Raw genomic sequence first — 274168 nt, 5'->3', positions numbered from 1 at the left:
TGATTTCAGACATGGCAGCCACTTCGGCAAAGCCTTCAAATTTTCACATTCTTCAATCCTTAGCACCTGTAAAGTGTTTGCAGATCCTTGGAGCCACTGGGGCAAACCCTCCAACATAGGTAAATCCCAAATTATCAAATTCTGGAGGCTCAACTTGAGATCTTGATTGTCTTCTCCCTCCGTCTCCATCAAACTAAGCTCTTTACAATCACCAATCATCAGGGTCTCTAGGGCAGTTAGGTGTTTGATACTTAGTGATAAAGAAGTCAAACTTGGACAATCTCCAACAACCAATGTTCGAAGATAGGTGAGGCGCCCCTCCATCCCTTCAAACAGACATTTTAGATTCTCACATTCACCTATCATCAAAAATAGAAGAGAATCCAAGCAACCTACTGCCTTCTCCGACAAGCAGGTATGCTTTGTTCTAACAATCAAAAACCTGAGGCTGATTATGTCCTTATACTTTTGGGCAACCGTTCAAGATTGCCGCAACTATCAAGCAGTAAAGTTTGCAAACTGTGTAGCTTGCAAATGGAATCTGGAAGTTGCTTGATTCTGCGATTTTCTGTTAGGTCGAGATATCTCAAATGTTACAGCTTTATGTCAAGGCATGTCTCTCCTCAGCCTTTGGTCACTTGCTTGCCTCTCCTCAGCATCACAGAGTACAGCTTTAATGGCTGAGACTGTGTGCTCAAGCTTTTTCAGATCACTTTGGACGCCCCATGCTGAGCTGATCTCTTGAAATGTACGGGATCCAAGCTGCTCCAGGACCTTCCCTGCGATGCCATAGGAAATTTCAGCCATGTTCTCGTAGTGATGGAATGGAAAGGAATTTGATGGTTAAGTCAACCAATGCCTTTTAAGTCTTAGCAGCTGTTTTTATTACAGAGCAATTCCGAGAGGGCGGATATAATTGCAAAATAAGTGATGGCAAAATTGTACGTAGGTGGATTTATTGCACCAAGATCATGACTTGGCACACGATTCTTTCGTAGGCCGTTGGCAAAGCATGGATAGGAATGACTTAATCATGGAGGCGAAGTATATCCTTTAATTTTGTTGGGGTTAGATCTTTTTCCTTTAGGTGAGGGAAGCTCAATACATCCTCTAGTTGATAATAGATAGGACTGTGTTCATGAAGTGTAATTTAGATAGTTTGGTGGACTCTCATTATTTGTTCGAAAGCAAAGGAGAGGATGGAAGCCGTGATAATACGAAGCATGATTCCTTTCTTACCAATATTGGCACCAAAATTCCATATGCTCTTGGTTAATTGCAAGGAATTTTAAAAATGAAATATGAACTATTTTGTAACAGTTGATTTTATAAAGAATGGCCGGTACAGGGGGCATTCTTTGAGTCTATAAAGGATGTTGGCTAAAGAGATTCCCTCTTAGTTTGGGTATAACTTTGATAGTATAGTTGCAGAACTCTGGATTACAATTGGCTTGGATTCGAGATTACAACAAGATACAATTAAAATTGGATTGCCTGTTAGCAGTTCAATGTATTACATCAGAGAACAATTCCTCCACTTCTAACAAATTTAATCACGATTGCAGGTACCTACTGACATTCTCAGTTGAGCATGTGTCTAGACTCTCGAGAGGCAAATAGATGTCTAGACAGACTATAGTTGATCAAGGGAGCAACCAAATGTAGAGGGAAATACTTTATGAAACATTCTTCAAAGTCTTAATAGCTGTTTTTATAACCAGAAATCCTATATCTTGGGATTCTGAATTAGACAGCCCCTGGGGCCTCATACGGTTCTGTGGCAACATGATCCACAGAGTTGGATATAATTGCAAATAAGTGATGGCAAAATTGTACGTAGGTGGATTTATTGCACCAAGGATCATGACTTGGCTTGGCACATGATTCTTTCTTAGGCCATTGGCAAAGTATAGAATAGGAATGACTTAAGCATTGAGACAAAGTATATATCTTTTAACTTTGTTTGGGTGAGATCGTTTTCCTTTATGAGTAAGTAAATTAACTATTCGATACATACTCTAGTTGATAATAGATTTGGTGGAATCTCATAAATATGAACCATTCAAGAAGAGTCAATTGTAAAATCGAAGTGTAAAAGGAAATGCAGGAATGGCCGGTGCAGGGGGCATTCTTTGAGTTTGATAAAGGATGTTGGCTTACGATATTCTATCTTGAATTGAATATCTGTATTACTAGTACTATGGATTACAATTGGCTTGGAATTGGGATTAGAATTGGATTCCCATCTAGCAGTTCAATGGATTACATCAGAGAACAATTCATAACCTCCACTTCTAATAAATTTAATCAATGATTGCAAGTATCTACTTACACAAACAAGGACCTCAGTTAAGCACGTGTTTTTAGAGTGACAAATAGATATGTAGACAGACTAACAGAGGGAGCAACCAAATGCGGAGGAAAATACTTGATGACACATATGTGACATATGCCACATTTTTTATTACTTCTTTCTTTTGGGACCATATACGAATGATGCAAATGCATACAGCATACCCCTAACTCTGTATATATCTGTTGGTTGTAACTTATTTTGGTACATAACGCTTCGATTGTACTTTTCTAAGTTAATATATTCCACTCCGTTTGCATGTCAAAAACAAATTGTGTCCACTATTGGACCATGTATATTGAACACCAAAGTGCTTTGAAACTACAAGTATAGGCTTACCTCCAATAGTTTTTCAACTGGACATGTCGTTAGTTTCTCATTGAGATAAAATGATGTGATATTGAGTTTTAATTTACACCAAAGGTTTAGTTAGTAAGTGATCTGGTAGTTTCTCATCAAAATAAAAAGAGATGTCTAGTTAAAAAAACTATTGGAGTTAAGTGAAACCCGCAGTTATGTACCATTTTTAGCTAGATGTGGACCTCTTTAACAATAAAGTTAAAAAATTGAGAAATTTTTTTTAAAGAGTTCAAGATGTAATTTATTTTAGGATCAATTAAAATGAGGAGGGGATTCCTTACCATCAATTAAAATGAAGGATTATTGCAAAAGCAATTAATTTATTGAATCTAGCTTGTATTGCTAGGGCCTCAATTGAATTTGAAAGCAAGGGAGAGAAAATCATCAAACTTACCAAAGCAAACCTAGAGAAAATTATCATCAAACAACTTGGTGTTTCCAACGTTTTGGGTTCAAAAATAAATAAATAAGTATTTAAAAAGAAAATGTCAACTTATCAAATAAAGTAAATGCTATTTTATTAGTAGTTTTCAGTTAGTTCAAAATAATAAAGTCTCTTATCATCGAATAAACCTTTTTTAATGCCTTGACCTGATTATAAAAAGAAATCATCATTTAGCAGACGCCATACGCTAAAATTCTATTGTACCTATGAAAAAAAATGCATCTTATCAATTTCTTTTCATTGTCTTTTCTTTTCTCTTCCTTTCCCTAGCTACAAAATGAGCTTACTCCAATAAGATAACATCCATTAAGGAGCTTGGAGCAAAGCCTACAACGAAACAACCAATTACTATATCTCTTCCTTTCCCCAGCTATTTTAGCTAAACTTCTTTACCAGAGAATGATTAATCATCAATCTTCTACTCTATTGCAATTGATAGTATGTTTCAAACCGCCTAAACAAAAAATTGCTTCTTAGTACACTAGTGTAAGACTATTTTTATAGAGAAAGTCAAGGGATAATAAAACTATCAACATTTTTACAACATCTTTGTTTTGAGCTCTAGTGAGTCCTGGTATAATTTTTATTTTTTAAAAAAATTTTAACATTTTCTTTTGACTTATGGTGGATTGACACCTCACTTCTTGAGAAAATGTTGTAAGATTTTGTTGTGGCCGTAAAACTCATGTCTACATCCACATGCTTCTCAACCATCGCTCTTATATAAAGGACAAGTGGACAGCTACATTTACAAATTGGGGTGGGGAATCATCAAAACATAAGGGTTGGGCATGGTTGCAAATTATTCTAGTTAGTAGCAAGTAGTCGATATGAGAACAAAATTCAAAGCTGAATCCAATTAACAAAATCATTGAAATTCAAAAGAAAGAGATTCAAAACCAGTAACCAATGCATTGGCTGCTCTGCTTGTATAATTTATAATGTAGTTGATCAATATGAGACATCACTGAAAAAATTGAAGGCATTATTCAACTAGATTCTTTAGAAGGAACAAAACTGGATCACGAAATGAGAGCATCACCCAATATGAAATTCTCTCATTTATTTTCTTCAATGAATTCTTTGTACTCTCTTCATTTTCACCCCTGACACAGTCTTGCATAACCAGACCAAAAACAGTTAGTGGCAGCCGAGAACCACTAACCAAGTAAATAGGGACTAGATTCATACAAAAGACATTCATAAAGTATCAAGATTGTAGCTCACATCAGAAAGACATAGAAGAGATGAAGCAAAAGAAGAAAGAAGCAAAGAAATGAACTATCTGACTAAACGACATTAGTGAAGTGTAGTCATTGTAGTTTTGTGTTTTCTGTATGTAAAGCTACGTGTAGTTTGTAATGTATTTAAAGTAGGAGATGTTCACACGTGGAATAACAGACTGTTACACGTGTTATAACTGATTTGGGATATTTTCCAAGCCTCTGTTTTGGTATTTAGACACAGAGTTTGTACAGATTCATTATTGAATTGAAATCAGTATTTTCTTCAATTTTCATTCTCTCTCTCTCGCACATTGTTTCCCCTTCAAGGTTTCTGTGCTTTCTTATATGGTATCAGAGCTTGAGCCTTTATCAATGGCGTCAAACACTGAAACTATCTCATCTACTTCTTCACATCGCGAGCTTTCTCCAATGGAAGATCCTCGCAGTCCATTCTTTCTGCATCATGGTGAATCTCCTGGTGCGATCCTCGTTGCTCCACACCTGACTGAGGATAATTATCCAACCTGGGCTAGAGCAATGATAATGGCTTTGGATGCTAAGAGCAAACTTGGTTTTGTTGATGGCTCCATCACTGTTGCAATGGCGATTACACCGCTCGAGAAGCAAGCTTGGTCAAAATGCAACTCAATGATCTCATCTTGGATCTTGAATTCTGTTTCACCTCACATCAAAGCTAGTGTTATTTACAGAGACACAGCTCGTGCAGTGTGGAATGCACTCAAGATTCGCTTCCAGCAAGCAAATGGACCAAAAATTTCTCAGCTCCAGGAGCAGATTTCCACTATAATGCAAGGAGATTATACAGTAACAACCTTTTTCACTGATCTTCAAGCTACTTGGGATCAACTGTTGAATCTCAGGCCTTTGCCAAGCTGTTCATGTGGCAAATGCACTTGTGGAGAAAATGATAAGATTACACAGCTCTATCATCAAGATTCAAAAATGCAGTTTCTCAACGGATTGAGTGATTGTTATTCACAAGTCAAGACTCAAATCCTTATGATGGAGCCTGTTCCATCAATAGATAAGGCTTTCTCATTGGTAATCCAGGAAGAAAGGCAAAGGTTTTCAACCTTTAATGGTGCTCCTTCTATTGAATCAGCTGCACTTGCTGTTAAGAACCAAGTCTTCAATCAAAGTTCTCCTTCAAACAACAGCAATGGTAGAAATTTCAAGGGCAATGCTGGCAAAGGAAGACCTGTATGCAGCCACTGTGGAAAGCTTGGTCACATCATGGAAAAATGTTACAAACTTGTTGAATTTCCTCCAGGTTACAAGCAAAATGGAAGGATGGCCAAAGTTAATCAGGTTATGGTTGATGATAATCAAGGTCAATCTGAGTTTGTGCAGCAGAATAATCCCTTTCCTTTCACTTCAGAGCAGTATCAACAGTTGCTCTCTCTACTGAACTCTCATGCATCCACTTCTGGTAATTCCAATGATGCTATAGCCACAGCCAATTCTGCCATTTCAGGTAATCTTTGTGACTCTTTTCATGATTCTGTCTGCCTAAGTATGCAACATTCCATTTTTGCCAATAATCCAGCTAGTAAAACAATTTTTGATAGACAAACTTGGGTCATTGACACTGGGGCAACAAATCACATTGTCCATTCTGTCAATTTGTTCACTAAAATCACTAGTTCTGTCTCATCTTTTGTCCAACTACCTAATGGTGAAAGAGTTGTTGTCACACACATTGGCACCATTCAAGTGACAGCCAGCCTTATACTTGAGAATGTGTTATGTGTTCCTGCTTTCACTTTCAATCTGATCTCTGTGAGTCAATTGACAAAAAGATTGTCCTGTTGTTTCATTTTCTTGTCCAATCTGTGTTTTATACAGGACCTTGTTGGAAAACAATTGGAGTGGGTAAACTACATAACAACCTCTACTTGCTATCTACAACTCCTTGCAAATCTGATTCTGCAGCATCTTCCATTTTAGATTCTGCTTTTGGTACTTTTGTCAATAATGTTTCTAATGTTCCTGTCATAACCAAGCCATTTCTTTGGCATCTTAGACTAGGACATGCTTCAGATGCTAAACTTCATGCTTTACATGATTGTATACCTGATGTAAGCAATGTTCATAGCAATAAAACTTGTACTCTTTGCCCCATTGCTAAACAGAAACGTTTTCCATTTCCTTTCTTTAATCATTTGTCTGCAACTCCTTTTGATCTTATTCATTGTGATGTATGGGGCCCTTTTGCTAAGTCCACTCATGATGGTTTTAGATATTTCCTTACCATTGTTGATGATGCCACTAGATCCACATGGATGTACCTTATGAAAACCAAATCTGAAACCAGACCCTTGTTAATTTCATTTTTCAACATGATATTCACACAGTTTAACACTAAAATCAAGGCTATTAGGACTGATAATGCTGAGGAATTTACTCTAACAAAATTTTATGCTAAGCATGGAATTCTGCATCAGCACTCTTATGTAGCCACTCCACAACAAAATTCAGTTGTGGAGAGGAAACACCAACACATATAGAGCATTGCAAGGGCCTTAAAGTTTCAGTCCAATATGCCTCTTACCTTTTGGGGTGAGTGTGTTTTAACTGCTGTGCATATTATAAATAGGTTGCCTTCTTCTACTCTTGGCAACAAAACTCCCTTTGAGAAACTTTACAACAAAATCCCTTCCTATGATCATCTAAAGGTGTTTGGATGCCTTTGTTTTGCCTCTACTTTGTCTCACAATAGGTCAAAATTTGATCCTAGATCCTTACCATGTGTTTTTCTGGGCTATCCTTATGGGGTTAAAGGTTTCAAGGTGCTTGATCTAGCTACCAAGAGAATATTTGTCTCTAGGGATGTCCTTTTTCATGAGACTGTCTTTCCATTTATCTCTTCCACGTATTCTTCTTCCCCTCATTCCACAATCACCTTACCTCATCTTTTTCCTTCCCTAGACCCTTACCTTGACCCCTTACCTTTTGTTGCCACTCCTATTATTGATTCCCATACACCAATAACTCCCACTACAGATTCTACATCTGTTTTGTCCAATCCTGTCTCACCTCCCACTACTTCAAATTTATCCACTCCAGCAACTACATCTGCACCTTCCCTTGATTCTATTCCTCCTAATTCTGCAGACCCCATACTTGCTCCTATTTCTGATTCTAGGGGTGTGCATGGGTCGGGTTTGGTCGGATTGAGGGAATTTTTTGACCCAACCCACCATGGTGGGTCAAAAAAAATTCAACCCAACCCAACCCATCACATAAATTCAACCCAACCCACGTGGGTCGGGTTGGGTTGGGTTGAACCCATGGGTTTGACAATTTTTTATTTATTATTAAATTGAGTAGAAAAAAAATATATATAAATATTAATATATTAAAAAAACCTAAAGATTAGTATCAATGTAACTCCTTGAAGGCTCGACACTAATGACTAAACAACAATAGTAATTTATTAGAATTTGTGTGAACTAATTCACTTTTATATAGGATAGGAAAAATTGGTTATTTAAAAAAATTTATTAATTATATAATATATTTTATATATATATATATATATATTAAATTAGTATTAGTAGAAGGAATTGAGGAAATGCAAATTATTAAATATATAATATATATTTAAATATATATGTATATATATATATATAAAAGTGCCCTACAATTGATTTTTAAAAAAAAAATTATTAAATATAAAATATATTTTAAATATATATTAAATATGGGTGGGTCGGGTCGGGTTTGGCGGGTTTGTAATTTTATGACCCAAACCCAACCCGACCCACTATAATAATTTTTTTGGTAACCCAACCCAACCCACCAAACCTTAAAAACCGACCCAACCCGGTGGGTCGGGTTGGGTTTGGCAGGTCGGTGGGTTTTCTGCACACCCCTATCTGATTCCATTCCTAATCCCATACCTACTTCCCTTCCTGCTTCCCTTCCTGCTTCAGTACCTGTTTCTATTCCTGCTTCCATTCCATCCTTAAGGAAGTCTACACGAATCAGTAAGGCTCCTGCTTATTTGCAAGATTATAAATGCAGTAATGTTGTTCATGCTCAGTTTGATCATTCCAATCCAGCCATCAAGTCTGGTTCCAGCTCCTCCATGTCAGGTACTAAGTATCCTATATCTGATTATATTGGTATTTCTAGTCTTTCACCTTCTTATGCCCATTTTTGTTCCCTAATCACTGCTATTTCTGAGCCTAAATCCTATTCTGAGGCTGTCAAGGATCCTAAGTGGCAGAATGCTATGGCTGATGAGATTGCAGCTTTGGAATCTAATCAGACTTGGTCTCTTACTTCCCTACCTTCTCACAAAAAGGCCATTGGGTGCAAATGGGTATATAGAATCAAGTATAAGGCTGATGGAACAGTAGAGAGGTACAAGGCCAGACTTGTGGCCAAAGGATTCACTCAACAGGAGGGTTTAGACTTCACAGACACTTTCTCTCCTGTGGCAAAGATGACTTCAGTGAAGACAGTCCTTGCTATTGCTGCTGTGAAGGGTTGGCACCTTGTTCAACTTGATGTGAACAATGCTTTCCTCCATGGTGATCTCCATGAGGAAGTTTATATGCACCTACCTCATGGTTTTCACAGCAAGGGGGAGCATTTGGTGTGCAAACTCAATAAATCATTGTATGGTCTTAAGCAGGCCTCAAGACAATGGTACTCTAAGTTTTCATCTACCATTTTGAAGTGTGGGTTCAAACAATCTAAGTCAGATTACTCTTTATTTACCAAGAAGTTTAATCAGTCATTTATAGCTCTTTTGGTGTATGTTGATGACATCTTTATTGCCAGCAATGATGCTCATGCTGTTGAAGAACTTAAGGTGTTTTTGGATCAAGAATTCAAGTTGAAAGACCTTGGAAACCTGAAATTTTTCCTTGGTCTTGAAGTGGCTAGATCAGAACAAGGCATTTCTTTATGCCAAAGAAAATACACCTTAGAGATACTTAAAGATGCTGGGATGTCAGGTTGCAAACCAAGTAAAGTTCCTATGGAACAAAATTTGAAGTTAAGCAAGTTTTGTGGGGAGTTACTACCTGATCCTGGTGTTTACAGGAGACTAGTAGGGAGATTGTTGTATCTCACCATAACCAGACTAGACATTGCTTACTCAGTACAAAAATTAAGTCAATTTATATCCAAACCACGCAAACCTCATCTGGATGCAGCTTATAAAGTGCTGCAATATCTTAAAGGAACTCCTGGTCAGGGCATTCTTTTATCATCCAAGTCAGATTTGCATTTAAAAGCATACACAGATGCAGACTGGGCATCTTGCATTGACACTAGAAGATCCACCACCGGATTTTGTATTTTCTTAGGTGATTCACTCATTTTATGGAAGACCAAAAAGCAATCTATAGTCTCTAGATCCTCTGCTGAGGTAGAATATAGAGCCATGACAGTAACTACATGTGAAATAACTTGGCTTCTGGCCTTGTTAAAGGATTTAGAGGATTTTCATCCAAAACCTGCTATGCTCTTTTGTGACAATCAAGCAGCCATATACATAGGTGAGAATCCTGTGTTTCATGAAAGAACCAAGCACATAGAAATAGATTGCCACTTGGTCAGGGACAAAGTTCAAGATAAGGTCATTCGATTATTTTTCACTCCTACTCATTCACAGCTAGCTGATCTTCTCACAAAGGCTCTTAGTGGTCAACGGTTGAAAGCATTACTCTCCAAGATGTGTATTGTGAACATTCACAATCCCAATTCTCATCTTGAGGGGGAGTATCAAGATTGTAGCTCACATCAGAAAGACAGAGAAGAGATGAAGCAAAAGAAGAAAGAAGCAAAGAAATGAACTATCTGACTAAACGACATTAGTGAAGTGTAGTCATTGTAGTTTTGTGTTTTTTGTATGTAAAGCTACGTGTAGTTTGTAATGTATTTAAAGTAGGAGATGTTCACACGTGGAATAACAGACTGTTACACGTGCTATAACTGATTTGGGATATTTTCCAAGCCTCTGTTTTGGTATTTAGACACAGAGTTTGTACAGATTCATTATTGAATTGAAATCAGTATTTTCTTCAATTTTCATTCTCTCTCGCATATTGTTTCCCCTTCAAAGTTTTTGTGCTTTCTTATATAGAGAGTCGACATAAGATGATAATTTCGCCAATTCCCTCTCCATAAATTGAAAAGAAAGCTTTCCAAAGTCAAAATCACTCAACCACTAAAACACAAGAAATAGAACTACTTTTGTGCTGTGTATCAATATCATAACATTTCACATCAATATGCAAAATTTTGCCAAATGAAACACCTCCATGCAATGACAAAAATTGGTTAACACAATGAGTTTGTCAGTCATAGTCTCAAGAAGAAAAAGAAGAAAACAGGGGATCCGATGAATTTCAAGTATTTAGTTAGACCAATCAAATAAGAAGACTTATTTAGAAAAACATAACCGGATAGCAAGAATTAAGAGTCTGAGAGGGCAAAACAAAAATAAAATTCCAAGAAAACACATGCAGTGGGACAAATGAAAGGACAATATATAACCAACCTTAGCATTTCCTTATTTTTTTAAAACTGCACACATGGTGTACCCATAATTCCAGCTGCTTCTGCTATTTCTGGATCTTCCTCAATACCAATTTCAACAAAATGTACATTCTGATCAAATTCGTCAATCACCTGCCACCAGAAGTTAAGTATAAGTTTGACATATTCTTAGAAAGTCATTCAACAATATAAAGCATGAATCATTAATCGCGAAACATAAAGTAAAGTTTCCATCACGCATGAGAAGCATTGCTTGTTTATTCTCTTCACACAACGTTGGTAACTTCTTCCCAGTAATACCCTATATCTGGTCTTGAGTTGACTTGGCTATACCATATTCTATGCAATTTTATCAGAATATGTGAATCACTTACAAGATGCAACTTCCACTCACAATCCACAGTGAAGTATGGACCAATTCCAATAGTGGTAAGGTTCCAAGTGATACGTTGGCCATTAAGGATAATGGTACTGCAATTCACCATGTTCTGATTTAAGAAATTTTTGGAGATGTCATCTTATTCATTAAGGATTATAAAATGGCTTGTTTTTCTGGTGGTGGAAAATATGACGCATTTAATGCAAAAGTCAAGATGTCTTATTTGCATGTACTTGGGAGTTGGGACTTCATCTTCCATCTATAAAGCCAAAACTCGATACATGATGAAACCTATTATACTAATGCTCCTGCCTTTGGCTCATGCTTTTACTTATTAAACTAACACCCACCACAGCTCCATAATTAATATTTTTCTGTCTTTGGCTACCCAAATTAATATCAGAAACGACCAAATTTCATTCCAACAGCACTGCAACATATATATATATATATATATACATATATATATATATATATATATATTTGTTCTTAGGTCATGGCAAAATAATATATTCAACAAAGAACCAAGAGTAACATGGAACTTTGCTTTCAGTCAGACTGGTTGTTTGATAATCTTGGGTGGCATGCAACAGTGAAAAGCTCTATTAAAATATATACTGTTATCCACAATATAGACTCCAGTCAAACTTGCGTTCTAGAACTATATATTAACCAAAACTTCAGTTCAAAAAGACAAAAATATGTTTCTATTTTCTAAAAACAAAAACAACCGTTGGTATAACGATCCTTGATCAATTGGCATCTCCTCCCTGCTTAAAAAAGGGGATGGAGGATGAGATCACAAGTTCAGTCCCATGCAAATGCATGAATTGTGTATTTACCTATCCTGAAGACAAAGAGATAATTAAGGAGAAAGAATATTGTTTTGCTAAGATTACATGCTTTAGTACTAAATTTTATGGTTCTGATTTCACAACTTCAAGAGAAATTCATTGTGCTACAATATTTGGATTTTAAGTGCACACTCCTTCCTCCTTTTGGTTTATGGTTAGGTTCAAGTTACACCTAGTGTAACTCTTGTCAATATTACACCACTTTCAAATTTGCATTGGATTAGTTTTTTGACAAATCCATTATTCATTACATTTTCTCTTTTCACACTTCATGCATGCAAAATATCAAAGTGACCAGAGATCAAAAACTATATCATGTATAAAATGTTTGAAGTTCAAAGTTCTTTGTACTTTAAAAAATTATACATATAACATGAGTTTTTGGATTGGATAGTAACTAACACCCATTTGACAAATTTGTCATGTTAAAAACAAAGGGAATGTGTAATCTAACATTAGAATTTTCAAAATATGAACTCAATGAAAGTTATTAAGAGATATAATGATAAGCAAGAATTACACTAGGTGTAACTTCATCCCAACATATATATATTAATTTTCACAATTAATTTTTTTTAATTCCTATAAATATTCATACTCAACCATAAATGTGTTTTTGTTTTTGGGATGAATGACTGTGGCCCTAAGGAAGGGATATTATATATATATATATATATATAAAATATTAATTTTCTCAACTTAAAATTTTTTTAATTCCTATATAATATTCAAACTCAACCATAAAACTTTTTATTTTTGGGGATGAATGACTTTGGCCCTAAGGAAGTAATATTCAAATCAGTGACCTTCACTTTATGAGATGCAAATCCCAACTGAATTTGCTACCCCCTAGAGTCAACCATGCTAGAAGAAAAAATAACATAGATATATTTTGCAACTGTCCTTTCATGTTGTACAAGCATTAAGTGAAATGCACATTATTTTTCCATGTCTGTCACTTCTCCTGAGGCACTTTATCAGACTGTTTTATGAGAAACAAGCCTCAAAGAGTCACTAGTATCATAATTTAATTTGTATTATGTCCAACATATGAAACAAGCAAATTTTCTTTAAATTACCATCTCCTATTTTATTAACAGATTGTCACCTGCAATATGCTGCATACACGTCAAGATTTTATACAACATAATGAATTTCTTTTACCAAAATTTCACATGGCTAGAATGGGTTCCTATCATGTGTATCATAACTGAGATATCATTGACCATGACAAATTAGCTTAAGCTAGCATTGATATTGAACTATAATGCAAAAGCAGAACAAGTTTCAAAATATGTACCTTACTAAGAATTGGCTTCAAAGTCCTGCATGGACCGCAGGTTGGTGCAGTATATAGTACACATATAAGCCTTGGACTTTCATGGCACAATTTTCTTATTGCATACTGAAGAAAGAGAGGGAAAACATGTAAGCACTGAGCCAACTTATACAGAAAAACCAAAAATGGGAAAGCTCAACACACTTGAATAGAGTTTTAGGATTAATTTGCTCGAAATTTATCAACATCCCTGGTCAACAATTAAGAACCTTTTAACCAAAATTACTCGATTCATTCTAAACTTCCTAGGAGCCAATGACCTCTAGCCTAATGGCACTTCCTCATCCAACAAGAATGGGGTGAAAGATGAGGGATGAGATCATGGGTTCAAAATAGGTATGTGTTTGATGTGGTAAGTGCAAAGAAATTTTTTTTTTTTTTTTAATTTTGGAAGTCAGTTGGAATTTATTTTAGATCTTCATAGTTAATTAGGTTACTAGCATTTTATTTAATTCCTAGAGTCAAGGGCATTTTTGTGATTCAATAATTGGGATTTCTCAAGTCAATTAGAATTACTGTTTAGACAAAATTTAGCTACAAAATTGGTTGTAGCTACAACCTTACTCAATATTATTAAAATTACTACATATTTCGAAAATCTAATCGTTAGATTGCATGTTATTTACGCTATTAATACACATGTCAAATTTTATGCTAATCGGATATTATTTACTATATAATCTATAATATTATATTTTATGCATAAAATATAATATTGAATAAGGTTATAGCCTTGGGCTACAACTAATTTTGAAGCTAAACTTTGTCTTTTGTGTTTTCCTAAGTCAATTAAAATTAAGGTTTAGTCTGACTAGTCTATATAAACATGGTATTGTACTCCTATGGAGACAATTTACAGTTTGAATGATTAATAAAATTTCTCTTGGAATCTTCCGATGGTGTTGACTCTTAGGTTATCTATTTTTTATTTTTCTGTCCTCTCAATTTTATTTATGTATTGGATTTGGTTTTGTATGTGTACTTACCAATTAAAATATAATAAGAGATAAACCCTTCCATGGATTATTCGAGTATGGGACTAACCAAATTTAACCAAAAGGATCAAAAATCTTGCTCTGTAAATAAGCAAACATTTTCCTTTCTTTTTGTATAAGCCATTAGTAATTGGAAGAGAGACACATCCACCATCTTTATTATAGATGCATAATACCCTACCATATATTTTACAAGGTTTATTGGTCAATACATGATCAACAAGATAGTTGGTCCAGTCTATTGCTCTTCCTTGGGCCAATTCACATTACAGTGATGGTTAACAGGCACAACCTTTGTAGCTTCATAGAATGCATAGTGATTGGCAACTTTGTACATGAGACTGCAACTTCTAAACCGTGGCAATTTCTACTCATGCTAATAGTTTAGCACTCTTTGTAGTTAATATGGGTATGGATCCAAAAGCACAAGGAGATTTTTACTCATTGGTACATTTAAGTGGTCTGCAGCTTCTTTTGCTCTCCATGGCTTCACTGGCTGTAATAAAGTCTGGGGGTTTGCAGCGATAACTTGGTATGTTTACCACACAACCATTAACTAAAACATGCCTATGGTTGAGTTAACCAATTGACCACCTTTAAGGAAGATAATGCATTGACTTGACCACTAGGTTAACCAATATTTGTCCCAACAAATGCTAGCATAAGGATTAAACTAACAAAAACTATGTGCACCAAATTCTCTTAACAAAAAATAATTAATTGCACATCCTATGTTCAGCTTTGTCTGTGTATTTTAGCAATCAAAATTCCCTTCTCTACTGGAGCTTTTATTTTTTATTTTTTATTAAGTCTACCGGAGTCATGCGCACATGTTAAAGTGGTCTATAGACAAGTAGAACAGATAAATTTTAACTTCATCAAATACCTGGTGAAACTCAATAAGGAGATCTTTGCTCACAAGATATCTCTCAACTGATAAAGCAGCAACGCATCCAGATCCAGCAGCAGTTACAGCTTGCCTCCATTCATGGTCCTATTAAGATAACAAGAATTCGAATTACAAGATTGTCCACTATGACAATGATTCACAAACATATGGTAATATCAAATCACAAGATGAGATTGGACTTATACAGCCAAATAACAATGTGATTGAACTTGATAAGCAGATGTGCTTACAGTTAAGCTATAAAATTCAATTATTTCTGTTGATTAGAAATATTAATAAAGGGTTTTTCTTGCCATTGTGAAGATTCACAGCTTCCAATACAAATGTAACAGAAGGCTAAAACCTAATTTCTTGCACCATCTCTTTCCTCTTTAAATGGGACATGCCAAGAAACTGCCAAATAGTAGATTTTTAGAAAAAAATTTGCTACATAGCATGCTGATGAAACATTTTAGTTAGTTGGACTGTTTTTGAAATTTGAGTTTAACAAACTCGAGTTCCAACCCATTCCCTCTTAGATGACATCTGACATTGACCAAAAAAAAAAAGTGGAACTCGAGTCTAAGAAACTCGAGTTCCATTTGTACAGAACTTGAGTTTCAGAAACTCGAGTTCCATTTTTATTTTTTTTTTTTAAAACAGTCTAACTAACTAAAATGTTTCCTCCACATGCCTTTTTGCTAATATTTTTCCAAAAAGATGCTTTTCTGCAAATTTACTTGCAGGCAAAATTTGCCAAATAGTAGCTTTTTAGAAAATTTTTTGCTGTATAGCATGTGGATGAAACATATTTGTAAGTTGGACTGTTTTTGGAACTCGAGTTCCATTTGTACAGAACTCGAGTTTCCTAAACTTGAGTTCTGTGTAAAAAACTTGGAACTCGAATTTCAGAAACTTGAGTTCCATTTTAAAAAAAAAAAAAAATCTAACTAACTAAAATGTTTCCTCCACATGCCTTTTTGCTAATATTTTTCCAAAAAGATGATTTTCTGCAAATTTACTTGCAGGAAAAATTTGCCAAATAGTAGCTTTTTAGAAAAATTTTTGATGTATAGCATGCGGATGAATATATTTGTAAGTTGGATTGTTTTTGGAACTCGAGTTTGTGAAACTCGAGTTCCAACCCAAAATCGAGTTTGGGAAACTTGATTTACTGTTGATTCATCTGATGTGCATTAAAAAAAAAAAAAAAAAAAAAAAAAAACCATATGGAACTCGAGTGTGGGAACCTCGAGTTCCATTTAAAAAAAATTTGCCTGCAAGTACCTCTGTGTTTACCTGCAAGGGAAAAAATATATATATCAAAGGTACTCAAGTTTAGTACCTCTGTGTTTACCTGCAAGGGAAAAAATATATATATCAAAGGTACTCAAGTTTACTAAACTCGATTACCTCTATTTGTTTGTTTGTTTGTTTGTTTTTTTTTTTTTTTTTTTTTTTTTTTTTTTTTTAATGCACGTTAGATTAATGCAAGAGTAAATCGAGTTGGGGAAACTCGATTTTGGGTTGGAACTCGAGTTTGTGAAACTCGAGTTCCAAAAACAGTCCAACTTACAAATATGTTTCATCCGCATGCTCTACAGCAAAAAAAAATTTCTAAAAAGCTACTATTTAGCAAATTTTGCCTTGGACACTATCATAAAAGTGCGTGTCCTCATCTATTAGAAGCCAATTATGCAAAATACAAAATACATGGCACTAAATGAAAACAATACAGACAGATTCAACTGGAAGGTCCCATGAAATTACTAAGGAGCATGTGGCAGGGGAAAAAAAAGGATAAAGGAACAAGGATAGATTTAGATCAAAACAAACTATAAATTAATAGATAAATAACTAGGAAGCTAGATCAAAACAAACTATAAATTAATAGATAAATAACTAGGAAGCTAGAAAAAGGAGGAAGACAATCTTTCATATAATGAGAAGTTTCACTACGCTTTATATATGGTATGAGACACAAACTGATAATGAGACTGAGTAGCACAAACAAGAACTTCAGTCAGATGTTCCATTAACAGGCTATGACGTTTTCGCTTATTTGATAAGTAAATTAATAGGACATATATTTATAATATTGTTGTGGCAACAAATTTTTACATTCATTATAAGCAATGTAAAATGAATATGAAATGCATGCAATATAGGGAACAAGAAATTTTGCTCTTCTTGCTCTTCTCTCTCTCTCTCTCTTCTTGCTGTGACTGTGAGTGAGAGACCGTTCGGTCCATTTCGGTCTATTTCGTTCTATTTCGGTCCATACCGGTCTTTTCGGTCTATTTGGTCTTGTAAATATGAGACGGTGAGAGTGAGAGTGAGAGTGACAGGGAGTTTGTGTGGTTGGGGTTTTAAAAAAGGCTTTTTCGTTGTGGGCTGTGTTTTGTAGGCCTTCACATAGGGCTTCGTTTTGTTTTTGAGGAAAATGTGGGCTGTCTTTTGGGGTGCAAAAATGTGGCCTAGCTTTGTTGGTATTTTAATCCATTAGGTTAGTTGGGATGTTAAATTGGGTTGAGTCACATTTGAAGAGTTTATTTATTTATTTATTTATTTATTTATTTTTAAGGGATGTGTATTCTTCTCCAAATCTGGGGCACCAACCTTTTTAGGAACAAGAGCAATATAATTAACAATTAGAATTTTTAAACATTTATAAACATACCGAACTAATAAAACCTCACTCAGTAGTCAGTTGGACTACAAACAAAAGATGACATTTTGATAAATACGCAATAAAATTTTAATTAATTATCAAATTACCTTAGTTAAGTGATAACAATATAATTATATTTCACCACAATTTATCATTATAACAAATTAGAAAATATAAAAACAATAAAGTGTAACACAAAACTTAGTAACAAAGTAAAAAACTAATGAAAATCCTCTAAAAAGTAAATATCACTCCGAGTATACAAACAAACCCATAAAATTTAATATAAAAAAATAGCTACAAATAGGTAGGACTCACAAAGACTTTGAAGTCTAAACCCTCTACTCAACTTCTACAAACAATCCATTTGCCTTTCTACTACAATAGTTCAGGAACCTTTCGTAACCATTTACGCACTCCAAGGATCTCTTAAGAGAACTCAACTTGATCTCTATGGGTTAAATTAGGTTAATTTTTAGAATTATCATGAGTGAAAATTTCTCAAGGTGAAGAAGTCAAATTGGGTTTTTTACTTTATTTTGATTAGTCTAAATCTAAATTGCAAATTATGCCACTAAAACTTGGGTTAATTTTAATCAATTTCAAATTTTGATCTACTTTCTTAACGCTTTGTATCGTATGGATTTACTCACTTCTACCAATGTGTTGTGCCTACCTATCCATTAAGCACTAAATTAATCAAAACAATTTTGAACATATAGGATACAAAATCAAAATAAATATAAACATAGAAAGTGTGGTTAGGATACCAATTTGGCACTTCACAGACAATTAGGCATGCAGCATTGGAAGGGAGCAAATTGTAATGATACATAACATTTGGATATCATAACAAAATTTTGAAATTTTAAAAAATAAAATCAAAATTTGAGGGATATAATTTGCAATTTAGTATTTGTTTTATTTAATTATTATTTTTTAATTCCAACCCGACCCAATTAAACCCATGGACAGCCCCCATTTTCATTTCTTTTACTCAGTTTTTTAAATTATGCTAGCTTTAATTTAAACCCTTCCGAGTCCGACTATCAATTTGTGGTGACTGAATTGTGATCAATATTCCCCCAAAGCGTCCAAGCCCTGAACTGTAATAGTGTGATAAGAGTTTGCGAGCGATAAAAGATGGGTTTGGGAGAGGCAAAGAGAAGAGAGTACTAACAAACAAGACTGCATCGCTATTAATGCCCTGCCCATAGCAACACCTCTGTTCTGTTCACAAGGTAAGTTAGTCAATACTATTCTGACTAGCTAAGAAACACCCACACCTTCCAAACGTGTCCGACAAGTGTCCGTGTCGGACACTCACTCACTCTGCACGCGTGTCCTTTTTGTTTTTTTTGTTTTTCTTGTTGAGAGGAAAAATATGTTTAAAATTCAATTTAGTCGCTCCCTTTGTAAAAACGAGTCAGTATAAAAGATTTGGACAGAAGGACTGGATTGACTCATTTTTGACAAAGTAAGGTACTCAATTGACAAAAATTGAATGCTAGTAACGACTAATAAGACAATAGAACTAAAAGTCAAGCAACTAAATTAAATTTTGGCATTTTCATTTTAAATTCTAAAAATATTCATTTAATTAATTATTTGTTGTGTCAATCGTGTCCTAATTTTTCAAGAATTATGGTGTTTTCTTGTCTGTTTCAATGTAAGTGTCAGTGTCAATTAGTGTCTTTAAATGGAACTGTAGTGAAGGTTATTAAATTATTGAACAATGACAGCTGTAGTTATCTCTCATAGTGCAGGAGAAGATGAAGCAAGCTACAGTCGGCCCATTACCCAATGTTACTCAGGATATTAATTGCTGGTACAAGGTCAGGAGATTCTGCATCTTGTGGTTTATATACCTTGAAAAGTAAAAAGAAACTGAATTTCTAGCTTCATGTTATTTTTCATACTTAGCATTCAATTATGGAGACTTGGTATTTGAGATTGGACACCGATATTGTAAGTCTGGTTGTGAATTGTTTGATTGGCCATTATCACTTAACGTATAGTTGATGTTGTTGCTTTTATGAGAAGCAAACTGATGGCAAGGAAGTTATTTCTAACTTGTGTTATATTTCTGGCTTTATTAATATTGATTCATTGAACCCCTATTTTGCTCACTGTCTTACTAATTTGTTTGTCCCTTTTTTTTTTTTTTTACTTACGATTTTCTTTTCAGGCTGGCAAGTGTCTGTGGGTTTATATGAATAGGGGAATATACTATCAAGCTTATGTATCAAAAGTTTCTAAGAAATAACTCAGAAATGTTTTGAAGGTTGGTCCAAATCATCAAGCATTTGCCTCTTTCTATTTCTTTTTAAAATCATAATTTGTTTGTTCTATCTGCAGTTTCCTTTCTCCTTCTGATGTTGATCTACTGCTGAAAACTTCTATTTCAACATCAATGTATGTTTAAATGCTGACGTTGAATTGTGAATCTGCGTATTGCACATCAGCCTAGCATATGTGTCCTAGACATTCCAGGTGTATTGGTTCCAAGTATCCCTGACATAGAGACAGAACTGAAGCTGGCTCTTGCAGGTATCATCCTCTTACAAATAATTTCTCTTTAGTTTCTTATGAGATTTCTTATAGTACACATGTGAATGTGCACACACATATACACACAGCTACCTGCATGCTTTTTTAGTTTTAGATGTGCTAATCTTGCTTGAAAGATCACTGTTGTAAACAGACAAAAATAAGTGACTCTCCATACACTACTAAGAGAAGCCATAGACCACTCAACCTCAGCTGATTTGGTTGCAACAAACCAACTGGATTCAGTTTCAGTTATGTTGGGTAAGGCCTAAAAGTTTTATGCCTCAAGATGTGTCGGTTAGGGATGAGACTTAAAGCCTCTTGTTGACCTCCAAGCAATGCAGGTTGCCCAAGCTGCAGCATCAAAAATATTTTACTTGGTGTCTTGGAATTTATAAGTCTTTTTTCTTTTATTTTTGTGTTTATGTGGTTTTTTTAGGGCTTGGGGGGAGTTGTTCAAGTCAACATGAAATTTCTTTTGTCACATTGTACTTCTTATTCTATCTGATAAAGCATACCGCATTCTTAAATGCACATGAAGGGTCTGTAAAAGATTCAGTGGTAGGTGAGGAGTGAATTGCACAATACTTGCTGGCAGGTTTAAATACTCAAGGGACTCCCCTTCATTGGAAGCACTTGAACAACAAGAGACTGGAAGGGATTCAATATGATTCTAAGGAAAAACATGAGTATGATCTTAAAGATCTTCAGCCAAAGAGAAGGAAGCTGCCAAATGACTTTAGATATAACATGCTTGGTCATAGAATAATTATAAGGGTATGACACCATTTTCATTCTTCCAAATGGATGGCAAATGATCAGATCAGAAAACTTTTTTTAGGATAGTTAGTAAAAAAGAAAAGAGTTTCTTGCCATGAATGAAGATTAAGTTTTTATATCATATTTTCTGGTCATGAATGATTTGCAGTGAGCCCAAGTTTTAATAACATATTTTACTTACTGGTTATGGAAATTCATGTAGGACATCATAAAGTTATTTTGTTGCGCTTTTGCATATGAAGAGGTTTTTTTATGGCCAGGCAACCAAAAAAAAGGAGCATGTAAATTTAGAAATGTTTGCAAATGCTAGACTGGTCAATGAACTATGACTTTAGATATAACATGCTTAATTGGAAACCGATTATCACTTAGTTCAGAGAAAATAATCTGGTTTTTAGCTTCAGTTGATGGTTTTTAAGAAGGATAAGAAACTTTTTTGTTTTTCTGTGACAGTGATGTTCTTTTGTTAATACTAGTGAATGAAATAATTTATGGTAGAGAGAAATGAGCAAACAAGAAAAGCATGTTCAGGGTGGTTGAGATGATGCCAAGGTAAGCAAAAAGATATTAATTGATTTAGAAGAAGTAAATGGAGAAAACTCACAAGTAACCCTATAAACAATACATATATGGAGGAAGTGTAAATTCGCACATTTGGTAGTATCATTAAGTAAGGTTGTGTTGCTTGATGTGGATATTTTGATTTCAATGAAATGGTTTGAAAAAGAATAAAGATAGGAGAACTGACAGATGTTTGTGAGTAAGATCTTATGAGAGTATTTTTATCCTATAGAATCCATCTAAATGACCACCTTTTTCTATAATTTTTGTAGAAGGTAGGTGCCCAATCTTTTGGTAATGGTGATTAAAAAACAAATTGGAATAAGGATTGATCAATGATGACTCAATGCATGAAATATGAAGTTGAAAAATCCAATTAATCTTTCAATTTAAACTCTTAAATACTTATCAAGAATAAAATTTCGTTTTGATTGCTAATAGGCTTATGCTTGTACACCTAAAGCTTTTATGAAATGCTTTTAAATGGTTATGTTAAGATATATAAAGTCTAGCTCTTTTGCACGTTAAAAGTCATTTGTAGTTCTTATTGTTGTAGCTTAGGCGGATCTCCATGTGACCTTTGATTCGGATGCACAAATGCAGCGCCAGAGGAGCCGCATCTGCGTCCGACGTGGCGACGCATGAGGGACGTTGCTGACCACGCGTCGGGCCGCGTCTACCACGTGTTTTTTTTTTTCCCCGACTCGCTCCAACGCGCTTGGACTTGGGCCGATTCGCTCTGAATCAGGCTGATTTGCACCGACTCAGGCCGTGTCAGTCGTATCGGGCGAAACCACCGAAATAGCCGGTTCAAGTCGAAACCGCCGAAACCGGTGGATTTGATACGCCGCTGTCACCATCTTTACCGGCTTAACCCCTTTCTTCTTCTTCTTCTTCTTCCAGCGTTGCACCGTTGCCGTTCTGTAACTTATGTTCTATTTCTTTTTTTTTATAAGTTTTGTTTTTTTTTGAAAAGGATTTCAGAGAGGCTGTATTTTGTTTTTTTTTGTGCCTCTCGTGTGAGCCACATTTCCCCCCCCCCATATATATAATATATATATATTTTTTTTTTTTTTGGTGTATATTGAGCCACTGAACCACTAACCTTTGGTACGTGAGCCACTTTGGTCAAAGAGGCTTTTTTTTGTACAGTACATTATTATTATTATATGAGTTTTCTATTATTATTATATAAAAAAACATGATTAGCAATATATAAATAAAAACATGTTTAATAATTTTTTAATCGCCGAGTCCCGCCGCACCTGCACCCACCTTTTTCAAAAATTGCCGAGTCCCGCACCCGCACCCGAGTCCCGAAACGCACCCTTGCTTTGAATATCTTGTTTTATTTTATGTCATTTCTAAATTTTTAGTTCTTTACTTTTTCCCTTTCAGGATCTTGTCACGAAAGTCCAATTTGCTTTGTATCTGACTCTCAGAATTCACCAGTAATGTAGAGGTGAGAGTGACTTGGAGCATCCTATAGAACAGTAGTTTGAAGGACTACAGAAAGCATTTAAGATAACTCATAAGGCCATAGAAGCTTGTTTGATGGTATCAAAAATGTTTTTGACTTGATTTAGGGTAGGCAAACTTGGTCCTTTCATCCTTGATGATGTCTAATGTCCCTAATGCAAATGTTGTGTCCTGAGTTGTAACTTCTAAGTTATCTTTTTCCCCTTTTTTTTTTTTGGGGGGGGGGGGGGGGGGGGGGTTGTGGTGTTGGGAGTGTGTTGTATATGCTGGTCTTTTCTTACTTTTTTCCCCCCTTCCTGTATTGTGTTGATGTCTTGAATTTACTGAAATTGTTCTACAAAGCTAAAAGATGCTTTGTGTTGGTGAGTTTTTGTCAAATTCTTTGAGGACTAAGTGTGAAATGTTTTATGCCTCAAGCTTTGTCGACTAGGGATGAGACTTAAACCCTCTGTTGACCTCCAACCAACACAGGTTGCCCAAGTTGCAGCTTCTAAAATATTATACTTGGTGTCTTGGAATTTTATCAGTCTTTTTTCTTTTAATTTTCTGTATATGTGGTTTTTTTGGGGGTGGGCAGGAATTGTTCAATCAACATGAAATTACTTTTGTCAAATTGTATTGCCTTTTCAATGTGATAAAGCTTACCAAATTCTTAAATGCACACGAAGGGTCTGTGAAAGATTTAGGGGTAGGTGAGGAGCGAATTGCACAGTACTGGCCAGCAGTTTTAAATACTCAAGGGACTCCCCTTCATTGGAAGCACTTGAACAGTAGGAGACTGGAAGGGATTCAATATGATTCTAAGGAAAAACATGAGTATAATCTAAAAGATTTTCGGCCAAAAATGAGGAAGCTACCAAATGATTCTGATATGCTTTACATTGAGCAATATAGGATTGTTCTCATTTAATCATTTTATGCAGGATGACCCAAAGTATTTTAAAACTTTTTGTCACATGAAGAGTTTGAAAGTAGACAAACTTAACTACAGGCATAAGAAAAATTGTTCTAGGGGCAACATAGAACCAAATAAACTTCATCATAAGTCTTGTTGTTGAGATATTACATGGGTTTGACACCATTTTCGTTCTTACGAATGGATGGCAAATTATCAGATCAGAAATTTTTTTGGGGAAATTTAGTTTTCTTGTCATGAATGAAGATTTAGTTTTGATAACATATTTTTGGTCATGAATGTGTTGCAGTGAGCTTATGTTTTGATAACATATTTCACTGACATTGATGTAGGACATAATGAAGTTTTTCTGTTGTGCTTACTGAATGAAGGGGTTTTTTTATGACCGGGGACAATGAAGGAGAATGTAAATCTTGAAATTTGGGCAAATGCTAGACAGACTGACAGAGTCAATGAACTATGATTTTAGATATGGCAGGCTTAATTTGAAATAGATGATCAGTAAGTTCAGAAAAAATAATCTGGTTTCTAGCTTTAGTAGATGGCTTTTAAGAAGGATGTGAAGCTTTTTTGTTATTTTTGACAGTAATGTTCTTTTGTTAATACTGAGAAAAAAAAGAAGAAGAAGAATTGCTGAAAGAGTGAATGACAATAATTTATAAAGGTTGTACCTAATGCACAAAGCTCCAACTTTTGTGGGGTTGCCCTTGTCAATGCTTCTTAGATAGTGGATGACAGTCCCATCTTGTCCATGTGAGTGTCAGTCAGTGCCCTTGTCAGCTTGTACTCTCTCTGATTTATTGAAATGTGTGTGGTGATGATGGTGTTTTATCATGGTTCATGTACCAAAAGCTACTGGAGCTTGTGGAGTTGAAGCTGAAGGAAGTGATTTCAAGGGAACCTACTCTACTTGTTTTGGTGGTTCGTGTTCCTAACATTGGCAAGTCATCTTTAATCAATTCAATCCATCAAATTGTGTCATTTTGCTTTCCTGGTAAGCTGTTACTATGTTTCTGCTGGATCATGGTTGGATGTCAATGTCTTGAAATGGTACTGTGGTGAAGGTTATTAAATTATTGAACAATAATGGGTTCAATTTTCTTTCATAGTGCAGGAGAAGATGAAGCTACACTTAGCCCGTTGCCTGGTGTTACTCAAGATATTGTTGGATACAAGGTCAAGAGATTCTTTGTTTTATTGTTTTTATACCTTATAAAGTAAAAAGAGACTCAAATTTTAGCTTCACGTGTCTTTCATAATCATTAGCTTTCAGTAATTAAAACTAATATCTGAGAATGGGATTGGATCCTGATATTAATATTGTTGTTAGGAAGATCAGGTTTGGTTGTGAATTGTTTAATTGACCATTATCACTTAACATTTAGTTCATGTTCTTGCTTATATGAGCCGCAGACTGATTGCAAGGAAGTTATGGACTTATTTTTTACTTGTGCTATATTATTTGACCACAGATAAAGTGAAGGGGATTACTATGACTTGGATTATATTTTTAGCTTAATTGATTGATGTTCCCCCTATTTTGCTAGCTTTCTAACTAATTTATATATCTATTTTTTTGCTTTCAAGTTTTTTTTTTTTTTTTAAGCTAGTAAGTATCTGAAGGTTTATAGGAATAGGGGAATAAACTATCAGGGTTAGGTCTCTGGTTTGATTATTGAATGCTTGTAATAACTAAGTCAGTTGCAGAAGCCTTGTTCAAAGATATGTATTGGGTATCAGGCCAAACATCAAGCATTTGGCTGGTTCCTTTTCTTTTTTAATCTTAATTTTCTTCTGTATTCCTTTTGCCTTCTACTGTTGTTAATTTGTTGCTGAATACTTCTGTTTCAACATCTATGAATGTTTAAATGCTGACATTGAATTGTTAAGCTACAGATTGTGCATCAACCTAGCATATATGTCCTAAACGCTCTGGGTGTATTGGTTCCAAGTATCCCTGACATTGAGACAGGACTTTGAAGCTAGCTCTTGCTGGTACCAACCTCTTGCAAATAATTTCTCCTTAGTTTCTAAGGATATTTTGCTATAATCAATATAGTATACATGTGAATGCGCATACAAATGTGCACACGACAATGCATGCATACTTTTTTAGTTTAAGGTATGCTAAATCTTGCTTGGAGTTTGCTGTTGTAAACAGATAAAAATGAGTGACACCTCTCCCCAGCCACTATTAAGAGAAGCCTTAGCCCAACTTAGCCAATCGAATTCAGCATAAATTATGTTGGGTACGGCCTAGAAATTTATGCCTCAAGCTGTTCTGGTTAGGGACAAGGCTTTAACCCTCCTTGTTGATTTCCAACCATGCAGCAAAATTTTTTTCAACTTGGCTTCTTGGAAATTTATCGATTTTTATTTTATTTTCGTGTGTGTGTTTTTGTTTTTGGGGGGGGGGGGGGGTGGGGCGGGGGGAGGCCTGGGGAGTAGTTCAAGTCAACCTGAAATTACTACTGCCACGTTGTACTGCTTATTCGATCTGATAAAGCTTGCCAATTCTTAATGCGCATGAAGGGTCTTGTGCAATACTTGCTGGCAGTTTTGAATCCTCGGGGGACACCCCTTCATTGGAAGCAGTTGAACAACAGGAGACTTGAAGGGGTTTGATATGATTCTAAGGAAAAACATGAGTATAATCTTAAAGATCTTCGGCCAATTAATTCTGATATGCTTTACATTGAGGTAATTAGGATTGTTCTCATATAATTATTCAGCCAAATAGGCAAAGTATTTTTAGACTTTTTATTGCAATATCAGTTTGAAATGAGACGAACTATGGGCATAAGAAAAATTGTTTTAGGGACAACATAGAACCAAATGAACTTCATGATAAGTCTTGTCGTAGAATTATTACATGTGAATGATGACATTTTCATTCTTCTTAAAGGAGGCAAATTATCAGCATCGTAAAAAATATTTCTGGGACAGTTTTCTGGTCATGGATGATTTACAGCAAGTTAAGTTTCAATAACATATTAACACTAATTACAAAAAAGGACATAATAACACTAATTACAAAAAAATTTCTTGGATTGATAAGCGTTGTTGACTGGGATTTGGGAATCAACAGCTGCGTGTGTGGGACTAATGGATTCCAGGTAAGAAAAAAAAATCAACAAAATGAGCTCTGAAAATTTCATTGCATGGTCTGTTTGGTTGGGTGTAAAAGGTGGAGGATGGAAAATGAGAATTCCCCCTTGTTTGATGTGGTGGATAAGAGGGATGATGGAAAAGGGGAGTAGTGAAGTTTTTCACCCGGGCCAACTAAAAACCTCCAGAAAAATTAGGAGGATAAGTAGGGAGAAAACATTTAATTTATTAAATTTACTATTTTGTCTATTTTTAATTACGATCTTTTCTATAATCTCTTGATATAATAAGTGTATAACAATATGGTTTTGATTTCCCCCACTCACAAATTATTCTAGTGAGTAGCAAGTGTCTTGATATGAATTTTTTTTTTTTTTTTTTTAATAAACAACAAAAATTCAAAGTTGAATCTAATTTACAAATTTAAAATTCAGGAGAGATCAAAACCTGTGATCAATGTATTGGTGCTTGTATAATGAAGAGCGTAATTGATCATTATGAGATATCATTCAAAACAATTGAAGTCATTATTCAACTAGACTGTTTGGATATAGTTGTTGTGATCATTTGTATTGAGGCGCTGTTGTCCTAAAATTTTAAGCACAAACTAGCTTTTAACAAATGCAATGGTCGATCCTAGTGTCCTTAAATATGAAGCATAAATTAGCTTTCAAGAAAAGTAATTGTTGCTTTTGTTCAAGTTTTGTGGCTTTTGAATTTTGAGCTACTCCCATTTTCCTTTTTGAAAATACTTGCTATTATCATATATCTAATTAAAAAGGGTTAGGGTTCAAGTTAAAATTTTTCAATATTAAAATGCCCTATTATTTAATGCTAGTGTAGTTATCATTATTTGACTGGGCACTTGGGAAGTGGAATTCTAGTTCTTAGAAGGTAGATCCCAAATTTTAATGTGATTTCATAGACAATTTCATTAATATAATTGGTCATAGCATGTTACCCCTCAAACTTGTTTTCAATATTTTTTGTGGGTTTGCAATTCTATTCTTCAATTTCATGTGGACAACATCTGAGGGAATTGTGACATAAAATTCATTAATGAACATGATATTAGTGGAGATTAATTCAATACTCATTGAGAAAACACAAGTGTTCAGATGACTCCTTTGGTATAAGAAGAATTTGAAAAATGACACTCATTCCCAAACCTGAGAACTAATGGCCAATAATCTTCCATCTTTGTTTTTCCCCATCTTGATCTTAGTATATCATCTATAATTCTTGTTTAAGATAGGAGGAGCTTTCTATGGAAATGAAAATTTTTAATTCCAAATACAAATATCACTCTCATCAATGTCACTTTGTCAATTATACACCAGATTTTCTAGTAATTAAGCATGTTATTACACATGGTGCTTAGTGCTAAGAAGAATCATAAAATATGAATATAAAAACAAATGCTTGCATGCACCAATCCATAAATCTCTCAACTTTATACGCAAGAATGTAGTTACAGGAGTATGCACATCATCCTATATATTTAATTGTTTATTAAATCTCTTACGTCATATTACAATGATATAAATGCTTATTTATTTACATCACTTACAAGCAAATTAAATAACCGGAATATTTATTTATTTACATCTTGTAATCCAAATTGCAATAAAGAAATGCTCACGAATTACAGAAGGACATACGACTTTGAATTGAGCAACGTTTAGATTCTCTTGATTTTCCTTTGAAAGCTCGATTATGTGTTAAAATACAAGAGCTTGTTTAGACCCCAATTAAAAGATTACGCCTAGATTGCTTTTACTCTAACTTATCTAAGTGCGGAACAAGAGTAAATGAGGCGCAATAAACCGATAACTACTCTAGTGCATAAACATGAACAACAAACAATAAAAGTAAAGTACAAGAGTAAGGGAAGAAAGATACAAATACAAGATAACACGTCGATATGTTATCAAAGAGAAAACCGAAGAACTCGGGGAAAAACCTCTCTGCCACCCTCCAAGCAGTAAATCGATCCACTAGACAATAAGTTGGGATACACGAATAGCAAGAAACCCTCCAAGTCTAATCTACCCAATGTACCTAAGCCCTCCAAGCTCCTACTCCAACAAGGCTTCTTGAAATCGTGTCTTATCTAGCTTTTCGGATCTCATAATATGCCCGATAGCATCCACCAAGCCTCACTAGCTTCTTTTGGCAAATCTCTAAAGCTTCCCAAGCTCCAAAACACTCTCTACACTCTGAATAGGTGTGGGTTGTGTTTGGGTACAAATCTTCTCTCAAGATATAACAATGGGAAAGGGAAGGAGAAGAGGCTAGAATGATTTCTCACTAAGGATGAATAGCTCTTTCTCTAAAAGGGTTTTTTCTCTCTAAATGGCCTCCTCTACATTTGTGGGTAATGAGGGTATATATAGTATGTGTGAAGGGTAAGAAAGTCACACTTAAAAATCCTCCAAGCAGAGAGTCTCACGGGTATCTCGTGAAAAGGCCTTACCTACAAAATACTCACAAAATTGACAGCGTGGCACGACTCTTCAGTTTCAAGTCATATGCTTCTCACATGCACTTTTCGCGGTAACCCTTCTCCCGAACTTCTCGCGAGCTAGTCACGAAATGCACTGATCTTCATTTAAGCTTGAGTTTTCACTAACTTAATACTAAACCCAATACAATAAAATCCCACAAAAATACAAGAAAACAAATTTATGCAATTACAACATTTTTTGTCATAGAATAAGCCAACACTAATGTTATGAGAAAAATCATAACTTAACATCCTTTGTGTTGGACTTCGGAAATGAAATAATTCTGTTTATTAATAAAAAGAAAATAATGACATGGTTGCTGATATGGTTCAACAAAAGCGTAATTCTCCACAAGTCATTAGCCAGAGTTTCAAAGGGGGAACAAGTTTGAGGCTTGACAAGTTGCTTCTCTACCCATGGTTTCTTCCTAAATGGAGGATTGTGTTAAGTTTTTACCTTGCCTCCGAAATGAGCTTTTTCATTTTGAATTTTTTTCCCCAGTATACCGCCCCACGTAAGCTAGTGCTCAAACTTGTCAACTTATGAAGCATCTACCTTTCTTTAATGGATGGATTTGTCTATGCCAATATGGATAATATTGGAGGGAATTACCACAACATAAATTTAATTATGAACATTGTAGTAGTGGAGATTAAATCAATTATTTGGTGAGAAATCCAAGTGTAAGTGTTTTGACTCCTTTAGCATAAGAAAGATTTGAAAAATGACACTCATTGTTCCCAAACCTAAGGACCAACAACCTACAATCTTCCACCTTTGCCTTTTCCCATCTTTTCCTCTCTAATTACTAGTGTGTCAATTTTTTTTTTAAATTTAATCTTAATGTATCATTTATAATTTTGGTTTAAGTTAGCAGTAGCTTTTCATGGAAATGAAACTTTATAATTCCAAATATAAATATTACGCCCTTCAATGTCAATTACACCTCGTATGTTCTAAATAATTAAGCATATTAATACACATGGTGCTTCACGCTTACAAAGAAGAATCATAAACTATGAATATAAGAACGACTGTTTGCACATACAAATTCATGGATCGCTCAACTTTATACACAAGAATGTAGTCAAGGAGAGTATACATATCACTTCTTATTTATTTACATCTATTACTTTGAATTAAAATGACATATATGTTTATTTATTGACATCATTTAGTACAAATTACAATAACATAAATATTTATTCATTTACATCACTTCCAAGCAAATTAAATAACGAAAATATTTATTTATTTACAGATTGTAATACAAATTGCAAAGAAGAAATGCTTACGAATTACAAAAGGAAATGTGACTTTGAATTGGGCAACATTTAGACTCTATTGATTGTGACTTGTGTTGAACTCCTGAAATGACATTCACAATATATAAGCAACTTACAAGAACAAAACTACTAGGAAAAATGTATTTACAAAATATAAATAAATAAATAAAAACTTATTATGTTCATTCAATTTTATTGGGTGCCAATACCTTGCTTAGAAACACAATGTTACACAAACAGATAAAACTCCTCAATTAATTAAATAGGATTAATCTCTTCTCTACTTTTTCCCTTTATTTATTTTTTCTTCTTTTGCTGGGAAGGTCCAAAGGGGTGGGCAAAAAATAAAAGATTTAGAAGACCACTTTACTTTTGGAAATTCAATTTCATGCAAAAAGATATTTTTGGTTTTAATTTACCTTAAATCTAATTTGGACAAAGAGGACTTTGATTTTTTTTTTTTTTTAATTTAAAAAAAGGAAAAAAGAAAAAAGAAAAAAAGGGGGGTTTGGGTTCATTAAGAATCATAACCAGCTTTAGGATTAATTCAAATTCGTAGAGAGTCTCTACTCTTGGTAGAGATACGCTGATCATCTTACCTCATAGATGATAGAGACTATAATAGTACAAAAATAACAAAAAGACATATATGCCCTTACCTCATCATCTTCTCCTTGTAAACATATGCTGATATCATCATCTCTCTGATGAACTTCCACTGTCCTCATCCAAATCGTCATCAAAATTAATGTTTGGTACATGAGCAATCTTGTGCCTAACTTCTTCTCTGCACTTTCTACTCAACTTAGGACAATATTCAATCTGAAATTCTCTTAGTGCAATGAGATCTTGCATCCCCTCTGGGAGAGATGAGAACTTAGGGCAATTTCTAATTGTAAGTTTCTGAAGTGATTTCAAATGTGGCAGCCACTCAGGCAAAGCAGTGAAATTACAACAATCTACAATCACTAGGTGTTGTAAAGTGTTGGCAGATGCTTGGAGCCATTGAGGCAAAACCTCCAACTTAGGTAACTTCCCAATCATCAACAATCGGAGGCTTAACTTGAGATCTTGATTCTCTTCTTTATCCGTCAAACTAAGTTCTTCACAATTCACAATTATTAGGTTCTCTAGGGCAGTTAGGTGTTTGATATTGAGTGACAAAGAGGTCAAACTTGGAGATTCTCCAACAAACAACGTTCGAAGATTGGTGAGGTGCCCCTCCATCTCTTCAAACAGACATTTTAGATTCTCACATCTCCAAATCAACAAAGATCGAAGAGAATCCAAGCAACCTACTGCCTTCTCCCACAAGCAGGTATGCTTTGTTGTAATAAACAAAAACCTGAGGCTAATTATGTCCCTTATACCTTTTGGTAACCGTTCAAGATTGCTGCAATCAGCAAGCAGTAAAGTTTGCAAACTGTGTAGCTTGCAAATGGAATTTGGAAGTTGCTTGATTATGCGATTACCTGATAGGTCAAGATATCTCAAATGTTTCAAATTTCCAACGGAACTTGGCAACACCTCAAAGGATGAATTGCTCAGATCAAGCACCCGCAAGTACTTAAATCTTGCGATACATGCTTCAAGAAAGGATGCAGGTTGCTCTGTTTTGAAAATAATAGTCTTGACTTTGCTCAACTTCTCTAATTGTGTTGTAACTTCTTGCCCATTCTCCAAAATTGACAGATGACAAACTTCTGCAACAAGGGTAGACTTCTTGGTTACTACCGAACACTCACCTTTGGCAATTGAGAGTGCAAGATCATGGACCAAATCATGCATTTTAAAGGTATACATGGGCACAAATTCCTCTTGACTAACATCTTGAAAGAAAGATCTTGACAACAGCTCTTTGATATACAAGTCACCAACATCTGCCAACTCTACATTTTCATCCTTAGGTGATTGAAGAATTCCATGTGTCATCCAAAATTGAATCAATCGAAAATTAATGAATTCGTAATCCTTTGGAAAAACAGAACAATATGCAAAACATTGCTTCAAGTGAAATGGCAATTGATTGTAACTAAGCTTCAATGCGGGTAAGATGTCACCTTCCTTTTGTTCTAAATTCCATATCTCATTATCTCTAATAAATTTGCACTTATGTTCATCAACTTTTAAATAAAGTAGGCCAGCTAAAGTACTCACTGCCAATGGAACCCCTTTACATTTTTTGACAATTTCTCTTCCAATATTTAAGAGGTTAGGATATTGATTTTCTTGTCCTACCTTAAATGCCAATTTCACAAACAAAGACATACAGTCCTCTTCGGGTAGACCTTTTAGATTGTATGTGGTAGTAGTGCCCATAATAGTAGCAACAGAGTTATTCCGTGTTGTCACTAAGATTTTACTTCCATTACAATCACCAACTAACAAATTTTCTAATTCAATCCATTTTTTACGATCTTCATTCCAAACATCATCTAAGACAAGAAGAAATTTCTTATCTTTTATAAGTTCTCTCAAGTGAATTTGCAACCAATCTAGACTCAAAGTCTCATCAATTTTACCAAGTGCAGATTTAAGGATTTCTTTTATCAACCATATAATATCAAAATTTTCAGATATGCATACCCACATTCTCAATTGAAAATGGCCAACTACCTGTTCATCGTTATAAACCAACTTGGCAAGTGTGGTCTTCCCCAAACCTCCAATCCCAACCACAGAAATTACATTGACATTTCTGCCAGCATCTTGCTGCATCAAAAGATCTAGAATCTGTTTTTTGGCATCATCCCTACCAATGACATTCCGAGGATGAACAAAGGAGTGGGTCATTTCCCTCCTTTCCTGCATATTTAACTTTCTATCTTCAAGTCCATGAGCAAGATTGAATTTATCTTTCTCAGCTGAAATTTCATCTACCCTCTTCCTAATACTTTTGATTTTATCTGCCATTTCAAAACGGATTGCAAGTGGGTTAGAACTTGAAAAGAAATTACTCACCTTTTTGCTAGTGCTCCCGTTTCTCTTCATGACTTCCTTCTGCAGAACTATGTACTGAAATTCATCCAACACATTCTCGGCATCTTTAAGAACGTCTTTGAGCTCCCCTAGCCAAACACTCAGCCCATGGTCACTTACTTGCTTCTCCTCAGCATCCAAGAGTACGGCTTTGATTGATGGCTTTGACAGTGCGCTCAAGCTTTGTCAGATCACTTTTGACGCCCCATGCCGAGCTGGTCTCTTGGAAAGTACGGGATCCAAGCAGCTCCAGGACCTTGACTGCGATGCCATAGCCAATTGCAGCCATGTTCTTGAGCTGGTGCAACAGAAATTGGAAAGGAAGTAAATCAAATGTACTAATACGAATGCTCTCTTGATGTGTTGGAAGTAAGAAACTCAGATTTACAGGATGAGAGGCTTTTATTATAGGAGGACAGCCTCAGATCTAAGGTTTGACTTTGGGAGATGGGTTCAGATGGTGACAAGTTGTTTGGTTACGGGGAAGAGTAGAGGTTCGGGTGGAGAGAAGACTTGTGAGAGTTCCTGAGCATTGTTGTGGAAGAAAACAATACAACGTTGAAGATATAATAATGCTTCTACAGTGGACCACAATTTAAATAATAATAATATTTTGCTTCAATTACAAAATGCACCTTTTAGTATTACCTAAAAAGGCTAAAATTCGATTCAATCTTTGAGAAGAATTAGTTGTTAAGTTAGATCACAGGGATTTGGGTAGTGTATTAACAGCTTATTGAGACTAAACTCTGACCAAAGGTAATCTAACAAAACGGCCTAAGTCTTGTTAGACTAGCGATAGTTATAAGCTCCTAAGTTAGTTCCTACTTTGGCGATGTGGGACTCAAGTTCCTTTTTCTTTGAGAAGAATTAGTTGTTAAGTTAGATCACAGGGATATTCGATTCAATCTTGTATCGTTGATTTTATTCAATTTGGCTCCTTAAGTTTCAACTTTATTTAATTTAATCCTTCTATTAGTGTTCGTCAAAATTGCGCTGTTAATGACTCCCAAAACAACTTATTTTTGTTATTTTCTTACATTAAAATATTCATAAAATTAATAAAAAATATTTTTCAAAAAATAAAAAATTTAAATAATAGAAATTATTATTTGGGATTTAAAAAATAATTAAACTAAAGAAGAATACACGAAAAAGGAAGAATTAGAAAAAGAATGCCTTATTTCTATATCTTCTACTATTGGATTGCAAGTAGTGGGAAATTTTTATGAGTTTTAGACCTTGTTTGATAGAGTAGTTAAACAACATACATTACACACATTTTCACACACTTTTTTACCTATACGTATTTCAAAAAACTACAATATTACTCAAACTTCTCTACCAAATGGGCCCTTAAGTATTTGGGATTTGTGGGCGGTGGTGAATGGGTTTTTGGTGGCTCATGGTGATCTAAACCCCACCACACATGACCAACCAATACAAAACACAACACACAAACCCCAAAACACCTCACTCATCCACTATCAATAATTAGTAATTATACCCAAAACCCCCACTACCAAATTCTCACAAACACTAGACAGTAGACACTATCATAAAAGTGCGTGTCCTCATCTATTAGAAGCCAATTATGCAAAATACAAAAAATTACAACACAGTAGAGCGAAAACATACATGGCACTAAATGAAAACAATACAGATAGATTCAACTGGAAGGTCCCATGAAATTACTAAGGAGCATGTGGCAGGGGGAAAAAAAGGATAAAGGAACAAGGATAGATTTACATCAAAACAAACTATAAATTAATAGATAAATAACTAGGAAGCTAGAAAAAGGAGGAAGAAAATCTTTCAGATAATGAGAAGTTTCACTACGTTTTATATATGGTATGAGACACAAATTGATAATGAGACTGAGTAGCACAAACAAGAACTTCAGTCAGATGTTCCATTAACAGGTTATGACATTTTCGCTTATTTGATAAGTAAATTAATAGGACATAAATTTATAATATTGTTGTGGCAACAAATTTTACATTCATTACAAGCAATGTAAAATGAATTATCATGAGTGTCTTATGCAGAAGGTATATATGCAATATTATGATAACTTCAAAAGAACAACATTGAAGGAAGGCCCACCAAAACTCACCTGATATCTTGCATTGCTTTGTTGGTGATCTACATACAAGTAAATGAACATGAGGAGCATATTATGCAAAATATGTGACGCTTAACTTGAGATATAATAAACATGAGCAAAAAAAATGACCGTCACAAAAATTGAACCAACCGGATTTCTTTAAATAACGAAAGAATGAGGATTGGCGGTCTATACACGGCATAACATATAGACTAATTAATAAGGACATAAATGGAAGGGGATGTGTAGCCATTTTTAACAATGGCTATGTGGCAGATAATCGAATTACATATATATATAAAATATGAAATGCATGCAATATAGGGAACAATAAATTTTGCTATTCTTGCTCTTCTCTTTCTCTCTTCTTGCTGTGACTGTGAGTGAGAGAGACGGAAGTGTGTCTGTGAGTCAGAGACCGTTCGGTCCATTTCGGTCTATTTCAGTCCAGACCGGTCTTTTCAGTCTATTTGGTCTTGTAAATATGAGATGGTGAGAGAGAGTGAGTTTGTGTGGTGGGGGTTTAAAAAAAGCTCTTTTCGTTGTGGGCTGGGTTTTGTAGGCCTTCACATTGGGCTTCGTTTTGTTTTGAGGAAAATGTGGGCTGTCTTTTGGGGTGCAAAATGTGGCCTAGCTTTATTGGCATTTTAATCTATGAGGTTACTTGGGATGTTTAATCGGTTTGAATCACATTTGAAGAGTTTATTCATTTATTTTTAAGGGACGTGTATACTGTATAGTCCTTCAAATCTAGAGCACCAACCTTTTTACGAACAAGAGCAATATAATTAACAATTAGAATTTTTAAACATTTATAATGTACCAAACTAATAAATCCTCTCTTAGCCAGTTGGACTACAAACAAAAGATGACATATTGATAAATACGCAATAAAATTATTAATTAGTTATCAAATTACCTTAGTTAAGTGATAACAATATAATTATATTTCACCACAATTTAGCGTAATAACAAATTAGAAAATTTAAAAACAATAAAGTGTAACACAAAACTTAGTAATGAAGTAAAAAACTAATGAAAACCCTTTTAAAAGTAAATACCACTCTAAGGACACAAACAAACCCATAAAATTTAATATAAAAGAATAGCTACAAATAGTTAGGACTCACAAAAATATTGAAGTCCAAACCCTCTACTCAACTTCTACAAACGACCCGCTTACCTTCCTATTACAATAGTGTAGGAACTTTGGAATTTTTTTATAGTGATTTTCATCATACAAACCATAACTATTTACGCATTTCAAGAATCTCTTAAGATAACTCAACTCAATCTCTACAGTTTAAATTAAGTTAATTTTTAGAATTATCATAAGTGAATATTTCTCAACGTGAAGAAGTCAAATTGGGTTTTTACTTTATTTTGCTTAGTCTAAATCTAAATTGGCTCTGGGTAATTTGGATCAATTTCAAAATTTGATCTACTCTCTTAATGCTTTGTATCATATGGATTTACCCACTTCTACCAATGTATTGTGCTTACCTATCTATTAAGCACTAAATTAATCAAAACAATTTCAAACATATAGGATGCAAAATCAAAATAAATTAAAAAATATAGAGGGTGTGGTTGGGCTACCCATTTGACACTTAACACACAGTTAGGGAGCAAATCATAATGATACGTAACATTTGGGGATCATATTGAAATTTTGAAAATTTTAAAAAATAAAATCAAAATTTGAGGGATATAATTTGCAATTTAGTATTTTTTTTATTTAATTATTTTTCTTAATTCCAACCCGACCCAATTAAGTCCATGGACAGCCCCCATTTTCATTTCTTTTACTCAGTTTTTAAAATTATGCTAGCTTTAATTTAAACCCTTCCGAGTCCGACTATCAATTTATGGTGACTGAATTGTGATCAATATTCCCCCAAAGCGTCCAAGCCCTGAACTGTAATAGTGTGATAAGAGTTTGCGAGCGATAAAAGATGGGTTTGGGAGAGGCAAAGAGAAGAGAGTACTAACAAACAAGACTGCATCGCTATTAATGCCCATAGCAACACCTCTGTTCTGTTCACAAGGTAAGTTAGTCAATACTATTCTGACTAGCTAAGAAACACCCACACCTTCCAAACGTGTCCGACAAGTGTCCGTGTCGGACACTCACTCACTCTGCACGCATGTCCTTTTTGTTTTTTTGTTGAGAGGAAAAATATTTTTAAAATTCAATTTAGTCGCTCCCTTTGTAAAAACGAGTCAGTATAAAAGATTTGGACAGAAGGACTGGATTGACTCATTTTTGACAAAGTAAGGTACTCAATTGACAAAAATTGAATGCTAGTAACGACTAATTAGACAATAGAACTAAAAGTCAAGCGGCTAAATTAAATTTTAGCATTTTTATTTTAAATTCTAAAAATATTCATTTAATTAATTATTTGTTGTGTCAATTGTGTCCTAATTTTTCAAGAATTATGGTGTTTTCTTGTCTGTTTCAATGTTAGTGTCAGTGTCAATTAGTGTCTTTAAATGGAACTGTAGTGAAGGTTATTAAATTATTGAACAATGACAGCTGTAGTTATCTCTCATAGTGCAGGGGAAGATGAAGCGAGCTACAGTCGGCCCATTACCCAGTGTTACTCAAGATATTAATTGCTGGGTACAAGGTCAGGAGATTCTGCATCTTGTGGTTTATATACCTTGAAAAGTAAAAAGAAACTGAATTTCTGGCTTCATGTTATTTTTCGTACTTGTTAGCATTCAATTATTAAGACTTGGTATTTGAGATTGGACCCTGATATTGTAGGTTTGGTTGTGAATTGTTTGATTGGCCATTATCACTTAATGTATAGTTGATGTTGTTGCTTTTATGAGAAGCAAACTGATTGCAAGGAAGTTATTTCTGACTTGTGGTATATTATTTTAGCACAGATAAAGTGGAGGGGTTACAATGAGTTGTTTTATATTTCTCACTTTATTAATATTGATTCATTCAACCCCTATTTTGCTCACTGTCTTACTAATTTATTTATCCTTTTTTTTTTTTTACTTTCAATTTTCTTTTTAGGCTGGCAAGTGTCTGTGGGTTTATATGAATAGGGGAATATACTATCAGGCTTATTTATCTGGTTTAAATATCAAAATTTTCTAAGAAATAACTCAGACATGTTTTGAAGGTTGGTCCAAATCATCTTTCTATTTCTTTTTAAAATCTTAATTTGTTTGTTCTATCTGCAGTTTCCTTTCTCCTTCTGATGTTGATCTACTGCTGAAAACTTCTATTTCAACATCAATGTATGTTTAAATGCTGATGTTGAATTGTGAATCTGCGTATTGCACATCAGCCTAGCATGTGTCCTAGACATTCCAGGTGTATTGGTTCCAAGTATCCCTGACATAGAGACAGAACTGAAGCTGGCTCTTGCAGGTATCATCCTCTTACAAATAATTTCTTGTTAGTTTCTTATGAGATTTCTTACAGTACACATGTGAATGTGCACACACATATACACACAGCTACCTGCATGCTTTTTTAGTTTTAGATGTGCTAATCTTGCTTGAAAGATCACTGTTGTAAACAGACAAAAATAAGTGACTCTCCATACACTATTAAGAGAAGCCATAGACCACTTAACCTCAGCTGATTTGGTTGCAACAAACCAACTGGATTCAGTTTCAGTTATGTTGGGTAAGGCCTAAAAGTTTTATGCCTCAAGATGTGTCAATTAGGGATGAGACTTGAAACCTCTTGTTGACCTCCAAGCAACGCAAATTGCCCAAGCTGCAGCTTCTAAAATATTATTCTTGGTGTCTTGGAATTTATTAGTCTTTTTCCTTTTATTTTTGTGTATATGTGGTTTTTTTGGGGGGTTGGGGGGAGTTGTTCAAGTTAAATTGAAATTACTTTTGTCACATTGCACTGCTTATTATATCTAACAAAGCTTACCAAACTTTTAAATGCACATGAAGGGTCTGTAAAATGTAAGCACTGGAACAACAGGAGGCTGGAAGGGATTTGATATGATTATAAGGAAAAACATGAGTATAATCTTAAAGATCTGTGGCCAAAGAGGAGGAAGCTGTCATTTGACTCTGATATATTTTACATTGAGGTAATGTAGGATCGCTCTCATTTAATCAGTTTATACTGGATGACCCAAAGTACCTTAAAATTTTTTGTCACATTACAAATCTGAAAGGAGACAAACTATGGGCTAAAGAAACATTGCTCTAGAAACAACATAGAACCGAATGAGCTTTATGACAAGTCTAGTCATAGAATTATTATACGGGTATGAAACCATTTTCATTCTTCCAAATGGATGGCAAATGATCAGATCAAAAATTTTTTTTTAGGACAGTTAGTAAAAAAGAGTTTTCTTGCCATGAATGAAGATTAAGTTTTGATATCATATTTTCTGGTCATGAATGATTTGCAGTGATCCTAAGTTTCAATAACATATTTTGCTTACTGGTTATGGACATTCATGTAGGACATCATAAAGTTATTCTGTTAAGCTTTGTGTATGAAGAGGGTTTTTATGGCCAGGCAAAAAAAAAAAAAAAAAAAGGAGCATGTAAATTTAGAAATGTTTGCAAATGCTAGACTAGTCAATGAACTATGACTTTAGATATAACATGCTTAATTGGAAACCGAATATCAGTTAGTTCGGAGAAAATAATCTGGTTTTCAACTTCAGTTGATAGTTTTTAAATGATGCAATTAGATTTTATCCCCATGAGTGTTCCCACCATCCCCCCTCCGCCCCACCTCTCCTCTAGACCACAACAACTCCCACCACCACTTATCCATGCACAAGCCAATCCACCTTTTGTTAACTTTCCCAACCTTCACTATTTCTTCCCTCCTCCTCAAATCCCTTTCCAACAGCCTTGTTATTGGCCAAGTCAGTTTGGTCAGTACATACCCCACCACACGCCGACCCAACCATCCTTACCCCCTCTGAACCTTAATCCTCCTAAGACGCCACCTTCTTCACAAACCAAGCCTTCACCTTCACATGGGGAACGGGGGAAATTTTCTTTTTTTCGCATTGACACAAAGGCCTTCTTCTTGGCTTTTGACGGAGGACGTATGGATTCTTATTCCATTACAGAAAAACGGGGCAGGTACCATGGTTCTATCTGGGTTGGTAGATCGGGCTTGGACTGGATCATTGCATGCATGGTAGAGTTATGCCATTGGGATTTTTGCAAGCAACATTTTTTCAAACAGATTCATGAGAATTATAAAATTTTGGAGTACTCTAGTAGGTTGAATAAGGGTGGTTGTTTTGTGGAAATATCTGAGTATCATAATGGGGCTACACGTGGTTGTTTGTGTGTTCCAGAAGGTTTTCATAAGGGTGACTGGGCTTTTCTTGAAAGGAAGTTAAGTGATTTTTTCTTGGGAAAACCTGTTTCTAAGCCGGGAAAGGAGGTGGCTGCTGGCGGTGGTAGGTTTGCAAAACCCACCGGTATTCCACAAAACTAAGTTTGGAAAGATATTAATGGTCACGTGAAATTAGGAAGTGATTTAGATTTGGAGAAGCAGTTTCCTAAACTTGCTGGCTCGTTAAATCAGAAGGAGGGATTTGGAGAATTTGATTTTATTCCAAAAACAAATATCTCAACTCACCCTGTATCTGGACGGCCAATGCGTGCATCTACTTTTAAGTGGACTAAGGCCCATTTTTCTTTAAAGATATTTGTTGATCTTGAAGGAAGGGGCCAACGTGTGGTGAAGTGGGCCAATTTTGTTCAGCCCAAGTTTGTTAAGGACGTTATAACACCTACTGAACTCGGGCCTGTTAAGAAAGCACATGGTGGGCCTATTAAACAAGCCCAAGATGACCTTCTGGCCAAAACTAAGCAGAATCATACCGGTGACTTAACCCACTTGAAATCACAAGGTTTGTCATGATCTTGTGAGCGAGGTGAAGGATTGGGCTCCCACGTCAGTGCCGAGAAGTCAATGCTAGGTACTGGCAAGATGGGAGGGGATCTTCCAACTTCCAATGGAGGTTCCGATACGGTGGTGCAGGAGGTTTTTGTTCCGATGGGTTGTACTGGCGAGATGGGAAGGGCTCTATTAACTTCTGATGGAGGTCCCGATAGGGCGGTGCAGGAGGTTTTTGCTCCGATGGGCTGTATAGGCAGCAACGCCGAGGTGGGGGTTCCTTCCACTGTCCAAGTTGCCGACGACCCAGCGACGGACTGTCCGATCAGTGGGGCTGTGGAGATTTCGTATGTTTCGAATTCCATTGGTCATCCCAGCTTCACTGATGCTGTGGTGGGGTGTTCGACGACACTAGTAAAGAGGGCCGAGGTGTCTTGCCATCAGCCTTTACTAGAACAAAACAAGTTTTCTCCTGTTTCCGAGTTGGTTTCAGATTCTTTCGAAGAAGAGTTGCTGTTGTTGAATTGGGTCAATACCATGGAGTCGAATAGGGATGAGGAGGAGCGGTAGTTGATGGAATATGTAGCTTTGGCTCAATGGGATCCTAATGGGGGTTTGGTGTTAATGACAAAGGAAGATGACCCAGTTGACATCTCTGTGGAGGATGATTTGGAACCTTCGGCTTGGGTAAGTAAGAAGGTTAAGGGCTTCGGTAAGTGGGTGGGTTTCCCCATAGATTCTTGTGAGAGGCAGTGTGTTGAATTTTTTCAACGACTTAAGAAAGTGTGGGAGAAACATGCTACGGTAGGCAGCCTTCGTCGCACTGCTTCTTCCTCTACAAAAGGTATGAGGGAATTACAGAATTTAATTTCTACAGTTAATTATGATGGTCAAGCTAGTAAATGAACCAGGGAGATTGTGAAGTTCAGTGGGTTGGGTTTTGATGGTTGTCCATGAATTTGAGACTTTTATCTTGGAATGTGAGAGGATTTAACAATCCTCATAAGAGGGATACTGTGAAGAACTTACTTAAGGAATGGAAGTGTGAGGTTGTGTGTTTTTAGGAAACTAAACTGGACTGTACCAATTCTACTGTTGTGAAAAGTCTTTGGGACAGCTCTTATGTAGATTGGGTGGCTTTAGATGCCATTCACACAGCGGGAGGTATTCTTGTGATCTGGGACATGAGGGTGTATGAGAAAATTGATTGTGTGGTGGGTAGCTTTTCTGTTTTGGTCTTGTTGAAGGGGGTGGCAGATGGTTTTGTTTGGATATGTATGGGAGTTTATGGCCCAAATGATGTCGGTTTGAGGGATGCTTTATGGGCAAAGCTTGATAGTGTGAGAGTGAGATGGAGTTCAGCTTGGTGTGTTTTAGGTGATTTCAACATTATTAGATACCCGGCAGAGCGTCTTGGTTGTAATTCGTTTAGTCCAGCCATGTTCAATTTTTCGGACTTTATGGATTGATCTTCCTTTGGTCGGGGGTGAGTATACGTGGTTTAGAGATTCAGTGAACCCTGCTATGTCTCGTATAGATAGAGTTTTGGTTTCAGCTAATTGGGAGGAACACTTCTTAGATGTGATTCAAAGGCCTCTCCCTCGTGTGGTTTCTAATCATTGTCTTATTCTAGTGGAGGCAGGAGGCATGGCGAGGGGGAAAAGTCCCTTTAAATTTGAGAATATGTGGCTTAAAGTGGAGGGTTTTGTGCATCGAGTTAGGTGCTGGTGAAACAGTTATCATTTTGTGGGATCCCCTAGTTATGTTCTAGCATGTAAATTCAAGGCTCTTAAAAAAGACTTGAAGTGTTGGAATAAACATGTTTTTGGGGATGTGCATTTTAGAAAAAAATGTTTGTTGTCTGAGCTGTTGGATCTGGATATAAGAGAAGGTTTGCAAGTGCTGACTACGGCAGATAAAGCAAGAAAAATAGAGATTAAGGCAAAGATCGAATCTTTAGCTTATTTGGAGGAGATTTCTTGGAGGCAGAAATCAAGGGCTTTGTTCTTAAAGGAGGGAGACAAAACACTAGGTTTTTCCACAAGCTTGCTAATTCACATAGACGAGCTAATACCATGAGGGGTGTGGAGGTTGATGGCATTATGTATGAAGCTGAATTAGATATTCAGGATCAAGTGGTGGGGTTTTATAAGAGCCTTTATCAAGAACCTGTGGATTGGAGGCCCACTATTAATGGGTTAGATTTTGCTAGTTTGGATGAGTCTGATAGGCTTTCTCTTGAAAGGGAGTTTGATAGGGAGGAGATCGTTGCGGCTCTTTGGGAGGTTGAGGGTGATAAGGCTCCTGGTCCCGATGGCTTTACCATAGCTTTCTTCCAAAAGTGTTGGTGTATGATTGAAGAGGATGTTATGGCTTTTTTTGCAGACTTTCATAGCCAATGCATCTTTGAGAAATCTCTGAATGCTACTTTTCTGTGTTTGATACCTAAGAAGATTAATGCTGTCAATATTAAAGATTTTCGACCCATTAGCCTTGTGGGAAGTTTGTACAAATTTCTGTCAAAAGTGTTGGCTTATAGGCTTCGAAGTGTATTGGAAAAACTTATATCCAACTCCCAGAAATGCCTTTGTAAGGGGAAGACAGATTCTTGACTCTGTTCTTATAGCAAATGAATGTTTGGATAGTAGATTGAAGAGTGGTGTTCCGAGTGTGATTATTAAGTTGGATATAGAGAAGGCTTATGATCATGTAAATTGGAATGCTAATGCTTTGTTTTACCTTATGGAGAGGATGGGTTTTGGGGACAAGTGGGGGAGGTGGATGAAGGCCTATATCACTACAGTTTGTTTCTCAGTGCTTATTAATGGGTCTCCGGCTGGCTTTTTTGGTATCTCGCGTGGTCTTCGTCAAGGAGATCCTTTATCACCTCTTTTGTTCTTGTTGGTGATGGAAGTGTTAAGTTGGTTATTGAGGAGGACAGAAGAGGGTGACTTTCTTAAGGGGTTCCAGGCAAGCCCCAATGCGTGAGGAGGTTTGCATATTTCTCATCTTCTGTTTGCCGATGATACTATTCTTTTTTGTGATGCATCTAGGGAACAATTATTATATATACGGATGGTGTTGATCTTTTTTGAAGCTATTACAGGCGTAAAAGTAAATGTTGGCAAGAGTGAAATTATGCCAATTGGTGAGGTTGGGAATTTGGATGCTTTGGCTTGTATTCTATGCTGTAAGGTTGGTTGTTTGCCTATGTCTTATTTGGGAATGCCTGTTGGGGCTCATTTTAAGGATGCTTCGATTTGGAATCTTATTTTAGAAAGGGTGGAGAAAAAGCTTGTTGGTTGGAAGCTGTTGTATTTGTCTAAAGGAGGTAGGCTTACTTTATTGAAGAGTACTTTGTCGAGTCTCCCAACTTATTATCTATTGCTGTTTACAATTCCGCAACACATAGCAGACAGACTAGAGAGGATTCAGAGGAATTTCCTGTGGGGGAGTTCTAATGAAGTTTTCAGATATCCGCTTGTTGCTTGGGATAAGGTTGTTTGGCCGGTGGAGATAGGGGATTTGGGGATTCGGAAGATTGGGCTTTTTAACCAAGCTCTACTTGGGAAGTGGCTTTGGCAGTTTGGGAAGGAAGCTACACATTTGTGGTGTCAAGTAATAGCCACCAAGTATGGAGAGGGTAGTGGAGGTTGGTGCACTAGAGTTGTGAGAGGGACTCATAGTTGTGGGTTATGGAAGAATATTAGGAAAGGTGCAGACAATTTTTCGGTCATGTGGTGTACGCAACGGGAGAGGGCAATCGTATTCGGTTTTGGCACGACCCTTGGAGTGGTCCTATTCCTTTGAAAGAATTATATCTGGAATTGTTTGTCTGTGCTGTGGTTCAGGAAGTTCTGATTTCTGACATGGTTATTTTTGCACCAAATGGGGGAGGTAGGAGTTGGAACTTCCTTTTCCGTCGCAATTTTAATGAATGGGAGTTGAAGAGATTTTATTCTTTCTATGAGCATGTCTCTGCCAGGATTCCTAGTGGGGAGGGTGAGGATATCTTGATTTGGCAGTTGAATCATAGTGGTGTTTTTGATGTGCGATTCTTTTATATTGCTTTATTAAAAGCCCCTTCTGTTTCTCTCTTGGCAGAGCATTTGGTGTGTAAAGGTACCTAAAAGAGTATCTTTCTTTCTATGGACTGCTACTAAGGGTGGGATTCTCACAATAGATAACCTTGTTAAGAAAAACTTGCCCCTTGTTAACTGGTGTTGTCTATGTAGGTGTGATGAGAAAACTGTGGATCACCTTTTGCTTCATTGTAAGTTTGCATCTGCTTTGTGGAGTGAGGTCCTTATCATGTTTGGGGTTCAATGGGTGATGCCGGATACTATTGTTTCTCTTCTTTTTGCTTGAAGGAATTGGTTGGGAACTTACTCTTCAAAGGTATGGAATTTGGTACCAACATGCCTTATGTGGTTAGTATGGAAGGAACACAATGCCCGAACTTTTGAGGACGTTGAGAGACCTATAGATATGATGAAGAACTTGCTTGCTAGGACTTTATTTGAGTGGTCTCGTATTTGGGGTCTTACGCATTGTAGTTCCTTGTCTTATTTCCTTATCTCTATTAGACTTTCCTAAAAAAAAATTCGTCTTGAATTCCGTTCCTACCCAACCAGGGCTAGAAAATTCCAAAAAAAATAGCAAAAATATTCAAAAAATTAAAAAACATCATTCCGGCAATATTTCTTTCCATAATGGGCTGACCTTATGATTTGATTGTATTTGTTTCACGGGCAGTGAGTTTACAATCGTAAACACATTGTTCTTTTTCATCAATAAAACTCTTATTATCTATTAAAAAAAAAAGGATAAGAAACTTTTTTTTTTTTCCTCTCTGTAACAGTAATGTTCTTTTGTTAATACTAGTGAATGAAAATAATTTATGGTAGAGAAAAATGAGCAAACAAGAAAAGCATGTTCAAGGTGGTTGAGATGATGCCAAGTTAAGCAAAAAGATAGTAATTGTTTTAGAAGAATTAAATGGGGAAAACTCACAGGTAACCCTATAAACAATACATATATGGACGAAGTGTAAATTCACACATTTGGTAGTATCATTGAGTAAGATCGTGTTGCTTGATGTGGATATTTTGATTTCAATGAAATGGTTTGAAAAAGAATAAATGGGAGTATTGATAAAAGATAGGAGAACTGACAAATATGTGTGAGTAAGCTCTTATGAGAGTTTTTTTATCCTATAAGATCCATCTAAATGACCCCCTTTTTCTATATTTTTTTCAGAAGGTAGGTGCCCAATCTTTTAGTAATGGTGATTAAAAAAAATGGAATGAGGATTGATCAATGATGATTTAATGCATGAATATGAAGTATGAAAAATACGGTTTATCTTTCAATTTAAACTCTTAAATAATTATCAAGAATAAAATTTCATTTTGATTGCTAATAGGCTTATGCTTGTACACCTAAAACTTTTCTGAAATGCTTTTAAATGGTTATGTTAAGATATATAAAGTCTAGCTCTTTTGCACATTAAATGTCATTTGTGGTTCTTATTGTTGTAGCTTAGACGGATCTCCATGTGACCTTTGAATACCTTGTTTTATTTTATGTCATTTTTGAATTTTGAATTCTTTACTTTTTCCCTTTCAAGATATTGTCATGGAAGTTCAATGTGCTTTGTATCTAACTCTATCAGAATTCACTGGTAATACAGAGCTGAGAGTGACTTGGAGGGTCTTATAGAAAAGCAGTTTGAAGCACTATAGAAGGCATTCAAGATACCTCATAAGGCCTAAGAAGCTCGTTTGATGGTATCAAAAATGTTTCTGACTTTATTTAGGGAAGGCAAACTTGGTCCTTTCATCTTTGATAATGTCTATGATGCAAATGTTGTGTCCTCCGCTGTAACTTCTAAGGTTTCTTTTTTCTTGTTCTTTTTTTTTTTTTTGGGGGGGGGGGGGGGCGCCGTAGGGGTGTGGGGGTGGGAGTGTGTTGTATATGTTGGTCTTTTCTTACTTTTTTCCCCCCTCCTGTATTGTGTTGATATCTTGAATTTACTGAAATTGTACTACAAAGCTAAAAGATGCTTTATGTTGGTTCAAGATGCGTCGACAAGGGATGAGACTTAAACCCTCTGTTGATCTCCAACCAACACAGGTCGCCTAAGTTGCAGCTTCTAAAATTTTATACTTGGTGTCTTGGAATTTTGTCAGTCTTTTTTCTTTTAAGTTTTTGTAAATGTGGTTTTTCTGGGGGTTGGGGGGAATTGTTCAAGTCAACATGAAATTACTTTTATCAAATTGTATTGCTTATTCTATCTGATAAAGCTTACCAAATTCTTAAATGCACAGTACTTGCCAGCAGTTTTAAATACTCAAGGGACTCCCCTTCATTGGAAGCACTTGAACAATTAGAGACTGGAAGGGATTCAATACGATTCTAAGGAAAAACATGAGTATAATATTAAAGATTTTCGGCCAAAAAGTAGGAAGTTGCCAAATGACTTTGATATGCTTTACATTGAGTAATATAGGATCGTTCTCATTTAATCATTTTATTCAGGACGACCCAAAGTATTTTAAAACTTTTTGTCACATGACAAGTTTGAAAGGAGACAAACTTAACTATGGGCATAAGAAAAATTGTTCTAGGGACAATATAGAACCAAATAAACTTCATGATAAGTTTTGTCGTTGAGATATTACACACTTTAGACACTATTTTTGTTTTACGAATGGATGGCAAATTATCAAATCAGAAATTTTTTTTGGGAAATTTAGTTTTCTTGTCATAAATGAAGATTTAATTTTGATAACATATTTCTAGTCATGAATGTGTTACAGTGAGCCTATGTTTTGATAATATATTTTACTGACATTCATGTAGGACATAATGAAGTTATTCTGTTGTGCTTACTGTATGAAGGAGTTTTTTATGACCAGGGACAAGAAAGGAGAATGTAAACTTGAAATGTGGGCGAATGCTAGACAGACTGACAGAGTCAATGAACTATGACTTTAGATATGACAGGCTTAATTTGAAACAGATGATCAGTACGTTCAGACAAAATAATTTGGTTTCTAGTTTCAGTAGAAGGCTTTTAAGAAGGATGTGAAGTTTTTTTGTTATTTTTGACAGTAATGTTGTTTTGTTAATACTGGGAAAAAAAAATGAAGAATTGCGGAAAGAGTGAATGACAACAATTTATATAGGTTTTACCTAGTGCACAAAGCTCCAACTTTTGTGGGGTGCCCTTGTTCATGCTTATTAGATAGTGGATGACAGTCCCGTCTTGTGCATGTGAGTGTCAGTCAGTGCCCTTGTCCATGCTTCTTAGATAGTGACAGTGAGGAGCTCGTACTCACGCTGATTTATTGAAATATGGGTCGTGATGATGGTGGCTTATCATGGTTCATGTACCAAAAGCTACCGGAGTTCAAGCTGAAAGAAGCGATTTCAAGGGATCCTACCCTACTTGTTTAGGTGGTTGGTGTTCCTAATGTTGGCAAGTCATCTTTAATTAATTTGATCCATCAAATTGTGTCATCTTGCTTTCCTGGTAAGGTGTTACTATGTTTCTGCTGGATCATGGTTGGATGTCATTTTCTTGAAATGGAACTGTGGTGAAGTTTATTAAATTATTGAACAATAATGGGTTCAGTTTTCTTTCATGGTGCACTTACCAAAAAAAAGTTTTCTTTCATAGTGCAGGAGAATATGAAGCTACACTTGGCCTGTTGCCTAGTGTTACTCAAGACATTGCTAAATACAAGGTCAAGAGATTCTTTGTTTCATGGTTTATACACCTTATAAAGTAAGAGACTGAAATTTTTGCTTCATGTGTCTTTCATAGTTATTAGCATTCAATAATTAAGACTATATCTGAGAATGAGATTGAACCCTGATATTAATATTTTTGGTAGGAAGATCTCATAGGTTTGGTTGTGAATTGTTTTATTGACCATTATCACTTAACATTTAGTTCATGTTCTTGCTTTTATGAGCCGCAGACTGGTTTCACGGAAGTTATGGACTTATTTCTAACTTGTGCTATAGTATTTGACCACAGATAAAGTGAAGGGGATTACTATGACTTATATTATATTTTTGGCTTAATTGATTGATGTTCCCCCTATTTTGCTAGCTTTCTTACTAATTTATATATCTATTTTTTTCTTTTGATTTTTTTTTAAGCTAGTAAGTATTTGTAAGTTTATAGGAATAAGGGGAATAAACTATCAGGGTTAGGTCTCTGGTTTGATTATTGAAAGCTTGTAATAACTAAGTCAGTTGCAGAAGCTTTATTCAAAGATATGTATTGGGTGTCAGGCTAATCATCAAGCATTTGGCTGGTTCATTTTCTTTTTTAATCTTAATTTTCTTCTATATTACTTTTGCCTTCTGTTGTTAATTTGTGGCTAAATACTTCTGTTTCAGCATTTATGAATGTTTAAATGTTGACATTGAATTATGAAGGTACAGATTGTGCATCAGCCTATCATATATGTCCTAGACACTCCGGGTGTATTGGTTCCAAGTATCTCTGACATAGAGACAGGGCTGAAGCTGGCTCTTGCAGGTATCATCCTCTTGCAAATAATTTCTCTTTAGTTTCTCAAGAGATTTTTTACACTAGATGTGTGAATGTGCACGCACAGCTACCTTCAAGTCTTTTTAGTTTTAGATGTGCTTATCTTGCTTGAAAGATCACTGTTGTAAACAGAAAAAAACAAGTGAGTCTCCAATCGCTATTCAGAGAGGCCATAGAGCACTCAACCTGAGCTGATTTGGTTGCAACAAACCAACTGGATTCAGCTTCAATTATGTTGGGTAAGGCCTAAAAGTTATATGCCTCAAGTTATGTCAGTGAGATAAACCCTCTTGTTGACCTCCAACCAACACAGGTTGCCCAAGCTGTAGCTTCTAAAATATTTTACTTGGTGTCTTTGAATTTTATCAGTCTATTTTATTTTATTTTTGTGTATATGTGGATTTTTTTTGGGTTGGGGAGAGTTATTCAATTCAACATGAAATTACTTTTGTCACATTGTTCTGATTACTGTATCTGATAAAGCTTACCAAACTCTTAAATGCACATGAAGGGGCCCGTAAGAGATTCAGTGGTAGGTGAGAAGCGAATTGCACAAAACTTGCTGGCAGTTTTAAATACTCAAGGAGCTCCCTACATTGGAAGCACTTGAACAATAGGAGATTGGAAGGGATTCGATATGATTCTAAGGAAAAACGGCACAAGCTTGTCAACTTATGAAGCATCTACCCTTGCTTTAATGGATGGATCTATCTATGCCAATATGGATAATATCAAAGGGAATTCTCATAGCATAAATTCAATTCTAAACATTATAGTAGTGGAGATTAAAGCAATTCTTTGGTGAAAAATCCAAGTGTTCTGACTCCTTTAGCATAAGAAGGATTTGAAAAATGACACTTATTGTTCCGAAAGCAACAACCTATAATTTTACACCTTTGCCTTTTCCTATCTTTTCCCCTCTAATTACTGGGAAATTATTAGGTAGTTCGGGACTACAAAGTCAACATGTTGTCCTTGTAGTCCCAGCCAATAGAGGGAAGACGCATCATGAAAAATGAATGACATCATCTTAGCTGCCACATCATTCTAAGACACCCACAGATTTTAACATCGTTAGTCCTGTCCATTAACTTGTCAGCAAATTTCAAATTTTCATTTGGGAATTGGGCGGGTCGGTGAGAGATTTCAGAAGGTAAAAGCTTTCAAAATTCATTATTTTGAAAATTCTCTTTTTTTCTTTTTTTTTCCTCTCTCTCTGATGGTCCATCTCCATGTTCATTATCATCACTATTAGCTACTTCATCTGTTACTGTCCAGGCCTACGGATATCTCATGGCTAAATGACAACTTTTTTAGTTTTTTTACTTGGTAAATTCGAACTTCTTCTTTTTTTTTTCTTCTTCGTTCTTAGCTCAATATTATCTGGGTCAAGTTCCTATTGCCTTTTGTTTTTATATTAAATGGGTCAAGCCTTAATGGTGTTCCTTTAGTGGCACTTTGTTGGAATCTTAGGTTCTGTAATACATGGACACGGGTTTCAGATTTGATTTATAGTTTAACTTTATCGATTGTTAAATATGAGTAATAGTTTTGTTTTTTTTTTTTCCTATAAAAAAAAAAATGTTTTAGTTTTTGTTGGATTTGATTTGATCAGATAACTTTTGAGGGTGGTTGGGATCAAAAGTGCTTGATTTAGGAAAAGCGTCAATGTCCCAATTTTTATTATTATTATTTTTTGGAGGCATAGAAAGTGTTTGTTGAAATGCCTCATAGAGTTTTGGCTTATCTAAACTTGTTATGGCTTTGTATCCATGTTTATGTGGTTCTACCTTTTTTTTTAGATGTTAAATCTGGTGTATTGAATAGTTTATTTCTCAAATTGAAATAATTCTATGAAATTTCTTTTCCTATATCATGTAAAAAAATTACAATATTTCACTTTTCTTTTGTCATTTTGATTATGATTTCGTTTTATGCTATAGATCCTCTTAGAGACTTTATTTATACTCTCTAATGCTATGAGGAACACAATGGATTAATTTGCAACATGCCATAATGCCACCTTGGTTATAGAACGTTGTGAAGTGCCAACTTTTCTTTGTTTTGTGATTTTGATAGCGGCCTATGGATAATTTTTATAGTTAAACTTGATGTTGGTTGCTTCAACATGGATGTAGAGTCTGCAGACATGCAGCTACTGCAATGTACCTCTCAATCTACTTTAGCAATGGCAATCCATTCCTGACCAATTTAAGCGAAGTTGTTGGACAAAATGGCTGGCTTCAGTTATGATTCAAACAAGCATCACCATTCAACAAGGGGACTCTAGGCTAGCTAAATAGTATGAATATCTTGCAGTAGCAACATAAGAAGCAAATTTCAAGCAACGTGGATAAGCATGAGTGTTCCTTTATCCAAGGGAGCTGTTAGTAGTCTATTAGAATTAGACTTTAGCCAATAGGTAGATTTTTCAGATTGAGTTATTAGTTTATTATTTGTTCTTGGATATTATCAAGTTGATGTTGTATCAATTAGTACTCCTCTATCTCTATGTCAAGTTGATGTTTACAGGATGTATGAATTATTCATCTCAAATAGAATGTATTTGATATTATGTTAGATTGCTCAAAGCAAATTCATGATTTATGAATTCCTTAACCAAGCAAAAAACAGTATAGTTATCACAAGTAATGGCTATTAGTTTCATATGGGCTGGTTTTAGATTTTTAAAAAGTCCAGTTAATCAACACCCATATAAACTGCAATCACAACCACTCAACAATGCTAATGCCATTGGAGTGCAAGTTTGGTCCCATGACTCCCATCATTGCTAATACAACCTACTATAGATAAACTACAAAAAATAAAACTATTGAGATCTATTTTTTTACAAATTTTGTTCATTTTTTGATCAACTAAGAACTCACATGAAACCTAAAAATTTATGCAAGAATTTGTAATACATTGGATGTACAAAATAATTTTTCAATACTACGAAGAACTTGATTCAAAGATGTAGATTAAAATAGAAACATAACATGCAAAAGTAACGTTAAAGAGGTTCACCAACATTTTTGCACTTCCTTTCTATTATAGTAGTTTACAATCAACATCTCCTTTCCCTCTACCATGATAAAAAAGAGCTCAAAAAAAAAATCATACATGATACAATCTTTTCCCTCTATTATGATGATATAAAGAATAGCTCAAAAAAATTAAAAAATTCATAAAATTAACAAGAGAGTTTGGAGAGTTAAACTTCAGGGGGAAAAAAAGTCTCCCTATCCTCCCACATTTACATTCAAATTGACCTCATCATTGTATTTGATAAATAAACCTAAATATTCTATAAAAAATAAATCTCCTCAACTCATGCAACTTTACTTTTTCTCCCATAGTCATTCGTAGGGAAACTTCAATTGTTCTAATTTGGGCTTCAATGCTAATCCTATCTGCAAGTAAAAATTCACAATCATCAATTAAAAAGAACTGTGCATGGTTGCTAAAAATATTGTGTGACATCATGTCATATCTACACTAATGGAATTAAATAAGATATGTGATGCAGGAAAATAAAGAGGAAACTAAAAGAACAAAATTAAAAAATAAATCCTTAGAATTATTTTGGTTGTGCTCCTGCAGCAAGATGCTTATGCATTAATGGTGCATGTGCTTCTTGTTGTAATTGATTCTAGAACTGTGAACCTCTAATTGCGATTAAGATAAGCACCAAAGTAGAAAGCCACATACAGCAACCAATGAAAGCCAATCAGTATCTCTCATACTTGTAATCAAAATTTTCCCTTAATTGTTTGCATATAGACCTAAAAATAAGCATAATACTACTAATTTTATAAAATGTCAATTATGATGTTCATAAATAAGCTCATGAGTGACAATGAACTATACTTGGACATGACTTACAAAATCCCCTAAGAAATGGGTGTGCATCCATAGTAGGCAAAAGTAACAATGAAATTACCAAAAACTTGCATATGAATTTAGAATAACTCCACCTAAGTTTCTATCATACATGAAACAAAGTAATCAAAACTGTCAAAGAGTTATTACAAGTTTAGTGGCTGAAGCCCTTGGCATACTTATATGACACTTTAACTCCATTATCAAACTTTGAGGTCATGGACTGACTAACTGAAAAAAGAAAAGATACAAAATAACGCAGTTGTTGCATAGCAAATTTGTTACACTTAGAGACAACTTCAACACCGGATTTCACAAAAATAAAAACAGCAGAACCACATAAACATGGATACAAAGCCATAACAAGTTCAGACAAACTAGAACTCTATCAGGCATTTCAACAAACACTTTCTATGCCACCAAAAAATAATAATAATAAAAATTGGGACATTGACGCTTTACCTAAATCAAGCACTTTTGATCCCAACCACTCTCAAAAGTTATCTGATCAAATCAAATCCAACAAAAACTAAAACCTTTTTTTCTGTTTTTTATTTTTTTATTTTATAGGAAACAAAAACAAAACTATTACTCATATTTAACAATCGATAAAGTTAAACTATAAATCTAATCTGAAACCCATGTTCGTGTATTACAAAACCTAAGATTCCAGCAAAGTGCCACTAAAGGAACACCATTAAGGCTTGACCCATTTAATATAAAAGAAAAGTATGGCAACAGGAACTTGACCCAGATAATATTGAGCTAAGAAGGAAAAAAAATAAAGGAGTTCGAATTTACCAAGTAAAAAAACTAAAAGAGTTATCATCTAGCCATGAGATATCCGTAGGCTTGGGTAGGAACAGATGAAGTAGAAATAGAGAAGAAGTGTTGCCAACGTTGTGGTGGAAGAAAGCCCATCACACAAAGAGAGAGAGAGAATTTTCAAAACAATGAATTTTGAAAGCTTTACCTTCTGAAATCTCTCACCGACCCGCCCAATTCCCAAATGAAATTTTGAAATTTACAAACAAGTTAACGGACAGGACTAACAATGTTAAAATCTGTGGGTGCATTAGAATGATGTGACCGCTAAGCTGATGTCATTCATTTTTCATGATGTGTCTTTTTTCTATTGGCTGGGACTACAAGGTCAGCAAGCTGACCTTGTAGTCTTGGACTACCTAATAATTTCCCCTAATTACTAGTGCGTAAATTTTTTTCTAAAATTAATCTTAATGTATCATTTACAATTTTGGTTTAAGTTAGAAGGAGCTTCATATGGAAATGAAACTTTATAATTCCAAATACAAGTATCACTCCCTTCAATGGCAATTACACATCATATGTTTGAATTAATTAAGCATGTTATTACACATGGTGCTTCATGCTTACGAAGAATAATCATAAAATATGAATATAAGAACGAATGTTTACACACACAAATCCATGGATCTCTCAACTTTATACACAAGAATGTAGTCAAGGGAGTATACACATCACTTCTTATTTATTTACATCTCTTCCTTTGAATTAAAATGACATATATGTTTATTTATTGACATCATTTAGTACAAATTACAATAACATATATATTTATTCATTTACATCACTTACAAGCAAATTAAATAAAAAAAATATTTATTTGTTTATATGTTGTAATACAAATTGCAATGAAGAAATGCTTACAAATTACAGAAGGAACATGTGACTTTGAATTGAGCAACATTTAGGCTCTATTGATTGTGACTTGTGTTGGACTCCTGAAATGAAATTTGCAATATATAGTATATAAGCAACTTACAAGAACGATACTACTAGGAAAAATGTATTTACAAAAGATAAATAAATAAATAAATAAATAATTATTATGTTCATTTAAGTTTTTGGTTGCCAATACCTTGCTTAGAAACACAATGTTACACAAACAAGATAAAATTCCTCAATTAAATAAATAGGATTAATCTCTTCTTCTCTACTTTTTCCCTTTTAAATTTTTTTTTTTTTTCTTCTTTTGCTAGGGAAGGTCCAAAGGGGTGGGCAAAAAATAAAGATTTAAAAGACCACTTTACTTTTGGAAATTCAATTTCATGCAAAAAGATATTTTTGGTTTCAATTTACTTTAAATCTAATTTGGACAAAGAGGGCTTTGACTTTTTTATTAAAAAAAAAAAAGTAAAAAGAAAAAGGGGGTTTGGGTTCATTAAGAATCATAACCAGCTTTAGGATTAATTTAAATAAGTAGAGAGAGAAGAGATAGAGACTAATATAATAGTACAAAAATAACAAGAAGACATATATGCCCTTACCTAATATCTTCTCCTTGTAAATATACGCTGATGTCGTCATCTCTCTTTTATGAACTTCCAATATCCTCATTGAAATACTCATCGAAATAAATTTTTGGTACATGAGCAATCTTGTGCCTAACTTCTTCTCTGCACTTTCTACTCAACTTAGGACATCTCCAAATCTCAAATTCTCTTAGTGCAGTGAGATCTTGCATCCCCTCCGGGAGAGATGAGAGCACAGGGCAATTTACAATTATAAGTGTTTGAAGTGATTTCAAGTGTGACAGCCACTCAGGCAAGGCGGTGAAATTACAACAATTTCCAATCTCTAGGTGCTGTAAAGTGTTGGCAGATGCTTGGAGCCACTGGGGCAAAACCTCCAACTTAGGTAACTTCTCAATCATCAACAATCGGAGGCTTAACTTGAGATTTTGATTCTCTTCGTTATCCGTCAAACTAAGCTTTTCACAATTCCGAATCTGAATTTCTCTTAGTGTAGTGAGATCTTGCATCCCCTCTGGGAGAGATGAGAACTCAAAGCAATCTTTAATTTTAAGTGTCTGAAGTGATTTCAGATGTGGCAACCACTCAGGCAAAGCGGTGAAATTACAACAATCTTCAATCACTAGGTGCTGTAAAGTGTTGGCAGATGCTTGGAGCCACTGGGGCAAAACCTCCAACTTAGGTAACTTCTCAATCATCAACAATCGGAGGCTTAACTTGAGATCTTGATTCTCTTCTTTATCCATCAAACTAAGCTCTTCACAATCCCCAATATACAGGGTCTCGAGGGTAGTTAGGTGTTTGATACTAAGTGACAAAGTGGTCAAACTTGGACATTCTGCAACAACCAATGTTCGAAGATTGGTGAGGCGTCCCTCCTCCATCCCTTCAAACACACATTTTAGATTCTCACAGCCAATTATCAACAAATGTCGAAGAGAATCCAAGCAACCTATTGCCTTCTCCAACAAGCAGGTATGTTTTGTTGTAACACTCAAAACCCTGAGGCTGATTATGTCCCTTATACCTTTGGGCAACCGTTCAAGATTACTGCAATTATCGAGCACCAAAGTTTGCAAATTGTGTAGCTTGCAAATGGAATCTGGAAGTTGCTTGATTATGTTATTACCTGATAGGTCGAGATATCTCAAACGTTTCAAACTTCCAATAGAACTTGGCAACACCTCAAAGGATGAATTGCTCAGATCAAGCACCCGTAAGTACTTAAATCTTGCGATACATGCTTCAAGTAAGGACGCAAGTTGCTCTGTTTTGAAAATAATAGTCTGGACTTTGCTCAACTTCTCTAATTGTGTTGTAACTTCTTGCCCATTCTCCAAAAATGATAGATGACAAACTTCTGCAGCAAGGGTAGACTTCTTGGTCACTACCGAACACTCACCTTTGGCAATTAAGAGTGCAAGATCATGGACCAGATCATGCATTTTAAAGGTATATACGGGCACAAATTCCTCTTGACCAAAATCTTGAAAGAATGATCTCGATAATAGCTCTTTGATATACAAGTCACCAACATCTTCCAACTCTACATTTTTATCCTTAGGTGATTGAAGAATTTCATGTGCCAACCAAAATTGAATCAATCGAACATTATTGAAGTCATAATCCTTTGGAAAAACAGAACAATATGCAAAACATTGCTTCAAGTGAAATGGCAATTGATTGTAACTGAGCTTCAATGCTGGTAAGATGCCACCTTCCTTTTGTTCTAAATTCCATATCTCGTTATCTCTAATAGATATCCACTCATTTTCATCAACTTTTGAATAAAGTGGGCCAGCTAAAGTCCTCACTGCTAATGGAACCCCTTTACATTTTTTGACAATTTCTCTTCCAATATTTAAGAGGTTTGGATATTGTTCTTCTTCTCCTTCCTTAAATGCCAATTTCACAAACAAAGACATACAGTTTTCTTCAGGTAGACCTTCAAGATTGTATGGAGCAGCAGTACCCATAATAGTAGCAACCGAGCTGTTTCGTGTTGTCACTATAATTTTACTTCCATTGCAACCACCAAGCAACAAATCTTCCAATTCCATCCATTTATTACGATCATCATTCCAAACATCATCCAAGACAAGTAGAAATTTCTTATCTTTTAAAAGCTCTCTTAAGCTATTTTGCCATTGATCAATACCCAAGTCTTCATCAACTGGAACTTTTGCAGATTTAAGGATTTCTTTTATCAACCTTGTAACATCAAAATCCTCAGACACACACACCCACATCCTCAATTGTTGAAAATGGCTAACTACCTGTTCATCGTTATACACCAACTTGGCAAGTGTGGTCTTCCCCAAACCTCCAATCCCAACAATAGGAATTACACTGACATTTCTGCTAGCTTCTAGCTGCATCAAAAGATCCATGATCTTTTCTTTGTCATCATTCCTACCGATGACATTCTGAGAAGGAACAAAGGAGTGCGTCATGTCTCTCCTGTTCACTGTTGGGTTCCTATCTTCAAGTTGTGCAGCAAGATTGAATTCATCCTTAAGAGCTGAAATATCATCTAACCTCTCCCTAATACCCTTGATTTTATGTGTCATTTTAAAACGGAATACAAGTGGATTAGAACCAGAAAAGAAAAATCGCACCTTTTTGCGAGAGCTCCCGTTTATCTTCATTACATCCTTCTGCAATACTCGATACTGAAATTCATCCAGCACATTCTCGGCATCAATAAGGACATCTTTGAGCTCCCTTAGCCAAGTCCTTAGCCTCTCGTTACTTGCTTGCTTCTCCTCAGCATCAAACAGTACGGCTTTAATGGCTAAGACTCTGCGCCCTATCCTTTTCAGATCACCTTTGAAGCCCCATGCCGAGCTGATCTCTTGGAAAGTACGGGATCCAAGCAGCTCCAGGACCTTCACTGTGATGCCATAGCCAATCTCAGCCATGTTCTTGGTAAAGACTAAAGAGCAAAGACAATGGAATGTGAAGATGAATGACCGTGCTAAGTTGCGAGAATTGTAAAGTGTAGAAAACCAATGCGCTGATGCTTTGGCTAAATTAGGAGTTCAATTTTTGTCTAACTTTGTAACTTTTTGTAACCCACCGTATGTGGTGGAGGATATATTAGCTTTTGATAAGGCTAATTTACGTTGTAATAGACTTGTGAATTCCTAAGTAATGATTAAGCTTGTTTTACCAAAAAAAAAAAAAAAAAAAGTGTAGAACATGAAAACAACAAAGCAAAGAGACTTTTATTGGATTTTGTGAGAGACTTTGAAGGTCTTTTACGCGTGGATGGACGGTATGGCCGTGTGGGGACGGAGCTCTGTACCGCGCATGTGCAGCCACAATATATGGTCTCTATTCATTTGTATGGTATGAGCAGTTCTCTCTAATATTTATAGTATAAATTTTGCCAAAGCTATTAAAATAATTATGGGTGATTCAAAGTTATGTATATAAAGCCTTAATATTTTCTAAGGATTGCCAAGATTAAATGTGGGTATTTCAATCGTCCTCACAATTTGAAATACTAATCTTTATACTCTTTCATATAATTTTGAATTTTTTTGAAGTTCTTAGGTAAATTTATTTATAAAATAATTTTGGCCATATTACCTGTTTCATAAATGTATTATTATATATGTTTTAAAGAGTAAGTTATTAATTCTTTTTTTTTTTTAAATATTTTCTCCATAACTAGTATTAATTAGTATTATATAAATTATTGATTAAGAATCAATTTACTAATTTGGTCCATTGACTTGTAGCCATCAGCATTATCTCTAAATTCTTAAAAACAAGTCAATTACATTCTTGATAGTTATGTTAAAAATGAAAATGATTAACATAGAGGCATACATTCAACCCACCAATTTGACAAATTAACCCAATCTAACTTAATATGTCATTCAAAATTGAGGCTTTTCTTTTCTTTTCTTTTTTCTTGGGAAGTTAAATTAAAAAAAAAAAAAAAAAAAAGAGAGAACAAAAAAAGTGTTGGATTAGATTTAGAGTAGCAAAAATTTTTATAAAAAAAATTTAACTCAATCTATGCTATTAATAAGTTGAAAAAATATATGCAATTTTTTTTTAAAAAAAAAAATTGACTTTATATATATTTGTTGGTTTGATATGTCTAGATATTTTACTATTTAGTCTGATGAACTTGAACTACTAGACTTAATTTTGCTAATTAATTAATACACAGCAAAATGATCCACAAGATAAAAACTTTTCTATGAAATACAAAGAGAAAAAGGCACAAGACTTTTTTTTAACACTTTTAAGAGAAGAAGTAGTAGTCTTAAAAGGCAAAATTGGATGGATAAATTAGTAAAAAAAGTAGTATCTTTATATGGCATACGCTATGACCTCCTTTTCTTTATTGAAAAAGTATAAAAGTGAGATTTATATAAGTGCACAAATAAAATTTAAGTGATGATGGCATATAAGTTAATAATTATTTTTTTTCCAATTTTTAGATTCTCAAGGCTCAAGTTGATTGGGCTAGGTTATTATTTTATATTTTAATTCCAGCCTAGCCCCATCGATTCCATTAAGCTCATAAAATTGAGTTAAAATTAGAACCAATAACAACTAATCAACTATGATTTTGTTGTGAAAATATTGTAAAAATATTGTAGATGTGGCACCTCTTAAATTGTACAGACACACAACTCCTCAACTCAACCGTTATATGTGTGATAGAAGATGGGTTAGAGAGAGAGAGAGAGAGAGAGAGAGAGAGAGAGAGAGAGAGAGAGAGAGAGAGAGAGATTGAGATTGAAATTGGGGAAAATGGCTTTCAATGCCAGGGCACATGACACACTCCATCAGAGACCCCTTGAAATTGTTGTCGAAGTCCGCATTTCCTTCTCCTCCACCAACCACCACCTCCAACCCCAACTCTCCTCTAAACGACTAGTCATAGATTCGAACCAAGGTTAGTTTTTTTTATTAGTGTATATTACAGTGACTGACTAACAGATTTTTACCTTGATTTGGTTAATGATTCAAAAGTTAAAAATATAGCAGTAAATTTGAATTCAATACAAGTAAAAGCCATGACTCATGATTCAACACTAAAATTTTTTGGTGTATTTTGCATCATAAAATTTGGTTGAATTGAGTTAATTTTAGAGTTATCAAGGTGAAGAAGTTGGGCTGGGTTTTTATTTTATATTTTAATTCCAGCCCAACCCAATATCGAATCCATGGACAGCCCATTTTCAATTTTATTTTTTTTTGCAGTACTTTATCTACCGGTATCTCCACGACCAAGGAAGTAGCCACCACCAAAATTCAATAAGTTAGAAGAGTTTAAAAAGAGAGACATTCTTGATTCTTCCTTCCAATACGGCAAAACCATACAACATGTTATTGTTTGTGTGATAGATTATGGGATTGAAATTGAAATTGGGTATCAACGCCGGTGGTGGTGGTGGTGGTGGGCGCCATCAGAGACACGCCGGTGTTGTGGTTGAAGTCCGCATTCCCTTCTTCTCCGCCAAAAAAGAAAGACTTGGCCAACCCTAACAAACATCATCAAGATTGCATCGCCATTAATGCCCACTGCAAAACCTCTGTTCACAAGGTTTGTTATTAGTCAATATAGTGTGCTAACAAACACAGTCACCTAGGGTTCTTGTCCGAGTCGGACACTCTGCGCGTGTCCTCTTTGTTTTGTGTTAGGGGGATTTTTTTTTTTTTTTTGGGTGGTTGAAATTCAATTGATCATTTCATCAAAATCTGTTAGCCAATGATGCAATTTAAACATTCATTTTAAATTACAAATTTTACTAAAAACGTTGTCATTTCATTGATCTTATTGTTTGATGATTATATATATATATTTTTTTAACAGAATTAAACATATTGACTAGCTCATTTTAAACTGTTTAAACTGTTTAATTTGCTAAAAGATTTGGACCGAATTATTAACTCATTTTCTCAAAATGAAGTACTAAATTCACTAAGAATAAATCTTAAGGACTAATTTGACAATTGAAGTAAATGTTAAGAGACTAAAATTGAACTTCAGCATTTTTATTTTATTAAAAAAAGGATTCATTTGATTTTAGACATGTTTTTAAAAATTTTGACAGTAATTATTTATTTTTAAAACTTAAACTAAACATAAAATATGTCTATAGATATGAAGATATATTATTAATTTAATTAATTCTTTGTTTTATCAATCCTGTCCTAATTTTTCAGGGATTATGGTGTTTTCATGTCCTGTCCTGTCCTGTATTATCTGTTTCAATGTCTGTGTCTTTGTCCATGCTTCTTAGATAGTAACTTGTCCTCTCTCTCTCTCTCTGATATTTTAGATTGTGTGTTGTGATGATGGTGTTTTATCATGGTTCAAGTACCAAAAGCTTCTTGAGCTTGTGGAGTTCAAGCTGAAGGAAGTGATTTCGAGGGAACATACTCTACTTATTTTCATGATTGGCGTTCCTAACATTGCCAAGTCGGTTTTAATTAATTCAATCCATCAAATTGCATCGTCTTGCTTTCCTGGTAAGCTGTTACTATGTTATGCTAGATTATGTTTGAATATCATTGCCAAATTGTGGTCTATGGTGTTTGGTTTATTTGGAGTTTGTTGGGTGATGTTGAAGAATGTTGTTGAGTTGTTAGCTTGCTGGTCTGGTCGTTTTTGTTGTCATTGGAATAGGAATTTGTGGATGGTTCCCCCCGCATTGTTTGATGTGGTGAGCTATGCCTGATCTCAAATTATTTATCTTTAGAACCTTGTTGGACTGGATGTCAACTTTGCATAGTCAGCCATTATGTTCTGTTTTTGATTTGATAGATTCATTTGTATAGTTGGGCCACACTATTTTTTTGATATCAACAAAATTGCATTACTTATATAAAAAATAAAAAAATAAAAAGTTTGTAACAAGCTAGTTTGGGACTAGCTTATAAGCTAGTTTTTCGCTTTTTAGCTTTTATATATACTTTTTTAAAGCCTCACTTTTTCTTACTTTTTCAAAGTACAAGTATGTTTAGCATACTTTTAACAAAAAAATTTCAGCAAAAAATTAATAAGTTATTCCTAAACTGACACTAAATAAGTTGCATAAACTTTATTTGAAGACATGTTTTTAAGGTCAGGCTAAATCATCAATCATTTGCCTCTTTCCTTTTCTTTTTCAAATCTTATTTTTTATTCTATCTACTGTTTCCTTTCTCCCTCTATTGTTGATTTGCTGTTGAATTCTTTTGGTTCAACATCTATGTATGTTTAAATGCTGACGTTGAATTGTTAAGCTGCAGATTGCGCATCGGCCTAGCACTTATGTCCTAGAAACTCCGGGTGTATTGGTTCCAAGTATCCCTGACATAGAGACAGAACTGAAGCTGGCTCTTGCAGGTTTCATGCTCTTGCAAATAATTTCTCTTTAGTTTCTTGTTAGATTTCTTACAATACACATGTGAATGTGCACAAAAATATACACACAACTACTTGCATGCTTTTTTAGTTTTAGATGTGCTAATCTTGCTTGAAAGATCAGTGTTGTAAACATTCAATAATGAGTGAGTCTACAATCACGATTAAGAGAAGTCATAGACTACTCAAAGTGAGCTGATTTGGTTGCAATAAAGAAATTGGATTCAGTTTACCAAATTCTTAAATGCACGTGAAGGTTCTGTAAAAGATTCAGTGGTAGGTGAGGAGCGAATTGCACAATAGTTGCTGGCAGTTTTAAATACTCAAGGGACTCCCCTTCATTGGAAGCACTTGAACAGTAGGAGACTAGAAGAGATTCGATATGATTCTAAGGAAAAACATGAGTATAATCTTAAAGAACAAATGCTTGAACATATTAATCCATGGATCTCTCAACTTTATACTCTAGAATGTAGTCAGGGTAGTATACACGTAACACATTTATTTATTTACACATCTTACTTTGAATTACAATGACATAAATGTTTATTTTTACATAAAATACAAAATGTAAAATAACATATTTATATATTTATTTACATCACTTGAAAGCAAATTAAATAAAGGAAGTATTTATTTATTTACATCTTGTAATCCAAATTGTAATGAAGAAATGATTGCGAATTATGGAAGGAACCTGTGACTTTGAATTGAGCAACATCTAGATTCTATTGGTTGTGACTTGTGTTGAAGTCCTGGAATGAAATTTGTAGTTATATAATATATTGGAAACTAGCAGTGAGGATAATACTATGAAAAATGATTATACAAAAGAAAAATAAATAAATAAAAATTTAATATGTTCATTTAAGATTTTACGTGTCAATATCTTGCTGCCCAAACTTCGAAACACAATGTTCTAGAAACAAGATTCAATTCCTCCATGAATTAAATAGGTTTAAATGTTTCTTCTTCTCTCTCTCTCTCTCTTCTTCGGAATCAGTGTGGGGAATATAAATATTTAGAAAACCGGTTTAGTTTTGGAAATTCAATTTCATCCAAAAAAATATCTTTGGTTTTAATTTAATTGGAATCTAATTTGGATAAAGAGGGCTTTAGCGGATTTTTTTTTTTTAATATATTTATTTTATTTATATATAAATGAAATAGGGGGTTTGGGTTCATAGCAAAAAAAAAAAAAAAAAAGAAGAAGAAGAGAGTTTTAAAGACCATCTATAATAATAGGACAAAAATACTAATAAGAAGACAAATCTGCCCTTACCTCATCATCTTCTCTTGGTAAATTTATGCTACCCTCATCAAGAACAATCTATGGTAAATGAGCGATCTCCTCTACATTTTCTACTCAAATCAAGACGACCATAAATTAACAATTCTGTTAGTGCCTCCATCCCCTCCAGGAGAGATGACAACTTAGGACAATTATCAATCCAAAGTGTCTGAAGTGATTTCAGACGTGGCAGCCAATCCGGCAAAGCCATTAAATTTTCACATCCTCCAATCCATAGCAGCTGTAAAGTGTTTGCAGATCCTTGGAGCCATTGGGGAAAAACCTACAACTTTGGTAAACGGAAAAACATTAAATTTTGGAGGCTCAACTTGAGATCTTGATTGTCTTCTTCTTTCGCTACCTCCATCAAACTAAGCTCTTTACAATCCCGAATTATCAGGGTCTCTAGGGCAGTTAGGTGTTTCATACTCAGTGTCAAAGTGGTCAAACTTGGACAATTTCCAACCACCAATGTTCGAAGATTGGTGAGGCGCCCTTCCTCCATCCCTTCAAAAACACATTTTAGATTTAGACATCTCCATATCCACAAAGATCGAAGAGAACTCAAGCAACCTACTGAATTCTCCGACAAGCAGGTATGCTTTGTTGTAACAATAAAAAGCCTGAGCCTAATTATGTCTCCTATACCGTTTGGCAACCGTTCAAGATTGTGGCAATTTTCAAGCAGTAAAGTTTGCAAACTGTGCAGCTTGCAAATGGAATTTGGAAGTTGCTTGATTATGTGATTAAATGATAGGTCGAGATATCTCAAATGTTTCAAACTTCCGATAGAACTTGGTAGCACCTCAAAGGATGAATTTTTCAAATCAAGCACCTACAAGTACTTAAAAATTGAGAAGCATGTTTTAAGTAAGGACACGGATTGGTTTGTTTGGAAAATAATAGTTTGAACTTTGCTTAACTTCTCTAATTGTGTTGTAACTTCTTGCCCATTGTCTAAAAATGATAGGTGACAAACTTCGACAGCAAGGGCAAACTTCTTGGTCACTACTGAACACTCTCTTTTGGCAATTGAGAGTGCTAGATCATGGATAAGATCATGCATTTTAAAGGTAAAATACAAGATATTTTCTTGTTCAACATCTTGAAAGAAAAATCTTGACAGCAACTCCTTGATATACAAGTTGCCAACATCTTCCAACTCTAGATTATCATCCTTAGGTGATTGAAGAATTCCATGTGCCATCCAAAATTGAATCAAGAGAAGATTATCGAATACAAAATCCTTTGGGAAAATAGAACAACGTGCAAAACATGGCTTTAAGTGAAATGGCAATTGATTGTAACTGAGCTTCAATGCAGGTAGGATGCCACTCTCCTTTTGATTTAAATTCCATATCTCATTATCTCTAATAGATATCCACTCATGTTCATCAACTTTTGAATTGAGTAGGCAGGCTAAAGTATGTACTACCAATGGAACCCCTGTACATTTTTTGACGATTTCTTTTCCAATTTCTAAGAGGTTTGGATATTGTTCTTCTTCCCCTTCCTTAAATGCCAATTTCACAAACAAAGACAAACAATCCTTTTGGGATAGACCATCTAAATTGTAAGACTCTACAGTGCTCATAATCATAGCAACAGAGCTATTCCATGTTGTCACTATGATTTTACTTCCGTTGCAACCGCCAAGTAACAAATTTTTCAATTCAATCCATTTTATACGATCCTCATTCAAAACATCATCTAAGACAAGAAGAAATTTCTTATCTTTTATATGTTCTCTTAAACGTATTTGCAACTGATCTATGCTCAAATTCTCATCAATACCAACTGCTGATTTGAGGATTTCTGTTATCAATCTTTTAACATCAAAATCCTCTAACACACACACCCACATTTTCAATTGAAAATGTCTAACCACCTGTTCATCATTATACACCAACGTGGCAATTGTGGTCTTCCCCAAACCTCCAATCCCAACTATGGGAATTACACTGACATTTCCATCAACATCATGCTGCATTAAAAGATTTATTATCTTTTTTTTTGTCATCATCCCTACCGATCACATTCTGAGAAGGAATAAAGGAGTGGGTCATATCCCTCCGGTACGTTGTTGTCTTCCTATCTTCAAGTCGTGCAGCAAGATTGAATTCAGCCTTAATATCTGAAATATCGTCTACCCTCTCCCTAATACCCTTGATTTTACGTGCCATTTCAAAATGGAATACAAGTGGATTAGAACCAGAAAAGAAATAACCCACCTTTTTGTGAGTGCTCCTGCATCTCTTCATTACTTCCTTCTGCAGAATTTGATATTGAAATTCATCTAGGACATTCTCCGCATCATTAAGGACATCTTTGAGCTGTCCTAGCCAATGGTTCAGCCTATGGTCACTTTCTTGCTTCTCCTCAGCATCTAAGAGTACGGCCTTCATGGCTAACACAGTGCACTCAAGCCTTTTCAGATCGCTTTGTACGCCCCATGCTGAGCTGAGCTCCTCGTAAATAAGGGATCCAAGCAGCTCCACGATCTTCCCTGCAATGCAATAGGCATTTTGAGCCATGTTCTTGTGGTGGTGGGATGGAAAGGAATTTGATGGTTAAGTGAATCAATGCCTTTTAAGTATTAGCTGCTGTTTTTATTATAGAGCAATTCCGTGAGGGCAGATATAATTGCAAATAAGTGAAGCAAAATTGTACGTAGGTGGATTTACTGCACCATGGATCATGACTTGACTTGGCACACAATTCTTTTTAGGCCGTAGGCAAAGCATGGAATAAGAATGACTTAAGCATTGAGACAAAGTATATATCTTTTAATTTGTTGGGGCGGAATCATTTTCCTTTAAGTAAATTAACTATTCGATACATACTCTAGTTGAGAATAGATTTGGTGGAATCTCATTATTTGTTTGAAAGAAAAAAGAGGGGGCTAGATAGAATCTGTGACATACTATGCAAAGAATGATGCCTTTCTTTCCAATGTTGGCTGGTGCAAGGGACATTCTTTGAGTTGATAAGGGATGTTGGCTAACGATATTCTCTCTTAAATTGAATATCTGTATCCATACTAGTACTATGGATTACAATTGGCTTGGAATTGGGATTAGAATCGGATTCCTAACTAGCAATTCAATGTATTACATCAGAGAACAATTGATATCGTTCACTTCTAACAAATTAAATCAATGATTGCAGGTGTCTACTTACACAAACAATGGTAACTTTAGTCATTTAATCATACAATTCTAACACTCCTATAATCATTTAACCATGCAATTCTAACATGCTTGATTTGAAATAGATGATTAGTAAGTTCAGAGGAAAATGATCTTTCTTTTTCTTTTTCTTTTTTTAAAATTTTAAATTTATTTAGCTTCATTTGATGGCTTTTTAAAAAGGATGAGAAGCTTTTTTGTTTTTTGTGGCTGTAATGTTTTTTTGTTAATACTTCAAAAAAAAAAAATGAAGAATTGTTGAAAGAGTGAAAGACAATAATTTATGGTAGGGATAAATGAGCAAACAACACAACCTTGTTCTGGGGTGGTTGAGATGACATGAAGGTAAGCAAAAAAAATGTTATTTGATTTAGAAGAAGTAAATAAGAGAAAACTTACAAGGAACCCTATAGACAATACATAAATTGGGGAAGAGTAAATTCATAATCTTACAAAAACTAGTAAAATCATAATAACCAAACACCAAATCAAACCTTCTACTTCTCTCATCTATTTCTAAGTCAAATATGGCTGCTCATCGAAATCAATTCTTTTCTAAAAATTCTTTATCCAAGAAAGAAAATAAGAGAGAAAAAGAGATAGATAGAGTCAGAGAGATAATTCTACTGCTTAATTAAGATTTAAACTTGTCTATCTATTGTTCTATACATCTCTATAGAAATGATAAAAGGGATATCAAAAAGACATTAGCATTTATATTTAGGGAAAGTGATTAAAGATGTGATGTGGGTATAGGGTTTTCTTTCTCGTTCCTGTTGAGGAAGTGCTAGCCAGAGAGAGCTCAGAGCTCGGAGATGATGGAAGTACTCTGCAATTGCCAGAAAGCACCTTGCCGCTTGACAGGTTGTGAGGATTTGATGCAGCCTGTGGATCGTCTGGTGCCTCAGATTATCTGCCTGTAAGTTTATTCATTTTTTTTTTATTCAAGAAATGTTGCATAGAATACATCAATGCAAGAAAAAATGTATAACATGTAGAATCTAGAACTGACTTTAAGAGAAGAAAAAGCACTATTTGGTTTATTAAAATTTAAATTTGAATAGTTTTCCAGGGCACATGGGTTGGACCTTAGCGCAGCCAGTATAGTTTGCTTGTCAAATTGGCTATAGAATAGAATTATGAGAATGTGTCAATTTTATGGTAAATTGTGGACATGTATAATTATTCTAGGTAAAATATACATGTCATATATATAGACACATTTTTCTAGACATTTGAGAAGAATAAACTATACCCTTTTAATTTTTCTTTTTGTTCTTTTCTAAATCATTCAGAACATTAGAAAGCCTTTTTTTTTCCCATGTAATGCATTTATCTTAATTAACACAAAGGAGTCACTATCTCTATTTGTCGCATTTGCAGGTCATCTATTTCAAATTGAAACAATAATGATGATAGTGTACTTGGTCCAAACCAAGGAAAACAATACCACTATAAGTCAACTTATGACTAAATGGTCATGCTTAGGTGTTTGATTTGCTAATAGCCCTTGGATTTTTGTATTTTTATGGGTATAATTGGAATCTCACATTTTTGCCTAGATCGCCTTAACCGTCTCAGAGAGTTCGCCAAGGACAGTGTCCGCCTGGTTAAGCGCTGCCACAAGTTCGATTGCAAAGGTATTTCTCTCTCTCACAAGTTCGACATGCACTTGATGATATTTGTCCATTTTTGTGAGTAGTACTGATTGCATGCGATTCTCTGATTAAAGTAAATACTTATTTGGATGATTCAGGATTGGTTTCTAGAATTATCGTCATCTCGTTTAATTATGAATTAATTTCACGTATTGCTCGACATGAATGGAGGCCATTAGATTAGAGTCATTGTTTGTCAATTTGACAAAATCCAAACTTCAATTTTAGTCAAATTTCAATTTCATCGCTCCACTATTGATTGGGACAACATTGTCCCCCAACTTCCAAAAATCCAAGAAAATGTTATATTATAGGAGAACCTAGCTTCAATTCCAAAAAAAAAAAATCAATTTAATACGTAGAGTTTACTTTTTGAGGTCTGTTTGGGAATAACTTATTTAGGGGGTATTTAGTTCATCAATTTCCATAACTCATATCTCTGTTTTTATAACTCATAACTCAAAAATGATGGGACCCATAGCTAGAAATCCGTTTGACACCATCATAACTCTGTTTCCATCACTCAATTCTCTGATTTTTGAGTTATGAGTTATAGAAACTGAAAACACCTAAAATGTGTTTTTAGTTTCCATAACTCATAACTCAATGACATTTCCGTAAATAACAGTACATGGAGGGACCCACTGTCAGACTTTAGCCACAACTTTTGACTATCTTTTTTTTTTTTTTTCACTGGGTTGCGTTTCTTCATCTTCTTTTTTTCTTTTTCCTTTCACACTAGGTGGCTTCTTCTTCTTCCTTTTGATCTGGATTTTTTTTTTTTTTTTTCTTCTTCTTCTTTCACTGGGTTCGGTGATCTGATCTGTTTTTTTTTTTTTTTTTTTTTTACTGGGTTCGGTGATACTGGAAAAAGAAAAATGCACCGAGTGACAGGTATGAGACCCACAAATAGTGTGAAAAATATTGAGTGATGACAAGTGAGTGAAGGTGCCAAACGGGTAAGGTATTTTGAGTGATGAATGATGAGTAATGAGTGATGAATGATGAGTGAAGGAAATTGAGTGATGAAAATTATTGAACCAAACATAGCCTTAATTTTTTGTTAAAATCCTTTTTGTTGAAACTGTACAAAATACTTGTACTATGAAAATGTGAGAAAAAGTGAAATTTTAAAAAGTTGTACATAAAATGGCTTTCACAAACACAAACTTGGTTTAAAAGTTATGAGTGAAAAATTTTGACACAATTAAATGCATAGGGATAAATTGATATTACCCCCATTGTTAAAGGATTAGAAATTGTAGTATGGCTTTTTGAAAATGATAATGAAAATTTGAGACAGAAGCATTATGAGAAATTGTGAAATTGATTTTATGATCTTATTGATGGTATTCTTCCTCTACCGTTTATTGGAGATGGTTTGAATATGATCTTTGTTTTTCTTTGGCATTTTGGTTTGGTGCAATGAATGGTTCTTAGTTTTTCTTTTAGTCTCAGTCTCAGAATGGTGATAACTTTTGTATAGGTTGAAAACTCAAATTGTTGTGATGCTACACAATTCACGACTAACGATCATATATATATATATATATATATATATTTAAAAGAGTAGTGGTTTCTGCTTGTGTATCACTACCATTGTGGTGTATCACACCATTGTATAAATGCCTATCTGAAAGTGTTTCTTTTCTAAAACGTCCTGTAGTTTCATCTCTATTTTGTTTTCATAATATACAACTCTCAATGTGTATTGTTTAATCATGCAATGTACTTGTGATGTGATAACCATCAGCACTAGCCATCTATATTACTACAATTTAAAGACATCGCTCTATTTATTATTGGGGCAAATAGTTTGACAATGTGATGTTTACATTTTTGATAAGCTGTACTTGATGTCATCTGTTTGTACATCCAAATTTTGGAGAGTTTCCGATATTAATGTTTATAAGTGGCTGTTGAGTGGCTGTTCCTGATATGCTTTTGATAGTTGTAATATAATGATATATGGATTTTAGTCTCCTCTATCTACTTGAAGTAGGTCATGGATTTTGTGTTTGAATGAAAATGCAGGTCATGTGAAGAAGCACTAATTTGCTAGAGGTGGAAGGCAGATGGGTCAGAGTGATACTTAATGTTAAAGAGGAATGCTTAGCAAGTAGCTTCTTAGGTCTTATTTGATTGGCTTGGAATTGCGATTAGAATCTGATTCCCAGCTAGCAGTTCAATGGATTACATCAGAGAACAATTCATATCCTCCACTTCCAATAAATTTAATCAATGATTGCAGGTATCTACTTACACAAATAAGGACACAGAGACAAATAGATGTGCAGGTATCCACTTCATGACACATATCCCACCTTTTTTATTACTTCTTTCTTTTGCTATCATATAAGGATGGTGCAAATGCATACAGCATACCCCTAACTTTTTGTATATATTTTTGTTGGTTGTAACTTGTAACTTATTTTGGTGCATAATACTTCGATTGTATTTTGCTAAGTTGATAAGTCCACTCCGTTTGCATGCCAAAAAAAAAAAAAAAAAATTGTGTCCACTATTTGGACCATGTATGTCAAACACCAAAGTGTCTTGCAACTGCATGCTATTTTTAGCTAGACGTGGACCACTTAAAATAAAATTAAAAAAGAGTGCTTGTTAATGGATACTTCTATGGCATTCGTTAATGAATCATTTTTAAAAAGTTTTAATACCACTTTCATGAAAAATATAACAAATTATCAAAAAAGTTAGTTACTTTTATTAAATCCCATAAAAAAATTTAAAAAATAGTTATTAAACCAATGTCTTTAGGGCATTCGTTAATTTTTTTTTTTCAAATTAAAAAAAAACTGAAAAAAAAAATTTAAGAGGATAAGATGTATTTTATTTTAGGAACAAAATTATGAGTCATTTTTCCGTTTGGAAGCCTTGGATAGTTGCCAAAGTGAATTAATACTAGAGTTGGCCTTAAGTGTAAAAGGTAACTTAAGAGAGATGAAAACCACACAAAATCAAATAGATATCACATATCTCATATTTAATATAAAAAAATGGAGAATTAAAGTAGGGATTCCCTATTTTAAATTAAAATGAAGGATTATTACAAAAAGTAATTAGTTTATTGAATCTGGCTTGTGTTGCGAAGGCCTCAATTGAGTTTGAAGCAAGGGAGAGAAAATCATTGAACTTATAAACCAAATCCTTTTCTACACATTGACTATAATGCCTTGAACTTCCTTCCTCTAATACACCCTTGGCCCTATATTCTAATCATGTTTAGAAGATCCAACATTGTACTGAAATATCATTAATATATTATCTTTCAAATAAAAATGTGACTCTCTTTAATTTAATCTGTATTGAATTTTCTCATAAAATAAAAGGCAGGTTTGAAAAATTACTAACATTATGTTTATCAATTTCTAAAAAAATAGATCGTATTATGAATCATGCCAAAATGAAATAAAAGATCAAATGGAAAGAATTAACACCTTTTAATGTTTTCAAACGAAGACTTTCAGCTTCGAAAATAAATAAGTAAATGTGTATTAAAAAGAAAATATTAGCTTATCAAATAAAATAAAGGACATCTTATAAGTAGGATTTAATTAGCTCAACTAGTCAAGTCTCTTATCATCGAATAAACTCTTTTTAGTGTCTTTACTTTATAATAAAAAATTGTTGGGGCATTTTAATATTATATAACTAAAATTGATTTGTATTACAACATATATGTAAAGATGTGAGAATTAATATAAAATATTAGGAATTAGTGAAAATGTTTAATCCCACATGGAAAATGAGAGAGATTATTTTATTCATTTTAATTGTGGTGATTAATGAGCTAATATGTATTGATTCAAATATTGGGCTAGATACGTGCGTAATAGAAAGGTGAAGAGAGGAGGTGTCCAAATAGTGTTGTGTAATTTTTTTCTTACAAGTTATCGTGCCACAAATCTATTCCCTGCTTTTTTTGTGTATGATACAGCGGTTAGGACTTGAATTTATAAATAATACATAAATGGAATAAATTACAAAAAAATTTCTCTAGCGGTGAATGATTAATATAGTAATAGATTACAAAATGTACATTCTGATCGAATTCGTTTGCAATACCCTCTTCAACTAAAATGTACCCATAGATGTCAAGCTCAACTTGGCCTTCCAACAACTGGCAATTCGGTGAATGACCAATACCATAAAATAACCCCTTTGCCTCAAACACCGATTTTGAAGTAAAATTCCAGATGTCTGGCCTTTTGTATTGCTAACAATATCCATGGTCTCTGTATTGAAGTGCATGGTGACATTTGGATTGTTGTACACTCTGAAACATTCAAGAATTAGTGTCAAGGCCGAGGGTCACTGCAAGTCCCACAAGACAATTGTAGGCTTAAACAAATGGCATAAATGAGATTTAACATTCTTTGAATTGGCCTTCAGTAGAGAATTTAAATGATACAAATTATTGCATGGCAATTGAGGTAAAACTATGAATGTTCTATGGTGAGCATCACAATAAAGATTGTGTAAGAAATGTTGTTATAAGCAAGACTACCTTTCTGCAAGTTAAATAATGCACTACCGTCTGCTACATGCCATATTAAAGTTAGAAAGGACCAAAATCAATCATGTCAACAACAGAGAAATTTAAGGGTGATATACTATAATCTAATTGGTGTTATTTGACGCCCCAACCGGATAGGTATCAATAAGCCACAATGTCCCTCTTTTTTTAATTTTTGTACCCAGTAGCATAATTATCGATGGGTACGCTTAAATCCTAAAAGTGTCAAATTTGATATATATATATATATATATATATATCAAATTTGATCTCCCCTCTTTTTTTTCTTTGCTAATTCTCTCTTTTACAAGGAAAAGCTTTAGAACATAGTGGACTGAAATTACTAGAGAAAGGGATTCTCGAAAGACATGCAAGACTCAGTTCATCAAGACCAAAATATAAAGAGAAAGCATGCCACATTCTCCAAAATCCAAATAAAACAAGACCATCCCAAATTTTATTATGAATTAAGCATTTAATATTATATGAATCTATATATAAATTTATACAATTCAATTTCAAGTATAAATAAATATATTTCAAGACAATTATACATATAAAAATATAATATTATACATAATTAAATCGAGCTCTTATGTTCACGAATAAATTATTATGTTTGAATTTGACTCATTTAATAATTAAGTCTAAAATTAGGCTTAAGCTTGACTCATTTGCTAAACAAACGAACATAAATAAGCTTTTTCACAAGTCGAGCTCAAACTGTTCATAAATAACATAGTTTATATACAGCCCAACCATGAAGCTCTAGATTAATCAAAACAATTTCAAACATATAGGGCGCAAAATCAAAATAAATACAAATATAGAAGATGTCGTTGGGCATTGGAAGGTAGCAAATTGTAATGATACATAACATTTGGGAATGACTTAAAAAATTTAAAACTTTAGGTGATAAAATCAAAACTAATCCAAATTTTAGGATATTTTTATTATTATTTTAATGCAAACATGACCCAATTAAATGCATGGACAACCCCCATTTTCACTTTTTTTTTTCCCTAGTTTTTTTAAAAAAATGCTAGCTTTAAACCCTTAAACCTCCAACAGACTATCAATTTGCAGTGACCGAATGTAGAGAATTGTAAGCTGAACTGAACAAATGTGATCAATATTCCCCCAATGCGGCCAAGCTCCGCATTCCATTCTCCTTAGCCAGCCACCACCTCCAACCCCAACCCTTGACAACACTCTAAGGAACATCCTAACACAACTCAATTCAATCTTTATAGGTTGAATTGAGTTAATTTTTAGAATTATCATGAGTGGATGTTTCTCAAGCTAAAGAAGTTGTCTTGAGTTTTTTGTTTATTTTGTTTAGATTAATTTGCAAATTACACCCTAAAGTTTGGGATAATTTTGATTTTGTTCATAAAATTTCAAAATTCGAGTTACTCCCTTAATGCTAGGTATTGTTTGGATTTGTTCACTTCCAATGTGCTATGCCTACTTGTGTCCATTAAGCACTAGATTAATCAAAAGAATTTCAAACATATAGGGTGCAAAATCAAAATAAATACAAATACAGAGGGTGTAGTTGGGATGCCAAATCTGGCCGACACTTAACAAAAATTAAGCATGGTGTGAGCAAATCATAACATTTGGGGATCATATCAAAATTTTGAAACTTTAAGAGATATAATTTGCAATTTAATCTTTTTTTTTTTTTTTAAATTAAAACCCAAGCCAATTAGATCTATGCCATGGACAACCCCATTTTCATTTCTATTTCCCAGTTTTTACTTTTTAAAAAAATGCTAGCTTTAAACCCTTAACCCTCCAATGCAGCTTAGATCAGGTCTCCATGTGACCTGTGAATATCTTGCTTTATTTTGTCATTCCTAAATTTCTAGATCTTTATGTTTTCCCTTTCAAGATCTTGTCAAAGAATTCCAATGTGCTTTGTATTTAACTCTTTGAGAATTCACTGGTAATGTAGAATATGAGAGTGACTAGAGAGAAGCAATATGAAGCACTGCAAAAGGCACTTAAGATACCTTATAAGGACTCAGAAGCTCGTTTGATGGTATCAAAAAAGCTTCTTACTTTATTTAGGGCAGGTAACCTTGGTCCATTCATCCTTGATGATACCCCTGATACAAATGTTGTGTCTTGAGCTGTTTGTCACTTCTTCTTTTTTGGTTTAACATTACGGTTGTATATGCTGGTCTTTTCTTCTTCCTCCTTTTTCCCCTTCCTTTCTTGTGTTGATGTCTCAAATTTACTCAAGTTGTATTACAAAGCTCAAGTTGTATTTCAAAGTTAACAGATGCTTACATTGAAGTATTTGAAAAATGACACTCATTGTTCCCAAACCTAAGAACAAACTGCCTGTAATCATTGACATGTCATTTTTCTCTAAACTTAATTTTAATACATCATTTGTAATTTCAGTTTAAGTTAGAAAAAGCTTTTGGCGGAAATGAAAATTTATAATTCCAAATACAAATGTCACTTTCTTCCATGTGAATTATACCCCATATTTTCTAATTAAATAAGCATGTTAATATATATGGTGCTTACTGCATACGAAGAAGAAGAATAAAACATGAATATTAGAACAGATGCTTGCACACACCAATCCATGGATCTCTCAACTTTATACGCAAGAATGTACTCAAGGGAGTATACACAACACTTCTTTATTTATTTGCATCTCTTACTTTGAATTACAATGACATATATGTTTATTTATTTACATCATTTAGTTCAAATTACAATAACAGAAATATTTATTTATTTACATTACTTAAAAGGAAATTAAATAATAGAAGTATTTATTTATTTACATCTTGTAATCCAAATTGCAATGAATAAATGCTTACGAATGATGGAAGGAACTTGTGACTTTGAATTGAGCAATGTTCAAATTCTATTGTATGTGACTTATGTCGAACTCCTGAAATGAAATTTGTAATTATATAGTATATAAGAAACTTACAATGAGAATAATACTAGTATAAAAACGATTATACAAAAGAAAAATAAATAAATAAAATTTTAGTATATTCATTCAAGATTATATGCCTTATTGCCCAAACATTGAAACACAATGTTCCATAAACAAGATTTAATTTGTCCATGAAATACTCCTAAATAGATCAATGTTTCTTTTTCTCTTTTTCTCTTTTTCTCTTTTCCATTTATTTTTATATTTTTGTGAGGAAAGGGTGTGGGGAAAAAAAATTTAAATACCACTTAAGTTTTTGAATTTTATTTTCAATTTTCATCCAAAAAGATATTTTTTTTTTTTGTTTCAATTTACTTTAAAACTATTTGGACAAAAAGCGCTAAACATAACCATTAACCAGCATTCAGGATTAGTATCAACTATCAATAGCCATTGTTAAGCGTAAATAAACTAAAAACTTAAAAACCATAATAAATAATTAAATAACACAAAGAAGAAGAACAAAAAGACAGATATGCCCTTACCTCATCTTCCTTTCTTCTTCTTCTTCTTCTAGGAAGTACTCGCTGACGCCATCTTCTTTTCTATTGTGAACCTAGTCCCTTTGAGATAAATCAGTGGTACATGAGCAATCTTGTGCGAATCTTCTTCTCTGCATTTTCTACTCAAATCAAGACAACCTCTAATCCCCAATTCTCTTAGTGTAGTGAAAGCTTCCATCCCATCCGAGAGAGATGACAACTTAGGGCATTCGACAATCAAAAGTGTGTGAAGTGATTTCAGACATGGCAGCCACTCTGGCAAAGCCTTCAAATTTTCACATTCTTTAATCGATAGTAGCTGTAAAGTGTTTGCAGATCCTTGGAGCCACTGGGGCAATAACTCCAACTTAGGTAAACCTCTAATCGTCAATTTCTGGAGGCATAACTTGAGATCTTGATTGTCTTCTCCCTCCATCTCCATCAAACTAAGCTCTTTACATTCAACAATCACCAGGGTCTCTAGGGCAGTTAGGTGTTTGATACTGAGTGATAAAGAAGTCAAACTTGGACAATTTCCAACAAACAATGTCCGAAGATTGGTGAGGCGCCCCTCCATCCTTTCAAACAGACATTTTAGATTCTCACAATTATTTATATACAATAATCAAAGAGAATCCAAACAACCTACTGCCTTCTCCAACAAGCAGGTATGCTTTGTTCTAACAGCCAAAAACCTGAGACTGATTATGTCCCTTATACCTTTGGGCAACCGTTCAAGATTGTTGCATCCACGAAGCGTTAAAGTTTGCAAATTGTGCAGTTTGCAAATGGAATCTGGAAGTTGCTTGATTTTGATATTTTCTGTTAGTAAGAGAGATCTCAAATGTTTCAAACTTCCGATAGAATTTGGCAACACCTCAAAGGATGATTTTCTCAAATTTGAATCCAATTATTCTATAGGGTTAACTATAACTATAGGGTTTTGATTTCCCATGGTCACAAATTATTCTAGTGAGTAGCAAGTGTGTTGATATGAATTTTTTTTCTTCTAATAAACAACAAAAATTCAAATTTGAATCCAATTTACGAAATTAAAATTCAGGAGAGATCAAAACCCGTGGTCAATATATTGGTGCTTATATAATGAAGAGTTTAGTTGATCAATATGAGATATCATTGAAAACAATTGAAGCCATTATTCAACAAGACTATTCGGAAATAGTTGTTGTAATCATTTGTATTGAGGTGCTATTGTTCTAAAATTTTAAGCACAAACTAGCTTTTAACAAATGTAATGATCGTTCTGATCATAGTGTCCTTAAATTTGAAGCATAAATTAACTTTCAAGAAAAGTAATTGTTGCTCTTGTTCAAGTTTTGTGGCTTTTGAATTTTGAGCCACACCCATTTTCCTTTTTGGAAATACTTGCTTTCAAATATCTAATTAAAAAGGGTTAGGATTCAAGTTAAAATCTTTCAATATTAAAATACCCTATTATTTAATGCTAGTATAGTTATCATTTTTTGACTGCGTACTTGGGAAATGGAATTCTAGTTCTTAGAAGGTAGATCCCAAATTTTAATATGATTTCATAGACAAATTCATTAATATAATTGGTCATAGCATATTACCCCTCAAACTTGTTTTCCATATTTTTAGTGGGTTTGCAATTCTATTCTTCAATTTCATGTGGACAACATTTGAGGGAATTATGAAATAAAATTCATTAATGAACATGATATTAGTGGAGATTAATGCAATACTCATTGAGAAAACACAAGTGTTCAGATGACTACTTTGGTATAAGAAGAATTTGAAAAATGATACTCATTGTTCCCAAACTTGAGAACTAGCGGCCAATAATCTTCCACCTTTGCTTTTCCATATCTTAATCTTAGTATATCTTCTATAATTCTTGTTTAAGATAGGAGGAGCTTTCTATGGAAATGAAAATTTTTAATTCCAAATACAAATATCACTCTCATCAATGTCACTTTGTCAGTTATATACCAATTTTCTAGTAATTAAGCATGTTATTACACATGATGCTTAGTGCTAAGAAGAATCATAAAATATGAATATAAAAACAAATGCTTGCACCAATCTATAAATCTCTCAACTTTATACACAAGAATGTAGTTACGGGAGTATGCATATCATCCTATATATTTATTAAATCTCTTACTTCATATTACAATGATATAAATGCTTATTTATTTACATCACTTACAAGCAAATTAAATGACCAGAATATTTATTTATTTATAGCTTGTAATCCAAATTGCAATGATGAAATGCTGAAGAAATGCTCATGAATTACAGAAGGACATATGACTTTGAATTGAGCAATGTTTAGATTTTCTTGATTTTCCTGTGTTGGACTCTAGAAATGAAATAATTTTGTTTATTAATGGAAAGAAAATAATGACATAGTTATTGATGTAGTTTAATAGAAGCATAATTCTCGACAAGTCATTAGCCAGAGTTTCAAAGGGGGAACAAGTTTGAGGCTCGACAAGTTGGAGGACTGTGTTAAGCTTCTACCTTGGCTCCGGCATGAGCTTTTTCTTTTTGATTTTTTCCCCCAGTATACCACCCCACGTAAGCTAGTGCTTAAACTTTTCAACTTATGAAGCATCTACCTTGCTTTAATGGATGGATTTGTCTATGCCAATATGGATAATATTGGAGGGAATTTCCACAGCATAAACTCAATTATGAACATTGTAGTAGGAGAATAAAGCAAATATTTGGTGAGAAATCCAAGTGTAAGTGTTTTGACTCCTTTAGCATAAGAAAGATTTGAAAAATGACACTCAGTGTTCCCAGACCTAAGAACCAACAACCTATAATCTTCCACCTTTGCCTTTTCTTATCTTTTCCTCTCTTATTACTAGTGTGTCAATTTTTTTTAAAAATTAATCTTTTTTTTTTTTTTTTGGTTAAAAGGGGACTCAAATAACATTAACTACTTAAAGCAAACAATGTTGTGGCATTACGCCTTAAGGTGTACAACCCCGAAGCATCTGAGCTCAAAATATTACATAGTTCTTCAGAATTAGGAAAGTCTAGAATAACAAAACCAAAAGGGCAAGAACAGCCTTCCTTGGCAAGCTTATCCGCAACTCTGTTGGCTTCTCGGTACACGTGATTAACCTTGAAATGCTGGAACTGGCTGAGTAGGAACCTGCAGTCATTTAGGAGGGGAGAGTAAGCACTGTTAGAGTTTTTGTTGGAGGTAAGAAGCTGAACAATAATTTTTGCATCAAGTTCCACCACAAGGTGGGTTATTCCCAGCTGGGCAGCCAAGAGGAGACCGTCTATTAGTGCCCAAAATTCAGCTATGATGCTAGTTGCAACTCCATTTCTTCTCCTATATCCGTCCCTTAGAAGTAGCTTTTCATGGGAATGAAACTTTATAATTCCAAATACGAATATTACTCCCTTCAATGTGAATTACACCTCATATGTTCTAAATAATTAAGCATGTTATTACACATGGTGCTTCACGCTTACAAAGAAGAATCATAAAATATAAGAACGAATGTTTGCACACACAAATCCATGGATCTCTTAACTTTATACACAAGAATGTAGTCAAGGAGAGTATACACATCACTTCTTATTTATTTACATCACTTACTTTAAATTAAAATGACATGTTTATTTATTGACATCATTTAGTACAAATTACAATAACATAAATATTTATTCATTTACATCACTTACAAGCAAATTAAATAACGGAAATACTTATTTATTTAAATATTGTAGTACAAATTGTAATGAAGAAATGCTTACAAATTACGGAAGGAACATGTGACTTTGAATTGAGCAACATTTAGACTATTGATTGTGACTTGTGTTGAACTCCTGAAATGATATTTGCAATATACAGCATATAAGCAACTTACAAGAGTGATACTACTAGGAAAAATGTATTTACAAAAGATATATAAATAAATAAAAACTTATTATGTTCATTCAAGTTTTTGGGTGCCAATCCCTTGCTTAGAAACACAATGTTACACAAACAAGATAAAATTCCTCAATTAATTAAATACGATTAATCTCTTCTTCTCTACTTTTTCCCTTTGTTTTGTTTTGTTTTGTTTTTTTGTTCTTTTTGTTTTTTGTTTTTTTTTTTTTTTTTTGGGGGGGGGGGGGGGAAGGTCCTAAGGGGAAGGCAAAAAATAAAGATTTAGAAGACCACTTTACTTTGGGAAATTCAATTTCATGCAAAAAGATATTTTTGGTTTTAATTTACTTCAAATCTAATTTGGACAAAGAGGGTTTTGACTTTTTTTATTAAAAAAAAAAAAAGGAAAAAAGGAAAAGAAAAAGAAAAAGGTGGTTTGGGTTCATTAAGAATCATAACCAGCTTTAGGATTAATTTAAATCAATAGAGAGAGTAGAGATAGAGACTATTATAATAGTACAAAAATAACAAGAAAATATATATGCCCTTACCTCATCATCTTCTCCTGGTAAATATACGCTGACATCGTCATCTCTCTCTGATGAACTTCCACTATCCTCATAGAAATACCCACCGAAATGAATGTTTGGTACATGAGCAATCTTGTGCCTAACTTCTTCTCTGCACTTTCTACTCAACTTAGGACAATCTTCAATCCGAAATTCTCTTAGTGCAGTGAGATCTTGCATCCCCTCTGGGAGAGATGAGAACACAGGGCAATTTAGAATTCTAAGTGTCTGCAGTGATTTCAGATGTGGCAGCCACTCAGGCAAAGCGGTGAAATTACAACAATCTTCAATCCATAGGTGCTGTAAAGTGTTGGCAAATGCTTGGAGCCACTGGGGCAAAACCTCCAACTTAGGTAACTTCTTAATCATCAACACTCGGAGGCTTAACTTGAGATTTGGATTCTCTTCTTTATTCGTCAAACTAAGCTCTTCACAATCCCTAATCATCAGGTACTCTAGGGCAGTTAGGTGTTTGATACTGAGTGTCAAAGAAGTCAAACTTGGACATTCTCCAACAACCAATGTTCGAAGATTGGTGAGGCGCCCCTCCATCCCTTCAAACAGACATTTTAGATTCTCACATTCAACTATGAACAAAGATCGAAGAGAATCCAAGCAATCAATTGTCTTCTCGAACGTGCAAGTATGCTTTGTTGTAACACTTAAACACTTGAGGCTGATTATGTCCCTTATACCTTTGGGCAACCCTTCAAGATTGCTGCAATGATCAAGCGCTAAAGATTGCAAACCGTGCAGCTTGCAAATGGAATTTGGAAGTTGCTTGATTATGTGATTAAATGATAGGTTGAGATATCTCAAATGTTTCAAACTTCCAATAGAACTTGGCAACACCTCAAAGGATGATTTTTCCAAATCAAGCACCCGCAAGTACTTAAATCTTCTGATGCAAACTTCAAGTAAGGACACAGGTTGCTTTGTTTTGAAAATAATAGTCTGGACTTTGCTCAACTTCTCTAATTGTGTTGTAACTTCTAGCCCATTCTCCAGAAATGACAGATGACAAACTTCTGCTGCAAGGGTAGGCTTCTTGGTCACTACTGAACACTCACCTTTGGCAATTGAGAGTGCAAGATCATGGACCAGATCATGCATTTTAAAGGTATAAAACAAGATATATTCTTGGTCAACATCTTGAAAGAACGATCTCGACAACAACTCTTTTATATATAGGTCACCAACATCTTCCAACTCTACATTTTCATCCTTAGGTGATTGAAGAACTCCATGTGCCATCCAAAATTGAATCAAATCAATATTACAGAAGACATAATCCTTTGGAAAAAGAGAACAATATGCAAAACATTGCTTCAAGTGAAATGGCAATTGATTGTAACTGAGCTTCAATGCGGGTAAGATGTCACCTTCCTTTTGTTCTAAATTCCACATCTCATTATCTGTAATAGATTTCCACTCATGTTCATCAACTTTTGAATAAAGTAGGCCAGCTAAAGTACTCACTGCCAATGGAACCCCTTTACATTTTTTGACAATTTCTCTTCCAATATTTAAGAGGTTTGGATATTGATTTTCTTGTCCTACCTTAAATGCCAATTTCACAAACAAAGAAATACAGTCCTCTTCAGGTAGACCTCTTAGCTTGTAGGTGGTAGTAGTACCCATAATAGTAGCAACAGAGCTATACCGTGTTGTCACTAAGATTTTACTTCCATTGGAACCACCAATTAACAACTCTTCCAATTGATTCCATTTACTACGATCCTCGTTCCAAACGTCATCCAAGACAAGTAAAAATTTGTTGTCTTTTAAAAGTTCTCTTAGACGACATTGCACTTCATCCACACCCAAATTCTCTAAATTTTTCTTATCTTTCAAAAGTTCTTTTAAGCTGTTTGGCAATCCATCCACAACGAAATTCTCATCAATCCTATAGATTGCAGATTTAAGGATTTCTTTTGTCAACTTTGCAACATTAAAATCCTCAGAAACACACACCCACATTCTCAATTGAAAATGACTAACTACCTGTTCATCATCAAAAGACAACTTGGCAAGTGTGGTTTTCCCCATACCTCCAATCCCAACAATAGGAATTACACTGACACTGACATTTCTGCTAGCATCTAGCTGCATCAAAAGATCCATGATCTTTTCTTTGTCATCACCCCTACCAATGACATTCTGAGAAGGAACAAAGGAGTGCGTCGTGTCCCTCCTGTTCACTGTTGGGTTCCTATCTTCAAGTTGTGCATCAAGATTGAATTCATCCTTAAGAGCTGAAATATCATCTAACCTCTCCCTAACACCCTTGATTTTATTTGCCATTTTAAAACGGAATACAAGTGGATTAGAACCAGAAAAGAAAAATCGCACCTTTTTGCGAGAGCTCCCGTTTATCTTCATTACATCCTTCTGCAATACTCGATACTGAAATTCATCCAGCACATTCTCGGCATCAATAAGGACATCTTTGAGCTCCCTTAGCCAAGTCCTTAGCTTCTCGTTACTTGCTTGCTTCTCCTCAGCATCAATCAGTACGGCTTTAATGGCTAAGACTCTGCGCCCAATCTTTTTCAGATCACCTTTGAAGCCCCATGCCGAGCTGATCTCTTGGAAAGTACGGGATCCAAGCAGCTCCAGGACCTTCACTGCGATGCCATAGCCAATTTCAGCCATGTTCTTGGTAAAGACTAAAGAGCAAAGACAACGGAATGTGAAGATGAATGACTGTGCTTAGTTGCAAGAATGGTAGAGACAGTAAAGTGTAGAACATGAATACAACAAAGCAAAGAGACTTTTAATTATTGGAGTTGGTGAGAGACTTTAAAAGTCTTTTACGCGTGGATGGACGTTGTGGCCGTGTGGGGACGGAGCACTGTACCGCGCATGTGCAGACACTATATATTCATTTATGATTATTGGTATAGTCTCTATTCACCACTGTTCACCAACTTAGATATTTCTAAGTCACCAGATATATTTTGTATGTTATGAGTAATTCTCTCTATATTTTTTTTTTGAGACCATATGCTCTCTTCATTTTGGTAGGGTCCATCTTCACAGTCCTAATATTTATAGTATAAATTTTGCCAAACCTATTAAAATAATTATGGGTGATTCAAAGTTATGAATATAAAATATTCATATTTTGCTAAGGATTGCCAAGATTAAATGTGGATATTTCAATCGTTGTCACAATTTGAAATACTAATCTTTATACTCCTTTATATAATTTTGAATTTTTTTAAATTTCTTAGGTAAATTTATTTATAAAATAATTGTGGCTTTACTACTTGTTTCATAAATGTATTATTATATATGTTTTAAAGAGTAAGTTACTAATTATTTAAAAAAAAAAAATATTTTCTCCGTAACTAGTATTAATTAGTATTATATAAATTATTGATTAAGAATCAATTTACTAATTTGGTCCACTGACTATTAACCATCAGCATTATCTCTATATTCTTAAAAACAAGTCAATTACATTCTTGATAGTTATGTTAAAAATGAAAATGATTAACATAGAGGCACACATTTAACCCACCAATCTGACAAATTTAACCCAATCCAACTAAACATGTCATTCCAAATTGAGTTTTTTTTTTTTTTTTTTTTTTTTTTTTTTTCTTAATAGGTTAAATTGGAAAAAATAAATAAAATAAAGAAACAAACAAAACAAAAAAAATGTTGGATTAGATTCAGAGTAGCAAAAAATTTTATACCAAAAAATTAACTCAATCTATGCTATTAATAGGTTGAAAAAATATATGCAATTTAAAAAAAAAAATATTTTGACTTTATATATATTTGTTGGTTTGATATGTCTAGATATTTTACTATTTAGTTTTGATGAACTTGAACTATTAGACTTAATTTTGCTAATTAATTAATATGCAGCAAAATGATCCACAAAATAAAGACTTTTCTATGAAATACAAAGAGAAAAAGGCACAAGACTTTTTGTTTTAACACTTTTAAGAGAAGAAGTAATAGTCTTAAGAGGCAAAATTGGATGGATAAATTAGTAAAACAAATAGTATCTTTATATAGCATACACTATGACCTCCTTTTCTTTATTGACAAAGTATAAAGTGAGATTTATATAAGTGCAAAAATAAGATTTAAGTGATGATGGCATATAAGTTAATAAAGTTTTTTTTTTTATTTTAAATTTAGATTTCTCAAGGCTTAAGTTGATTGGGCTGGTTTTTTATTTTATATTTTAATGCTAGCCTAGCCCTATTGATTCCATTCAGCTCATTTTCAATTATTTTTTGTAAAATTGAGTTAAAATTAAAACCAATAACAAATAACCACCTATGATTTTGTTGTGAAAATATTGTAAAAATATTGTGGATGTAGCACCTCTTAAATTGTACAAACATGCAGCTTCTCAACTCAACTGTTATATGTGTGATAGAAGATGGGTTTAACTATTTAAGAGAGAGAGAGAGAGATTGAAATTGAAATTGGGGAAAATGGCTTTCAATGCCAAGGCACATGACACACTCCATTAGAGACCCTCTCAAATTGTTTTCGAAGTCCACATTCCTTTCTCCTCCACCAGCCACCAGCCACCAGCCACCACCTCCAACCCTAACTCTCCTCTAAATGACTAGTCATAGCTTTGAACCAATGTTAGTTTTTTTATTAGTGTATATTATGGTGATTAGCTAACAGATTTTTACCTTGATTTGTTTAATGATTCAAAAGTTAAAAATATAGCAGTAAATTTGAATTCAATACAAGTAAAAGTCATGACTCATGAGCCAACACTAAAATTTGTTGGTGTATTTTTGCATCATTAAATTTGGTTGAATTGAGTTAATTTTAGAGTTATCAAGGTGAAGAAGTTGGGCTGGGTTTTTATTTTATATTTTAATTCCAGCCCAACCCAATATCGAATCCGTGGACAGCCCATTTTCAATTTTATTTTTTTTGCAGTACTTTATCTTCCGGTATCTCCACGACCAAGGAAGTAGCCACCACCAAAATTCAGTAAGTTAGTAGAGTTTAAAAAAACCATACAACATGTTATTGTATGTGTGATAGATTATGGGATTGAAATTGAAATTGGGTTTCAACGCCGGTGGTGTGGTTGAAGTCCGCATTCCCTTCTTCTCCGCCAAAAAAGAAAGACTTGGCCAACCCTAACAAACATCATCAAGATTTAATCGCCATTAATGCCCACTGCAAAACCTCTGTTCACAAGGTTTGTTATTAGTCAATATAGTGTGCTAACAAACACAGTCACCTAGGGTTCTTGTCCGAGTCGGACACTCTGCGCGTGTCCTCTTTGTTTTGTGTTAGGGGGATTTTTTTTTTTTTTTTGGGTGGTTGAAATTCAATTGATCATTTCATCAAAATCTGTTAGCCAATGATGCAATTTAAACATTCATTTTAAATTACAAATTTTACTAAAAACGTTGTCATTTCATTGATCTTATTGTTTGATGATTATATATATATATATATTTTTTTAACAGAATTAAACATATTGACTAGCTCATTTTAAACTGTTTAAACTGTTTAATTTGCTAAAAGATTTGGACCGAATTATTAACTCATTTTCTCAAAATGAAGTACTAAATTCACTAAGAATAAATCTTAAGGACTAATTTGACAATTGAAGTAAATGTTAAGAGACTAAAATTGAACTTCAGCATTTTTATTTTATTTAAAAAAGGATTCATTTGATTTTAGACATGTTTTTAAAAATTTTGACAGTAATTATTTATTTTTAAAACTTAAACTAAACATAAAATATGTCTATAGATATGAAGATATATTATTCATTTAATTAATTATTTGTTTTATCAATCCTGTCCTAATTTTTCAAGGATTATGGTGTTTTCATGTTCTGTCCTGTCCTGTATTATCTGTTTCAATGTCTGTGTCTTTGTCCATGCTTCTTAGATAGTAACTTTTCCTCTCTCTCTCTCTCTGATATTTTAGATTGTGTGTTGTGATGATGGCGTTTTATCATGGTTCATGTACCAAAAGCTTCTTGAGCTTGTGGAGTTCAAGCTGAAGGAAGTGATTTCGAGGGAACATACTCTACTTATTTTCATGATTGGCGTTTCTAACATTGCCAAGTCGGTTTTAATTAATTCAATCCGTCAAATTGCATCGTCTTGCTTTCCTGGTAAGCTGTTACTATGTTATGCTAGATTATGTTTGAATGTCATTGTCTTTAAATGGAACTATGGGGAAGTTTATTAAATTTTATTGAACAATAACTGCTTTTGTTTTCTTTCATAGTGCAGGAGAAGATGAAGTGTGCTACTGTCATCCCACTGCCTGGTGTTACTCAAGATATTTCTGGATACAAGGCGAAGAGATTCTGTGTTTTATGGTTTATTACCTTAGAAAGTAAAGAGAGACTGAAAGTCTAGTTTCATGTGTCTTTCACAGATATAGTTGATGTTGTTGCTTTCATGAGAAGCAAACTTATTGCAAGGAATTTATTTCTGACGTGTTATATCATCTGACCACAGACACGGTGATGGTAATTAGATTACAATGACTTACTATATTCTATCTTAATTGGTTGATTGCCACCCCCACCCCCCAACCCAATTTTGCTAGCTGTCGTACTAATTCTTATTTATTTTTTTTACTTTCGATTTTCTTTTTTAGCTGGCAAGCATTTGTAGTTTTACATGATTAGGAAAATAAACTATCTGGCTTAGGTATCTGGTTTTATTGCCAAATTGTGGTCTATGGTGCTTGGTTTATTTGGAGTTTGTTGGGTGATGTTGAAGAATGTTGTTGAGTTGTTAGCTTGTTGGTCTGGTCGTTTTTGTTGTCATCGGAATAGGAATTTGTGGATGGTTCCCCCCGCATTGTTTGATGTGGTGAGCTATGCCTGATCTCAAATTATTTATCTTTAGAACCTTGTTGGACTGGATGTCAACTTTGCATAGTCAGCCATTATGTTCTGTTTTTGATTTGATAGATTCATTTGTATAGTTGGGCCACATTATTTTTTTGATATCAACAAAATTGCATTACTTATATTAAAAAAAAAAAAAAAAGAAGTTTGTAACAAGCTACGTTGGGACTAGCTTATAAGCTAGTTTTTTGCTTTTTAGCTTTTATATATACTTTTTTAAAGCCTCACCTTTTTCTTACTTTTTCAAAGTACAAGTATATTTATCATACTTTTAACAAAAAAATTTCAGCAAAAAATTAATAAGTTATTCCCAAACTGACGCTAAATAAGTTATATAAACTTTATTTGAAGACATGTTTTTAAGGTCAGGCTAAATCATCAATCATTTGCCTCTTTCCTTTTCTTTTTCAAATCATATTTTTTATTCTATCTACTGTTTCCTTTCTCCCTCTGTTGTTGATTTGCTGTTGAATTCTTTTGGTTCAACATCTATGTATGTTTAAATGCTTACGTTGAATTGTTAAGTTGTAGATTGCGCATCAGCCTAGCATTTATGTCCTAGAAACTCCGGGTGTATTGGTTCCAAGTATCCCTGACATAGAGACAGAACTGAAGCTGGCTCTTGCAGGTATCATGCTCTTGCAAATAATTTCTCTTTAGTTTCTTCTTAGATTTCTTACAGTACACATGTGAATGTGCACAAAAATATACACACAACTACTTGCATGCTTTTTTAGCTTTAGATGTGCTAATCTTGCTTGAAAGATCAGTGTTGTAAACATTCAATAATGAGTGAGTCTACAATCACGATTAAGAGAAGTCATAGACTACTCAAACTGAGCTGATTTGGTTGCAGTAAAGAAATTGGATTCAGCTTACCAAATTCTTAAATGCACATGAAGGTTCTCTAAAGGATTTAGTGGTAGGTGAGGATCGAATTGCACAATACTTGCTGGCAGTTTTAAATACTCAAGGGACTCCCCTTCATTGGAAGCACTTGAACGGTAGGAGACTAGATGAGATTCAATATGATACTAAGGAAAAACATGAGTATAATCTTAAAGAACAAATGCTTGAACATATTAATCCATGGATCTCTCAACTTTATACACTAGAATGTAGTTAGGGTAGTATACACGTAACACATTTATTTATTTACACATCTTACTTTGAATTACAATGACATAAATGTTTATTTTTACATAAAATACAAAATGCAAAATAACATATTTATATATTTATTTACATCACTTGAAAGCAAATTAAATAAAGGAAGTATTTATTTATTTACATCTTTTAATCCAAATTGTAATGAAGAAATGCTTACGAATTATGGAAGGAACTTGTGACTTTGAATTGAGCAACATCTAGATTCTATTGGTTGTGACTTGTGTTGAAGTCCTGGAATGAAATTTGTAGTTATATAATATATTGGAAACTAGCAGTGAGGATAATACTATGAAAAATGATTATACAAAAGAAAAATAAATAAATAAAAATTTAATATGTTCATTTAAGATTTTATGTGTCAATATCTTGCTGCCCAAACTTCGAAACACAATGTTCTAGAAACAAGATTCAATTCCTCCATGAATTAAATAGGTTTAAATGTTTCTTCTTCTCTCTCTCTCTCTCTTCTTCGGAATCAGTGTGGGGAATATAAATATTTAGAAAACCGATTTAGTTTTGGAAATTCAATTTCATCCAAAAAAATATCTTTGGTTTTAATTTAATTTGAATCTAATTTGGATAGAGAGGGCTTTAGCGGATTTTTTTTTTTTTTTTTTTTTTTTTTTTATATTTATTTTATTTATATATAAATGAAATAGGGGGTTTGGGTTCATAGCAAAAAATAAAAAGAAGAGAGTTTTAAAGACCATCTATAATAATAGGACAAAAATATTAATTAGAAGACAAATCTGCCCTTACCTTATCATCTTCTTTTGGTAAATTTATGCTGCCCTCATCAATAACAATCTGTGGTAAATGAGTGATCTCCTCTACATTTTCTACTCAAATCAAGATGACCATAATTAACAATTCTGTTAGTGCCTCCATCCCCTCTAGGAGAGATGACAACTTAGGACAATTGTCAATCCAAAGTGTCTGAAGTGATTTCAGACGTGGCAGCCAATCCGGCAAAGCCGTTAAATTTTCACATCCTCCAATCCATAGCAGCTGTAAAGTGTTTGCAGATCCTTGGAGCCATTGGGGAAAAACCTCCAACTTTGGTAAATGGAAAAACATTAAATTTTGGAGGCTCAACTTGAGATCTTGATTGTCTTCTTCTCCCCCTACCTCCATCAAACTAAGCTCTTTACAATCCCGAATTATCAGGGTCTCTAGGGCAGTTAGGTGTTTCATACACGGTGTCAAAGTGGTCAAACTTGGACAATTTCCAACCCACCAATGTTCGAAGATTGGTGAGGCGCCCTTCCTCCATCCCTTCAAAAACACATTTTAGATTCACACATCTCCATATCCACAAAGATCGAAGAGAACTTAAGCAACCTACTGCGTTCTCAGACAAGCAGGTATGCTTTGTTGTAACAATAAAAAGCCTGAGCCTAATTATGTCCCCTATACCTTTTGGCAACTGTTCAAGATTGTGGCAATTTTCAGGCAGTAAAGTTTGCAAACTGTGCGGCTGGCAAATGGATCTGGAAGTTGCTTGATTATGTGATTAAATGATAGGTCGAGATATCTCAAATGTTTCAAACTTTTGATAGAACTTGGCAGCACCTCAAAGGATGAATTTTTCAAATCAAGCACCTACAAGTACTTAAAAATTGAGAAGCATGTTTCAAGTAAGGACATGGATTGGTCTGTTTGGAAAATAATAGTCTGAACTTTGATTAACTTCTCTAATTGTGTTGTAACTTCTTGCCCATTGTCTAAAAATGATAGGTGACAAACTTCTACAGCAAGGGCAGACTTCTTGGTCACTACTGAAAACTCTCTTTTGGCAATTAAGAGTGCTAGATCATGGATAAGATCATGCATTTTAAAGGTAAAATACAAGATATTTTCTTGTTCAACATCTTGAAAGAAAAATCTCGACAGCAACTCCTTGATATACAAGTTGCCAACATCTTCCAACTCTAGATTATCATCCTTAGGTGATTGAAAAATTCCATGTGCCATCCAAAATTGAATCAAGAGAAGATTATCGAATACAAAATCTTTTGGGAAAATAGAACAATGTGCAAAACATGGCTTTAAGTGAAATGACAATTGATTATAACTGAGCTTCAATGCAGTAAGATGCCACTCTCCTTTTGATTTAAATTCCATATCTCATTATCTCTAATAGATATCCACTCATGTTCATCAACTTTTGAATTGAGTAGGCAGGCTAAAGTATTCACTACCAATGGAACCCCTGTACATTTTTTGACAATTTCTTTTCCAATTTCTAAGAGGTTTGGATATTGTTCTTCTTCCCCTTCCTTAAATACCAATTTCACAAACAAAGACAAACAATCCTTTTGGGATAGACCATCTAAATTGTAAGACCCTACAGTGCTCATAATAGTAGCAACAGAGTTATTCCGTGTTGTGACTATGATTTTACTTCCGTTGCAACCACCAAGTAACAAATTTTTCAATTCAATCCATTTTGTATGATCCTCATTCAAAACATCATCTAAGACAAGAAGAAATTTCATATCTTTTATATGTACTCTTAAACGCATTTGCAACTGATCTATGCTCAAATTCTCATCAATACCAACTGCTGATTTGTGGATTTCTGTTATCAATCTTTTAACATCAAAATCCTCTAACACACACACCCACATTTTCAATTGAAATTGTCTAACCACCTGTTCATCATTATACACCAACTTGGCAATTGTGGTCTTCCCCAAACCTCCAATCCCAACTATGGGAATTACACTGACATTTCCATAAACATCATGCTGCATTAAAAGATTTATTATCTTTTTTGTGTCATCATCCCTACCGATGACATTCTGAGAAGGAATAAATGAGTGGGTCATGTCCCTCCGGTACATTGTTGTCTTCCTATCTTCAAGTTGTGCAGTAAGATTGAATTCCGCCTTAATATCTGAAATATCGTCTACCCTCTCCCTAATACCCTTGATTTTACGTGCCATTTCAAAATGGAATACAAGTGGATTAGAACCAGAAAAGAAATAACCCACCTTTTTGCGAGTGCTCCTGCATCTCTTCATTACTTCCTTCTGCAGAATTTGATATTGAAATTCATCTAGGACATTCTCCGCATCATTAAGGACATCTTTGAGCTGTCCTAGCCAATGGTTCAGCCTATGGTCACTTTCTTGCTTCTCCTCAGCATCTAAGAGTACGGCCTTCATGGCTAAACAGTGCACTCAAGCTTTTTCAGATTGCTTTGTACGCCCCATGCTGAGCTGAGCTCCTCGTAAATAAGGGATCCAAGCAGCTCCATGATCTTCCCTGCAATGCAATAGGCATTTTGAGCCATCTTCTTGTGGTGGTGGGATGGAAAGGAATTTGATGGTTAAGTGAATCAATGCCTTTTTAAGTATTAGCAGCTGTTTTCATTATAGAGCAATTCCGAGAGGGCAGATATAATTGCAAATAGGTGAAGCAAAATTGTACGTAGGTGGATTTACTGCACCATGGATCATGACTTGACTTGGCACACAATTCTTTTTAGGCCGTAGGCAAAGCATGGAATAAGAATGACTTAAGCATTGAGACAAAGTATATATCTTTTAATTTGTTGGGGCGGAATCATTTTCCTTTAAGTAAATTAACTATTCGATACATACTCTAGTTGAGAATAGATTTGGTGGAATCTCATTATTTGTTTGAAAGAAAAAAGAGGGGGCTAGATAGAATCTGTGACATACTATGCAAAGAATGATGCCTTTCTTTCCAATGTTGGCTGGTGCAGGGGACATTCTTTGACTTGATAAGGGATGTTGGCTAACGATATTCTCTCTTAAATTGAATATCTGTATCCATAATAGTACTATGGATTACAATTGGCTTGGAATTGGGATTAGAATCGGATTCCTAACTAGCAGTTCAATGTATTACATCAGAGAATAATTCATATCGTTCACTTCTAACAAATTAAATCAATGATTGCAGGTGTTTACTTACACAAACAATGGTAACTTTATTCATTTAATCATACAATTCTAACACTCCTATAATCATTTAACCACGCAATTCTAACATGCTTGATTTGAAACAGATGATTAGTAAGTTCAGAGGAAAATGATCTTTCTTTTTCTTTTTCTTTTTTTAAAATTTTAAATTTATTTAGCTTCATTTGATGGCTTTTTAAAAAGGATGTGAAGCTTTTTTGTTTTTTGTGGCTGTAATGTTCTTTTGTTAATACTTTAAAAAAAATGAAGAATTGTTGAAAGAGTGAATGACAATAATTTATGGTAGTGATAAATGAGCAAACAACACAACCTTGTTCGGGGGTGGTTGAGATGACACGAAGGTAAGCAAAAAAATGTTATTTGATTTAGAAGAAGTAAATAAGAGAAAACTTACAAGGAACCCTATAGACAATACATAAATTGGGGAAGAGTAAATCCATACTCTTACAAAAACTAGTAAAATCATAATAACCAAACACCAAATCAAACCTTCTACTTCTTCCTCTCCTCTCTTTCTAAGTCAAATATGGCTGCTCATTGAAAGCAATTCTTTTCTAAAAATTTTTTATCCAAGAAAGAAAATAAGAGAGAAAAAGAGATAGATAGAGTCAGAGAGATAATTCTACTGCTTAATTAAGATTTAAACTTGTCTATCTATTGTTCTATACATCTCTATAGAAATGATAAAAGGGATATCAAAAAGACATTAGCATTTATATTTAGGGAAAGTGATTAAAGATGTGATGTGGGTATAGGGTTTTCTTTCTCATTCCTGTTGAGGAAGTGCTAGCCAGAGAGAGCTCAGAGCTCGGAGATGATGGAAGTACTCTGCAATTGCCAGAAAGCACCTTGCAGCTTGACAGGTTGTGAGGATTTGATGCAGTCGTCTGGTGCCTCAGATTATCTGCCTGTAAGTTTATTCATTTTTTTTTTTATTCAAGAAATGTTGCATAGAATACATCAATGCAAGAAAAAATATAACATGTAGAATCTAGAACTGACTTTAAGAGAAGAAAAAGCACTATTTGGTATATTAAACTTTAAATTTGAATAGTTTTCCAGGGCACATGAGTTGGACCTTAGCGCAGCCAGTGTAGTTGGCTTGTCAAATTGGCTATAGAATAGAATTATGAGAATGTGTCAATTTTATGGTAAATTGTGGACGTATAATTATTCTAGGTAAAATATACATGTCATATATATAGACACATTTTTCTAGACATTTGACAAGAATAAACTATACCCTTTTAATTTTTCTTTTTATTCTTTTCTAAATCATTCAGAACATTAGAAACCCTTTTTTTCCCCTGTAATGCATTTATCTTAATTAACACAAAGGAGTTACTATCTCTATTTGTCGCATATGTAGGTCATATATTTCAAATTGAAACAATAATGATGATAGTGTACTAGGTCCAAACCAAGGAAAACAATACCACTATAAGTCAACTTATGACTAAATGGTCATGCTTAGGTGTTTGATTTGCTAATAGCCCTTGGATTTTTGTATTTTTGTATTTTTATGGCTATAATTGGAATCTCACATTTTTGCCTAAACCGCCTTAACCGTCTCAGAGAGTTCGCCAAGGACAGTGTCCGCCTTGTTAAGCGTTGCCACAAGTTCGATTGCAAAGGTATTTCTCTCTCTCACAAGTTCAACATGCACTTGATGATATTTGTCCATTTTTGTGAGTAGTACTGATTGCATGCAATTCTCTGATTAAAGTAAATACTTATTTGGATGATTCAGGATTGGTTTCTAGAATTATCGTCATCTCGTTTAATTATGAATTAATTTCATGTATTTCTCGACATGAATGGAGGCCATTAGATTAGAGTCATTGTTTGTCAATTTGACAAAATCCAAACTTCAATTTTAGTCAAATTTCAATTTCATCACTCCACTATTGATTGGGACAACATTGTCCCCCAACTTCCAAAAATCCAAGTAAATTTTATATTATAGGAGAACCTAGCTTCAATTCCAAAAAAAAAAAAAAAAAAATCAATTTAATACATAGAGTTTACTTTTTGAGGTCTGTTTGGGAATAGCTTATTTAAGGGGTATTTGGTTCATCAATTTTCATAATTCATATCTCTGTTTCCATAACTCATAACTCAAAAAGGGTGGGACCTATAGCTAGAAGTCCGTTTGGCACTATCATAACTCTGTTTCCATCACTCAATTATCTGATTTTTGAGTTATAGAAACTGAAAACACCTAAAATGTTTTTTTAGTTTCAATAACTCATAACTCAATGGCATTTCCATAAATAACACTACATGGAGGGACCCACTGTCAGACTTTAGCCACAACTTTTGACCTTCTCTTTTTTTTTTTTTTTTTTTTTTTTTTCTTCACTGTGTTGCATTTCTTCATCTTCTTTTTTTTCTTTTTCCTTTCACACTAGGTGGCTTCTTCTTCTTCCTTCTGATCTAGGTTTTTTTTTTTTTTTTTTTTTTCCTTCTTCTTTCACTGGGTTCAGTGATCTGATCTGGGTTTTTTTTTTTTTTTTTTTTTTTTTTTTTTTTTTTTTCAACTGGGTTCGGTGATACTGAAAAAAAAAAAAAAAAAAAACACCGAGTGAGAGGTATGGGACCCACGAACAATGTGAAAAATATTGAGTGATAGCAAGTGAGTGATGGTGCCAAACGGGTAGGGTATTTTAAGTGATGAGTAATGAGTGATGAGTGACGGAAATTGAGTGATGAAAATTATTGAACCAAACATGGCCATAGTTTTTTGTTAAAATCCTTTTTGTTGAAAGTGTACAAAAATACTTGTAGTATGAAAATGTGAGAAAAAGTGAAATTTTAAAAAGTTGTACATAAAATAGCTTATACGGTCGTCACAAACACAAACTTGGTTTAAAAGTTATGAGTGAAAATTTTTGACACAATTAAATACATAGGGATAAATTGATACTACCCCCATTGTTAGAAGATTAGAAATTGTAGTATGGCTTTTTGAAAATGATAATGAAAATTTGACACAGAAGCATTATGAGAAATTGTGAAATTGATTTTATGATCTTATTGATGGTATTCTTCCTCTACCATTTATTGGAGATGGTTTGAATATGATCTTTGTTTTTCTTTGGCATTTTGGTTTGGTGCAACGAATGGTTCTTAGTTTTTGCTTTTAGTCTCAGTCTCAGAATTGTAGATTTTGGTACTTGCAGGCATTGGTGATAACTTTTGTATAGGTTGAAAACTCAAATTGTTGTGATGCTACACAATTCACGACTAACGATCATATGTATATATATATATTTATATATATATTTATTTCAAAGAGCTTATCAGGTTATTAGTAAAGTAGTGGTTTCTGCTTGTGTATCACTACCATTGTGGTGTATCACACCATTGTATAAATGCCTATCTAAAAAGTGTTCTCTTTTCTAAAACGTCCTGTAGTTTCATCTCTATTTTGTTTCCATAATATACAACTCTCAATGTGTATTGTTTAATCATGCAATGTACTTGTGATGTGATAACCATCAGCACTAGCCATCTATATTACTGCAATTTAAAGGCATCGCTCTATTTATTATTGGGGCAAATAGTTTGACAATGTGATGTTTACATTTTTGATAAGCTGTACTTGATGTCATCTGTTTGTACATCCAAATTTTGTAGAGTTTCCGATATTAATGTTTATAAGTAAGCTGTTGAGTGGCTGTTCCTGAGATGCTTTTGATAGTTGTAATATAATGATATATGGATTTTAGTCTCCTCTAGCTACTTGAAGTAGGTCATGGATTTTGTGTTTGAATGAAAATGCAGGTCATGTGAAGAAGCACTAATTTGCTAGAGGTCGAAGGCAGATGGGTCAGAGTGATACTTAATGTTAAAGAGGAATGCTTAGCAAGTAGCTTCTTAGGTCTTATTTGATTGGCTTGGATTTGCGATTAGAATCTGATTCCCAGCTAGCAGTTCAATGGATTACATCAGAGAACAATTCATATCCTTCACTTCCAATAAATTTAATCAATGATTGCAGGTATCTACTTAGACAAACAAGGACACAGAGACAAATAGATGTGCAGGTATCCACTTCATGACACATATCCCACCTTTTTTATTACTTCTTTCTTTTGGGACCATATAAGGATGGTGCAAATGCATACAGCATACCCCTAACTTTTTGTATATATTTTTGTTGGTTGTAACTTGTAGCTTATTTTGGTGCATAATACTTCGATTGTATTTTGCTAAGTTGATAAGTCCTCTCCATTTGCATGCCCAAAAAAAAATAAAAAAATTGTGTCCACTACTTGGACCATGTATGTCAAACACCAAAGTGTCTTGCAACTGCATGCTATTTTTAGCTAGACGTGGACCACTTAAAAATAAAATTAAAAAAGAGTCCTTGATAACGGATATTTCTATGGCATTTATTTATGAATCATTTTTAAAAAGTTTTAATACTACTTTCATGGGAAATATAACAAATTATCAAAAAAGTTAGTTACTTTTATTAAATCCCATAAAAAAATTTAAAAAATAGTTATTAAACCAATGACTTTAGGGCATTCGTTAATTATTTTTTTTTCAAATTAAAAAAACAGAAAAAAAAAATTAAAGAGGATAAGATATATTTTATTTTAGGAACAAAATTATGAGTCATTCTTCCGTTTGGAAGCCTTAGATAGTTGCCAAAGTGAATTAATACTAGAGCTGGCCTTAAGTGTAAAAGGTAACTTAAGAGAGATGAAAACCACACAAAATCAAATAAATATCATGTCTCATATTTAATATAAAAAAATGGAGAACTAAAATAGGGATTCCCTACTTTAAATTAAAATGAAGGATTATTACAAAAAGTAATTATTTTATTGAATCTGGCTTGTGTTGCTATGGCCTCAATTGAGTTTGAAGCGAGGGAGAGAAAATCATTGAACTTATAAACGAAATCCTTTTCTACACATTGACTATAATGCCTTCCCTCCTTTAATACACCCTTGGCCCTATATTCTAATCATGTTTAGAAGATCCAACATTGTACTGAAATATCATTAATGTATTATCTTTCAAATAAAAATGTGACTCTCTTTAATTTAATGTGCATTGAATTTTCTCATAAAATAAAAGGCTGGTTTGAAAAATTACTAACGTTATGTTTATCAATTTCTAAAAAAGTAGATCGTATTATGAATCATGCCCAAATGGAATAAAAGATCAAATGAAAAGAATTAACACCTTTTAATGTTTTCAAACAAAGACTTCCAGCTTCGAAAATAAATAAGTAAATGTGTATTAAAAAGAAAATATTAGCTTATCAAATAAAATAAATGACATCTTATAAGTAGGATTTAGTTAGCTTAACTAGTCAAGTATCTTATAATCGAATAAACTCTTTTTAGTGTCTTTACTTTATGATAAAAAATTGTTGGGGCATTTTAATATTATATAACTAAAATTGATTTGTATTACAACATAAATGTAAAAATGTGAGAGTTAATATAAAAGATTAGGAATTAGTGAAAATGTTTAATCCCACATTGAAAATGAGAGAGATTATTTTATTCATTTTAATTGTGGTGATTAATAAGCTAATATGTATTGATTCAGATATTGAGTTAGATACATGCGCAATAGAGAGGTGAAGAGAGAAGGTGTCCAAATAGTGTTGTGTAATTTTTTTCTAACAAGTTATTGTGCCACAAATCTATTCCCCGCTTTTTTTGTGTATGATACAGCGGTTAGGACTTGAATTTATAAATAATAGTTAAATGGAATAAATTACAAACAAATTTCTCTAGCAGAGAATGATTAATTTAATAATAGATTACAAAATGTACATTCTGATCGAATTCGTTTGCAATACCCTCATCAACTAAAACGTACCCATAGATGTCAAGCTCAACTTGGCCTTCCAACAACTAACAATTCGGTGAATGACCAATACCATAGAATAACCCCTTTGCCTCAAACACAGATTTTGAAGTAAAATTCCAGACGTCTGGCCTTTTGTATTGCTAACAATATCCATGGTCTCTGTATTGAAGTGCACGGTTATATTTGGATTGTTGTACACTCTGAAACGTTCAAGAATTAGTGTCAAGGTAGCTAGAGGGTCATTGCAAGTTCCACAAGACAATTGTAGGTTTAAACAAATGGCATAAATGAGATTTAACATTCTTTGAAGTGGCTTTCAGTAGAGAATTTAAATTATAACGACCCAAGGAAAAGCGCTAGTCACATTTGCGCTATACCTCAAAAGAACTAGTCACAATTGAGGTTCCTTGTAGTTGTTAATAAAACTCAGTTCAACCTAGTAAATACTCGATGTGGGACTCATCACATATCTACACACATCACACAATCAATCAAATTGGGGTATCACATAAATGATAGAAATTATTGCATGGCAATTGAGGTAAAACTATGAACGTTATATGGTGAGCATCACAATAAAGATTGTGTAAGAAATGTTGTTATAAGCAAGACTACCTTCCTGCAAGTAAAATAATGCACTACTGTCTGCTACATGCCATATTAAAGTTAGAAAGGACCAAAATCAATGCTGTCAACAACAGAGAAATTTAAGGGTGATATACTATAATCTAATTGGCGTTATTTGATGCCCCAACCGCATAGGTATCAATAAGCCACAATGTCCCTCTTTTTTTAATCCTTGTGTACCCAGTAGCACAATTATCGATGGGTACATTTAAATCCTAAAAGTGTCAAATTTTATATATATATATATATATATATATATCAAATTTGATCTCCCCTCTTTTTTTCTTTGCTAATTCTCTCTTTTACAAGGAAAAGCTTCAGAACATAGTGGACTGAAATTACTAGAGAAAGGAATTCTCGAAAGACATGCAAGACCCAGTTCATCAAGGCCAAAATATAAAGAGAAAGCATGTCACATTCTCCAAAATCCAAATAAAACAAGACCATCCCAAATTTTTATTATGAATTAAGTGTTTAATATTATATGAATTTATTTATAAATTTATACAATTCAATTTCAAGTATAAATAAATATATTTCAAGACAATTATACATATAAAAATATAATATTATACATAATTAAATCGAGCTTTTATGTTCACGAATAAATTATTATGTTTGAATTTGACTCATTTAATAATTGAGTCTAAACTTAGGCTTGAGCTTGACTCGTTTGCTAAACAAACGAACATAAATAAGTTTTTTCACAAGTCGAGCTCAAACTATTCATAAATAACTTAGTTTATATACAGCACAACCATGAAGCTCTATATTAATCAAAACAATTTCAAACATATAGGGCACAAAATCAAAATAAATACAAATATAGAAGATGTCGTTGGGCATTGGAAGGTAGCAAATTGTAATGATACATAACATTTGGGAATCACTTAAAAAATTTAAAACTTTAGGTGATAAAATCAAAACTAATCCAAATTTTAGGATATTTTCATTATTATTTTAATTCAAACACGACCCAATTAAATCCATGGACAACCCCTTTTTCACTTTTTTTTCCCTAGTTTTTTCAAAAAATGCTAGCTTTAAACCCTTAAACCTCCAACAGACTATCAATTTGCAGTGACCGAATGTAGAGAATTGTAAGCTGAACTGAACAAATGTGATCAATAGTCCCCCAATTCGGCCAAGCTCCGCATTCCATTCTCCTTAGCCAGCCACCACCTCCAACCCCAACGCCTGACAGCACTCTAAGGAACATCCTAACACTACTCAATTCAATCTTTATGGGTTGAATAGAGTTAATTTTTAGAATTATCATGAGTGGATGTTTCTCAAGCTAAAGAAGTTGTATTGATTTTTTTTGTTTATTTTGTTTAGATTAAGTTGCAAATTACACCCTAAAGTTTGGGATAATTTTGATTTTGTTCATAAAATTTCAAAATTCGAGTTACTCCCTTAACACTAGGTATTGTTTGGATTTGTTTACTTCTGCCAATGTGCTATGCCTACTTGTGTCCGTTAAGCACTAGATTAATCAAAAGAATTTCAAACATATTGAAAATAAATACAAATATAGAGGGTGTAGTTGGGATGCCAAATTTGGCCGGCACTTAACAAAAATTAAGCATGAGCAAATCATAACATTTGGGGATCATATCAAAATTTTGAAATTTAAAGGGATATAATTTGGAATTTAATCTTTTATTTTTTTTTAATTAAAACCCAAGCCAATTAGATCTCTCATGGACAGCCCCATTTTCATTTCTATTTCCCAATTTTTACTTTTTAAAAAAATGCTAGCTTTAAACCCTTAACCCTCCAATGTAGCTTAGATCAGGTCTCCATGTGACCTATGAATATCTTGCTTTATTTTATGTCATTCCTAAATTTCTAGCTCCTTACGTTTTCCCTTTCAAGATCTTGTCAAAGAATTCCAATGTGCTTTGTATTTAACTCTCTGAGAATTCACTGGTAATGTAGAATACGAGAGTGACTACAGAGAAGCAATATGAAGCACTACAAAAGGCATTTAAGATACCTCATAAGGACTTAGAAGCTCGTTTAATGGTATCAAAAAAGCTTCTTACTTTATTTAGGGCAGGTAACCTTGGTCCATTCATCCTTGATGATACCCCTAATGCAAATGCTGTGTCTGGAGCTGTTAGTCACTTCTTCTTTTTTGGTTTAACATTACGGTTGTATATGCTGGTCTTTTCTTCTTCCTCCTTTTTTCCCTTCCTTCTTGTGCTAATGTCTCAAATTTACTCAAGTTGTATTACAAAGCTCAAGTTGTATTTCAAAGTTAACAGATGCTTACATTGAAGTATTTGAAAAATGACACTCGTTGTTCCCAAACCTAAGAACAAACTGCTTGTAATCATTGGCATGTCATTTTTCTCTAAACTTAATTTTAATATATCTTTGTAATTTTGGTTTAAGTTAGAAAAATCTTTTGACAGAAATGAAAATTTATAATTCCAAATACAAATGTCACTTCCTTCAATGTGAATTATACCCCATATTTTCGAATTAAATAAGCATGTTAATATATATGATGCTTATTGCTTACGAAGAAGAAGAATAAAACATGAATATTAGAACGAATGCTTGCACACACCAATCCATGGATCTCTCAACTTTACACGCAAGAATGTACTCAAGGGAGTATACACAACACTTCTTTATTTATTTACATCTCTTACTTTGAATTACAATGACGAATATGTTTATTTATTTACATCATTTAGTTCAAATTACAATAACAGAAATATTTATTTATTTACATGACTTAAAAGGAAATTAAATAATAGAAGTATTTATTTATTTACATCTTGTAATCCAAATTGCAATGAATAAATGCTTACGAATTATGGAAGGAACTTGTGACTTTGAATTGAGCAATGTTCAAATTCTATTGTATGTGACTTATGTCGAACTCCTGAAATGAAATTTGTAATTATATAGTATATAAGAAACTTACAATGAGAATAATACTAGTATAAAAATGATTATACAAAAGAAAAATAAATAAATAAAATTTTAGTATATTCATTCAAGATTATATGCCTTATTGCCCAAACATTGAAACACAATGTTCCATAAACAAGATTTAATTTGTCCATGAATTACTCCTAAATAGATCAATGTTTCTTTTTCTCTTTTTCTGTTTTCCATTTATTTTTATATTTTTGTGAGGAAAGGGTGGGGGGAAAAAATTTAAATACCACTTAAGTTTTTGAATTTTATTTTCAATTTTCATCCAAAAAGATATTTTTTTTTTGTTTCAATTTACTTTAAAACTATTTGGACAAAAAGGGCTAAACATAACCATTAACCAGCATTCAGAATTAGTATCAACTATCAGTAGTCATTGTTAAGCGTAAATAAACTAAAAACTTAAAAACCATAATAAATAATTAAATAACACAAAGAAGAAGAACAAAAAGACAGATATGCCCTTACCTCATCTTCCTTTTTTCTTCTTCTAGGAAGTACTCGCTGACGCCATCTTCTTTTCTATTGTGAACCTGGTCCCTTCGAGTTTAATCAGTGGTACATGAGCAATCTTGTGCGAATCTTCTTCTCTGCATTTTCTACTCAAATCAGGACAACCTTCAATCTGCAATTGTCTTAGTGCAGCGAGAGCTTCCATCCCCTCCGGGAGAGATGACAACTTAGGGCATTCGACAATCTGAAGTGTGTGAAGTGATTTCAGACGTGGCAGCCACTCCGGCAAAGCCTTCAAATTTTCACATTCTTCAATCCTTAGCACCTGTAAAGTGTTTGCAGATCCTTGGAGCCATTGGGGCAAAACCTCCAACTTAGGTAAACCTTCAATCTTCAAATTCTGGAGGCTCAACTTGAGATCTTGATTGTCTTCTCCCTCCATCTCCATCAAACTAAGCTCTTTACATTCAACAATCACCAGGGTCTCTAGGGCAGTTAGGTGTTTGATACTGAGTGATAAAGAAGTCAAACTTGGACAACGTCCAACAACCAATGTTCGAAGATTGGTGAGGCGCCCCTCCATCCCTTCAAACAGACATTTTAGATTCTCACATCCACCTATCATCAAAAATCGAAGAGAATCCAAGCAACCCACTGCCTTCTTCGACAAGCAGATATGCTTTGTTGTAACAACCAAAAACCTGAGGCTGATTATGTCCCTTATACCTTTGGGCAACCGTTCAAGATTGCTGCAATCACCAAGCAGTAAAGTTTGCAAACTGTGCAGCTTGCAAATGGAATCTGGAAGTTGCTTGATTCTGCGATTCTCTGATAGGTCGAGATATCTCAAATGTTTCAAACTTCGGATAGAATTTGGCAACACCTCAAAGGATGAATTTTCCAGATCAAGCACCCGCAAGTACTTAAATCTTGAGATGCATGTTTCAAGTATGGACATGTGTTGCTCTGTTTTGAAAATAATAGTTTGAACTTTGCTCAACCTCTCTAATTGTTTTGTAACTTCTTGCCCATTCTCTAAAATTGACAAATGACAAACTCCTGCAGAAACGGAGGACTTCTTGGTCACTACCAAACACTCACCTTTGGCAATTGAGAGTGCAAGATCATGGACAAGATCGTGCATTTTAAAGGTATAAAGTAACACAGCGTCTTGATCTACATCTTGAAACAAAGATCTTGACATTAACTCCTTGATATACAAGTTACCAATATCTTCCAAATCTTGATTTTCATTGTCAGGTGATTGAAGAAGTCCATGTGCCATCCAAAATTGAACCAAAAGAAGACTTTTGAATTCATAATCCTTTGGGAAAAGAGAGCAGTAGGCAAAGCATTGCTTCAAGTGAAACGGCAATTGATTGTAACTCAACCTCAATGCAGGTAAGATGTCGCCCTCATTCTGTTTTAAATGCCATATCTCATTATCTCTCACAGATTTCCACTCCCTTTCATCAACTTTTGAATAAAGTAGGCTGGCTAAAGTCCTCACTGCCAATGGAACCCCTTTACATTTTTTAACAATGTCTTTTCCAATTTCTAAGAGGTTTGGATAATGTTTTTCTTCTCCTTCCTTAAATGCCAATTTCACAAACAAAGACAAACAATCTTCCTGGGAGAGGCCATCTAAACGGTATGTAGGAGAAGTACCCATAGTAGTAGCAATCGAGTTATTTCGTGTTGTCACTATGATTTTACTTCCATTGCAACCACCAAGTAACAAATCTTCCAATTCCATCCATTTATTACGATCCTCATTCCAAACGTCATCCAAGACAAGTAGAAATTTGTTACCTTTTAAAAGTTCTCTTAATCTAAATTGCAACTCATCCACAGCCAAATTATCTATAAATTTCTTATCTCTCAAAAGTTCTCTAAAGCTATTTTGCAACCCATCCACACCAAAATTCTCATCAATCTTATGAATTGCAGATTTAAGGATTTGTTTTATCAACCTTGTAACATTGAAATCATCAGTCGCACACACCCACATTCTCAATTGAAAATGACCAACTACCAGTTCATCGCTATACACCAACTTGGCAATTGCAGTCTTCCCCAAACCTCCAATCCCAACGATAGGAATTACATCCACATTTCTGCTGGAATTTTCATTTAGGTCCGTCAAAAGATGTATTATATTTTTTTTAGCATCTTCCCTACCGATGACATTCCGAGGATCAACAAAGGAGTGGGTCATGTCCCTCATTTCCTGCATATTTAACTTCCTATCTACAAGTCCTTGAGCAAGATTGAATTTATCTTTCTCAGCTGCAATTTCATCTACCCTCTTCCTAATATTTTTGATTTTATGTGCCATTTCAAAACGGACTGCAAGTGGATTAGAACTCGAAAATAAGTTACTCACCTTTTTGCTAGTGCTCCCCTGTCTCTTCATAACTTCCTTCTGCAGAATTCGGTATTGAAATTCATCCAGCACATTCTCAGCATCTTGAAGGACGTCTTTAAGCTCCCCTAGCCAAATGCTCAGCCTATGGTCACTGGCTTGCTTCTCCTCAGCATCCAAGAGTACGGCTTTGATGGCTTTGACAGTGCGCTCAAGCTTTGTCAGATCACTTCGGACGCCCCATGCTGAACTGAGCTCTTCGTAAATAACCGATCCGAGCAGCTCCAGGACCTTCACTGCGATGCCGTAGCCAATTTCAGCCATGTTCTTGATCTGGTGCAACGGAAACTGGAAAGGAAGTAAATCAAATGTGAGTGCTCTCTTGCTGGGTTGGAAGTGGAAAGTCAGATTTACAGGATGAGAGGCTTTATTATAGGCGGACAGCTTCAGATCTAGGGTTTGACTCTGGGAGATGGGTTCAGGTGGTGTTTGGTTACGGGAAGAGTAGAGGTTTGGGTGGAGCGAAGATTTCGAGAGTGCCTGAGCGTTGTACTGGAGAAAACAATGTAACGTTGAAGATATAATAATACTTCTACGGTGGGGCACAATTTAAATAATAATAATAATATTTTGCTTCAATTACAAAATGCACCTTTTAATATTACCTAAAATTCAATTCAATCTTGTATTGTTGATTTTATTCAATTTGGCCCCTTAAATTTCAACTTTATTTAATTTAATCCTTCTATAAGTGTTTGTCAAAATTGCAGTGTTAATGACTCCCAAAACAATTTTTTTTTCTTACATTAAAAAATTCATAAAATTAATAAAGAATATTTTTGAAAAAATAAAAATTTAAATAATAAAAATTATTATTTGGGATTTAAAAAATAATTAAACTAAAGAAGAATACAAAAAAAAGGAAGAATTAAAAAAAAAGAATGCCTTATTTTTGTAGCTTCTACTATTGGATTGCAAGTAGTGAGAAATTTTTATGTGTTTTAAGTGTATGAGATTTGTGGGTGGTGGTGAATGGGTTTTTGGTGGCTCATGGTGAGCCCAACCCCACCACACACGACCAACCAATACAAACACAACACACAAAACCCAAAATACCTCACTCATTGACTATCAATAATTGGTAATTATAACCAAAACCCCACTACCAAATTCTCACAAACACTAATCTAGCCACTTCATCAAACCTTAAGATCATGCGTTCTTTAGGACCAGCATCAAGATAGGTTCCCATGGTAGAGAAACTATTAAGACCTAGCATGAAATTTAGAGGATTGTATTGAAAGAAATTGAAGTTATATAACTTAATTGAATTTTAGACAAAGTTAGAGGGTGCAATCTGTGATTTAGCCTAATATTTGGTAATGAAGTAAAAATAGTTTCTAACCTCTTTTTTCGTATTTATTTCCATACAAATAAAAAAAAAAAAAAACTCAAGACAAAATTCCAATAATCCTTAAATTAATGGTCTAATAATAATTGTCATAATATAATAATTGCACAAAGAAGAAAAAAAATATGTATACATGAAAGCAATAGAATTTAAATCACTTATAGACTTGGTCTTCTTCGATTAGCTTTTTGCAAAAAAAAAAAAAACCAAAAAACCAAAAAACAAAAAACAAAAAACATATGGTGGACACCTTCACCCTTAGACTCACTCTCAAATTTGTCGCTTAGGGTGGCCACCATAGGTTTAAAAAATTAGGGGGTGTTTGGTATATGAAAATACGTGTAATGTTGTTTAAAAATTAAAAACATGTGTTTGAGTGAGTGTATCAAACGAGGCGTTATTGTTTGGACCTCTTTGTTAAATTTGTAGCGAAATTATTAATTAATTTTCAAAATCTCAATTAAGTGATCCACAATATTATTATACTTCAACACAAATCAAAGATTGCCACCATAAAACAAGAATGTATAAGCGATAAAGTACAATACAAAATTTGGTAACTAAGTAGAAAACTAATTAAGAAACTCTTCAAATGAAACCCCACTCTAATGACACAAACTGAAAAAGTCCTATATAATTCAAAATAAAGGAATAATTACAAATGGTCAAGACTTACAAAACCTTTATATTATAGACCACCCTCTATGCATCCTTTGCAAACAAACCCGCTCTTGGTTGCCTTTGCCTCTAGTACATTAGTCTATGGACCTTCGAAATCTTTCTATAATGATTTCCTCCACGTGAACCATAAACTTTAATACAGTCTCATTGAATAGTTCTCTACAATGAACCTCACAATAATAAATTTTTGTGGTTTTAGTATTTCACAAAATTAAACACTCTTTTCTTGGTACTACGGATTAGATTGACTTAATTTTGAAATTATTATCCCATAAAAAAAAAAAGGGAATTATCATGAGTGGAGATATCTCAAGGGGGAGAAGTCGGTATGGGTACTTTGTTTTTAATTCCAACCCGACCCAATTGAATCCACGCTCCCTTTATTTACCAAGCAAATAATTCAAAAAATTTAATTTGAATTATTAAAAAAAAAAAAACAACCATACAATAAAGCTCGTTTTTAAAGGTTTAAAACTAGTCAAGAGACCCAAATGAATTTTATCATTTTAAAAAAAAAAATTAAATCAGTCATATGATTTTATCATGTACCAAAAGCTTCTTGAACTTGTGGAGTTCAAGCTAAAGGAAGTGATTTCAAGGGAACCTACCCTACTTGTTTTGGTGGTTGGTGTTCCTAACATTGGCAGGTTGCCTTAATTAATTCAATCCGTCAAATTGAACCTACTCTACTTGTTTTGGTGGTTGGTGTTCCTAACATTGGCAAGTTGCCTTAATTAATTCAATCCATCAAATTGAACCTACTCTACTTGTTTTGGTGGTTGGTGTTCCTAACATTGGCAAGTTGCCTTTTTTAATTCAATCCATCAAATTGCATTGCCTCACTTTCTTTGTAAGCTGTTACTAACTTACTATGTATTTCCTAGATTATGTTTGAATATCATTATTGTCTTTAAATGGAACTATGGTGAAGCTTATTAAATTATTGAACAATAACGGCTTTAGTTATCTCTCATAGTGCAGGAGAAGATGAAGCAAGCTACAGTCAGCCCAGTACCCGGTGATACTCAAGATATTGCTGGATACAAAGGCAGGAGATTCTGCATCTTGTGGCTTATATACCTTAGAAAGTAAAAAGAAAACTGAATTTCTAGCTTCATTTTTTTTTTCCTCATACTTGTTAGCATTCAATAATTAAGACTTGGTATTTGAGATTGGACCCCGATATTGTAGGTTTGGTTGTGAATTGTTTAATTGACCATTTTCGCTTAACGAATAGTTGATGTTGTTGCTTTTATGAAAAGTGAACTCGTTGCAAGAAATTTATTTATGACTTGTGGTATATTATTCGACCACAAATAAAGTGAAGGGGTTTACAATGACTTGTGTTATATAACTTATATTCACTGCGATGCCGTAGCCAATTTCAGCCATGTTCTTGGGGGTGGTGAAGAGCAAAGACAATCAAATGTGAAGATGAATGAGTGCTCACTGCTCAGTAGCGAGAATGGTAAAGTGTAAAACATAAAAACAACAAAGCAAAGAGACTTTATTGGATTTGGTGAGAGACCTTAAAAGTATTTTAGACAGTTAAAAGTCATTTATGCGTGGAGGCCGGAGGGTGTGGCCGTGTGGGGACGGAGCTCTGTACCCCGCATGTGCGGACACTATATCTATATATTGGTATTATAGTAAAAATAAAAGGAAAATCAGTTGTATGTATATTAACTCTTTTTATTAAGTTTTTTCATGTATTCAGCCAAAAAAAAAAAAAAAAAAAAAAAGAAGAAGGTTTTTTCATGTAAATTACAGGCATAATCTACAAATATTATTACTATTGATATAGCTTCTAATTAACAAATCAGATGTTTGGTCGTAGATTCACCACACTCTATTCACCAACTTAGATATTTCTAAGTCACCGAATGTAGTTTGCATGTTATGAGTAATTCTCTCTCTTTATTTTTGGAGACCATGCTCTTTTCATTTTGGTAGGGTCCATCTTCACAGTCCCAATATTTATAGTATAAATTTTTCCAAAGCTATTAAAATAAATAAATATGGGTGATTTAAAGTTATGTATATGAATATATAAAATCTTCATATTTCACTATGGATTGCTCAGATTATATATATATATATATGTGTGTGTGTGTGTGTGGATATGTCAAACACTATCACAATTTGAAAAAATATTTATGATTCTCAACCAAAAAAAAAAAAAAAAAAAAATTTATATTCCTTCATATAATTTTGAATTATTTTTTAGAGATTTTAGGTAAAATTTTGTATATTAAGAAAGACTGTTGCTTTTCTTTAATTCTTTTTCATAAATATTATTGTATATGCTCTTTTTTTTTTCTTTTTTCTTTTTTGAGATCAAATATTGTATATGCTCTAAAAAGTAAGAAACAAAATTTTGCTTATTTTTACTAGAAAAAAAAAATTAGGTAACTACTATTAGTTATTATAACATATATTACATATTTTTTACTTATACTACTAATATGGTGTAATGACTATTAGTTATCAATGTTGCATTCTTGGTACAAAGGAATCTTAAAACCGAAAATGACATCATAGAGGTATGTATTCAGATTCAACCCACCAATTAGACAAATTTAACTCAATCCAACCTAGCTTTGACATCTCAAATTAGTTTTTCTTTTTTTAGGGTTAATAGGTTAAATTGTTTTCTAAAAATGAAAAACAAAAATGTGTTGGGTTAGGTTTGGGTTAGCAAAATTTTTAACCCAAATAATTGAGTCAATCTATGTTTTTAGTGGGGGTGGGTCTGTGGTGGGTACACTTTTCCACAGGCCTATAAAAAACTCATTCCATGCTCCTTACCTTAATTTATAATTTTATATATCCTTATCAATCTCCGCAAATTTAGTTGTTCCCTCGGCTCAAATTGCAATCAAAGTCACATTCCAATTCCATATTTCTAGCTTTTTCCTTTTCTTTTAGCTTTTTGTCAAAAGAGGGATTGATCATTGATGACAATGCCCTAAAAAAATGCAAGGAGGCCCCTTCATGCCTTGCCAATTTCCAAGTAAAGGTGAAGAATTGTCAAAAGCTCACCTAATATGCTCTTGTTTTTTGAATCAATGGTGGGGGCGAAGTGGAAAATGATGGAAGCACCTTTGTCGTGGGTCTCTCATTTTTTGGTAGTGGGTTGTGGGACCTTCTTAAAGGCCTGAGCATGTTTCATTTGTATTCATGTAAAGCGAGGAATTGCATTAGTGTTTCACACCACCCTTGTCTGAATGGCCCCTCATTTTTCAAAGCAACGTGCCTGGGATAAAGAAAGTGATAGTGTGATACGAAAAAGTCATTCGAGTTTAGGTGGATAATGGAACAGCAAGGCTGTTTAAAGAGGTCGTAGTTTGTAGTCTGTACTTCTACATGAGAAGCCTCAACGGCTTCCTGTGGAACACTCAAAGCTGTAAAAAGGTTGGGAGGTGATTATAACTAGGCTAGATTTTATGGCTTCTCATGGAGCCTATACATCCTTATTAAATCGATGTTTTAAGCAATTAAGTGCAACATAAATTTTGGTAATGAAGTGGAAAAGTGATGAAAAATGTAAATACCACTCCGAGGACACAAACAATCCTATAAAATTCAATATAATAGAATTGATAGTCTGATACAAATAGTTAGAACTCACAAAACCTTTGAAATCTAAACTTTCTATGCAACCTCTACAAACAACTCACTTGCCAAACCACTATTATAGTTTTGAAACCTTTGGAATCCTTCTTAGTGATTTCCTCCACACAAACCATAACCCTTGACGCACTCCAATAAAACTCCTAACATAACTCAACTTCATCTATACTGGTTGAATTATGTTCATTTTTAGAATTATCACAAGTGGATATTTCTCGAGGTGAAGAAATTGGATTGGATTTTTTATTTTATTTTTTAAGACTAAATTGCAAATTATATCTCTAAACTTTGGGGCAATATTTTGTCCCTCAAAATTTCAAAATTTTGATCTATTCCCTAAACACTAGGTATTGTTTAGATTTGCTCAATTCCATCAACGTGTTGTGCCTGCCTGCCCATTAAGCACTAGATTAATCAAAACGATTTCAAAATAAAGGGTGCAAACTAAGAACAATACCAAATATAAAGGGTGTAAAATCAAGACAAATATAAATATAGAGGGTGTCGTTGGGTTGCTAATCTAGCACTTAACAAACAATTAGACATGGTGTATTAGAAGGGAGCAAATTGAAATGATACCTACTGGTAGGGAAACATATCAAAATTTTAGAGGATAGAATCAAAATTACCCTAAATTTTAGGGATATCATTTACAATTTAGTATTTTCTTTATATTTTTTTAAGTCCTCCACTCCGACCTAATTGAATTTATGGATAGCCAATTTTCACTTATTTTTTGGCAGTTTTTAATACTAAAGTACTATGCTTCACTCCCGGATCCTTTTATTTTTTTATTTTATCTACCAATTAAAACCATAAAAGAAGCTCACTTTAAAGCTTTAAACCCTTCCACCTCCCACTATCAGTTTCCACTCACTTAAAGTTTGTGGTAATTTTGATCTTGTTCCTTAAAATTTAAAAATTTGATATACTACCTTAATGCTAAGTATCATATGGATTTGTTCACTTCCACCAATGTGCTGTGCCTACTTATCCATTAAGCACTAAATTAATCAAAATACTTTCAAACATATAGGGTGCAAAATCAAAATAAATACAAATATATAGAGTTTTATTGGATTGCCAATCTGGCACTTAACAAACAATAAGGTGATACATAGCGTTAAGATAGCTAAAATCATATAAAAAATTTGAAACTTTAGGAGATAAAATCAAAATTAATCCAAATTTGAGAGATATAATTTGCAATTTAGTCTTGGTTTTGTTTATTAAATTCCAACCCCACCTAATTAAGTCCATGGACAGCCCCCATTATCACTTCTTTTACCCAGTTTTTAAAATTATGCTAGCTTTAAACCCTTTCCGAGTATGACAATTAATTTGCAGTGACTGAATCATGAGCTGAAATGAACAGATGTGATCAATAAGCAAAAAAAATTAGGTAACTAGTATTAGCTTCTTCTTTTTCTTTTTTTTTTTCTTTTTTTGGTTGAGAAAAAGCCCCTAAAGCCCCTAAACTGGTATTAGTTATTATAACATATATTACATATTTTTTACTTATACTACTAATATGATGTAATGACTATTACTTATCAATGTTGCATTCTTGTTACAAAGGAATCTTTAAATAGAAAATAACACCATACCATAGAGGTATGTATTTTTGACAAATTTAACTCAATCCAACCTATCTTTCACATCTCAAATTAGTTTTTTCTAGGGTTAATAGGTTAAATTGTTTTTTAAAAAATGAAAAACAAAAATGAGTTGGGTTAGGTTTGGGTTAGCAAAATTTTTAACACAAATAACTGACTCAATCTACGTTATTATTGGAGTGGGTCTGTGGTAGGTACACTTTTCCCTGTGGGTCTGCCATGGGTAGAATTAGGTGGTGTGGGGCTTCATCTTGTGATTCTTGTGAATCTACAATGGGTTGGGTTCTGCCGTGACCGACAAAGATGGTTTAGTGGGGGTGGGTTTGTAATGGGTACACTTTTCCACGGTCCCATAAAAAATATTCATTAATTCCATGCTCCTTAAACCCACGCCTTGATTCATAATTTTATATATCCTTATCAACCCCTGTAAATTTAGTTGTTCTCTCGGTTCAAATTGCAATCTAAGTCACATTCCAATTCCATATTTCTTGCTTTTTCCTTTTTAGCTTTTGTCAAAACAGGGATTGATCATTGATGACAATGCCCTAAAAAATGCAAGCAGGCCCCTTCATGTCTTGCCAATTTCCAAGTTGTAAAAAATCTGAGTATTTGGGAAAATATCTAAGCACGCTCTCTAAATAGAACTTCTGCTCTTATTGAATGAAAAACAGAGAAAATGAAAGTGTTAAATCACAAGATACAACTCCTACGCTATATATACCAGCTGAACCAAGAAGAAGGAAAAAACTAACTCTTAACTACTTTCTTTAAAAAGCGGGAAATAAAACCGTTACAACTAATAACCAGTAAACTGTCAACACGTGTCCATTATTAACTAAAGCAGGTAAAGATTCTGCTGAGACGACATCGTTTGCATAAGGTGAATCAAGTCATTGTGGAAGGAGTAGCAAAACGCTGTCGTATTCACACAAAACGCTGTCGTATTTTGAGCTTCATTTAGTTGCAACTGAAGTGATGCCGTTTTGCACTGATGTGCTTCTTTCTTATTTTCAACACAAGTAAAGGTGAAGAATTGTCAAAAGCTCACTTGATATTATGCTCTTCTTTTTTTTGTATCAATGGTGGGGGCATAGTGGAAAATAATGGAAGCATCTTTGCAGTGGGGCTCTCATTTTTTGGTAGTGGGTTATGGGACCTTCTTAAAGGGCTGAGAATGTATCATTTGTATTCAGGTAAAGCGATGAATTGCGTTAGTGTTTCACACCACCCTTGTCTGAATGACCCCTCATTTTTCAAAGCAACGTGCCTGGGATAATGAAAGTGATAGTGTGATACGAAAAAGTCATTTGAGTTTAGGTGGGATAATGGAATAGCGAGGCTGTTTAAAGAGGTTGTAGTTTGTAGTTTGTACTTCTACATGAGAAGCCTCAACGGCTTCTTATGGAACTCTCAAAAGCTGTAATAAGGGTGAAGAGGTGATTATAACTAGGCTAGATTCTATGGCTTCTCATGGAGCCAATACATCCTTATTAAATCGATGTTTTAAGCAATAAAGGGCAACACAAGATTTGGTAATGAATTGGAAAATTGATTTTTTTTTTTTTTTTTTTTTTTTTTTAAGGTCTTTAAAGTAAATAACACTCCTGAGGACACAAACAATCCTATAAAATTCAAAATAATAGAACTGTTATAAATAGTTAGGACACACAAAACCTTTGAAATCTAAACTTTCTACAAACAACCCACTTGCCAAACCTCTACTGTTGTTTTGGAACCTTTGGAATCTTAATGATTTCCTCCACACAAACCATAACCCCCGAGGCACTCCAATGAAACTCCTGACATAACTCAACTTCATCTATACTACTTGAATTAAGTTCATTTTTATAACCATCACAAGTGGATATTTCTTGAGGTGAAGAAGTTGGATTGGATTTTTTAATACTATATTGCAAATTATACTTCTAAAGTTTGGGGCAATATTTTGTCCCTCAAAACTTCAAAATTTTGATCTACCCCCTAAACACTAGGTATTGTTTAGATTTGCTCAATTCCATCAATGTGTTGTGCTTGCCTGTCCATTAAGCACTAGATTAATCAAAACAATTTCAACATAAAGGGTGCAAACTAAAAACAATACCAACTCTAAAGGGTGTAAAATCAAGACAAATACAAATATAGAGGGTGTCGTTGGGTTGCCATCTAGCACTAACAAACAATTAGACATGGTGTATTGGAAGGGAGCAAATCGAAATGATACCTACTGGTAGGAAACATATCAAAATTTTAGAGGATAAAATCAAAATTACCCTAAATTTTAGGGATATCATTTACAATTTAGTCTTTTCTTTTTATTTTTTTTAGATTCTCCACTCCAACCCAATTGAATTTATGGATAGCCCATTTTCACTTATTTTTTTGGCCGTTTTTATTACTAAAACTATGCTTCATTGTCCCAGGTCCTTTTATTTTTTATTTTATCTACCAATTAAAGCCATAAAAGAAGCCTGCTTTAAAGTTTTAAACCCTTCCACCTCCCATTATCAGTTTCCACTCACTAAATCTTTAGAGTTGTGAATTGAAACGAACAATTTGTTAGGGATAGCAAAATGTACCCGACCTGCGGGTACCCGGCCCGTTTAACATTAGGGTCGAGTTTGGGTTTTCATTAAAAAAAAAACCGAAGCGGGTTTGGGTCGGGTTCGGGTATTAGGCATACCCGACCTGAACCCGACCTGTATATATAATATTTTAAAAAAAAAATCCCTAAGTATAAATACTCACTTTTCCAACCCTAAATCCCTCAGACGTATTCTTTCACCCTCTCATTCTCTCCCAAGCCGCCTCTCAGTCTCTCCCTCACCCTCACTCTCACTCTCACTTGAGTAAAACTATTGCTGCTCACTTCACCGGCACCGCTGCTCTTGCATACCTCACCTCGCCGGCGCCACTCCATTCCTCCACCTCGTTGGTCTTTCCTCCTTGCCTCCTTCACCTTGCCATAGCCTGCAAATGTCGCTGCTCCTCCCTCACCTCGTCAGGCCCTCCTCCATCTCACAAGGCCGCAACTCTCTCATCTCCCTCACCTCGTTGTGAACTCAAACTTTTGCAATGAAAATTGTTCTTTTTGTTCAAAGAATCAAATTTGTAATTTCTAGTTTTAGTGTTATTTTGGTTGAATAGGATCGGCTTGTTTGATTTGATTTTGTAGGGTCTTATTGTTCAGACCTAGGGTTTGTATGTTAATTCTTGTTTTTACTTTTGATGTGGGAAAATATAGTAATGAAAAAAAAAAGGTTTCCGATCTGTTGGTTGCTGAGAAAATAATGGGTTTTCTTGAGTGTTCTTTTTCCCCTCCTATTTGGTTGTTGAGAAAATCAATATCAAGCAAACATTTTTTTTTATTGGGCCACAAAATGAGCCCTGAAGTACCATGGCCCAACGGGGCCCATGGAGCCCACGAGGCTCGGCAGGGGTGGGTCCAGGCCCCGGGAAAAAAATTCGTTTAGTAAACGGGCCGGGTCCGGGTCGAGGGTCTTGGCTCGCAAGTCGGGTCCGGGTATGGAAAAACCCAGCCTGAACCCGACTCATTGCCATTCCTACAATTTGTGATCAATATTTACTACCCCAAAGGGGCCAAGCCCTCAACTGTATTTGTATGAAAGGAGTTTAAGAGCAATAAAAGATCGGAGAACTAATAAACGTTTGTGAGAGTATTTTGTATCCTATAGCATCCATCGAGATGACCCTTTTTCTATAATATTAGCAGAAGTTAGGTAAATAAAAAATTTGGAATGAGGATTGATCGATGATGACTCCTCAATGCATGAAATTAATATGAACTATAAAAAATCCGGTTTATCTTTTAATTCAAGAGATTAAGTGTCTGTTTGGCATTGGCTTAAAAAGCCAATTTTTTTTACGATTCAGTTTATTTTTGCTATTATTCATGGGCCCCATTGCATTTTTTGGTACTATTTGTGGGTCCCACTATACTATTTTAGCTACCTTTTAGTTTTATTTATAGTACTTTTAGTAAAAAAATTTCAGTTTCAGTTAATTATAAGTTTTTCCCAAACAGACACTAAGGTTGCGTTTGGAAAGTGAATTTAAAGTTAGCTTATTTTACTATTCAGCTTATTTTTGTTACTATTCATGGATCTCACTACACTTTTTGGTATTATTTATAAATCTCGCTGTACTATTTTAGCTAACTTTTACCTTTATCTACAGTACTTTCAACAAAAAGTTTTCAGTTTCAGCTAAATAAGTTATTCCCAAACGGACTCTAAGTATCCATTTGAAAACAACTTATTTAGCTTTTTACTGAAAACTTTTTGCTAAAAGTGTACTAAGGTATATTTGTATCTTGAAAAAATTTGAAAAAGTGAGAAAATGCGAAAAAATGTGAGGTTCTAAAAAGTTGTACATAAAAACTAAAAACTAAATTCTAAAACCTAAAGTTGATGTCAAACAATAAGGATGCAGTGTAAAACCTAAGTTTTACCCCTCCAATCCCAACATGCCACATCATCATATTACATATTAAAGAATAAGCACAATCGCACTTAATCAATTATAATATCCATTTGAAAATCCAACTTAACTATGAGTTTATTGAGATACTATTATGTGTGGTAGGATGAATTGAGTCTTAAGTAAAAAGTTAATGTGACAATCTCTTATTGAATAGTGTAAAACATGGGTTTTGCACCTTATCCTTACCAAATTCAGACTTTTAATTCAAACCCCTAAATAATACTTATCAAGAATAAAATTTACTTGACTGCTAATCAGTTTATGCTTGCACCTTACATTTTATGTCATTTGTAGTTCTTTTTATTGTTGTAACTTAGACTAGGTCTCCACGTGACCTATGAATATCTTATTTCATTTTGTAATTTTTGAATTTCTAGTTCTTTATTTTTTACCGTTCAGGATCTTGTCATAGAAGTCCAATGTGCTTTGTATTTAACTTTTTCAGAATTCATTGGTAATGTGGAAGATGAGAGTGACTTGAAGGGTCTTATAGAGCAACGGTTTAAAGCACTATTGAGTAGCAAGTAGTTGATATGAGGGGCAAAAAATTAAAATCTAAATCCAATTTACAGAATAATTAAAATTCAAGTGAGGAGATCAAAATCCTAAACTCGTGACCAATGCATTGGTCTCTCTGCTTGTATAATGTATAGTGTAGCTAATCAATATGTGATATCATTGAAAATAAATTAAGGAATTATTCAACAAGACTATGTGGGAATAATTGCTGGAATCATTCATATTGAGGTGCTTAAGTGTTCTTAATTTTTAAGAATAAACTAGCTTTTAACAAAGGCGATAATTGTTCTGGTCTTAGTGTCCTTAAATTTGAAGCATAAATTAGCTTTCAAGAAAAGTAATGATTGTTCCTGTTAATGTTTTATAGTATTTGGATTTTGAATGACACTTAAAAAGGGTTGAATTCAAGTTAAAATCTCTAAATACTAACCTTATATTTTTTATAGGTGTGGGGCCGAGCGATGACACTCGCTTGGTAAATAAACCTAATTATCTTAATGCAACTTCATAGATAATTCCATTAGATTATTGGTCATAAATTTTTATCCCCTCAAACTTGTCCTCAATATTTTTAGTGGGAATGCAATTTTATTCTTCAACTTTAATGTGGACGTACGAGGGAATTCTGACAACATAAAATTGATCAATGAACACACCATAGTAGTGGAGATTAAAGCAATACTCATTGGTAAACTTAATTTTAGTATCTCATTTATAAATCTGGTTTAAGGTAGAAAGAACTTTCTTTAGAAATGAAAATTTATAATACTAAATACAAATATCACTATGTTCAAAACTCAATTCCCATAACTCAAACTTCAATTCCTATAACTCAAAACTCAATTCCCATAACTCAAACATCTAACCTATATCTCATATCCTATTCTCTATTTTTCTCTTAACTTGATCAACTTCTTTTCAACTTTTACTGTTGCACATCAAATTTTCACATTGGCTTTTTCTTTACAAATTAAATAAAGTTTGGTTTAGGTAAACTTATTTTGTTCTCAATTTGTTGCATCAGAGAACTTCAAAATGTTGATAGGTTATGAGTGAATGAGAAATTGACTCATAAAATGACCAATTGAAGATGGTTTTAATTGGTAGAATCCATGAGTCCCACATAGGAAGAAATTGGACTTTTATAAATATATATATATATATATAGAGAGAGAGAGAGAGAGAGAGAGAGAGAGAGAGAGGTCCATGTGGGCTGTCCTAATATTAAATAATTTTTTATTTTCATTTTTTAAGTGTCTTCGTTTACTGCGCAGTTTTGATTTTTTACAAAATAGAGTGCATGTTCAGATGACACAATATAAATATAATTATTATGTTATACTCCCTTAATGCTAGGTATTGTTTGGATTTGCTTAATTCCGCTAATGTGTTGTGCTTGGCTATCCATTAAGCACTTGATTAATTAAAACTGTCGAGTACAAAATCAAAATAAATACAAATATAGAGGATGTGGTTGGGTTGCCAATTTGGCACTTAACAGGCATGGTGCATTGTATGGGAGCAAATCATAAGGATACATAACATTTGTGGATCATATTAAAATTTTGAAAATTTAGGAGAAAAAATCAAAATCAATCCAAATTTTAGGATATAAATTTGCAATTTAGTTTTTGTTTTATTCACTTTTTCTTTTTAAATTCCCACCCGACCCAATTAAATCAATGGATAACCCCATTTTCACATCTATTTTCCCAATTTTTAAAGCAATGCTACATTTTTTTTTTTTTTTTTGATAAAAGATAGAATTTCTACTCTAACCTAATTTAAGTGTATGTGTGTGAAGCTCCTTATTGGTGACTTGAACTCAGACCCTTGCCCCCCACACCCACAAGTACTTATACTTGTGGAGTGACCATCGCACTAAGGTTGTGCGATGGTAAGCAATGCTACCTTTGAACCCTTAACCCTTCGAGTATGACTATCAATTTACATTTATTTGAACAATTAATGCGATCAATATTCATTCCCCCAAAGTGACCAACCTCTAAATTGTTATAGTGTGATAAAAGATGGGAGATAGGTTTCAATGCCGGTGATTTATTAAAATGTGTGTGGTAATGACGGTGAAGGTTATTAAAAGAAAACCAAAGATGTTAATGTTTAATAAATTTTATTAAACATTAACATCTTTGGTTTTCTTTCATAGTGCAACAGAACCACCGCGCACCTTTGGTGTGGTGGTCACTCCACAAGTATAAATGTTTGTGGGTGTGGGGGACAAGGGTCGGGGTTTAAGTCTCCAAGAAGGAGCTTCACACACATATACGTTTAGATTAGACTAGAGTAGAAATTCTATCTTGTAAAAAAAAAAAAAATAGTGCAGCAGAAGATGAAACGAGCCACAGTTGGCCCATTGCCCGGTGTTACTTAATATATTGCAAGATACAAGGTCAAATAATTCTGTCTTTAAAAGAAACTGAATTGATAGCTTCATGCTTTTTTCAATATTTGCATTCAATAATTAAGTCTTTGTATTTGAGATTGGACACTGATATGGATATTGTTGGTAAAAAGATGTTGTAGGTTTGGTTGTGAATTGTTTGATTGACCATTATCACTTAACGAATAGTTGATGTTGTTGCTTTTATGAAAAGTGAACTTATTGCAATTAATTTATTTATGATTTGTGGTATATTATTTAACCACAGATAAGGTGAAGGGGATTACAATGACTTGTGTTATATTTCTGGCTTAATTGATTGATTCACCCCCTCCCCCTATTTTGCTCATTGACATTGAATTGTTAAGCTGCAGATTGCGCATTAGCCTAGCATATATGTCCTAGACACTCCGGGTGTATTAATGGTTCCAACTATCCCTGACATAGAGACAGGATTAAAGCTAGCTCTTGTAGGTATCATCCTCTTGCAAATAATTTCTCTTTAGTTTCTTAAGAGACTTCTCTATGATTAATACGCACAAAAATAAGTTTAAGGAATGCTTTTTAAGTTTAAGGAATGCTAAATCTTGCTTGAAAGATCACATTTGTAAACAGACAAATATAAGTGACACATCTCTCAAATTACTTATAAAAAAGTTGTGGTCTTCTTACCTATTCATAAATGTATTGTTGTTTTTTTTATAAATATTTTATCGGTAACTAGTATTGTTTATTTAATAATGTATTATATAAATTATTGATTAAGAATTAAATTACTAATTTGGTCCACTTACTATTAGATTTATTGACGTTATTACTAAATTCTTAAAAACAAGTTAATTACATTTTTGATAGTTATCTTAAAAATGAAAATGATTGTCATAAAGGTATGCATTGACCCCACCAATTCGACATACTTCACCTAATCCAACTTAATATGCCATTTGATTCTCAAAAAAAAAAAAAAAAAAAAAACTTAATATGCCATTTCAAATTGGTTTTTTTGTGGGTTATAGATTAAATTGCTTCCCCCCCCCCCCCCTTAAAAAAAAGAATTGAATTAGGTTCAAATTAGCAAAATTTTAATACAAAATCCAACTCAATCTATGCTATTAATATTTTGAAAAATATATGCATTTTTTTTATAAATATTTTGAGTTTTTTTTTTTTTTTTTTTTTTTTTTTTTTTTTTTTTAATTAGTTAGTTTGATATAGATCCCTTTTGGAAGTGCTGTGTGGTTAAAAGTCTTTCTAAATGAGTGCTGCTCTTTCCCCTTTCCCCTTCCTCTACAAGTTAAGATTAAAAAAATAAGGTTTAGTTCAAATTTGAAAGATTAGGCTTAATCTCAAAAGAATTAGTAACAAAGTGAAAATTTAATGAAAACCTCTTTATGGGTTTCAGTTAGCTCAACTAATAAAGTTTTTGATGATTGAATAAGAAATTTAGGGCCCAATCCTCGCTTACATAAATCGGTTTTTATAGGTTGAAACTCTATAATTTTTTTTTAAAAAATAGCATAGACTATGACCTCCTTTTATTTAGAGGAAAACTATAAACTGGTGACATAAAATTAATTTAAAAAAGAAAAAGAAAAAAAAGAATCAATGGACATCTTTCCCCAAACACACTCAAGTGAGGGACAAATGAGACTTTTGCCCTTTACTGATTTGCTTGAGCTTGAATTTCTTGTTGTTAGAGTATGGTACACTCTTCTGTGCTCTTTTAAAAAAACAAATTTTACCTTGATTTGTTTAATGATTCAAAATTTAAAAATATATCAGCAAATTTGAATTCAATACAAGTAAAAGTCATGACTCAAGAGTCAACACTAAAATTTGTTGGCCTATTTTGCATCATTAAATTTGGTTGAATTGAGTTAATTTTAGACTTCTCAAGGTGAAGAAGTTGGGCTGGGTTTTTATTTTATATTTTAATTACAGCCCAACCCAATATCGATTCCATGGACAGCCCATTTTCAGTTTTTTATTTTTTATTTTTATTTTTTTTGCAGTACTTTATCCACCGGTAGCTCCATTACCAAAGAAGTAGCCACCACCAAAATTCAATAAGTTAAAAAAAGAGACATTGTTCCTTCCAAAACGGCAAAACCATACAACATGTTATTGTTTGTGAGATAGATTATGGGATTGAAATTGAAATTGGGTTTCAACGCCGGTCGTGGTGGTGGTGGGCCCATTAAATGACACACGCGCCATCAGAGACACGCCGGTGTTGTCGTTGAAGTCCGCATTCCCTTCTTCTCCTCCAAAAAAGAAAGACTTGGCCAACCCTAACAAACATCATCAAGATTGCATCGCCATTAATGCCCATAGCAAAACCTCTGTTCACAAGGTTTGTAATTAGTGAATATAGCGTGCTAACAACCACGCGTGTCCGTGTCGGACTCGCCTGGACACTCCACGCGTGTCCTCTTTTTTTTTTTTTTTGAGAAGAAAAAAAAAAAAAAGAGGACACGCGTGGAGTGTCCAGGCGAGTCCTCTTTGTTTTGTGTTAGGGGGATTTTTTTTTTTTGGGTGGTTGAAGTTCAATTGATTCCCTGACCATGTAAAAAATGAGTCAATAGGATCATTTCATCAAAATCTGTTAGCCAATGGTACAATTTAAACATTCATTTTAAATTATAAATTTTACTAAAAACGTTGTCATTTCATAGATCTTATTGTTTGATGATTATATATATTTTTAATAAAATTAACCATGAACAATGTTTAATTTGCTAAAAGATTTGGACCGAATTATTAACTCGTTTTCACAAAATGAAGTACTAAATTTACTAAGAATAAATCTTAAGGACTAATTTGACAATTGAAGTAAATGTCAAGAGACTAAAATTGAACTTTAGCATTTTTTTTATTTATTTAAAAAAGATTCATTTGATTTTAGACATGTTTTTAAAATTTTGACAGTAATTATTTATTTTTAAAACTTAAACTAAACATAAAATATGTCTATAAATATGAAGATATATTATTCATTTAATTAATTCTTTGTTGTATTAATCTTGTCCTAATTTTTCAAGAGTTATGTTGTTTTCGCGTCCTGTCCTATATTGTTTGTTTCAATGTCTGTGTCAGTTTCAATCAGTGTCTTTGTCCACTCTCTCTAATATTTTAGAATGTGTGTGGTGATGATGGTGTTTTAATCATGGTTCATGAACTAAAAGCTTCTCGAGCTGAAGGAAGTGATTTTGAGGGAACCTACTCTACTTATTTTCATGATTGGCGTTCCTAACGTTGCCAAGTAGGTTTTAATTAATTCAATCCATCAAATTGCATCGTCTTGCTTTCCTGGTAAGCTGTTACTATGTTATGCTAGATTATGTTTGAATGTCATTGTCTTTAATTGGAACTATGGGGAAGTTTATTAAATTTTATTGAACAATAACTGCTTTTGTTTTCTTTCATAGTGCAGGAGAAGATGAAGTGTGCTACTGTCATCCCACTGCCTGGTGTTACTCAAGATATTGCTGGGTACAAGGTGAAGAGATTCTGTGTTTTATGGTTTATTACCTTAGAAAGTAAAGAGAGACTGAAAATCTAGTTTCATGTGTCTTTCACAGATATAGTTGATGTTGCTTTTATGAGAAGCAAACTGATTGCAAGGAATTTATTTCTGACGTGTTATATTATCTGACCACAGACACAATGATGGTAATTAGATTACAATGACTTACTATAATCTATCTTAATTGGTTGATTGCCCCCCCCCCCCCCCCAAACCCAATTTTGCTAGCTGTCTTACTAATTCTTATTTATTTTTTTACTTTTGATTTTCTTTTTTAGCTGGCAAGCGTTTGTAGGTTTACACGAATAGGAAAATAAACTATCTGGTTTAGGTATCTGGTTTTATTGCCAAATTGTGGTCTATGGTGTTTGGTTTATTTGGAGCTTGTTGGGTGATGTTGAAGAATGTTGTTGAGTTGTTAGCTTGCTGGCCTGATTGTTTTTGTCATCATCAGAATGGGAATTTGTGGATGGTTGCCCCTGCATTGCTTGATGTGGTGCTTATGGAGAGAGAAGGACAATTTGAATTTTGAGGATACGGAGAGAGCTACGCCTGATCTCAAATTAATTATCTTTAGAACCCATTTGGACTGGATGTCAGCTTTGCATAGTCAGCCATTATGTTCTGTTTTTGATTTGATAGATTCATGTAACTTGCATGATTGATTGTTTGGTGATTGAAGGTGTTTGCTCAATGGGTTTGGCATCTGCAAAGCAAGATATAATATATATATATATATATATATATTGCTAAATAAGCATGATATAATATTGAACCTTATGTTGCTTATTCATATATCCATATACTTTTAACTTGGAAGATTTTAATTGATGGTTAGTCGGTCCATGCGTAAAAATAAGTGTGGGGCAAATTTATGTTTTCAGCGTGCATAGTATGGTTTCATCATGGTCCTTTTATGGAAAGGGCTTGCAATCATCTTTGTCGTGTGTAGCGGTGCAGGTAAACATCATCTAAGACAAGAAGAAATTTCTTAGCTTTTATATGTTCTCTTAAATGCATTTGCAACTGATCTATGCTCAAATTCTCCTCAATTTCAACTGCTGATTTGAGGATTTCTGTTATCAATCTTTTAACATCAAAATCCTTAGACACACACACCCACATTTTCAATTGAAAATGCCTAACTACCTGCTCATCATTATACACCAACTTGGCAATTGTGGTCTTCCCCAAACCTCCAATCCCAGCTATAGGAATTACACTGACATTTCCTTCAGCATCATGCTGCATCAAAATATTTGTTATCTATTTTTTGTCATCATCCCTACCGATGACATTCTGAGAAGGAATAAAGGAGTGGGTCATGTTCCTCCAGTACATCGTTGTCTTCCTATCTTCAAGTCGTGCAGCAAGATTGAATTCAGCCTTAAGATCTGAAATATCATCTACTCTCTCTCTAATACCCTTGATTTTATGTGCCAATTTCAAAACTGAATACAAGTGGATTAGAACCAGAAAAGAAATAACCCACCTTTTTGCGAGTGCTCCTGCTTCTCCTCATTACTTCCTTCTGCAGAATTTGATATTGAAATTCATCTAGGACATTCTCTGCATCATTAAGGACATCTTTGAGCTGTCCTAGCCAATGGTTCAGCCTATGGTCACTTTCTTGCTTCTCCTTAGCATCTAAGAGTATGGCCTTAATGGCTAACACGGTGCACTCAAGCTTTTTCAGATCGCTTTGAACGCCCCATGCTGAGCTGAGCTCCTTGTAAATAAGGGATCCAAGCAGCTCCACAATCTTCCCTGCAATGCAATAGGCATTTTCAGCCATGTTCTTGTGGTTGTGGGATGGAAAGGAATTTGTTGGTTAAGTGAATCAATGCCTTTTAAGTATTTGCTGCTGTTTTTATTACAGAGAAATTCCAAGAGGGCAGATATAATTGCAAATAAGTGAAGCAAAATTGTACATAGGTGGATTTACTGCACCATGGATCATGACTGGACTTGGCACATAATTCTTTTTAGGCCGTAGGCAAAGCATGGAATAGGAATGACTTAAGCATTGAGACAAAGTATATATCTTTTAATTTGTTGGGGCGGGATCATTTTCCTTTAGGTGTAAGTAAATTAACTATTCGATACATACTCTAGTTGAGAATAGATTTGGTGGAATCTCATGATTTGTTTGAAAGCAAAAAGAGGGGGCTAGATAGAAGCTGTGACATACTATGCAAAGAATGATGCCTTTCTTTCCAATGTTTGGCCAGTGTAGGGGGCATTCTCTGAGTTGATAAGTGATGTTGACTAACGATATTCTCCCTTAAATTGAATACCTGTATCCATACTAGTACCATGGATTACAATTGGCTTGGAATTGGGATTAGAATCGGATTCCTAGCTAGCAGTTCAATGTATTACATCAGAGAACAATTCATATCGTCCACTTCTAACAAATTAAATCAATGATTGCAGGTATCTACTTGCCCAAACAATGATAAATTTAATCATTTAACCACACAATTCTAACACTCCTTTAATCATTTAACCACAAAATTCTAACATGCTTGATTTGAAACAGATGATGAGCAAGTTCAGAGGAAAATGATCTTTCTTTTTCTTTTTCTTTTTTAAAAATTTAAACTTTATTTAGCCTCGGTTGATGACTTCTTAAAAAGGATGAGAAGCTTTTTTGTTTTCTGTGGCTGTAATGTTCTTTTGTTAATACTTTTAAAAAAATGAAGAATTGTTGAAAGAGTGAATGACAATAATTTATGGTACGGATAAATGAGCAAACAACACAAGCTTGTTCTGGGGTGGTTGAGATGACATCAAGGTAAAGAAAAAAATGGTATTTGATTTAGAAGAAGTAAATAAGAGAGAACTTACAAGGAACCCTAGAGACAGTACATAAATTGGGGAAGAGTAAATTCATACTCTTACAAAAGCTAGTGAAATCATAATAACCAAACAACGAATCAAACCTTCTACTTCTTCCTCTCCTGTATTTCTAAGTCAAATATGGCTGCTCATTGAAATCAATTCTTTATCCAAGAAAGAAAATAAGAGAGAAAAAGAGATAGATAGAGTCAGAGAGATAATTCTACTGCTTAATTAAGATTTAAACTTGTCTATCTATTGTTCCATACATCTCTATAGAAATGATAAAAAGGGATTTCAAAAAGACATTAGCATTTATATTTAGGGAAAGTGATTAAAGATGTGATGTGGGTATAGGGTTTTCTTTCTCATTCTTGTTGAGGACGTGCTAGCCAGAGAGAGCTCAGAGCTCGGAGACGATGGAAGTACTCTGCAATTGCCAGAAAGCACCTTGCAGCTTGACAGGTTGTGAGGATTTGATGCAGCCTGTGGATCGTCTGGTGCCTCAGATTATCTGCCTGTAAGTTTATTCATTTTTTTATTTTATTTTATTCAAGAAATATTGCATAGAATACATCAATACAAGAAAAAATGTATAATATGTAGTATCTAGAACTGACTTTAAGAGAAGAAAAAGCACTATTTGGTTTATTAAACTTTAAATTTGAATAGTTTTCCGGGGCACATGAGTTGGATCTTAGCGCAGCCAGTGTAGTTTGCTTGTCAAATTGGCTATAGAATAGAATTGTGAGAATGTGTCAATTTTATGGTAAATTGTGGACATGTATAATTATTCTAGGTACAATATACATGTCATATATACTGACACATTTTTCTAGACATTTGACAAGAACAAACTATACCCTTTTAATTTTTCTTTTTGTTCTTTTCTAAATCATTCAGAACATTAGAAAGCCTTTTTTTTCCCTGTAATGCATTTATCTTAATTAACACAAAGGAGTTACTATCTCTATTTGTCGCATATGTAGGTCATGTATTTCAAATTGAAACAATAATGATGATAGTGTACTAGGTCCAAACCAGAGAAAACAATAACACTATAAGTCAACTTATGACTAAATGGTCATGCTTAGGTGATTGATTTGCTAATAGGTGATTTGCCTGAAATGCCCTTGGATTTTTGTATTTTTATGGGTATAATTGGAATCTCACATTTTTGCCTAAACCGCCTTAACCGTCTCAGAGAGTTCGCCAAGGACAGTGTCCGCTTGTTAAGCGCTGCCACAAGTTCAATTGCAAAGGTATCTCTCTCTCTCTCTCTCACAAGTTCAACATGCACTTGATGATATTCGTCCATTTTTGTGAGTAGTACTGATTGCATGCAATTCTTTGATTAAAGTAAATACTTATTTGGATGATTCAAGATTGGTTTCTAGAATTATCGTCATCTCATTTAATTATGAATTAATTTCATGTATTGCTCGACATGAATGGAGGCCATTAGATTAGAGTCATTGTTTGTCAATTTGACAAAATCCAAACTTCAATTTTAGTCAAATTTCAATTTCATCACTCCACTATTGACTGGGACAATATTGTCCCCCAACTTCCAAAAATCCAAGTAAATTTTATTTTATAGAGAACCTAGCTTCAAATCTCAAAAAAAAAAAAAAGTCAATTTAATACGTTGAGTTTACTTTTTGAGGTCTGTTTGGGCATAACTTATTTAGCTTTTTGTTAAAATCTTTTTTGTTGAAAGTGTATTAAATACTTGTACTTTGAAAATGTGAGAAAAAATGAAATTTTAAAAAGCTATACATAAAATGGCTTACAAGGTAGTTACAAACATAAACTTGGTTTAAAAGTTATGAGTGAAAAATTTTGACACAATTAAATGCATAGGGATAAATTGATATTACCCCCATTGTTAGAGGATTAGAAATTGTAGTATGGCTTTTTGAAAATGATAATGAAAATTTGAGATGGAAGCATTATGAGAAATTGCGAAATTGATTTTATGATCTTATTGATGGTATTCTTCCTCTACTATTTATTGGAGATGGTTTGAATATGATCTTTGTTTTACTTAGGCATTTTGGTTTGGTGCAATGAATGGTTCTTAGTTTTTGCTTTTAGTCTCAGTCTCAGAATTGTAGATTTTGGTATTTGCAGACATTGGTGATAGACTTTTGTATAGGTTGAAAACTCAAATTGTTGTGATGCTACATAATTCACGACTAATGATCAAAAAAATAAATATTTAAAAGAGCTTATCAGGTTACTAGTAAAGTAGTGGTTTCTGCTGGGTGTATCACACCATTGTATAAGTGCCTATCTGAAAAGCGTTCTCTTTTCTAAAACGTCCTGTAGTTTCATCTCTATTTTGTTTTCATAATGTACAACTCTCAATGTGTATTGTTTAATCATGTAATGTACTTGTGATAACCATCAGCACTAGCCATCTATATTGCTGCAATTTAAAGGCATTGCGTATTTATTATTGGGGCAAATAGTTTGAGAATGTAATGTTTACATTTTTGATAAGCTGTACTTGATGTCATCTGTTTGCACATCCAAATTTTGGAGAGAGTTTCCGATATTAATGTTTATAAGTAAGCTGTTGAGAGGCTGTTCCTGAGATGCTTTTGATAGTTGTAATATAATGATATATGGATTTTAGTCTCCTCTAGCTACTTGAAGTAGATCATGGATCTGCCAGGTGTTTAGGAGTGTCTTACATTGGTTTTTATTTATTTACTATTTATTTTTTATTTTTTTAAATACCTTTGGTGTATAATTAATACGAGGATGGATTTTGTGTTTGTATGAAAATGCAGGTCATGTGAAGAAGCACTAATTTGCTAGAGGTGGAAGGCAGATGGGTCAGAGAGATAATGTTAAAGAGGAATGCTTAGCAAGTAGCTTCTTAGATCTTATTTGATTGGCTTGGAATTGGGATTAGAATCTGATTCCCAGCTAGCAGTTCAATGGATTACATCAGAGAACAATTCATATCCTCCACTTCCAACAAATTTAATCAATGATTGCAGGTATCTACTTACACAAACAAGGACAGAGAGACAAATAGATGTGCAGAAAGATGAACTAAAACAGAGGGAGCAACCAAATGCAGATGGTAAATACTTCGTGATAGATATCCCACCTTTTTTATTACTTCTTTCTTTTGGGACCATATGAGGATGATGCAAATGCATACTGCATACCCCTAACTTTTTCTATATATTTTTGTTGGTTTTAACTTATTTTGGTGCATAACACTTCGATCGTATTTTGCTAAGTTATTAAGCCCACTCCGTTTGCATGCCAAAAAAAAGAAAAAATTGTGTCCACTATTTGGACCGTGTATGTCAAACACCAAAATGCCTTGCAACTACTTTCCATTTTTAGCTAGATGTGGAACACTTAAAAATAAAATTAAAAAAGGAGTCTTTGTCAACGAGTGCCCTTGGGGTATCTGTTAACAGATCATTTTAAAAAAGTTTTAATACCATTTTTATAGGAAATATAAAAAGTTATCAAAAAAGCTAGTTACTTTTTTTTAAATCCCATAAAAAATTTCTAAAAATAGTTATTAATCCAATGCTTTTAAGGCATTGGTTACTTTTTTCCAATTAAAAAATTAAAAAGAAAAAAAAGTTAAAGTAGATAAGATATATTTTATTTTAGGAACAAAATTATGAGTCATTCTTCCGTTTAGAAGCCTTGGACAGTTGCCAAAGTGAATTAATACTAGAGTTGGCCTTGAGTGTAAGAGGCAACTTAAGATAAGTACACAAAGAGATGAAAACCATACAAACTCGAAAATAAATTTCGCGCGTCTTATATTTAATATAAAAATGGAGAGAACTAAAATAAGGATTCCCTAGTTTAAATTAAAATGAAGGATTATTACAAAAAGTAATTAGTTTATTGAATCTGGCTTGTGTTGCTAAGGCCTCTATTGAATTTGAAGCAAGGGAGAGAAAATCATTAAACTGACTTGACCAAATCCTTTTCTACACATTTACTATAATGCCTTCCTTCCTTTAATACACCCTTGGCCCAATATTTTAATCATGTTTAGAAGATCCAACATTGTACTGAAATATCATTAATGTATTATCTTTCAAATAAAAATGCGACTCTCTTTAATTTAATCTGCATTGAATTTTCTCATAAAATAAAAAGCAAGTTTGAAAAATTACTAACATTATGTTTATCGATTTCTAAAAATGTAGGTTGTATTATGAATCATGCCAAAATGAAATAAAAGATCAAATGGAAAGAATTAAAACCTTTTGATGTTTCCAAACGAAGACTTCTAGCTTTGAAAATAAATAAATAAATGTGTATTTAAAAAGAAAATATCAGCTTATTAAATAAAATAAAAAATATCGTATTAGTGGGATTTAGTTAGCTCAATTAATCAAATCTCTTGTCATTGAATAAACTCTTTTTGATGTCTTGACCACTTTTGTAGAGTATCAATATCATAACATTTCACCTGGATATGCCAAAATATTGCTAAATGAAACAATCATTCAATGAGAAAAATTGATTAACACAATGATTTTGTCATCTCATAGTCAAGAAAACATAACCAGGTAGCAAGAATTAAGAGTCTAAAAGGGCAAATTAAAAAAAAAAAAGTACAAGGAAACATATGCAGAGGGACAAACGAAGAATGAAAGGACAAAATATAACCAACCTGAGCATTTCCTTATTTTCGAAAAACTGCACACATAGTGTACCCATAATTCCAGCTACTTCCGCTATTTCTGGATCTTCTTCAATACCAATTTCAACAAAATGCAAATTATGATCGAATTCGTTTGCATTGCCCTCTTCAACTAAAACGTAACCGGAGCTGTCAAGCTCAACTTGGCCTTCCAACAACTGGCTATTCGGTGAATGACCAATACCATAAAATAACCCCTTTGCCTCAAGCACAGATTTTGAAGTAAAATTCCAGACATCTGGCCTTTTGTATTGCTAACAATATCTATGGTCTCTGTATTGAAGTGCACGGTGATATTTGGATTGTTGTATACTCTGAAACATTCAAGATAATCAACCTGTTAAGCAAACATTCAGGTCAGGGAGTTGAAAACTCACGTACAAGTTGTTCATCAGTACACAATTCACCAGCAAAAAGGCAGCCAACAGTAAAAGATTTAAAAAAAAAAAAAAAGACCATCACAAACTGAAACTTTTTAGCCACTAATAAGAAATTGACAGTGGCATTATAATTAGTGTCAAAGGCAGAGGGTCATTGCAAGTCCCACAATACACTTGTAATGTAGGTTTAAACAATGGCATAAATGAGATTTAACATTCTTTGAAGTGGCTTTCAGTAGAGAATTTAAATGATAGAAATTATTAAATGGCAATTGAGGTAAACATATGAATGTTCTATGGTGAGCATCACAATAAAGATTGTGTAAGAAATGTTGCTATAAGCAAGACTACCTTCCTGCACATAATAATGCACTACCGTCAACCACATGCCATATTAAGTTAAAAAGGACCAAAATCAATCATGTCAACAACAGAGAAATTCAAGGGTGATATACTATAATCTAATTGGTGTTATTTGATGTACCAACCGCATAGGTATCAATAAGCCACAAAGTCCCTCTTTTTATAATCCTTGCACCCAGTAGCACAATTATTGATGGATACACTTAAATCCTAAAGTGCCAAATTTGAGATATACATATATAAAATTTGGTTTCCCCTCTTTTTTTCTTTGCTAATTCTCTCATATACAAGGAAAAGCTTTAGAACATAGTGGATTGAAATTACTAGAGAAAGGGATTATCGGAAGACATGCAAGGTCCAGTTCATGAAGACCAAAATGTAAAGAGAAAGCATGTCACATTCTCCAAAATTTAGATAAAGCAAGACCTTCCCAAGTTTTTATTATGAATTGACCGTTTAATATTATATGAATCTATTTACAAACTTATACCATTCAATTTCAAGTATATATAAATATATTTCAAGACAATTATATATATAAAAATATAATATTATACATAATTAAATTGATCCCTCATGTTCACAAATAAATTATTATGTTTGAATTTGACTCATATAATGATTGAGTCTAAAGTTAGGCTTGAGCTTAACTCGTTTGCTAAACAAACGAACATAAATAAGCTTTTTCACGAGTCAAGCTCAAGCTGTTCATAAATAACTTAGTTTATATACAGCCCTACCATGAAGCTCTAGATTAATCAAAACAATTTCAAACATATAGGGCGCAAAATCAAAATAAATACAAATATAGAAGATGTCATTGGGCATTGGAAGGCAGCAAATTGTAATGATACATAACATTTGAGAATCACTTAAAAAAATTTAAACTTTAGGTGATAACAAAATTAATCCAAATTTTAGGATATTATTATTATTATTTTAATTCAAACCCGACCCAATTAAATCCATGGACAACCCCCATTTTCACTTTTTTTTTTCCTAGTTTTTAAAACAATGCTAGCTTTAAACCCTTAAACCTCCAATAGACTATCAATTTGCAGTGACCGAATGTAGAGAATTGTAAACTGAACTGAACAAATGTGATCAATATTCCCCCAATGCGGCCAAGCTCCGCATTCCATTCTCCTTAGCCAACCATCACCTCCAACCCCAACCCTTGACAGCACTCTAAGGAACCTCCTAACACTACTCAATTCAATCTTTATGGGTTGAATTGAGTTAATTTTTAGAATTATCATGAGTGGATATTTCTTAAGCTGAAGAAGTTGTATTGGGCTTTTCATTTATTTTGTTTAGATTAATTTGCAAATTATACCCTAAAGTTTGGGACAATTTTGATTTTGTTCAAAAAATTTCAAAATTCAAGTTACTCCCTTAACGCTAGGTATTGTTTAGATTTGCTCACTTCCGCCAATGTGCTATGCCTACTTGTGTCCATTAAGCACTAGATTAATCAAAAGAATTTCAAACACATAGGGTGCTAAATCAAAATAAATACAAATATAGAGGGTGTAGTTGGGTTGCCAAATCTAGCTGGCACTTAACAAAAATTAAGCATGGTGTAAGCAAATCATAACATTAGGGGATCATATCAAAATTTTGAAAATTTAAGAGGTATAATTTGCAATTTAATCTTTTATTTTTTTAATTAAAACCCAAGCCAATTAGATCTATGCCATGGACAGCCCCATTTCCATTTCTATTTCCTAGTTTTTACTTTTTAAAAAAATGCTAGCTTTAAAACCTTAACCCTCCAATGTAGCTTAGATCATGTCTCCATATGACCTATGAATATCTTGCTTTATTTTATGTCATTTTTGAATTTCTAGCTCTTTACATTTTCCCTTTCAAGATCTTGTCAAAGAATTCAAATGTGCTTTATATTTAACTCTATTAGAATTCACTAGTAATGTAGAATACAAGAGTGAATGCAGAGAAGCAATATGAAGCACTACAAAAGGCATTCAAGATACCTCATAAGGACTCATAAGCTCGTTTGATGGTCTCAAAAAAGCATCTTACTTTATTTAGGGCAGGTAAACTTGGTCCATTCATCCTTGATGATGCCCCTGATGCAAATGTTGTATCTTGAGCTGTTAGTCACTTCTTCTTTTTTGGTTTAATATTATGGTTGTATATGCTGGTCTTTTTCTTCTTCCTCCTTTTTTCCCCTCCTTTCTTGTGTTGATGTCTCAAATTTACTCAAGTTGTATTACAAAGCTCAAGTTGTATTTCAAAGTTAACAGATGCTTACATTGAAGTATTTGAAAAATGACACTCATTGTTCCCAAACCTGAGAACAAATTGCCTATAATCATTGGCATGTCATTTTTCTCTAAACTTAATCTTAATATATCATTTGTAATTTTGGTTTAAGTTAGAAAGAGCTTTTGATGGAAATGAAAAGTTATAATTCCAAATAAAAATGTCACTTCCTTCAATGTGAATGATACCCCATATTTTCTAATTAAATAAGCATGTTAATATATATGGTGGTTATTGCTTATGAAGAAAAAGAATAAAACATGAATATAAGAACAGATGCTTGCACACACCAATCCATGGATCTCTCAACTTTATACACAAGAATGTACTCAAGGGAGTATACACAACACTTCTTTATTTATTTACATCTCTTACTTTGAATTACAATGACATATATGTTTATTTATTTACATCATTTAGTTCAAATTACAATAATAGAAATATTTATTTATTTACATTACTTAAAAGAAAATTAAATAATAGAAGTATTTATTTATTTACATCTTGTAATCTAAATTGCAAGGAATAAATGCTTACGAATTATGGAAGGAACTTGTGATTTTGAATTGAGCAATGTTCAAATTCTATTGTATGTGACTTATGTCGAACTTCTGAAATGAAATTTGTAATTATATATAAGAAACTTGCAATGAGAATAATACTAGTATAAATATGATTATACAAAAGAGAAATAAATAAATAACATTTTAGTATATTCATTTTATTTATTTTTTTTGGTGAAGTTTAGTATATTCATTCAAGATTATATGCCTTATTGCCCAAACATTGAAACACAATGTTCCATAAACAAGATTTAATTCCTCTATAAATTACACCTAAATGGATCAATGTTTATTCTTCTCTTTTTCTCTTTTCCATTTATTTTTATATTTTTGTGAGGAAAGGTTGCGGAAAAAAAAAAGATTTAAAATGCCACTTAAGTTTTTGAATTTTATTTTCCATTTTCATCCAAAAAGATATTTTTGATTTCAATCCACTTTAAAACTATCTGGACAAAAAGCACTAAACATAACTATCAGAAGTCATTGTTAAGCGTAAAAAAGCTAAAAACTTAAAAACCATAATAAATAATTAAATAACACAAAGAAGAAGAACAAAAAGACAAATATGCCCTTACCTCATCTTCCTTTCTTCTTCTTCTTGGAAGTACTCGTTGATGCCATCTTCTTTTCTATTGTGAACTTGATCCCGTCGAGATAAATCTGTGGTACATGAGCAATCTTGTGCGAATCTTCTTCTCTGCATTTTCTACTCAAATCAGGACAACCTCTAATCCCCAATTCTCTTAGTGCAGTGAGAGCTTCCATCCCCCCTGGGAGAGATGACAACTTAGGGCAATTGATAATCCAAAGTTTGTGAAGTGATTTCAAACGTGGCAGCCACTCTGGCAAAGCCTTCAAATTTTCACATTCTTCAATCCTTAGCACCTGTAAAGTGTTTGCAGATCCTTGGAGCCAGTGGGGCAAACCCTCCAACATAGGTAAATCCCAAATTATCAAATTCTGGAGGCTCAACTTGAGATCTTGATTGTCTTCTCCCTCCGTCTCCATCAAACTAAGCTCTTTACAATCACCAATCATCAGGGTCTCTAGGGCAGTTAGGTGTTTGATACTTAGTGATAAAGAAGTCAAACTTGGACAATCTCCAACAACCAATGTTCGAAGATAGGTGAGGCGCCCCTCCATCCCTTCAAATAGACATTTTAGATTCTCACATTCACCTATCATCAAAAATCGAAGAGAATCCAAGCAACCTACTGCCTTCTCCGACAAGCAAGTATGCTTTGTTCTAACAACCAAAAACCTGAGGCTGATTATGTCCCTTATACCTTTGGGCAACCGTTCAAGATTGCTGCAACTATCAAGCAGTAAAGTTTGCAAACTATGTAGCTTGCAAATGGAATCTGGAAGTTGCTTGATTCTGCGATTTTCTGTTAGGTCGAGATATCTCAAATGTTTCAAACTTCCAATAGAATTTGGCAACACCTCAAAGGATGATTTTCTCAAATCAAGCACCCGCAAGTACTTAAATCTTGAGATACATGCTTTAAGTATGGACATGGGTTGCTTTTTTTTGAAAATAATAGTCTGAACTTTGCTCAACCTCTCTAATTGTGTTGTAACTTCTTGCCCACTCTCCAAAATTGACAGATGACAAACTTTGGCAGCAAGGGTGGACGTCTTGGTCACTACCGAACACTCACCTTTGGCAATTGAGATTGCAAGATCATGGACAAGATCGTGCATTTTAAAGGTATAACTGAACAAAGCGTCTTCATATACATCTTGAAACAAAGATCTTGACATTAACTCCTTGATATACAACTCACCAATATCTTCCAACTCTCGTTTTTCATTGTCAGGTGATTGAAGAATTCCATGTGCCATCCAAAATTGAACCAATTGAGAATTAGTGAATTTATAATTCTTTGGGAAAAGAGAGCAATAGGCAAAGCATTGCTTCAAGTGAAACGGCAATTGATTGTAACTCAACCTCAATGCAGGTAAGATGTCACCCTCATTCTGTTTTAAATGCCATATCTCATTATCTCTAACAGATTTCCACTCTCTTTCATCAACTTTTGAATAAAGTAGGCTGGCTAAAGTCCTCACTGCCAATGGAACACCTTTACATTTTTTAACAATGTCATTTCCAATTTCTAAGAGGTTTGGATACTGTTCTTCTTCTCCTTCCTTAAATGCCAATTTCACAAACAAAGACATACAATTCTCCTTGGATAGACCATGTAAATGGTATGTGGGAACAGTACCCATAATTGTAGCAACTGAGTTATTTCGTGTTGTCACTATGATTTTACTTCCATTGTAACCACCAAGTAACAAATCTTGCAATTCCATCCATTTATTACGATCCTCATTCCAAACGTCATCCAAGACAAGTAGAAATTTGTTATCTTTTAAAAGTTCTCTTAATCTAAATTGCAACTCATCCACACCCAAATTATCTATAAATTTCTTATCTCTCAAAAGTTCTCTTAAGTTATTTTGCAACCCATGCACACCGAAATTCTCATCAATCTTATCAATTGCAGACTTTAGGATTTCTTTTATCAACCTTGTAACATTAAAATCCTCAGACGCGCACACCCACATTCTCAATTGAAAATGACTAACTACCAGTTTATCATTATACACCAATTTTGCAAGTGCGGTCTTCCCCAAACCTCCAAGCCCAACTATAGGAATTACATTGACATTTCTTCTATCATCTGGGTTCATCAAAAGACGTATGATCTTTTTTCTGTCATCATCCCTACCGATGACATTAGAAGGATCTACAAAGGAGTGGGTCATGTCCCTCTTGTGTATTTTTATATTCCTAGGTTCAGGTCCTTGGGCAAGGTTGAATTTATCCTTATGACCTGAAATAGCATCTACCCTCTCCCTAACATTCTTGATTTTATGTGCCATTTCAATGTGGAATACAAGTGGATTAGAGCAAGAAAAGAAATAACACACCTTTTTTTTGGTGCTCCCGTATCTCTTCATTGCTTCCTTTTGCAGAACTCGGTACTGAAATTCATCCAGCACATTCTCCGCATCATTAAGGACATCTTTGAGCTCCCCTAACCAAGTCCTTAGCCTTTGGTCACTTGCTTGCCTCTCCTCAGCATCACAGAGTACAGCTTTAATGGCTGAGACTGTGTACTCAAGCTTTTTCAGATCACTTCGGACGCCCCATGCTGAGCTGATCTCTTGAAATGTACGGGATCCAAGCTGCTCCAGGACCTTCCCTGCGACGCCATAGGCAATTTCAGCCATGTTCTCGTGGTGATGGAATGGAAAGGAATTTGATGGTTAAGTCAACCAATGCCTTTTAAGTCTTAGCAGCTGTTTTTATTACAGAGCAATTCCGAGTGGGTGGATATATTTGCAAAATAAGTGATGGCAAAATTGTACGTAGGTGGATTTATTGCACCAAGATCATGACTTGGCACACGATTCTTTCGTAGGCCGTTGGCAAAGCATGGAAATAGGAATGACTTAATCATGGAGGCGAAGTATATACTTTAATTTTGTTGGGGTTAGATCTTTTTCCTTTAGGTGAGGGAAGCTCAATACATACTCTAGTTGATAATAGATAGGACTGTGTTCATGAAGTATAATTTAGATAGTTTGGTGGAATCTCATTATTTGTCTGAAAGCAAAAGGAGAGGCTAGAAGCCGTGATAATATGAAGCATGATTCCTTTCTTACCAATATTGGCACCAAAATTCCATATGCTCTTGGTTAATTACGTGGAATTTTAAAAATGAAATATGAACTAGTCTATAACAGTTGATTTTATAAAGAATGGCCGATACTTCAGAATAGTATTGACTAACTTACCTTGTGAACAGAACAGAGGTGTTGCTATGGGCATTAATAGCGATGCAGTCTTGTTTGTTAGTACTCTCTTCTCTTTGCCTCTCCCAAACCCATCTTTTATCGCTCGCAAACTCTTATCACACTATTACAGTTCAGGGCTTGGACGCTTTGGGGGAATATTGATCACAATTCAGTCACCACAAATTGATAGTCGGACTCGGAAGGGTTTAAATTAAAGCTAGCATAATTTTAAAAGCTGGGAAAAAGAAGTGAAAACGGGGGCTGTCCATGGGTTTAATTGGGTCGGGTTGGAATTAAAAAAATAATAATTAAATAAAACAAATACTAAATTGCAAATTATATCCCTCAAATTTTGATTTTAGTTTTTTAAATTTTCAAAATTTCAATATGATCCCCAAATGTTACGTATCATTATGATTTGCTCCTTAACTATATGTTAAGTGTCAAATGGGTAGCCCAACCACACCCTCTATATTTTTTAATTTATTTTGATTTTGCATCCTATATGTTTGAAATTGTTTTGATTAATTTAGTGCTTAACGGATAGGTAAGCACAATACATTGGTAGAAGTGGGTAAATCCATACGATACAAAGCATTAAGAGAGTAGATCAAATTTTGAAATTGATCCAAATTACCCAGAGTCAATTTAGATTTAGACTAAGGGTCCGTTTGGATACAGCTGAAAACTGAAAACTGAAACTGAAAACTGAAAAACACTGTAGCGAAATAATTTTTAAATGTGTGAATAGTATCGTGGGACCAATTTTTAATGAAAAAGTTGCTGAAAAGTGAAATTTGTGGGTCCGTGAACAGTACACGATGTGCTGTGATTGGTCCAAAAAAATTTGAAAAGTCAAAGTTTGCGGCTACTGTTCATTGAACAGTGCATGAACAGTAGCCGCAAACCCAAAACGCTCCAAAACGCGTGAAAAAAAAAAAAAAAAAAAAAAATGAAAAACGCAGACGCAGGATTGGGCGAAAACGCCCAATCCAAACGCACTCTAAGCAAAATAAAGTAAAAACCCAATTTGACTTCTTCACGTTGAGAAATATTCACTCATGATAATTCTAAAAATTAACTTAATTTAACCTGTAGAGATTGAGTTGAGTTATCTTGAGAGATTCTTGAAATGCGTAAATGATTATGGTTTGTATGATGAAAATTACTATAAAAAAATTCCAAGGTTCCTACACTATTGTAGTAGGAAGGTAAGGGGGTCGTTTGTAGAAGTTGAGTAGAGGGATTGGACTTCAATATTTTTGTGAGTCCTAACTATTTGTAGCTATTCTTTTATATTAAATTTTATGGGTTTGTTTGTGTCCTTATAGAGTGGTATTTACTTTTAAAAGGGTTTTCATTAGTTTTTTACTTCGTTACTAAGTTTTTTATTACACTTTATTGTTTTTAAATTTTCTAATTTGTTATTACGCTAAATTGTGGTGAAATATAATTATATTGTTATCACTTAACTAAGGTAATTCGATAACTAATTAATAATTTTATTGCGTATTTATCAACATGTCATCTTTTGTTTGTAGTCCAACTGGCTAAGAGAGGATTTATTAGTTTGGTACATTATAAATGTTTAAAAATTCTAATTGTTAATTATATTGCTCTTGTTCGTAAAAAGGTTGGTGCTCTAGATTTGAAGGACTATACAGTATACACGTCCCTTAAAAATAAATGAATAAACTCTTCAAATGTCATTCAAACCGATTAACCTCATAGATTAAAATGCCAATAAAGCTAGGCCACATTTTTGCACCCCAAAAGACAGCCCACATTTTCCTCAAAACGAAGCCCAATGTGAAGGCCTACAAAACCCAGCCCACAACGAAAAGAGCTTTTTTTAAACCCCCACCACACAAACTCACTCTCTCTCACCGTCTCATATTTACAAGACCAAATAGACTGAAAAGACCGGTCTGGACTGAAATAGACCGAAATGGACCGAACGGTCTCTGACTCACAGACACTTCCGTCTCTCTCACTCACAGTCACAGCAAGAAGAGAGAAAGAGAAGAGCAAGAATATCAAAATTTCTTGTTCCCTATATTGCATGCATTTCATATTTTATATATATATATATATATATATATATATGTAATTCAATTATCTGCCACATAGCCATTGTTAAAAATGGCTACACATCCCCTTCCATTTATGTCCTTATTAATTAGTCTATATGTTATGCCGTGTATAGACCGCCAATCCTCATTCCTTCGTTATTTAAAGAAATCCGGTTGGTTCAATTTCTGTGAACGGTCATTTTTTTTGCTCGTGTTTATTATATCTCAAGTTAAGCGTCACATATTTTGCATAATATGCTCCTCATGTTCATTTACTTGTATGTAGATCACCAACAAAGCAATGCAAGATATCAGGTGAGTTTTGGTGGGCCTTCCTTCAATGTTGTTCTTTTGAAGTTATCATAATATTGCATATATACCTTCTGCATAAGACACTCATGATAATTCATTTTACATTGCTTGTAATGAATGTAAAATTTGTTGCCACAACAATATTATAAATTTATGTCCTATTAATTTACTTATCAAATAAGCGAAAATGTCATAACCTGTTAATGGAACATCTGACTGAAGTCTTGTTTGTGCTACTCAGTCTCATTATCAGTTTGTGTCTCATACCATATATAAAACGTAGTGAAACTTCTCATTATCTGAAAGATTTTCTTCCTCCTTTTTCTAGCTTCCTAGTTATTTATCTATTAATTTATAGTTTGTTTTGATGTAAATCTATCCTTGTTCCTTTATCCTTTTTTTCCCCCTGCCACATGCTCCTTAGTAATTTCATGGGACCTTCCAGTTGAATCTATCTGTATTGTTTCATTTAGTGCCATGTATGTTTTCGCTCTACTGTGTTGTAATTTTTTGTATTCTGCATAATTGGCTTCTAATAGATGAGGACACGCACTTTTATGATAGTGTCTACTGTCTAGTTGTAAATGAAGTATACCATGTGTTTTCCTCTTCACTGCTGTTTGTTTGATGATGTGAAAATTGCTGTCAGGCTTTTTTAGATTTTTTATAATTGTCTTGGGATGAAGGAACTCAAATTTTTACTACTACGATCTTTTTGAAGCATTCCTCTATTTTTTTCCTTATGCTCTAAAATATAATATATATTTTTTTAACACAAAACCCCGTCTTAATTATTATTTTTCCTTTTGTGAGCAAATAGATTCAATCTTGTATCGATGCACGAGTTGGCCTATCAGGGGTGGGCGTAAGAAGAGGGCACACAAATTTCCCCTCATAGATGCCACTAGGAATATTGATGGAGCCATTTGGTCCAGGGACAAAGATTAGAAGCATAGGCTGCTTGATCTAGATGGTACATGGGTTCGGAACCGTTGAAAAAATGATTAAATAAATAATTTCCTATCAGCTTGAGCATTTGGGACAGGAATTATCATGGTAATAGAATAGGTGGTTTTGAGTTCAAACCTTGTGTCTATTCTACCTCCCTTTTTGAGAAAAATTAAAATTTCACCTGTTGGACTCCACTTATTTAGGGGGAGCTTGGGCCTATACATAAGTGGGAGTGTTAGAATAATTATAGAATAATTATTAAATGATTAAACTAACTCATTTCCTAGTAGTTTAAAGTTTTTGGATATGTGGTTAATTAGATACACACAACCCGTATGGTTGGAATTTGATGAGTAAATTTGAAGTGCAGGTTCCTATGTATTTATAATAAAGTAATTGATATTTAAAATCATCTCTGAATTCATATTTTCTCTAAATTTTGGGAAAACTTGTTTTATATGGATTTTGGAAAATATGACATCCTTTCTGTTTACATTTAGGTCTTGATGAACTGGGCCTTGCATGTCTTTCGAGAAGCCCTCTCTAGTAATTTTCAATCAATTGTGTTCTAAATTTTTTACTTGTATAAGAGGGAAAAAGAGAGAAAAAAAAGATGGCAGGGGATGGGGAGATCAAATTTGACACTTGAGGATTTAAGTGTGCCCCATTGATAATTGTGCTACTGGGGACACAAATTATAAAAAGAGGAACATTTTGGCTTATTGATAAATAGTTATTAGCTTTAACTTCATAAAAAATTGAATTCATGAACAAGGCTGACCTTGTGTGGTTTTATCAAACAATTTATTTGTTGCAAGTAGCAGCTAATTTTTGTACCCATGCAGTCGGGGGCATCAAATAACACCAATTAGATTATATCATTTCACCCTTAAATTTCTTTGTTGTTGATATGATTGATTTTGGTCCTTTCTAACTTAATATGGCATGTAGCGGACAATAGTGCATTGCAACGTGCAGGAAGGTAGTCTTGCTTCTAACAACATTTCTTACACGATCTTTATTGCGATGCCCATCATAGAAGTGATAGAACTTTCATATATTTACCTCAATTACCATGCAATTATTTCTATTATTTAAATTGTCTAGTGAGAGCCATTTCAAAGAATGTTAAATCTCATTTATGTCATTGTTTAAATGCTCTAATATGCTATTTTTATAGCTCCAAGCACAAAAAACGTGCTCCATCAAAAAAGGCAAACACTAAATTTTTTGACACCCAACTACAGTGTGCTGCTATCTTTAGCAGCGCGCTGTAGCTGAGCGTTAAAACCAAATATAGAGGCCCATTTGGTAGCCTATTTTGAGCAACTTTTTGAGTATTTCAAACACACTTACACACATTTTCATCCACACGTATATCAAAAACACTCAAACAACATTACTCAAATTACTCTACCAAACACCCTCATATTTTTAATCCCCACATATGCCCTCTCTCTCATTCTCTCTTTCTCACACGCATTCCTCTTTCCATCTTTCTTGCTTTTGGTTCTCCCTTTACCCACGCCTCGTTTGTCATCACGCTACCGCTTTTTTTTTTTTTCTCCCTCAACCCAAGCTCTTCTCTTCTCACTATGGCCGAACCCAAAAACCCAAGCATGAGTCGGCATTCAGATCGGGTTGAGTTGGTGTTCTTGAGGCGTCATTCTTCAGTCGGCGTGGTTGGTGTTCTTAGTTGGGGTTGAGATTGGAGAGGTTGGGCCGCTATGGTGGTGGTTATCAGAGAGGCTGGGGTGGGTTGGCTGCAATTTTGTGGTGGGTTCAGATCGGGTTTTGTGAGTGTGTTTTGGATGGTGGCTTGGGTTTCGATTTTACAGTGGATAGTGGCTTGGTGGTAGATGCTGTTGTGGTTTTGGGCTTGTGATTATGGTGGCAGTGATTGTTGTGGTTGTGGTTGTGGCAGTGGTGGTAGTCGATGTGGGTGTGGGTGTGGTTTGAGTTTGATTTGATTTGGGTCTTCATTTGTTTTTGGGATTGTGTTTTGGTTTTGGGTTTTTTTTTTTTTTTTTTTTTTTGGTGATTTTGGTGATTGGGGGTTGAGGCTGTGGGTGGTGCTGGCGATTGTGACTATGGGCGGTGGTGGCAGTGGGTGTTAGCAGTGGTAGTGGGTTTGTTGGTAGTGGAAGAGATGAGATTAACTGATTGAGAATAAAAAAATATGTGTTTGAATGAAGTGGTAAAAAATATAAGGGATTTACTAACGTGTGTCCTTAGGACATATATTAGTAAACCATTTTAGGAAATTTTTTATAGAAAAATGAAAAAGTAATTTACTGTTTTGACAACTTTATCAATTTCCTATAAAAACTTTCTCAAAATAGATGATTAATGTGTGCCTTAATCAAACCAAAAATATGAAAGTTTTGATATTAAATGTATTGTAAAGTGAATTATTAAAATAGATAAAATAAGTTTTTGAGATGCTAAATGCGAAGGGCCTTTTTGGTAGGCAAACTCAGAGGTTGTTTGGTTTAAGTGTTTTCATCACCCAATACTCAATTTCAATCACTCAATACCCAAATGTTGTGGGCCCCACAACAAGTTGCTTTGTTTAGATGAGTTTCCAGTCATTGTTTTCATGACTCAGCCACTCAAAAAACCGGATCACAGTCATGGAAAATGAAAACAGGTTTCACTTGTTTTCATAACTCAAAATCTGATTTTCAGTGGCATGTTCATAAACAGGAGGAGATTGTGGGCCCTAAAAGCCAGTCACATCCCACTGGTCACTCTCTCTCTCTCTCTCTCTCTTTTCCTCCACTTTTCTTTCTTTCTCTCTTCTTTTTTATCTATTCTTCTTTTTGTTCTTCTTCAGAGCAAAAAGCTTATACTAACCGACCACTCACACACACAACATTCTTTTTGCTTTCTTTCGATTCAGTGTTCTTTCTGTTCTTTCTTTTTTGTTCTTCTCCCACTGGTCACTCACACGTCGACCCACGCTGACCCAAGCCAAGAGATCATCGGCATCAATCTTCAATCACACGCCGAAAAGCTCCACCATGCGCTCGTTCTCCTCATCGCTGCTATTGTAGTCGTTCTTTGATTTGGTCGGAGCATCGAAATTGGCATCCACAGCAACGATTCGATTTGGAAGCTTGTTCTCAGTGCCTGGAACAGCTCTGTTGGAAGCTTGTTTTTGATCTAGAAGGTTTTTTTTTTTTTTTTTTTTTTTTTTTTTTTTTTTTTTTTAATTTCATGGTGTATCATAAATAAGTATGAATGGAGTTTTGAATTTGGGGTGATGAGCTGCTTTAGGTGGTGTTAAATTGTTGAGAGTTTTTGTTGTTTGTAATTCTTTGGTTGAACTATGAATGGAGTTTTTGTGTTAAATTGTGACTATGGTGGTGGCAAAATGAAATGTGCAGTGAAGAAAATGGTGGGAGATGAGGGTTTGGCAGGTAGGCTAACAGAAGTCCCTGACCATTGCTCAGGTATGGGTCCCACAAAAAGCAAAAAAGTTTGAGTGATGAAAAGTTGAAAATATGTGCCAAACGGGTGGAATTAGGAAATTAGTGTATTTTAAGTGATGAGTGATGGGTGATGAAAATTGAGTGATGAGTAATGAGTGACCATTTTTTTTAAACTAAACAAGCCCTCAAACTCACATTTTCAGTTTTTAAACAACCTTATACACTTTTTTACACATTTTTTTATCTACACATACAAACAACATAACTCAAACACTTCGAATTTTTTTTCTAAATAACAATAAATATTAAAAAATTTAGTTAATTGTCACGTTTCAAAACAATGTTGAAAACTAGCATCTCGAGTGTCTAAAACTCGAGTTCCAAGATAAAACTCGAGTTTTTAAGTCTCGATATGTAAAAAAAATCAAGCTGAAAATCGAGTTTTAAAGACTCGATTTCCATAAATTGAATAAAAATGTCGCTATAGGTCTATAAAACGTCACTATAGGGCTTAAAAACGCCACTATAGGACTCCTTAAACCTGTACTTATAAAATTTTTTTTACAGGAAAACGTCGCTATAGGGTTTTAAAATGTCACTGTAAGACTTAAAAACGCCACTATAGGTTAAATTTTTTTGCATAAACTCGAGTTTTAAAGACTCGAGATCTATGTGGCATTTTCACACTTGCAAAGCGAGTCTTTTAGACTCGAGTTCTAATATGGATCTCGAGTTTCTAACACTCGAGATGCTACTTTCCTTTATTGTTTCAAACGTTGCTTAACTTACTATTTTGAATGGCTGAAGACATCTGTTATGCACAATACCTCCAAACACTGATTTTCGTTGCGAAATAGCAAAGGATATCTAACAATATAGTTAGTTGGCCGGTTTTGAAAGAATTTGTGATAATAGCATCTCGAGTTTTTAAAACTCGAGATCCTATTAAAACTCGATCTTTTAGAACTCGTTTTGCCCGGTTTCTCAATACACTGACGTGGACAAATTTGCCAGGTGGATAAAGTAGAAATCGAGTGTATAAGACTCGAGTTATGAGAAACATACATTATCTTTCAAAACGCCTACTCATACGGTCTCTCTCTAAGTTCAAACACTCTTTCTCTGTCTCTCAAACACTGTCTCAGTTCAAAACACTCTCACTCAAACGGCGACAGCAGTCATCCTCAACCCGTCGGCGTGCAACAACAATCACCCTCATCCTCACCCTCAAACGCTCTCCTCTTTCCTCACAATCGGCTTCAGTTCAAACACTCTTTCTCTGTCTCTCAAACACTCTTTCTCAGTTCAAACACTCTCACTCAAACGGCGAAATCTGTCATCCTCAACCCGTCGGCGAGCAACAAAAATCACCGTCATCCTCACCCTTAAATGCTCTCCTCTTTCCTCACAATCGGCTTCAGACGATCCCCTCACCCATACCGTGAAAATCCCTCTTGTCCCTTCTAACGGAAGTTCAAATTTTTTCAAGTTTGAAGGTATGTTTTTCTTATAAAAATTTGAGCTTTTTAAAGAATTATTCCATCTGTGTTTAGCCCAAGTGTTTGTGGTTGATAATTTCCCTTGTTAGTGCTTTAGTTTTTATTGTTTTGTTACTTGTTGCATGATTTGGGTTGCTGGTACCCTCTGTGTCTGTTTCTCCAATTTTAGAGTTTGGAATTTCATAATGTTACCTAGGGTTTTTCGTTTCTCAATTTCATTATGCATTATTTTTCTTCGTATTATTTCTCACCTAGGTTAAAATCTGAAGTTTCTGTTAATAAGGAAAGTGTTGTTGATTGATTTGAGGATGAAATCTGGGTGCTGGTTCCTCAACAGGAAAAATTATTGTTGTCAGTTGCATTTTATCGGCAGCCTTAATATCAATGTATTCAATTATGTGGGCTTAGAAAATTAGTGGCAAAACTCTTCTTATTTTTTGTTTGGCCGTATAGAATATCTTACTTATACATTTTTTTAATAAAAAAATTGCCCTGTTAAAAGCTTGTTAAGTTAGTATATTCTTTTGAAATTATAGGCGCAGTGTTAATTTGAAAATAATAATGTCAATCGGCATTCACAATGGTCAACCCATGATAAATTGAATGGAAAAATTGGATGGACAGCAGTCCTGCTGAGATCAAATTTGAATGTTTTAAGATTATAAGAGACTGACATTAATAACTTAGCAACCAGAGCCAATTTCTTCCATAGAAGTTTATATTAATGTTTTGTATGCTGTGAATCAATAAGTAATATATTTGCTTTTCAATATAGAGGCTGAGTTTTTAAGCTACTTTTGCTAAAATTCCCTCATTGGAGATGGGGTTCATGATTCTCATTGTTTAAAAAAACAATAATAAAGAAGTGAGTTGGAGTAACTAACAATAAGATCATTGTCCAAAGCCCTAATTTGTTGAGGAAACTTGGATCAGAATTTGGCCACAGTTCTGCAGTATATCAACAATAAACGTTGAGGTCAATGGCCATAGGCAAAAATAATGAGAATACAAATGATTAGATCTATGAAATATTCAATACAAAGTGAAAAAATATGTATATTTTGGTCATGGGGCACCCGGATAAATATATATCTCTATTACATTTAGAGAATCAGCTAATTAATTCTTCCAACTACACTCCTTTGAATCACCATGTCAGTTACTAAACTCAAACTGTATTAAACAGATCATGGAGACAAGCCCTACATAAGCAACATTCTGAGAAGTTTCTCAATTTTCACATTATTGTGATCAATTATAATTAGCAATGAATTATGATCATTATGAAGATCATAGTCAAAAGCCTCAAAGTTTCTGAGAGAGCTTTTATCAAGATTTACCAAAGATATTATAAATGCACAATCCCTATATTCATAACAATTCCCATCCTTTCCATCATAACACCCCCAACCCCCCCCCCCCCCCCCCCCCCCAAAAAAAATAATAATTCAAGAACTGGATCACAGCAATCCTGCTCTAAAGTTTCAACATGTAGTCTAGAGTTTGTGAAACTCCTACCTGGCCTTGACTATTTAATTAAATCTAGGAAAAAAAAATCAAGTAGGAAGTGCAATTATAGATGGAGTACCAGGTTAGCTTTGGAGTGCTGCCACATTTAATACTCATTTAACAATACTTTTTCTCCTAAATTTCCTAACCTCACTTCTCTCACCAAGCAAACACTGAGTCCTACAAAATATAATTGGAAATCAATACCTATGTGCAATAGGAACAACAATGTAATTGCAAGAAAGTCCCTTGATATTTCACATAGAAACTAATCAAGTTGTAGATATTTCAAGATCATCATTCATAAGATTATCAAGTTGTAGATAATCAAGTTGTGCTTTTGATTTACATTTTTTTTTCTCATCTATAAGATTATATAAAACACATGCAAATTAGATCATTAAAACCCATTAATCATGATAACGTTTTACATACTGATCCCAAACTCATCAGAGAATGAACCTATGTCTTCAGAATACAAAATGAATAGTGGAAATATGGGTTCAAATTGTTTGATGAGATTAATGTTTGCAGTCCTGAAAAAATATAAATTTGAGCATGATAATAATAACATAATTATTAAGATAGTAAAAAAAACTGTGGGGAAAAGGATGAAATTTCAGTTTTATATACTTTTTAATCACAGTGCCATCATTTTTACATTAGCATCTTAATCTCATAGGAAGTTTTATATAGTTATTTTTTTTTTCTCTTTCCTATTCAAATTAAGACATGCTTGCTGCAGGGAGCAATTATATAGTAGTTTATTTTTTAATTTCACACATGCTTTGATTGCCACAGGGAGGATGTGAAACATATTTTTAATCCGTACTTTGATAAAGGTAAGCTTTTAAATTGCTTACCTCTTCACATATGTGTTATTTGAATTTGAGTTGTGGTTACATTTTTAAATAAAATTATATTTTATGCATTTTTTTTTTTGGCATTTTTATTTGTATTTTGTTTAGCAAGCTGGTTTCAGAACTCCAGCATGTACCATTTTAGCATGTTTCATGCTTCACATCATATTACACCTGTTCCTGCTACTGAAGATGAGGTAAACTTCCTTTTAGAGGGATCTTATGTTTCTATTTAATTCTTGTTTGAGTATCATTTGATTCTTGGACCTTGTTTGGTTTTTCAGATAGAAGTGGAAGCAAGTGCTGTTCATGCTGTTGCAGATGATCTCTGTCCTTTAAAAATTGTTTTAGACAGGGTGGTTTTAACCTCAACTGGTGTGCTTCTGCGTTGCTGGCAGGTTACTTTCTGAACTTTTCTACACTCTTTGGGCTAGTGGTTGAAACTAATATATGCTCCCAAAAAGCTAGAAAAAAAAAACCCCAATATATAAGCTCCCACTCATGATTCACTTTTTGGCCTCTAGAATTTCAGAGATTATTTGATATGTATTTAAAAGTGCGTGTATCTTTTGAGATTAGTTAATACCAAAATGAAAAAAATAAATAAATAAAGAAGCTCACAAGTATAAAGAGTTAACGTGAGGCTCTACCAAAGTACTGCTGTACTGATAGTTTACTCTATTTGACATTGTTCATATAAATAATTAAATTGTAGATACCAGAATGAAATATCTTAATATTCTTTGACTGTGAAGTTTAGATAAGAAACTTTGATTATGTAATACTTCAATCCTTCAGATTCAGTTTTTCATGCATGTCCAAACTGAAAAGATGCAGTTCCATATTGGTGCATTATTTTTACTTTATTCTTAAATTTAATGTATTAACTTCTAGCATTTGAATATGTCTCTGGCTGTTATTAAAATGAATCAGGGAGGCAGAGTTAGCTTGTTAAGGTAGTAGAGCCAGTTTAAGGACCAATCGGAAACTCCAGAAATTCCACCCCCCCCCCCCCTTCTTTGCAATAGTCACACTATTTTACTGCAATTGGTCTCCTAGGAACTAGGCTGGTAGTTCTTAATTGTAAATTGCAAAACAGATGATAAAATTGTAGTGATTCAATTTTAGTGATTAAACTGATAATTTCGCGTAGCTAACATGTTCTTGAAGATGTAGTAATATGAATTCCTCCATGTGAAGTGGCAGAGTGGGGTTGAGGGCAGAGTTAAAACAGCAACCAGTCCAACATAGGAGGTGGTGTATGATCTGCCCTTACAGTGCTTAAGCTCTTGAAATTTCTTAACCCACAAAATGCAAAAGAACCTATAGAATGATTTTTAAAACTTCTTTTTCATGATTCGATTTATTTTCATTTGTGGGTTTCTGAGCCAGAAATTATGATTTAAAATTGTTGTTGTCCCTTTTTTTTTTTTTAATAATAAATTTCACCACTCAATGCTCAAGCTGAGCTATTACTTGGTGACAAAAGAAAAGTCAGCTATAACTTTGGCCTTCTTATATTTAGGTCAGGGAGAAATATATCAATGTTTTTGCCAAAGCTTTATCTATAGTTAAAGGTTTTAAAACTTAAGCGTTGAATTTTCATCTTACAAATCTTTTGTTTCCGTTAGTGGATGAATGTTACCATCAGATTGGTTAATAGCTCAGATTGGTTAATAGCTAGGGAGATCAACCAGGTAAAGAAAGTCCTTTTATGTGGGAACCACTCTGTGTGTGACTGAAATTGTTAAATAGTATAGTTTTTGGAGAATTTCACTGTGAATGTAATGACTGAAGGATTTTTGTAGGTAATGACCATGACCATCTAGACATGATGACTACAGACTTCAAGCAAATGTTTACAACTTTTAGACTTCTGGCAAGGCACATCCCTAGTTTTTGCAAACTCTTATTTGTTTCTTTTAATGATTTTTTTGCATGACATCTATCTCTCATACGGTGGCATTTGGCCTATGAATATTCAGGCTGTGGTGTCTGAGCTCTGGTATGTGGAGGAATATGATGTGCTTGCTCTTGCATTGGATGGAAGAACGAAGATTCGCAGGTTTCAACTTGGCTGCTCAAGAACCCAAGATTCCAAAGATGACAAGCATAATTAAAAGCATATTTCATTACTTATATATATTATAAAAAGAAAAAAAATCAAAAGCATATTCATAGATTTACAGGATCTTTCATGATGGAAGTGTGTACTTAATATACATGTTCGTTTAAGATGGTCCTAATAAAGCATATTCATTATGTTTCAATTAAACATATTTATGTGTCGTTTGAGGAAATACTTAATTCAAATTATAGAATGAATTTTACAGAAAGGGGTGTAGAATATTGTTGGTAACATTGTAATTATAATGTGTATCATTGTATAACAAACACTGAATGTTTTGTCAAGTATTGTGGTGTTATTGATGAATGAGCATAGCTTGTGTACAAAAAGAGCAAAGGATATGGTAATTGTATTGATATTACCAATTTGCGATTGCAATTCAGGTTTATTGCTGCAGTAAAATAAAGAGAGTTTAATTTTATTTTTTTGGCAGAATAATGTAGGAATTCCCCTTTTTTCTTTATAATTTTATAACTTTTTTGAAATATGGTTGGGGCATTAGATAGTTTCAAAAGCTAACAAGGAGAATAAAATATTGTTTCAAATCATAAATCTAATCAAACAGAGCATTTGAGTTACGAATATATAAAATTGCGCTAATCAAATCATAAAGCTATTTCACAATGTTGCAACTGGCTCAGATCCAAAAAAGTTTGAGTCTTCCAAGGTTGGGAATCCATGATCTTGATCAGAGTCTCTACTGCTGAGAACAGAATCAAATTGTGCTAGTGTATGAGATTCACGTGGGGCAAAAAAGCCACTGTCTTGCGTGCTGAAATAATCAAATCTTGAAAAGCCATCAAAAGCGGGTCCTGACCCCTCATATTTATGTGGTGAATGGCTTGAACTGTAGAGTGGTGTGCTAGGAACAGACTCGTCAAAAGTAAATGTACTCTTCTTCTGGAAAAGGCCAGCTGGTGTGTTAGGAAGAGACTCGTCAAAAGTAAATGTACTCTTCTTCTGGAAAAGGCCACATGCCTGTGGTGACCCTGTTCTGATAGGGTTTAAACCAAAATCCCCATGGAACACCCCTCATATAAGACTCGAGTTCCTCTCTTTAACAAATTAAATAAATAAAATAAAAAATTTTAACAAAAGTAAATAAAAAAAAATTTCAATCCTCAGGAACTCGAGTCTATAAGACTCGAGTTCCTCTGATTAACAAAATTAAATAAATAAAATAAAGAATTTGAAGAACTCGAGTCTATAAAACTCGAGAATCAAACACTGAAACTCGAGTTTCATAGAGTCGAGTTCCACTGGAAAATTTTTGTTATTCGTTTTGCTCTGTTTACTCAGAGAGGTCCAATAGGGTGCTCTGTTTTGCTCTGTTTTTTTCCAGTAGAACTCGAGTTTCATAGACTCGAGTTCTACTGGAAAATTTTTTTCCTTCGTTTTGCTCTGTTTACTCAGAGAGGTCCAATAGGGTGCTCTGTTTTGTTCTGTTTTTCCCAGTGGAACTCGAGTTTCATAGACTCGAGATCCACTGGGAAAATTTTTTTTCTTGGTTTTGCTCTGTTTACTCAGAGAGGTCCAAGAGGGTTGCTCTGTTTTCCTCTGTTTTTTCCTGAAGAACTCGAGTTTCATAGACTCGACTTCTATTGAATTTTTTTTTTTTTTTTGTTTTGCTCTGTTTTCCTCTGGTCATTCCAGGAATCATTGACTAGGGAATGTATATATATATTTTTTCCTGGTTATGCAGACAAACCAGAAACTGAAACGTGTGCATGCACCTGGTGAGAAGCAAAGATGGACAAACTACGAATATAATCCATAAACACTCATTTAGAGGCAAAGAAGCTGAGAATGTAAATACACGTAGATTACATCAAACGAAACTACTGAAACTTCTACGCTCTCTGTATAAACATGGTTTTACAATGCAAAATGCAGTTACATCGCAAGAAAAGGCATTCTTAATATCAACATTCTAAACATGCCCAACCACGCTTAATTTGCAGTTCTAACCATACTACTGAAATCACAATCTTCATAGGCATACATTGAATAGAGATTTACAAGCACATTCAACGCCTGACCAAAAAGTTCACATAGAGCCAATACAACGTAGTCACTTTTCCTAACATCGGTTGTCCACACAATAAAAACATCCTCCTTCAACCTACGATCAATTTGGGTATAATAGGTCTTTATACCCGGCCCTTCAAATGGCAATCCCTTGTTCGCATTCACATTCTTAAGCGGACCACCGTGATATAGGATTATATCAATTTCAGGCATTGTGAACCTGTTCAAGTCAAGTTACTATGTTAGTTAGTTGATAACAAGAACACTATTTAATCAACTAACACACACAGACAATTCATCTAGTTTTTTCACCAGTGCATGCCCACAGGTCCAGACAACAGCAATAACCACCCAACCTTAGTTGCTAAACATTGGAGTCGCCTATTGATACTCAACAAACTAATTAAGGTAGATCTTATGTAAACATATGGTTCTGATCCAGACTCTAGAACAGAAATATAAGTTACCACACTCAAAACCTTAGACCATCGCTTGGCAAGTAATATACCATAATACAAGTTAAAAACATGGTATGAGCATTACTCTAAACTGTTTATGATTATTCATAAGGTTCAGTCATGATAACAATTCTAATGTTAAAATTTTCATCGAAGGCAGAAAACAAATGATATCACCTAATTCCTTTACCATAGTCCGTACAATTCTAAATAAAACTTATATTTCTTAGCTTTCAAACAAGCCTTAGTTTTCCAATAACATGATCATCATAAAAGGATCAAATAATTCTCAAATGTCATTTCCAAATACCAAACCGTTTCCAAAATGACCAATTCCTTATACAGTCATGTATTGTAGGTAACTACATTTTAAGATATTATGATACCCATTCATTCCATTCAATCACTACCCATTTCGTACCCAAAATAATGATGAATAAAGTCAAAAAAACTTGTAACACACAAAATGGGCAAATAAATACTCAAAAAATTAACACTAACAAAACAAACTTCTATAACACACAATATAGGTAAATTAACTAAGTTATGTCAACTATGTACAAAATAATTAGTCAAACTCTTTAACCCACACCCATAGACAACTAATACCCAACTACAATGACAATCAAATAATGCAAACCCTTACCTGAGATACCAATTTGTTGAGAGGGAAGAGCAGTGAGAGAGGCAGTGTGATGAGTGAGAGTGAGAGGTAATGTGGTGTAGGAGTTATGGGTGAGTGAGAGTTAGTGAGGGTAAGAGCTAGTGAGGCTGAGAGAGTCAGTGAGGATACTCTGTTTTTGGGTGAGAAGGCTGTGTAGAATGTTAGAAAATGTGTTATACGGGCTGAGTGTTAAGAGTGTTCTGTTTTAATAATTATCCCCAGTAGAACTCGAGTCTATAAGACTCGAGTTACTTGCATTTTTACCCCCACTTGCACCTACGAAAGTGAAGTGCTACAGCTGTAGCTGCAGTGGGGAATTTAACTTTTAGGATCTCGAGTCTTTAAGACTCGAAATCCTTGTATTTTTATTTAATTTATTAGTACACAAAATAAATTAAATAAATTTGGTTAAATAAAATTATATACAAATTCAAGGATCTCGAGTCTTTAAGACTCGAGATCCTTGTATTTTTATTTAATTTATTTAGTACACAAAATAAATTAAATAAATTTGGTTAAATAAAATTTGTTTAAAAATTCAAGGATCTCGAGTCTTTAAGACTCGAGATCCTTGTATTTTTATTTAATTTATTTAGTACACAAAATAAATTAAATAAATTTGGTTAAATAAAATTTGTTTAAAAATTCAAGGATCTCGAGTCTTTAAGACTCGAGATCCTTGTATTTTTATTTAATTTATTTAGTACACAAAATAAATTAAATAAATTTGGTTAAATAAAATTATATACAAATTCAAGGATCTCGAGTCTTTAAGACTCGAGATCCTTGTATTTTTATTTAATTTATTTAGTACACAAAATAAATTATATAAATTTGGTTAAATAAAATTGGTTTAAAAATTCAAGGATCTCGAGTCTCAAAGACTCGAGATCTAGGTGGCAACATTGTCCACATCAGTCGGAATAAAATGACGGAAAGCGAGTATTTGAAGGTCGAGTTTTTAAAGTGGATCTCGAGTTTTTAAAACTCGAGATGCTATTTTCTGAAATTGTTTCAAACCGTGTCTAACTTACTACATAGAAAGGCTGAAGAAGGTTAGTCCGCTCAAAACCTCTCCAAACACTTCTACCAAATGAGCCCTAAAATTTTTTAAATCCTTATGAGAATGCTCCTTGTGTCTTAAACCTAGTGTCTTATAGGACTTACAATGACCCTCTGCCTTGACACTAATTATAGGCCGCTGTCGAGTTCTTAGTAGTGGCTAAAAAGTTTCAGTTTGTGGTGGTCTTTTTTGGCTGCCCTTTCGCTGGTGAATTTTGTAGTAATGAACAACTTGTATGTGAGCTTTCAACTCCCTGAATGTTTGCTTAACAGGTTGATTATCGCGAATGTATCAGAGTGTACAACAATCTAAATATCACCGTGCACTTCAATACAGAGACCGTGGATATTGTTAGCAATACAAAAGGCCAGATGTCTGGAATTTTACTTCAAAATCTGTGCTTGAGGCAAAGGGGTTATTTTATGGTGTAGGTCATTCACCGAATAGCCAGTTGTTGGATGGCCAAGTTGAGCTCGACAGATCTGGGTACGTGTTAGTTGAAGGTTTATTTGCTGCTGGAGATGTACAGGTAATCCTCTCCAGAGTTAGCTTTTTATTTCTTCAGTTTTCAATTGGTCCTGGACCTGTCAAGATTTATTGTGTCGGCCCAGATCCCTTACCCAAGACTCTGGTCCAAATGTTGCAACAGTTCAACTAGTGGTCATCTTATTGGTTCAGAAATTGTATTGATTATATATGTAATGACAGAGCTTGTGCCTATTAATTATTGCTTGTTGGATTTATGAAGAATTGGGATACATTCAAGGAAATTATGAGAACTAGTTGGGGAAAATCTTGTATGAATGGAAGTGATGCATGTTACAATCTTTGTCATCTAATCAGTTTCTTGGCATGTCCCATTTAAAGAGGAAAGAGATAGTGCAAGAAATTAGGTTTTAGCCTTCTGTTACATTTGTATTGGAAGCTGTGAATCTTCACAATTGCAAGAAAAACCTCTCTATTAATATTTCTAAACAACAGAAATAATTGAATTTTATAGCTAAGCTGTAAGCACATCCGCTTATCAAGTTCAATCACATTGTTATTTGGCTGTATAAGTCCAATCTCATCTTGTGATTTGATTATGCCATATGTTTGTGAATCATTGTCATAGTGGACAATCTTGTAATTCGAATTCTTGTTATCTTAATAGGACCATGAATGGAGGCAAGCTGTAACTGCTGCTGGATCTGGATGCGTTGCTGCTTTGTCAGTTGAGAGATATCTTGTGAGCAAAGATCTCCTTATTGAGTTTCACCAGGTATTTGATGAAGTTCAAATTCATCTGTTCTACTTATCTATAGACTCTAGAGATAAGATTAACATGTGCGCATGACTCTGGTAGACTTATTCAAAAAAAAAAAAAAAGCTCCAGTAGAGAAGGGAATTTTGATTGCTAAAATACACAGACAAAGCTGAACATAGGATGTGCAATTAATTATTTTGTGTTAAGAGAATTTGGTGCACATAGTTTTTGTTAGCTTAATCCTTATACTAGCATTTGTTGGGACAAGTCAATGCATTATCTTTCTTAAAGGTGGTCAATTGGTTAACTTAACCATAGGCATATTCTAGTTATGGTTGTATAGTAAACATACCAAGTTATCGCTGCAAACCCCAAGACTTTATTACAGCCAGTGAAGCCATGGAGAGCAAAAGAAGTCTGCAGACCACCTAAATGTACCAATGAGTAAAATCTCCTTGTGCTTTTGGATCCATACCCATATTAACTACAAAGAGTGCTAAACTATTAGCATGAGTAGAAATTGTCACAGTTTAGAAGTTGCAGTCTCATGTACAAAGTTGCCAATCACTATGCATTCTATGAAGCTACAAAGGTTGTGCCTGTTAACCATCACTGTAATGTGAAATTGGCACAAGGAAGAGCAATAGACTGGACCAACTATCTTGTTGATCATGTATTGACCAATAAACCTTGTAAAATACATGGTAGGGTATTATGCATCTATGATAAAGATGGTGGATGTGTCTCTCTTCCAGTTACTAATGGCTTATACAAAAAGAAAGGAAAATGTTTGCTTATTTACAGAGCAAGATTTCAGATCCTTTTGGTTAAATTTGGTTAGTCCCATACTCAAATAATCCATGGAAGAGTTTATCTCTTATTATATTTTAATTGGTAACTACACATTGATGTGGGAAAAAACCAAATCCAATACATAAATAAAATTGAGAGGACAGAAAAATAAAAAATGGATAACCTAGGAGTCAACACCATTGGAAGATTCCAAGAGAAATTTTATTAATCATTCAAACTGTAAATTGTCTCCATAGGAGTAGAACACTGTGTTTATATAGACTAGTAGGACTAAACCTTAATTTTAATTGACTTAGGAAAACACAAAGGAAAAAGTTTAGCTTCAAAATTGGTTGTAACCTAAGGCTATAACCTTATTCAACATTATATTTTATGCATAAAATGTAATATAATAGATTATATAGTAAATAATATTCGATTAACATAAAATTTGACATGTGTATTAATAGGGTAAAGAACATGCAATTCAATGGTTAGATTTTCGAAATATGTAGTAATTTTAATAATATTGAGTAAGGTTGTAGTTTTAAACTATAACTAATTTTGTAGCTAAATTTTGTTTAAACAGTAATTCTAATTGACTTGGGAAATCCCAATTATTGAATCACAAAAATGCCCCTAACTCTATGAATTAAATAAAATGCTAGTAACCTAATTAACTATGAAGATCTAAAATAAAATCCAATTGACTTCCAATATTTAAAAAAAAAAAAAAAAAACTTTCTTTGCACTTACCACATCAAACATATCCCTATTTTGAACCCATGACCTCATCCCTCATCTTTCATCCCATTCTTGTTGGATGAGGAAGTGCCATTAGGCTAGAGGTCATTGGCTCCTAGGAAGTTTAAAATGAATCAAGTAATTTTGGTTAAAAGGTTCTTAAGTGTTGACCAGGGATGTTGATAAATTTCGAGCAAATTAATCCTGCAAACTCTATTCAAGTGTATTGTCACTTTATATTTTGAGCATATAACATAGTCTGTTATAAAACTTGCCCTCATGAATTTTCTTGTGACAGCCTCAAGCTGAAGAGGTTAAGAAGGAACTTGCTGATAGGGATGTCCAAGCAGGCTTTGACATTACACTTGCAAAGCGTAAGGGCCAGGTACAAGTTATTCCCAAAATGCTTACTTTAATGTGAACTTTTATGTTAACTGAAATCTCATGTCAACAAAGCTTTCCCATTTTTGGTTTTTCTGTATAAGTTGGCTCAGTGCTTACATGTTTTCCCTTTTTTTCTTCAGTATGCTTAAGAAAATTGTACCATGAAAGTCCAAGGCTTATATGTGTACTATATACTGCACCAACCTGTGGTCCATGTAGGACTTTAAAGCCAATTCTTAATAAGGTACATAGTTTGAAACTTGTTCTGCTTTTGCATTATAGTTCAATATCAATGCTAGCTTAAGCTAATTTGTCATGGTTAATGATATCTCAGTTATGATACACATGATAGGAACCCATTCTAGCCATGTGAAATTTTGGTAAAAGAAATTCATTATGTTGTATAAAATCTTGACGTGTATGCAGCATGTTGCAGGTGACAATCTGTTAATAAAAGAGGAGATGGTAATTTAAAGAAAATTTTCTTGTTTCATATGTTGGGCATAATACAAATTAAATTATGATCCTATTGACTCTCTGAGGCTTGTTTCTCATAAAACAGTCTAAAGTGCCTCAGGAGAAGTGACAGACATGGAAAAATAATGTGCCTTTCACTTAAAGCTTGCACAACATGAAAGGACAGTTGCAAAATATATCTATGTTATTTTTTCTTCTAGCATGGTTGACTCTATAGGGGGTAGCACATTCAGTTGGGATTTGCATCTCATAAAGCGAAGGAACAAGTATTACCTGGGGCAGCACATTTAGACGCTCGTTATGGCCATTCAAAGTCTGTGTAGTTAACCAGAGATTTAGATTTGCTTAATGAAAAATCAAAATACAAAATATACCAAAAAGAGAAAAGTTCTTGTTTTCAAATAAAAGAAAATTATTTACTACTTACAACAGTTGTAACATCTTCAACAAATTCATCTCTAGCTGCAGAAATTGTAAACCAAAGCAAAGAATGTTCAAATCACCAAAAGAGAAAAAAACCCAGAAAGAGAAAACTTGAAACAAATCTAAAAACAAAAAGGCGTAAATGCTCTTTTCATACCTATATTTTGGGGTCATTTCTATTTTGGTCCTTACATTTCTATTTTACCACTTTTAGTCCTTAATCCAATTAACGCTTGTTATTTTAATCCTTTCCGTCACTCAACTAACAAAAAAAGCTGACGTGGCAAATGAAGTGCACTGTTGACACAGTAAATGCTGACGTGGTGAATAAAATAATATTAAAAAATGCTACATCAGCTTCCACGTTAGCATCTCACTTAAAAAATTAAATTTATCAATTATAAAAATTGTAAAAAAAAAAAAAACATAATTAAAATAAAAAAATGGTGAAATTTAGATTTTTTTTTTTTTTTTTTTTTTTTTGTACTTGGTTTCTTTTCCTACTTTATTTTCTTCTTCTTCCGAGATCTTTCTCTTAGTTTCTCCACCCCCCATTCTTTCTTTTTGTATTATTTCTTTCTGTATTCTTTTTCTTCTTTCTCCCTCTAGTGCTTTGCCTTCTTGAACTCTTTAAGCAAGTTCCTCCACTTATCGGTGCACATGGTGGGTGATCGATCGAACCCTTTTTCTCTCATCTCCGATGAAATCTGCTCCCACAAGTGCTTGTTTGACTTGGGCTTAGACCCACGTCTCGGCTCTCTCGTCTTGGACCCATGTCTCAGCTCGCTTCTTGGGAGCCTTGACTTCAACTTCAACTTCTTAGTCCTCGTCGCCGCCATTGCTATTGCCGAGAATCATTTGCTGGTGCTGGTGGTGAGAGTGGGCGTGAGTATGAGGGTGAGGTTGAGGAGTGTGGTGAGGTGGCAAGACACTACCGCTGGCGCCATCACGTGGGTTTCCAAGTTGATCTGAAACCCCTCTCCCTCCTCACTTTCTCATCTCACTCTCTCTTTATCTGGGTTGAGTCTATTGTATTTCTTTTGGATTTTTGATAAATTTGAAAAGGGATAATATGTGTTTGTGATAGAGAATTTGTTGGGTTTGTGAAAATGTTTAGATCTTAGGATTGACATCAAAATTTTAGTTGGTTGTCTGGAAATTTTTTTGTGAAACTAAAAAATTTGTTTGGTTGCCAAGAAAATGGCTAAGAGTATCTTAATTTTCCTCAAAACCAATCTAAGTTCAAAGATGGAGTTCTTCACTGCCTTGAGTCCATTGGTTGCCGGGGTTTGTGTGTGTTTATGTTTTTGTGTTTGGTTGACAGGAAAGGGCAAGAAAATGCTAGAAAATTTGGGTGTGTTCTTATATTTAAAATTTGGGTTTGTGTTCATTCTGTTCTTGTTGAAGATGAACCCAAATCTAAATTTATGTATTTTTTGAATTTTAATTCTGTTGTTTTTTTTTGGGTTTAAAATTGATAAATTATTATTATTTTTTTTTTAAATTTAGACTGCTGATGTGGCATTTTTAATATTATTTTATTTGCCACGTCAGTATTTACTGTGTCAACAGTGCACTCCGTTTGCCATGTCAGCTTTTTCTGTTAGTTGAGTGACGGAAAGGAATAAAATAACAAGCGTTAATTGGATTAGGGACTAAAAGTGGTAAAATAGAAATGGAGGGACCAAAATAGAAATTACCCCAAAATATAGGGACGAAAAGAGCATTTACACCAAACAAAAAACTTACAAGAAGAAGAGCTCTTGGACCCACTTGGTAAAATTGTCTATGATCTAAAATTGTTTACATAGATCATAGACAATCTTGTTCCCTCATGAGTCAACACCTGGCAATACCGGACACCACAATCTAGCTATAGTCCATAACCACAGTACCTAGCTGTGGAGCATTCCAATTCAACTTCCAATTACAATTCTAGCCTCCAATCAAATCATTGTTTAGATATCTAAATTTGGATTTGAATTTAAAATCAATAAAATATATTTTTTAATTATTGTTTTTCTTAATCCTTTTACATTTTAATTTAAATACATTAGGTATTATAGATAATCCAATTGACATGATGATGACTAAATATTTTTAGTCATAGCCAACCAAAAAAATATTTTACCCAAATGCATGGTTTTTTTTTTTTTTTTTTTTTTTTTTACAACATTCAAAATCTCAAATTAAAAAATTATTTTAAAGTTATTAACAACTAAAAAGTTATATATCATTTTATAATTCATCTAAAAAAAAAGTTATATATCAAGAGAAACAGTGGATTTCATTGACCATTATAATATTGCAAATACTATTACAATCTAAACTTTACTAGCCTCGGGAAGTTCTAACTTATGTTCTCATGATGTTATGCATGTTGTCTCTCTTTCTAAGATGGGCTCTTTCTTTCCTTTTTTTTTTTTTTTTTTTTTGTTGGATCGTTGTTCTTTTGGCCTCTCTCCCCTTTTATAACTTCAACCTCCTCCTTACCCTTACAGCTGTTCCACTTCTACCCTAGGTAGTAGGGATATTTTCTTTACTTTATCGACTTCCTCACCTTCTTATCTTGTAACTCTAAAGGCCTGGGGGTGATGTGCACTGTTCAGGCTGTCTTATGTGCCACTAATGTGGCAGAGATTTGGTAAGAACCCCTTCATTAATGCGGAGGCAAAGATCTTCCTCCTTCTTGCACCTTCCAGGAGTTTCCCGTGGTCACTAGTATCTTCCAGAAGTCACGTGTTGACGATCCGCACTCCATGTCTCAGGCAAGCTACTAATTTACCTTTTCCACGAGAATGGACTTCCTGTGATACTTAACCTCGTCCTCCATCCCTAAGACGAACCAACTTTAAGCCCATTGCATGAAGGCCAGGCCCAACTACTTTGTCACAATCCAGCAACTTCTTGGGCTTTAGGTTCGTGGAGGGACTGTTCCTCTTCCCACAAATATTTATGAAAAAGTATTAAAGTAAAGCTACAGTTTTTCTTAATATACAAAATTTTACCTAAAAACTTTAAAAAGTAATTCAAATTTATATGAAGGAATATAAAGATTTTTTTTTTGGTTGAGAATCATAAATATTATTTCAAATTGTGACATTGTTTGACATCTCCACATATAATCTTAGCAATCCTTAGTAAAATATGAAGATTTTATATGTTCACATAACTTTAAATCGCCCATATTTATTTTAATAGCTTTGGAAAAATTTATACTATAAATATTGGGACTATGAAGACTGAAGATGGACCCTACCAAAATGAAAAGAGCATGGTCTGCAAAAAATAAAAATAAAAATAGAGAGAGAGAGAGTTACTCATAAGTCATAACATACAAACTACATTTGGTGACTTAGAAATATCTAAGTTGGTGAACAGAGTGGTGAATCTACGACCAAACATCTGATTTGTTAATTAGAAGCTATATCAATAGTAATAATACTTGTATATTATGCATGTAATTCACATGAAAAACTTAATAAAAAGAGTTTTTTTTTTTTTTTTTTGGTTGTTGTTGTTGGTGATGAAACTAATAAAAAGAGTTAATATACATACAACTGATTTTCCTTTTATCTTTACTATAATACCAATATATAGATATAGTGAGTCCGCACATGCGCGGCACAGAGCTCCATCCCCACATGGCCACACCCTCCGGCCTCCACGCGTAAATGTCTTTTAACAGTCTAAAATACTTTTAAGGTCTCTCACCATGTTCAATAAAGTCTCTTTCCTTTGTTATTTTTATGTTTTACACTTTACCATTCTCGCTACTGAGGAGCAGTGAGCACTCATGCATTCATCTTCACATTTGATTGTCTTTGCTCTTCACCACCCCCAAGAACATGGCTGAAATTGGCTACCGCATCGCAGTGAATATCATTTATATAACACAAGTCATTGTTAACCCCTTCACTTTATCTGTGGTCGAATGATATACCACAAGTCATAAATAAATTCTTTGCAATGAATTCACTTTTCATAAAAGCAACAATATCAACTATTCGTTAAGTGATAATGGTCAATTAAACAATTCACAACCAAACTTATAATATCGGGTCCAATCTCAAATACCAAGTCTTAATTATTATATGCTAACAAGTATGGAGGAAAAAAAAAAAACCATGAAGCTAGAAATTCATTTTCTTTTTTACTTTCTAAGGTATATAAACCACAAGATGCAGAAATCTCCTGCCCTTGTATCCAGCAATATCTTGAGAATCACCGGGTACTGGGCTGACTATAGCTTGCTTCATCTTCTCCTGCACTATGAGAGATAACTAAAGCCGTTTTTGTTCAATAATTTAATAAGCTTCACCATAGTTCCATTTAAAGAAAATAATGACATTCAAACATAATCTGGCAAATACATAGTAAGTTAGTAACAGCTTACAAAGAAAGCGAGACAATGCAATTTGATGGATTGAATTAATTAAGGCAACTTGCCAATGTTAGGAACACCAACCACCAAAACATGTAGAGTAGGTTCAATTTGATGGATTGAATTAATTAAGGCAACTTGCCAATGTTAGGAACACCAACCAACAAAACAAGTAGAGTAGGTTCCCTTGAAATCAGTTCCTTTTAATTTGTACTCCACAAGCTCAAGAAGCTTTTGGTACATGATAAAATTCATTTGGGTCTCTTGACTAGCTTTAAACCTTTAAAAACGAGCTTTGTTGTATAGTTTTTATTTTATTTTTTATTTTTAATAATTCAAATTAAATTTATTGAATTTTTTCCTTGGTAAATAAAGGGAGCATGGATTCAATTGGGTTGGGTTGGAATTAAAAACAAAGTACTCATACCGACTTCTCCCCCTTGAGATATCTCCACTCATGATAATTCCCTTTTTTTTTATGGGATAATAATTTCAAAATTAAGTCAATCTAATCCGTAGTACCAAGAAAAGAGTGTTTGATTGTGTGAAACACTAAAACCACAAAAATTTATTATTGTGAGGTTCATTGTAGAGAACCATTCAATGAGAGTGTATTAAAGTTTATGGTTCACGTGGAGAAAATCATTATAGAAAGATTTCGAAGGTTCATAGACGAATGTACTAGAGGCAAAGGCAACCAAGAGCGGGTTTGTTTGCAAAGGATGCATAGAGGGTGGTCTATAATATAAAGATTTGGTAAGTCTTGACCATTTGTAATTGTTCCTTTATTTTGAATTATATAGGACTGTTTCAATTTGTCATTGGAGTGGTATTTTATTTGAAGAGTTTCTTAATTAGTTTTCTACTTGATTACCAAATCTTGTATTGTACTTTATCACTTGTATATTCTTGTTTTATGGTGGCAATCTTTGATTTGTGTTGAAGTATAATAATATTGTGGATCACTTAATTGAGATTTTGAAAATTAATTAATAATTTCGCTACAAATTTAACAAAGAGGTCTAAACAAGAAATTTTGAAAGCTATGGTGGCCACCCTAAGTGACGAATTTGAAAGTGAGTTTGAGGGTGAAGGTGTCCGTCCAACATATGTTTTTTAACTTTTTAGTTTATTTGTTTATTTACAATTTTTTTAAAGCCTTAATTTTTTCAAATACAACTATAATTTTTCCATTTTCAGAAAAAAAAAAAAAAAAAAGGTTTTTTTTTTGCAAAAAGCTAATCGAAGAAGACCCGGTTTATAAGTGATTTAAATTCTATTTCTTTCATGTATACATATTTCTTTTTTCTCTTTTGTGTAATTATTATATGATGACAATTATTATCAAATTATTAATCTAAGGATTATTGGAATTTTGTCTTGAGTTTTTTTTTTTTTTTACTTGTATGGAGATAAATACGAAAAAAGGGGTTATAAAGTATTTTTACTTCATCACCAAATATTAAGCTAAATCACAAATTACACCCTCTAACTGTGTCTAAAATACAATTAAGTTATATAACTTCAATTTCGTTCAATACAATCCTCTAAGTTTCATGCTAGGTCTTAATAGTTTCTCTACCATGGGAACCTATCTTGACATTGGTCCTAAAGAAAGCATGACCTCACGGTTTGATGATGTGGCTAGATTAGTGTTTGTGAGAATTTGGGGGTTTTGGGTATAATTATGGATTATTGATAGTCGATGAGTGAGGTGTTTTGGGTTTTGTGTGTTGTATTGATTGGTCATGTGTGGTGGGATTGGGATCACCATGAGCCACCAAAAACCCATTCACCACCACCCACAAATCCCAAACACTTAAAACTCATAAAAACTTCTCACTTTTTTTTTTTTTTTTTAAATTTTAATTCTTCCTTTTCTGTGTGTTTTTCTTTAGTTTAATTATTTTTTAAATCCCAAATAATAATTTCTATAATTTAAATATTTTTTTTCAAAAATATTCTTTATTAATTTTATGAATTTTTTTAATGTAAGAAAATAAACAAAATAAGTTGCTTTGGGAATCAGTAACAGTGCAATTTTACCGAACACTAATAGAAGGATTAAATTAAATAAAGTTTAAACTTAAGGAGCCAAATTGAATAAAATCAACAATACAAGATTGAATTGAATTTTAGGTAAGACTAAAAGATGCATTTTGTAATTTAAGAAAAATATTATTATTATTTAAATTGTGGTCCACTGTAGAAGCATTATTATATCTTCAACGTCGTAGTGTTTTCTTCCACTACAACGCTCAAAGTCTTCGCTCCACCCGAACCTGTACTCTTCCCCGTAACCAAACACCATCTGAACCCATCTCCCAAAGTCAAACCCTAGATCTGAAGCTGTCCGCCTATAATAAAAGACTCTCATCCTGTAAATCTGAGTTTCCCACTTCCAACCCAGCAAGAGAGCATTCGTATTAGTACATTTTATTTACTTCCTTTCCAGTTTCTGTTGCACCAGCTCAAGAACATGGCTGAAATTGGCTATGGCATCGCAGTGAAGGTCCTGGAGCTGCTTGGATCCCGTGCTTTCCAAGAGATCAGCTCGGCATGGGGCGTCAAAGGTGATCTGAAAAAGATTGGGCGCAGAGTCTTAGCCATTAAAGCCGTATTGATTGATGCTGAGGAGAAGCAAGCAAGTAACGAGAGGCTAAGGACTTGGCTAAGGGAGCTCAAAGATGTCCTTATTGATGCCGAGAATGTGCTGGATGAATTTCAGTATCGAGTATTGCAGAAGGATGTAATGAAGATAAACGGGAGCTCTCGCAAAAAGGTGCGATTTTTCTTTTCTGGTTCTAATCTACTTGTATTTCGTTTTAAAATGGCACAAAAAATCAAGGGTGTTAGTGAGAAGTTAGATGATATTGCAGCTCTTAAAGGCGAATTCGATCTTGCTTTACGACCTGAAGATGAGAAGACAACAATGAACAGGAGGGACATGACCCACTCCTTCGTTAATCCTTCTAATGTCTTCGGTAGGGGTGATGACAAAGAAAAGATCATGGATCTTTTGATGCAGCTAGATGCTAGCAGAAATGTCAGTGTAATTCCTATTGTTGGGATTGGAGGTTTGGGGAAAACCACACTTGCCAAGTTGTCTTTTGATGATAAACGGGTAGTTAGTCATTTTCAATTGAGAATGTGGGTGTGTGTTTCTGAGGATTTTAATGTTAGAAGGTTGATAAAAGATATCCTTAAATCTGCAATTTATAGGATTGATGAGAATTTTGATGTGGATGGATTGCCAAACAGCTTAAAAGAACTTTTGAAAGATAAGAAAATTTTAGATTATTTAAATGTGGATGAATTGCAATGTCGACTAAGAGAACTTTTAAAAGACAAGAAATTTTTACTTGTCTTGGATGATGTTTGGAACGAGAATCCTAGTAAATGGAATCAATTGGAAGAGTTGTTAATTGGTGGTTCCAATGAAAGTAAAATCTTAGTGACAACACGAAATAGTTCTGTTGCTACTATTATGGACACTACTACCACATACAATCTAAAAGGTCTACCCGAAGAGGACTGTATGTCTTTGTTGGTGAAATTGGCATTTAAGGTAGGACAAGAAAATCAATATCCAAACCTCTTAAATATTGGAAGAGAAATTGTCAAAAAATGTAAAGGGGTTCCATTGGCCGTGAGTACTTTAGCTGGCCTACTTTATTCAAAAGTTGATGAACATGAGTGGAAATCTATTAGAGATAATGAGATATGGAATTTAGAACAAAAGGAAGGTGACATCTTACCCGCATTGAAGCTTAGTTACAATCAATTGCCATTTCACTTGAAGCAATGTTTTGCATATTGTTCTGTTTTTCCTAAGGATTATAACTTCAATAATCTTCTATTGATTCAATTTTGGATGGCACATGGAATTCTTCAATCCCCTGCTAATGAAAGTCAAGAGTTGGAAGATGTTGGTGACTTGTATATCCGGGAGTTGCTGTCAAGATCTTTTTTTCAAGATTTTCAGCAAAATATTACCCTTGATTATACCTTTAAAATGCATGATCTGGTCCATGATCTTGCACTCTCAATTGCCAAAGGTGAGTGTTCGGTAGTGACCAAGAAGTCTACCCTTGTTGCAGAAGTTTGTCATCTGTCACTTTTGGAGAATGGGCAAGAAGTTACAACACAATTAGAGAAGTTGAGCAAAGTCCAGACTATTATTTTCATAACAGAGCAACCTGCATCCTTACTTGAAGCATGTATCGCAAGATTTAAGTACTTGCGGTTGCTGGATCTGAGCAAATCATCCTTTGAGGTGTTGCCAAGTTCCATCGGAAGTTTGAAACATTTGAGATATCTTGACCTATCAGATAATCACATAATCAAGCAACTTCCAAGTTCCATTTGCAAGCTGCACAGTTTGCAAACTTTAGTGCTTGGTGATTGCAGCAATCTTGAACGGTTGCCCAAAGGTATAAGGGACATAATCAGCCTCAGGTTTTTGGTTGTTACAACAAAGCATACTTGCTTGTCGGATAAGGCAGTAGGTTGCTTGGATTCTCTTCGATTTTTGGGGATAGGTGATTGTAAGAATCTAAAATGTGTGTTTGAAGGGATGGAGGAGGGGCGCCTCACCAATCTTCGGACATTGATTGTTGGAGGATGTCCAAGTTTAACCACTTTGTCACTCAGTATCAAACACCTAAGTGCCCTAGAGAACCTGATAATTGAGGATTGTGAAGAGCTTAGTTTGACGGATAAAGAAGAGAATCAAGATCTCAAGTTAAGCCTCCGATTGTTGAAGTTTGATAATTTACCTAAGTTGGAGGTTTTGCCCCAGTGGCTCCAAGCATCTGCCAACACTTTACAGCACCTAGAGATTGCAGATTGTTGTAATTTCACCGCTTTGCCTGAGTGGCTGCCACATCTGAACTCACTTCAGACACTTAGAATTAAATATTGCCCTGTGTTCTCATCTCTTCCAGCGGGGATGCAAGATCTCACTGCACTAAGAGAATTTCAGATTGAAGATTGTCCTAAGTTGAGTAGCAAGTGCAGAGAAGAAGTTAGGCACAGGATTGCTCATGTACCAAACATCGATTTCGATGAGGATTTCGATGAGGATATTGGAAGTTCATCAAAGAGAGATGACGACATCAGCGTATATTTACAAGGAGAAGATGATGAGGTAAGGGCATATATATCTTGTTATTTTTTTACTATTATAGTCTCTATCTCTACTCTCTCTCTACTGATTAAAATTAATCCTAAAGTAGGTTATGATTCTTAATGAACCCAAACCTCCTTTTTTTTTTTTTTTTTTTTTTTTTTCTTTTTTTAATTAAAAAAGTCAAAGCCCTCTTTGTTCAAAAGTAAAGTGGTCTTCTAAATCTTTATTTTTTGCCCACCCCTTCGGACCTTCCCCAGCAAAAGAAGAAGAAGAAAAAAAAAGGTAGAGAAGAAGAGATTAATCCTATTTAATTATTGAGGAATTTTATCTTGTTTGTGTAACATTGTGTTTCTAAGCAAGGTATTGGCACCCAAAAACTTGAATGAACATAATAAGTTTTTATCTATTTATTTATCTTTTGTAAATACATTGTTCCTAGTAGTATCGTTCTTGTAAGTTGCTTATATACTATATATTGCAAATTTCATTTCAGGAGTTCAACACAAGTCACAATCAATAGAGTCTAAATGTTGCTCAATTCAAAGTCACATGTTCCTTCATAATTCATAAGCATTTCTTCGTTGCAATTTGTATTACAATATGTAAATAAATAAATATTTCCGTTATTTAATTTGCTAGTAAGTGATGTAAATAAATAAATGTTTATATTATTGTAATTTGTGGTAAATGATGTCAATAAATAAACAAATATGTCATTTTAATTCAAAGTAAGAGATGTAAATAAATACAAAGTGATGTGTATACTCTTCTTGACTACATTCTTATGTATAAAGTTGAGAGATCCATGGATTTGTGTGTGCAAACATTCGTTCTTATATTCTTATTTTTTTATTCTTCTTCATTAGCATGAAGCACCATGTGTAATAACATGCTTAATTAATTAGAATATATGGTGTGTAATTGCCATTGAAGGGAGTGATATTTGTATTTGGAATTATAAAGTTTCATTTCCATAAAAAAGCTCCTTCTAACTTAAACCAAAATTATAAATGATACATTAAGGTTAATTTTAGAAAAAAATTGACACACTAGTAATTAGAGGGGAAAAGATAGGAAATGGCAAAGGTGGAAGATTATAGGTTGTTGGTTCTTAGGCTTTGGAACAATGAGTGTCGTTTTTCAAATTCTTCCTATGTGAAAGGAGCCAAAACACTTGGATATTTCACCAAAGAATTGCTTTAATCTCCACTACTATAATGTTTAGAATTGAATTTATGCTGTGGGAATTCCCTCCGATATTATCCATATTGGCATAGACAAATCCATCCATTAAAGCAAGGGCAGATGCTTCATAAGTTGACAAGTTTGTGCTGTTTTTCCTTAGAATCATGTCGAATCCCTTCCAATCTCCTATTGTTCAAGTGCTTCCAATGTAGAGAGCCCCTTGAGTATTTAAAATTGCCAGCAAGTTTTGTGCAATTTGCTTCTCACCTACCACTGAATCTCTTATGGGCCCCTTCATGTGCAGTTAAGAGTTTGGTAAGCTTTATCAGATAGAGTAATCAGAACAATGTGACAAAAGTAATTTCATGTTGAATTGAGTAACTCTCCCCAACCCAAAAGGAATCCACATATACGCAAAAATAAAATAAAATAGACTGATAAAATTCGAAGACACCAAGTAAAATATTTTAGAAGCTGCAGCTTGGGCAACCTGTGTTGGTTGGAGGTCAACAAGAGGGTTTAAATCTCATCCCTCATTGACATAGCTTGAGGCATATCACTTTTAGGCCTTACCCAACCATAACTGAAGCTGAATCTAGTTGGTTTGTTGCAACCAAATCAGCTCAGGTTGAGTGCTTTATGGCCTCTCTAAATAGTGATTGGAGACTCACTTGTTTTTTTTTTTTTTCTCTGTTTACAACAGTGATCTTTCAAGCAAGATAAGCACATCTAAAACTAAAAGGACTTGCAGGTAGCTGTGTGTGCACATTCACACATCTAGTGTAAAAAATCTCTTGAGAAACTAAAGAGAAATTATTTGCGCAATCTGCAGCTCCACAATTCAATCTTAACACTTAAACATTCAAGTATTTAGCCACAAATTAACAACAGAAGGCAAAAGTAATATAGAAGAAAATTATGATTAAAAACGAAAAGGAACCAGCCAAATGCTTGGTGATTGGCCTGACACCCAATACATATCTTTGAATAAAGCTTCTGCAATTGACTTAGTTATTACAAACTTTCAATAATCAAACTAGAGACCTTACCTTGATAGTTTATTCCCCTTATTCCTATAAACCTTTAGATACTTACTAGCTTAAAAAAAAATCAAAAGAAAAAAAAAAGATAATAAATTAGTAAGAAAGCTAGCAAAATAGGGGGAACATCAATTAATTAAGCTAAAAATATAATACAAGTCATAGTAATCCCCTTCACTTTATCTGTGGTCAAATACTATAGCACAAGTCAGAAATAAGTCCATAACTTCCGTGCAATCAGTCTGTGGCTCATAAAAACAAGAACATGAACTAAATGTTAAGTGATAATGGTCAATAAAACAATTCACAACCAAACCTACGAGATCTTCCTACCAACAATATTAATATCAGGGTTCAATCTCATTCTTAGATATTAGTCTTAATTATTGAATGCTAACAACTATGAAAGACACATGAAGCTAAAATTTCAGTTTCTTATTACTTTATAAGGTATGTAAACCATAAATAAATAAAAAATAAAACGAATCTCTTGACCTTGTATCCAGCAATATCTTGAGTAACACTAGGCAACGGCCAAGTGTAGCTTCATATTCTCCTGCACTATGAAAGAAAACGGAACTCTTTATTGTTCAATAATTTAATAACCTTCACCACAGTTCCATTTCAAGACAATGACATCCAACCATGATCCAGCAGAAACATAGTAACAGCTTACCAGGAAAGCAAGATGACACAATTTGATGGATCAAATAAATTAAAGATGACTTGCCAACATTAGGAACACCAACCACCAAAACAAGTAGAGTAGGTTCCCTTGAAATCACTTCCTTCAGCTTGAACTCCAATAGCTTTTGGTACATGAACCATGATAAGACACCATCAATCTTACTCAAGGACTTGAAGATAGAAAGTTAAATATGCAGGAAAGGAGGGAGATGACCCACTCCTTTGTTCGTCCTCGAAATGTCATTGGTAGGGATGATGCCAAAAAACAGATTCTAGATCTTTTAATGCAGCAAGATGCTGACAGAAATGTCAATGTAATTCCTATTGTTGGGATTGGAGGTTTGGGGAAAACCACACCTGCCAAGTTGGCTTTTGATGATAATCAGGTAGTTAGTCGTTTTCAATTGAGAATGTGGGTGTGTGTTTTTGAGGATTTTAATGTTGCAAGGTTGACAAAAGAAATCATTAAATCTGCAATTTATAGGATTGATGAGAATTTCGTTGTGGATGGATTGCCAAACAGCTTAAAAGAACTTTTGAATGATAAGAAAATTTTAGAGAATTTGGGTGTGGATGAATTGCAATGTCGACTAAGAGAACTTTTAAAAGAAAAGAAATTTTTACTTGTCTTGGATGACGTTTGGAACGAGGATCATAGTAAAGGGAATCAATTGGAAGAATTGTTACTTGGTGGTTGCAATGGAAGTAAAATCATAGTGACAACACGGAATAGCTCAGTTGCTAATATTATGGCACTGTTCCAATGCACAAATTAGATAGTCTATCACAAGAGGATTTTTTGTCTTTGCTAGTGAAATTGGCATTTAAGGATGGAAAAGAAAAAGAATATCCAAACCTCTTAAAAATTGGAGAAGCAATTGTAGAAAAATGTAAAGGGGTTCCATTGGCAGTGATGACTTTAGCAAGCCTACTTCATTCAAAATTTGATGAACGAGAGTGGAAATTTGTGAGAGATAACGAGATATGGAATTTAGACAAAAAAGATGGTGGAATCTTACCTGCATTGAGGCTCAGTTACAATCAATTGCCGTTTCACTTGAAGCAACACTTTGCCTATTGCTCTCTTTTCCCAAAGGATTTTGAATTCATTAGTTCTCAATTGGTTCAATTTTGGATGGCACATGGAATTCTCCAATCACCTGACAATGAAAAACAAGAGTTGGAAGATATTGGTGAGTTGTATATCAAGGAGTTAATGTCAAGATCTTTGTTTGAAGATGTTGATGAAAACTATATGTTTAGTTATTCCTTTAAAATGTGCGATTTGGTCCATGATCTTGCACAATCAATTGCCAAAGGAGAGTGTTCGGTAGTGACCAAGAAGTCTACCCTTGCTGCAGAAGTTTGTCATCTGTCATTTTTGGAGAATGGGCAAGAAGTTACAACACAATTAGAGAAGTTGAGCAAAGTCCATACTAATATTTTCAAAACAAAGCAACCTGCATCCTTACTTGAAGCATGTATCATAAGATTTAAGTACTTGCGGGTGCTTGATCTGAGCAAATCATCCTTTGAGGTGTTGCCAAGTTCTATCGGAAGTTTAAAACATTTGAGATATGTCAACCTATCAGGTAATGACATAATCAAGCCACTTCTAGATTCCATTTGCAAGCTGCACAGTTTGCAAACTTTACTGCCTGGTGGTTGCAGCAATCTTGAATGGTTCCCCAAAGGTATAAGGGACATAATTGGCCTTAGGTTTTTGGTTGTTACAACAAAGCATACCTGCTTGTTGGAGAAGGCAGTAGGTTGCTTGGATTCTCTTCGATCTTTGTGGATATGTGAATGTGAGAATCTAAAATGTGTGTTTGAAGGGATGGAGGAGGGGCGCCTCACACAGAATGTCCAAGTTTGACCTCTTTGTCACTTAGCATCAAACACCTAACTGCCCTAGAGAACTTGATAATTTGGTATTGTGAAGAGCTTAGTTTGACGGATAAAGAAGAGAATCAAGATCTCAAGTTAAGCCTTCGATTGATGATAATTGGGAAGTTACCTAAGTTGGAGGTTTTGCCCCAGTGGCTCCAAGCATCTGCCAACACTTTACAACACCTAGAGATTGAAGATTGTTGTAATTTCACCGCTTTGCCTAAGTGGCTACACAGCTGAAATCACTTCAGACATTTAGAATTAAAGATTGCCCTGAGTTCTCATCTCTCCTGGAAGGGATACAAGATCTCACTGCACTAAGAGAATTTCAGATTGAAGATTGTCCTATGTTGAGTAGAAAGTGCAGAGAAGAAGTTAGGCACAAGATTGCTCATGTACCAAACATTGATTTCGATGAGTATTTCGATGAGGATATTGGTAGTTCATAAGAGAGAGATGACGACATCAGCGTATATTTACAAGGAGAAGATGATGAGGTAAGGGCATATGTCTTCTTGTTATTTTTGTACTATTATAGTCTCTATCTCTACTCTCTCTACTGATTTAAATTTATCCTAAAGCTGGTTATGATTCTTAATGAACCCAAACCCCCTTTTTCTTTTTCTTTTTCTTTTTTTTTTTAAATAAAAAAAGTCAAAGCCTTCTTTGTCCAAATTAGATTTAAAGTAAATTAAAAACAAAAATATCTTTTTGCATGAAATTGAATTTCCAAAAGTAAAATGGTCTTCTAAATCTTAATTTTTTACCCACCCCTTCGGACCTTCCCGAGCAAAAGAAGAGAAAAAAAAAAAGAAAAGAAAAAAAAAAGGGTAAAAGTAGGGAAGAAGAGATTAATCCTATTTAATTAATTGAGGAATTTTATCTTGTTTGTGTAACATTGTGTTTCTAAGTAAGGTATTGACTCTCAAAAAATTGAATGAACATAATAAGCTTTTATTTATTTATTTATTTATATTTTGTAAATACATTTTTCCTAGTAGTTTCGTTCTTGTAAGTTGCTTCTAAATGTTGCTCAATTCAAAGTCACATGTTCCTTCTGTAATTCGTAAGCATTTCTTCATTGCAATTTGAATTACAATATGTACATAAAAAAAATATTTTTGTTATTTTAATTTGCTTGTAAGTGATGTAAATGAATAAATATTTATGTTATTGTAATCTGCACTAAATGATGTCAATAAATAAACATATATGTCATTTTAATTCAAAGTAAGAGATGTAAATAAATAAGAAGTGATGTGTATACTCTCCTTGACTACATTCTTGTGTATAAAGTTGAGAGATTCATGGATTTGACTGTGCAGACATTCGTTCTTATATTCATATTTTATGATTCTTCTTCGTAAGCATGAAGCACCATGTGTAATAACATGCTTAATTAATTAGAACATATGAGGTGTAATTGATATTGAAGGGAGTAATATATGTATTTGGAATTATAAAGTTTCATTTCCATGAAAAGCTACTTCTAACTTAAACCAAAATTATAAATGATACATTAAGATTAATTTTAAAAAAATTGACACACTAGTTATTAGAGAGGAAAAGATAGGAAAAGGCAAAGGTGGAAGATTATAGGTTGTTGGTTCTTAGGTTTGGGAACAATGAGTGTCATTTTTCAAATCTTTCTTATGCTAAAGGAGTTAGAACACTTGGATTTCTCACCAAATAATTGCTTTAATCTCCACTACTATAATGTTTGTAATTGATTTTATGTTGTGGGAATTCCCTTCGATATTATTCATATTGGCATAGGCAAATCCATCCATTAGAGCAAGGGTAGATGCTTCATAAGTTGACAAGTTTGAGCACTAGCTTACATTAGGCGGTATACTGGGGGAAAAAAATCAAAAAGAAAAAGCTCATTTTAGAGGCAAGTTAGAAACTTAACACAGTCCTCCATTTAGGAAGAAACCATGGGCAGAGAAGCAATTTGTCGAGCCTCAAACTTGTTCCCCCTTTGAAACTATGGCTAATGACTTGTCGAGAATTACACTTCTGTTGAGCTATATCAGCAACAATGTCATTATTTTCTTTCCATTAATAAACAAAATTATTTCATTTCAGGAGTCCAACACAAAGGAAAATCAAGAGAATCTATATGTTGCTCAATTCAAAGCCATATGTCTTTCTATAATTCATGATCATTTCTTCATTGCAATTTGGATTACAAGATGTAAATAAATAAATATTCTGGTTTTTTAATTTTCTTGTAAGTGATGTAAATAAATAAGCATTTATATCATTGTAATATGAAGCAAGAGATTTAATAAATATATAGGATGATGTGCATAGCCTTATAACTACATTCTTGTGTATAAAGTTAAGAGATTTATGGATTGGTGCATGCAAGCATTTGTTCTTATATTCATGTTTTATGATTCTTCTTAGTAAACACTAAGCACCATGTGTAATAACATGCTTAATTACTAGAAAATCTGGTGTATAACTGACAAAGTGACATTCATGAGAGTGATATTTGTATTTGGAATTGAAAATTTTTCATTTCCATAAAACGCTCCTCCTATCTTAAACAAGAATTATAGATGATATACTAAGATTAAGATGGGGAAAAGCAAAGGTAGAAGATTATTGGCCGTTGATTCTCAGGTTTGGGAACAATGAGTGTCATTTTTCAAATTCTTCTTATACCAAAGGAGTCATCTGAACACTTGTGTTTTCTCAATAAGTATTGCATTAATCTCCACTAATATCATGTTCATCAATGAATTTTATGTTATAATTCCCTCAGATGTTGTCCACATAAAATTGAAGAATAGAATTACAATCCCACTAAAAATATTGAAAACAAGTTTGAGGGGTAATATGCTATGACCAATTATATTAATGAAATTGTCTATGAAATCACATTAAAATTTGGGATCTACCTTCTAAAAACTAGAATTCCACTTCCCAAGTGCCCAGTCAAAAAATGATAACTATATTAGCATTAAATAATAGGGTATTTTAATATTGAAAGATTTTAACTTGAACCTAACCCTTTTTAATTAGATATATAAAAACAAGTATTTCCAAAAAGGAAAATGGGCGTAGCTCAAAATTCAAAAGCCACAAAACTTGAACAAGAGCAACAATTACTTTTCTTGAAACCTAATTTATGCTTCAAATTTAAGAACACTAGGATCAGAACGACCATTGCATTTGTTAAAGGCTAGTGTATGCTTAAAATTTTAGGACAGTAGCACTCAATACAAATGATTACAACCATTGTTATTAATACCGTTTCGGACCCTGTTTCGGTTTGTCTAGTGGAATGGAATATTTCGGTACCGACCGATTTCGGCGTACCGTTTCAGGGTGTTTCGGAGTTCTTAAAAAATAATTTATATATATTCTTGTAGAACATAAAATTGTCAATTCTAATAAATAAATAACTAAATATCAAATAATACAAATCATTTAGTCTTAACTCTTAAGTCTTAAACATCAATAAGTTGAAATATAACATCAATTTAACATCACACAATAAGAAGATTACAAGACAATAACTAAATATCAAATAATACAAAAGTTACTCCTCCTCCTCATCATCATAAGTGAGAGAAGGATCAAATTCATCATCAAAAGAACTCCAAAATAAAAATTAAAAAAAAAAAAAAAAAGTTAACAATAGGCCAAATCCGGTACCGGCCGAAATTTGCATCTCGGCCAAAATTGGCCGGAATGATTGGAATGGACCGAAACGGGCCAAAATTTGACCCGAGGTGGAACGTGGAGTATTCTGGTACCAGTTTGCATACCGGTACGAAAAATTTCAACCATTCCGACCGGAAATTTCAACCATTCCGGCCGGAACGGAACGGAATTAATAACAATGATTACAACAACTATTTCCAAACAATCTTGTTGAATAATGGCTTCAATTGTTTTCAATGATATATCATATTGATCAACTATGCTCTTCATTATATAAGCACAATGCATTGGTCATGGGTTTTGATCTCTCCTGAATTTTAATTTCATAAATTGGATTCAACTTTGAATTTTTGTTGTTTACTAGAAAAAAAAAAAAAAAAAAGTTCATATCAACACATTTGCTACTCACTAGAATAATTTGTGACCATGGGAAATCAAAACCCTATTGTTATATGCTGATTATATCAAGAGATGATAGAGAAGATCATAATTAAAAATAGTAAATTTAATGAATTAAACATTTTCTCCCTACTTTTCCTCCTAATATTTTTGTAGGATGGTTTTTAGGCGCTCGGGTGAAAAACTTCACTACTCCCTTTTTCCGTCATCCCTCTTTTCCACCAAATCAAAGGAAAAATTCTCATTTTCCATCCTCCCCTTTTTACACCCAACCAAACAGACCATGTAATGAAAATTTCAAAGCTCAACATCGCTTATCAATCCAAGAAACAATTTTGTAATTAGTGTTATTATGTCCTTTCTATCTTTATTTACTTAATTAATATTATAAATTATAATTAATAATTTTGGACATAAAGATTGCTATCACGTAGTGTGTCCAAAATGGAGCATCATTAGCACTGCTTTGCAGATTTTCCATTAAGAATGTGACAAAAACTGACCAATTCAAAGCATCTTTTAGCTCTATAATACAATTATAGTAAGTTTAAAACACCAAGACAATATAGAAGAGGGGAAAGGGAAGAGGAAGAAAAGACCAGCATATACAGTCGTAATGTTACACACCAAAAAGAAAAGGAAAAAAAAAAAAAAAAACGTGACTTACAACTCAAGACACAGCATTTGCATCAGGGACTTCATCAAGGATGAATGGACCAAGTTTATCTGCCCTAAAAAAAGTAAGAAACTTATTTGATATCATCAAATGAGCTTCCAAGGCCTTATGGTATCCTAAATGCCTTATGTATGCTACAAATTGCTGCTTTACCAAACCCTCCGAGTCACTCTCATCTTTTTATATGACTAGTGAATCCTGACAGAGTTAAATACAAAGCACGTTGGACTTCTGTGAAAAGATCTTGAAAGGGAAAAAAAATTAAAAAACTAGAAATTATGAAATGAGATAAAATAAAACAAGATATTCAAAGGTCACATTGGGACCCTTTCTAAGATACAATAATAAGAACTACAAATGACATAAAGTAACCTGCAAAAGAGCTAAAATATATAGAAATGTCTTAACATAAACATTTAATAGCATTTCGAAAGCTTTGTGTACAGGCATATAATGAGCAGAAAAAAAAAGAAAAAAAAAAGAAAAGAAAAGAAATTCTTGATAAGTATTCTTGAACTGAAAAATAAACTAGATTTTGCGTTATTTCATGCGTTGAGTCATCATTGATCAATCCTTGTTCGAAATATTTTTCTCTACCAATCACCATTACAGAAAGAGAAGAAATCTACCTTTTGTAGAAATTATAGAAAAAAAGGGTCATTTAGATGGATCCTATGGACACAAAATACTATCATAAGAGCTTACTCACAAATGTTAGTGAGTTCTCCTATCTCCTACCACTATTCCCATCTATTCTTTATTTCTTTTTCCAATTATATAATTGAAACCAAAATATCCACCTCTAGCAACATATTCTTACTCAATGACACCGCCAAGCATTTCAAAGTATTAAATTAGCATTAGAATATACTCTTCCTCCATATATGTATCGTCTATAGGGTTACTAATGAGTTTTCTCTTATTTACTTATAATTCAATCACAAACTTTTTCACTTACCTTGACATCATTTAAACCACTTCAAAATGCGCTTTTCTTGTTTGCTTATTTATTCTACCATAAATTATTTAAATTCAGTCTTTCTGCAATTCTTCATTCTTTTTTTAAGGATTAATAAAAGAGCATTATTATCGCAAAAAACAAAATCTTTCCTATCCTTTTTAGAAGCCCCCTCAATCTAATAAGCTAGAAAACATGAATATTTTCTCTTGACTCACTGATCATCTGTTTTAAATTAAGCGTGATATATCTGAACTTATAGTTCACTTACTCTCTAGCATTTGTCCACATTTCTAGATTTGCATCCGTCTTTCTTTTGCTTGGTCTTCGTACACTAAGCACAACTGAATAACTTCATGATGTTCCACATTGTTAAAATAATGGTTAAATGATGAAATTCACAATTTCCTAATAACTTGGGACAAGTGGTAGTTTATCATAATATCAGAGAAGGTGGTCTTAGTTCAAAATTTTGTCTCCACTTTACCTCCCATATAAGATGTTAAAAATCCCAAGTATTGAGCCCAACTTATTTAGGAGTCTAGGCCTACATGTGAAGAGGATTATTAACTAATGGGTAAACAATTGAATTCATCTTTTCCTAATAACTTAAACTTTTAGGACAAGTAGCAAGTAAAAGATGTTATCAAAACTTAACGCCGTAAATCATTCATGATCAGAACATATGTTATTGAACTTAACTTGCTGTAAATCATCCATGACCAAAAAACTGAGTCCCAGAAATAATTTTTCCAATGCTGATAATTTGCCTCCTTTAAGAAGAATGAAAATGAAATCATGCACGTGTAATAATTCTACGACAAGACTTATCATGAAGTTCATTTGGTTCTATGTTGTCCCTAAAACAAATTTTCTTATGCCCATAGTTCGTCTCATTTCAAACTTGTATTGTGATAAAAAGTTTAAAAGTACTCTGCCTATTTGGCTGAATGATTATATGAGAACAATCCTATATTACCTCAGTGTAAATCATATCAGAATTATTTGGCAGCTTCCTCCTAATTGGCCCCGAAGATCTTTAAGATTGTACTCATGTTTTTCCTTAGAATCATTTTGAACCCTTCAAGTCTCCTGTTGTTCAACTGCTTCCAATGAAGGGGTGTCCCCTGAGCATTTAAAACTGCCAGCAAGTATTGCGCAAGACCCTTCATGTGCATTAAGAAATTGGCAAGCTTTATCAGATAGAATAAGCAGTACAATGTGGCAGTAGTAATTTCAGGTTGACTTGAACTACTCCCCAACACCCCCCCCCCCCCCCAACAAAAAAAACAAAAAACACACAGAAAAAAAAAAAAAAATTGATAAATTTCCAAAAAGCCAAGTTGAAAAAATTTTGCTGCATGGTTGGAAGTCAACAAGTGGGGTTAAAGCCTTGTCCCTAACTAGAACAGCTCAAGGCATAAAATTTCTAGGCCTTGCCCTTTATAATTTATGCTGAATTCAATTGGCTAAGTTAGGCTAAGGCTTCTCTTAATAGTAGCTGGAGAGAGGTGTCACTCTTTTTTATCTGTTTACAACAGCAAACTCCAAGCAAGATTTGGCATACCTTAAACTAAAAAAGCATGCTTGCATTGTTGTGTACACATTCACATGTGTACTATATTAATTATATCAAAATCTCCTTAGAAACTAAGGAGAAATTATTTGCAAGAGTTTGATACCAGCAAGAGCTAGCTTCAGTCCTGTCTCAATGTCAGGGATACTTGGAACCAATACACCCAGAGTGTTTAGGACATATATGCTAGGCTGATGCGCAATCTGCAGCTTAACAATTCAATGTCAGCATTTAAACATTCGTAGATGTTGAAACAGAAGTAATCAACCACAAATTAACAGCAAAAGGCAAAAGGAATATAGAAGAAAATTAAGATTAAAAAAGAAAAGGAACCAGCCATATGCTTGATGTTTGGATTGACACCCAATCCATATATTTGAATAAGGCTTCTGCAACTGACTTAGTTATTACAAGCTTTCAATAATCAAACCAGAGACCTAACCCTGATAGTTTATTCCCCTATTCCTATAAACCTTCAGATACTTAGTAGCTTAAAAAAAATCGAAAGCAAAAAATAAATATATAAATTAGTAAGAAAGCTAGCAAAATAGGGGGAACATCAATCAATTAAGCCAAAAATATAATCCAAGTCATAGTAATCCCCTTCACTTTTGGACAAATAATATAGCACAAGTCAAAAATAAGTCCATAACTTCCTTGCAATCTGTCTGTGGGTCATAAAAGCAGAACATGAACTAAATGTTAAGTGATAATGGTTAATCAAACAATTCACAACCAAACCTACGAGATCTTCCTACCAACAATGTTAATATCAGGGTCCAATCTCATTCTCAGATATTAGTCTTAATTATTGAATGCTAACATAAAACCATAAAACAAAGTATCTCTTGACCTTGTATCCAGATATATCTTGAGTAACACCAGGCAACGGGCCAAGTGTAGCTTCATATTCTCCTGCAATATGAAAGAAAACTGAAACTGTTATTGTTCAATAATTTAATAACCTTCACTATAGTTATGTTTCAAGACAATGACATCCAACCATGATCCAGCAGAAACATAGTAACAGCTTACCAGGAAAGCAAGATGACACAATTTGATGGATTGAATTAAGGCGAAAAACACATTTTGGTCCCTACATTTTCAGCCGATTCCCGTTTTAGTCCCTAAGTTTTTTTTTTACCGTTTTTAGTCTCTCTCCTTAAAAACGATTCCATTTTGGTCCCTACCGTTACATCATAAACGAATATTACTGATATGGCAAACGGCATGCACTGTTGGCCTGACGTGACCATTAAAATAATAATAAAAAATACCACATCAGCATTTAAATTAAAAAAATTAATTTATTAATTTTAACTAAATAAAAAAAATTAAAAACAGAATTAAAAACTAAAAATCATATAAATTGAGATGTAAGTGTGTTTTGAACAAAAACACCAAGAACACAAACTCAAATCCAAGAACACAAACCCAGAAATAAAAAAAAAATAAAAAAAAAAAAAGCCTGTCTCCGTTTTAGAGAGAGAGAGAGAGCGAGAGACGCAAACTAGTTATAAAAAGATAAGATTTTTCATTTAGATAGAGAGAGAGAGAGAGAGAGAGTTAGAGAGATATGAGAACAAGGAGAGGGCTTTGTTACCCTAGAGTTGTTGAAGATAAGAACATGAGAGTTGTGAAGCGAAGGAGAGATTTCGCCGCCGAACAAGTTAGTTACCGGAAAAGAAGCCGGAATTCTTCTGATATCGCTGGAAAGCGTGACTTGTTCGATTCCTTGCCGGACGATCTCGTCATTTCCATTCTCTGCAAACTCAGCTCCTCCGCCACTTGCCCCTCCGATTTCGCCAACGTTCTCCTCACGTATGTTCCACTTCTTTCCTTCTGAAAAATAAATTCCGACCATTTCACCGGAGTTTCAATCGGAACTGTGGTCTGAATTTCATTTCCGAAATGTGAAAAAACAATAAAGACTATTTTTTTTTTTAACGTAGTAAAATACCTGATATTGATGTGTGCGTGGGTTTGGATCGGTGGGTTTCTCAGTGGGTTTCTAGGTTGATCTGGGCGTGACCGAAACTGGGTGTGTGCTGTGATGTGTGCGTGGGTTTGGATCGGCGGAGATCGGAGTGGGTTTGAACTAATGCTTTGATGGTTTTTTTTTTTTTTTATTTCTGGGTTTGTATTCTTGGATTTGAGCTTGTGTGCTGTGATGTGTGCGTAGGTTTGGATCGGCGGAGATCTGGGTTTGAACTAATGCTTTGATGGTTTTTTTTTTTTTTAATTTCTGGTTTGTGTTCTTGGATTTGAGTTTTTGTTCTTAGTGTTCTTGTTTAAAACACACTTAGGTCTCAATTCATATGATTTTTAGTTTTTAATTCTGTTTTTAATTTTTTTTATTTAGTTAAAATTAATAAATTAATTTTTTTAATTTAAATGCTGATGGGATATTTTTTGTTATTATTTTAATGGTCACGTCAGGTCAACAGTGTATGCCGTTTGTCACATCAGCAATATCCATTTATGATGTAACGGTAGGGACCAAAATGGAACTATTTTTCAGGAGATGAACTAAAAACGGTAAAAAAAAAAACTTAGAAACTAAAACGAAAATCGGCTGAAAATATAAGGACCAAAATGTGTTTTTCACCTTGAATTAATTAAAGACGACCTGGCAATGTTAGGAACACCAACCACCAAAACAAGTAGAGTAGGTTTCATTGAAATCACTTCCTTCATGTTGAACTCCACAAGCCCCAGTAGCTTTTGGTACATGAACCATGATAAGATACCATCATCACCACATGGAGCTTTGTGTACTAGGTACAACCTTTATAAATTATTGTCATTCACTCTTTCAGCAATTTTTTTTTTTTTTTTTTTTTTTTTTTTTTAAGTATTAACAAAAGAACATTACTGTCAAAATTACCAAAAAAGCTTCACATCCTTCTTAAAAGCAATCTACTGAAGCTAAAAACCAGATTATTTTGTCTGAACTTGCTGATCATCTGTTTCAAATTAAGCCAGCCATATCTAAAGTCATAGTTCATTGACTCTGTCAGTCTGTCTAGCATTTGCCCACATTTCAAGATTTACTTTCTCCTTTCTTGTCCCTGATCATAAAAAACGCCTTCATACAGTAAGCACAACAGAATAACTTCATTATGTCCTACATGAATGTCAATAAAGTATGTTATCAAAACATAAGCTCACTGTAACACATTCATGACCAGAAAATATGTTATCAAAACTAAATCTTCATTCATGACAAGAAAACTAAATTTCCCAAAAAAAAATTTCTGATATGATAATTTACCATCCATTTGTAAGAACAAAAATGGTATCAGACCCATGTAATATCTCAATGACAAGACTTATCATGAAGTTTATTTGGTTCTATGTTGTCCCTACAATAATTTTTCTTATGCCCATAGTTAAGTTTGCCTCCTTTCAGACTTGTTACGTGACAAAAAGTTTTGAAATACTTTGGGTCATCCTGCATAAAAAGATTAAATGAGAACGATCCTATATTACTCAATGTAAAGCATATCAGAGTCATTTGGCAACTTCCTCCTTTTTGGCAGAAAATCTTTAAGATTATACTCATGTTTTTCCTTAGAATCATATCGAATCCCTTCCATTCTCCTATTGTTCAAGTGCTTCCAACAAAGTGGAGTCCCTTGAGTATTTACAATTGCCGGCAAGTACTGTGCAATTCGCTCCTCACCTACCACTGAATCTTTCATAGAACCTTCATGTGCATTTAAGAATTTGAAAAGCTTTATCAAATAGAATAAACAATACAATGTGACAAAAGTAATTTCATGTCGACTTGAAAAATTCCTCCCAACCCCCAAAAAAACCACATATACAGAAAATTAAAAGAAAATAGACTGATAAAATTCCAAGACAACAAGTATAACATTCTAGAAGCTGTAGCTTGGGCAACCTGTGTTGGTTGGAGGTCAACAGAGGGTTTAAGTCTCATCCCTAATCAACACAACTTGAGGCATAAACATTTTACACTTAATCCTTGAAGAATTTGACAAAAACTCACCAACACAAAGCATCTTTTAACTTTGTAGTACAATTTCAGTAAATTCAAGACATCAACACAATAGAGGAGGGGGGAAAAAGTAAGAAAATACCAGCATATACAAACACCCCCCCCCCCCCCAAGAAAAAAAAAAAAAAAAAAAAGGACAAAAGAAACCTTAGAAGTTACAACTCATGACACAACATTTGCATCAGGAACATCATCAAGGATGAAAGGACCAAATTTGCTTGCCCTAAATAAATTCAGAAACATTTTTGATACCATCAAACGAGCTTCTTAGGATTTATGAGGTATTTTAAATGCCTTCTGTTGTGCTTCAAACTGCTTTTTTATAAGACCCTCCCAGTCTCACTCACCTTTACATTACTGGTGAATTCTGAGAGTTAAATACAAAGCAAATTGGACTTCCGTGACAAGATCCTGAAAGGGAAAAAATAAATAACTAAAAATTCAGCAATGATATAAAATAAAACAAGATATTCAAAGGTCACATGGAGATCCGTCTAAGCTGCAACAATAAGAACTACAAATGACATTTAATTTGCAAAAGAGCTGGACTTTTTATATCTTAACATAACCATTTAAAAACATTACAAAAAAGCTTTAGGCGTACAAGCATAAGCCTATTAGCAATCAAAATGAAATTTTATTCTTGATAAGTATTTAAGAGTTTAAATTGAAAGATAAACTGGATTTTTCGTACTTCATATTTCATGCATTGAGTCATCATTGATCAAGCCTCATTCCAATTTTTTTTTTAATCACCATTACCAAAAGATTGGGCACCTACCTTCTGCAAAAATTATAGAAAAAGGGGGTCATTTAGATGGATCCTATAGGATAAAAATACTCTCATAAGAGCTTACTCACAAACATTTGTCAGTTCTCCTATCCTTTATCACTACTCCCATTTATTCTTTCTCAAACCATTTAATAGAAATCAAAATATCCACATCAAGCGACACAATCTTACTCAATGACACTACCAAATGTGTGAATTTACACTTCCTCCATATATGTATTGTTTATAGGGTTACCTGTGAGTTTTCCCCCATTTACTTCTTCTAAATCAATTACCATCTTTTTTCTTACCTTGACATAATCTCAACCACCCTAAACATGCTTTTCTTGTTTGCTCATTTCTCTCTACCATAAATTATTTTCATTCACTAGTATTAAAAAAAGAACATTACTGTCACAGGAAACAAAAAAGTTTCTTATCCTTTTTAAAAGCCATCAACTGAAGCTAAAAACCAGATTATTTTCTTCAAACTAACTGATAATTGGTTTCCAATTAAGAATGTTATATCTAAAGTCATAGTACATTGACCTGTCTAGCATTTGCAAACATTTCTAGATTTACATGCTCCTTTTTTTTTTTTCCTGGCCATAAAAAACCTCTTCATACACAAAGCACAACAGAATAACTATATGATGTCCTACATGAATGTCAATAACCAATAAGTAAAATATGTTATTGAAACTTAGGCTCACTGCAAATCATTCATGACCAAAAAATATGGTTTCAAAACTTAATCTTCATTCATGGCAAGAAAACTCTTTTTTTTTTGTTTTTTACTAACTTTCCTAAAAACAATTTTCTGATCTGATCATTTGCCATCCATTCGGAAGAATGAAAACGGTGTCATACCCATATAATAATTCTATGACCAGACTTATTATAAAGTTCATTCGGTTCTATGTTGTTTCTAAAGCAATATTTCTTATGCCCATAGTCTGTCTCCTTTCAGATTTGTGATGTGACAATAAATTTAAAGATACTTTGGGTCATCCTGCATAAAATGATTAAATCAGAACAATCCTATATTACCTCAATGTAAAACATATCAGAGTCAAATGGAGGCTTCCACCTCTTTGGCCGAAGATCTTTAAGATTATACTCATGTTTTTCCTTAGAATCATATCAAATCCCTTCCAGACTCCTGTTGTTTAAGTGCTTCCAATGAAGGGGAGTCCCTCGAGTATTTAAAACTGCCAGCAAGTATTCTGCAATTCACTCCTCACCTACCACTGAATCTTACAGACCCTTCATGTGCATTTAAGAATTTGGTATGCTTTATCAGATAGAATAAGAAGTACAATGTGACAAAAGTAATTTCATGTTGACTTGAACAACTCCCCCCAAGCCCTAAAAAAACCACATAATCACAAAAATAAAATAAAAAAGACTTATAAATTCCAAGACACCAAGTATAATATTTTTGAAGCTGCAGCTTGGGCAACATGCGTTGCTTGGAGGTCAACAAGAGGGTTTAAGTCTCATCCCTAACCGACACATCTTGAGGCATAAAACTTTTAGGCCTTACCCAACATAACTGAAGCTGAATCCAGTTGGGTTTGTTGCAACCAAATCAGCTCAGGTTGAGTGGTCTATGGCTTCTCTTAATAGTGAATGGGGAGTCACTTATTTTTGTCTATTTACAAAAGTGATCTTTCAAGCAAGATTAGCACATCTAAAACTAAAAAAGCATGCAGGTAGCTGTGTGCATATGTGTGTGCACATTCACATGTGTACTGTAAGAAATCTCATAAGAAACTAAAGAGAAATTATTTGTAAGAGGATGATACCTGCATGAGCCAACTTCAGTTCTGTCTCTATGTCAGGGATACTTGGAACCAATACACCTGGAACATCTAGGACATATACGCTAGGCTGATGTGCAATCTGCAGATTCACAATTCAACGTCAGCATTTAAACATACACTGATGTTGAAACAGAAGTTTTCAGCAGCAGATCAACATCAGAAGGAGAAAGGACACAGTAGATAGAACAAAAAAAATTAAGATTTTAAAAAGAAAAGGAAAGAGGCAAATGCTTGATGATTTGGACCGACCTTCAAAACATGTCTAAGTTATTTCTTAGAAACTTTTGTTATTTAAACCAGATATATAAGCCTGATAGTATATTCCCTTATTCATATAAACCCACAGACACTTGCCAGCCTAAAAAGAAAATCGAAAGTAATAAAAAAAAAAAAAAGGATAAATAAATTAGTAAGACAGTGAGCAAAATAGGGGTTCAATGAATCAATATTAATAAAGCGAGAAATATAAGAGCACCCACACCAAACCCAATTTTAGCCCATTTAGTAGATGTGGGATATTGTTTTTTTTTTTTTGCAACATTGAACAGTACCGTGGCAAATGAATCAATATTAATAAAGCGAGAAATATAAGAGCACCCACACCAAACCCAATTTTAGCCCATTTAGTAGATGTGGGATATTGTTTTTTTTTTTTTTGCAACATTGAACAGTACCGTGGCAAATTTGCCACGGTACGGAAGATATGTGGTATATTATTTGTTGTTTGTTTATTGTGTTGATGAGTAGTAAATATTATTTTAATATGTAGTAAATATTATTTTAATGTATAGAATTGAATTATAAAACATCTGATAAATGGGATGTTGTAAAATGATGTGGTAAAATAATAAAGTAAGCATTTGATGTAGTTGTAAGGGCACGATTCCTTTGCGGCCCAATAATGTTGTTAGGCTCGCACATGAAAGATCCCTCGCAATATGATTTGTAGAGAGTGGGCTTGAAAAGCTTGGCTTTGGTCACGGGGCGATGTTCCGGTCAGAATTTGAGAAAGATTCCTGTAAAAAAAAGGGATTGGGCCTGAACGTTTAAGCCCTACGGCGTCGCACCTTATGAGAATGGGCTCCTCGGACCTGGTCCGAGGACCATTGTGGTCTTATCCCGATTACCCAACGGTGGATTTTCTCTGTTATGTGCCTGGGTTGTTCCGGCGCTCTCATTCATGGAGTCTTTCTCTTTCTTCCGTAGGATCAGGGCCCCTCACCAGATTCACTTGCCTTTTCTTTTATACTAGCTGCGTTCACTATCCTTCGTCCACGTGTAGGGTCAACCTTTACAAGACTGACATTTGTCCCATCAGTCCAATCCCAGAATTGTTGGGGATGGTTGATAAAGCTGAAGAGTACGGCTCTGTCAGGCGCAGAACATTGAATGGCAATGAGAGCAGCTTTCCCGGGATATTCTTAGATTTTCCTTCGAGTTTAGCCTTATACCAGCTTTACCCTTTTTTCCGGTGGGATTTTGGGCCTGCCGAGGACTGAGCTGTCCTCGGCTGTATCCAAAAACTGTTTCGTGCTCTATAGCTCTCCTCGGCTTGGGCCCTCGGACTCTCCTACAGGCAAATGGGCTTGGCCCATAAATTATTGGGCCCCACAATAGCCCCTCAAAACCCTGCTATCCGACTTCTAGGCTGGAAATGAGGGTTTTGGCAAACCCGGGCCTTCAGTATGGCTTATTTAATTCAGCCCTGCATTAATGTGGGCGGTTTTCCATCTGTCCAGGAGACGCGCCAGTTCACAAGATGCTCCTCTTAATTCCTTCCTGATGCGCCTACGCCGTTTGGTTATCCGAGGCGCCTTTAATATCTTCCCTTTACGAGATCTCCCAGATTTGACGGTTATTGATGGCGTGGGGGAACGAAACGGGTGTATTCTCATCTGCAGATTTCCTTGGGGATCTGAATGCATTAAGCACTCTCTCCTTCGTCCCCTATATAAAGAGGAGGAACAAGAGTTGTTTCTCCCACGGATGAATCCCTTTGATCCCCCCATAGTTTGAAACCCTTAGAGTTCTTCCGGAGTTCACTTTTACTCTCCGGTTATTCCTTAATCTGAAATACACTCACTGTAGTTGTAAGCAATGAAAAAACCATTCTCCTTCCAGAAACGCCACGCCCTAACGAAGCTTGAAATGGCTCGGTCAGGACAAGGATGGCGGAGGCTTAAGATTTGTCCTCCCTTCCTTTCAGCCAAAATCCGAAGCAGGGGCTCATCACGTCAGATTTTCGGCGTGACTGAGTCGAGAATTCCCATCATCGTAACCAACTGCTCTCTTGCGAGCATACCTAATATGGCCCCAGTGTGTTAGGAGTCAGGGACGAGGCAGGGGCTAAGTGCCTCTGCTTCTTCCTCTCTTTGTTCATTGGTGGCCTTCTCCGCCTTCCTTTCTTAGTCTTCCCAGCACCAGATCCGTTCTGGTGCTTTCTCTTCTCCCTCTTTTGCTCATTTTCTTTCTTTTCATCTCTTCTTTCTTCTTCTCCTCCTTCTTTACTCATGTCCTCCATCTTCCTCATTCATCTCCTCCATCTTCTTCATTGATTTCTTCCTTACTATTTCCTTCTCCTCCATCTTTCTCCAAGGAAGGTTCTTATCATAATACGAGCGGTATTGAGGCAGAGATTGGATAGACTTTGAAGACGAGTTTAAAAGAAGCCTGACTGTTTACTTATCTGTACTGCAAGTGTTATCGTTGCTTCGGCAGTTCACCTTTTGTATAGGCTTGTTTGAGCCCTTCTTTGTACATTGTAATAATTTTTATATTAATAAAAATTGTTGTTATGTTATTTCGCCTGTTCTGTCTTTATGTTTTTATAAATTTGTAAGTGCTGCTCGGCATAACAATATAACACTTGAATCAATGACGACTAAGGCCAACATATTTGCTAATAAGAGATGTCACCATAATTTTAATAAAACTGTTTATCATAGCAACGCGCACCTGTGAATAACGATACTTGCCCAAGACAAAGCCGAGATTAGAACTGGACGCTTTATGCAGTGTAGGAAGTAATTATTCGAAGGCATATCACCCACGAAAATGAACAGTCCCCTTAGGCTACCAAATAGTGGAGCGTCTCGCCATCATCCGAGCACTTTTATTGGCCTTAACATATTACAGTATTTGAGCCGAGGACCTTCTACATCCGAGTAGTTGGTTTCCCCACAGGCTTGAGACCGAGGACCATGCAAGGGCTTGAGTCTGTCCAAAACTTCTGATATTTCTTTTTTGTACTTGGTTTCCCCATAGGCTTGAGTCCGAGGACCATACAAGGCCTTGGTTCTGTCCAAAACTTATAAGATATCTTATTTATACTTGGTTTCCCCATTGGCTTGAGTCCGAGGACCATGCAAGGCCTTGGTTCTGTCCAAAACTTTTAAGATATCTCATTTGTAATTGGTTTCCCCATTGGCTTGAGTCCGAGGACCATGCAAAGCTTTGGTTCTGTCCAAAACTTTTCTCCCTTTTCTCCGGTATTTCACAAGGTGCCGAACAGGAGGTTGTCCTCAGCAATGACCACTCCTCGGCGTGGGCCGTAGTCCCTGGGTCCCCTTACAGAGCGGGCCTGGGCCGTGAATTTACTAGGCCCACAAATTAAGAGGTATTTCCGTAGTCTTTGGTCATGCGGTGCTTTTTGGCGTCCCAATATTCGAGGTGCGCCTTCACGAGGCTCCTTTAATCTTGTGGTTGCAGAGGGTGTTGGAAATCGAGCCGGAGACGTTTTGTCTGTAGCGTTCCTTGGGAAGCTGCGCGAATTAAATGCCACCACCTTATTTCTTCAAATAAATAGGAGAGCAAGTTGCTTCGCCTAAGCACAAGTTCTTCAGCTTCCTCCCTTAGGAAATCATGTTTGAGGCGAGGGTTGGGGAAAAGGAACTCTCTCCGCCGCAGAGGCGCCATGTCCTCCTGGGGCTCAAAAGAGTGATGTACGGGCAAAGAAGGTATAAATTCAAAAGAATATTCCCTTTCGACAGAAGGGAGAGGGTGTTTCTCCTTCTTTTAGTCAAAATCCGAAGCAGGTTCTGTTCATGCCAGAATTTTGGTGTGTCAGAAGAAAGATTCTCCGCCACCAGCGCCTCTGCCTCGTCGCAGGCAAATTTTTTGATGAAGGCCCTTCAACTCCCGGCTCCCTGCACCCTTCCTTCAGCGGTGTGAGGCTCAAGTTGGGTTATTTTGCTGCCTGAGTTGTGGGCATGCAAAAGCACTGAGGAAGAACGAGGTCTTGAAGCAGTAGCCAACCTCTCCTCTGTGCTACCTCCTCGGCTTTATCGTATTCTCTTGTATCTTCCCTTTCTATTATGTAGTAAGCTTTAACATAAGTTGATTTCAGCTTTTCGTTGTATGCTGTACTGTTTCTTTGTTTTAGTAAAAAGGGAAATTTATTTACTTGTTTTGAATACTATTCTTTTTGCAACATTACTTTGTGAAAGGGTGTGCTCCATGTGTGCTCCATGTGTGCTCCATGTGTGTGTTTCTTCAATGATACTTAGAGCGGGAAACCTTGAAACACAATCCGACTAGTTCTAATTTACCAACACTACTAAGCATTACGACGATAATTCATAGTAAGTTAAATTTAGGAACTAACAGAGGTAGCAATTGAATGTTCTGTGATAAGTGCGAGAATACCGTCCGAGAATGATAATCTCTGAATAATCCATCCGAGGGGTTGACTGAGCGGTAGAGAACTCAGGTTGTTTTTCAGGCGATGTATCGCCCTGTTTTGCATCAATCCTTTTGGTGCTACAAATCCGAAAGCAGACTTGAGGATCCTCGCAATTCAGGAACTAGCCCAATTGTTAGTGGAGAGTCTTCCTCGGATAAGTCCCGAATCCCATGTAATGTAGTTTTTCCTTACAAGTAGTTGGTTTCCCCATAGGCTTGAGTCCGAGGACCGTACAAGGCCTTGGTTCTATCCAAAACTTATGATTTTTCTCTTCTATACTTGGTTTCCCCATAGGCTTGAGTCCGAGGACCATACAAGACCTTGGTTCTGTCCAAAACTTATGAGATATGTGTTTTGTACTTGGTTTCCCCACAGGCTTGAGTCCGTGGACCATGCAAGGCCTTGGTTCTGTCCAAAACTTATGATTTTTCTCTTCTGTACTTGGTTTCCCCATAGGCTTGAGTCCGAGGACCATACAAAACCTTGGTTCTGTCCAAAACTTATGAGATTTGTTTTTGTGGTACTTGGTCTTGGATGGCTTGGGTCCGACCATACAAAACCTTGGTTCTGTCCAAAACCTTGGTTTCCCCACAGGCTTGAGTCCGGGGACCATGCAAGGCCTTGGTTCTGTCCAAAACTTATGATTTTTCTCTTCTGTACTTGGTTTCCCCATAGGCTTGAGTCCGAGGACCATACAAAACCTTGGTTCTGTCCAAAACTTATGAGATTTGTTTTGTGTACTTGGTTTCCCCACAGGCTTGAGTCCGGGGACCATGCAAGGCCTTGGTTCTGTCCAAAACTTATGATTTTTCTCTTCTGTACTTGGTTTCCCCATAGGCTTGAGTCCGAGGACCATACAAAACCTTGGTTCTGTCCAAAACTTATGAGATTTGTTTTGTGTACTTGGTTTCCCCACAGGCTTGAGTCCGGGGACCATGCAAGGCCTTGGTTCTGTCCAAAACTTATGATTTTTCTCTTCTGTACTTGGTTTCCCCATAGGCTTGAGTCCGAAGACCATACAAAACCTTGGTTCTGTCCAAAACTTATGAGATTTGTTTTGTGTACTTGGTTTCCCCACAGGCTTGAGTCCGGGGACCATGCAAGGCCTTGGTTCTGTCCAAAACTTTTGATTTTTCTCTTCTGTACTTGGTTTCCCCATAGGCTTGAGTCCGAGGACCATACAAAACCTTGGTTCTGTCCAAAACTTATGAGATTTGTTTTGTGTACTTGGTTTCCCCACAGGCTTGAGTCCGGGGACCATGCAAGGCCTTGGTTCTGTCCAAAACTTATGATTTTTCTCTTCTGTACTTGGTTTCCCCATAGGCTTGAGTCTGAGGACCATACAAAACCTTGGTTCTGTCCAAAACTTATGAGATTTGTTTTTTATTTATTTATTTCTCGAACGTAAGCCCCTAGATCAGGGCGGGGAGAGCTGGCTTGAGGCCAAGAGCCCCTAGGGTCCCCCGCGCCATTGGCACTGCAAGGCGCAGCCCCTAGCAGAAGTTATGTCGGAACAACAATTGCATGTCGCCGGAGACGGAGGAAGCTCCGTGAATCTTTGCTTACTAGAGAGTTGACTCCACCGCCACCTGCGCCAACGCGCATGCTTTCCCACAGACGGCGCCAATTGTAAGGGCACGATTCCTTTGCGGCCCAATAATATTGTTAGGCTCGCACATGAAAGATCCCTCGCAATATGATTTGTAGAGAGTGGGCTTGAAAAGCTTGGCTTTGGTCACGGGGCGATGTTCCGGTCAGAATTTGAGAAAGATTCCTGTAGAAAAAAGGGATTGGGCCTGAACGTTTAAGCCCTACGGCGTCGCACCCTATGAGAATGGGCTCCTCGGACCTGGTCCGAGAACCATTGTGGTCTTATCCCGGTTACCCAACGGTGGATTTTCTCTGTTATGTGCCTGGGTTGTTCCGGCGCTCTCATTCATGGAGTCTTTCTCTTTCTTCCGTAGGATCAGGGCCCCTCACCAGATTTACTTGCCTCTTCTTTTATACTAGCTGCGTTCGCTATCCTTCGTCCACGTGTAGGGTCAACCTTTACAAGACTGACATTTGTCCCATCAGTCCAATCCCAGAATTGTTGGGGATGGTTGATAAAACTGAAGAGTACGGCTCTGTCAGGCGCAGAACATTGAATGGCAATGAGAGCAGCTTCCCCGGGATATTCTTAGATTTTCCTTCGAGTTTAGCCTTATACCAGCTTTATCCTTTTTTCCGGTGGGATTTTGGGCCTGCCGAGGACTGAGCTGTCCTCGGCTGTATCCAAAAACTGTTTCGTGCTCTATATTATAGAGCTTGGGCTATAGCTCTCCTCGGCTTGGGCCCTCGGACTCTCCTACAGGCAAATGGGCTTGGCCCATAAATTATTGGGCCCCACAGTAGTAAAATGACATAATTTTTGGAACATCTGCTACGAATGCTCTTTACAAGTTAGAAATAACTTCCTTGCCATCAGTTTGCTTCTCATAAAAGCAACAACATCAACTATACGTTAAGTGATAATGGCCAATCAAACAATTCACAACCAAACCTACAATATCGGGGTCCAATCTCAAATACCAAGTCTCAATAACTGAATGCTAACAAGTAAGAAAAATAACATGAAGCTAGAAATTCAGTTTCTTTTTACATTTCAAGGTATATAAAACCAGAAGATGCAGAATCTCCTGACCTTGTACCCAGCAATTAATATCTTGAGTAACACTGGGTAATGGGCCGACTGTAGCTCGCTTCATCTTCTCCTGCACTATGAGAGATAACTACAGCTGTCATTGTTCAATAATTTATTAACCTTCACTACAGTTCCATTTAAAGACACTAATTGACACTAACACTAACACTGAAACAGACAAGAAAACAACATAATTCTTGAAAAATTAGGACACGATTGACACAACAAATAATAAATTAAATGAATATTTTTAGAATTTAAAATAAAAATGCTAAAATTTAATTTAGTCGCTTGACTTTTAGTTCTATTGTCTAATTAGTCGTTACTAGCATTCAATTTTTGTCAACTGAGAGTACCTTACTTTGTCAAAATGAGTCAATCCAGTCCTTCTGTCCAAATCTTTTATACTGACTCGTTTTTACAAAGGGAATGACTAAATTGAATTTTAAACATATTTTTCCTCTCAACAAAAAAAAAAAAGGACATGCGTGCAGAGTGAGTGAGTGTCCGACACGGACACTTGTCGGACACGTTTGGAAGGTGTCGGTGCTTCTTAGCTCGCCGGATTCCAGTGTCCGGCGAGTGTCCTCTTTTTTTTTTTTTTTTCGTTTCTCCGACACGGCTCCGACGCGACGCCAACTCGGCTCTGACGCGTCTGACACGCCAGCAGTGAAAAAAAAAAAATTCGGCATATTTCGGGTCATTCCGGCTATTTCGGCCGAAATGAAAATTTCGTCCGATACAAGATTTTGACTAGAAAAAAAAAAAAAAAAAAATCAAAATCCTACCTCCTTCTGGGTTTTGTGCTTTTCTTCCTCCTCTTCTTCTTCTTAATTTCGGTCTCTTCTTCTTCCTCATCTTCTTCTTCTTCTTCTTTTGGTTTCGGTCTACCTGACGACCTCTTCTTCTTTATTTGTGTCTTGGCTGTCATCCACTTGTGTTTAGAGTTCAGACTTTAGAGTCTTTAGGCTTTAGATATTTTCTTTGTTTTGTGGTGTTTGTGAGCCCCACGTGATATTCCCTCCAGGCTCTTTTGTTTTGTCCGTTTGAATTTAATTAACATTTTTTTTTGCTTTGTTTTGTTTTTGTGTACCTCACGTGACTTGTAATAAAAAAGAAACTTTCAACCTTTTGATTCCATAGTCACTAAAATTAGAAAAAGTATAGGATTATAAAATTTTTTACAACTTTTTGTTACAATTGTGATGTGATAAATTGTGATTGATGAAAAAAATTATATACTTATAACTTTAAAACCTTCAATATTTATTATATGGATTTTTTTATCAATAATATATATATATATATATGTATATAAAATAGTGGTAAGCCTGAAACAGTATGCAACAATATGCCGAAATATAAAATATAATTAATTATTTAACCGCCGTGTCCCCGCCGTGTCGTGTCCTTATTTTTCAAAAGTTGCCGTATCTCCGTGTCCGTGTCCGTATCGTGTCCGTGTCCGTGTCCGTGCAACTTAGGCCTTCGTCGCACTGCTTCTTCCTCTACAAAAGGTATGAGGGAATTACAAAATTTAATTTCTGTAGTTAATTATGATGGTCAAGCTAGTAAACGAACCAGGGAGATTGTGAAGTTCAGTGGGTTGGGTTTTGATGGTTGTCCATGAATTTGAGACTTTTATCTTGGAATGTGAGAGGATTTAACAATCCTCATAAGAGGGATACTGTGAAGAACTTACCCAAGGAATGGAAGTGTGAGGTTGTGTGTTTTTAGGAAACTAAACTGGATTGTACCAATTCTGCTGCTGTGAAAAGTCTTTGGGACACAACGGGAGGTATTCTTGTGATCTGAGACACGAGGGTGTATGAGAAAATTGATTGTGTGGTGGGCTGGGATGCACGGACGCGGCTCCAGAGGCGCCGCACCCGCATCAGAGGCGCCGCACCCACGTCTGACGCGGTGCGACGCGGTGACGCGGGAGGGACGCCGCTGACCGCGCGTCGGTGCTGCGTCGGGCCGCGTCTGCCACGTGGTTTATTTATTTTTTTTTTGCCGACTCGCGTCGACACGGCTAAGACTCGGCCCGATTCGCGCCGACTCGGGCTATATCGGCCGAAATCAGCGAAATGGCCGATTCAAGCCGAAACGGCTGATTCAGGCCGAAATTCAAACACTCTCTCTCACTCCATCACTCGTCTCTCTTCTCTGTGCTCTCTGCGATGTGTGTGTGTTCAGCTTCACTGAATCACTCTCTGCCTCTCTGTCTCTGCTCTCCGTCTCGGCATCTCCACAGCAACCCAACACAAATGCTACTTTCCTGCCTGGTCTTCCGGGCTGGCTTCTCAAAAAAAAAAAAAAAAAAAAAAAACACAAATGCTACTCTGTTGGCCTGTTACAAAGAGTTGCAATATAAAAATCTTTGATTACCCCAAAATGCCCTTTGCTTTGTATTCTATTGGACCCCTAGATGCAACCAAAGTCATGTGGCTGTTTTGGTCATTTTACCTTAATGTACACGTGTTGATTGAGATGGGTATTGTGCATGATCTAATATGGCATGATTAGGTGAGAGGGTAGGGCATTTCTTTTTTGTTTTGTATTTTCTTTTTTGTTTTGTGTTTTTTGCCTTCTTCTTTCTTTGTTTTGTGAATCTAATGTGTTTTTTAAGAATATTTTAATAGAAAAAATAAATAGAAAATATAAATAAAAATATTTTTAATAATTTTTTAATTGCCGAGTCCCGCCGCACCATCCCCCACCTTTTTCAAAAATTGCCGAGTCTCGCACCCGCACCTGCACCCGAGTCTCGAAACGCACCCGTGCTTCATAGGTGGTGGGTAGCTTTTCTGTTTTGGTCTTGTTGAAGAGGGTGGCAGATGGTTTTGTTTGGATATGTATGGGAGTTTATGGCCCAAATGATGCCGGTTTGAGGGATGCTTTATGGGCAGAGCTTGATAGTGTGAGAGTGAGATGGAGTTCAGCTTGGTGTGTTTTAGGTGATTTCAACATCATTAGATACCCGGCAGAGCGTCTTGGTTGTAATTCGTTTAGTCCAGCCATGTTCAATTTTTCGGACTTTATGGGTTGATCTTCCTTTGGTCGAGGGCAAGTATACGTGGTTTAGAGATTCAGTGAACCCTGCTATGTCTCGTATAAATAGAGTTTTGGTTTCAACTAATTGGGAGGAACACTTCTTAGATGTGATTCAAAGGCCTCTCCCTCGTGTGGTTTCTAATCATTCTCTTATTCTAGTGGAGGCAAGAGGCATGGCGAGGGGGAAAAGTCCCTTTAAATTTGAGAATATGTGGCTTAAAGTGGAGGGTTTTGTGCATCGAGTTAGGTGCTGGTGAAACAGTTATCATTTTGTGGGATCCCCTAGTTATGTTCTAGCATGCAAATTCAAGGCTCTTAAAAAAGACTTGAAGTGTTGGAATAAACATGTTTTTGGAGATGTGCATTTTAGAAAAAAATGTTTGTTGTCTGAGCTGTTGGATTTGGATATAAGAGAAGGTTTGCAAGTGCTGACTACGGCAGATAAATCAAGAAAAATAGAGATTAAGGCAAAGATCGAATCTTTAGCTTATTTGGAGGAGATTTCTTGAAGGCAGAAATCAAGGGCTTTGTTCTTAAAGGAGGGGGACAAAACACTAGGTTTTTCCACAGGCTTGCTAATTCACATAGACGAGCTAATACCATGAGGGGTGCGGAGGTTGATGACATTATGTATGAAGCTGAATCAGATATTCAGGATCAGGTGGTGGGGTTTTATAAGAGTCTTTATCAAGAACCTGTGGATTGGAGGCCCACTGTTAATGGGTTAGATTTTGCTAGTTTGGATGAGTCTGATAAGCTTTCTCTTGAAAGGGAGTTTGATAGGGAGGAGATCGTTGTGGCTCTTCGGGAGGCTGAGGGTGATAAGGCTCCTGGTCCCGATGGCTTTACCATAGCTTTCTTCCAAAAGTGTTGGTGTATGATTGAAGAGGATGTTATGGCTTTTTTTTTGCAAACTTTCATAGCCAATGCATCTTTGAGAAATCTCTGAATGCTACTTTTCTGTGTTTGATACCTAAGAAGATTAATGCTGTCAATATTAAAGATTTTCGGCCCGTTAGCCTTGTGGGAAGTTTGTACAAATTTCTGTCAAAAGTGTTGGCTTATAGGCTTCGAAGTGTATTGGACAAACTTATATCCAACTCCCAGAAATGCCTTTGTAGGGGGAAGACAGATTCTTGACTCTGTTCTTATAGCAAATGAATGTTTGGATAGTAGATTGAAAAGTGGTGTTCCGAGTGTGATTATTAAGTTGGTATAAAGAAGGCTTATGATCATGTAAATTGGAATGCTTTGTTTTACCTTATGGAGAGGATGGGCTTTGGGGACAAGTGGGGGAGGTGGATGAAGGCCTATATCACTACAGTTTGTTTCTCAGTGCTTATTAATGGGTCCCCGGCTGGCTTTTTTGGTAGCTCGCGTGGTCTTCGTCAAGGAGATCCTTTATCTCCTCTTTTGTTCTTGTTGGTGATGGAGGTGCTGATTAGGTTATTGAGGAGGACAGAAGAGGGTGACTTTCTTAAGGGGTTCCAAGCAAGCCCCAATGCTTGAGGAGGTTTGCATATTTCTCATCTTCTGTTTGCCGATGATACTATTATTTTTTGTGATGAATCTAGGGAACAATTATTATATATACGGATGGTGTTGATCTTTTTTGAAGCTATTACAGGCTTAAAAGTAAATGTTGGCAAGAGTGAAATTATGCCAGTTGGTGAGGTTGGGAATTTGGATGCTTTGGCTCGTATTCTATGCTATAAGGTTGGTAGTTTGCCTTTGTCTTATTTGGGAATGCCTCTTGGGGCTCATTTTAAGTATGCTTCGATTTGGAATCCTATTTTAGAAAGGGTGAAGAAAAAGCTTGCTAGTTGGAAGCGGTTGTATTTGTCTAAAGGAGGTAGGCTTACTTTATTGAAGAGTACTTTGTCGAGTCTCCCAACTTATTATCTATTGCTGTTTACAATTCCGCAACACATAGCAGACAGACTAGAGAGGATTCAGAGGAATTTCCTGTGGGGGAGTTCTAATGAAGTTTTCAGATATCCGCTTGTTGCTTGGGATAAGGTTGTTTGGCCGGTGGAGATAGGGGATTTAGGGAATCGGAAGATTGGGCTTTTCAACCAAGCTCTACTTGGGAAGTGGCTTTGGCAGTTTGGGAAGGAAGCTACACATTTGTGGTGTCAGGTAATAGCCACCAAGTATGGAGAGGGTAGTGGAGGTTGGTGCACTAGAGTTGTGAGAGGGACTCATGGTTGTGGGTTATGGAAGAATATTAGGAAAGGTGCAGACAATTTTTCGGTCATGTGGTGTATGCAGCGGGAGAGGGCAATCGTATTCAGTTTTGGCACGACCCTTGGAATGGTCCTATTCCTTTGAAAGAATTATATCTAAAATTGTTTGTCTGTGTTGTGGTTCAGGAAGTTCTAATTTCTGACATGGTTATTTTTGCACCAAATGGGGGAGGTAGGAGTTGGAACTTCCTTTTCTGTCGCAATTTTAATAAATGGGAGTTGAAGAGATTTTATTCTTTCTATGAGCATGTCTCTGCCAGGATTCCTAGTGGGGAGGGTGAGGATATCTTGATTTGGCAGTTGAATCACAGTGGTGTTTTTGATGTGCGATTCTTTTATATTGCTTTATTGAAAGCCTCTTCTGTTTCTTTCTCTTGGCAGAGCATTTGGTGTGTAAAGGTACCTAAAAGAGTATCTTTCTTTCTATGGACTGCTGCTAGGGGTGGGATTCTCACAATAGATAACCTTGTTAAGAAGAACTTGCCCCTTGTTAACTGGTGTTTTCTATGTAGGTGTGATGAGGAAACTGTGGATCACCTTTTGCTTCATTGTAAGTTTGCATCTGCTTTGTGGAGTGAGGTCCTTATTATGTTTGGGGTTCAATGGGTGATGCCGGATACTATTGTTTCTCTTTTTTTTGCTTGGAGGAATTGGTTGGGAACTTACTCTTCAAAGGTATGGAATTTGGTACCAACATGCCTTATGTGGTTAGTATGGAAGGAACACAATGCCCGAACTTTTGAGGACGTTGAGAGACCTATAGATATGCTGAAGAACTTGCTTGCTAGGACTTTATTTGAGTGGTCTCGTATTTGGGGTCTTACGCATTGTAGTTCCTTGTCTTATTTCCTTATCTCTATTAGACCTTCCTAAAATAAAAATTCGTCCTGAATTCTGTTCCTACCCAACCAGGGCTAGAAAATTCCAAAAAAAATAGCAAAAATATTCAAAAAATTAAAAAACATCATTCCGGCAATATTTCTTTCCATAATGGGCTGACCTTATGATTTGATTGTATTTGTTTCACGGGCAGTGAGTTTACAATCGTAAACACATTGTTCTTTTTCATCAATAAAACTCTTATTATCTATTAAAAAAAAAGGATAAGAAACTTTTTTTTTTTTTTTTTTTTTCTGTTACAGTAATGTTCTTTTGTTAATACTAGTGAATGAAAATAATTTGTGGTTGAGAGAAATGAGCAAACAAGTAAAGCATGTTCAAGGTGGTTGAGATGATGCCAAGTTAAGCAAAAAGATAGTAATTGTTTTAGAAGAATTAAATGGGGAAAACTCACAGGTAACCCTATAAACAATACATATATGGAGGAAGTGTAAATTCGCACATTTGGTAGTATCATTGAGTAAGATTGTGTTGCTTGATGTGGATATTTTGATTTCAATGAAATGGTTTGAAAAAGAATAAATGGGAGTAGTGATAAAAGATAGGAGAACTGACAAATGTGTGTGAGTAAGCTCTTATGAGAGTTTTTTTATCCTATAGGATCCATCTAAATGACCCCCTTTTTCTATATTTTTTTCAGAAGGTAGGTGCCCAATCTTTTGGTAATGGTGATTAAAAAAAAATGGAATGAGGATTGATCAATGATGATTTAATGCATGAATATGAAGTATGAAAAATACGGTTTATCTTTCAATTTAAACTCTTAAATAATTATCAAGAATAAAATTTCATTTTGATTGCTAATAGGCTTATGCTTGTACACCTAAAGCTTTTCTGAAATGCTTTTAAATGGTTATGTTAAGATATATAAAGTCTAGCTCTTTTGCACATTAAATGTCATTTGTAGTTCTTATTGTTGTAGCTTAGACGGATCTCCATGTGACCTTTGAATACCTTGTTTTATTTTATGTCATTTTTGAATTTTGAATTCTTTACTTTTTCCCTTTCAAGATATTGTCATGGAAGTTCAATGTGCTTTGTATCTAACTCTATCAGAATTTACTGGTAATACAGAGCTGAGAGTGACTTGGAGGGTCTTATAGAAAAGCAGTTTGAAGCACTACAGAAGGCATTTAAGATACCTCATAAGGCCTAAGAAGCTCGTTTGATGGTATCAAAAATGTTTCTGACTTTATTTAGGGAAGGCAAACTTGGTCCTTTCATCTTTGATAATGTCTATGATGCAAATGTTGTGTCCTCCGCTGTAACTTCTAAGGTTTCTTTTTTCTTTTTCTTTAATTACTTTTATCAAATTGTATTGCTTATTCTATCTGATAAAGCTTACCAAATTCTTAAATGCATAGTACTTGCCAGCAGTTTTAAATACTCAAGGGACTCCCCTTCATTGGAAGCACTTGAACAATTGGAGACTGGAAGGGATTCAATACGATTCTAAGGAAAAACATGAGTATAATATTAAAGATTTTCGGCCAAAAAGTAGGAAGTTGCCAAATGACTCTGATATGCTTTACATTGAGTAATATAGGATCGTTCTCATTTAATCATTTTATCCAGGACGACCCAAAGTATTTTAAAAATTTTTGTCACATGACAAGTTTGAAAGGAGACAAACTTAACTATGGGCATAAGAAAAATTGTTCTAGGGACAACATAGAACCAAATAAACTTCATGATAAGTTTTGTCGTTGAGATATTACACGCGTTAGACACTATTTTTGTTTTACAAATGGATGGCAAATTATCAAATCAGAAATTTTTTCTGGGAAATTTAGTTTTCTTGTCATAAATGAAGATTTATTTTTGATAACATATTTCTAGTCATGAATGTGTTACAGTGAGCCTATGTTTTGATAATATATTTTACTGACATTCATGTAGGACATAATGAAGTTATTCTGTTGTGCTTACTGTATGAAGGAGTTTTTTATGACCAGGGACAAGAAAGGAGAATGTAAACTTGAAATGTGGGCGAATGCTAGACAGACTGACAGAGTCAATGAACTATGACTTTAGATATGACAGGCTTAATTTGAAACAGATGATCAGTACGTTCAGACAAAATAATTTGGTTTCTAGTTTCAGTAGAAGGCTTTTAAGAAGGATGTGAAGTTTTTTTGTTATTTTTTACAGTAATGTTGTTTTGTTAATACTGAAAAAAAAAAAAAAAAAATGAAGAATTGCGGAAAGAGTGAATGACAACAATTTATATAGGTTTTACCTAGTGCACAAAGCTCCAACTTTTGTGGGGTGCCCTTGTTCATGCTTATTAGATAGTGGATGGCAGTCCCGTCTTGTGCATGTGAGTGTCGGTCAGTGCCCTTGTCCATGCTTCTTAGATAGTGACAGTGAGGAGCTCGTACTCACGCTGATTTATTGAAATATGGGTCGTGATGATGGTGGCTTATCATGGTTCATGTACCAAAAGCTACTGGAGTTCAAGCTGAAGGAAGTGATTTCAAGGGAACCTACTCTACTTGTTTAGGTGGTTGGTGTTCCTAATGTTGGCAAGTCATCTTTAATTAATTTGATCCATCAAATTGTGTCATCTTGCTTTCCTGGTAAGGTGTTACTATGTTTCTGCTGGATCATGGTTGGATGTCATTTTCTTGAAATGGAATTGTGGTGAAGTTTATTAAATTATTGAACAATAATGGGTTCAGTTTTCTTTCATAGTGCACTTACCAAAAAAAAGTTTTCTTTCATAGTGCAGGAGAATATGAAGCTACACTTGGCCTGTTGCCTAGTGTTACTCAAGACATTGCTAAATACAAGGTCAAGAGATTCTTTGCTTTATGGTTTATACACCTTATAAAGTAAGAGACTGAAATTTTAGCTTCATGTGTCTTTCATAGTTATTAGCATTCAATAATTAAGACTATATCTGAGAATGAGATTGAACCCTGATATTAATATTGTTTGTAGGAAGATCTCATAGGTTTGGTTGTGAATTGTTTTATTGACAATTATCACTTAACATTTAGTTCATGTTCTTGCTTTTATGAGCCGCAGACTGGTTTCACGGAAGTTATGGACTTATTTCTAACTTGTGCTATAGTATTTGACCACAGATAAAGTGAAGGGGATTACTATGACTTATATTATATTTTTGGCTTAATTGATTGATGTTCCCCCTATTTTGCTAGCTTTCTTACTAATTTATATATCTATTTTTTTCTTTTGATTTTTTTTTAAGCTAGTAAGTATTTGTAAGTTTATAGGAATAAGGGGAATAAACTATCAGGGTTAGGTCTCTGGTTTGATTATTGAAAGCTTGTAATAACTAAGTCAGTTGCAGAAGCTTTATTCAAAGATATGTATTGGGTGTGAGGCTAATCATCAAGCATTTGGCTGGTTCATTTTCTTTTTTAATCTTAATTTTCTTCTATATTACTTTTGCCTTCTGTTGTTAATTTGTGGCTAAATACTTCTGTTTCAACATTTATGAATGTTTAAATGTTGACATTGAATTATGAAGGTACAGATTGTGCATCAGCCTATCATATATGTCCTAGACACTCCGGGTGTATTGGTTCCAAGTATCTCTGACATAGAGACAGGGCTGAAGCTGGCTCTTGCAGGTATCATCCTCTTGCAAATAATTTCTCTTTAGTTTCTCAAGAGATTTTTTACACTAGATGTGTGAATGTGCACGCACAGCTACCTTCAAGTCTTTTTAGTTTTAGATGTGCTTATCTTGCTTGAAAGATCACTGTTGTAAACAGAAAAAAACAAGTGAGTCTCCAATCGCTATTCAGAGAGGCCATAGAGCACTCAACCTGAGCTGATTTGGTTGCAACAAACCAACTGGATTCAGCTTCAATTATGTTGGGTAAGGCCTAAAAGTTATATGCCTCAAGTTATGTCAGTGAGATAAACCCTCTTGTTGACCTCCAACCAACACAGGTTGCCCAAGCTGTAGCTTCTAAAATATTTTACTTGGTGTCTTTGAATTTTATCAGTCTATTTTATTTTATTTTTGTGTATATGTGGATTTTTTTTGGGTTGGGGAGAGTTATTCAATTCAACATGAAATTACTTTTGTCACATTGTTCTGATTACTGTATCTGATAAAGCTTACCAAACTCTTAAATGCACATGAAGGGGCCCGTAAGAGATTCAGTGGTAGGTGAGAAGCGAATTGCACAAAACTTGCTGGCAGTTTTAAATACTCAAGGAGCTCCCTACATTGGAAGCACTTGAACAATAGGAGATTGGAAGGGATTCGATATGATTCTAAGGAAAAACGGCACAAGCTTGTCAACTTATGAAGCATCTACCCTTGCTTTAATGGATGGATCTATCTATGCCAATATGGATAATATCAAAGGGAATTCTCATAGCATAAATTCAATTCTAAACATTATAGTAGTGGAGATTAAAGCAATTCTTTGGTGAAAAATCCAAGTGTTCTGACTCCTTTAGCATAAGAAGGATTTGAAAAATGACACTTATTGTTCCGAAAGCAACAACCTATAATTTTACACCTTTGCCTTTTCCTATCTTTTCCCCTCTAATTACTGGGAAATTATTAGGTAGTTCGGGACTACAAAGTCAACATGTTGTCCTTGTAGTCCCAGCCAATAGAGGGAAGACGCATCATGAAAAATGAATGACATCATCTTAGCTGCCACATCATTCTAAGACACCCACAGATTTTAACATCGTTAGTCCTGTCCATTAACTTGTCAGCAAATTTCAAATTTTCATTTGGGAATTGGGCGGGTCGGTGAGAGATTTCAGAAGGTAAAAGCTTTCAAAATTCATTATTTTGAAAATTCTCTTTTTTTCTTTTTTTTTCCTCTCTCTCTGATGGTCCATCTCCATGTTCATTATCATCACTATTAGCTACTTCATCTGTTACTGTCCAGGCCTACGGATATCTCATGGCTAAATGACAACTTTTTTAGTTTTTTTACTTGGTAAATTCGAACTTCTTCTTTTTTTTTTCTTCTTCGTTCTTAGCTCAATATTATCTGGGTCAAGTTCCTATTGCCTTTTGTTTTTATATTAAATGGGTCAAGCCTTAATGGTGTTCCTTTAGTGGCACTTTGTTGGAATCTTAGGTTCTGTAATACATGGACACGGGTTTCAGATTTGATTTATAGTTTAACTTTATCGATTGTTAAATATGAGTAATAGTTTTGTTTTTTTTTTTTCCTATAAAAAAAAAAATGTTTTAGTTTTTGTTGGATTTGATTTGATCAGATAACTTTTGAGGGTGGTTGGGATCAAAAGTGCTTGATTTAGGAAAAGCGTCAATGTCCCAATTTTTATTATTATTATTTTTTGGAGGCATAGAAAGTGTTTGTTGAAATGCCTCATAGAGTTTTGGCTTATCTAAACTTGTTATGGCTTTGTATCCATGTTTATGTGGTTCTACCTTTTTTTTTAGATGTTAAATCTGGTGTATTGAATAGTTTATTTCTCAAATTGAAATAATTCTATGAAATTTCTTTTCCTATATCATGTAAAAAAATTACAATATTTCACTTTTCTTTTGTCATTTTGATTATGATTTCGTTTTATGCTATAGATCCTCTTAGAGACTTTATTTATACTCTCTAATGCTATGAGGAACACAATGGATTAATTTGCAACATGCCATAATGCCACCTTGGTTATAGAACGTTGTGAAGTGCCAACTTTTCTTTGTTTTGTGATTTTGATAGCGGCCTATGGATAATTTTTATAGTTAAACTTGATGTTGGTTGCTTCAACATGGATGTAGAGTCTGCAGACATGCAGCTACTGCAATGTACCTCTCAATCTACTTTAGCAATGGCAATCCATTCCTGACCAATTTAAGCGAAGTTGTTGGACAAAATGGCTGGCTTCAGTTATGATTCAAACAAGCATCACCATTCAACAAGGGGACTCTAGGCTAGCTAAATAGTATGAATATCTTGCAGTAGCAACATAAGAAGCAAATTTCAAGCAACGTGGATAAGCATGAGTGTTCCTTTATCCAAGGGAGCTGTTAGTAGTCTATTAGAATTAGACTTTAGCCAATAGGTAGATTTTTCAGATTGAGTTATTAGTTTATTATTTGTTCTTGGATATTATCAAGTTGATGTTGTATCAATTAGTACTCCTCTATCTCTATGTCAAGTTGATGTTTACAGGATGTATGAATTATTCATCTCAAATAGAATGTATTTGATATTATGTTAGATTGCTCAAAGCAAATTCATGATTTATGAATTCCTTAACCAAGCAAAAAACAGTATAGTTATCACAAGTAATGGCTATTAGTTTCATATGGGCTGGTTTTAGATTTTTAAAAAGTCCAGTTAATCAACACCCATATAAACTGCAATCACAACCACTCAACAATGCTAATGCCATTGGAGTGCAAGTTTGGTCCCATGACTCCCATCATTGCTAATACAACCTACTATAGATAAACTACAAAAAATAAAACTATTGAGATCTATTTTTTTACAAATTTTGTTCATTTTTTGATCAACTAAGAACTCACATGAAACCTAAAAATTTATGCAAGAATTTGTAATACATTGGATGTACAAAATAATTTTTCAATACTACGAAGAACTTGATTCAAAGATGTAGATTAAAATAGAAACATAACATGCAAAAGTAACGTTAAAGAGGTTCACCAACATTTTTGCACTTCCTTTCTATTATAGTAGTTTACAATCAACATCTCCTTTCCCTCTACCATGATAAAAAAGAGCTCAAAAAAAAAATCATACATGATACAATCTTTTCCCTCTATTATGATGATATAAAGAATAGCTCAAAAAAATTAAAAAATTCATAAAATTAACAAGAGAGTTTGGAGAGTTAAACTTCAGGGGGAAAAAAAGTCTCCCTATCCTCCCACATTTACATTCAAATTGACCTCATCATTGTATTTGATAAATAAACCTAAATATTCTATAAAAAATAAATCTCCTCAACTCATGCAACTTTACTTTTTCTCCCATAGTCATTCGTAGGGAAACTTCAATTGTTCTAATTTGGGCTTCAATGCTAATCCTATCTGCAAGTAAAAATTCACAATCATCAATTAAAAAGAACTGTGCATGGTTGCTAAAAATATTGTGTGACATCATGTCATATCTACACTAATGGAATTAAATAAGATATGTGATGCAGGAAAATAAAGAGGAAACTAAAAGAACAAAATTAAAAAATAAATCCTTAGAATTATTTTGGTTGTGCTCCTGCAGCAAGATGCTTATGCATTAATGGTGCATGTGCTTCTTGTTGTAATTGATTCTAGAACTGTGAACCTCTAATTGCGATTAAGATAAGCACCAAAGTAGAAAGCCACATACAGCAACCAATGAAAGCCAATCAGTATCTCTCATACTTGTAATCAAAATTTTCCCTTAATTGTTTGCATATAGACCTAAAAATAAGCATAATACTACTAATTTTATAAAATGTCAATTATGATGTTCATAAATAAGCTCATGAGTGACAATGAACTATACTTGGACATGACTTACAAAATCCCCTAAGAAATGGGTGTGCATCCATAGTAGGCAAAAGTAACAATGAAATTACCAAAAACTTGCATATGAATTTAGAATAACTCCACCTAAGTTTCTATCATACATGAAACAAAGTAATCAAAACTGTCAAAGAGTTATTACAAGTTTAGTGGCTGAAGCCCTTGGCATACTTATATGACACTTTAACTCCATTATCAAACTTTGAGGTCATGGACTGACTAACTGAAAAAAGAAAAGATACAAAATAACGCAGTTGTTGCATAGCAAATTTGTTACACTTAGAGACAACTTCAACACCGGATTTCACAAAAATAAAAACAGCAGAACCACATAAACATGGATACAAAGCCATAACAAGTTCAGACAAACTAGAACTCTATCAGGCATTTCAACAAACACTTTCTATGCCACCAAAAAATAATAATAATAAAAATTGGGACATTGACGCTTTACCTAAATCAAGCACTTTTGATCCCAACCACTCTCAAAAGTTATCTGATCAAATCAAATCCAACAAAAACTAAAACCTTTTTTTCTGTTTTTTATTTTTTTATTTTATAGGAAACAAAAACAAAACTATTACTCATATTTAACAATCGATAAAGTTAAACTATAAATCTAATCTGAAACCCATGTTCGTGTATTACAAAACCTAAGATTCCAGCAAAGTGCCACTAAAGGAACACCATTAAGGCTTGACCCATTTAATATAAAAGAAAAGTATGGCAACAGGAACTTGACCCAGATAATATTGAGCTAAGAAGGAAAAAAAATAAAGGAGTTCGAATTTACCAAGTAAAAAAACTAAAAGAGTTATCATCTAGCCATGAGATATCCGTAGGCTTGGGTAGGAACAGATGAAGTAGAAATAGAGAAGAAGTGTTGCCAACGTTGTGGTGGAAGAAAGCCCATCACACAAAGAGAGAGAGAGAATTTTCAAAACAATGAATTTTGAAAGCTTTACCTTCTGAAATCTCTCACCGACCCGCCCAATTCCCAAATGAAATTTTGAAATTTACAAACAAGTTAACGGACAGGACTAACAATGTTAAAATCTGTGGGTGCATTAGAATGATGTGACCGCTAAGCTGATGTCATTCATTTTTCATGATGTGTCTTTTTTCTATTGGCTGGGACTACAAGGTCAGCAAGCTGACCTTGTAGTCTTGGACTACCTAATAATTTCCCCTAATTACTAGTGCGTAAATTTTTTTCTAAAATTAATCTTAATGTATCATTTACAATTTTGGTTTAAGTTAGAAGGAGCTTCATATGGAAATGAAACTTTATAATTCCAAATACAAGTATCACTCCCTTCAATGGCAATTACACATCATATGTTTGAATTAATTAAGCATGTTATTACACATGGTGCTTCATGCTTACGAAGAATAATCATAAAATATGAATATAAGAACGAATGTTTACACACACAAATCCATGGATCTCTCAACTTTATACACAAGAATGTAGTCAAGGGAGTATACACATCACTTCTTATTTATTTACATCTCTTCCTTTGAATTAAAATGACATATATGTTTATTTATTGACATCATTTAGTACAAATTACAATAACATATATATTTATTCATTTACATCACTTACAAGCAAATTAAATAAAAAAAATATTTATTTGTTTATATGTTGTAATACAAATTGCAATGAAGAAATGCTTACAAATTACAGAAGGAACATGTGACTTTGAATTGAGCAACATTTAGGCTCTATTGATTGTGACTTGTGTTGGACTCCTGAAATGAAATTTGCAATATATAGTATATAAGCAACTTACAAGAACGATACTACTAGGAAAAATGTATTTACAAAAGATAAATAAATAAATAAATAAATAATTATTATGTTCATTTAAGTTTTTGGTTGCCAATACCTTGCTTAGAAACACAATGTTACACAAACAAGATAAAATTCCTCAATTAAATAAATAGGATTAATCTCTTCTTCTCTACTTTTTCCCTTTTAAATTTTTTTTTTTTTTCTTCTTTTGCTAGGGAAGGTCCAAAGGGGTGGGCAAAAAATAAAGATTTAAAAGACCACTTTACTTTTGGAAATTCAATTTCATGCAAAAAGATATTTTTGGTTTCAATTTACTTTAAATCTAATTTGGACAAAGAGGGCTTTGACTTTTTTATTAAAAAAAAAAAAGTAAAAAGAAAAAGGGGGTTTGGGTTCATTAAGAATCATAACCAGCTTTAGGATTAATTTAAATAAGTAGAGAGAGAAGAGATAGAGACTAATATAATAGTACAAAAATAACAAGAAGACATATATGCCCTTACCTAATATCTTCTCCTTGTAAATATACGCTGATGTCGTCATCTCTCTTTTATGAACTTCCAATATCCTCATTGAAATACTCATCGAAATAAATTTTTGGTACATGAGCAATCTTGTGCCTAACTTCTTCTCTGCACTTTCTACTCAACTTAGGACATCTCCAAATCTCAAATTCTCTTAGTGCAGTGAGATCTTGCATCCCCTCCGGGAGAGATGAGAGCACAGGGCAATTTACAATTATAAGTGTTTGAAGTGATTTCAAGTGTGACAGCCACTCAGGCAAGGCGGTGAAATTACAACAATTTCCAATCTCTAGGTGCTGTAAAGTGTTGGCAGATGCTTGGAGCCACTGGGGCAAAACCTCCAACTTAGGTAACTTCTCAATCATCAACAATCGGAGGCTTAACTTGAGATTTTGATTCTCTTCGTTATCCGTCAAACTAAGCTTTTCACAATTCCGAATCTGAATTTCTCTTAGTGTAGTGAGATCTTGCATCCCCTCTGGGAGAGATGAGAACTCAAAGCAATCTTTAATTCTAAGTGTCTGAAGTGATTTCAGATGTGGTAGCCACTCAGGCAAAGCGGTGAAATTACAACAATCTTCAATCACTAGGTGCTGTAAAGTGTTGGCAGATGCTTGGAGCCACTGGGGCAAAACCTCCAACTTAGGTAACTTCTCAATCATCAACAATCGGAGGCTTAACTTGAGATCTTGATTCTCTTCTTTATCCGTCAAACTAAGCTCTTCACAATCCCCAATATACAGGGTCTCGAGGGTAGTTAGGTGTTTGATACTAAGTGACAAAGTGGTCAAACTTGGACATTCTGCAACAACCAATGTTCGAAGATTGGTGAGGCGCCCCTCCTCCATCCCTTCAAACACACATTTTAGATTCTCACAGCCAATTATCAACAAATGTCGAAGAGAATCCAGGCAACCTATTGCCTTCTCCAACAAGCAGGTATGTTTTGTTGTAACACTCAAAACCCTGAGGCTGATTATGTCCCTTATACCTTTGGGCAACCGTTCAAGATTGCTGCAATTATCGAGCACCAAAGTTTGCAAATTGTGTAGCTTGCAAATGGAATCTGGAAGTTGCTTGATTATGTTATTACCTGATAGGTCGAGATATCTCAAATGTTTCAAACTTCCAATAGAACTTGGCAACACCTCAAAGGATGAATTGCTCAGATCAAGCACCCGTAAGTACTTAAATCTTGCGATACATGCTTCAAGTAAGGACGCAAGTTGCTCTGTTTTGAAAATAATAGTCTGGACTTTGCTCAACTTCTCTAATTGTGTTGTAACTTCTTGCCCATTCTCCAAAAATGATAGATGACAAACTTCTGCAGCAAGGGTAGACTTCTTGGTCACTACCGAACACTCACCTTTGGCAATTAAGAGTGCAAGATCATGGATCAGATCATGCATTTTAAAGGTATATACGGGCACAAATTCCTCTTGACTAAAATCTTGAAAGAATGATCTCGACAATAGCTCTTTGATATACAAGTCACCAACATCTTCCAACTCTACATTTTTATCCTTAGGTGATTGAAGAATTTCATGTGCCAACCAAAATTGAATCAATCGAACATTATTGAAGTCATAATCCTTTGGAAAAACAGAACAATATGCAAAACATTGCTTCAAGTGAAATGGTAATTGATTGTAACTGAGCTTCAATGCGGGTAAGATGCCACCTTCCTTTTGTTCTAAATTCCATATCTCGTTATCTCTAATAGATATCCACTCATTTTCATCAATTTTTGAATAAAGTGGGCCAGCTAAAGTCCTCACTGCTAATGGAACCCCTTTACATTTTTTGACAATTTCTCTTCCAATATTTAAGAGGTTTGGATATTGTTCTTCTTCTCTTTCCTTAAATGCCAATTTCACAAACAAAGACATACAGTTTTCTTCAGGTAGACCTTCAAGATTGTATGGAGCAGCAGTACCCATAATAGTAGCAACCGAGCTGTTTCGTGTTGTCACTATAATATTACTTCCATTGCAACCACCAAGCAACAAATCTTCCAATTCCATCCATTTATTACGATCATCATTCCAAACATCATCCAAGACAAGTAGAAATTTCTTATCTTTTAAAAGCCCTCTTAAGCTATTTTGCCATTGATCAATACCCAAGTTTTCATCAACTGGAACTTTTGCAGATTTAAGGATTTCTTTTATCAACCTTGTAACATCAAAATCCTCAGACACACACACCCACATCCTCAATTGTTGAAAATGGCTAACTACCTGTTCATCGTTATACACCAACTTGGCAAGTGTGGTCTTCCCCAAACCTCCAATCCCAACAATAGGAATTACACTGACATTTCTGCTAGCATCTAGCTGCATCAAAAGATCCATGATCTTTTCTTTGTCATCATTCCTACCGATGACATTCTGAGAAGGAACAAAGGAGTGCGTCATGTCCCTCCTGTTCACTGTTGAGTTCCTATCTTCAAGTTGTGCAGCAAGATTGAATTCATCCTTAAGAGCTGAAATATCATCTAACCTCTCCCTAATACCCTTGATTTTATGTGCCATTTTAAAACGGAATACAAGTGGATTAGAACCAGAAAAGAAAAATCGCACCTTTTTGCGAGAGCTCCCGTTTATCTTCATTACATCCTCTGCAATACTCGATACTGAAATTCATCCAGCACATTCTCGGCATCAATAAGGACATCTTTGAGCTCCCTTAGCCAAGTCCTTAGCCTCTCGTTACTTACTTGCTTCTCCTCAGCATCAAACAGTACGGCTTTAATGGCTAAGACTCTGCGCCCTATCCTTTTCAGATCACCTTTGAAGCCCCATGCCGAGCTGATCTCTTGGAAAGTACGGGATCCAAGCAGCTCCAGGACCTTCACTGTGATGCCATAGCCAATCTCAGCCATGTTCTTGGTAAAGACTAAAGAGCAAAGATAATGGAATGTGAAGATGAATGACTGTGCTAAGTTGCGAGAATTGTAAAGTGTAGAACACGAAAACAACAAAGCAAAGAGACTTTTATTGGATTTTGTGAGAGACTTTAAAGGTCTTTTACGCGTGGATGGACGGTATGGCCGTGTGGGGACGGAGCTCTGTACCGCGCATGTGCAGCCACAATATATGGTCTCTATTCATTTGTATGGTATGAGCAGTTCTCTCTAATATTTATAGTATAAATTTTGCCATAGCTATTAAAATAATTATTATGGGTGATTCAAAGTTATGTATATAAAGCCTTAATATTTTCTAAGGATTGCCAAGATTAAATGTGGGTATTTCAATCGTCCTCACAATTTGAAATACTAATCTTTATACTCTTTCATATAATTTTGAATTTTTTTGAAGTTCTTAGGTAAATTTATTTATAAAATAATTTTGGCCATCTTACCTGTTTCATAAATGTATTATTATATATGTTTTAAAGAGTAAGTTATTAATTCTTTTTTTTTTTAAAAATATTTTCTCCATAACTAGTATTAATTAGTATTATATAAATTATTGATTAAGAATCAATTTACTAATTTGGTCCATTGACTAGTAGCCATCAGCATTATCTCTAAATTCTTAAAAACAAGTCAATTACATTCTTGATAGTTATGTTAAAAATGAAAATGATTAACATAGAGGCATACATTCAACCCACCAATTTGACAAATTAACCCAATCTAACTTAATATGTCATTCAAAATTGAGGCTTTTTTTTTTCTTTTCTTTTTTCTTGGGAAGTTAAATTGAAAAAAAAAAAAAAAAAGAGAACAAAAAAAGTGTTGGATTAGATTTAGAGTAGCAAAAATTTTTATAAAAAAAATTTAACTCAATCTATGCTATTAATAAGTTGAAAAAAAATATATATTTGTTGGTTTGATATGTCTAGATATTTTACTATTTAGTTTGATGAACTTGAACTACTAGACTTAATTTTGCTAATTAATTAATACACAGCAAAATGATCCACAAGATAAAGACTTTTCTATGAAATACAAAGAGAAAAAGGCACAAGACTTTTTTTTAACACTTTTAAGAGAAGAAGTAGTAGTCTTAAAAGGCAAAATTGGATGGATAAATTAGTAAAAAAAGTAGTATCTTTATATAGCATACACTATGACCTCCTTTTCTTTATTGAAAAAGTATAAAAGTGAGATTTATATAAGTGCACAAATAAGATTTAAGTGATGATGGCATATAAGTTAATAATTTTTTTTTTCCAATTTTTAGATTCTCAAGGCTCAAGTTGATTGGGCTAGGTTATTATTTTATATTTTAATTCCAGCCTAGCCCCATCAATTCCATTAAGCTCATAAAATTGAGTTAAAATTAGAACCAATTACAACTAATCAACTATGATTTTGTTGTGAAAATATTGTAAAAATATTGTAGATGTGGCACCTCTTAAATTGTATAGACACACAACTCCTCAACTCAACCGTTATATGTGTGATAGAAGATGGGTTTGAAAGAGAGAGAGAGAGAGAGAGAGATTGAAATTGAAATTGGGGAAGATGGCTTTCAATGCCAGGGCACATGACACACTCCATCAGAGACCCCTTGAAATTGTTGTCGAAGTCCACATTTCCTTCTCCTGCACCAACCACCACCTCCAACCCCAACTCTCCTCTAAATGACTAGTCATAGATTTGAACCAATGTTAGTTTTTTTTATTAATGTATATTACAGTGACTGACTAACAGATTTTTACCTTGATTTGGTTAATGATTTAAAAGTTAAAAATATAGCAGTAAATTTGAATTCAATACAAGTAAAAGCCATGACTCATGATTCAACACTAAAATTTTTTGGTGTATTTTACATCATAAAATTTGGTTGAATTGAGTTAATTTTAGAGTTATCAAGGTGAAGAAGTTGGGTTGGGTTTTTATTTTATATTTTAATTCCAGCCCAACCCAATATCAAATCCATCGGCAGCCCATTTTTTTTTTTTTTTTTTCTGTACTTCGTCAACCGGTAGCTCCACTACCAAGGAAGTAGCCCCCACCAAAATTCAATAAGTTAAAAAAAGAGACATTGTTCCTTCCAAAACGGCAAAACCATACAACATGTTATTGTTTGTGTGATAGATTATCGGATTGAAATTGAAATTGGGTTTCAACACCGGTGGTGGTGGTGGTGGTGGGCGACATCGGATACACGCCGGTGTTGTGGTTAAAGTCCGCATTCCCTTCTTCTCCGCCAAAAAAGAAAGATTTGGCCAACTCTAACAAACATCATCAAGATTGCATCGCCATTAATGCCCACAGCAAAACCTCTGTTCACAAGGTTTGTTATTAGTCAATATAGTGTGCTAACAACCACGGTCACCTCGAGTTCTTGTCCGAGTCGGACACTCTGCGCATGTCCTCTTTGTTTTGTGTTAGGGGGATTTTTTTTTTTTTTTTTTTGGGTGGTTGAAATTCAATTGATCATTTCATCAAAATATTTTAGCCAATGATGCAATTTAAACATTCATTTTAAATTACAAATTTTACTAAAAACGTTGTCATTTCATAGATCTTATTGTTTGATGATTATATAAAATATTGTTTGATGATTTGGACCGAATTATTAGCTCATTTTCACAAAATGAAGTACTAAATTTATTAAGAATAAATCTTAAGGACTAATTTGACAATTGAAGTAGATGTGAAGAGACTAAAATTGAACTTCAGCATTTAAAAAAAAAAAAAAAAGATTCATTTGATTTTAGACATGTTTTTAAAAATTTTGACAGTAATTATTTATTTTTGAAACTTAAACTAAACATAAAATATGTCTACAGATATGAAGATATATTATTCATTTAATTAATTCTTTGTTGTATCAATCTGTCCTAATTTTTCAAGAGTTATGGTGTTTTCGCGTCCTGTCCTATATTGTCTGTCTCAATGTCTGTGTCAGTGTCAAGCAGTGTCTTTGTCCACTCTCTCTAATATTTTAGAATGTGTGTGGTGATGATGGTGTTTTATCATGGTTCATGAACCAAAAGCTCCTCGAGCTAGTGGAGTTCAAGCCGAAGGAAGTGATTTCAATTCAAGGGAAGCTACTCTACATATTTTCATGGTTGGCGTTCCTAATGTTGCTAAGTAGGTTTTAATTAATTCAATCCATCAAATTGCATTGTCTTGCATTCCTGGAAAGCTGTTACTATGTTTTTGCTAGATTATGTAGTTTGAATGTCATTGTCTTTAAATGGAACTATGGGGAAGTTTATTAAATTTTATTGAACAATAATTGCTTTTGTTTTCTTTCATAGTGCAGGAGAAGATGAAGTGTGCTACTGTCGTCCCACTGCCTGGTGTTACTCAAGATATTGCTGGATACAAGGTGAAGAGATTCTGTGTTTTATGGTTTATTACCTTAGAAAGTAAAGAGAGACTGAAAGTCTAGTTTCATGTGTCTTTCACAGATATAGTTGATGTTGTTGCTTTTATGAGAAGCAAACTGATTGCAAGGAATTTATTTCTGACGTGTTATATTATCTGACCACAGACACAGTGATGGTAATTAGATTACAATGACTTACTATAATCTATCTTAATTGGTTGATTGCCACCCCCACCCCCCAACCCAATTTTGCTAGCTGTCTTACTAATTCTTATTTATTTTTTTACATTCGATTTTCTTTTTTAGCTGGCAAGCATTTGTAGGTTTACATGATTAGGAAAATAAACTATCTGGCTTAGGTATCTAGTTTTATTGCTAAATTGTGGTCTATGGTGTTTGGTTTATTTGGAGTTTGTTGGGTGATGTTGAAGAATGTTGTTGAGTTGTTAGCTTGCTGGTCTGGTCGTTTTTGTTGTCATCGGAATGGGAATTTGTGGATGGTTCCCCCCGCATTGTTTGATGTGGTGCTTATGGAGAGAGAGGAATGATTGGAATTTTGAGGATACAGTGAGAGCTATGCCTGATCTCAAATTATTTATCTTTAGAACCTTGTTGGATTGGATGTCAACTTTGCATAGTCAGCCATTATGTTCTGTTTTTGATTTGATAGATTCATTTGTATAGTTGGGCCACACTATTTTTTTGATATCAACAAAATTGCATTACTTATTAAAAAAAAAAAAATTTGTAACAAGCTAGTTTTTTGCTTTTTAGCTTTTATTTACACTTTTTTAAAGCCTCACTTTTTCCTACTTTTTCAAAGTACAAGTATATATTTAGCATACTTTTAACAAAAAAATTTCAGCAAAAAATTAATAAGTTATTCCCAAACGGACACTAAATTAGTTGCATAAACTTTATTTGAAGACAATGTTTTTAAGGTCAGGCTAAATCATCAATCATTTGTCTCTTTCCTTTTCTTTTTAAAATATTATTTTTTATTCTATCTACTGTTTCCTTTCTCCCGCTGTTGTTGATCTGCTGTTGAATTCTATTGGTCAACATCTATGTATGTTTAAATGCTGGTGTTGAATTGTTAAGCTGCAGATTACGCATGAGCCCAACATATATGTCCTAGAAGCTCCGGGTGTATTGGTTCCAAGTATCCCTGACATAGAGACAGAACTGAAGCTGGCTCTTGCAGGTATCATGCTCTTGCAAATAATTTCTCTTTAGTTTCTTGTTAGATTTCTTACAGTACACATGTGAATGTGCCCAAACATATACACACAACTACCTGCATGCTTTTTTAATTTTAGATGTGCTAATCTTGCTTGAAAGATTAGTGTTGTAAACATTCAAAAATGAGTGAGTCTACAATCACGATTAAGAGAAGTCATAGACTACTCAACTTGAGCTGATTTGGTTGCAATAAAGAAATTGGATTCAGCTTTACCAAATTCTTAAATGCAGGTGAAGGTTCTGTAAAAGATTTAGTGGTAGGTGAGGAGTGAATTGCACAATACTTGCTGGCAGTTTTGAATACTCGAGGGACTCCCCTTCATTGGAAGCACTTGAACAGTAGGAGACTAGAACGGATTCGATATGATTTTAAGGAAAAACATGAGTATAATCTTAAAGAAAAATGCTTGAACATATTAATCCATGGATCTCTCAACTTTATACACAAGAATGTAGTTAGGGTAGTATACACGTAACACATTTATTTATTTACACATCTTACTTTGAATTACAATGACATAAATGTTTATTTTTACATAAAATACAAAATGCAAAATAACATATTTATATATTTATTTACATCACTTAAAAGCAAATTAAATAAAGGAAGTATTTATTTATTTATATCTTGTAATCCAAATTGTAATGAAGAAATGCTTACGAATTATGGAAGGAACTTGTGACTTTGAATTGAGCAACATCTAGATTCTATTGGTTGTGACTTGTGTTGAACTCCTGAAATGAAATTTGTAGTTATATAGTATATTGGAAACTAGCAGTGAGAAAAAAAAAAAAAAAATACTAATACTATGAAAAATGATTATACAAAAGAAAAATAAATAAATCAAAATTTAATATGTTCATTTAAGATTTTATGTGTCAATATCTTGCTGCCCAAACTTCGAAACACAATGTTCTAGAAACAAGATTCAATTCCTCCATGAATTAAATAGGATTAAATGTTTCTTCTTCTCTCTCTCTCTTCTTCGGAATCAGTGTGGGGAATATAAATATTTAGAAGACTGGTTTAGTTTTGGAAATTCAATTTCATCCAAAAAAATATTTTTGGTTTTAATTTAATTTGAATCTAATTTGGACAAAGAGGGATTTAGCTGTTTTTTTTTTTAAATATTTATTTTATTTATATATAAATGAAATAGGGGGTTTGGGTTAATAGCAAAAAAAAAAAAAGAAGAGAGTTGTAAAGACTAGCTATAATAATAGGACAAAAATACTAATAAGAAAACAAATCTGCCCTTGCCTCATCATCTTCTCTTGGTATATTTATGCTACCCTCATCAAGAACAATTTGTGGTAAATGAGCGATCTCCTCTACATTTTCTACTCAAATCAGGACGACCATAAATCAACAATTTTGTTACTACCTCCATCCCCTCCGGGAGAGATAACAACTTCGGACAATTGTCAATCCAAAGTGTCTGAAGTGATTTCAGATGTGGTAGCCAATCCAGCAAAGTCGTTAAATTTTCACATCCTCCAATCCATAGCAGCCGTAAAGTGTTTGCAGATCCTTGGAGCCACTGGGGAAAAACCTCCAACTTTGGTAAACAGAAAAACATTAAATTTTGGAGGCTCAGCTTGGGATCTTGATTGTCTTCTTCTCCCGCTACCTCCATCAAACTAAGCTCTTTACAATCCCTAATTATCATGGTCTCTAGGGCAGTTAGGTGTTTCATACTCAATGTCAAAGTGGTCAAACTTGGACAATTTCCAACTACCAATGTTTGAAGATAGGTGACGTGCCCTTCCTCCATCCCTTCAAAAACACTTTTTAGATTCACACATCTCCATATCCACAAAGATCGAAGAGAACTCAAGCAACCTACTGCGTTCTCCAACAAGCAGGTGTGCTTTGTTGTAACAATAAAAAGCCTGAGCTTGATTAAGTCCCCTATACCTTTTGCAACCGTTCAAGATTGTGGCAATTTTCAAGCAGTAAAGTTTGTAAATTGTGCAGCTGGCAAATGGAATCTCGAAGTTGGTTGATTATGTAATTAAATGATAAGTTGAGATATCTCAAATGTTTCAAACTTCCGATAGAACTTGGCAACACCTCAAAGGATGAATTTTTCAGATCAAGCACCCACAAGTACCTAAATCTTGAGAAGCATGTTTCAAGTAAGGACATGGATTGGTCTGTTTGGAAAATAATACTCTAAACTTTGCTCAACTTCTCTAATTGTGTTGTAACTTCTTGCCCATTGTCTAAAAATGATAGGTGACAAACTTCCACAGCAAGGGCAGACTTCTTGGTCACTACTGAACACTCTCTTTTAGCAATTGAGAGTGCGAGATCATGGATAAGATCATGCATTTTAAAGGTAAAATACAAGATATTTTCTTGTTCAACATCTTGAAAGAAAGATCTCGACAACAACTCCTTGATATACAAGTTGCCAACATCTTCCAACTCTGGATTTTCATCCTTGTGATTGAAGAATTCCATGTGCCATCCAAAATTGAATCAAGAGAAGATTATTGAATACAAAATCCTTTGGGAAAATAGAACAATGTGCAAAACATGGCTTTAAGTGAAATGGCAATTGATTGTAACTAAGCTTCAATGCAGGGAAGATGCCACTCTCCTTTTGATTTAAACTCCATATCTCATTATCTCTAATAGATATCCACTCATGTTCAGAAACTTTTGAATAGAGTAGGTAGGCTAAAGTATTCACTGCCAATAGAACCCCTCTACGTTTTTTGACGATTTCTTTTCCAATTTCTAAGAGGTTTGGATATTGTTCTTCTTCTCCTTCCTTAAATGCCAATTTCTAAGAGGTTTGGATATTTTTACCTTTTGTTAATTGGTGCTGCCTTTGTCGATGTGAAGAGGAAACTGTGGATCACTTATTGATCCATTGTAAGTATGTTCATACCTTGTGGAGTGAAGTCCTTTGTTTGTTTGGGGTTCAGTGGGTGATGCCGAAGAACGTTGTTTCTCTTCTCTCTGCATGGTGGAATTGGTTAGGGAGTCACACTTCAAATGTGTGGAATATGGTTCCAGCGTGTCTTATGTGGTTAATTTGGAAGGAGCGCAATGCCCGAACTTTTGAGGATATTGAGAGACCTGTAGATTGTGTGAAGTCTTTGCTGCTTAGGACTTTGTTTGAGTGGTCTCGTATTTGGGGGTTTACGCATTGTCATTCTTTGTTTGATTTTCTTAATTCTGCTAGTCTTTCTTTTTGATTGGTTTGTATTTTTTTCAATGCAGTGAGTTTACTATCGTAAATCCATTGTACTTCTATTATCAATAAATTTGTTATTACCTATCAAAAAAAAATTAATGCCAATTTCACAAACAAAGACAAACAATCCTTTCGGGATAGACCATCTAAATTGTAAGACTCTACAGTGCTCATAATAGTAGCAACAGAGCTATTCCATGTTGCCACTATGATTTTACTTACATTGCAACCGCCAAGTAACAAAATTTTCAATTCAATCCATTTTATATGACCCTCATTCGAAACATCATCTAAGACAAGAAGAAATTTCTTATTTTGTATATGTTCTCTTAAATGCATTTGCAACTGATCTATGCTCAAATTCTCATCAATACCAACTACTGATTTGAGGATTTCTGTTATCAATCTTTTAACATCAAAATCCTCAGACACACACACCCACACCCACACCCACATTTTCAATTGAAAATGTCTAACCACCTGTTCATCATTATACACCAACTTGGTAATTGTGGTCTTCCCCAAACCCCCAATCCCAACTATAGGAATTACACTGACATTTCCGTTAACATCATGCTGCATCAAAAGATTTATTATCTTTTTTTGTCATCATCCCTACCGATGACATTCTGAGAAGGAATAAAGGAGTGGGTCATGTCCCTCCGGTACATTGTTGTCTTCCTATCTTCAAGTCGTGCAGCAAGATCGAATTCAGCCTTAATATCTGAAATATTATCTACCCTCTCCCCAATTCCCTTGATTTTACGTGCCATTTCAAAATGGAATACAAGTGGATTAGAACCAGAAAAGAAATAACCCACCTTTTTGCGAGTGCTCCTGCATCTCTTCATTACTTCCTTCTGCAAAATTTGATATTGAAATTCATCCAGGACATTCTCTGCATCATTAAGGACATCTTTGAGCTGTCCTAGCCAATCATTCAGCCTGTGGTCACTTTCTTGCTTCTCCTCAGCATCTAAGAGTACGGCCTTAAGTATGACTTAGTATTTGAATTTTTTTTTAACATGTTATATCATATCTTCTTGAAATAGGGGTTAAACTATTACGTTTGATATTTATTTTGATCATTATCATTGTTGCCTATTGTTATTAAATTATTTTATCCTAACCATATGATGAAATATGCTTTCTTTGCAAACTTCTTATTTCTGATTCATGCATATTATCTTGAATAACTGCCTCCATGCCAAACTCCGGGCTGTTTTGTCCCCTATTTCCCCTATCTACCATGTGGAAAATTGGAAAATTTATAGTGCATTTTAATCTTCTTTTTTTAATTATTTTCCATTTTTCCTCCAGGAAATAAAGGACGAGCAACAATCCACTCAAACTTCAAAGTAAGGTTAAAAAGGAGGAACGCATAAACCTGACTCTAGCATACAGAATGACCAAACAGCTATGCTGGATACTCAGGTGCGGCAACTCAAAGATCAGATCATCAGGGCAAAGGTTTATCTATCCCTTCCAGCCACAAGAAACAATCCTCACTTTACAAGGGAGTCTCGGGGGTGGATGAAGGAAGTTTAGCGAGTACTTAAGGGATGTGAGAAAAGATTCTGAACTGCCAAGGAAGTAATCTCCTCTTTAAACATATTAATATGCCGACAACCAAATTTTATCGAAATTTTCCTTAAAGTATCGATCTGTTATTAGGTTCTCCTTTGGCTTGCTATTTTTTAAATTCTCCCATCTTTCTCTGCCTTAAATTGTTTGTATGGTTTATTTTTATGCAGTGCCTATGACAAATTGAAGGCAATGGAACAAACATTGGCCAAAGGAAAGCAGCTTCAAGATGACTATGCTTCTGTGGTGAAGAAGCTGAGGGCTATGCAGCCTATGCTCCACTCAACCGAAGAGCAGCTCCGAGTGCACAAAAAGCTGACTATATTCTTGACTCAATTGATAGCAAAAACGATTCCTAAAGGTCTGCATTGTCTTCCACTGCGCCTTACAACTGAGTATTATACCTTGAATTCTTCTCAACATGACTTTCCAAATCAAGAGAAGTTAGAAGACCCTCAGTTGTACCATTATGCATTATTCTCTGATAAGGTATTAGCAGCAGCAGTTGTTGTAAACTCAACTATAACATATGCCAAGGTAATTTTCACTCTTGATATACTTGCTGTTTTCTTTAATTGCTAAGAAAGAAATTTTGGAATGGCTATTCTAAGACTCTTGTTCCCACATCCTCTTTCTTTTGTCAAACTTCCCCACCTGCACAAAAAAAAAAAAAAAAAAAAAAAAAAAAAAACATTAATTATCTGCTATTTCAATGTTTGATAACTGATAGGCTAAATTATGCAGCAATGAGGATGTGGTTTTTGGTAAATCCACCAGGCAAAGCTTCTATCCAGGTTCAAAACATTGAAGAATTTACATGGCTAAATGCAAGTTATAGTCCAGTTCTCAAGCAGTTGGGTTCGCAGTCCATGATAGACTATAACTTTAGAGCTCATCGAGCCAATTCTGATTCAAATTTGAAGTACCGTAACCCAAAATACTTATCTATCCTCAATCATCTTCAATTTTATTTGCCAGAGATCTTCCCAAAGCTCAACAAAGTGTTGTTCTTGGATGATGATATCATTGTAAAGAAGGATCTCACTGCCCTTTGGTCCCTTGATTCGAAGGGGAATGTTAATGGTGCTGTTGAGACTTGTGGAGAGAGCTTCCATCATTTTGATCGGTATCTGAACTTCTCAAATCCTCTTATCTCAAAGAATTTTGACCGTCATGCATGTGGATCATATTGGAATAAACTATTAGGCTTAGGTTTCTGGTTTAATTATCAAAAGTTTGTAATAACCGAATCAGTAATAACCGAATCAGTTGCATACGCCTTATTTAATGACATGTTTTGAACATCAAGCCAAATCATCAAGCATTTGGCTTAAATCTTAATGTTTTATTCTATCTACTACTACCTTTCTCCTTCTATTGTATATCTTTGGCTAAATACTTCTGTTTGAACATTTTTGTATGTTTAATTGCTTACATTGGATTTTTAATTGCAGATTGCGCATCAGCCTAGCATATATGTCCTAGACACTCCAGGTGTATTGGTTCCAAGTATCCCTGACATTGAGACAGGACTGAAGCTAGCTCTTGCAGGAATCATCCTCTTGCAAATAATTTCTCCTAACTTTTAGTTTAAGATATGCTAAACCATGCTTGACTGTTGTAAACGGACAAAAATAAGTGCCACCTCTCTCCAACCACTATTAAGAGAAGCCATATCCTTACTCAACCGGAGTTGATTTGGTTGCAACAAACTAACTGGATCAGCTTAAGTAATGTTGGTTGAGGCCTAAAAGTTTTATGCTTGAAGTTGTGTTGGTTTAATCCTCTTGTTGACCTCCAACCAACACAGGTTGCCCAAACTACAGCTAGTAAAATTTTCAACCCTGGCGTCTTAAATTTTATCATTATTTTTTCTTTTACTATTGCTCATATGTGGTTTTTTTTGGTTTTTTTTTACCATTGCCATATTGTATTGCTTGTTCTATCAAATAAAGCTTACCAATTTCTTAAATTCACATGAAGGGTGATGAAGGACAACCTAGGCTTCCCACCTAGATTAGTCCTACTGTAGACCTTAGGCTTCCCACCTAAGGTGTTTGGATTCACCACCAAACAAACACAATGCAATCTCTACAAATAATCTCAATAATAATAATCATAGTCTGTGAATACAAAAGAAATCATCCAGAGCTTTATATGCAGCTTCCATGAATTACAAAGATGAGGATAAACTCTCTTAAACAAATCCTAAACAATTTCAAATACTAATCTGATAATCCTAAAAAATTTCAAATACTAATTCGATAATCCTAAACAAAGGATAATGACGAACAACTAATCCTAACCAACTCAAATACCAATCCAAACTAAACAAATAACTACCTTACAACTGAAATTATCCACTGAAAATCTAAAATGAAATATTGAAATAACATTTGGTCATGCTCCTGCATTAAAGGGTCTGTGAAAGATTCAGTGGTAAGTGAGGAGCGTATTGCACAATACTTGCTGGCAGTTTTAAATTCTCAAGGGACCCCCCTTCATTGGAAGCATTTGAACAACAGGAGACTGCAAGGGATTCGGTATGATTCTAAGGAAAAACATGAGTGTAACCTTAAAAATCTTCGGCCAAAAAGGAGGAAGCCACCAAATGACTTTGATATGCTTTACGTTGAGATAATATAGGATGCCTCTCATTTACTTAATTTATGTAGGATGGCCAAAGTATTTTAAAACATTTTGTTATTGGGACAACATAGGTCCGAATGAACTTCATGATAAGTCTTGTTGTAGGATTATTACATGGTTATTAATATCATCTTCATTCTCCTGAATGGATGGCAAATGATCAACATAAGAAAATTGTTTTGGGACGGTTAGTTTTCTTGTCTCATGAACGAAGAGCTTTTAGTTTTGATAACATGTTTTACTTGCTAGTTATGGACATTCGTGTAGAACATCATGAAGTTATTCTGTTATGCTTAGTGTATGAAGGGGTTTTTTATGACCAGGCAAGAGAATGTAAATCTAGAAATGGTGGTAAATACTAGACAAAGTAAATGAATTATCATTATAAATATGGCATGCTTAATTTGAAATTGATGATCAGTAAATTCAGGAAAAAAAAATGATCTTTCTTTATTTATTTATTTAGCTTCAATTGATGGCTTTTTAAAAAAGGATGAGAAGCTTGTTCTGGAGTGGTTGAGATGATGTCAAGCTAAGCAAAAAGATGGTATTTGATTTAGAAGTAAATAAGAGAAAACTTACAAGGAACCCATAGGCAATACATAAATTGGGGAAGAGTAAATTCACATGTTTTGCAATATCATTGAGTAAGATTGTGTTGCTTGAGGTGGATATTTTGATTTCAATTAGAAGATTTGAAAAAGAATAAATGGGATTAGTGGTAAAAGATAGGAGAACAAACATTTGTCACTACATGGAATCAAAATCTACCAAGCTTTTCAAAAATAGTTTTCTATATATAAACACACTCTAGCCCTTTTGCACATGACTTTTTATGCCATCTATAGTTCTTATTGTTGTGGCTTATATCAGCTAGTCTCCATGTGACTTGTGAATCTCCTGTTTTATTTTATGTCATTTCTGAATTTATAGTTCTTTACAATTTTCCTTTCAGGATCTTGTCACAAAAGTCCAATGTGCTTTGTATTTAACTCTGTTAGAATTCACTGGTAATGTAGAAGATGAGAGTAACTTGGGGAGTCTTATAGAGCAGCAGTTTGAAGCATTGCAGAAGGCATTTAAGATACCTCATAAGGCCTCAGAAGCTCGTTTGATGGTATCAAAAAAACTTCTTACTTTATTTAGGGCGGGTAAACTTGGTCCATTCATCCTTCATGATATCCTTGATGCAAATACTGTGTCTTGAGTTGTTAGTCACTTTTTTTTTCTTTTTTTGGTGTAACATTACAATTGTATATGCTAGTAATTTTTTTCCTTCTTTTTCTCTCCTCCTTTCATGTGTTGATGTCTCAAATTTACTCAAGTTATATTACAAAGCTAACAGATGCTTGCATATGTTGGTGAGTTCTTGTCACATTCTTAATGAAAAATTTGGCTTTCAATGCTAATGATGCTCTATTTTGGATGCACTAGATGATAGCAATCTTTTGTTTTTTGATGGGATTATAGCAATCTTTGCGATTTTTATTCCAACACTGATTACAAATTGCAGAGATATAATACATATATATATATATATACATATATATTTAAATGGATGGCTCTAAAAATTCCATTGAACGTTCTATTTGGTTGGGTGTAAAAGGGAGAGGATGGAAAATGTAGGAAAATGAGAGGTTTTCTTTGTTTGATGTGGTGGAAAAGACAAAAGAGGAGGAAAAGTAGGGGAGAAAATGTTTAAATAAATGGAATTTACAATTTTGTCTATTTTTTACAATCTTTTCTTTCATCTTTTGATGTAATAAGAGTATAACAATAGAGTTTTATTTGAGCATGGTCACTAATTAATCTAGTGAGTAGCAAGTAATTGATGCGAGAAAAATTCAAAGCTGAATCTAATTCAGAAAATGATTAAAATTCAAGAGAGGAGATCAAAATTCATTGGTTCCTTTGCATGTATAATGTAGAGCAAAGTTGATCAACATGAGATATCATTGAAAAAAATTGGAGGCATTATTCAACAAAACTGTTTGGAAATAATTGGTGAAATCATTCATATTGAGGTGCTATTTTTCTTAAATTTTAAGCATTATTTAGTTGTTAACAAATGCAATGATCGTTTTGGTTCTAGTGTCCTCAAATTTGGAAAAATGTTGTTCTTTTTTAAGTTTTGTGCCTTCTTTTATTTTAAGTGACACTCTTTTTTATTTATTTGGGGGGGGGGGGGGATTGTGTTACTTGCTTTCACATATTTATTTAAAAAGGGTTGTGATTAAGTTACAACCTCTAAATATTAACCATATGATCTTAATATTGACCAAATTATTGTTATTTTAATTGGACACTAGCTCTTGGGTAGTTAAATTCTAGTTCTTAGAAGTTCGATCCCGAATTTTAATGGGATATCAGAGAATTCCATTATATAATTGGCCATTTCATGTTATCCCCTCAAACTATTTTCCAATAATTTTTGTGGGATTGCATTTATGTTCTTCAATTTTGATATGGACAATATTAGAGTGAATTCCAACAATATAAAATTCAATAATTAACATGATAGTAGTGGCGATTAAAGTAATTCTTGTTGAGAAATTAGAGTTTTCTTACTCCTTTGGCATAAGAAGGATTTGAAAAATGACACTCATTATTCCCAAACATGATAACCAGTAGCCTATAATCATTGGTGTGTCATTTTTTCTCTAAACGTATTCTTAATATATTATTTATAATTTTGGTTTAAGTTAGAAGGAGCTTTTGATGGAAATGAAAATTTATAATTCCAAATACTAATGCCACCCCTTTCAATGCAAATTACGGCCCATATTTTCTAATTAATTAAGCATGTTAATATACACTTTGCTTACTGATTACGAAAAAGAATCATAAAACATGAATATAAGAATATATGCTTGCACATACCAATCCATGGATCTCTCAACTTTATACACAAGGATGTACTCACACCAATCTATGGATCTCTCAACTTTACACATAAGAATGTAGTCAAGGGAGTATACACATCACTTATTTATTTATTTATATCTCTTACATGAAATTACAATGACATATATGTTTATTTATTTACATCATTTAGTGCTATATTTATTTAATTACATCACTTGAAAGCAAATTAAATAACATAAGTATTTATTTATTTACATCTTCTAATCCAAATTGCATTGAAGGAATGCTTACGAATTCTGGAAGGAATTTGTGACTTTGAATTGAGCAATGTTCATATTCTATTGGATGTGACCAAAGTTGAACTCCTGAAATGTAATTTGTAATTATATAGTATATAAGAAACTTACCGTGAGAATAATACTATGAAAAAAGATAATATAATAGAAAAATAAATAAATAAAAATTTAATATATTCATTATAGATTATGGGTGCCAATGCCTTGCTGGCCAAACTTTGAAACACAATGTTCCATAAACAAGATTTAATTCCTTCATAAATTAAATAGATCAATGTTTCTTCTTCTATTCTTCTATTTTTCTCTTTTTCATTTGTTTTTATATATTTGTGAGCAAAAGGGTGTGGGAAAAATAAAGATTTAAAAAGCCACTTGAGTTTTGGAATTTATTTAATTTTCATTCAAAAAATATTTCTTGTTTTAATTTACTGTAAAACTATTTGTACAAAAAGGGCTTTTGTTATTTATTTAACGAAATTAAACATAACCAGCATTCAAGAGATCAGTACCCATTGATAAGCATAAAAACTAAAATATAAAAACCATAATAAATAATTAAATAGTACAAAGAACAAAAATATAGATGGAAAAGAATAAACCACGTTAAGAATAGAACATTACTTTTACTAACACAAGAAAGAAGAACAAGAAGACAAATCTACCCTTACCTCTTCTTCTGATGATGACGATGAACTTCAACTATCCTCGTCGAGTTCAATCTTTGGCACACGAGCAATCTTGTGCGAATCTTCTTCTCTGCATTTTCTACTCAAATCAGGACAATCTGTGATCTCCAATTGTCTTAGTGTAGTGAGAGCTTCCATCCCCTCCGGGAGAGATGACAACTTAGGGCATTCGTCAATCTGAAGTGATTTCAGATGTGGCAGCCACTACGGCAAAGCCTTCAAATTTTCACATTCTCCAATCACGAGCTGCTGTAAAGTGTTTGCAAATCCTTGGAGCCATTGGGGCAAAACCTCCAACTTAGGTAAACCTATGATCCTCAATAGTCTTAGTGCTGTGAGAGCTTCCATCCCCTCCGGGAGAGATGACAACTTAGGGCATTTGACAATTGCAAGTGTGTTAAGTAATTTTAGACGTGGCAGCCACTCCGACAAAGCCTTCAAGTTTTCACATTCTTGAATCCATAGCAGCTGTAAAGTGTTTGCAGATCCTTGAAGCCATTGGGGCAAAACCTCCAACTTAGGTAAACGTCCAATCAACAATTTCTGGAGGCTCAACTTGAGATCTCGATTGTCTTCTCCCTCCCTCTCCATCAAACTAAGCTCTTCACAATCCCTAATCATCAGGGTCTCTAAGGCAGTTAGGTGTTTGATACTGAGTGATAAAGAAGTCAAACTTGGACAATCTCCAACCATCAATGTTCGAAGATAGGTGAGGCGCCCCTCCATCCCTTCAAACAGACATTTTAGATTCTCACATCCAGTTATCACCAAACATCGAAGAGAATCCAAGCAACCCACTGCCTTCTCCGACAAGCAGGTATGCTTTGTTGTAACAACCAAAAACCTAAGGCTGATTATGTCCCTTATACCTTTAGGCAACCGTTCAAGATTGTTGCAACCATTAAGCTGTAAAATTTGCAAACTGTGCAGCTTGCAAATGGAATTTGGAAGTTGCTTGATTCTGCGATTCTCTGATAGGTTGAGATATCTCAAATGTTTCAAACTTCCGATAGAATTTGGCAACACCTCAAAGGATGAATTTTCCAGATCAAGCACCCGCAAGTACTTAAATCTTGAGATGCATGTTTCAAGTATGGACATGTGTTGCTTTGTTTTGAAAATAATAGTCTGAACTTTGCTCAACCTCTCTAATTGTGTTGTAACTTCTTGCCCACTCTCCAAAATTGACAGATGAGAAACTTCTGCAGCAAGGGTGGACGTCTTGGTCACTACCGAACACTCACCTTCAGCAATTGAGATTGCAAGATCATGGACAAGATCGTGCATTTTAAAGGAATAATTGAACAAATCGTCTTCATATACATCTTGAAACAAAGATCTTGACATTAACTCCTTGATATAAAAGTCACCAATATCTTCCAAATCTTGATTTTCATTGTCAGGTGATTGAAGAAGTCCATGTGCCATCCAAAATTGAACCAAAAGACAACTACTGAATTCATAATCCTTTGGGAAAAGAGAGCAATAGGCAAAGCATTGATTCAAGTGAAAAGGCAATTGATTGTAACTCAGCCTCAATGCAGGTAAGATGTCACCCTCATTCTGTTTTAAATGCCATATCTCATTATCTCTCATAGATCTCCACTCCCGTTCATCAACTTTTGAATAAAGTAGGCTGGCTAAAGTCCTCACCGCCAATGGATTCCCTTTACATTTTTTAACAATGTCATTTCCAATATCTAAGAGGTTTGGATACTGCTTCTCTACACCTTCCTTAAATGCCAATTTCACAAATAAAGACACACAATCCTTATGAGATAGACCCTCTAAATGGTATGTGGGAACAGTACCCATAATTGTAGCAACCGAGTTATTTCGTGTTGTCACCATGATTTTACTTCCATTGCAACCACCAAGTAACAAATCTTGCAATTCCATCCATTTATTACGATCCTCATTCCAAATGTCATCCAAGACAAGTAGAAATTTGTTATCTTTTAAAAGTTCTCTTAATCTAAATTGCAACTCATCCACACCCAAATTATCTATAAATTTCTTATCTCTCAAAAGTTCTCTTAAGTTATTTTGCAACCCATGCGCACCGAAATTCTCATCAATCTTAGGAATTGCAGATTTAAGGATTTCTTTTATCAACCTTGTAACATTGAAATCATCAATCGCACACACCCACATTCTCAATTGAAAATGATCAACTACCTGTTCATCGCTATACACCAACTTGGCAATTGCAGTCTTCCCCAAACCTCCAATCGCAACGATAGGAATTACATCCACATTTCTGCTGGAATTTTCATTTAGGTCCGTCAAAAGATGTATTATATATTTTTTAGCATCTTCCCTACCGATGACATTCCGAGGATCAACAAAGGAGTGGGTCATGTCCCTCATTTCCTGCATATCTAACTTCCTATCTACAAGTCCTTGAGCAAGATTGAATTTATCTTTCTCAGCTGCAATTTCATCTACCCTCTTCCTAATATTTTTGATTTTATGTGCCATTTCAAAATGTACTGCAAGTGGATTAGAACTTGAAAATAAGTTACTCACCTTTTTGCTAGTGCTCCCGTATCTCTTCATAACTTCCTTCTGCAGAATTCGGTATTGAAATTCATCCAGCACATTCTCAGCATCTTGAAGGACGTCTTTGAGCTCCCCTAGCCAAATACTCAGCCTATGGTCTCTGGCTTGCTTCTCCTTAGCATCCAAGAGTACGGCTTTGATGGCTTTGACAGTGCGCTCAAGCTTTGTCAGATCACTTCGGACGCCCCATGCTGAACTGAGCTCTTGGTAAATAACTGATCCGAGCAGCTCCAGGACCTTCACTGCGATGCCGTAGCCAATTTCAGCCATGTTCTTGATCTGGTGCAACGGAAACTGGAAAGGAAGTAAATCAAATGTGAGTGCTCTCTTGATGGTGTTTGGTTACGGGAAGAGTAGAGGTTCGGGTGGAGCGAAGATTTCGAGAGTGCCTGAGCGTTGTACTGGAGAAAACAATGTAATGTTGAACATATAATAAATTAATAATGCTTCTACGGTGGAGCACAATTTAAATAATAATAATATTTTGCTTCAATTACAAAATGCACGTTTTAGTATTACCTAAAATTCAATTCAATCTTGTATTGTTGATTTTATTCAATTTGGCCCCTTAAATTTCAACTTTATTTAATTTAATCCTTCTATTAGTGTTTGTCAAAATTGCAGTGTTAATGACTCCCAAAACAACTTTTTTTTTCTTACATTAAAAAATTCATATGATTAATAAAGAATATTTTTGAAAAAATAAAAATTTAAATAATAGAAATTATTATTTGGGATTTAAAAAATAATTAAACTAAAGAAGAATACACGAAAAAGGAAGAATTAAAAAAAAGAATGCCTTATTTTTGTAGCTTCTACTATTGGATTGCAAGTAGTGAGAAATTTTTATGAGTTTTAAGTGTTTGAGATTTGTGGGTGGTGGTGAATGGGTTTTTGGTGGCTCATGGTGATCCCAACCCCACCACACACGACCAACCAATACAACACACAACACACAAAACCCAAAATACCTCACTCATCAACTATCAATAATCGGTAATTATAACCAAAACCCCCACTACCAAATTCTCACAAACAGTAATCTAGCCACATCATCAAACCTTAAGATCATGTGTTCTTTAGGACCAGCATCAAGATAGGTCCCCATGGTAGAGAAACTATTAAGACCTAGCATGAAATTTAGAGGATTGTATTGAACGAAATTGAAGTTATATAACTTAATTGAATTTTAGACAAAGTCAGAGGGTGCAATTTGTGATTTAGCCTAATATTTTTTAATGAAGTAAAAATAGTTTCTAACCTCTTTTTTCGTATTTTTTTCCATACAAAAAAAAACTCAAGACAAAATTCCAATAATCCTTAAATTAATGGTCTGATAATAATTGTCATAATATAATAATTGCAAAAAGAAGAAAAAAAAAAATGTATACATGAAAGCAATAGAATTTAAATCACTTATAGACTTGGTCTTCTTCGATTAGCTTTTGACAAAAAAAAAAAAAAAAAAAAAAACCTTATTTGCTGATAGTGGAAAATTATAGTTGTATTTAAAAAAATTAAGGCTTTAAAAAAAAATTTAAATAAACAAATAAACTAAAAAGTTTTAAAAAAAAAAAAATATATATATATATATATATATATATATATATATGGTGGACACCTTCACCCTTAGACTCACTCTCAAATTTGTAGCTTAGGGTGGCCACCATAGGTTTAAAAAATTATTGTTTGGACCTCTTTGTTAAATTTGTAGCGAAACTATTAATTAATTTTCAAAATCTCAATTAAGTGATCCGCAATATTATTATACTTCAACACAATTCAAAGATTGCCACCATAAAACAAGAATGTATAAGCGATAAAGTACAATAAAAAATTTGGTAATTAAGTAGAAAACTAATTAAGAAACTCTTCAAATGAAACACACAATGACACAAACTGAAAAAGTCCTATATAATTCAAAATAAAGGAATAATTACAAATGGTCAAGACTTACAAAACTTTTATATTATAGACCACCCTCTATGCATCCTTTGCAAACAAACCCGCTCTTGGTTGCCTTTGCCTCTAGTATATTAGTCTATGAACCTTCAAAATCTTTCTATAATGATTTCCTCCACGTGAACCATAAACTTTAACACACTCTCATTGAATAGTTCTCTACAATGAACCTCACAAATCACAATAATAAATTTTTGTGGTTTTAGTATTTCACAAAATCAAACACTCTTTTCTGGGTACTACGGATTAGATTGACTTAATTTTGAAATTATTATCCCAAAAAAAAGGGAATTATCATGAGTGGAGATATCTCAAGGGGGAGAAGTCAGTACGGGTACTTCGTTTTTAATTCCAACCCGACTCAATTGAATCCACGCTCCCTTTATTTACCAAGCAAAAAATTTAATTTGAATTATTAAAAAAAAAAAAACAACCATACAACAAAGCTCGTTTTTAAAGGTTTAAAGCTAGTCAAGAGACCCAAATGAATTTTATCATTTAAAAAAAAAAAAAAAAATTTAAAAACAGTCATATGATTTTATCATGTACCAAAAGCTTCTTGAGCTTGGGGAGTTCAAACTAAAGGAAGTGATTTCAAGGGAACCTACCCTACTTGTTTTGGTCGTTGGTGTTCCTAACATTGGCAGGTTGCCTTAATTAATTCAATCCGTCAAATTGAACCTACTCTACTTGTTTTGGTGGTTGGTGTTCCTAACATTGGCAAGTTGCCTTTTTTGATTCAATCCATCAAATTGCATTGTCTCACTTTCTTTGTAGGTTGTTACTAACTTACTATGTATTTCCCAGATTATGTTTGAATGTCATTATTGTCTTTAAATGGAACTATGGTGAAACTTATTAAATTATTGAACAATAACGGCTTTAGTTATCTCTCATAGTGCAGGAGAAGATGAAGCAAGCTACAGTCAGCCCAGTACCCGGTGATACTCAAGATATTGCTGGATAAATGGGCATGAGATTCTGCATCTTGTGGTTTATAATAATACTTTATATACCTTAGAAAGTAAAAAGAAAAGTGAATTTCTAGCTTCACGATTTTTTTTTTTTTTTTTTTTTAGCATTCAATAATTAAGACTTGTATTTGAGATTGGACCCCGATATTGTAGGTTTGGTTGTGAATTGTTTAATTGACCATTATCACTTAACGAATAGTTGATGTTGTTGCTTTTATGAAAAGTGAACTCATTGCAAGGAATTTATTTATGACTTGTGGTATATTATTCGACCACAAATAAAGTAAAGGGGTTTACAATGACTTGAGTTATATAACTTATATTCACTGCGATGCTGTAGCCAATTTCAGCCATGTTCTTGGGGGTGGTGAAGAGCAAAGACAATCAAATGTGAAGATGAAGGAGTGCTCACTGCTCAGTGGCGAGAATGGTAAAGTGTAAAACACAAAAACAACAAAGCAAGGGGACTTTATTGGATTTGGTGAGAGACCTTAAGTGTGCGTTTGTTTTAGCTTTTAGGAGCTGAAATGCACGTTTCTGTAAAAGCTGGAGCAACTTGTGCGTTTGGTTCAGCCCAAAACGCAACTTGCTGGAAAAAGTTGAGTTTTGGGCCAAGGCTAAAAACGCGCTAAGAACGCTTGAAACTTATGGAGCGTTGGAGATCCATAAAACAAAAAGCGCATGTGTGTTGGAACTATCCATTGGGCTGGTTAATCAATTACCAAATTACCCTGATAAAAAGTCCTCATTAGTTCTCACGCCTGAAGCTCACTACAATAAGAGGAAAAAAATTGTCTCTCATAAAACTAATATAATTTAAACAACAAATCTAAAATCAAAACAACAACAGCAGATTAAGAACAGAAAAAAAAATTAGAACAACAATAAATTATCAAGAAAAAAAAAATAGAAGCCGATCTGACAAATCTAAAATCAGAAACAACAACTAATCAAGAACAAGGAAAAAAAATAGAAGCCGATATGACCCTTGGTTGCATGCACTCTGCAGTGAGGAGGAGGAGTAGCGGTGGCGGGGTGGTGGAGCAAAGGCGATTTCTCCTTTCTCTCCATGCGTGTCTATGTGTGTTTGAAGATAATGACACCAAAAGGCAAGCAAAATTATGTGCAACGTATCACAGAGAGAGCTAGAGAATTTATGGAATCGAGTAGAAAAAAAAAAAAATGAGAGAGCTAAAGAAAGAGTGAGGGAGCTTCTGGAATCAAGTGGAAGTAAAGAAAAAAAAAGGAGAGGATGTACTAATGATGGGTATACGTGTGTGGTGGACAAAATGGAAGAGAAAAAAAAAAGAAAAAAGAAGAAGGAAATGTATGGATGAAAGAAAAAGCAAAGAATAAGAAATCACAATTTAAAAATAATACCACAATATTTTCACAATAAATTTTAAGTAATTAGCTAATATTGGTGAGTAAAAATATAATTCCAGTAGTGGGTTCAAATTAGAATTAGTAACAACTTTCCATATAAGATTTTATTATGATTCTTGTGAAAGTATTGTAAAAAATATTGTGAATGTAATACTTTTTGTTGAAAAATATAATTGTTGAGAATGAATAGAAAAAGAAAAAATAAAATTTGATTAAAAAATAAAGATTAAAAAAGTGGGTAGTCAAAAGGTAAATTTCAAACAGTACAAAAATTTGCCTAACTTGTTGGAAATGCTTTTATATATACATTGTCCTTTTTGGTAATTTATAACTTAAACCGCTACTTTTATAAGCGCTAGTCAAACACTCAGCTTTTTTAAAAAGCACTTTTTAACAGCTTTTACAAAACATTCAGCTTTTCAACAATGCACTTTTTTATTATGCACTTTTTGAAAACTCAACTTTTTCATTATGCACTTTTACAAAAAGCTGAACCAAACTCACCATAAAAGTATTTTGATTATTTTAGACTGTTAAAAGTCATTTATGCGTGGAGGCCGGAGGTTGTGGCCATGTGGGGACGGAGCTCTGTACCCCGCATATGCGGACACTATATCTATATATTGGTATTATACTAAAGATAAAAGGAAAATCAGTTGTATGTATATTAACTCTTTTTATTAAGTTTTTTCATGTATTCAGCAAAAAAAAAAAGGGTTTTTTTTTTTTAATGTAAATTACAGGCATAATCTACAAGTATTATTACTATTGATATAGCTTCTAATTAACAAATCAGATGTTTGGTCATAGATTCACCACACTCTGTTCACCAACTTAGATATTTCTAAGTCACCAAATGTAGTTTGTATGCTATGAGCAATTCTCTCTCTCTCTCTCTCTCTCTCTCTCTCTCTCTCTCTCTCTCTCTCTCTCTCTCTGGAGACCATGCTCTTTTCATTTTGGTAGGGTCCATCTTCACAGTTCCAATATTTATAGTATAAATTTTTCCAAAGCTATTAAAATAAATATGGGTGATTTTTTTTTTTTTTGAAAGGGGATATTCATTCATTTAAATGGATAATATATCATGATACAAAGCATTCATGGCTGGTGGGGGAGAATCCTCCATCCAGTACAAATCCTCATCTAGTGTAAATCTAGCATGTTGAACCAAAACATGTGCTACCCTATTCCTACCCCTCCTAATACAACAAACAGCAGACCAATGCAATCCCCTTATCAAATGGCGAATATCATCCACAACGTTACCAAAAAGCGAATTATTTTCTGTAGAAGAAGAAATAGCGTGAGTAACATTACTGTTATCACCCTCAATGATCAACCTATAAAAACCGGCATCCACAGCAAATTCTAAGGCTCTCCGGCAAGCGAGTAACTCTGCTTCTTCACTGGTTTGTACAGCCAGTCCACAAGCAGTCATAGCAGTCATTACCTCTCCCTTTTCATTTCGAATAAGTACTACTCTAATCCCTATTCTGCCTAAGTCCGAAAATAATGCTGCATCAAAGTTGAGTTTGTATGCCTCTGATGGTGGTGGTTGCCATACCTCTCCATTCGGTTGCTGCCTTGGCTGAACAGTTAGCTGGGTTTGAGCACGTTTAAATTCTTCAATGCACTCCTCTGCTCTTTTGTTCAAACAAGTTGGATTCTTCATTTTTCCTCCACGTAGCAAAGAATTTCACTGATTCCAAATTAGCATGCTTGAGTCTAGAACAGCTCAATTTCTTCTAAATTCAACCGCTCCAAAAGTTCATCCATCAGTTGCAATATATCGGACTAACCATGCTTGAATTTCTGCAGCTTACGGACACTTCCAGCCCAAATGTCTTGAGGCGCTCCCACAAAGCATGAATGGTAGATTCCGATTTTGTGGTGCACCAAGCATTTATCTTCATGAATTACTCTTCTTATAGTCAGATTCACAGCAGTTGGTAAGATTTCATGGCAAGCTCGCCATGCAAAGACTTTGGTTTAAAGTTATGTGAATATATAAAATCTTCATATTTTACTAAGGATTGCTAAGATTAAATGTGGAGATGTCAAACACTGTCACAATTTGAAATAATATTTATTATTCTCAACAACAACAAAAAATATCTTTATATTCCTTCATATAATTTTGAATTATTTTTTTAAGTTTTTAGGTAAAATTTTGTATATTAAGAAAAACTGTAGCTTTACTTTTCATAAATATATTATTGTATATGCTCTAAAGAGTAAGAAACAAAAATTTACTTATTTTTACTAGAAAAAAAAAAATTAGGTAACTAGTATTAGTTATTATAACATATATTACATATTTTTTACTTATACTACTAATATGATGTAATGACTATTAGTTATCAATGTTGCATTCTTGTTACAGAGGAATCTTAAAACCAAAAATGACACCATAGAGGTATGTATTCAAATTCAACCCACCAATTCGACAAATTTAACTCAATCCAACCTAGCTATGACATCTCAAATTAGTTTTTTTTTTTAGGGTTAATAGGTTAAATTTATTTTTAAAAATGAAAAACAAAAATAAGTTGGGTTAGGTTTGGGCTGGCAAAATTTTTAACACAAATAATTGACTCAATTTACGTTATTAGTGGAGGTTGGTCTGTGATGGGTACACTTTTCCTCGGTCCAGTAAAAAACTTATGAATTTATAATTTTATATATCTTTATCAATTCCCGCAAATTTAGTTGTTCCCTCGGCTTAAATTTCAATCACATTCCAATTCCATATTTCTTGCTTTTTCCCTTTCTTTTAGCTTTTGTCAAAAGAGGGATTGATGCCAATGCCCTAAAAAAATGCAAGCAGGCCTCTTCATGCCTTGCCAATTTCCAAGTGAAGGTGAAGAATTGCCCAAAGCTCACCTAATATGCTCCTCTTTTATTATTATTACTAGTTGCTAACCCGTGCGATGCACGGGGTAAGTAAATAAAAATTAAAAATAGTTATTATTTTTTTGGAGCAAAAATTAAAAATATTTATTTTGCTTAAAGGTTTATGTCTTGGCTTAAAAGAGGTATGACTTGAAAATGATTGAAATTGAATGAAAATAAGTAATTTTATTCAATATAAAGGTTTAGAAAATTCTTTTTCTTTCATATTATTGGTTCCACATAAACCTAATACAATCACTTTTCTATTTTTTTTTTTTTTTCTAGATTGTGAGTTCTTTAATTCTGTTAACATTAAACCTGATAAAAAACTTACATACCTTTTTGACAAAATAAATCCAAAACCCAAGTTTTGAAGGCACTCCAAGAGCCAAATCAATGCAATACCTTACCAATGTGAGCAAAGAGGAAGAGGACACGCAGCATATGAAGAGACTAAGAAAAGAAGTAGTGGATGGTGGGAGTGTGTTATTGTATTTGGCTAGAAGTCAAACATCCATGTTGATTACCACATAACAATACATTGTAGAACAATACGAATTGCAAAACACAAACATAAAAAATTCATCAAATATTTAAACGTGAAAACATACTAAATAAAGAATAAATGCATCGACAATATAAAAGACAATAAATAAATTTATTGAGTTTATCTAAAAAGCCAAACAATCATCATTAGAACAACCCAACATCCTTAAAAAAAACAACAATTCCATTCAAACTATGAAAAGAAAACTACCTTTAGAAATTACAGTAGATGAAGAAGAAGTAACAGAGAGAGCCATTTGGTTTTTGAGAAATTTTCTCGATTCTACTCTTTGCAGAAGCCGTGTAATTATGGGTGTGAAAAATTGTAAACGTGAGTCCTTATAGAATTTTTGTTATAGAATTTTAGTTGAAGTAGAGTTTTACTTAAACTAAACTATTGTAACACTTGATAGGATAATTACACGTTGAAGAAAAATAATAAATATATAATATATAAAACCTAAAAGAAAAAGAAAAAGAAAATAATGATGACGTGGAAAATTGTGGGAGTTTCAAAGGTTTCGGTTTTATATATATATATAGATTATTATTATTATTATTATTATCAATGGTGGGGGCATAGTGGAAAATGACGGAAGCACCTTTGTAGTGGGTCTCTCATTTCTTGGTAGTGGGTTGTGGGACCTTCTTAAAGGGCTGAGTATGTATCATTTGTATTCATGTAAAGCGAGGAATTGCATTAGTGTTTGACTTCACACCACCCTTGTCTAAATGGCCCCACATTTTTCAAAGCAACGTGCCTACGATAATGCAAGTGATAGTGTGATACGTGTTGGAGTATCTGTGTTTCAAACATTTAAAGTATGTTTGTGTCCTACATTGGTTAGGAATAAATCTTGTTATGAGTTTATAAGACTTGGTACATCTTAGGTGGTAAGTTAGATCACAATGGGCTAGGTGTTGGCTTGGGCTTGAGTTTGGGTTTGTTACATCATTCTTGGGCCTCACCTTTTTCCTTACTTTCTTTTAGCCCAAATTTGATTTGATTTTGTTATATCCGTTGGTGAGCATCTGAGCAGTCCGTTGGGCATTTAATGAATAGCCCCCGTTGGGCATCAAATCTACACAGCAGCTGTTGGAGGACTTGTCCTTTAGTCAGCCCACTTATCTTCCTTTAGTTTGCTTATAAACCCTACAACACACACTATTCATATATCATTTTTTCTTCCTCTTCTCCAGCTGCATATCCCCTCTGTCTTTGCTCTGTTTTGCTGCACAAAAGTTTCATCTTCAGTAATTTTTTTTTTTAAGGAAAGGAAAGGCAAGAGTAAGGTTGCTCCTAGTTCTTCTTGCTTGAGTGTGTGATCAACTTGAAGAAATTACTATAGTCTAATCTTGGGGGGTTGTTCGGCCAAGAGAGCTATTCACACCGAGTTCTACTCCGGGTGGCACGAATCAACCTTTAAAGACAACGCATTTTGTGTGATTCTATAGTTTGTGAGGTCTTTCTAACTCTATCTATTTATTTTTGTCATTGCTAATTTTTTAGGATTTGTATTGTTGAATCAAAACTTGTTTATTTAGCCATATTTTCTAACAATTTTAAATTTTGATTTTTGTGTTTTAAAAATGAAGAAACAAGTTGTTGATTCTTTTAAGGTCATTTCGGAAATTACAAAACTTGAGACTTTTGATGGAAATAATTTTAAACGTTGGAAAGAAAGGGTTTTGCCCATCTTCGAATTTACCGAACTTGACTGGATTCTTTATCAGCCTAAACCCGAAGAAGATCCTAAAAATATAGCAAAGTGGGAAAAAACAAATAAATTGTGTGTTCATACTATTAAATGTGGTTTATCTAACAAGTTGTTTGATAATTATTGTCATTTTACTTGTGCTAAAGATTTATGGGATGAACTTAATGGTCGTTATGGGTTTGAGGATGAGGGTGCTAAAAAGTTTGCTACAGCTAAATTTATGTCTTTTCAAATGGTTGAGGAAAAAAGTGTTTCTAGCCAAATTAAAGATTTTCAAAAATTAGTATCCGACCTAGCCAAAGAGGGTGATGTTTTACCCGAGAGGTTTGTGGCTCATGGCCTAGTGTTTAAGTTGCCAAACTCTTGGAAAGAGAATAAACACCAATATAGCCACCATAGAACCTATTTGAATTTTCAACAAACTATCGTTGATATTCAAATTGAAGAAACAAATAGGATGTCGGAAAAGGTTTCTAGAGTTAAGGAATTTACTTCCAAGGCTAATGTTGTAGAGAGAGGACCCTCTAGACCTCCACAACATAATAAGAAACATGATTTCAAGGGAAAAGGAAAATTTCATAATAAAAATGGCCCAAATCCTCAAATCCAAAAGAAAAATGGTAATTGTTTTATTTGTGGCAATGTAGGTCATTATGCGGCAACATGTCGGGCGAGGGGCAACTTCAACAACAATAAGAACAACAACAAAGGCTCTACATCAAATTAGGCAAACGTGGTGCAAACCGAAGAGATCATTGCAATCGTGGTGTGTGAGGCACACTTGGTGACAAAAGTGAAGGGAAGGGTAGTTGACTCAACTTGCACAAGACACATTGGTGCATTCAAAGAGGAGTTTAGTTCCTACACTCTTATGGCGGAAGGCACCGAATATGTCTATGTTGGAGACAACAGGTCCATGCTGATGAGTGGTAAAGGGAAGATACTCTTGAAGCTAACTTCTGGTAAAACTCTTTCACTCAATAATGTCCTTCATGTACCTCACTTTGGACACAATCTCATTTCGGTACATTTGCTTGGTAAGGCCGGTATTTAAGTTTTATTTGATGGTGACATAGTTACTTTAACTAAGAATGAAGTTTTTGTTGGTAAGGGCTATGATGATGAAGGTCTTTTTGTACTTAATGTTGATCAAGTTATTAATGAAAAATGTTCATCTTCTTGTGCTTGCTTAGTTGATTCCATTGATGTTTGGCATGGTAGACGTGGACATGTTAATCTTGACTATATAAAGAAAATGAAAGAATGCGGAATTATTAACTCACTAAGTGAAGCTAATATGGACAAATGTGAAATTTGTGCTAAAACTAAAATCACTAAGAAACCTTATAAATCCATAACAAGAGAAATCGAGCTTCTTGGATTGGTACATAGTGACTTGGGTGATTTAAAACACACTATGACTAGAGGTGGTAAAAGATTTTATGTGATCTTTGTTGATGACCACTCTAGATTCACTAAACTTTATTTACTAAAAACCAAAGATGAAGCTTTGGAGATGTTTATAAAGTATAAAAGTGAAGTTGAGAACCAAAAGAATAAAAGGATTAAAAGACTTAGAACCAATAGAGGTGGTGAATATGAGTCTAATCCTTTTAAGTAATTTTGTGAACAAAATGGCATAATACATGAGGTAACTCCACCTTATTCACCAGAATCTAATGGAATAGCCAAAAGGAAAGATAGAACTCTTAAAGAGATGATGAATGCTATGCTTGTTAGTTTTGGGCTATCTTCCAATATATGGGGGGAGGCCATTCTTTCGGCTTGCCATATTTAAAATAAGGTACCTCATAAGAAAATCAGTAAAACTCCTTATGAACTTTGGGAAGGGCGTAAGCCTAACTTAGAATATCTCAAAGTGTGGGGATGCTTGGCTAAGGTCATGCTACCCGAGCCTAAAAAGAGAAAGCTTGGTTTTAGAACATGTGATTGTGTGTTTATTGGCTATGCTTGTAACAGTTCATGCTATAGATTTCTTGTCATAAAACACACTATGACTAGAGGTGGTAAAAGATTTTATGTGATCTTTGTTGATGACCACTCTAGATTCACCCATTTGGGGATGATCTTTGTTTGTGCATGATGCTAAAACTTTCTTACCTCTAATTTTGATATGAAAGATTTGGGTGAGGAAAATATAATCTTGGGCATCAAGATCCTTAGGAATAATGATTGCATTACACTATCACAATCTCATTATGTAGAGAAAATTCTTAAAAAGTTTGAACACTTTGATATGTTACCTATGTCTACTCCTTTTGACTCAAAGGTGCACTTGTTTAAAAATCGTGGTGAAAGTGTTTCACAAGATAAATATGCACAAATCATTGGTAGTTTGATGTTTTTGACAAACTGTACTCACCCTGATATTGCATATGTTGTTGGTAGATTGAGTAGATATACTCATAATCCTAATATTGAACATTGGGATGCAATATCTAGATTGTTGAGATATTTAAAGGGTACTTTTGATTATGGTTTGTCATATTGTGGTTATCCTGCTATTTTAGAAGGATATTGTGATGCTAATTGGATCTCTGATACAGATGGGGTAATGTCCACTAGTGGATATGTGTTCACACTAGCTGGAGGGGCTGTCTCTTGGAAATCATCCAAGCAGACTTACATAGCGAGATCCACCATGGAATCAGAGTTAGTAGCCTTAGAAAAGGCTGGGTCCGAAGCTAAGTGGCTTAGGAGTTTGTTAATTGATATACTATTGTATACTAACTCTATTGCCTCTATTTGCATGCATTGTGATTGCCAGCCTGCCATAGCACCTGCTAAAAACAAAATCTATAATGGGAAAAGTCAACATTTGATGGAGGCACAATATTGTGAGGCAGCTCATTGATAATGGTGTAATGTCCTTGGACTTTGTGAGATCAGAAAGAAATTTGGCCGATCCTTTAACCAAGCCACTAGCAAGAAGGCTGGTGAGTGAGACATTGAGGGGGATAGGACTGATACCTAAATTGTGACACTATGGCCAATGCCCAACCTCTATGATGGGTGATTCCACGCAAGGGGTTAAATGGGTAGAGGTCATTTGTGGTCGATATGGACACTGTCAGTTATTATGTATTCCACTATCTCATTAAGGAGATTAGTGATGAGTCCATCTCTATGGTGTGAAACAGTGCTAAGTTGCAGATTGTTGGAGGTTGAGCTAGCTCTTAATGGATCCATAGTCCCTGCCTGTTGGGATGGGGGTGTACTGCACACACTTTTGATGGATGCCACCTATGTGGGAGTGGAAGCTGTGCTGCTTCCTATGAGACTTGGGTAGATATCTAGAGCTCTCATGAAACCCAATGGCACATGGCATGTATAAGGCTCCAACCACTTATGGAACAACCTTGGTAAAGAAAGGTATGTGGGTGGTAAGTTTGGTTATTTAATAGCCTGGTTAAAATAGTCTAACTCTACCATTGTCTAGTAGTTCTTACTTATTTACCCTAAGTGTGGTTAAAACCTTAGGTTACCATATTGATGCATGCCTTCTTGAGTTTATTGCCTTTCCTAGTTTAGTGTTTGTAACATGTGGGGGATTGTTGGAGTATGCGTGTTTCAAACACTAAAAGTATGTTTGCGTCCCACATTGGTTAGGAATAAATCTTGTTATGAGTTTATAAGACTTTGCACATCTTAGGTGGTAAGTTGGATCACAATGGGCTAGGTGTTGGCTTGGGCTTGGGTTTGGGTTTGTTACATCAATTTGGGGCCTCACCTTTTTCCTTACTTTCTTTTAGCCCAAATTTGATTTGATTTTGTTATGTTCGTTGGTGAGCATCTACGCAGCCCGTTGGGCATTTAATGAACAGCCTGTTGGGCATCAAATCTGCACAGTAGCCATTGAAGGACTTGTCCTTTAGTCAACCCACTTATCTTCCTTTAGTTAGCTTATAAACCCTATAACACACACTATTCATATATCATTTTTTCTTCCTCTTCTCCAGCTGCATATCTCCTTTGTCTTTGCTTTGTTTTGCTGCACAAAAGTGTTAGCTTCAGTAATTTTTTTTTAAAGGAAAGGAAAGGCAAGAGTAAGGTTGTTCCTAGTTCTTCTTTCTTGAGTGTGTGATCAACTTAAAGAAATTACTATAGTCTAATCTCGAGGGGTTGTTCGGCCAAGAGAGCCATTCACACCGAGTTCTACTCTAGGGCACGAATCAACCTTTAAAGACAACTTATTTTGCGTGATTCTATAGTTTGTGAGATCTTTCTAATTCTTATCTATTTATTTTTGTCATTGCTATTTGTATTGTTGAACCAAAACTTGTTTATTTAGCCATATTTTCCAACAATACGAAAATGCCATTCGAGTTTAGGTGGATAGTGGAACAGCAAGGCCGTTTAAAGAGGTTGTAGTTTGTAGTTTGTACTTCTACATGAGAAGCCTCAACGGCTTCATATGGAACACTCAAAAGCTGTAAGGAGGGTGGAGAGGTGAGTATAACTAGGCTAGATTCTATGGCTTCTCATGGAGCCTATACATCCTTATTAGAAGGATGTTTTAAGTAATAAAGAGCAACACAAGATTTGGTAATTGTTAAAATGGCAATGCAGAGTGCTCCTCTGCATCAAGGTGAAGTCCATTTTGCTAATCAAAGCAGCTCACAGCTTCAAGATGACCAAGGCATTGATCAAACAGTTACTGAGGACTCTGATTTGGCAAAGGAAGAGTTGATGGCTCTGATTGAATCAATGCCTCACTATGATCAAGTTCTACACTCAATGCAGGGATGATGCCACGTCTGAAAGGGTATTAGGAAGCTGATTAGACACGTGTGTATGAGCTGGAACTTAGTTGTAACAAATTTTTCCCCTTTTTAGGAAGTTAGTTATATTACAGTTTCTTAGCTTGCTTCATTTTCTGTATAGATAGGAGCAGAGCTTTTATGTATGTACACTTGTATTCTTTTGCTCTTCATTCAATAAGGTTCAATTTCTATTTAGAGAGTGAGAGCACAAGTTTTTACAGTAATGAATTGGAAAATTGATGAAAACATCTTTAAAGTAATTACTACTTTGAGGACACAAACAATCCTATAAAATTCAATATAATAGAACTGTTGCAAATAGTTAGGACTCACAAAACCTTTGAAATCTGAACTTTCTACGCAACCTTTACAAACAACCCACTTGCCAAACCTCTACTATAGTTTTGGAACCTCTGGAATCTTTCTTAATGATTTCCTCCACGCAAACCATAACCCTTGACGCACTCCAATGAAACTCCTGACATAACTTCATCTATACTGGTTGAATTAAGTTCATTTTTAGAACTATCATGAGTGGATATTTCTCGAGGTGAAGAAGTTAGAATGGATTTTTTAAGACTAAATTGCAAATTATACCTCTAAAGTTTGGAGCAATATTTTATCCATTGAAATTTCAAAATTTTGATTTACTCCCTAAACACTAGGTATTTTTTTAGATTTACTCAATTCCATCAATGTGTTGTGCCTGCCTGCCAATTAAGCACTAGATTAATCTAAACAATTTCAACATAAATGGTGCAAAATAAAAACAATACCAAATATGAAGGGTGTAAAATCAAGACAGATACAAATATAGAGGGTGTTGTTGGGTTGTCATCTAGCACTTAACAAACAATTAGACATGGTGTATTGGAAGGGAGCAAATCAAAATGATACCTACCAGTAGGAAACATATCAAAATTTTAGAGAATAAAATCAAAATTACCCTAAATTTTAGGGATATCATTTACAATTTAGTCTTTTCTTTTTATTTTTTTAAATCCTCCACTCTGACCCAATTGAATTTATGGATAGCCCGTTTTCACTTATTTTTTTGGCTGTTTTTAAGACTAAAACTATTCTTCACTGTAAACAAGGACTAGATTCATGCAAAAGACATTCATAGAGAGTCAACACAAGATGATAATTTTCCCAATTCCCTCTCGATAAATTGAATAGAAAGATTTCCAAAGTCAAAATCAATCAACCACTAAAACACAAGAAATAGAACTACTTTTGTACTGTGTATCAATATCATAACATTTCACCTCCACGCAATGAAAAAATTTGGTTAACACAATGAGTTTGTCAGTCATAGTCCCAAGAAGAAAACAGGGGATCCGTTGAATTTCAAGTATTTAGTTGGAACAATAAAATAAAAAGAATTAAGAGTCTAAGAGGATAAAACAAAAAATAAATAAATAAAATAAAAATCCAAGAAAACACATGCAGTGGGACAAATGAAAGGACAATATATAACCAATCTGAGCATTTCCTAATTTTTTTAAAACTGCACACATGGTGTACCCATAATTCCAGCTGCTTCTGCCATTTCTGGATCTTCCATGATATCAATTTCAACAAAATGTACATTCTGTTCAAATTCGTCTATCACCTGCAACCAGAAGTTAAGCAAAAGTTTAATATATTCTTAGTAAGTCATTCAAAAATATAAAGCATGAATCATTAATCATGAAACATAAAGTAAAGTTACCATCATGCATGAGAAGCATTGCTCGTTTATTCTCTTCACACAACATTGGTAACTTCCTCCCAGTAATACTCTATATCTGATCTTGAGTTGACTTGACTATACCATATTCTATGCAATTTTATCAGAATATGGACCAATTGCAATAGTGGTAAGGTTCCAAGTGATACGTTGGCCATTAAGGATATTGTACTGCAGTTCGCCATGTTCTGATTTAAGAAATTTTTGGAGATGTCATCTTATTCATTAAGGATTATAAAAGGGCTTGTTTTTCTGGTGGAAAATATATATATGGGGCATTCAATGCAGAAAATCAAGATATGTTATATTACATGTATTTGGGACTTCATCTTCCATCTATAAAGCCAAACTTGTTATTCTAAAAGAAAATAAAGCCAAACTTTATACATGATAAAACCTATCTATATATTACTAAAAGCTGAAGCGTGGTGTTTAATGTTACTGTGCTCACGTTGAGCCACATCAGCATCCACGTCATTATCTTTTTTCTTTCCAATTTCCTATAATTGTTTTTTAACATTTACTTTTTTTTTAATAATTGCACTTTCTCCGACCTTTCTCATGCCTTTAGCTTTTCATCTCCCCCACTAACCTCAACCTTAATATTATTTTTCATCTTTCTTTATTTTGTCTCTTCATCTTTCTCTCCCTTGGCTTTTCATCTCCTCGCTACCCTCAACCTTAATGTCACCCTTCATCTTTCCATTCATCTTTCTTTATTTTGTCTCTTCACATTCACGCCATCTTCTATAAATTTGTTATTCTCCCTTCCATTCTTTGCATAGTCTTCCATCACAGAAATATTGTTTCTCCCTCCCTCCCTCCCTCTCTCTCTCTCTCTCTCTCTCTCTCACACACAATAATTTTTGGAGTATTTATTTTTCTTGCATCTCTGCTTAAGTTGATAAATTTTTGTGTTTGTTATAACTCTACGTTGGGTTGGTACAATTTAGTTTTGTGTTTTAAGTTTTTTTTTTTTTGATTCTTATATATTATACTATTGCTTTATAAAAAAATTTTAAAATATAATATATATATATATATATATAATATAATATATATTATTTTATTACATAACACGATTTGGGTAATTTGGTGTTTATTGTTATATATATATATATATATATATTATATTTTTACTATTTTAATCTTTTCATCTTATTTTATTTAATATTTAAACTTAGTCACATCCTCCATATAATTAAATTATTTATATTTTCTTTTTTTAATTAAACATATAATATTTTATTTAAATTTAAATAAATTAAATTGTACTCACTTTTTTTAACATTTACACTTTCTCCAACCTTTCTCTTTCCCTTTATATTTTCATCTCCCCACTACCCTCTCTCTTAATATCACTCTTCATCTTTCCCTTTATTTTGTTTCTTCTTATTGTTATCCTTTTAGTATAAATTTGGCATTCTCTTTTCCATTATATGCATAATTTTTCTTCACAAAAAAATTTATTTCTCTCTCTTTCTCTCTCAATTTTTGGTGATATATATATATATATATATATATATATATATATTTTGCATCTCTGCTTTAGGTTGAGAAATTTTTGTATTTTTTAGAACTCTACTTTAGGTTGATGCGATTTAATTGTGCTTTTTTTTTTTTCCACTTTGGTTGTTAAAATTTATCATATTGCATTGTAAAGAATTAAAGATAGTAAATAAGAATGTAATATTTTAATATTACATAATATGATTTAAATAATTTGATATTTATTTAGAGATAATTAATTTGGTTTTTATTGTTATATCTTTTATTTTTACTTGTTTTTCTTCTCATATTATTTTATTCAACATTATTATTATTGTTGTTGAATTAATATATTAGATTGTATATTTTTTAAAAGTCAATATATTAACTTGAAAGAAAATGAGAAACTAAATTAACCAATAATAACTACAATAATATTATTACGCGCAACGCGCGGGTCTACGACTAGTTATACTTCTTCTGCCTTCAGCTTATGCTTATACTTATTAAACTAACACCCACCACAGCTCCATCATTAGTATAAAGCAAAAGCAAATCAAGTTTCAAACTAGATACCTTACTAGGAATTGGCTTCAAAGTCCTGCATGGACCGTAGCTTGGTGCGGTATATAGTACACATATAAGCCTGGGACTTTCAAGGTACAATAAGAGATCTGACCATATTTAAAATAAGGATTATAAAATGGGACTAACCATATTTAACCAAACGTATCTAAAATCTTGCTCAGTAAATAAACATTCGTACAAGCAAATGAACATGAGGAGCACATGCACTACGAAAAATATGTGATGCTTAACTAGAGATATAATAAACATGAGCATTTCATAAAATAAAATAAACATGAGCAAAACAAAATGAACCTTCACAAAAATTGTACTAACCAAATTTCTTTAAATAAAGAAGGAATGAGGATTGACAGTCTCTGCACGGCGTAACATATAGACTAATTAATAAGGACATAAATGGAAGGGGATATATATATATATATATATATGAAATGCATGCAATATAGGGAAAAAGCAATTTTGCTCTTCTTGCTTCTCTCTCTCTCTCTCTTCTTGCTATGAGTGAGAGAGATGGAGAGTGTGTCTGTGAGTGAGAGACTGTTCAGTCTTTTTCGGTCTAATTCGGTCTTGTAAATACGAGACGGTGAGAGTGAGTTTGTTTGGTGGGGATTTTAAAAGGCTTTTTTTGTTGTGGGCTGGGTTTTGTAGGTCTTCACATAGGGCTTCGTTTTGTTTTTGAGGAAAATGTGGGCTGTCTTTTGGGTGCAAAAATGTGGCCTAGCTTTATTGGTATTTTAGTCCATCAGGTTACTTGGGATGTTTAATCGTGTTGACTACATTAGTCTACATTTTATGAGTTTATTGTATTTAGGTTAGTCCTTTGAAAAGGTTTTTTTTTTTTTTTTTTTTTTTTTTTTTTTTTTTTTTTAAATTATTTTTTTAAATGAATGTGTATTTTCCTTCAAATCATGCCCCAACCTTTTTACTTTTTAGGAACAAGGCAACAAAATTAACAATGAGGCTTTTAAAACATGTTTAACATACTAAACTAATAAAACCTTACTCAGTTAGACTACAAACAAAAGATGGCATTTTGATAAATGCGCAATAAAATTATTAATTAATCATCAAATTATACCTTATTTAAGTGATCACAATATAATTATATTTCACCACCATTCAGCCTATAACAAATTAGGAAATATAAATTTGGTAACAAAGTGAAAAACTAATAATAAAAAAACCCCTTAAAAGTAAATACTACTCTGAGAACACAAACAAACTTATAAACCCACATTGGTTGTGTGCATTAGAGTTTCAATCCTTACAAACCCAGTCTATTACTATAAAGGTTAGACCTTTTTGTAGTGATACTAAGGTTATGTAATGTCTTATATGCCTGTTTTAAAAACTCTATATACTATTTTTGTGTATTCTAATAAGTATTACTGTTTCCTCAAAAAAAAAAAAAACTATAAAATTTTAATATAAAAGAACAGCTACAAATAGTTAGGACTCACAAAAACTTTGTAGTCTAAACCCTCTACATAACTTCTACAAACAATCTACTTGTCTTTTTACTATAGTAGTTTGGGAACTTTTGGAATCTTGCTCTACTGATTTCCACCACACAAACTATAACCACTGACGCACTCCAAGGAACCTCCTAAGACAACTAAACTCAACCTCTATGGGCTGAATTAAGTTAGTTTTTAGAATTATCATGAGTGGATATTTCTCAAGGTGAAGAAGTCAAATTGGGTTTTTAGTTTATTTTGTTTAGTCTAAATCTAAATCGCAAATTGCTTCCCTGAAATTTTGGGTACTTATGATCAATTTCAAAATTTGATCTACTCTCTTAACACTATGTATCGTACGAATTTGCCAACTTTTACCAATGTGCTATGCCTACCTATCCATTACACACTTAGATTAATCAAAACAATTTCAAACATATAGGATGCGAAGTCAAAATAAATACAAATATAAAGGGTGTGATTGGGCTACCAATCTAGCACTTAATAGACAATTAGGCATGGAGCATTAAACTTTAAATGGGAGCAAATCGTAATGATACATAAAATTTAGGGATCATATCAAAAAATTTGAAACTTTAGGAGATGAAATTAAAATAAATCCAAATTCGAGGGATATATTTACAAATTTAGTCTTTGTTTTATTTATTTATTTTTTGACGAAACTACACTATTAGTCCTTGAAATTTATCCTATGTGCGCAATTGGTCTCTCAAGTTTCAAGTGAACATAATTAGTCTCTCAAAATTTTAAAATGAGTGATATAAATCCTTTGATTAACTTCTATTAACGGTGTTACTTATGTGGTTAACAGAATAATGATTTGACATTTTTTAAATGACGTGGCATTTATTTTTATCAAATACCATCCATGGCTATTGAATTAGATTTAGATCATCCCAAATACAATTGTCCACTACACTATTCATTTGCTATCACACTCCATATATTATTTACACACCGGTTATATTCGGAATCTTCAACTCAAATACTCTATTCCAACTCAGACCTCTCCACTTTACTCTCTCACTCTCTCTGAGTTCCAAATTGCTGGCCACATTTCCATTAGCCCATCACTAGAACCCGACCCGAGAAATCATTGGACCATCCTCCACCAAACATGGATGACCATGGTGGTGCATATCTGCAACTATTCATGGATGGGGCCACCTTTTACAACCGCATTGTTCTTGGGAGTCTCTTGTCAATGAAACTGCGGGACCCACTACCCTACCTCATCCAAACATGGGTCCGCAACTACATTGGTGGCAATTTAGTCTAACTACTCTTCGGTGGAACTTTAGTCTACCTACTCTCTGGCTTCCTCTGGTATTTCTACAAAGCTCGTAGATCTCTTCAAGCTTGTACACCGGAGTCACCTTGTCTTCATCCGACGTGACACTATCAATCATTCTAAAACAATTGCTTAAAGGTTGCATCGTCGAACAATAACGTTTTTCTTTAAGACAATTGCAATTGTCTTAATCCGATTAAAGCCAAGGCACATAATCAACAGTGCTGGATAAAGTTTTTCTAAAAACAATTGCACCGCCGAACAATAAATTTTTTCTTTCCATTACGTTGACATTGCCATGGCACCGTCGATCACTTTTGTACTGGGCTAGGATACAGATTTGAATTAGAAAGGTCTAATTTCTTTCTTATGTGTTAATTTAATTTTGTAACTTTTTAATAAAAAGAAATGCCACATCTTTTAAAAAATGTTAGGTCACTGTTACATTAGCCACATAAGTAACACCACTAACAGAAGTTAACCGAATGACTTATATTGCTCATTTTGAAAACTTGAGGGACCAATTGTACTTGCTTGAAATTGAGAGACTAATTATGCACATAGGATAAACTTTAGAGACTAATTATTAAGTTTTGCCTTATTTTTTAATTCCAGCAACCGCAGTAACCACCTCCAAATCTCCAACCTCAAAACGACTCGTCGTAGTTGTGAAAAAGAAAGACATGGCCATTGGCCAACCCAAACAAAGATCATCCCCAAATGGATTCGTTACTTCGGTTCCTCCTATTCCTGCAATCAAGACTGCATCGCTATCAATGCCCATAGCAACCTCTTTTCACAAGGTTAGCATATTATTAGTGATTAAGATATATAGTGACTAGCTAACAAGCACTGACACCTTTGAAAGATGCCTATCACGACGTGTCCATGTCGGACACGCTTGAGCACCCACTCCAGCATTGCTGTCCAGCCCAGGTATTGGTCTCCTCCTCCTCCGGGATTGTACAAAATGAATGTTGATGCAGCAACTTTCAAGGATTTAGGCTCAACAGGGATCGGGGTTGTAATCCGTGACAGCTTGGGGACAGTTGCAGCGGCTTTGTGCAGAAAAGTGGATGCCCCTCTTGGTCCTCTTGAGGCTGAATCAAAAGCTTTTGAGGCTGGAATTATGTTTGCCCTGTGCCGTGGCTGTTCTGCAGTGGTGTTGGAGGGAGATTCACAGGTTGTAGTAAATGCTCTGGCGGGTTCTTCTCCCTCTCCCTCTGCTGTGGATTCTGTTAATCAGGGCACCCTAGAGCTATGTAGGGGGTTTACACAATTTCAGTTCTACCATAAAAAGACGCAAGGGAATATGCCAGCCCACTTGGTAGCAAAAAATGCTTATAGCATTGTTAATGACATTGTATGGGTTGAAGAGAATCCTTGCTTTGCTAAGCAAGCCCTCATCCATGATGTAAAATTCATGTTTTCTTAGTAATGAAATGTTTATGCATTCCCTATCAAAAAAAAAAAAAAAGAGTTTTACTGAATTTTTCAAGATATGTCATTATTTAATAAATCTTATTGTTTGATGAGTATTATTATTATTTAAAAAAAAAAATGTTTAAACAGCTTAGTTTGTTGAAAGATTTGGACTGAAGGACTGGATTGACTCAATTTGAAAAAAATGAGGTAATAAATTCACAAAAATTGAATGCTATTGGCTAAGGACTGATTTAACAATTGAAGTAAAAGTCAAGCTGCTAAATTAAAATTTACCAATATTTTTTTAATTCTAAACATTCATTTGATTTTAGATATGTTTTTTTTTTTTAAATTTGATAGTTATTATTTAAAACTTAAATTAAAATTAAAATTAAAATTTGCCTATATATAAAAAAATTATTTGTTGTGTCAATCGTATCCTAATTTTTCTAGAATTATGGTGTTTTTGTGTCTTGCCTTGTTTGTTTCAATGTTAGTATCAGCGTCAATCAGTGTCTTTATCAATGTTTCATAGATAGTTAGGGTCTGTTTGGATTAAGGGGGCAGGGAGGAAAAGTGGAGGAGAATAGAATAGAGTTAATTGAAAATAGACTAATTTTGAGTCAAATCTACTCTACTTTATTATATTCCCCCTCACTTTCCCTCAATCCAAACGGACCATTAGTGATAGTAAGTAAGTCATACTCTGATTTATTAAAATATGTTTGGTGATGATGGTTTCTTATCATTGTTTATGTACCAAAAGCTTCTTCAGCTTGTGGAGTTCAAGCTAAAGGAAGTGGTTGGCGTTCCTAAAATTGGCAAGTCGGTTTTAATTAATTCAATCCATCAAATTGCATCATCTCACTTTCCTGGTAAGCTGTTACTATGTTTTGTTTTTGCTTGATTATGTTTGAATGTCATTGTCTTTAAATGGAATTGTGGTGAAGGTTATTAAATTATTGAACAATAACGGCTGTAGTTTTCTCTCATGATGTCGCAGAAGATGAAGCGAACTGCAGTCAGCCCATTACCTAGTGTTTTTCAAGATATTGCTAGATACAAGGTCAAGAGATTCTGCACCTTGTGGTTTATATACCTTAGGAAGTAAAAAGAAACTAAATTTTTAGCTTCATATTTTTTCATACTTGTTAGCATTCAATAATTAAGACTTGGTATTTGAGATTGGACCCTGATATTGTAGGTTTGGTTGTGAATTGTTTGATTGGCCATTATCACTCAACTTATAGTTGATGTTGTTGCTTTTATGAGAAGCAAAGTGATTGCAAAAAAGTTATTTCTAACTTTTGGTATATTATTTGACCAACGATAAAGTGAAGAGGATTACAATGACTTGTGTTATATTTCTGGCTTTATTGATTAATTCAACCCCCCCCCCCCCCCCCCCCCCCTAATTTTTCTCATTGTCTTACTAATTTATTTATCCTTTTTTTTACTTTCAATTTTCTTTTTAGGCTGGCAAGTGTCTATAGTTTTATATGAATAGGTGAATATACTATCAGAGCTAACTCAGATATGTTTTGAAGGTCAGGTCAAATAATTAAGCATTTGCCTCTTTCCTTTTCTTCATAAAATCATAATTTTTTGTTCTATCTACTGTTTCCTTTCTCCTTCTGATGTTGATTTGCTGTTGAATACTTCTGTTTCAACATCAATGTATGTTTAAATACTGATATTGAATTGTGGAGCTGCAGATTGCGCATCAGCCTAGCATATATGTCCTGGACACTTGAGGTTTGTTGGTTCCAAGTATCCCTAACATAGAGACAGGACTGAAGCTGGCTCTTGTAAATATCATCCTCTTGCAAATAATTTTTCTTTACTTTCTTATGAGATTTCTCCTAGTACACGTGAATGTGCACACACATGTACACACAACTACCTGCATACGTTTTTAGTTTCAGATGTGCTAATCTTGCTTGAAAGATCACTGTTGTAAACAATAAAAAACAAGTGAGTCTCCAATCACTATTCAGAGAGGCCATAGACCACTCAACCTGAGCTGCAACACATATACACACAACTACTTGCATTCTTTTTTAGTTTTAGATTTGCTAATCTTGCTTGAAAGATCACTGTTGTAAACAGATAAAAACGAGTGAGTCTCCAATCACTATTCAGAGAGGCCATAGACCACTCAACCTGAGTTGATTTGGTTGCAACAAACCAACTGGATTCAACTTCAAATATGTTGGGTAAGGCCTAAAAGTTTTATGCCTCAAGCTATGTCAAATAGGGATGAGACTTAAACCTTCTTGTTGACCTCCAACCAACACAGGTTGCCCAAGTTGCAACTTCTAAAATATTTTACTTGGTGTCTTTGAATTTTATCAGTCTATTTTATTTTATTTTTATGTATGTGTGAATTTCTTGGGGGTTGTGGGGAGTTAATCAATTCAACATGAAATCACTTTTGTCACATTTTATGTCTAGATATTTTACTATTTAGTTTTGATTAACTTGAACTATTAGACTTAATTTTGCTAATTAATTAATACGCAGCAAAATGATCCACAAGATAAAGACTTTTCTATGAAATACAAAGAGAAAAAGGCACAAGACTTTTTTTTTAACACTTTTAAGAGAAGAAGTAGTAGTCTTAAGAGGCAAAATTGGATGGATAAATTAGTAAAAAAAGTAGTATGTTTATATAGCATACACTATAACCTCCTTTTCTTTATTGAAAAAGTATAAAGTGAGATTTATATAAGTGCACAAATAAGATTTAAGTGATGATGGCATATAAGTTAATAAAGTTTTTTTTTTTTTTTTTATAAAAAAAAAAATTTAGATTCCTCAAGGCTCAAGTTGATTGGGCTAGGTTATTATTTTATATTTTAATTCCAGCCTAGCCCCATCAATTCCATTAAGCTCATTTTCAATTAATTTTTTGTAAAATTGAGTTAAAATTAGAACCAATAACAACTAGTCACTTATGATTTTGTTGTGAAACTATTGTAAAAATATTGTGAATGTAGCACCTCTTAAATTGTACAGACACGCAGCTCCTCAACTCAACCGTTATATGTGTGATAGAAGATGGGTTTAAGAGAGAGAGAGAGAGAGAGAGAGAGAGAGAGAGAGAGAAATTGGGGAAAATGGCTTTCAATGTCAGGGCACATGACACACTCCATCAGAGACCTCCCGAAATTGTCATTGAAGTTTGCATTCCCTTCTCCTCCGCCAGCCACCACCTCCAACCCCAACTCTCCTCAAAATGACTAGTCATAACTTTGAACCAAGGTTAGTTTTATTTTTTATTTTTATTAGTGTATATTATGATAACTAGCCGGCGAAAATAGCTAAATACCACGTTTTGGCAAAATTTGTGACAAACTAGTACTGTTTTGGAAATATTTCGCAAGCTACCACTTTTTTAGTACTCGAGTTCAGTGAACTCGAGTTCCTAAGTGAGTCACCAGCGTGGCACTGCTGACCTGGAACTTGTGTAAGTAAAAAAGTAATATGGTACTCGATATTATGGAAATCGAGTACTTCTTTATAGTACTCAAGCTTAACAAAGTCGAGTACTTTTTTTTTTCTTTTTTCTACTTTTTGTTTCGTACAAAACTTTTACTTATTTTATCTTCAACTGCTTGTGATCGTTGTGTCCCCTTTTATTTCTTCATCTTTTCCTTCTTTTCTTCCTTTCACACTCTTGACATCAAATCACAATAAATGCAACTCACTTGCCATGACTTTGCTTTAGCCACTTTCTTTTTCCTTTAGCTTTCACTTAGGCCGAATAGCCTTAATGCATCAGCCCCTTTCTTTTCTTCTTTTTCTCCTCAGCGTGTCCAACACACCTAAGTCATTGCCCAAGAAGAAAATAGGCTGACTTTTGTGGCTTGTCCAACCACCTTTTTAAGGAGGTGTTTTATCAAGTGTAGGCTGGACCCAAAGGAAGAAAAGAAGGAAAAGATGAAGAAATAAAAGGGGGCACAACGATTACAAGCAGTTGAAAATGAAATAAGTAGAAGTTTTGTACGAAACAAAAAGTAGAAAAAAAAAGTAAAAGAAAAACAAGGTACTCGACTTTGTAAAGCTTGAGTACTATAAAGAAGTACTCGATTCCCGCAATATCGATTTCCACATTGTTATTTGTTGGTGTATTTTGCATCATTAAGTTAATTTTAGAGTTATCAAGGTGAAGAAGTTGGGCTGGGTTTTATTTTATATTTTCATTCCAGCCCAACCCAATATTGAATCCATGGACAGCCCATTTTCAATTATTTTTTTCGGTACTTAATCCACCGGTAGCTCCACTACCAAGGAAGTAGCCACCACCAAAATTCAATAAGTTAAAAGAGTTAAAAAAAAATGAGACATTCTTGATTCTTCCTTCCAAAACGGCAAAACCATACACTACAGGGGAAAAATAGGTAACTAACATTAATTTCCCAACTATCTAGTTAATAGGTTTAGTTTTGAAACTAATTTTTTTTCTAGCATCTCGAGTCTTTTAAACTCGATTTTGGCCAATAAATCGACCATCAAACGCTCGATTTCTATACTCTAATTATTGCCGACGTGGCAAACTTTGCCACGTGGGTACATAGAAATCGAGTCTCTAAGACTCGATTTCTAAGGGTTATAAATACAACCAAATCAGTGAGGAACCAGAACATCAGGAAGAAAGCAGAAGAAAAAAAAAAAAAAAACCAGAAATAGAAGGAGAGATCGGCTTCAGATCGGAGTGGGTCGTGCGACCCAGGGGACCCAGGCGCCTGGGTCGCGTGAGCCCAGGCAGCGCGCGGCCTGGGCTCGTGAGACCCAGCTTTTTCTCTCCCTCTGATCTGCCTCTAAGCTCTGATCTGAGCCTTTGGGATGGCGCTGCCTGGGCTCGCGCGACCCAGCTCTTTCTCTCCCTCTGATCTGCCTCTAAGCTCTGATCTGAGCTTTGTGATTGATTCTTAAATTTGTTTTTTGGGTATTTTGGGTTATCTATGAGAGTTCAAGTTTTTTTAAATTTTTTTGAGTTAGAAATCGAGTCTCTAAGACTCGATTTCCAGCTAGGCTCCACATGGAAAAAAATCCACATCGGACGCTGTCAATCCATGAAAATCGAGCCTCAAAAACTCGATTTATAGGCCCTAAATCGAGTCTTCGAGACTCGAGATGTTAGAAAGGAAATTAGTTTCAAAACTGAACCTATTAACTAGATAGTTGGGAAATTAATGTTAGTTACCTATTTTTTCCTACAGCATGATATTGTTTGTGTGATAGATTATCGAATTGAAATTGAAATTGGGTTTCAACGCTGCTGGTGGTGGTGGTGGTGGGCCCATCAAATGACACACGCGCCATCAGAGACGCGCTGGTGTTGTCGTCGAAGTCCGCATTCCTCCAAAAGAGAAAGACTTGGCCAACCCTAACAAAACATCATCAAGATTGCATCGCCATTAATGCCCATAGCAAAACCTCTCTTCACAAGGTTTGTTATTAGCGAATATAGTATGCTAACAGCCACGGATACCTCGAGTCCGTGTCCGTCTCGGACACGCCTGGACACTCCACGCGTGTCCTCTTTGTTTTGTGTTAGGAGGATTTTTTTTTTTGGGTGGTTGAAATTCAATTGATTCCCTCACTATGTAAAAAATGAGTCAATGATCATTTCATCAAAATCCGTTAGCCAATGATGCAATTTAAACATTCATTTTAAATTACAAATTTTACTAAAAATGTTGTCATTTCATAGATCTTATTGTTTGATGATTATATATATATTTTTAATAAAATTAACCATATATAATGTTTAATTTGCTAAAAGATTTGGACCGAATTATTAACTCATTTTCACAAAATGAAGTACTGAATTTACTAATAATAAATCTTAAGGACTAATTTGACAATTGAAGTAAATGTCAAGATACTAAAATTGAACTTCAGCATTTTTTTTTTTTTAAAAAGATTCATTTGATTTTAGACATGTTTTTAAAAATTTTGACAGTAATTATTTATTTTTAAAACTTAAACTAAACATAAAATATGTCTATTGTTGTGAAATTTGGGTGAAATTAAATCTGTTTACACAAGATTAAAGAAGAGAGAGAGAAGATAATATGACACAAGGAATTTACGTGGTTCGGCAATATGCCTACGTCCACGGGAGGCGACAGAATAAATTTTCACTATAACTGTGGAGATTACAACAATGACTTGAAGACACTCTCACACAAACCAAACCCCAAATACACCCTTGGTTCTCTCACAAGAAAATAGAGAACACCCTATTGTATTTAGATAAATTGCAAGACACAACTTCCTAACTCTGGTGCACACACACAGAAGAAGTTATTTGCTATCTCCGTGGCTCTCACATAGGAATTCTCCTATTGCTCACTCTCCTTGCTTTCATTTGCTCCATCTCTATTTATAGCCAAGTTCCAGCCGAAGTCCCTCACAAATACAGCACACTAGAGACTTCTATTGGTAAGGAAGTCAACAATAGTGGCTACAATTCATGAAACCTCCAATGCATGGATATTGTGTTTCTTCACGCAAGCTTACATACAAAGGAATTGTATATTGTTGACTTTGTTGATCAAGCCACACTTTCACACATAGGCATGCATCCATTTATGGCCTATAAAGTCATACATTTCGGCTGGAACAAAGAATGCATGAATTTGGTTTGCTTCCTTGCCTTCTTGACAATTCATGAATGTTCGGCTGCATGTCAAGTGTTCTAAAATTTCGGCCATGCATGAATATACTTCAAGTCGGTGTTGTTTCCTTGCCATTTTCTTTGACTATTCATACAACATAGCATTTATTGCTTAGCCGAAATATTAATCCACCGTCATTGAAATTCAAGCCATTTCAACAGTCTATAGATATGAAGATATATTATTCATTTAATTAATTCTTTGTTGTATCAATCCTGTCCTAATTTTTCAAGAGTTATGGTGTTTTTGTGTCCGGTCCTATGTTGTCTGTGTCAGTGTCAATCAGTGTCTTTGTCCACTCTCTCTAATATTTTAGAATGTGTGTGGTGATGATGGTGTTTTATCATGGTTCATGTACCAAAAGCTTCTCGAGCTTGTGGAGTTCAAGCTGAAGGAAGTGATTTCGAGGGAACATTCTCTACTTATTTTCATGATTGGCGTTCCTAACATTGCCAAGTCGGTTTTAATTAATTCAATCCATCAAATTGCATCGCCTTGCTTTCCTGGTAAGCTGTACTATGTTATGCTAGATTTTGTTTGAATGTCATTGTCTTTAAATGGAACTATGGGGAAGTTTATTAAATTTTATTGAACAATAACTGCTTTTGTTTTCTTTCATAGTGCAGGAGAAGATGAAGTGTGCTACTGTCGTCCCACTGCCTGGTTTTCCTTAAGATATTGCTGGATACAAGGTGAAGAGATTCTGTGTTTTATGGTTTATTACCTTAGAAAGTAAATAGAGACTGAAATTCTAGTTTCATGTGTCTTTCACAGATATAGTTGATGTTGTTGCTTTTATGAGAAGCAGACTGATTGCAAGGAATTTATTTCTCACTTGTGTTATATTATTTGACCACAGAAAAAGTGATGGTAATTAGATTACGATGACTTTGTATTTATATTCTATATTAACTGTTTGATTGCCCCCCCACACCCACCAAAACCCAATTTTGCTAGCTGTCTTACTAAATCTTGTTTATTTTTTTTTACTTTTGATTTTCATTTTAGCTGGCAAGCATTTGTAGGTTTACATGAATAGGAAAGTAAACTATCCGGCTTAGGTATCCGGTTTTACTGCCAAATTGTGGTCTATGGTATTTGGTTTATTTGGAGTTTGTTGGGTGATGTTGAAGTATGTTGTTGAGTTGTTAGCTTGCTGGCCTGGTCGTTTTTGTCATCATCAGAATGGGAATTTGTGGATGGTTGCCCCCGCATTGTTTGATGTGGTTGCTTATGGAGAGAGAGGAACAATTGGAATTTTGAGGATACAGAGAGAGTTATGCCTGATTTCAAATTATTTATCTTTAGAACCTTGTTGGACTTGATGTCAGCTTTGCATAGTCAACCATTATGTTCTGTTTTTGATTTGATAGATTCATGTGTATAGTTGGGCCACGCTATTTTTTTTATATAAACAAAATTGTATTACTTATATAAAAAAAAGAAAGTTTGTAAGAAGCAAGTTTGGGACTAGCTTATGAGCTAGTTTTTTGCTTTTTTGCTTTTAATTTAAACTTTTTAAAGCCTCACATTTACTTTTTCTCACTTTTTCTAAGAACAAGTATATTTTAGTATATTTTAGTATACTTTTAACAAAAAGTTTTCAGCAAAAAATTAAATAAGTTATTCCCAAATGAACACTAAATCAGTTGCATAAACTTTATTTAAAGACATGTTTTTAAGGTCAGGCTAAATCATCAATTGTTTGTGTCTTTCCTTTTCTTTTTAAACTCTTATTTTTTATTCTATCTACTGTTTCTTTTCTCCCTCTGTTGTTGATCTGCTGTTGAATACTTTTGGTTCATCATCTATGTATGTTTTCCTGATGTTGAATTGTTAAGCTGCAGATGGCGCTTCAGCCTAGCATATGTCCTAGAAACTCCGGGTGTATTGGTTCCAGGTATCCCTGACATAGAGACAGAACTGAAGCTGGCTCTAGCAGTTATTATTCTCTTACAAATAATTTCTCTTTAGTTTCTTGTGAGATTTCTTACAGTACACATGTGAATGTGCACAAACATATACACACAGCTACCTGCACGCTTTTTTAGTTTAAGATGTGCTAATCTTGCTTGAAAGATTAGTGTTGTAAACATTCAAAAATGAGTGACTCCACAATCACGATTAAGAGAAGTCAGAGACTACTCAACCTGAGCTGATTTGGTTGCAATAAAGAAATTGGATTCAGCTTCAGTATATGTGGTTTTTTTTGGGGGTTGGGGGGAGTTGTTCAAGTCAACATGAAATTACTTTTGTCACATTGTACTCCTTATTCTATCTGATAAAGCTTACCAAATTCTTAAATGCACATGAAGGGTCTGTAAAAGATTCAGTGGTAGGTGAGGAGCGAATTGCACAATACTTGTTGGCAGTTTTAAATACTCAAGGGACACTCCCCTTCATAGAAGGGATTCGATATGGTTCTAAGGAAAAACATGAGTATAATCTTAAAGATCTTTGGCCAAAAAGGATGAAGCCGCCAATGACTCTGATATGCTTTACATTGAGTTAATTTAGGATTGCTCTCATTTAATCATTTTATCTAGGATGACCCAAAGTATTTTCAAACTTTTTGTTACATGACAAGTCTGAAAGGAGACAAACTTAACTATGGGCATAAGAAAAATTATTCTAAGGTCGACATAGAACTGAATGAATTTCGTGATAAGTCTTATCGTTGAGTTATTACACGGGTATGACACCAATTTTGTTCTTCTGACTGGATGGAAAATAATCAGATCAGGATTTTTGTTGTTGTTGTTGTTGTGACAGTTAATTTTCTTATCATGAATGAAGATTAAGTTTTGATAACATATTTTCTGGTCATGAATGATTTATAGTGAGCTTAAGTTTCGATAACATATTTTACTTGTTGGTTATGGACATTCATGTAGGACATAATGAAGTTATTCTGTTTTGCTTACTGTATGAAAGGGGCTTTTAATGACCAGGGAAAAGAAAGGAGAATGTAAATCTAGAAATGTGGGCATATGCTAGGCAGACAGAGTCAATGAACTATGACTTAAGATATGGCATGCTTAATTTGAAACAAATGAACAGTAAGTTCAGACAAAATAATTTGGGGTTTTTATCTTTAGTTGATGGCTTTTAAGAAGGATGAAGAACTTTTTGGTTATTTGTGACAATAATGTTCTTTTGTTAATACTTTCTATAGAACTGAAAACTTATAATTTTAGATTCAAATATCACTCTATTCGATGTTTGTTATACCCCACATTTCTAAGTAACTAAGCTTGTTATACCACAACGTCCTTAGTGCCTACCAAAAAGAATCATAAAACATGAATGTAAGAACAAATGCTTGAACATATTAATCCATGGATCTCTCAACTTTACACACAAGAATGTAGATAGGGTAGTATACACGTAACACGTTTATTTATTTACACATCTTACTTTGAATTACAATGACATAAATGTTTATTTTTACATAAAATACAAAATGCAAAATAACATATTTATTTATATATTTACATCACTTAAAAGCATATTAAATAACGGAAGTATTTATTTATTTACATCTTCTAATCCAAACTGTAATGAAGAAATGCTTACGAATTATGGAAGGAACTTGTGACTTTGAATTGAGCAACATTTAGATTCTATTGGTTGTGACTTGTGTTGAACTCCTAAAATGAAATTTGTAGTTATATAGTATATCGGAAACTAGCAGTGAGGATAATACTATGAAAAATGATTATACAAAAGAAAAATAAATAAATAAAAATTTAATATGTTCATTTAGAAACAAGATTCAATTCCTCCATGAATTAAATAGGATTAAATGTTTCTTCTTCTTCTCTCTCTCTCTCTCTTTCGTAATCAGTGTGGGGAAAATAAATATTTAGAAGACCAATTTAGTTTTGGAAACTCAATTTCATCCAAAAAGATATTTTTGGTTTTAATTTAATTTGAATCTAATTTGGACAAAGAGGGCTTTAGCTGGTTTTTTATTTATATATAAATGAAATAGGGGGTTTGGGTTCATAGAAAAAAAAAAGTTGTAAAGACTATCTATAATAATAGGACAAAAATACTAATAAGAAGACAAATCTACCTTTACCTCATCATCTTCTCTTGGTAAATTTATGCTATCCTCATCAAGAACAATTTGTGGTACATGAGCGATCTTCTCTACTTTTTCTACTTAAATCAGGACGACCATAAATCAACAATTTTGTTAGTGCCTCCATCCCCTCTGGTAGAGATGACAACTTAGGGCAATTGTCTATCCAAAGTGTCTGAAGTGATTTCAGACGTGGCAGCCACTCTGGCAAAGTCGTTAAATTTTCACATCCTCTAGTCCATAGTAGCTGTAAAGTGTTTGCAGATCCTTGGAGCCATTGGGGCAAAACCTCCAACTTTGGTAAACGGAAAAACATTAAATTTTGGAGGCTCAACTTGAGATCTTGATTGTCTTCTTCTCCCTCTACCTCCATCAAACTAAGCTCTTTACAATCCCTGATTATCAGGGTCTCTAGGGCAGTTAGGTGTTTGATACTCAGTGTCAAAGAGGTCAAACTTGGACAATCTCCAACAACCAATGTTCGAAGATAGGTGAGACGCCCCTCCTCCATCCCTTCAAACACACATTTTAGATTCATACATCTCCATATCCACAAAGATCGAAGAGAACTCAAGCAACCTATTGCCTTCTTCGACAAGCAGGTATGCTTTGTTGTAATGATAAAAAACCTGAGCCTGCTTATGTCCCCTATACCTTTCGGCAACCGTTCAAGATTGTGGCAATTTTCAAGCAATAGAGTTTGCAAACTGTGCAGCTTGCAAATGGAATTTGGAAGTTCTTTGATTATGAGATTATATGATAGGTCGAGATATCTCAAATGTTTCAAACTTCCGATAGAACTTGGCAACACCTCAAAGGATGAATTTTTCAAGTCAAGCACCCGTAAGTACTTAAATCTTGAGATGCATGTTTCAAGTAAGGGCATGGATTGGTCTGTTTGGAAAATAATAGTCTGAACTTTGCTCAACTTCTATAATTGTGTTGTAACTTCTTGCCCATTGTCTAAAAGTGATAGGTGACAAACTTCTGCAGCAAGGGTGGACTTCTTGGTCACTACTAAACACTCTTTTTTGGCAATTGAGAGTGTAAGATCATGGATAAGATCATGCATTTTAAAGGTAAAATACAAGATATTTTCTTGTTCAACATCTTGAAAGAAAGATCTCGACAACAACTCCTTGATATACAAGTTGCCAACATCTTCCGAATCTAGATTTTCATCCTTTGGTGATTGAAGAATTCCATGTGCCATCCAAAATTGAATCAAGAGAAGATTATTGAATACAAAATCCTTTGGGAAAATAGAACAATATGCAAAACATGGCTTCAAGTGAAATGGCAATTGATTATAACTAAGCTGCAATGCAGGTAAGATGCCACTCTCCTTTTGATTTAAATGCCATATCTCATTATCTCTAATAGATATCCACTCATGTTCATCAACTTTTGAATAAAGAAGGCAGGCTATAGTATTCACTGCCAACGGAACCCCTCTACATTTTTTGACAATTTCTTTACCAATTTCTAAGAGGTTTGGATATTGTTCTTCTTCTCCTTCCTTAAATGCCAATTTCACAAACAAAGACAAACAATCCTTTTGGGATAGACCATCTAAATTGTAAGACTCAACAGTGCTCATAATATTAGCAACAGAGCTATTCTGTGTTGTCACTATGATTTTACTTCCATTGCAACCGCCAACTAACAAATTTTTCAATTCAATCCATTTTATACGATCCTCATTTGAAACATCAACTAAGACAAGAAGAAATTTCTTATCTTTTATATGTTCTCTTAAACACATTTGCAACTGATCTATGCTCAAATTCTCATCTATACCAACTGCTGATTTGAGGATTTCTGTTATCAATCTTTTAATATCAAAATCCTCAGACACACACATCCACATTTTCAATTGAAAATGTCTAACTACCTGTTCATCATTATACACCAACTTGGCAATTGTGGTCTTCCCCAAACCTCCAATCCCAACTATAGGAATTACACTGACATTTCCGTCAACATCATGCTGCGTCAAAAGATTTATTATCTGTTTTTTGTCATCATCCCTACCAATGACATTCTGAGAAGGAATACAGGAGTTGGTCATGTCCTTCCAGTACATTGTTGTCTTCCTATCTTCAATTCGTGCAGCAAGATTGAATTCAGCCTTAAGATCTGAAATATCATCTACTCTCTCCCTAATACCCTTGATTTTGTGTGCCACTTCAAAACGGAATACAAGTGGATTGGAACCAGAAAAGAAATAACCCACCTTTTTACGAGTGCTCCTGCATCTCTTCATTACTTCCTTCTGCAGAATTTGATATAGAAATTCATATAGGACATTCTCTGCATCATTAAGGACATCTTTGAGCTATCCTAGCCAATGGTTCAGCCTATGGTCACTTTCTTGCTTCTCCTCAGCATCTAAGAGTACAGCCTTAATGGCTAACACGGTGCACTCAAGCTTTTTCAGATCACTTTGAACGCCCCATGCTGAGCTGAGCTCCTCGTAAATAAGGGATCTAAGCAGCTCCACGATCTTCCCTGCAATGCAATAGGCATTCTCAGCCATGTTCTTGTGGTGGTGGTATGGAAAGGAATTTGATGGTTAAGTGAATTGATGCCTTTTAAGTATTAGCAGCTGTTTTTATTACAGAGCAATTCCGAGAGGGCAGATATAATTGCAAATAAGTGAAGCAAAATTTTACGTAGGTGGATTTACTACACCATGGATCATGACTTGACTTGGCACACAATTCTTTTTAGGCCGTAGGCAAAGCATGGAATAGGAATGAATTAAGCATTGAGAAAAGTATATATCTTTTAGTTTGTTGGGGTGGGATCATTTTCCTTTAGGTGTAAGTAAATTAACTATTCGATACATACTCTACTTGAGAATAGATTTGGTGGAATCTCATTATTTGTTTGAAAGCAAAAAGTGGGGGCTAGATAGAAGCTGTGACATACTATGCAAAGAAAGATGCCTTTCTTTCCAATGTTGGCAGGTGCAGGGGGCATTCTTTGAGTTGATAAGGGATGTTGGCTAATGATATTCTCTCTTAAATTGAATATCTGTATCCATACTAGTACTATCAATTACAATTGGCTTGGAATTGGGATTAGAATCAGATTCCCAGCTAGCAGTTCAATGTATTACATCAGAGAATAATTCATATCCTCCACTTCTATCAAATTAAATCAATGATTGCAGGTGTCTACTTACACAAACAATGGTAAATTTAATTATTTAACCACACAATTCTAACACTTTTTTAATCATTTAACGACAAAATTCTAACATGCTTGATTTGAAACAGATGATCAGTAAGTTCAGAGGAAATTGATCTTTCTTTTTCTTTTCTTTTTTTTTTCTTTTTTAAAATTTTAAATTTATTTAGCTTCAGCAAATGTCTTTTTAAAAAGGATGAGAAGCTTTTTTGTTTTCTATGGCCGTAATGTTCTTTTGTTAATACTAAAAAAAAATGAAGAACTGTTGAAAGAGTGAATGACAATAATTTATGGTAGGTATAAATGAGCAAACAACAAAAGCTTGTTCTAGGGTGATTGAGATGACATCAAGGTAAGCAAAAATAATGGTATTTGATTTAGAAGAAGTAAATAAGAGAAAAGTTACAAGGAACCCTATGGACAATACATAAATTCGGGAAGGGTAAATTCACTTGTGTTGCAGTATCATTGAGTAAGATCGTGTTTGAGGTGGATATTTTGATTTCAATGAGAAGATTTAAAAAAAGAATAAATGAGATTAGTGGTAAGAGATAGGAGAACAAACATTTGTCTCTACATGGAATCAAAAGCTGCCAAGCTTTTCCAAAATGCTTTTCTATATATATATATATATATATACACACTATCTCTTTTGCACATAACTTTTTATGTCATTTGTAGTTCTTATTGTTGTGGCTTATATTAGTTGGTCTCTATGTGACCTGTGAATGTCTTGTTTTATTTTATGTCATTCCTGAATTTATAGTTCTTTACAATTTTCCTTTCAGGGTCTTGTCACAGAAGTCCAATGTGCTTTGTATTTAACTTTGATAGAATTCACTGGTAATGTAGAAGATGAGAGTGAGTTGGAGGGTCTTATAGAGCAGCAGTTTGAAGCACTGCAGAAGGCATTTAAGATACCTCATAAGGCCTCAGAAGCTCGTTTGATGGTATCAAAAAAGCTTCTTACTTTATTTAGGGCAGGTAAACTTGGTCCATTCATCCTTGATGATGTCCCTGATGCAAATGCTCTGTCTTGAGTTGTTAGTCACTTTCCTTTTTTGGTGTAACATTGCAATTGTAAATGCTGGTCTTTTCTTTACCCTCCTTTTTTTTCCCTCCTACTTTCTTGTGTTGATGTCTCAAATTTACTCAAGTTGTATTACAAAGCTAACAGATGCTTGCATGTGTTGGTGAGTTCTTGTCACATTCTTAATGAAAATTTTGCTTTCCCTCCTACTTTCTTGTGCTGATGTCTCAAAATTACTCAAGTTGTATTACAAAGCTAACAGATGCTTGCATGTGTTGGTGAGTTCTTGTCACATTCTTAATGAAAATTTTGCTTTCCAATGCTGATGCTCCATTTTGGACACATTGGATGATTGCAATCTTTTTTTTTTTTTTTTTTTTTTTTTTTTTTTTTTTTATTTTTTTATTTATGGGATGGTAGCAATCTGTGTCCAAAATTAGTAGTTAGGACACAATAACATTAATTACAAATGACTGCTTAGCTTGATAAGCGTTTTTTATTCCAGGTATTTAAAAAAAAGAAAAAAAAGAAAGAAAGATGTCCAGCTCTAAAAATTCCATTACACAGTCTGTTTGGATGGGTTTAAAAGGGGGAGGATGGAATTTACTATTTTATCTATTTTTAATTACAATCGGTTTTTTCATCCTTTGTTGTTATAAGAGTATAACAGTAGCAGTAGGGTTTTATTTTAACATGGTCACAAATTATTTTAGCGAGTAGCAAGTAATTGATGTGAGAAAAATTTAAAACTGAATCTAATTTAGAAAATGATTAAAATTCAAGAGAGGAGATCAAAATCCATTGGTCCCTTTGCTTGTATAATGTAGATCAAAGATGATCAATAAGAGATATCATTGGAAAAATAAAATAAAATTAAAGGCATTATTCAATAAGACTGTTTTGAAATGCTTGGTGAAATCATTTGTATTGAGGTGCTATTGTCCTTAAATTTTAAGCATAAATTAGTTGCTAACAAATGCAATAATTGTTTTGGTCTTAGTGTCCTTAAATTTGAAGCGTAAATTAGCTTTCAAGAAAAGTAAATGTTGTTCTTTTTAAAGTTTTGTGCCTTTTGGATTTTAATTGACACCCATTTTTCTTTTCGTGATTGCATTGCTTGCTCTCACATATCTTTTTAAAAAGAGATGCGATTAAGTTACAACTTATAAATATTAACCCTATGATTGTAATATTGACCAAATTATTATTATTTAATTGGACTCAAGTTCTTGGGTGGTTAAATTCTAGTTCTTAGAAGTTAAATCTCAAATTTTAATGGGATATTATAGAATTTCATTATATAATTGACCATTTTCATATAATCCCCTCAAAATGTTTCCTAATAATTTTTGTGTGATTGCATTTATGTTCTTCAATTTTGATATAGACAATATTAGAGTGAATTCCAACAACATAAAATTCAGTAATTAACATGATAGTAGTGGAGATTAAAGCAATTCCTATTGAAAAATCAGAGTTTTCTTACTCCTTTGGCTTAAGAAGGATTTGAAAAATGACACTCGTTATTCCCAAACATGAGAATCAACAACCTATAATCATTGGTGTGTCATTTTTCTCTTAACTTTTTATTAATGAAGGAGTGACACCCAAAATTTTCTAATTAATTAAACATGTTAATATACACAATGCTTACTGCTTACGAAAAAGAATCATAAAACATGAATATAAGTATAAATGCTTGCACACACCAATTCATGGATCTCTCAACTTTCTACACAAGAATGTACTCACACGAATCCATGGATCTCTCAATTTTACACACAAGAATGTACTCAAGGGAGTACACACATTACTTCTTTATTTATTTACATCTCTTACCTTGAATTACAATGACATATATGTTTATATATTTACATCATTTAACGCAAATTACAATAATAGAAATATTTATTTATTTACATCACTTGAAAGCAAATTAAATATAAGAAGTATTTATTTATTTACATCTTCTAATCTAAATTGCAATGAAGGAATGCTTACGAATTATGGAAGGAATTTGTGACTTTGAGTTGAGCAATGTTTAGATTCTATTGGATGTGACCTATGTCAAACTCCTGAAATGAAATTTGTAATCTTTAAATACTAGAACCGAAATCTTTTAACGTTTTGTTGACATTTCTACAATGTGTCACATAAGCTTTATTTTTTTTTTGAGAATCTGTCACATAAGCTTTAGGACTCCCACATTTTTCCAAGTCATTATTATTTTCTTTGTTTTGTTTATTATTTGGTTTTAGCTCCAAATATCTCTCGATAAAAACCTAAAAGTCAGCATTCTGTATGATGTTCTGCCCGATTGAATTCGCAAACGGATTCAACTATCTTTGGATATGACTATTCAACATGTTCTTCCGCTTCCTCTTGAAGCAACATTTGCAAAATCAGATCCAATCTTCTCCCGGCCTTCCCACGAATCCTACTGTCACCTTTCTTCCCTTCTATTCGTCATCTCTGAAGTTTACAGTCCTTTTTTT

The 274168-nt window shown here is 34.3% G+C and overlaps 13 protein-coding genes, 10 long non-coding RNA genes and 2 pseudogenes across 38 annotated transcripts; 14 read left to right on the top strand and 11 right to left on the bottom strand.

The window, feature by feature from the left end:
* Nucleotides 1-31248: 31248 nt before the first annotated feature.
* On the bottom strand, nucleotides 31249-34694 carry LOC115952498 (putative disease resistance protein RGA3). Its single transcript, XM_031069678.1, has 2 exons — nucleotides 31895-34694; nucleotides 31249-31317 (listed from the first exon to the last, which is right to left on the bottom strand). The coding sequence occupies exon 1, from the start codon at nucleotides 34224-34226 to the stop codon at nucleotides 31932-31934; it is 2295 nt and encodes a 764-aa protein (XP_030925538.1). The 5' UTR covers nucleotides 34227-34694; the 3' UTR covers nucleotides 31249-31317; nucleotides 31895-31931.
* A 3478-nt stretch (nucleotides 34695-38172) lies between these two features.
* On the top strand, nucleotides 38173-39462 carry LOC115952514. The gene is made up of 3 exons (XR_004083442.1): nucleotides 38173-38369; nucleotides 38880-38954; nucleotides 39356-39462. It is a non-coding gene; the product is annotated as an uncharacterized LOC115952514 (long non-coding RNA).
* Nucleotides 39463-48171: 8709 nt separating this feature from the next.
* LOC115952511 lies at nucleotides 48172-53367 on the top strand. The gene is made up of 2 exons (XR_004083439.1): nucleotides 48172-50744; nucleotides 50889-53367. It is a non-coding gene; the product is annotated as an uncharacterized LOC115952511 (long non-coding RNA).
* A 397-nt stretch (nucleotides 53368-53764) lies between these two features.
* LOC115952516 lies at nucleotides 53765-55605 on the bottom strand. The gene is made up of 2 exons (XR_004083444.1): nucleotides 55440-55605; nucleotides 53765-54169 (listed from the first exon to the last, which is right to left on the bottom strand). It is a non-coding gene; the product is annotated as an uncharacterized LOC115952516 (long non-coding RNA).
* A 1389-nt stretch (nucleotides 55606-56994) lies between these two features.
* LOC115953192 (disease resistance protein RGA2-like) lies at nucleotides 56995-59867 on the bottom strand. Its single transcript, XM_031070726.1, has one exon. It carries the CDS (start codon nucleotides 59851-59853, stop codon nucleotides 56995-56997), a length of 2859 nt encoding a protein of 952 aa, XP_030926586.1. The 5' UTR covers nucleotides 59854-59867.
* A 1841-nt stretch (nucleotides 59868-61708) lies between these two features.
* LOC115953189 lies at nucleotides 61709-77313 on the top strand (annotated as a pseudogene).
* LOC115952513 lies at nucleotides 66839-72891 on the top strand. Its single transcript, XR_004083441.1, has 4 exons — nucleotides 66839-66924; nucleotides 69546-69708; nucleotides 70173-70429; nucleotides 72482-72891. It is a non-coding gene; the product is annotated as an uncharacterized LOC115952513 (long non-coding RNA).
* A 4057-nt stretch (nucleotides 77314-81370) lies between the features above and the next one.
* On the bottom strand, nucleotides 81371-85664 carry LOC115952494 (putative disease resistance protein RGA4). 2 transcript variants are annotated; one of them, XM_031069674.1, is made up of 3 exons: nucleotides 82869-85663; nucleotides 82200-82271; nucleotides 81371-81585 (listed from the first exon to the last, which is right to left on the bottom strand). In XM_031069674.1, exons 1-2 carry the CDS (start codon nucleotides 85539-85541, stop codon nucleotides 82245-82247), a joined length of 2700 nt encoding a protein of 899 aa, XP_030925534.1. In that variant the 5' UTR covers nucleotides 85542-85663; the 3' UTR covers nucleotides 81371-81585; nucleotides 82200-82244. The 2 variants fall into 2 exon arrangements, with proteins under 2 accessions (XP_030925534.1, XP_030925533.1); XM_031069673.1 differs by lacking the exon at nucleotides 82200-82271 and having other exon boundaries at nucleotides 82869-85664.
* Nucleotides 85665-87862: 2198 nt separating this feature from the next.
* LOC115952501 (short integuments 2, mitochondrial-like) lies at nucleotides 87863-138396 on the top strand. Of its 8 annotated transcripts, none has more exons than XR_004083426.1 (7): nucleotides 87863-88080; nucleotides 88824-89376; nucleotides 90295-90391; nucleotides 92671-92773; nucleotides 95642-95796; nucleotides 96462-96520; nucleotides 98673-99109. XR_004083426.1 is itself a non-coding variant. In XM_031069682.1 (6 exons), exons 2-5 carry the CDS (start codon nucleotides 88860-88862, stop codon nucleotides 92754-92756), a joined length of 408 nt encoding a protein of 135 aa, XP_030925542.1. In that variant the 5' UTR covers nucleotides 87863-88080; nucleotides 88824-88859; the 3' UTR covers nucleotides 92757-92773; nucleotides 138370-138396. The 8 variants fall into 8 exon arrangements, 1 of the variants encoding a protein (XP_030925542.1); XR_004083427.1 differs by lacking the exon at nucleotides 92671-92773 and having other exon boundaries at nucleotides 88824-89013; nucleotides 89135-89376; nucleotides 98673-99106; XR_004083425.1 differs by lacking the exon at nucleotides 92671-92773 and having other exon boundaries at nucleotides 88824-89013; nucleotides 89130-89376; nucleotides 98673-99105.
* On the bottom strand, nucleotides 103928-107684 carry LOC115952496 (putative disease resistance protein RGA4). The gene is made up of 2 exons (XM_031069675.1): nucleotides 104778-107684; nucleotides 103928-104253 (listed from the first exon to the last, which is right to left on the bottom strand). Exon 1 carries the CDS (start codon nucleotides 107449-107451, stop codon nucleotides 104800-104802), a length of 2652 nt encoding a protein of 883 aa, XP_030925535.1. The 5' UTR covers nucleotides 107452-107684; the 3' UTR covers nucleotides 103928-104253; nucleotides 104778-104799.
* LOC115953188 (putative disease resistance protein RGA4) lies at nucleotides 137126-139789 on the bottom strand. Its single transcript, XM_031070720.1, has one exon. The coding sequence runs from the start codon at nucleotides 139787-139789 to the stop codon at nucleotides 137126-137128; it is 2664 nt and encodes an 887-aa protein (XP_030926580.1).
* Nucleotides 139790-148606: 8817 nt separating this feature from the next.
* Nucleotides 148607-152817, top strand: LOC115952510. The gene is made up of 5 exons (XR_004083438.1): nucleotides 148607-148621; nucleotides 150935-150975; nucleotides 151102-151190; nucleotides 151278-151391; nucleotides 152802-152817. It is a non-coding gene; the product is annotated as an uncharacterized LOC115952510 (long non-coding RNA).
* A 4730-nt stretch (nucleotides 152818-157547) lies between these two features.
* On the top strand, nucleotides 157548-160747 carry LOC115952503 (annotated as a pseudogene).
* A 7727-nt stretch (nucleotides 160748-168474) lies between these two features.
* LOC115952499 (putative disease resistance protein RGA3) lies at nucleotides 168475-171603 on the top strand. Its single transcript, XM_031069679.1, has 3 exons — nucleotides 168475-168566; nucleotides 168664-170933; nucleotides 171409-171603. Exons 2-3 carry the CDS (start codon nucleotides 168717-168719, stop codon nucleotides 171433-171435), a joined length of 2244 nt encoding a protein of 747 aa, XP_030925539.1. The 5' UTR covers nucleotides 168475-168566; nucleotides 168664-168716; the 3' UTR covers nucleotides 171436-171603.
* Nucleotides 171604-174018: 2415 nt separating this feature from the next.
* LOC115953187 (putative disease resistance protein RGA3) lies at nucleotides 174019-176166 on the top strand. The gene is made up of 3 exons (XM_031070719.1): nucleotides 174019-174532; nucleotides 174640-175697; nucleotides 175954-176166. The coding sequence occupies exons 1-3, from the start codon at nucleotides 174019-174021 to the stop codon at nucleotides 176164-176166; spliced, it is 1785 nt and encodes a 594-aa protein (XP_030926579.1).
* Nucleotides 176167-180230: 4064 nt separating this feature from the next.
* Nucleotides 180231-182668, bottom strand: LOC115952518. Its single transcript, XR_004083446.1, has 2 exons — nucleotides 182408-182668; nucleotides 180231-180668 (listed from the first exon to the last, which is right to left on the bottom strand). It is a non-coding gene; the product is annotated as an uncharacterized LOC115952518 (long non-coding RNA).
* Nucleotides 182669-182743: 75 nt separating this feature from the next.
* On the bottom strand, nucleotides 182744-184078 carry LOC115952517. The gene is made up of 3 exons (XR_004083445.1): nucleotides 184040-184078; nucleotides 183858-183919; nucleotides 182744-183207 (listed from the first exon to the last, which is right to left on the bottom strand). It is a non-coding gene; the product is annotated as an uncharacterized LOC115952517 (long non-coding RNA).
* Nucleotides 184079-184494: 416 nt separating this feature from the next.
* Nucleotides 184495-209415, top strand: LOC115952500. 4 transcript variants are annotated; one of them, XR_004083421.1, is made up of 5 exons: nucleotides 184499-184825; nucleotides 205920-205986; nucleotides 206696-206792; nucleotides 206937-207043; nucleotides 207316-209415. XR_004083421.1 is itself a non-coding variant. In XM_031069680.1 (4 exons), the coding sequence occupies exons 1-4, from the start codon at nucleotides 184581-184583 to the stop codon at nucleotides 207342-207344; spliced, it is 438 nt and encodes a 145-aa protein (XP_030925540.1). In that variant the 5' UTR covers nucleotides 184499-184580; the 3' UTR covers nucleotides 207345-209415. The 4 variants fall into 4 exon arrangements, 2 of the variants coding, with proteins under 2 accessions (XP_030925540.1, XP_030925541.1); XR_004083422.1 differs by adding an exon at nucleotides 204268-205772 and having other exon boundaries at nucleotides 184495-184825; nucleotides 205920-206792; nucleotides 206937-209415; XM_031069680.1 differs by lacking the exon at nucleotides 206937-207043.
* On the bottom strand, nucleotides 184560-185293 carry LOC115952515. The gene is made up of 2 exons (XR_004083443.1): nucleotides 184965-185293; nucleotides 184560-184846 (listed from the first exon to the last, which is right to left on the bottom strand). It is a non-coding gene; the product is annotated as an uncharacterized LOC115952515 (long non-coding RNA).
* Nucleotides 209416-209812: 397 nt separating the features above from the next.
* Nucleotides 209813-215972, bottom strand: LOC115952497 (disease resistance protein RGA2-like). 2 transcript variants are annotated; one of them, XM_031069676.1, is made up of 3 exons: nucleotides 212996-215972; nucleotides 212376-212449; nucleotides 209813-210217 (listed from the first exon to the last, which is right to left on the bottom strand). In XM_031069676.1, the coding sequence occupies exon 1, from the start codon at nucleotides 215626-215628 to the stop codon at nucleotides 213043-213045; it is 2586 nt and encodes an 861-aa protein (XP_030925536.1). In that variant the 5' UTR covers nucleotides 215629-215972; the 3' UTR covers nucleotides 209813-210217; nucleotides 212376-212449; nucleotides 212996-213042. The 2 variants fall into 2 exon arrangements, 1 of the variants encoding a protein (XP_030925536.1); XR_004083420.1 differs by lacking the exons at nucleotides 212376-212449; nucleotides 212996-215972 and adding an exon at nucleotides 211488-211653.
* A 2128-nt stretch (nucleotides 215973-218100) lies between these two features.
* Nucleotides 218101-271842, top strand: LOC115952507 (short integuments 2, mitochondrial-like). Its single transcript, XM_031069687.1, has 5 exons — nucleotides 218101-218268; nucleotides 218975-219071; nucleotides 219242-219312; nucleotides 220414-220516; nucleotides 271478-271842. The coding sequence occupies exons 2-5, from the start codon at nucleotides 219062-219064 to the stop codon at nucleotides 271681-271683; spliced, it is 390 nt and encodes a 129-aa protein (XP_030925547.1). The 5' UTR covers nucleotides 218101-218268; nucleotides 218975-219061; the 3' UTR covers nucleotides 271684-271842.
* Nucleotides 225366-226180, top strand: LOC115952504 (probable galacturonosyltransferase 4). The gene is made up of 2 exons (XM_031069683.1): nucleotides 225366-225884; nucleotides 226092-226180. The coding sequence occupies exons 1-2, from the start codon at nucleotides 225540-225542 to the stop codon at nucleotides 226095-226097; spliced, it is 351 nt and encodes a 116-aa protein (XP_030925543.1). The 5' UTR covers nucleotides 225366-225539; the 3' UTR covers nucleotides 226098-226180.
* Nucleotides 226382-227209, top strand: LOC115952512. Its single transcript, XR_004083440.1, has 2 exons — nucleotides 226382-226473; nucleotides 226802-227209. It is a non-coding gene; the product is annotated as an uncharacterized LOC115952512 (long non-coding RNA).
* LOC115952519 lies at nucleotides 230956-232147 on the bottom strand. Its single transcript, XR_004083447.1, has 2 exons — nucleotides 231826-232147; nucleotides 230956-231226 (listed from the first exon to the last, which is right to left on the bottom strand). It is a non-coding gene; the product is annotated as an uncharacterized LOC115952519 (long non-coding RNA).
* LOC115952506 lies at nucleotides 261899-271503 on the top strand. 4 transcript variants are annotated; one of them, XM_031069686.1, is made up of 5 exons: nucleotides 263650-263867; nucleotides 263988-264053; nucleotides 264136-264231; nucleotides 265209-265261; nucleotides 271432-271503. In XM_031069686.1, exons 1-4 carry the CDS (start codon nucleotides 263714-263716, stop codon nucleotides 265223-265225), a joined length of 333 nt encoding a protein of 110 aa, XP_030925546.1. In that variant the 5' UTR covers nucleotides 263650-263713; the 3' UTR covers nucleotides 265226-265261; nucleotides 271432-271503. The 4 variants fall into 4 exon arrangements, 1 of the variants encoding a protein (XP_030925546.1); XR_004083437.1 differs by lacking the exon at nucleotides 271432-271503 and adding an exon at nucleotides 261899-262127 and having other exon boundaries at nucleotides 263726-263867; nucleotides 263983-264231; nucleotides 265209-266246; XR_004083436.1 differs by lacking the exons at nucleotides 264136-264231; nucleotides 271432-271503 and adding an exon at nucleotides 261899-262127 and having other exon boundaries at nucleotides 263726-264053; nucleotides 265209-266246.
* Nucleotides 271843-274168: the final 2326 nt, after the last annotated feature.

Source organism: Quercus lobata, chromosome 7 (genome assembly GCF_001633185.2).
Source record: "Quercus lobata isolate SW786 chromosome 7, ValleyOak3.0 Primary Assembly, whole genome shotgun sequence".
Lineage (NCBI taxonomy): Eukaryota > Viridiplantae > Streptophyta > Magnoliopsida > Fagales > Fagaceae > Quercus > Quercus lobata.
Note: the sequence above shows the minus strand (reverse complement) of the source record. Positions and strands in the feature narration are given on the sequence as shown.

Bases quoted from the DNA above. Each gene is read 5' to 3' on its own strand.
- LOC115953192 (XM_031070726.1), bottom strand. From the start codon at position 59,853: ATGGCTGAGATTGGCTATGGCATCACAGTGAAGGTCCTGGAGCTGCTT.
- LOC115952501 (XM_031069682.1), top strand. From the start codon at position 88,860: ATGTACCAAAAGCTTCTTGAGCTTGTGGAGTTCAAGCTGAAGGAAGTG. The intron at 89,014-89,129 runs GTAAGCTGTTAC...TTTCTTTCATAG, and splicing joins TGCATCGTCTTGCTTTCCTG to TGCAGGAGAAGATGAAGTGT. The intron at 89,201-90,294 runs GCGAAGAGATTC...GTTAAGTTGTAG, and splicing joins AAGATATTTCTGGATACAAG to ATTGCGCATCAGCCTAGCAT.
- LOC115952497 (XM_031069676.1), bottom strand. From the start codon at position 215,628: ATGAAGATAAACGGGAGCTCTCGCAAAAAGGTGCGATTTTTCTTTTCT.
- LOC115952507 (XM_031069687.1), top strand. The intron at 219,313-220,413 runs GTGAAGAGATTC...TGAATTGTTAAG, and splicing joins AAGATATTGCTGGATACAAG to CTGCAGATTACGCATGAGCC. The intron at 220,517-271,477 runs GTATCATGCTCT...TAACTTTGATAG, and splicing joins ACTGAAGCTGGCTCTTGCAG to AATTCACTGGTAATGTAGAA.
- LOC115953188 (XM_031070720.1), bottom strand. From the start codon at position 139,789: ATGGCTGAAATTGCCTATGGCGTCGCAGGGAAGGTCCTGGAGCAGCTT.
- LOC115952496 (XM_031069675.1), bottom strand. From the start codon at position 107,451: ATGGCTGAAATTGGCTACGGCATCGCAGTGAAGGTCCTGGAGCTGCTC.
- LOC115952504 (XM_031069683.1), top strand. From the start codon at position 225,540: ATGGAACAAACATTGGCCAAAGGAAAGCAGCTTCAAGATGACTATGCT.
- LOC115952494 (XM_031069673.1), bottom strand. From the start codon at position 85,541: ATGGCTGAAATTGGCTATGGCATCGCAGTGAAGGTCCTGGAGCTGCTT. The intron at 81,586-82,868 runs GTAAGGGCATAT...AAATGACTGCAG, and splicing joins TACCAGGAGAAGATGATGAG to GTTCCTACTCAGCCAGTTCC.
- LOC115952498 (XM_031069678.1), bottom strand. From the start codon at position 34,226: ATGAAGAGAAACGGGAGCACTAGCAAAAAGGTGAGTAATTTCTTTTCA.
- LOC115952506 (XM_031069686.1), top strand. From the start codon at position 263,714: ATGTACCAAAAGCTTCTCGAGCTTGTGGAGTTCAAGCTGAAGGAAGTG. The intron at 263,868-263,987 runs GTAAGCTGTACT...TTCATAGTGCAG, and splicing joins TGCATCGCCTTGCTTTCCTG to GAGAAGATGAAGTGTGCTAC. The intron at 264,054-264,135 runs GTGAAGAGATTC...TGTCTTTCACAG, and splicing joins AAGATATTGCTGGATACAAG to ATATAGTTGATGTTGTTGCT.
- LOC115953187 (XM_031070719.1), top strand. From the start codon at position 174,019: ATGCAGGAAAGGAGGGAGATGACCCACTCCTTTGTTCGTCCTCGAAAT. The intron at 174,533-174,639 runs GTAAAATCATAG...TGTCTTTGCTAG, and splicing joins ACTTGGTGGTTGCAATGGAA to TGAAATTGGCATTTAAGGAT. The intron at 175,698-175,953 runs GTTTGACCTCTT...GTGGCTACACAG, and splicing joins GCCTCACACAGAATGTCCAA to CTGAAATCACTTCAGACATT.
- LOC115952499 (XM_031069679.1), top strand. From the start codon at position 168,717: ATGAACAGGAGGGACATGACCCACTCCTTCGTTAATCCTTCTAATGTC. The intron at 170,934-171,408 runs GTAAGGGCATAT...ATTTCATTTCAG, and splicing joins TACAAGGAGAAGATGATGAG to GAGTTCAACACAAGTCACAA.
- LOC115952500 (XM_031069680.1), top strand. From the start codon at position 184,581: ATGAGAACAAGGAGAGGGCTTTGTTACCCTAGAGTTGTTGAAGATAAG. The intron at 205,987-206,695 runs GTCAAGAGATTC...ATGAAGGTACAG, and splicing joins AAGACATTGCTAAATACAAG to ATTGTGCATCAGCCTATCAT. The intron at 206,793-207,315 runs GTATCATCCTCT...ATGCACATGAAG, and splicing joins GCTGAAGCTGGCTCTTGCAG to GGGCCCGTAAGAGATTCAGT.